Source organism: Sebastes fasciatus, chromosome 1 (assembly GCF_043250625.1).
Source record: "Sebastes fasciatus isolate fSebFas1 chromosome 1, fSebFas1.pri, whole genome shotgun sequence".
NCBI lineage: Eukaryota > Metazoa > Chordata > Actinopteri > Perciformes > Sebastidae > Sebastes > Sebastes fasciatus.
Window position 1 is genome coordinate 1871525 of NC_133795.1, and position 259346 is coordinate 2130870.

The 259346-nt window shown below is 40.5% G+C and overlaps 10 protein-coding genes and 1 long non-coding RNA gene across 29 annotated transcripts in view; 6 read left to right on the plus strand and 5 right to left on the minus strand.

The window, feature by feature from the left end:
• The window catches only part of iqsec1b (IQ motif and Sec7 domain ArfGEF 1b), a 224462-nt gene extending 180422 nt beyond the window's left edge, over positions 1-44040 (plus strand). For 12 of the 16 annotated variants that reach the window (XM_074629384.1, XM_074629560.1, XM_074629729.1 and 9 more), the window contains 13 exons: positions 20971-21253; positions 23739-25000; positions 25544-25705; positions 29206-29328; positions 31311-31477; positions 31951-32090; positions 32786-32815; positions 33043-33168; positions 33266-33365; positions 34132-34293; positions 34399-34575; positions 36314-36363; positions 40284-44040. In XM_074629384.1, the coding sequence (XP_074485485.1) occupies positions 20971-21253; positions 23739-25000; positions 25544-25705; positions 29206-29328; positions 31311-31477; positions 31951-32090; positions 32786-32815; positions 33043-33168; positions 33266-33365; positions 34132-34293; positions 34399-34575; positions 36314-36363; positions 40284-40820 (3319 nt within the window). In that variant the 3' untranslated portion in view covers positions 40821-44040. Of the gene's footprint in view, positions 1-379; positions 1049-13382; positions 13556-20970; positions 21254-23738; positions 25001-25543; positions 25706-29205; positions 29329-31310; positions 31478-31950; positions 32091-32785; positions 32816-33042; positions 33169-33265; positions 33366-34131; positions 34294-34398; positions 34576-36313; positions 36364-36691; positions 37241-40283 lie in introns of those variants that run through there. The other 4 variants (XM_074630492.1, XM_074629962.1, XM_074630224.1 and 1 more) reach the window with 4 other exon arrangements.
• A 3905-nt stretch (positions 44041-47945) lies between these two features.
• On the plus strand, positions 47946-65154 carry acad9 (acyl-CoA dehydrogenase family, member 9). Of its 3 annotated transcripts, none has more exons than XM_074631698.1 (18): positions 47946-48204; positions 50627-50720; positions 51799-51900; positions 52127-52233; positions 52379-52479; positions 52997-53075; positions 53179-53350; positions 54435-54508; positions 54595-54670; positions 54765-54835; positions 54928-55047; positions 55124-55252; positions 57150-57229; positions 58235-58361; positions 58445-58522; positions 60401-60529; positions 63650-63722; positions 64007-65154. In XM_074631698.1, the coding sequence occupies exons 1-18, from the start codon at positions 48049-48051 to the stop codon at positions 64105-64107; spliced, it is 1869 nt and encodes a 622-aa protein (XP_074487799.1). In that variant the 5' UTR covers positions 47946-48048; the 3' UTR covers positions 64108-65154. The 3 variants fall into 3 exon arrangements, with proteins under 3 accessions (XP_074487799.1, XP_074487971.1, XP_074487883.1); XM_074631870.1 differs by lacking the exon at positions 47946-48204 and adding an exon at positions 48231-48261; XM_074631782.1 differs by lacking the exon at positions 47946-48204 and adding an exon at positions 48347-48375.
• Positions 64883-81080, minus strand: cfap92 (cilia and flagella associated protein 92 (putative)). The gene is made up of 16 exons (XM_074650053.1): positions 81050-81080; positions 78225-78414; positions 77929-78140; positions 76763-76982; positions 74920-75033; positions 74394-74489; positions 73768-73952; positions 71052-71872; positions 70732-70926; positions 69428-69701; positions 69185-69349; positions 67656-67838; positions 67411-67561; positions 66707-66924; positions 65160-65317; positions 64883-65054 (listed from the first exon to the last, which is right to left on the minus strand). Exons 2-16 carry the CDS (start codon positions 78244-78246, stop codon positions 64883-64885), a joined length of 3186 nt encoding a protein of 1061 aa, XP_074506154.1. The 5' UTR covers positions 78247-78414; positions 81050-81080.
• Positions 81081-84131: 3051 nt separating this feature from the next.
• efcc1 (EF-hand and coiled-coil domain containing 1) lies at positions 84132-103907 on the plus strand. The gene is made up of 8 exons (XM_074631575.1): positions 84132-84985; positions 86225-86658; positions 96499-96656; positions 97899-98034; positions 98789-98945; positions 101453-101611; positions 103216-103285; positions 103453-103907. Exons 1-8 carry the CDS (start codon positions 84287-84289, stop codon positions 103584-103586), a joined length of 1947 nt encoding a protein of 648 aa, XP_074487676.1. The 5' UTR covers positions 84132-84286; the 3' UTR covers positions 103587-103907.
• A 401-nt stretch (positions 103908-104308) lies between these two features.
• Positions 104309-104766, minus strand: LOC141767240 (uncharacterized). Its single transcript, XR_012593820.1, has 2 exons — positions 104622-104766; positions 104309-104583 (listed from the first exon to the last, which is right to left on the minus strand). It is a non-coding gene; the product is annotated as an uncharacterized LOC141767240 (long non-coding RNA).
• A 6711-nt stretch (positions 104767-111477) lies between these two features.
• cfap57 (cilia and flagella associated protein 57) lies at positions 111478-124010 on the plus strand. The gene is made up of 21 exons (XM_074634477.1): positions 111478-111793; positions 112731-113044; positions 113127-113386; positions 113860-114034; positions 114117-114269; positions 115119-115261; positions 116267-116432; positions 116530-116643; positions 117226-117438; positions 118008-118181; positions 118293-118454; positions 118701-118856; positions 119407-119500; positions 119581-119771; positions 119884-120057; positions 120203-120361; positions 120561-120704; positions 121908-122024; positions 122587-122721; positions 123509-123652; positions 123781-124010. Exons 1-21 carry the CDS (start codon positions 111637-111639, stop codon positions 123952-123954), a joined length of 3519 nt encoding a protein of 1172 aa, XP_074490578.1. The 5' UTR covers positions 111478-111636; the 3' UTR covers positions 123955-124010.
• Positions 124011-127077: 3067 nt separating this feature from the next.
• On the minus strand, positions 127078-139762 carry nuf2 (UF2 component of NDC80 kinetochore complex). Its single transcript, XM_074634604.1, has 13 exons — positions 139317-139762; positions 134483-134557; positions 133384-133460; positions 132372-132433; positions 132161-132258; positions 131065-131138; positions 130152-130245; positions 130008-130070; positions 129041-129178; positions 128804-128944; positions 128165-128340; positions 127934-128069; positions 127078-127381 (listed from the first exon to the last, which is right to left on the minus strand). The coding sequence occupies exons 1-13, from the start codon at positions 139437-139439 to the stop codon at positions 127274-127276; spliced, it is 1365 nt and encodes a 454-aa protein (XP_074490705.1). The 5' UTR covers positions 139440-139762; the 3' UTR covers positions 127078-127273.
• Positions 139763-141710: 1948 nt separating this feature from the next.
• Positions 141711-147443, plus strand: ap5b1 (adaptor related protein complex 5 subunit beta 1). The gene is made up of 3 exons (XM_074634729.1): positions 141711-142018; positions 143632-144426; positions 145441-147443. The coding sequence occupies exons 1-3, from the start codon at positions 141875-141877 to the stop codon at positions 147349-147351; spliced, it is 2850 nt and encodes a 949-aa protein (XP_074490830.1). The 5' UTR covers positions 141711-141874; the 3' UTR covers positions 147352-147443.
• A 22-nt stretch (positions 147444-147465) lies between these two features.
• Positions 147466-154414, minus strand: c1h1orf50 (chromosome 1 C1orf50 homolog). The gene is made up of 5 exons (XM_074634857.1): positions 154235-154414; positions 152713-152828; positions 152508-152594; positions 151878-152009; positions 147466-149359 (listed from the first exon to the last, which is right to left on the minus strand). The coding sequence occupies exons 1-5, from the start codon at positions 154290-154292 to the stop codon at positions 149171-149173; spliced, it is 582 nt and encodes a 193-aa protein (XP_074490958.1). The 5' UTR covers positions 154293-154414; the 3' UTR covers positions 147466-149170.
• A 3231-nt stretch (positions 154415-157645) lies between these two features.
• p3h1 (prolyl 3-hydroxylase 1) lies at positions 157646-172152 on the plus strand. The gene is made up of 15 exons (XM_074635191.1): positions 157646-158178; positions 161028-161180; positions 162036-162225; positions 162344-162475; positions 162632-162771; positions 163707-163796; positions 163890-163942; positions 164032-164159; positions 165932-166068; positions 166170-166265; positions 166356-166506; positions 167713-167830; positions 167952-168027; positions 168153-168293; positions 171434-172152. The coding sequence occupies exons 1-15, from the start codon at positions 157741-157743 to the stop codon at positions 171902-171904; spliced, it is 2514 nt and encodes an 837-aa protein (XP_074491292.1). The 5' UTR covers positions 157646-157740; the 3' UTR covers positions 171905-172152.
• Positions 172153-174521: 2369 nt separating this feature from the next.
• Positions 174522-237773, minus strand: LOC141767536 (protein NLRC3-like). Of its 2 annotated transcripts, XM_074634985.1 has the most exons (14): positions 236817-237772; positions 236348-236464; positions 235285-235382; positions 232618-234505; positions 231641-231814; positions 224686-224859; positions 223609-223782; positions 184558-184731; positions 181926-182099; positions 181362-181535; positions 180527-180700; positions 178765-178938; positions 178230-178391; positions 174522-177471 (listed from the first exon to the last, which is right to left on the minus strand). In XM_074634985.1, exons 1-14 carry the CDS (start codon positions 237053-237055, stop codon positions 177444-177446), a joined length of 3924 nt encoding a protein of 1307 aa, XP_074491086.1. In that variant the 5' UTR covers positions 237056-237772; the 3' UTR covers positions 174522-177443. The 2 variants fall into 2 exon arrangements, with proteins under 2 accessions (XP_074491086.1, XP_074491171.1); XM_074635070.1 differs by lacking the exons at positions 174522-177471; positions 178230-178391; positions 178765-178938; ... (2 more) ...; positions 181926-182099; positions 184558-184731 and adding exons at positions 219081-222029; positions 222767-222944 and having other exon boundaries at positions 236817-237773.
• Positions 237774-259346: the final 21573 nt, after the last annotated feature.

Consider the following 259346-nt stretch of genomic DNA (forward strand, 5'->3'; position numbering starts at 1 on the left):
GAAACAAATGTATTAATTTAAATAGATCAAGCTTTAGATAGTTGTGGTTTCTGCAGCAGAGATCACACTAATAAAGTTATAAGTGGTAAAAAAATGCTCTGTGTTTGTCCGTCTCGGTACTTTTAGGTCATTCAAGTTGGAAGAAGCATGAGTTATTTTGTGGCTCTCTGTATTAGTTATAAGTATTTGTAATTTGATTTTAAAATGGAAAACCCCACTCAGCCTCTCAGCCTGTCGCACGCTGTCTCATGAACACTGAGCTATATTTGCTCCGTCAGTATTTAACTATAACTCAGTGGGCGTGTCCCGCTCTGAACTACTTCCCTCTTTCTTTAAGTTCACCCAGGAGGTGTCAACTGACAGCAAGAGAGGGGAGCTGTAGGTGCCACGTTCTGCATTTTTTTACACTCTGCAGTAAAATAAAATAGAGAAGTATTTGGTGTCAGATATTCCGCCTGACGTGACGACTGGAAGAGATAATTACAGGAGAAAACACAGCGTAGTGTTTCAGTGTCAGGAGGGTGGAAGCCAGAAATAATCAGCCAGGGTAATCAAGTGTGTCACACCAGGCTGCCACTCCCTTTCCCCGCTGACGGGCAGGCACACACACAGCCGGCACAACGCCGTCACACAACCTTTCTACCAGTTCAGCCCTGTCGGCTCTCCTTGGCAGAGGTGAGAGCTCCAGCAGGAGGGCAGGGGGAGAGAAAGGCAGCCTTTATTACAGATGCCAACATCAACAGCAACCAGAGCCAGCGAGTAGACAGAGGTGCTGCCTGTCCTTCAATAGCCTCAGTGTGTGTGTTCTACTATATACGCCACAGAAAGAGGGACGGACGGGGGCCGGAGCTGGCAACGCAGGGCTGGGTGGTGCATGCTAGTAGCCACACCAACCAGAACTACATCCATCCACGCTCCTCTGGAAACCCATCAGTGTGAAGGAGAGGAGTTCTGCCTGTTTGGACATCTCCCTGGAATCAAAACTTTAGGTTAGGTTGACACAGATCTGGAGTCAGCTGTACTTTACTTGAGCTTCTGTACGATGAAGGTATGTCTCTCATCCTCCCTGTAATCTTGTTGTGGGTTGATTTTGATTGTTAAACCTCGAGCATCTCTGGTATCCTTCATGTCAGTGCCACTGTGCTGCATAGAGAGAAACTGTTCCCTGGAACACAGGATGACATTTAATTTGTCTCATTTCCATTTCTGTCTCTGACATTTTGCGGACTATATCCTGTTAGGCCTGAACCAGATGGGGTTCGGCTCTTCCTCTCTCCCGGTAGATAATAGACAGTCCTGTGCCTCGCAGCAGATGATGTACAGCTGCTACCCGATTCCTTTCCCCCTCACTTGGATAAAATGCCCTTGAAAGCAGCACAGGGGGCAGCAGGCGGATCCGTAGCCCGTCACGCCCGCTCAGCTCGGACCTCACACTGCATCGTTTTGGCCCTGATGGGTCCTGCTCAGAGCGGACGGCCTAGGGTTCTGCCCATCAGTCACGCTGGCAGCAGCTCTCGGTGCCGTGATGAGCAACGAATGACATGAACGGGAGGATGAGGAAGACGGAGCTGTAGGGTTACGCAGCAAATTGTGCTTTTCTCCCTTCTTTCCCCGTTCACCTCTGGCCCGGTGTCGGCCCATCATACAGTTGTTGTTGTTGTTGTTGTTGTTGTTGGTGTCCGCAGGCTTTTTGTCATCACAAAAAATCTATCTTTTACTTTTCAGTACCTTAGTGAAACATTTAATTCAGTATTGACGTGTATAAACTAGGGTTATTATAGAAAACTGAAACTAAAATGAAAATAAGCCGTAAAAATATATATTTAGTAAACTGAAACTAAATAAAACGATATCCTTTAAGAAAACTGAACTGAAACAATACGACCTGGTTAACAAGCTAATAAAAATTAACGTAAATTCTTTTTAACTATAGTATATCACTGTCGAAAAAAGGAGACACCATAAATTTCCCTCATCTCTCGTGACGTTGAACCACAGAAGTTGAACGGACTTGACCGTCTGGGAGACGGCGCTGTGCCGAAATTGCTTCACACTAAAGCAGTGCCAAGATTCAACATGAAATAATTAAGGGCCCAAACACGCCAAGCCGACATCAACGAACTAGCGGTGATGAAGGCCGACTGTTGCGTCGCCTCATGTCGCCTTTGTATTGGCCAATAAGTTGCATTTGAACACACCGCTAGTACAGCCTATTTTGAAAGGACACTGCATGCATAGTGCATATGCATATTGACACGCCGTCCCCGGTCCGTCCAAAAGAAACGCAAGAGGGGAACCCCGTGGGGTCGGTCTCCGATGCCGAGGGGTGCTGACCAAGCGGCAGTATTTGAGGAGTTGAAAATTCTAAACTACTAGTTCTCCAGCCCACCTGGAATTAAATCCCATTTCATCCAAATAGTCTGACGCACCAGGTGCCAGGAACAAACGATTTCACATGCACTGCTGACGACAGACGCAAAAACAGACACTCGACCGACGTATTGAGTCAGGTTCTGGGTATTTGTGTTGCTGTTAGGCGCCGCTCCAGACGCCACACACGCCTTGGAGCCTCAAAAAGAAAGTGAAAGAAATCCATGAAAACCTCAAACCACATTTAGAAACTCCTGCAAACGCACAACGTTTTCCAATGAATTTAATTACTCACCTCAGCCTCTACGTGACTGTTCTGTTACTCAGTAGTTTTAAGTTTGTTGTTGTAAGATGAAAATTTGGCGAGCCTGCTTGTTTGGTTTGTTTCCGACTCATGTGATCAAAACATTTAACAATAAGTCCAGAGCATTGTGAAGTCCAAAAGTCAACATTGAAACATGAAAAAAAGATAAATTTTTTAAGTTCACATGTTTTTATCTCACAAATATTCTGTTTCAATCCATATTTGTTGGCATTTAGCCTTTCAAAAACAACATTTTTTGTTTGCCCCCACACAGAGGAAGGCACTGACAAGTCATATTCATTAAAGAAAGTTGATTTATTAAAAGAAGACTAATTTAATATACTCAATTACTTTACTCAAATTGTTGATTTTGTACAAGGATTTGTCATTTCTTTTGGGGTGATGACGTCAGAAAATATCGGGTGGGGGGTAGGGATGCACCGATACCACTACTTTTTTTCAGACTGAGTACAAGTACAAGTACTTACATTTGGGTACTCGCCCATACCGAGTACCGATACGAGTACTTCTCTGTGCCTAAAGACCCTCGTTAACAGCCAGCTGGAGGGTGTGAGCGACACACGGCAGGCTGGGGAGTCCCACATACGAGGCGGTGCGCCACCACCGGCTCTAGGTCGGCTTGGAAAGGCTCGGGGCGAAGCTGCTTCCCGGGGCTGCGGACAGTACTTTGCCAGGTGTTTTTATATGTCTGTGGACAGAAATTGTTACCGTCATAGCGTGCAAGATGCAGTCACGAAACTTTGAAAGTTGAGATCAGAACGAAGGCAGAGTTTGAAGATGGGTGTGGTCCAAGCACGGGGTCCGGAAGTAAGGTAGTGGGAAGTGGGGAAGGGGCCTTCATTTGGCATCAAGGCTGGTGTTATCCAGCGGGTAACCTCCGGGGCCGTGTACAAGGGTGCAAGCAAAGCCTCGTGGCGCAGTGAAAGTGAGGGCCGGCGCGCGCTGGCTGAGGTGGGATCCTGGCCCTGCGGGGTCGGGCGCACCACCGGCCCGTCTCGCCTGCACCGTCAGGGAGGTGGCGCGTGAGCTAGTGGATAGGACCCGAAAGATGCTGACAAGAGGTTAACGCCACGCTGCCGTAAGTGGTATCGGTGCCGTTGTATCCGAGCCGTTTTGTGAGTACGAGTACATGAGCACAGTATTATCCCCCTAGTGGGGGGGCGAGGGGCTCATCTTTTCTTAGATACAAGTAGGGAGGGCTTCAAGGAGGTTTGGGAACCACTGCTTTTTACTACGTTAGTTGCTCTGCCCGTCTAATAATGAGGCAGATGGGTTGACATTGGAGTTAGTTGAAAGCCCGGTGCATCTCAAACAGACGCTGAAGGGTGCCTCGGCGTGTCGGTATCAGACGCCGAGGGTCACTGACCACGCTGATGTATTTGACGAGTTAGGAGTGAGAATGGGTCGACTGTTTCGATGGTCAAGAATCAGATTTTAAGCCAACATGAAAAGTTGTAAAGGTTTGAACATCTACAAATCCATGACAAATGAGCAAAGCTGTGTGATTCAGTCAAAACCTCTTTAGTTTTAGTGGTTGAAGAGTAAAATCAGGTGGCACCAAATTACCACAGTGATCCAGATATGAGGATGTAACTGGTGTGTGTACTCTTACTTTTATTTTTAGTCTTCATGTCATGAACTGTGTGTTCATCTTCGAGTTTAACGTGCCTTATCTTTTCCATTCTCCTCCTCCTCCTCGATGTTTTGTCTTCTCCTCCTTCACACATAGCCGGCGTCCGTCCATCCTCAGACACAGTCTGGGCACGCTCAGCCGCGCTGCTCCTCCTGGAATAGCAAAATGTTTATGAATACTAATGAGGCAGCAGCTCGTCCACCAGCGCCTCGAGTCTCTGTCTCTGCGAGGCTCTCATCTGTCCTCAGTGCAAACCAAACATGTCAGGGAGTGTTGTGTAGTTCTGCACATGACGAGAGAGAGACGAGCCGTTTGTGAATGTTATCGAGCTTCACCTGCTGGAATCTGATTGTTAGGGAGTTTTTTTCTGAGCATGCCGATGATGCAGTGTCACTCTGTATCTACGGAGGACATCTGAAGTATGCTTCCTGTCCTGAATCATGAGATAGCATCAGGGTAGTTCAGATTGTGTGCGCGGCGCTCAGACCTGACAATAACCAGCACTGGAGATGGGAACTGATGATAAAAAGCTCAACCCTGCGGCTGAGCACGAATACTGAAAGTCAGGCACCATGTCAGGATTTATGCCCGGCCATGACATTGATTGGTTTTTGAGTCAGAGGCAGAGCTATACCTTATTTTCTCTCTCTCGCTGAGATTAAATCTGCCTGGATTATTTTAAAGGATAAATTTGGTTTATTACAACAGCCGTTTGTCCCCCAGGGTCATAGCATCATTTGTGTATGGACTTAAAAATTCTTGAAAAGTCTTAAATTCAGTTTCATCAAAATCGTCTTACCATGTGTTCATTTATTGAGGTCTTACGTAATGTCAAATGTATGTATAAAATGTATGTTATATTGAGCTGTTGACAGAATTTGACATTATACACATATTAACCTACAAGTGTGATTCCAGTGGATTCTGCAGGAGGCTGGTAAATCTTTCTGTGTGGCGTTTCAGTCAACACGATGTTCGTGTATCGTTAGGATGTGCGCCGCTAAAAGAAGCGTCTGTTGCTGCGTTGGCCTTCTTAATCAGTTTGGTAAACGGAGACTGTTGCCTTTTAAGTGTTTGTTTTCAGCTCCTTTACCTTCTGTCTTCGTAGACCAGCTGGAAAGTCCCGTGAGAAGTTGCTGTGGACTTTGGTGAAGTGGCGCTCAACCCATTCCTCATGAAAATAGTATATCTTTTGCCTTTTATTGACTATTCTCTACAGTCATAGTCGGATCTGGTGTGCGCTTGCTCGTCTGCTAACATCGGCTAACTTTACGGCGTCTCTGGTGGAACCAAACTTGAAAGCAGCGTAACTCGTTTAATTGACAGCTGATTGTGTCAGAAGGGGGCGGCATGTCTGTGAACGTGATTGGGTAAAAATCTAAACAAGTTTACAAAGTGACTTTGTGTTATCAAAGTTCTGTACATGTTCTTTGAACCTTTAGCGAGCCGCTCAGAAATGGCTAGCGAGCTACTGGTAGTTGGAGAGACCCCTGTTAGAGACCCCTGCTTTAAAGCTACCTCAGCCTCTACCTGAGGTTCTCAGTATTTTTACCTCTCACTACAGTGCTGGTGGCTTAATGGTGTTGGTTTGGCTCCAGAGCCTACGGACGGCTCAGGAACAGGAAGGAAGAAGAGTTACAGCTGGAGGATTAGCAGAGATAAGCTGAATAACTGCACACTGGTCAGAGGGGCTACCAGCATCAACATCGAACAGACTCAATGCCATATGGTCATCAACATAACATCCATCTGAATCAGCTCCCAACGCTGCAGCTCAATGGCTTTCACTTAATGGGTGCACAAATGTATGGATGCTCGCATGCAGTCGGTTTTTAACATGTGGTGCATCTTCTATGTGTTCTACGCTGGCCGGGAGCAAACATGCATGTGCATCATGGCAGCCAGTGGTCAGTTAAATTAATCCCCTCTCTCTCTCTCTCTCTCTCTCTCTCTCTCTCTGTCTGTGGTGGAGAGGCTTGAGGCTGAGAGGGCAGGGCCACCGCCTCCCTCTGAAGGCCACACGTGGGTGGGTTCTGAGCTCAGGGATTACAGGGCTGAACCGGAGCCAAACAGCTTTACAGCGGACAGACAGTCGGCCTGCCGGGCCACGCTCGGTCCGGGGCTGTGGGTGACGCAGCTGGAGGCCGGCCAAGAGCACGAGGGCTGCCGCCGCCTACGTCTCTGTTTTCATGTCAAAATGCACTTATTCCCCGTAGTGTCTGTAAACAGGACATGACTCTTTCACGGGAGATAATTATACATGTGCTGACATATTATTGGTGTGCCCTACGCAACTGTGAAAACACGCTAGAGTATTTGCTCCAAGTTGGTGTACGTAGGCAGGGTGATGGAAAAACAGCAATTATGAAAGCACTTAGTTGTTTAAATAGTGAATGTTTAGCTCTGGCTCGTAATTAAGGTGAAGTGGATTGTAGAAAGAATCAGGTCAAATATAATCGAATTTTTCAAGCTGCAACAAACAAACCAAAACCAACCCTGGAACCATTAATGCTGCTTCCGGTACCAACAGTAACCACGGCAGCCGGGTCGCATGAAAAGGCGTGTGAATGACACGATAATACGCAGGGGAAAAGCGTGGAATAAGAACGGCGTTCTTGCTTTAGGCATGTCATTTGTACGCCATGTAGTCTGAACTGACTGCAGTGTAAATGCATCTGCATAAATATGCTACGCTCAGAGCTGGTGACGTAGAATAAAAAGTGAGAAAGATCATAGTTTATGACGATTAATCGCAAACGATTCACACATTTTTATCTGTTCTAAATGAACCTTAAAGGGAGATTAGTCAAGTATTTAATACTCTTATCAACATGGGAGAGGGCAAATATGATGTTTTATGCAAATGTATGTATATATTTATTATTGTAAATCAATTAACAACACAAATCAATGACAGATATTGATCCAGAAACCCTCACAGGTACTGCATTTAGCATAAAACAATATGCTCCAATCATAACATGGCAAACTGCAGCCCAACAGGCAACAACAGCTGTCAGTGTGTCAGTGTGCTGACTTGACTATGACTTGCCCCAAACTGCATGTGATGATCATAAAGTGGGCATGTCTGTAAAGGGGAGACTCGTAGGTACCCATAGAACCCACTTACATTCACTGGTCTGGAGGTCGGAGGTCAAGGGACCCCTTTGGAAATGGTCATGACAGGTTTAGCATTTTTAGCATTATCTATTCTCCTTGGCGAGCAAGGAGCTAGTATGACATGGTTGGTACCAATGAATTCCTCGGGTTTTTAGTTTCATATGATACCAGTATCTTCACTCTAGCTTTAAAACTGAGACGCTACACAAGTTGCGTTAATGCGTTAAAGGAATTAGTGGCGTTATCACGTTAACTTTGACAGCCCTACTTACGTTGTTTCCGTACATATTATACTTAGTTTACGTATTTATGTATTTATTTAAAGGCCAACCGTGACGTAGTTTTGTTACCCCCTGCCGGTAGGCTTCAGTATATTCACACCTCGGCGAAGGAAAATGTGACACAGACGTGCTATCCTCTGGTGGACAGGCGTGTCAATTACACACTTTGGCGTGATACAGGGTTGACCACATGCAGGTGACATCTTATCAAGTCCTCACCAGGTGAACCTGGTGAATGTTTTGCGTTGCAGCTTGATGAACTAAAGACTGATTGTGTCCCGCCATGTGAAGGGACATGATTGGACACAATCAGACCGGTACGTGGTGCAGCCTCTGCTCTGTATGATATGGTGCCATGTAATTGCATATTTTGTCAGAGCTCCGTGTTGAAAGATGTGCCCCCCCTCCCCGGTGCCTCTTATGCGGTGAATCTCGGCGAGCTCCTCGTGTTTCTAATCAGCGCCGCTGCATCTGGAGAGGTAGCCGTGTTGCAGACACATTTGTCTCCGGTCACACAGACCGGTCAATTTACTTACCAAGCAGAGCAGAAAATGCAGTGTCTGTCAACGACTCTATTTTTGTCCCTGCCAGATGAGAGCCGGTCACGTGCGTGAATGTATCAACGCTGTGGGAGTGGCGTAGTGTAACGGGAGGTGAGCAGGGAGGGGGTGGAGACATTTGGACATCGTAGATGGAGGTAGAGGAGGAGAGTAGTGTCGTTACTGGTGGTTATAGTTGGACCGGAGCTGTGATGCCGTCTGTCCAGCCAGCTGAGGAGCTGTAACTGATGTAGGGATTAAGACAAGGACGACGGGTCCTGCTGTTTCCACTTGGAGTCTGGCTCAGAGTGTGACAGGTGTGTCTGAAACACAAGCCCAGAAAAGATCCATCCGGTGTTGAGTTGTCTCTCCACAGACTCGCTGTGAAAAGCACTCGGTCGGAGTAATTCAGCTCCTCTAGAAGGACCAGCTGCTTGATGAATTCCTCATGACTTCTTAAGTGCGACCTAGAGATAATAAACACACGAGGAAGCACATAATCAATGCAGTGACATGGACACAAGTATTCTGACTAGGGATATTACCATACCAGAAATATAGTAGTCGATACCAATTCAATACCGCGGTACAAACCAAAAGTAAAACAATAAACCCCGTGTACTTCAACATCCATTCCTTTATTACCGTCTGCTTACTGGTTTTTGTTAGGAAGTTAAACAGGTCATAATTCCCTCTCTATTATCTATTATATATTACTTTGAAAACATCTCCTTCAAACATCTGGATTTATTCAAGTTTCTCTCCAAAAACTACATTTTACAAGATTACATTAGAATTTACCTTCGCTCCAATACTACACTTTTACTGAATAGAGCCTGAATGCATCATAATGTAAATCAATGGCACCTCCCGTTAACGTTAGCTGTTAGCTCCTTGCAGGACTGTGCTGCTCACCGGCTGCTAACAGCTGACGTTAACTAGCTCTCGTCCTGCAGATTTCAACACAGATCTCTTGTTAGCAATGTGGCATCATCTGGGAAAAACTAGGGGATGAGTCCCCTGGATGTGTCCATAGTGAGTTTACTGCATCCCAAACACATTTTATATCATCAACGGGACAACGGGACGCCGTTAGTCTCGAGCCCTGACGGTACCTACTGTACCTGCGGTACTGTAGAAAAACGAGTACCGTCACGTTTTCAGAATTTTGGTATTGACTTGGTAGCAGAGTAACGGTTCTCTTGACATCCCTAAATCTGACTATAATAACACAAAGGCAGTAAACATAACTCTAGTAATGTTTTTAGTTATTCTTGTCATGTACCAGCCTCGTCTGGTTTCTTCAGGTGTTGTCGTTCTGCACACACCCTTCAAAGGTCATGAGGTCATTCTCATTTCTTGGAGAACAACAGCGCGGCGTATTGTCGTCACTGTAACCGGCAACCAGCGTAGACGCTGCACTGAAGTACTGAGAGGACGGATTCACTGTTTATTCGTCAAGAAATATGTCCAAGCACGTAAATCCCCCTAAAACAACAAATTGTTATTTTTACATTACTGTCTGATTACGTAGCGACGCTGGTGACGCCGGTGACGCGGCGCTCCAACGCGAAATAAAGAGAAATTGGAGGTCCATCGTTTCGCCTTCCAAACAACAAGACAAACCCAGCGACGGAGTAGCGCTCCATAACGCTCTGCTAGTAGAAGCAAAGAGTAATAGCAGCATGGATTCTGCTCAGCACTTCAGTCACCCTGGATTTGACGTCGTTGTTGTGTGTCACGTAGCGAGTGATGCAAAAGATGCATCTGTAGAAATCCGATTGGAATTGCATTTCAAACCACCTCCAATTATGGTTTGGATCCGATTTGCAAAAATCGCATTTCATGTGTTTTTTATGATGTCCAGACTTTCTAAAATCAATCTGGTTAACCCGTACTCGCCATTTTGGAGCCACTCAAAAGCTTCATTTCAACTTTTATTTAATCATTGTAAATGCACAATCACAGTTGAGTCCACGAATCATTTTCAATCTGTCACAGAGCCATGGTATGGTGACGTTAGCATGTGGCACAGATTCAGACTCATCTGTGAGGTAAAAATACTCCTCTCCTAACTACTGTATCGTCTGGCTATTCACTGTCAAAAGATAGAGATGAGAGGGACAGAAATAGCCCAAGGTCTGATCAAAGGCAGCTGTCTCAAACTATCCCGCTCTGCCATCAAACAGATGTGGTGGGTGTTAACGGCTGCTGCTTTACCTTCAGCTTCACGGCCACCGTTAATGCTAAAGACGGTGTTGGGCCAAGTGTTTGAATTAATGTTGACCTTAAACTAAACTCTGATTTGATTGGGTCCAGCGATCAAGTGGCAATTTCAGGTTTTATTCAGTTTTGTTCATCACTTGGACTCAGTTCAGGTTTTTACCAGCTGTGACAGCGACGCTGGTATTGTTTTAACCTTGTGATGCCAAAAACACACCAGGTAGCGGCGAAGCACAACCCGCCACAATAATCACGTTTCTGTTTCGGGAGGCGTGTTCATGTGTTTTGTAACAACAGGTCAACATGTCACAGGAGTCAAAGAACTCTGTTTACTGATTGGCTGCAGATATTCTCTTTAAGTTTGGCCGCACTTTGCCGCTAAATCTAATTGGAAGCAGCTCACTGAGCTCAGAGTGGTTGTTGCAGCTTTCCATTTACATTGCTTGGCAGCTCTGGTGTGTTTTCGGCGTGACTTATCGAGGCAAAATGTGGTTCTGGAGACACCTACTGTAGCGGGAACTACCACGGAGGATGTTTTGAGTACTTTGCCAGGTGTTTTTATATGTCGGTGGACAGAAATTGTCACCGTCATAGCGTTGCAACCGTGCAAGATGCAGTCACGAAACTTCGAAGTTGAGATCAGAACGAAGGCAGAGTTTGAAGATGGGTGTGGTCCAAGCAAGGGTGCCGGACGTAAGGTGGTAGGAAGTGGAGAAAGGGCCTTCATTTGGCATCAAGGTTGGTGTTATCCAGCGGGTAACCTCTGGGTCTGAGAAGTGAAGCCTTTAAACTGTCATTCTTTCTACCAGCCAGCAGGGGGCGACTCCTCTGGTCGATAAAAGAAGTCTATGAGAAAATGAGTCTACTTCTCTCTTGATTTATGACCTCAGTAAACATTGTAAACATGAGTTTATGGTCTCAATCTCTAGTTTCAAGTCTTCTTCAATACAGCATGATGTTCATTTAGTAAATGATGGTCCCATTTAGAGTCAGATAGACCATAAAGCAGGGGATGCTTTAGGGCGGGGCTACCTGGTGATTGACAGGTCGCTACCACGGCTGTGTTTTCGTCTTACAACTTTAACCCTTCCACAGTGTGTTTTCACTTCATGAAAGTTAATTGTAACATTTTTGGTCGCCTAAAAATGTCTTACTCAGCGTTCGGTTGTACTTATATTAGCTCCACCCTCTCGTGTCACTTCTGGTTGCAAAAAAACAAGATGGCGACGCTAGAGGCTTCAAAACAGCAGTCCACAAACCAATGGGTGACGTCACAGTGTCTACGTCCACTTCTTATATACAGTCTATGGTGTGATCCCAAGATGGTGTTTAGTTCATTGTTTTTTATACAGAGATCATATTTACTGGCTCTGGTCCAGATCTCCCTGAGCTCCATGGTTAACATTGTCCAGAGTCGCACCTCCAGACTGGAGTGTCAGGGAACTTTTTATCCACATTTGTCCTCTGAGAGATCATCTTAACTCCTTTTATAGTTAACTATAATGAGCTCTACATTCTCAGCATCGCTCTCTCTGCTGCTGCACTTCACATGAACCTTCACCATATGGGAAACATTTAGCTCCTTTTGATTAAGCTTCTTTAATGGCCCATAAGAGAGGCATTCTGCACCCGCTCCCTCTTCACTCTCGCTTATTGTGAGCTGTAATTAGGATAGTTTTCCATGTTATATAGAGTCATTACGTGTTTGTTTTGCTCGAGGCATGTATGCACTGAAGATGTATGTACTTCACCAGAGGTCACGGTGCACAATCAGACGTTTTGAGGCGGATCTCTACCCCAAACCAAATCTGAGTTATCTCAGTGCGTCACGCTGCACGGTTGCTTTGGCTGATAACATCTTTGTGTCCACTTGATACACGCCCGTTGTTTGGGTAATGATGTCATTATATGGAAATGGATCGGTCCCTCACTGCTCACTTTTTGGGCCGAGGCGTGGGAATAGGAGTGGGGGGGATGTGAGTCAAACATTCCCTATTAACTTTATTTGTTTAAAGGATAGCTCGGCGGGTCAACTGGTGAAGCAGCTGTTGCTTGTTCTGCGTTGTCTGTTAGAAGACTGGTAGTGATCATTTTAAGCCCTCTTTTTACATCAGTGATCAGCAGTTGTGATTATCAGATGCTGTATAGACACTTTTTGTGTCAACGTCATGATCAAGGTGTTAGCTGGAGGCAAAACAAAAGAAAGACTGGAGGCTAACGCTAGCAGTGGGCTAAAGTTACACATCTAACATGTCCTCTTGCTGTGTTGTTGGGTGCCAGAATTTAGATATCACAGACATCTGAGATGACAAACTGTGATTGGAGGCTCTAGTGAGCTACAATATCAGAGAAACGTTTCAGAGATGGAGAGAAAATGTTGCTAATAAATGGCTCACGGCTGCGGTTAGCAGAAGACTAATTTATTAGCCAACCCTTTCTCTCCATCTCTGAAACGCTTCTCCGATATTGTCCGACTCTCTTTCTGACTGACTTTACTGAAGGATAGTTAACTATAGACATCCAAAGATTTATACGCCCTCAGAAGTCTGAGGACGGTTCCAGCGAGGTCCACATCACTGCAGCCGTACCTCCACAGTTAAAGCAGTTAAAATGATCTATCTAGGGGTTTCCCAGCCAGGCCGCCCAGATTCTCTTGCTATTAACAAAAGCCCATCTGATGTAATCAGCACCAGCGCTTGCTCAATCTTCCAGTTTTGCGCCTTACTCGCTGCCCCTTCCTGTTTAAGACCCTCCTCATCTGCAGGGCACCAGCGCTCCCGCTGCCACACGACCCAGTTTCCCCCCGGAGGAATTCCCTCCCTCTTCCTGCAGAACGCCCCTCCTCACCAGGCTCTGGAGTCTGGAGGAACTAAGGCCAGAGCTAGAGAAGGTGTCCGAGAGAAAGGAGGCTGTGTGGTATCGAAAGGCTGCATTTAGCCTAGGGATGGAGTAACGGAGGGTTAAGGTGGTGCTGATGGGTCCGGTGTAGAGACTCAGAAGGCAACATGTGGTGTCTGCAGTGTGCCTCTGACAGGTCCTTACTGGAGCTGGACTCAGACAGCTGGTAAGCCCAACTTTGAGTGTGTTTGTGCCGGTGCTGTGTGTAGAAGTCAATACTTTTTAATGGCTGCTCAACATCTACTTACTCTCTGGATTTGTCTCGTGATGCAGGTTGTACATTTCACTGACGGTTCCTCCTTTATTCAGGGAACTGCTGCCAAACTCAGATCAATCGGGAAAGCATTTATTAATTGCTTGTTACTCCTTATTGGATGCGGTGGATTTTGTGCCATGAGCAGAGTTGCTGATGAGTTTCATTTGAAATGCAGCAAAGCATCGGGCTTCATTGATGAGTTGATTTTCCGTCTGCGTGGCCAAACAAGTGAATGCAGCCGTGTCATATTTTACTGTCCTCCATCCATCCAGCGTCCTCTAACTCATATTTAATCAACTTATTCTACGAGTTACTCACTCGTGAAAAAACACGCAAGACAGTCGGTGTGAATAGAACCAGAAGAGGCAGGTTGTGTGTGAGTGAGTGGCAGGTCGGAGCGATTAATTCATCACCGCGGAGCGACACAGTGGGAAGAAGGCTCCACTTGAGGAAGCCACTCAGCGGCACAATGAGGGGCGTCTCCAGGGGAGGTGTTGACACCAGAGCTGTCCTCACATCACCCACTGCATCCATCCCATCACCTTCCACTACAAACACCTCATTAAAATTCTATCAGCCAGCAATTTATGCAAAGTCATGGGATGCTGCGGCCCTTTGTGGGTCGGCAGAAGATGAGGTGCACAGCTTCTTATGTGGATGTAATCCCTGACATTTAGAGGGGTCACTCCGTTCATTTTACATGCCAAAGTTAATTTACCAGCCACAGGGAGAGAGATACGCAGCCTGGGAAAACAGTTGTATAAAAAGTCTTCTGTGGCTCTGGAGGAGCTTTGTTAAGTCAGGAAAATGATTGGTTTGGAATTGGGAGTAAAATGGTAATTGAAGTGGACGTTTACCAGACAGGGAGGGTCTCGTGAATGACGCTATTGAGTTGCATTTATGGCGAGTGTGTGATCCATTGTTTTTTTTTAGCTTGACCCAAAACCCTGAATAGCTCAGATTATCCACATTTTTTCTTTTTTTTTTTTTTTTCTTCGTGGGCGGCTGTGGATCAGGAGGTCGAGCAGAGCGGTCGTCTACTAATCACATGATCTGTGTCTTCAAATAGGAAAACTTAAAGGTCCCATATCGTACTCATATTCAGGTTCATACTTGGATTTTGTGTTTTCTACTAGAACATGTTTACATGCTGTAATGTTAAAAAAAACAACTTTATTTTCCTCATACTGTCTGTCTGAATATTCCTGTATTTACCATCTGTATGAAATGCTCCGTTTTAGCGCATTGAAACGGAATTGCGTTGCTTGGCAACAGCTTGGGTCCTTGTTTACTTCCTGTCACCTGATGTCATTCATATACACTGCAGACGCTGTTTACATTTAAAGGTCCCATATTGTAAAAAGTGACTTTTATATTATAAAGCAGGTTTAAGTTCTACATAAATACTGTGAAAGTATCGAAACGCTTAATCCAACGAGAAATACACACAGCCGGTATTCAGAAACTGAGCTTTTGAAACAAGCCGTCAGGATTTCTGTCCATTTGTGATGTCGCAAATATACAATATTTAGACCATTTCAAAGTTTTAAATGTAAACATTCTAAAAGTGTCCCAGTTTATTTCCTGTTGCGGTGTATGTGAATGACATCAGCTGACTGGAAGTAAACATGGACCCAAGCCTAGCAACGCATTTCCATTTCAATTCCGTTGAAATGCACTAAAACGGAGCGTTTCAGACAGAGGGTGAATACAGGTATATTCAGGCCGACAGTATGAGGAAAATAAAGTTGTTTTTTTACATTACAGCATGTAAACATGTTCTAGTAGAAAACACAAAATACAAGTAGAAACATAATATATAATCATTAACCTGAAAATGAGCATTATACGTCCCCTTTAAAACAGGGCTGTCAGTCGATTAAAATATTGAATTGCGATTAATTGCAAATTAATCACACATTTTTTATCTCTTCAAAATGTACCTTAAAGGGAGATTTGTCAAGTATTTAATCCTCTTATCAACATGGGAGTGAACAAATATGCTGCTTTATGTAAATGTATGTATATATTTATTATCGTAAATCAATTAACAACACAAAACAGTGACAGATATTGTCCAGAAACCCTCACAGGTACTGCATTTAGCATAAAACAATATGCTCCAATCATAACATGTCAAACAACAGTGTTTCACAGTATTTATACAGCACCTTAAACCGGCTTTATAATAAAAAAAGACTCACTTTTTTACAATATGGGACCTTTAAATGGAAGCCTCTGTAGTACTGTATGATTTTATGGCACTGTGTGTGACGTCGAAACAAAACAAAGTAATTTTCCTCTAATATTATGATGACCTTTCATTGCATCAATAGAGGGCAAACTGAGAGGATGACTCCCAGTTTGTTCAGAATGAGGTTCCCTCGGTCCTCTTGACATATTCTGAGAACTTTGGACTCTCATTCTTCTTCTTCCTCTGACCTTTTTATCCAGTTTGCCTTAAAACGGGATTTTCAGGGGGAAGGATATTAATTTTAATGAGGCTGGATGAATGCTCGGCACAGACTGTAGAAGTCTCTCAGTTAGTCGACAGGTCCGTCTCTCCGTTCTGAGGGAATTGGATCAGTAACGCTGTGAGTGCCGGGCTGACTCAACCTCTGTGCTGCAGGAACAAGAGTCGCTTCATACGTATTGAAATTTGAAGTCTTTTTACATTTTGCAAGGAATGGTTGCCCTCATCCACCCTTTCCTTATTTAGGTGACGTTCTTTGAGTTTTTTTAAAACACATTGCACGGTTCTTTATTGTGTAACTAAGAGCAGAACATCGGAACAACAGAAGACATAAACACAACTTAAGTGCTGTCATGCTTTCAGTCCGAGCACCTCGAGGCGTCATTTCAGGCATGCTAAGCCTCTCCTCCATCTAAAGGAATGGACTTTTCCAATTAGCCAGCCTCTGCTGGAGCAGACGTGTTAAAGCTGCACCCTTCAGTCTAATTAAAGGACCTTTTCTGTCTGACTAGATTTGTTCCTTTTGGAATTAAAAATGTGTTTGAGATGAATCATGGGCAGGAGAATGAAGATGCACAGAGGGTTTTTATAACGAGTGTCCAGCTCCGAGAGAGACAACATTTTCTCTAATAAACAACAACATAATTGGTTTCTCGTGGCGTCCCAAATCCATTACAAATGACTGTTACAAAAATGTAAATGTAACCGTCTTAACTGCCTCCGGTATGGTGAAGGTGATGTTACTTTTAGGCACAAAAGCGACATGGTTAAAGAGATACGTTGCTGATTTTCAACCAGCTTTGTATCATTACAGTGTGGGTAGTATATGCAAATGAACACTGTTGAACTTCCCTCCATTTTGCCAGCTTTGGCTGTTTGTTCGAACTACAGATTGTACTTTAGCATTTTGTATGCCCGCCCCCACATTTCCTCACCGCCCCAAAATCAAAAGGTTGAAAATGCAGTCATCATGGTAGAGAAAAAGCCAACGTTGACTGTTTCTAGGAAATTGGAGAGCCAATCTGCCGACCAAAACCTCTAAAGTTCACCAGATAGATACTAGAAAGTTAACTGGGGCACAAAACAAAATGTTAAAATAATACAAGAGGTTTGTTTTAGGGGAGTTATGTGCTTCGCTATATTTGCAGCCGGATGCAGCTTTGCTAATAGCTTCCTGGTTCTATAGCTCCATACTTAACGCACAGACAGGATCATGGTCCTGGTTTTGTTATTGAACTCTTGGAAAGAACACGGTTAAGTAATTTCCCAAAATGCTGAAGTATTCCTGAAAGAAGTTTTGCGATAACGCATCCCAGTCGGCAGGAAAAAATGTGGCCATTGTACGGTCATGCAAACCAGGGTAACGTTGAATGTCGACGTTTTTGCATTTGGTCAGAGCAAGTGATGCAGTACGGCGAGCAACCATTACTGAAAGTTTCATGGTATAATAACGAGTATAACAAGCGAGAAAGTCCACTAACGCTAAATTCACACTAGAGCAGCGGCGAAGTGCGGGCTGCCATGCAATGTCTATGGAAAGGTGCCGTGACTTCTTCCGAGCTCAGCGAGCTGCAGCTGTTAGATTCTGCGGTGGAGTGCGGCCAAAGAAAAGTTGGGAAAAGTTTAACTTTTAGCGGAGAAGTGGAAGGGGCAAACAAACATAGGACTTTCACCCAGAAGACTGGTGTTCGTTATGTAAGAAAGTCCGCTAAGGGCGGTTATTTACGGTAGTGACGTTCTTATTTGAACACAAACCATGATCTTTTTTTCTAACCTTAACCAAGTAGTTTTGTTGCCTAAACCTAACCAGTCGTTTCACAACGTTAACCACGTGGCATTGTGCGTTTCTGCAAGCGTGATGGGAGGCTGATATGAAACGACAGTGCAAGCATTTAAGTAACATTTACGCAGGATAACGTCATGCTAGATGTCCTTAGTTTTAGTTCGGTTGTTTTAAGCATTTGAACAAAGGAAAATCATAAATTTGACTCAGACAGAAGGGAAATGAATGACATTTCTGAGAGAAGAACAACATTTTTCTTCTGTTTTCTTATTTCCTGTCCCCTCAGAGAGGTCTTGACCGCAAAGGTTAGCAACCACCGGTCTAGATTACAACAACAAGGTCCTCCTCATTCACCAACTAATGAACAATGTGGCTGCTTTTGCATCTGTATTTTCTATCCTTCTCTGGAAATCAACAGTGCATGAATGTTTAATGTAGGCATGTTTAAATGCAACCCTCTGGTAATCTATTTGTACAGACCAATGACAGGCATCATTTATTACCACTCATGTCACGATGTTATTCACCGCTCTCAGCCTCCTCTGGACGTCACATCTCTTTCCTATTAAAGCTTTTATTTCAGCCTTTATTATCTAACCTTGACACCGAGACGTTTGACAAGGTTACACAGTGATAGATGATTCTAGAGGGACGTCCTTGTTCTGAGCCTTTCTGCTTCATCCATCAGCTGATGACAAACAATGAAATGATATTGATTGTTTTTTGGTTTGAGAAAAAAAAAGTTGGTTTAAGGTTTAAAAAACATTTCTATGGTAGATTGTAACGGGCAAGGTGAAGTTCAGGAAATGAGCTGTCATTTTTAAAGTCTGGGCCCATAACTACATATTAGTGTCACCTCACTCCGGACTTTGTTTTATGAATTGGAGACATTTATTCTCTCTGAGACTGATGGACTGTTCTGTTGGTACAAGGTCAGAGGCTACGATAGGCACGTACTCGGTGCACTTATTGCTTTCTGACAGCCGTGTGCAACTAATCAATGAAGAAAGTACAACAAGCATTAATCAGTCTGGTTTCCACCTCGAGAGCTAGAAGTGGATTAAACGCAGCTCTCTCCTCATGTTGGTCGACTCTGTGTCAGTGAGGTCTTTTCACAGAGGAATTGTGGGTAATGTTGCGATGCACGAATGCACATTCTGCAGTTGCTGAACAAATATATATATATATATATATTATTCTTCAACTGTGCATTACTGACTGAGTACAATGATTTTGTGCAATAATTCTATGTTGCAATATACTGGTTTACTCTGCATTTATTTATTTATACTGTACATTTAAACTAATCGTCTCATTTATTTATTCTATTTTTTGCATTTTTACACACCCATTTTTCCACATTTTTATTATTATTTAAACTGTTGTTGCATATTGTAGTGTACATATTTGACATATTTCTTATTTCTATTTTCCCATATTTATTGTTGATTAATTAATTGTAATTAATATCATTTTTACATACTCAATTCTTTTTTTTATTTCTTATAATTTCTCTATGTTTATATGTATATATTTCTGTGCTATTTTGCCATATTTGATCATATGTTGATTTCAAATCAAAACCTGAAGACTGACTCATTTTTAAGGGAATATATATTTGCTGTATTCTTTTGTTATTTATATTCTTATAAATATCTACACCTTACAGTATATATACCTTACCACAAACTAATGTTGATAATGGACTACGGGGATTCAGCCATAACTTCTCATCTTATCTGGGAATGCATTTATACTATATGTTTATTAGTCTTTAGAGGATATACAGTAAGATGATAAATTTGTCAGCCGTCAGAGTTTTTGCCACCGTAGTTGTAGTATAACTCTAATATCCATGGTTGTAATAGACCATTGTGAGCAGGACTGCTTTATTGCAATATTGGATCAATATTATTATGACATATGTTTATCTTGAAGGTATTTAAAGGGGCACTCTGCTGATTTTACACATACAGTAATTCTAATTTCACTAGTCTCGAGGCTGCCTGCCCACTCAGCCGGTGAAAACAGTCCCATAATGTCTTCTGTGGCTCTGAGGGACGATGACGTCATCGGGGTCAGTTATCTCAGTTTGTGCTTGGAGACTACACATTGTTAACAGAAAGCCTGAGTCACAAACTGTAAACATGGTGTTATCAAAGAGCCACATATCAAGATGCATTATGGGAAGTGTAGGATCCAATGTTTCTAAAGCTCATCTGTGTTTTGGGTGTGATGTGTAGTAATCTGAGCAGCTTATTATTACATGATTCACAGCTATCACTGTGATGTCATCACTTAAAATATGTATTCACTTTGGTTAAGGACACATTCAGGTGCCTTCCTTGTTCTGACATCAGCAACTCCTCTTTGCTGAGCCGGCTTCTGACGCATTTCATTAAAATGTCTCTACATAATGTGCATTATAGTGTTCTTATATTGGCATCCAGTTCTGCTTCTGTAAAAAGAAAAAGGCTTTAACTTCTCTAAAAATCAAAGAGTCTGTCTCTGGAGAGGGGACAACTTGTAATCTGACACACATTTTAAAAAGCAGACTGTCGTATCAGCTTTCTGTTTTTGTTCTGTTCTTCCAGTAAAAACTAGCTTTGATTCCTCAAAGTTATTGAACTGGGTCCAAGAACCAGAACACAGTGCTCTATAATCACACAACAGTGGAAGGTGTGGAGGAAGTGAACAGATCTGTGGTTGACATTCAGCCGCTGCAGTCGCTTTAACGCTTTAATCAGTGTGGACATTGTGTGTTTTTACTGAAAGATTGAGCTGCTGATACTGTGCTTTCACTGTTTGTTGTGCCTTATGCTGGTATTTATAATTTATTCATAGGTATTTAGTTTCTTCGTATCAGTCTTATAGCTGATTACGATGACTTATCATGAGGTATTTCCTGCGTTGTGCGACTCAGACTGCTGCTATAAATTCTCTCCGTCACATTTATACCCCGCCAGCGGGATCAAAGTTCACTTTTTCCATCTGTCACGTGCTTCTTGCTGAATCACAGAGCAGTGTTCAGGAAACTTAACCCGGTGTGCTCTCTGTGTGTTTCTGCAGTGTGGAAGGTGATGCTGCAGGCAGCGAGGTGGGCGCCTCTGTGGACCCCAGCGGCGGCTACAGTTGCATCCCAGTGACCCACAGCGGTGGGCTCGGCGGCCCCGACCACCTGGACAGCCAGCTCTACGGACACATCTTGCTGCCCGGCCACCTGCGGCCCCGCCGGCCCAAACTCCAGCACTCCCAGTCCATCCTACGTAAGCAGGCAGAGGAGGAGGCCATCAAGCGGTCCCGCTCGCTGTCAGAGAGCTATGAGCTCTCGTCAGACCTTCAGGACAAGCAGGTGAGGGGGGGGGGATACACACTAAGACAACTTCCACCTGTAATTAATATAGGGCTGGGTGATGTGTTTGAAGCTATATCTCAATATTGATGATGACAATAGATAAATATCATGATTAGGGCTGTCAAAGTTAACGCAAATTTATTTTAACGGCACTAATTTCTTGTGATTTTTACCTCGTAGCGACCTCAGTTTTAAAGCTAGAGTGAAGATACTGGCATCATATGAAGAGGAGGTTAAATAACGCTCTAAAAACCTACGCTAAGTTTTGGCGAGGAAAAACTGACATGACCATTTTCAAAGGGGTCCCTTGACCTCTGACCTCCAGATCAGTGAATGTAAATGGGTTCTATGGTTACCCACGAGTCTCCCCTTTACAGACATGCCCACTTTATGATAATCACATGCAGTTTGGGGCAAGTCATAGTCAAGTCAGCACACTGACACACTGACAGCTGTTGTTGCCTGTTGGGCTGCAGTTTGACATGTTATGATTGGAGCATATTGTTTTATGCTAAATGCAGTACCTGTGAGGGTTTCTGGATAATATCTGTCATTGTTTTGTGTTGTTAATTGATTTCCAATAATAAATATATACGTACATTTGCATAAAGCAGCATATTTGTCCACTCCCATGTGGATAAGAGGATTAAATACTTGACAAATCTCCCTTTAAGGTACATTTTGAACAGATAAAAAATGTGAGATTAATCATGATTAAATATGTTAATCTATTGACAGCCCTAATCATGATATAGGATATGTATGCAAAGTCACATGTAAAATATGAAATACTTTTTTTGTTGCTTGAAATCATTAAAGCTACACTAATCAATACTTTTACATTACTGTAACAATGAGACAAATTACTCTGTGTAATAATAATCCGCCCGGTCGTAAAATCGTGCATAAATAAAAAATATATATATATACTGTATATAACATGAATAAAAAAAGTAAATGCAAAAATAAATTAAAAAGTATAATAAATGCAAAAATAAAAATAAATAATATATAAATAAATGCAAAAATAAATAAGAAGTAAATGATAAATGGAAAATTAATTAATGAAATAAATAATAAATTAAAAATAAATAAATAAATGCAATAATAAATAATAGATGCAAAAATAAATTAAAAAAATACATAAATGCAAAAATAATACATTTAAAAATTAATAAAAATAAATACATAAATTAATAAAAGGGAAAATTAAACATAAAAGTACATAAATGAGGTAATTTATATGAAGAAAAATAAATAATGAAGCAAATTAAAAAAAGAAATATCAATTTATGTCACATTTTATCAATGAATTAATTATTTTTTTTAATTATTTTTTCTATATTTAATGACATTTATTTGTTTATCGAGTCACTTATTTATTTATTCATTTATTTATTTTTATTTTGGCAGGTTCCATCCTCCATAGTAGTCAGGCTGGAGCTCCTCATGGTGGTCAAATAGAAGTCATATAATAATAATAATAGTGTGGTTTGGCCTTGTGGCCATCAGCTGTGTCCGGTTGGGAAGGACATTCTGGCCCTCTTGTTAGGCAGTGGAAGTTGTAGCCTGTTGGAGTGAGACTCACTGTCATGGTCCGTGTCCCTGGTGGCAGGTTTGAGTCCGCATGGCCTCGTCGGCCTTCGCATGGTGCAGGGAGGGAAACATGATTAGTGTCAGTCTGCTCCGTGAGTCCATGGCTGGAAAACTGGGTCAGTGAGTAAAAGCACAGGGCTGACAGAGAGGGTGGGGCTGATGGACACCGTCCTCATTATACTCTAGGTATATCACTTAGTTCAGTGTACACTGTCCTCAACTATAATCAGATTTGTTCTTTAAATCTTGTTTTTGGTTTGTTCTTCCAAGAGCATCATTATTTGGGCCATTACCAGTTTATCAGTCAAACTGGCTTCCCATCACAATCCAACATTATCCATCTTCTCTGGGGGTCTATTGGAGTCTAATAAACCCTTAATTACAGCTATTTTTAAATGCCATCACCACTCTTGTTGAGTTTTTTAAGGCAGAGGGAAAGCAGATAAGACAGCAGAACCGTTCTTCATTCTGTCTAATTCATGTTTCCAAAGGTAATAGACAGTCTTACTTTTGTATCCAGGTGAAAACAAGCTTTTATTCCAGAGTGAATTTTTTTAGATTCTAGATTTTAAGTGATACTCCAAATGTTTTAAAATGCTTTTTCATGTGTTGTCATGTATGAAAAGACCCTTTTTGATCCATATAAGCAGTTTCCACTACTAAAAAGATTCTGCATGAAGTATCACATCCAATAAAATCCAAATTACAGCACCTTTCAGAATACTGTCTGTGTTCATCGTCACTGTTTCACCAGTTGTCCCATTACAGAGAACATTTCAAGGTTAGGCTGCCATTAGAACGCTGCTACAGTAATGGACTATGTAGACGGGTCCCAGTTGTTTCTCAGATGCATTTCTGACACTAACTGTTTTTACTCTACCTGCAGGTGGAGATGCTAGAGCGTAAATATGGTGGGCGTTTCATAACCCGGCATGCAGCTCGCACCATCCAGACAGCCTTCCGCCAGTACCAGATGAACAAGAACTTTGAGCGTCTTAGAAGTTCTATGTCTGAGAACCGTATGTCCAGACGGATCGTCCTATCCAATATGAGAATGCAGTTTTCCTTTGAAGGACCTGAAAAAGTCCACAGCTCGTACTTCGAGGGAAAGCAGGTCTCGCTAACAGATGACGGCACCAAAATCGGTGCGCTGGTGCAGTCGGAGCACGGCGGGGAGATGGGCGTGCAGGCCAAGACGCCCACGACACAGAGCGACTTCACGGACGCCATCACAGAGCTAGAAGACGCCTTCTCCAGGCAGGTCAAGTCTCTAGCCGAGTCCATAGACGATGCTCTAAACTGTCGCAGTCTGCACGGTGACGACAACCAGTCGGAGCCGGGGAGAGGCCACCAGGACATGGACAGGGAGGTCAGCTGCCAGGTGAAACCCTCCCACAGCACTTCAGATCACCGCAAACTGGACGAGATGACGGCATCTTACAGCGACGTCACCCTTTACATCGACGAGGAAGAACTGTCACCGCCGCTGCCCTTGTCTCAATCTGTGGACCGACCCTCCAGCACCGAATCGGACTTGCGTCAGCGATCCCTCAACTCTTCCCAGGACTACTGGTCGCTGGCTCATAAGGATGAAAAAGGGGACACGGACACCAGCTGCCGCAGTACGCCATCTCTGGAGTGCCAAGAGCAGCGCTTGCGGGTAGACCACCTTCCCTTACTGACCATCGAGCCTCCGAGCGACAGCTCGGTGGAGCTGAGCGATCGCTCCGACCGCAGCTCCCTGAAGAGACAGAACGCCTATGACCGGAGCCTCGGCAACCAGCAGAGCAGCCCCAAACATGTCGGCCACAGCCTGCCGCCTCGAGGGCCTTCCAGAGAAGAGGACGCCACCCGCCATCGGCCGCGGCAGCTGGAGGCCCACCTGGCCATCAACGGCACCGCGAACCGGCAGAGCAAGTCGGAGTCCGACTTCTCCGACGGCGACAACGACAGCATCAACAGCACATCCAACTCCAACGACACCATCAACTGCAGCTCCGAGTCCTCGTCCAGGGACAGCCTGAGGGAGCAGACGCTCAGCAAGCAGACGTACCACAAAGAGACACGCAACAGCTGGGACTCGCCTGCGTTCAGTAACGACATCATCCGCAAGAGGCACTACCGCATCGGCCTCAACCTCTTCAACAAGTATGTACACTCCACTACACAAGATCCGTTAACATCGCTTGTACCTTTAAGCCTCAGAATCACACGATCACACATCACACACCCAATGAGGGCCAGATGAGGTTCTGTAAATTAGATTACTTTTGTTGTAGAAGCCAACATGAAACTCTTATGCACGATAAATGAGCAGCGATGTTGATTGAAACGCGACTATCTGTCCGTTCTACTTAACAAGCCTGGGACTCATTCTGCTCCGCTTCATCTGAGCCTGTGTGATTCCATTTAATCATAGTTGATTGTGGATTTGGTTTCTTCCAGAGCCGGACATTAAGTTCCTTTTAATCATTTGTGATCAACACAGCAGAGAAAAGTAGCTCATCCCGTTCCACCTCCTCCCTGCCTGCCTACATAAATCCTGTCCCTCATCTGACACACATTTGGCCAGAGGCAGACGTGCAGCGCTATAATCAACAGATTTTGGATTTCTGTCCTCACTACTTCCCATCTTGTCTCTCTCTCTCTCTCTCTCTCTCTCTCTCTCTCTACCCTCTCCTGTGTCTCCAGGAAACCAGAAAAAGGCATCCAGTATCTGATCGAGCGGAACTTTGTTCCCGACACTCCGGTGGGTGTGGCCCACTTCCTGCTCCAGAGGAAAGGCTTGAGTAGGCAGATGATTGGCGAGTTCCTGGGTAACAGACAGAAACAGTTCAACCGAGATGTCCTCGAGTGAGTTTGCAGCATCTTTTGTACTCTTTGACGTTACTTGTATGTGCAGATGGATCATTTTGCCTCAACTCTTAACTATAAAGGTACATTTATATTATCTATATTTTATCTTCCTCCCTGGAACATAAATCATCATTTAGTTGTAAATACGGTCGCCAGCTTGCAATCTTCACTCATTCAAACAGTCTTTGGAGGTTCTGAGTACGACGTAATGACTCCAGTTACATCCAGGAAATAAACAGAAATAGAATCCACTCAGGAAATTGCTGTGATGCTCAGATAAACATACTCAGATAAACGACTCCATTTATACTCTTCAGTCCTTTTCAAGGTTAGGGTCGGTAATGTTGAGAAACCAGCAAGAGTACGCTGGATTTTACAAATTATCCAACCTATATACCCAGCCCAGTGTTGACAACTCTTTTCCAATGAAAGTAGCTAGCAGCACTAGCTCCAAAAGTCCTTAAATCCAACCTGTTCTCACTCCCAACTCAACTCGACGCACAGAGGCGCCCTTTAGCAACAGTATGTGACGAACCGGGCTTTCAACTAACTCCAATGTAAACCCACCCGCGGCGTTATTCGACCAGGAGACCGCTGTTCGCGTCCCGTGTGAAATAGGGATGCTAATTTTGAAACATTTTCTTAACCAATAACCGACCCTCGTTAACCGATTATTAACTGTTAACCGACAAGATTTGAGCCTCGCATACAGCGGTGTACCAGCTGCAGGAGCACAACAGATATTGGTTGACGGGAGTCCCCAGTTCACCGTCCGGGAGCGTTAACTTAGCAGCTACGATGCTGCGTGTAGTGTCGCGGACATGCAGCCACTTTCCCAGTAAAAGTCTCCACGGCACATTTAGTTTAGTTTAGCAGGTTGTCTGCTGTGTGTCTGCCCGGAGTAACTTTAGTGAGTGTCCAACAAACAGTGTGTGTGTTTGTGCTACGTTAGCAGCTCTAGCATTGCCGGAGGCTTTGTGCTCGCCGCCGCCGCACACGTAGTCTGAGTAACTTTAGCGAGTCTCCGACAGACCGTGTGTGTGTCTGTTGGCGGGGAGTGTGAGGTTGTCGGTGGCGTTCTAGCTGTGAACGTAAGTGAAGCAGTGTGTGTTCAGTTTATACACACCGGAGGCAACTTCCCGTATCCTGCAACTCCAGCTCCGCCTCTTAAGGTGGGCTGTTAAGGTGGACCAGCTTTTCTCCTTAAACTGACGAGTTTTTCTCAGCTTTTTAATTCATTATTAATATTTCTTTTAACCGTTTTAACCGATAGCGTTAATTGGATAAGATGCTTACGGTAAACAACGAACATGACTGTTGTCAGTACTCACAGCTGTCAAGCTAGCAGCTTGTGGAAGACTCACAATGAGTGCCCAGGTAGAGTTCACACAGGTAGGTAGTCCATCTAATAATGATTGACGGGTTATTACAGTCCTACAGCAGCCACAGATACCGAGATTTTTTTCGTTTTTTCTGTCAGAGCATTTGATTTATTGCTTGCTGTCGGGATGTAATTAGTAAAATGCATTTGAAGAACACTACCAACCCTAGCTTTTAATGGGCAAAGGGAGTCCTAAAGATCTTCAGCATTTTCCAGAAGTGATTCTCAAACAGCGCCTCTACTTTATGCTTCAGACTGGACAGACTTATCTGAAACACACTTGAAGCACACACACCAGCAGCACAATCAGAGCCCATTGAGATTCAGTGGAGGATAAGGCCAGGAGAGGTCCGTCAGTGTCAGTTTGACGGGCCTATCTAAAGGCCTCCTTGAGAAAACGTCTATAAATCCTGACGTGCGAGGCATCAAGGTATCGGGGCTCTGGAGCGCCGAGTCACACTCCTCTCTTCAGCGTCGAAAAAAAAAAGGTCTCAAGTCCTTTATTTAAGTAGAAGTGTCAATATCACGGTGGAAACTCAAGGTAAAAGTTCTGCATTCAAGCTGCACTAATCGATATCTTGAAATGTGACAAACCCACAAAGAATGATCACTGACTCTGTAGTTAACCTCGGCTCTACGGAGCTTTTTAGTATCTTTCAGGTCGTCGTTTCTGGTTCAGCCTTGCTGCTCTTATGAAAGTCCTTTCCAGCAGCAGGCTCTGATAAACTCACTGTACGCTACTTGTCCAACACCAAACCACAGACAGACAAAGTTAGGGATGGCTGATGAAATGAATGCAGCATTTAGTAACTAAAGAGCCAGATATTTTTCTCAGGAGTTGACGGACACCAAAACAAAACAGAATATTCCACTTCCATTCATCCGGTTGCCAGAAACAGGACTCCAAATCAATGCTAATGTTGCTCTCTGTCTACTGACTGGGTAAATAGGAAACTGTTTTACCGTAACAAGTAATAATATGTCAAATGTGTGTGTGATGTTGAGCTTGTTGTGGAAATTATCAGTGCTGCTTCAAGTAAAAGAGAATGCAGTAAAACATTCTGAAATATCAAAAGTTAAAGTGGGGATGAAAGTCTTGTAAATACACACAGTTTTTATTTTTCAAAGGAAGGAAAGAAAGGAGGAAAAGAGAGTCTAGTACAGAGAGAGAAACTCTTTAGATGATGTCTACAAGGAATTGTGTCATCGAGCTGAAACAAGGATGTCTTCTGGAAAAGTATAGATTTTGGAGATTTTTACCTTGACGTCAGCAGCCATATTTCTTTCATATTGAATGTGAAAATTAGCAAGAAGCTGTTGCCGTCTGTAGCTGATGAATGCAGTCATACATGCTAACCCTCTCGATTTTTCAGGGAGACTCCCGTTTTTCATCTCTCTTGGTTTCCTCCCGGTGTCACAGTTCTCCCGATTTATGACAAATGTTCACACCATTTTTCCTTTTCCTTATGTCAGCCTGTTTCTGGCGCTGTATAGCTTGTATAAGTCCTTCTGTTTCCACCCGGACGACAATAGAGCTTCACCAAATGTCGGCCCCTCGGTGGAAGAGATGCTTACGGCCAGGGACTGAAATTAGCACCCGTAAATTGTTGGCAGTGGCGGGTGAAATCATCAGGACACCCGCCACTTTGGCGTTGTCAAGTTGTGTCTGAAAGGACCTTCAGTGAGTGAGAGATTGAGAAATAAATGGAGAGTACTAAGGGAAAGAAAAAGCTTAAATAAAATGAATAAAAACAATGTTAGTTTATGCCAGAGATTGACACAAATTCACGCCAGAGGGGCAAATTATTCAGTTTTCTTTCCTGAGTATTACAAATAAAATTTAAATTAGGCCTATTTAACATAAAAATGCTGTTGCAGTGTAGTTCATATTTTGCTATATTCGTTCTTTAAAAGTCACCAGAAAGCAGGAAACAAAGTCTCTGAAACTGGAATTTTGTTGGTTTTGAAATCCTCACATTAAAGGCAGTTATACGTTCCTGAATCTCATGCAGCTTTCCTGAACAATCAAGTTCTTCCTGTTTGAAATGATTGTGTATTTTCCTATCCAACCTGATCTTCCCACTAACCGCTAATTGTGTGGTTTGTTTTTCACCAGCTGTGTGGTGGATGAGATGGACTTCTCTGCGATGGAGCTGGACGAAGCGCTCAGGAAATTCCAGGCTCACATCAGAGTTCAGGGAGAAGCTCAGAAGGTTGAGCGGCTGATAGAAGCCTACAGGTGAGAAACTCAACACATGACACAAGACACATGGTTTCATCATCAAACTAATCACCACAAGTCATTTCATTTTTTCAGCAAGGAGGAATAATGTGATGTTTTTGCAGTAGGGTCTTATATCAATTTAAACTGAGGATTATGTGACAGGATGATCAGTACCGGGTTCATACCATCAACATACCGTGTATGAATAAAGTCTCGTCCACACCGGGAACGTCTGGAGCGACGAAGACTTGTTTTTAAATCTACACTTCCTGCTTTTATTCAAAATAAAAGCCCTCAAACGTTTTTTTCTGTGGACAGAATTCCTTCATTTGTTAACACGAGGCTTTTATTCTGAAATATATGCCGGACAGTGTTGTAGAACATGCAGTGACTTGCAGAGCTCAATGAATGAATATAGTACGGGGTTTTAATTGTGGATTATTACTATTATTTACAAATTACCACACGTTTCTTAACCTTTCTGTCTAAAATAAATCTAAATGACATTTATAATGAAATGAAATGGCCGTTATGACAGGTGAACTCTATGTAGAAAGAAAGGGCTGACAGCAGCAGCAGAAACGGAGCTGGTGTGAACACCCAACGCGGGAAACACACAGCCGCCACGCAACGCAGGGGTGTGTGGGCGGGACCTCGATACCGCGGCACCAGCCTCCCCCCAGATATTTTGGCTTCACTTCTGTACAGTGGGAGGAAGAGGAGACGCGTCGTCCATCTTTATATACAGTCTGTGGTCTGAACACCATTACCCTCTAAAACAGAGGTGACAGAGGTCTTTAACACTCTCGGGCATTAAGAGCATCAGTGCAGCAGCGCAGAGCCATTTTTAAATCCAGACTTTGTTCGAGCAGATCATTGCAGAAACTAATTTAGAGGAAATTACTTGAAAAAGTTGAGGAGAGACGTCCCTCAGGGCCGCTGATGGATGTTGTTTGTAACTCATTTATTTCCTCCAAACCTCCGGTAGAAAGGTGCTCTCATGCCCACAGAGAATTAGCTTCGATCAGCACCGAGGAAGGACATTCAGGCCTCAGTAAACAGCACAGTCACTGTTACATCGGGGAGATAACGATAACGGATCATCTGGCGCTCGCCTGCAGCCCGGTCCAGATATGATCGTGGACTCACTTAATGGTGACTCAGAGAGCTGTGAAACGGCCCGTCTGATGGCTGCAGGCGGTGCCGTCGGCCGTCGGTGGTACTGAATCGTTGTTCTTTTGACTCGAGGCTGTGAAGCATTATTTAAATATTATATGTGACCACAGCTCAGACAGTGGAGAGTTCAATATCAATATCAATATCGATATTCCTGCTCACGAGTAGAACTAACAGGAAGGTTACTGATTTATTTTACCATAAAGGAAAGTCTTCATACTGATGATCTCCCTTAATGGTGATGTTAGTACTGTTAGTACTGTTAGTACTGTTAGTACTGTGTTCTGGTACAACTTAAATTCAGAACAGGATGAAATCATTTTTTGACATTTTTAATTAAAAAAACTATTTTGAACAAAAATCGTTTTTAGACGTTAATTTTGGGGCATTTAAAAAAAATTTAAAACAGAATGAAATCATTTTCAGACACATTTTTTGGACGTCTTTAATTAAAAAAAAAAAAAACAGGATGAAATTATTTTTAAACATGTTCATTTTTGGACATATTTAATTAATAAAACAGGATAAAATCATTTTTGGACATTTTTAATTAAAAAAAAAAAAAAAAAACATTTTCAGACATTCATTTTGGGGCATTTTAAATTTTTTTAAATCATTTTCGGACGTATTTATGGAAACAAAGCTGCCCACAAAATCAGTCTCCCATTCATTGTCTATGGAGCAGCTCCAGACTTTATACTTTTATACGTGATGACATCACAAGTTTGAGACGTACCTGTCTGGTTTCTGGCTTTGAGAGAGAGTCGCTCATGTTCACCAATATTAATTTAACTTTTCTATGTCTGACATCCTCTCCGCAGCCAACGCTACTGCATCTGCAACCCCGGCGTGGTGCGACAGTTCAGGAACCCCGACACCATCTTCATCCTGGCCTTCGCCATCATCCTCCTCAACACAGACATGTACAGCCCCAACGTCAAGCCCGAGAGGAAGATGAAGCTGGAGGACTTTGTTAAGAACCTTCGAGGTACTTTGTCCTCCCGTCCTGCACCACGTCCAGCTTACTGTCTGTTATCTTCAGACGCTACTGTGCCACTCCAAGGATAAATATTCATCTCAAATTGAGTTTTGTGCACGCTTTTTGCCTCGATTAATGGCCGTGTCAATAAAGTATTTATCTTTTTTTTTTGGAAGTCATGGCCAAGAAAGCTTTGCTGTTGAGGCAAATCACTTTTTTTAGTTGCCCTCAACAGATTTCGAGGGTATTAGCAGGAGCTTTGTGGCATGGCTAACTCATTTCTCTGCCTATTGGAGTGTCAGTAATTAAAGTACAGTATTGAGTGGAGGAGAAATGTTTGTCCTCAGAGAGCTAGAAGGACATTTCTGTGAGAAATATGTGCAACGCGGCAGTATGTAAGTAAATTCAGGGGTTCATCAACTCTGGTAAATCTCTGAATTAATCATTAATCCTTCTCTCTCTTCTCTCTCATCCTCTGACAGGAGTGGATGATGGGGAAGACATCCCCCGAGAGATGCTGGTGGGGATATATGAGCGGATTCGCAAGCGAGAGCTCAAGACTAACGAGGACCACGTGTCCCAGGTTCAGAAAGTGGAGAAACTCATTGTTGGAAAGAAGCCGGTGAGTTTGCCCTTGGGCTGCCGCACGTACGAGTGTGACCACTTTTATCTTACCCTCCATTCAGGAGCTGAATCTAACCGCAGCCTGCAGGAGCTAAATTACCCAATGTACCTCTGAGCCGTCACAGAGAGCGCCGGCTTATTCACGGCCAACATTTCTCTATAAACGAAAAGGAATGAAAGAGCATTCTTTACCCTGAACCTACTTTCTTCGCCGTGTGACTCATCGATTCTTCGGGGCCGGAGACCTTCATGCTGAATGACTGTAATATGTCTTTTGCCCCCTAAGAGCCCGCCGGGAAAAAGTGCCCGTCTGACAAGCAGCGTAATAATAAATGAGATAAATGGCCTCGTGCCATATAATCGTGAAGGTGTTTACTCAAAACTTTCCGTCCATTGATGCCCGTCATCAAACTAACTCCACACAAATCAGCAGGAGTCCGAGGGACCTTGACGATGTCATGATGGTAAAGGCTGACGTGCACATTGGAAACACAACATTAGAAGACGGATTGTGACGAGCACATAGATGTTTGTTCTGTGATCCATAAAACTAGTTTTCCTGATTTTAGATTTGGTCCATTTTTCTTGTCGAACGTTAACGTCTTTTCTTTGATGTATCGTGAATTTAATAGTTCCCGTATGTGTTCACTGATCCCTGTGAAATGACTCTTGTATGTGTTTCGCTCTCCGTAGATTGGCTCGTTACACCACGGTCTGGGCTGTGTGAGTATCACTCTCTCTGTCATCTTCGTCTTAGTGTTGAATGGAAATATTTGTAAAATACCCAAAGGCTGTATGGAATAGATGTGTCGTAGGGAGGCACCGATAACACTTTTAGTGGCGTTAAACAAATTTGCATTAACGCGTTGTTATCGCATTAACTTTGACAGCCCCAATAAGTTTATATATATATTTTTATAGTAGGTAATGATGCTGTGTTGTGTGTGCAGGTGCTGTCCTTACCTCACCGGAGACTGGTCTGTTACTGCAGACTCTTTGAGGTACCCGACCCCAACAAACCACAGAAGTTGGGCGTCCACCAGCGGGAGATCTTCCTCTTTAACGACCTGCTAGTGGTGAGGATGTCAGACGTTATTCTTCCAGCACATTGAGAACACACTCACTGGGCATTCACTGAAAGAGTCTAAAACCACTTGCTTTTTTTTCCCACAGGTTACTAAAATTTTCCAAAAGAAGAAGAACTCTGTGACGTACAGCTTTCGGCAGTCCTTCTCACTTTATGGCATGCAAGTGCTGCTCTTTGAGAATCAGTGTAAGTGGCACAGAGACTTTTGTGTGAGCTCTTTATAAAGATGTCAGTGTGCTTGAAACAACTAGTTTGTACGAAAACACGTCTAAAGGCAAAAATGTTTATGGCTGTTCAGAATATTCACACTCCAAGGCTTTTGAGTCACAGGTCAGATCGATGAGCCATAGTTGCATAGCATTGTTGTTTTTAAATTTAAATATTGTTTTTAAATTTAAATGTTGTTTTTAAATTTATACTTCCTGGTTCATGATTACATATGAATTGATTTGATGGGATATCCATGAATTACAAATAAAGTGCATAACTTTTCATAGGTATAGCTACGAACGGTATATGAGAACAGCCTGAGGTATTTTATGCAACAAACGTACTCATTACATTTTACATACTTATTTTAACCCCAACCACAATCTTTTCCTAAACCTGACCAAGTAGTTATGTTGCATAAGTAAACCTATGTTGGAAGTTTATTTTGAAAAGAGACTGTATGCATGTAACAAGCGGAAACTGCCACGCCGTTCCTGACGCATCCAAAACGGACGCTAGAGGGTTACCTAGAGCGTCACAGTTTGAAGCGATGAGTTGGGAGTGACAACGTGTTGGGAGGGAGGAGGTTTCAGTGTTCAACGAGCATTTTGTTTGAAGCTTACTGACACCTTAATGTCATGAGAAGTGTTGTCTGTTATTGAAACAACTCTAATTTCTGTGGACTCTTCCTGGAGATCTGTCTGTTTTGTGAGGTTAAAGTGTTGATATCGTCACTCTTTAGATTATCCCAACGGAGTCCGCCTGACCTCGGCCATTCCCGGAGCTGACATCAAAGTCCTCATCAACTTCAACGCACCCAACCCTCAGGACCGCAAAAAGTTCACCGACGATTTGCGAGAATCTATCGCTGAAGTCCAGGAGATGGAGAAGTACCGGATAGAGTGTGAGTTTCATATTCTTCTCTACGTATCTGTGCTCAACAATTATCATTACTAACATCATTATTATAAGAGAGGTTAACGCTGTGTTATGTGTTTCTCCTGCCCAGCGGAGCTGGAGAAGCAGAAGGGGGTGGTGAGGCCAAGCATGTCCCAGAGTTCAGGGCTGAAGAAGGATACGGGCAACGGCAACCTGAGCCGAGCGAGCCTCGACGACAGCTACGCCATCGGTGAAGGCTTGAAGAGGAGCGCCCTCAGCAGCTCGCTACGTGACCTCTCAGACGCAGGTAAAAAAAATCAGGGGTTGCCATGGTAACGCACTGTCTCATCCCTCTGCTAGACAAAGTAGAGCGTGTATACCCTGAGCTGGACGCTGGCAGGATACCGGTAGCCACGGCGACTGACCTGTCGATGCAGAGTGTCTTAGCGAACACACCCTCTGAGCCGCGGAGCCGGTGGAGCGAGGAGGTAGAGATGGGTGTTGTGCTAATGGGCCCAGGTGTAATTTACTAGAGGCTATCAACCAATAATCCTGCCTGGTGGGGGGGGGGAGGCAGCGCTAGAGTATGTAGGTCAGTGTGATCAATTTGAGCGTCTTAGCGGTAAGAGGAATTAATGTTGTGCGGTTGATTCAGGCGGGGAGTGTAGGGAGTGTAGGGAGTCGCCTCTAACACTCAAACACACTCAGTGACCTCAGCAGGGTTCAGACGAGTGGACGCTGTTTGAATGAGACGCATGTTAGTGTCAGTCTTTATACAGTAGAGCCCAACCAATACTGGATGTTGGAGGCTTATATTTACTTTAGGAGCTGTTTGTGCATCACTCAGTTGAAATAAAGATTGTTTTTGATCACGTAAAAGTGACTTACATTAAAAGGGTAACATCTGTATTTTTCAACCTGGACCCTATTTTCCAAAGTGACTAATGGGGACAACAATATTAGAAACTGGTCCAGTATTGAGGGAGAACGTGTGCTACTCAGCATGTGAAAATAGTTGTACAATGTTTTCTGTAGCTCTGGAGGAGCTTTGTCAAATGTACGGGGCTGATCACGCAGACGTGTCACTACAGGCATTACCGCTTCAAAAAGAAATCCGTCGTGATATCATGACGTGAGATGTGAATTCACCCTTCCCTCTCACATACTCCGCAGCTCTCTCGCAGTCCAACAGCTAGCCACATATACCGGCATCAAAACAGGAAGTACGTGGTAAAGTAGTAAAGCCCGCTTCTTGCTTGATTTGATTGGTTGCCTGGGCTAACTCTGACATCGACGAGTGGCGCAACTACGCGCACGGGGCTGAAAAGTTGACCTGATAATATTTGATCTTTTATCTAAGTGCACGGTAGGCTCTCTGTACCATAGAAGAACAACGTTTCTAGTGACGCGTCTCAGTGTAATCGGGGCCTAAGAAAATAACCCTGATGATGTCATAGTGACCATCGCTTGGGCTTAGAGACTACAAAAAAAATAGAGACTACAAACAGAAAGTCTCATTAGAAAGTGGAAGCGGGGAGTTTGAAAACTGTGGACATTTACCAGAAGGAGAGCGTCTATTAGAATCTATTATTTGGGTGCATTATGGCAAATGTAGTTGTTTTTGGTGAGTCATACTCGGGACTAACATTCAGGATATCTCGGTTTTGGCCCTTCTTTATTAAAATGTGTCTCTTGTGAGTCTTTCAACTCGATGGATGTGAAATGCTATATTACCGGAGTCTCCCTTTAATGGGTCTCCTGCCAGCTGTGTAGAAATCTTCCAGACTGAGTGATCCCAGAGGCTAGCGTTGTTGTTGTGGAGTTGTAGCAGAGCCTTGCTTCTTCCCTTTCCTGTAGTCCTTATTGGCCTCCCTCTGCCAGTCTGCTGCTAGCTTATAGCCATGTGCCACTATCGTCACCTTAGGGTGCTAGCGCCCCCCCCCCCCCCCCCCCCCCCCCCACCTCCGAACTAGACAGAAGGGATGTGTGCACCTTCCCGTGTTAACCAGGCGTGTCTAATCTGTCATGTTACATGTTCTGGGCAGGCAAGCGTGGGAGACGCAGCAGTGCAGGATCACTAGACAGCAATATGGAAGTAAGTAGGACGCATCTGATGCCGAGCTGTCCTCTGACTTTACGTTGTTCTCTCTGAACACTGTTTCTGTCTCTCTGTAGTTTGAGTTGTTTTTGATTTTTTGTTCCTGTCTTGGTGGTGTTTTTGTTGTGAGCACCTCGGTCACTGTGCATGCAACGGGAATGATCCGCTGTGGCTGTTAACCCTCGATGTACGCAGCATGACACCACTAATAATACTGCTGACTCTGTGTGGATGTTAGACGCTGAGTCATCCTCTCGTGTAGCGGGTTAGTTTTACCTGAATGTCCCTTTTGTTGTTCACTCAGAGTGAACTGTGCTTTTGTCAGTTCCAGCTACTGCATGCTCACACAGTCTGAGGTGACCGACTCGCACTGCTTCCTTTCACTGACCCCTGACCTTGACGAGAAGCTCCTCCCAGCGGCGTGCTGCAGTGAAAGAATCAGAGCATGGAGGCACAGATGTTAAACATTTCATATAAACTCTCTCCAGTCAGACGATCTGTCTCCTACGGGGACAAGCTGAAGAGCCCTGTGTGGTTGTAGTTAGAATCAGAATCAGAAATACTTTACAGCAAGCCGGTTATTATTGTGAAATCAACTTATATCGCCCTGAAGGGGTTTTATTGTTTCACAACAATGACTCACTGTCTGTACATTATCCCGCTTATTACACCGATACTAACTTAAGAAATCAATAATTTGACACCAAAAAAACGGTCCTCCAGAGACCGACATCAGAACTACGGGTCTGCTATACATAGCAACGGTCTGTTATACATTGCAACGGTCTGTTATACATAGCAACGGTCTGCATTACATAGCAACGGTCTGTTATACATAGCAACAATCTGTTATACATGGCAACGGTCCGTTATAGCAATGGACCGTTATACATAGCAAAGGACCGTTATACATAGCAACGGTTTGCTATACATAGCAACAGACCGTTATACATAGCAACAGACCGTTATACATAGCAACGGTCTGCTATACATAGCAACAGACCGTTATACATAGCAACGGCCCGCTATACGTAGCAACAGTCTGTTATACATAGCAACGGTCTGCTATACATAGCAACGGACCGTTATACATAGCAACGGTCCGCTATACATAGCAACGGTCTGTTATACATAGCAACGGTCTGCTATACATAGCAACGGACTGTTATACATAGCAACGGCCCGCTATACGTAGCAACAGTCTGTTATACATAGCAACGGTCTGCTATACATAGCAACGGACCGTTATACATAGCAACAGTCCGCTATACATAGCAACGGTCTGTTATACATAGCAACGGTCTGTTATACATAGCAACGGTCTGCTATACATAGCAACGGTCTGTTATACATAGCAACGGTCTGCTATACATAGCAACGGTCTGTTATACATAGCAACGGTCTGCTATACATAGCAACGGTTTTGTAATAATATTCTATAATAATGTAACACTGTGAAAGGAGACTTTATTTTGGATACTTCATGTACATTCTGCTGATAATATTATTGCACTTTTACTTAACTGACAATTTGAAATCAGGACTTTTACTTGTGATGGAGTATTTTTTAGACTATTGTATTCTTACTTTTACTGAAGTAAAGGATCTGAGTACGTCAGATACAGAAGTATCGGCTGTCGTACCGGCAGACTACAGAGCAGCTTCTCCCCTCAGGCTGTGAGAGTCCTCCGCTCGTCCTCCGTACGCCAGCGTAAAAAATAAAAGAACCTTAAACCTTAATAGTGTAGTTTGCATGTCGTGCATGGCTCTGAAAGATTGGCTTCATTTCTTTAACATGAACCTTTGTTTTGATTGTTCATCTTGTTATTCTGTGTTACTGTGCCTCTTATACAAAAAACATCCTATGAAGTTGTTTTTTTTGTTTGACTTGCTGAGTGGGAATTTAGAAACATCAAAACCCATCAGTTAACTCAGCGGTGCACTCTCGCTGAACCCCAACTTGACAGTTGAAAACGGTACTGCATGCAAATGTGAGTACTGTATATATACAGGCTGCAGCTTCAGATTGTTCTCTAAAGTCTCCAAAGTGTGGGGGGGAATTAAACCTTGGGAAAGCAGATATAATTGTGACAGGAACTCACAACAAACAGCATTTAGTCTGAAGACTAAGAAGCAGTGTGTCTGCTCGCGACAGTGCCGATACCGCGGGCTCCGACGAGCTCAGCACGCCGAGCCCCTGAACCGTTCAGAGAGAGTCGACCGTGAGATGTTAGCACGGATAGACAAACAGAGGCAGCCAACCAGAAAAAGGAAACAGAGAAGCTGTTTTTCCACAAGGCAACACAAGCAGTCGTGTGAGATTTGAGATGAGCTGTAGATGCTTCATGCAGCTGGTGCTGCTGTGTAGAGCAGGGGTTCTCAACGTGGGTTGTCAAATTAGATTTGCTCATGTATAACTAAAATCAAAATAACACACTTAAAGCTGGCCCACACTAAAAGATGTTTCAAATCTTAACAGATGTGTAAAATATGAGAGAGCCCACACATAACGACATGTTGTGTTACATTGAACAGTTTTGTTCCTGTAATGTTTGGAGAGCAACGATTTGGCCAAAACAGCCAAAACAGCCAAAACAGCACACACTAACAGATTCATTCATCAACAACAGTCCCCACTAAATAAAAATGGAAATATCGCAAAATCTCTCACGATCAAACGTGACTTTAGTGTAAACAAACATGGCAGACGACAGCAGGAAGAATTAGAGATGTTAGTTTTTACTTTGTACTGAAAATTCCTGAAGGATGGATGAAGTCATGGAGGCACGTTAAAACAAATCGACAAGTCTGTCCTCCATCTCTGAGCTCCATCTTATTACTTTATGCTTCACGTTTAGCATTAGCTCATGCATTAGCCACGGCCGCGATGACGGCGCTTCAGTCAGCTTGTTCTCTATCGTTCTTTCCCACGTGACCGCGTCATCGTCTGACCTCTGGGTTCCCCACACACAACAGGATATCCCATCGTAAATATTGAACATGTTTAATATCTACGATTTGAAATCGGTGCGGCCAGGATGGACTTCAGAGCTGACCGGGGATGTAAAAAACACTGTTAACATACCTCACACCACAGTAACATCTGGAAAGATCATCTTTAGAACCATCAAACTATCAGGGCTTTACTGACGATTGTCGGGAGGAATTAGGTCCAAAATCGGCTTGATTCTCGTGTCGTGTTTATCCGGCATTACTGGATCATTTACAAAAGTCTGTCTATAAAACTATTTAAAAAGGTATATTTTTTGCTACTTAATAGCTAAATCTAACAAGATATTCTGCTTTAATCCACATTTGTTAACGTTTAGCCTTTCAAAAAAACCATTTTCACTGCGGTCAAAAACCTATTTGCTCTCCCGCTTGACGCACACAACGGGAGGCCTGCACCTGTATTAACGGGAATCTAACAACACTATAAATTACATTTATTTAGCCACAATATCACTATTATAGTAAATCAAGTTGTTACAAAAAAAGAGGTTATATTATGTATCTCTGCCGAATCAATTAAGACGTCATCACTTTATTTATGTTGAAATAATTATGTTAAAGAAAGTTGATTTAATAAAGAAGAGTAACTCATTTACTTCACTGAATCTGTAATATTATATATAATACAGCTTTTCTTAGATACAAGTAGGGACTTCAAGGAAAATAGGGTGGGAACATCTGGTGTAGAGGATTCAACAAGCCTGTGCACACTCTAGAAGCTGAAACCAGAGGGGTGATGGGTTAATGGGTTTCTCTCTCCATGAATACGTCTTTTAGTCCTTAAATAAATGGTGAAATTTGAATCTGCAGCGAGTATACCTTCAGTATTTATCTGCTGCTTCCCACTGGACAGCCAGAGTAGACTGTGTGTCTCTGCTGTGATCTGACCGTCCTCTCTCTTGCAGGGGTCCATCATTAGCAGCCCTCACTTGCACCGGAGACCCCCCTCCAGCGCTCGAGACTGCCCGTCCCGCCACAGCGGCCAGTCCCTGCCCAACTCCTCTTCGCTGCTCGGCACGTTGTTCGGCACCAAGCGGGGGATGAAGTCCCCCAGCCCGACCCCGCAGGCCTTGCACCCCACCCTCATCTCCCACACCCCTCACCCCGCCAACCTGCACCACACGGCGCGGTCGGAGACGGACGCGGCGCACCACGCACAGTTCTGCCATCAGAACCCGCCGCCTTACCACCACCACCACCACTACCACCCGCCGGCCCACCTGCAGCACCCTCCGCACCAGTACCACCCGCCCCCTGCTCCTCACGGCCAGCAGCAGCCGGCCTACCCGCCCCACCCTCACCCGCAGCACGGCGGAAGCCACGGGAGCCACTCCTCCCACCCCGCCCACGGCCTCCACCACCACGGCCCGCCACCGGCGCCCTCCCAGGCCCCCGGCAGCAGCACCAAGCCCAAGCACAGCGGCATCAGCACGGTGGTCTGAAGTGCACCGGGGCTCTCTGACTGAACTTTGATTTTACTAGGAGACGGTCGCAGTGTTGCACCGTCGGTCTGGGGATGTGATGACACCCCGAGCCGCCTTCGGCATTGTTTTGTTACTCTCATCACACGGGGGGGTTATTGAATATAAACACATTTCCTTTCCGGTTGCTCCTTCCATCTCATTTCAGTCACGTCTGACAACAACGCAAGAGCATGCACAAAGACCACAACTACTGTTTCTCCTCAGTCAATTAAAGGAACAAATATCTTGCTTACTAGTATTTTACAGAAGAAGTAAATAGTAATCTTGACTTTAAAGTGATTTTATCTCGTGTGTTTGGCTAAACAGACAGACAGACAGACAGACGGACGGACAGATGGTCATCCTCAGCCGTACAGTAGCCGTACGAGTATTTAACGTAGCGGTAGCTCACAGTGCACTGTGATGTCTCTGTTAGCAGTGATTAAATGTGCCAATTATTGAAGCATTTACCAATTTAGTCACGACGATCGCTTTATGTATATTGTGCATATAGTATTTTGTAAAATAATAATATCAACTGTTATTATTATAATTCTTATTATTATCACAGAATAAACGGTAAACTCTCAGTATTAAACTGGCACATAAGGTGGCGTAGTGAAACTAAATCATTAGTTCCATGTAGGCGGTCCAGTGAGCTGGGATACTACTACTACTGTGTACGGTTGCCTTTGAGTTACAAGATTGTATTCTCATCCACTGCTCTCGTCTTTGGTTCGGAGTCGTCTCTCCAGCTCCGGAACAAAAAAAATTAAAAAAGGCAGCCACGGCGAGCTGCCGAGCAAACAGATTCATCTGAATGTCCGCCATCAGTTTATTTTTTTAAACTATTTTTTTAGAGTCCAATATGAAGCGCTCTATGGTAGGATTCTTCAAGTCCGTTCTGCAGGAGGAGGACTGGGGAGGAGGTTTTTCATGGAAACTGTGTAGCAGGGAAACAGCACCAGGACTGTTAAAGTGTCTCCCCTGATGTGGAAGCTCTCAGCTGGCTGAGTGTCCCTCTTTGAGTCGTCGTCTCAGCGCCATTTACTCCCTCCGTCTGACTTTTTCTCCCCTCGGATGTACAGAAATCAATAATTATCATTCTGTGATGATGGTGATGGCAGTTTTATATCAATCATCTTTGTGACATATGATGGGATGGCTGACGGCCGTCCTGTGCACAGTGTGCAGAGCGGAGGCAGGGGTGGCTGCTGGGTATGCTGGAGCACAACATCAGTGATAGACGCAGCACTCGTTCTACTTAGTTGATATCAACGGCAGTCTGTATCTGCTTAAAGACTATGAGATGGATTTTTTTTTTTACTTGTGTGTGCAATATGTATTTACTTTCTTGGTGGTTGTTCCATTTGGTTTAGTTCTGTTAGTGTTGTCTTCTGTCCCCCCACAACATCCTTTGTCATTTCCTCCTCAATGTTTTGGTGAAGTATCCACGTGGATTTGGAGGGACACACTGATAAATAATAATTGCATGTAACAATGTATTTCGAGGCTATTTTCTAACTATTGTGTATTCCCAAACTATTATCAGTGTTCCAGTCGACAGTTAACATTAATGGTAGAATAGTTTTGACTTCTTCAATTACAGCTAACTGAAGTCGGCTATGTGTCCGTGTGACTCCAGAGGATAACCGAACCCTGTATCGTCTCCTGATCCACATACAGTAGTTTAACTGGATCTGTAGTGTGTACGACGGTATAGTTACAGCTGTGAGAGGAAAGGTAGAGCGGGTGTGACGGAAGATGAAATCAGAGTATAATGAATGGATCTCTTATTATATCTTCATATTTATCATCTGTCTCTGTCGATGGCTCTACACATTATTACTGTTGTCAAGTGATATCCAGTAGATCTTAAATACTTCTCTCCTCATGGTTCTAGTTATCAAGGTACCACTCTCTGATAAAGTACCCTTTATAAAGGGTGGATAAGTTAAAGGTGCAGTGTGTAGGATCTGGCAGTATCTAGTGATGATAATATATTTTCTGTTTCTGCCAATAGATCCACCTAAATGCTACACACTGTTCCTTTAAAATATTTGCCATGGTCCAAAATGTATTTTGCAGGCTTTATTATGAACTCTAGACTTCTCTAAAATCTAATATTGTAATTTGACTCTGATCTGTGTGAAATATACAGCATCTAATCCAGCATAGTTTAGGTTGTACGGAATCCAAGAAGTGCCAATACTGCATGGTCATTACATTTTAAATCAGTTGTATACCAAATTGAATCGTCCCAGCACAACCAATCACAAAGTCTGATTATTAACTAGTTGTTATGGGATAATGGTGCAAACACCAGCCAAGACGAAACACGTAGCTTTTTTAAATATTAGCCAGAGTTATGTCGAATCAGAGTGTTTTCAGTCACAACCCACCGGTTCCTTCAGACGACTGATCCATATTAAAACCTGTCCAGATCCCGCGTGAGGTGCTTCGTTGCATGCCATTGATGCCTACCGTTTCTTTTTTCTTTTCTTCTTCTTCTCTCTTTTTTTAAGTGTTGTTCTGTTAAGCGGCGGGTTTTACTCGCCCCCAAACTTCCAACGTAGCTTTGATTTCTCTGACTGATGCTTGTTTACATTTAGATGATTTCTGACCTACTATAGTGTGTCCTTTTCATTTAAAGTTGTGTCACTCTCCTCCGGCATGCATCTCACTTCTATACTCCCACTGTACAGTATAAAGACACGGCAGGAAGCTGCTGAGTGTAAATAACAAATCCATCTGGGGGAATCTAATGTTGACGAAGAGGCTCTGAACGGAAGGAGGGAGGGTGGGGTAGTATGGAATGAGAAAACATATGTAAATAGTCTGTACATAATTATTATTATTATTATTACTACTACTGCTCAATGTCTGCAGTTACATTGAAGGTGCATTCCTGCTCCCTCTGATATATTTACATAATCATCGACTGCTTCTCTCTGCCTCCGACGGGACTGAATTATCATAGGATCTAGAGATGAACGGCCAACTCGGCTTCTGACTTGTTTCCTGAGACGCTCCTGTTCTCTCACACTCACAGCCCTCTTTTCGAGTCAAATGGACGGGAGGAGTGCTCTTATTTTATTATGCATTCTGTTTCTAAGTAGACAAAAACCCCTATTGATGTAAAACTAGTACTGTGACGATGTTGAGAACGCAAAATAAAACAATATATTGTAAAACCTGAGCTGAGTGTCCCTACTTTGTCAAAGAATGCAGTTTCTTGGTGTCACTTGAATGACTGAGAATGTCTACGATGTCTATCGAAACACACGTTCTAGAGGCTTTTCTACCTGTTTCTTCTTCTTGGTTAACCTTAGGGTTATAACTAGGGCTGTCAAAGTTAACGCAATAATAACGCGTTAACACAAATTTGTTTTAACGCCACTAATTTCTTTAACGCATTAAGGTAACTTGTGATTTTTACCTCGTAGCGGGCTCAGTTTTAAAGGTAGAGTGAAGATACTGGTATCATATTAAACTAGAAAACCTGATACCAACTAATAATATATTATCCTAATATATATATAGTATTTAGGGTTAGGATAATCCTCCAATGAATCAGTGTAAATCAATGGGATTACCACAAAAGCAGAGCATTAGCCAGGATTTTAGAAATACTGATTCCAAGTTTCCCTATCACAGGGGTCAGCAACCTTTACTGTCAAAAGACATAAAGAAATAAAGTCAGAATATTACGAGAATAAAGTCGTAATTTAACGAGAATAAAGTCATAACTTTACGAGAAAAAAACTCGTAACGTTACGTAATAAAAAGGCTTGATATTACGAGAATAAAGTCATAATTTAACGAGAAAAAAGTCGTAATATTACGAGAATAAAGTCATAACTTTACGAGAAAAAGTCGTAATATTATGAGAATAAAGTCAGAACTTAACGAGAATAAAGTCAGAACTTTACGAGAAAAAAAAGAAAATAACACGTAAAATTCCTACTTTATTATATTATGACTTTATTCTTGAAATCTCAGATTTATTTTTTTCCTCAATGTGGCCCTAATACTCCGTCGTACCTTCGTACCATAGACCTAAAACAATGCTAAATAAAAATGAAAATGTAAACAAAAAAAACAGGAATAATTCTGGTGGAGTTAATGAATCTCATTATTCATTTATTACCTAAGACAGTCAAAGTAAAATATATTACACCTAAAAATAACATGCCATAGTCAGCCCGCAAAACCTACGATGTGTCATTTGTGTGTAATTGTAAGAATGGAAACTCCTCCTCAGGTCAGTAAAGGTCAAGCCTAACCTTTCATGATACAATCAGTGACATCTTTAGTTAGACCCTCCCTGCATCTCTGAAACTCCACACCCAATGTTTATAACGTAGACTTTCTGTCATGTATGTGGAGCATATTCTGGTCTCAAGCTGAGGTAACCCTGAGACAACACAGAGGACATGACATCTGTGTCCTCAGTAGCTATACGGCCTTGTTTGTTTCACTCCTCTTTTAGCGATCCAACAATACTTCAGGGTTACCGAGGCGTCGGTATAAACCTAAACAAAATGCTCTGGAAGTCGTCACTGCAGCAGCAGCAGCAGTCGGGCCTCCGCTGATTCTCCTCTCGGCCTTGGCTGGCCGGGCTGCCTGACTGTGGCGGACTGTGGCAGACTGTGGTAGGTGGTCTGAGTGACAGTTTGCCCCGTTTGTGTGTCCGGCCCTCGAGGTTGGAGCTAAAAATAGATTCCCAGCTTTGAGGGGCCACATCCTCCGTGTCAGCAGGACGACGTCATCATGCGGCTGGGAGGGACCATGCTCAGGGCTTCACTCCCTCTGCCAGCAAACAATGGTTTGGCATTACATCACCATCATGTTCTGGTGATGGTGATGTTGATAATATTCAATGTTTACTATATTATATCATTTATATTTATCCTCTGTGGGGTTGTAGTGGACACGCCAGAGGAGCTCAGGACAACAGGCCTTTTTAACAGCAGACATTTTGACATGTCATAGCAGGTAAACACAGGTGTAATTATTAATTAATTATCATAATCACATTTTTTTTTTTTAAATACTTTTCTCAAAAGGACATTATGGACTCGTCATGGACAATAGCGAAGATGAATTTCTGGTTTATAAAATTCTTATTCTTTGGAAATTGTATTTACACAAATCCAAGTATATGAAAGTGAAACTACAGGTTTAGTGTATTTCATAATGAGTTTGAAAAATAAGAATGTAATGGAACTTTTTAGCATAATAGAAGAATATCATTTACAATAAAAATCCCTGGCCATTAAATTGTGTTTTTTTTATTTAATTTTGTTTATTTGTTTTTATTTAATTTTATGTTTATTTATTTTATTTGTTTTAATTTTAATTAAAAAAATGTTGCATGCATCTGATCCTATTGGTCTAATGTAAAGGTCTTTAAGCCATGTTTCTACGTAAAAAATGGTTAAATAGAATAAATAAAATAAAATGTATATAGGGAGAGTAAAAAATAGAGTAAAAAAAATAAAGTGTAATATATATAAAATGTATATATGGCCCACCTAAATGGAACATGACCATTATTAATGTTATTAATCACACCTGTATTTACCCTGTTCTCAAGTGTGTGTAGGTGTAAGTCATCCTGGACATGTGTTTATGTCAACTGCTGTATTTTTCTATCTTATATCGTATGTTTTAATTTGTGTTTTTATGCATGTTACAGCATAAATTGCCCACTTGACATAAATATTAAATTAACTTGACTTATAGAACTTTACATTCAGTGATAGAGTATAGAGTATCATTCTTATTTCTGTTTGTAGATAGCCTGATATTTTTTTTATTTTTAAAGCATTTTAATGTGTTTGACGCTGAATGTTTTTGTCGTTTTAAGTTCCAACTTCATACAGTTTTATATATTTATTTTGCCTCTACTGTTAATAGTTCCTTGGTATATGGCTCCACCAGGTGGAAGCCTCAAGCCACTGCTATGCTGGTATGCTGCGTTCAGGTGCTGTCAGAAATATCAGTGTAACAAGGCAAGCATCCTCTACTTATTGTGGAGGAGTTCTATTATTATTATTATTATTATTATTGTTATTATTGATAATAATAATAATAATAATAATAATAATACAAATAATAATAATAATAATACAAATAATAATTTAGTTAAATTTTTAGACCTAATCTATTTAAATGTGAGTAGGCTACTTCAGCATTTCCCCATCAGAATATGTTTTTCTGACAGTATGGAGAAGACTTAAAAACAAAATAAATCTAGGTGTTTTAGGCTAAATCTTCGTGTTGAGAAATAAAATGTACAGACAATATAATTTATCTGAGTAAATAGAATATTAAATATTCAAAAACAGATTTTGTGAAGAATTTTATTTAGGAGATTGAAATTCCTGTCAATAATAGTGATATTTATGTATTTGTATTGTATGAAATTTGCTGGAAATATCCTCTCTTAAAATAAAAAAAAAAGAATTAGCAAGGACACATGTATTTATTTCACTTTTTGTAACAGTTTTTTCCCCAGGCCATCAGACTTTTAAATAGATAATTCATACGACACCTTCTCACTCAAAAAGTACCTCAATCATATATCTTATACTGTTTATACTGTATATGTTCTTCATGTATATGTTGTTAATATGCCTTGTACAGAGTATTTCCTTTTATTATTGTAATATAACTTATTATTTTTAATGGAGCTTCCCAGCAAAAAGCATTTCACATGATTGTACCTGTATAACCGGCGTGACAATAAACATCTTGATTCTTGAATCTTATTGTTCAAAAACAAAAACAGATTTTGTGAAGAATTTTATTTAGGAGATAGAAAATCTTATATTATATATATATATGATATTTTTGCATTTGTATTGTATGGAATTTTGCTGGAAATATATCCTCTCTTAAAATAAAATAAAAGAATTATCAAGAACACATGTATTTATTTTACTTTGTGTTTACTGTTGCTATAAAGCGTTTAAAGTCTGTTTATATTTATTAAACTGGAGTCTGCTGTTTACGAGGGTCCTTGAAGACAACATCTAACCGTCTGTGTACGCCATCAGCGTGCGACAGAATCGGGTGAAAGGTTGTGGCTGTGATAACATACATAACATTCAGTAGAGGACTAACAGCACATAGACTTCACTCAGTAGAGGACTACAGCACATAGACTTCACTCAGTAGAGGACTAAAGAACAGAAGAAGAATGATGATGAGCGGCAGCAGGTTGGTCGGTCAGTCGGTTAGAGTCGGTCATCGGCTGCTGGTCGGTAACATTCAGCTCCTCCAGCAGAGAAACATCCAGACCAACAACAGACAGCTGGCTTATGCCAAAGACCTGTTCCTGGGTCAGGTGAACAAGGTGAGTTAACCTACCTGAGTTAATGCTAAAGACCTGTTCCTGGGACAGGTGAACAAGGTGAGTTAACCTACCTGAGTTAATACTAAAGACCTGTTCCTGGGACAGGTGAACAAGGTGAGTTAACCTACCTGAGTTAATACTAAAGACCTGTTCCTGGGACAGGTGAACAAGGTGAGACAACCTGAGACACTACTAACCTATCTGAGCTATCACCTATCTGAGCTATCACCTATCTGAGCTATCACCTATCTGAGCTCTAACCTATCTGAGCTCTAACCTATCTGAGCTCTAACCTATCTGAGCTCTAACCTATCTGAGCTCTAACCTATCTGAGCTCTAACCTATCTGAGCTATCACCTATCTGAGCTCTAACCTATCTGAGCTATCACCTATCTGAGCTATCACCTATCTGAGCTATCACCTATCTGAGCTCTAACCTATCTGAGCTCTAACCTATCTGAGCTATCACCTATCTGAGCTATCACCTATCTGAGCTATCACCTATCTGAGCTCTAACCTATCTGAGCTATCACCTATCTGAGCTATCACCTATCTGAGCTCTAACCTATCTGAGCTATCACCTATCTGAGCTCTAACCTATCTGAGCTATCACCTATCTGAGCTATCACCTATCTGAGCTCTAACCTATCTGAGCTCTAACCTATCTGAGCTATCACCTATCTGAGCTATCACCTATCTGAGCTATCACCTATCTGAGCTCTAACCTATCTGAGCTCTAACCTATCTGAGCTATCACCTATCTGAGCTATAACCTATCTGAGCTCTAACCTATCTGAGCTCTAACCTATCTGAGCTATCACCTATCTGAGCTATCACCTATCTGAGCTATCACCTATCTGAGCTATCACCTATCTGAGCTATCACCTATCTGAGCTATCACCTATCTGAGCTCTAACCTATCTGAGCTCTAACCTATCTGAGCTCTAACCTATCTGAGCTCTAACCTATCTGAGCTCTAACCTATCTGAGCTCTAACCTATCTGAGCTCTAACCTATCTGAGCTCTAACCTATCTGAGCTCTAACCTATCCGTCAACATTAATGTTGTTGTAACTGACAGTGAGCTGGTGATGGCGTCTGTGTTTCTATTTAGTTAGTTGATATGTGTTAGTTAGCTAAATCTAACCCTGGTTATCTGTGCTAACCTCTGACTCTTAGAGACTACAGGTCTGTTGGCAACAGGAAAAGTTTGGTTTTAGTGGCTTAGAAATGAATATAATTCTGGATTAATGTGTGACATAAAACATCCTCTGTTGCTGCAGTTACGTATGTATCATTATTATAGCCCAGTGATTCTCAAAGTGGGGTCCTTGTCACTGTCAGAGAGAAATAATTTAATATAAATTATGAAAATGTCTCGTTCAAAAGTGCATATCTACAGATGGGGACCATTTGCACCAACAAAACAAGCATATTGTGTCCATTACTCCCACCCATAGGTTAGCTTTGGGCCAATAGAAACTCTGATATGTTTGTGACACACAGCATAAGTCAAAGTATATTAAAGTTGAAGGACTTTCTGAAAGTCATCTTTAAGTTTAAATATCTGGATTCATTAGGACTATGTCAGTCCTGCTGATTTGTTCATTTTCTGAAAGCTTTTAAGATCAATTACTTGAAATGCATAAATGCTGTCAAGTTGAGTCCAAATACAAGTTGAGTAAAAATTATAGAAGTGGTATTAATTATTCAATAACATTGCAAATTACTTTGCTGTGTGACTAATAAATGATCATCTCATCTAATAAACGGAGATTTGTAAAGTATTTAATCCTCTTATCAACATGAGAGTGGACAAATATGCTGTTTTATTCAAATGTATGTATATATTTATTATTATAAATCAATTAACAACACTAATCAATGTCAGATATTGATCCAGAAACCCTCACAGGTACTGCATTTAGCATAAAACAATATGCTCCAATCATAACATGGCAAACTGCAGCCCAACAGGCAACAACAGCTGTCAGTGTGTCAGTGTGCTGACTTGACTATGACTTGCCCCAAACTGCATGTTGGATAAAATAGCTTTAAAACTGAGCCCGCTACAACCTAAAAATTGCAAGTTGCGTTAATGCATTAAAGAAATTAGTGGCATTAAAATAATTTGTGTTTACGCATTATAACTTTGACAGAGCTAATCAGACCCCTTCACCTTTCTGCACACTTTATTGTGTTTTAGATGTCATTTTTAATGGATAAAATTGCCATTTTGCCCATCAATCTACACCCAATAACCCATAACGACAAAGTAAAAACATGTTTTTAGAATTTTTTGCAAATTTATTAAAAATCAAAAAACTCATATTTCTCATTCTGTTTATATGACTTAAACACTTTGTTTTTTCTCTGTGAGGAGCTGGTAGTTTAGTTTCTAAAATATTATGTTTGTCGTCCAGGCCGAGGTCTTCCCTTATCCAGAAGTTGGAAATGAAGAAGTGGAGGAAATCAACCAGCTTGTTGCACCCGTGGAAAAATTCTTCAATGAGGAAGGTGAGTGAGGATGATGAATGCAAGAGTTCAATAAAACTGCTATTAGAAATAAAAAAATAAATGATTAAATGACTCGATAAATATATAAATATGTCATTAAATGTAGCAAAAATAATATTAAAAATAAATGTAGCCATTAGCTAATCAATCGATAAAATGTGACATAAATTGGTATTTCTGTTTTAATTAGCTTCTTTATTTATTTATCCTTGTATTAATTCCCATATTTATTTACTTTTCCGTTTAATGTTCCCTTTTATTTATTTATGCATTTATTTTTATTATCTTTTAAATGTATTTATTTTTTTATTTATTTTTTATTTATTTATTTTTGCACTTATTTCTTTATTTATTTTATATTTAATTTTAAATGTGTGTATCTATGTATTTATACATTTATTTATTTATTTCTGCACGATTTTCCCTTTGCATTTCACCTCTTATTTATTTCCCAAAACTCATTTATTTCTGTTAATTTTTTTATACATTTCTTTACACATTTATTTTTACATCTCTTTATGCATTTCTGCCTCATTATGCAAACGATGGGGCTGTCACTCAGTTTGGGGAAATAAATAAGGGGTGAAATGAAAGGGAAAATCATGCATAAAGAAATAAATACAAAAATAAATACACACATTTAAAAATATATATAAATATAAAATAAAAAAATGGATAAAAAAATAAAAAATAATTGCAATAAAAAATAAATACATTAAAAAAAATACACAATTAAAAGAAAAATAAACAGAAGAGTAAATAAATAAGATAATTAATACAAAAATAACTAAATTAAAAACTAAAACAGAAATATCAATTTATGTCACATTTGATCAATTGATTAATGCCTACATTTATTTTTAATATTATTTTTGCTACGTTTAATGCAATATTTATTTATTTATTTATTGAGTCATTTATTTATTTATAGATTTATTTTTTATTTTGGCAAGTTCCATCCTCCATAATAAGCAACCTGCAGTATACGTTTTTATGCATGAAAATAATGATATTGCAATCTGTTGCCTCTGAGTAATTTGATGACTTGACAATGAATGACTGTTTATTGTGATTTCAGTTGACTCGGCGAGGATTGACCGAGAAGCCAGTATCCCTCCAGAGACTATGAATGGGTTGAAGGAGCTCGGGCTGTTTGGAATCATGATTCCTGAGGAGTATGGTAAGATGATTGTGATGCAGAGCCTGCAGTAAATCAATTAAAGTAACTCCATGGGTGTATCAGTGTCCGTGTCTCGAACTATGTTGTGTTTGGTCCTTGGATTTGAGGGAATTGGGAATGGAAAGTCTTTGCAAAGTCCTTGAATTTGAAGGTGTGGGAACCCTGAGTAATTGTCCCTCTGTGTCTTACTACCACAAGTTGAAGGTTTTTATTTTTGTTATCCCAGGTGGTCTCGGATTGACCAACACCGTGTATGCACGACTGGCAGAGATCACCTCGTTAGACGGCTCTATTGCTGTAACGCTGGCTGCACATCAAGCCATCGGACTGAAGGTACAAAATAAAATAATATTATATATGAAACTCATCAGCTGCATGTCTGTGATGTGGAGAAACTGGAGGGAAAGTCTATCTATGATAACACGATCAAAAGGTTTTTCCCTCTGTGTGATTGGCTAACAGCTGTTTGGTGTTTCAGGGGATCCTGATCGCAGGAAACGAAGCCCAGAAGCAGAAGTATCTGCACAAACTGGCCTCAGGAGAACACATCGCAGCTTTCTGTCTGACGGAGCCTGGAAGGTAACGGCGCTGACATCTCATTTCTTGCCTACAGCTGCCGTTCTGTTCATACATGAGTCATCTGGACAGTCCTGTATGTTCTGTAAAATACACAACGAAGTAACGGAGGTTAATTAGTTTGTGGTCAGTTTACCCCGGAGGTGTGCTCGCCGTTAGCAGTTAGTTTAAAACTGGCCTGGGGAGTTTTCTTGTAAACAAAACAAAGCAATCAAGGTTTTCTTTACTGTTTCTTATTGTATGCTACAGACTGAACAAACAACCCACATTAGCTTTCTAAAGTCTCCTCCTTATCGAACATGAACACACGTCTTGTCCTGCAGCTTCGCTTGTTGAACGAGCCACTAAACCAACGTTCACCGGGGAAAAGCACGTCAGTTAGCTGCTCAGCTGCAGCACATTAAACGGCGTGTAAACGTACCCAAATGGCACTCGGGTCTGGTTAGATACTTGTCGATTAATCAGTCGATCTATACTTTGGTTGGATTAGCTCGATTTACACTCCGTTTGTTCATTTCAGTGGAAGTGATGCCGCCTCCATTCAGACCCGCGCAACCCTGTCAGAAGACGGAAAACATTACCTGATCAACGGCTCCAAGGTGAGAGACGAATGTTTTTAATCTGGACTTCAAACTTTCATCCTCTCACATTATTAATTTTGCCCTAAACTCTAAAGATCCTTTTCAATTTGTGTTTGATCAGTTTTGGATTTCAAACGGAGCCACGGCAGATATTATGACGGTGTTTGCCAGGACGGAGGTGGAGGTAGATGGCGTGAAGAAAGACAAGATTTCGGCGTTTATCGTGGAGAGGGCTTTCGGGGGCATCACCAGCGGCAAGCCGGAGGACAAGCTGGGCATCCGGGGCTCCAACAGTAAGGATGAACACACGGGGGTGGTCTCGGTAGTAGTGCAGTCACGATACCAAAGTTATGACTTCGAAACGATACCCTGTTTAAATATCTCGATACATACATACACATGAGACACTGAGAGGCTTCCACAACTAAAAACCCCACAAAAAAGATGGAAAAGCTGCTAAAATTAGGAAGACGGAGGAAGGAAGTTGTGTCGAAGTGGTGTTTGTGAAGCGAATGTCTCTGTCGCCGCCCGCCGGACTGTTTTTCCTCTCCGTCCATTTCACGTTACAGAGACACGGTAAAATAACACTTTAACAAGTGCTCTTGGGTGGATTATGTGTTTGCTGAATAACAGGAGATGCTTAGACAGATTCAGAAAAGATGGTGAATCTAATTTCATCGCTACATTTGATCGGTAGTTAGAGCCGCACTGTTATTTCCTTGTTCTGTTGAAGGGAGTTCTGCTGATAGAGACGCCAGCTCAGAGCGAGACTGTGCAGTCGGTGAGCGGTTCAGGCATACCTGCCAACCTTAAGACCTCAAAAATAAGGAGGATTTCAGAACCAAAGCGGTGGCTTTCAGAGACTTTGTTTCCTGCGTTCAGGGGACTTTTAACTGAGCCCAGCGGAGAGCGCAGCTCAAACCACCAGCAGCTCTCTTCCCCCAGAATACAACATTTGGTGTAGCTGTATTGTTGTCATTGAGGAAACAGTATAGGGCTTATGGCTTTTACATGCTGTACAGAGCCATCGGGAGGGTTGGCAAGTATGTGTTCATTACCTGCGTTAATCTTCATTTCAACTTCATTTGTTCACGCCATTCTTCTGGTTATCACTACATTGTATTATATGACCACTTGCTCCACCAGCTGCAAAGTAATAACTGCCTGCTCCCACGAGATCCCAATCCTGATGGCGTCCTCTAAAGCAGAGCGCTGCACACACACACGGTCATTCTTAAAGTACAGGTACTAATAAAACGGGGTATCGTACTGGTTTTAACGGCAGGGTATCGCGATACCTTTCTAGTATCCGTATACCGTGCAGCACTATTTGGTAGAGTTCATGTCATTTGTAATTAAACTGTTTGACTTTTTCAGCTTGTGAAGTGTCCTTTGACAACGTCCCAGTGCCTGTGGAGAATGTAATAGGAGAAATAGGAGGTGGATTCAAGGTAAAAACGTTATCCTTTATCCACCTACTGTATCCGTGAGGGCGTGTTGATGTGTTCACCAACCTCTTGGCTTTGTGTTGGGACAGGTCGCCATGAACATCCTGAACTCAGGGAGGTTCAGTATGGGCAGTTCTTCAGCTGGAATGATTAAAAAACTGATCGGTAAAAACCTCCAAACAGACATAACGGATAAAGAACTTCCATGTTTGTAAAAATGTCTTCGGTTTGACGTCATCTCATGTCTGGCTTTCTGTAGAAATGACATCTGAGTACGCCGTGACCAGGAAGCAGTTCAACAAAAGCCTGGCTGAATTTGGGATGATTCAGGTACAGACCACTTTTCTTTCCTCTCACTGGAGTGGATAATCAGCAGCACTCAGAGCCGCTGAATAAGGTGTGTTTCTCTCCTGTTACTGTAGGAGAAGTTTGCATTGATGGCTCTTAATGCCTTTGTGATGGAGAGCATGGCGTACCTGACGGCGGGGATGATGGACAGACCGGGGCTTCCGGACTGTTCTCTAGAGGCTGCCATGGTTAAGGTAAGACCGCGTTTATTCTTTTCATATAAAACAAAATGTCTCATGATGATGATGCGTACCTCCGTCTTCTGTTCAGGTGTTCAGCTCAGAGGGAGGCTGGATTTGTGTCAGTGAAGCTCTTCAGATCCTCGGAGGTCTGGGTTATACAAAGAACTACCCCTATGAGCGCTTCGTCAGGGACTGCCGCATCCTGCCCATCTTTGAGGTACTCATTCAAATCATAGTTCCCACTGAGGACACCAGAGAGGTCATGTTCAGGGTGAAAAGAACATTATGTCTTATTTCCACTGCATGGTTCGAGTCGATTCGACTCATTTTTGGTGGCAGGTTTCTTTTTCTTCATTTAGTATTCCATGGCAGATAGTACCCCCCCCCCCCCCAGTGTAGGCAGGATTCTCTCCTCATCGCCGAAGCGACGCCACATGAAACTGCTGTGACCTCATCTTTAATGTGACACTCGCTGAATCCTTTCAAACATCCTTTTTCTGTTTGGTCGGCACCCCAAACAGAGGAACATCTGCACTTTGTGTGCATGGTGTTGTTTAGCAGGCTACCTTTTTTTTTTTTTTTTTTTTAAATCTGGGTCGAGTGAATACAAATTTTTTTTTTTTCTAACACAAGGTTCAAAATGTTCACTTGCTGTCTAATATACCCCCCCCCCAGCCCCTACACTGCCAGGTGCCATGGTAACAAGATAATCATTGTTATTCACTTCACCTCTCAGTGGTCTGACATGTTATGGCTGATCGGTCCATATAGTTTGGTTGGTTGCGAGTCAAACATCTCTTATGTGGGTGGGATTACTACTACTGCTACTACTACTACTACTACTACCACTGCTACTACTACTACTACTACTACTACTACCACTGCTACTACTACTACTACTACTACTACTACTACTACCACTGCTACTACTACTACTACTACTGCTACTACTACTACTGCTACTACTACTACTGCTACTACTACTACTACTGCTACTACTACTACTGCTACTACTGCTACTACTACTACTACTGCTACTACTACTACTGCTACTACTACTACTACTGCTACTACTACTACTACTACTACCACTGCTACTACTACTGCTACTGCTACTGCTACTACTACTACTGCTACTACTACTGCTACTACTACCGCTACTACTACCGCTACTGCTACTGCTACTGCTACTGCTACTACTACTACTACTAATACTACTACTACTACCACTGCTACTACTACTACTACTACTACTACTACCACTGCTACTACTGCTACTGCTACTGCTACTACTACTACTACTACTACTGCTACTACTACCGCTGCTACTGCTACTACTACTACTACTGCTACTGCTACTACTACTACTACTACTACTACTACTACCGCTACTACTACTGCTACTACTACTGCTACTGCTACTACTACTACTACTACTACTACTACTACTACTACTACTACCACTGCTACTACTACTACTACTACTACTACTACCACTGCTACTACTACTACTGCTACTGCTACTACTACTACTACTACTACTACTACTACTACTACTGCTACTACTACCGCTGCTACTGCTACTACTACTGCTACTGCTACTACTACTACTACTACTACTACTACCGCTACTACTACTGCTACTACTACTACTACTGCTACTACTACTACTACTACTACTACTACTGTACTGTAGTTGGTTTGTTAAGATGATCCATTCTGTTAGTGGCCACCAGGTGGCAAATTTGACTCTGAAATCTTAGATGGATTATTTTTAGAAGAGGCTGATGGATTCTTCCTGTAGTTGGATGAATGGACGAAGCAGCAGCAGCTCATCAAACATTTAAACTGTTTTTCTGTGTGTCATAAGGTGTTAATCAATCAGTCATAATCAGGTTTTTTAAATGTGATTTTCCATGTTTTATTGATAGGAAATATTTCACAGTGTGGTGCCTTATTATCCCACAGTCCACCCCCTCCCACCCTCACACACACAGACACCACCTTTTTATTGTGTTCTTTGTCGTGGTCTGTATTAACACTTACAGATACTTTAGTACAACAGATGTGAAATTGATGGTGGGCCATATTTAGACTCTGTTGTTGTTTTTCAGGGTACCAATGAAATCCTGAGGATGTACATCGCTCTCACTGGGATGCAGCACGCTGGCAAAGTCCTCACAGGCAAAATAAAGTATGTTTAATTTATTTGCGGTTTGGTGCTGAGCTCGTAGTGTGCAGTTGTTGTTTTTTTTCTTTGCTGCAGCTGGAAATGATGCTGATGAGAATCTAAAAAGTACATTTTCAGGCCAGAAAATCACAACGAGCTGAAAGACCTTAAACTCTGTAGAGCCGAGGTGATCATGTTTCACTTTATACATAATCATTTGCTCCATTGTTATCATAAAAATACTGATTGGTGCAGCTTTAAATGTTCTCTGGTCTTAAACGCTGCATCACATCACAGGAGTCATTTTCAGAGATAATTCAATGTTTTTAGCTGAATCCTTTGAATGCTGTGAATCCTGTGAATCCGTGTGGCCGTGATCACACTATTTATTTTCTTCTGTGTAAATAATCCTCACTAAAATACCATCACAAGGTTGTGTACATGCTTGCTAACTTTGAGAGCTCAAAAATAGGGAGGATTTCTAACCCAAAGCATCTGTGGGTTCTCCCCCAGAAACATTTGAGTTTCAGAGACTTTGCTTCCTGCATTCTGGTGACTTTTAAAGAATGAAAATAACAAAATATGAACTACACTGCAACAACATTTTTATGTTAAATAGGCCTACTTCTAATTTTTCTTTTAATTCTCAGGAAAGAAAACTGAATAATCTGAATCTCTGGCATAAACTAGGCTAATATTCATCAGTTTCATCAATATTTCTCTCCATTTCTCTCTCCATCTCTCACCCACTGAAGTCCCTTTCAGGCACAATAAGACAACGGCACCACTGCGCTCTGAAACCCGTTATTTCCAACGGCTTGTACCGCGTCACGACGACTTTTCGCTGCGTCGAGCAAAGCCCAACTTTGGGCGCTGCACGCTGTGATGTGCTGAGACTTCATTTGGTGTAGCTGTATTGTCATCCGGGTAGAAACAGTAGAGCTTATAGAATTGTGACCCTGGGAGGAAACTAGTTAAACTTCCAGAGGGGTCTTTAACCTCTCAGTGTTTTCTGTGCTCTGCCTGCAGGGAGATGAAGAAAGGAAATATAGGTATGGCTTTGGGCATGGTGGGCAAGAAACTGAGGAGCTCATTCGGAAGCTCAGCGGACCTCGGCCTGACGGGGAAAGATGGAGTGGTGCATCCCAGCTTGACAGTAAGAACTTTTATTTAAAGGAGAGAATTTTCTTCAAACTTCAGGTGTCTTAGTCGAAGCTCATGAGAGTTTTCTGTTCACAGGAAAGTGCAAAGAAGTTGGAGCAGAACGTCAACCTGTTTGGATCGACTGTGGAGAGCCTGCTGTACAGATATGGAAAGGTAATTCAAATACATTTAAATGATTTTACATTTTGGAAAAGCGGTGAAATGTTCCCAATTCCTCTTTGAACAATATTCCCATTTGTCTTTACATGGCTAAAATAAGTTGTTTAATAATGACGGTAGATATCCGTTCATATCTTCCAATCAGTGTTTCTGAGCTGGTGTTCACACAGCTGCTCCAGACTGTTCTCTCTTTCCTCCTTCGCTGTGCTTTTGTAATCACGGCGTCCCCACAGAACCTATAAACCTCTTGGAAACAGGTCGGCTTTCCAAATCCCCACTTCCTGTATCGTTTGCCTCCATTTTGAACCAATACACGAGAAGAGTCCTCAAGAGGGCTTTTTTTTTCATCACGCTACAGTCTTCAGAATAAAACCTGGAACAAGTTCAAACTGTTTAAATCAAAGTAAATAAGCTTAATGATCAACACTGAGAGGTCAGAAAGATTTAAACCCTCTGAGAGATAAGAGCATCCCGTTCCCTCTAACCTAGACACCAGAGGTATCACATATTAGCCCAGCTGTGATCCTGGTCTCTGTATGGACTCTGTCAAACAACCTCCAAACACAGGAAGTCATTAATCACAACTCAAGAGCTCAATCCAAACTGTGTCCCGAGGAGCAGCGAGTGAGTGAGAGCTCAGCCGAGCTCAGAACACATTTTATTTCAGAGTCCTCTCCTGTCGTCTTCCTCCATAACTTTTGTGGGTTGAAGTTTGCAAGAAAATTATTTGATAACCTGATAAATTACAAAATTATGCACAATTACTGTTTTTTCCTCGCTGTATTACAGAAACAATTTTTGTTTTTGCACTATTATATATAACAAAAAATAACATACACAGTGCTGGAAGAGGCAGAAACCCCACTGGGCTTATTCAAAGCCTCATTTTCATTTCAAAATGTATTTCGATCATGTAAAATAAAAAAATGTTCTACTAAAACATGTTCACATGCTCTAATTTAAAAAAAAACACTTTATTTTCCTCATCCTGTCTGCCTGAATATACCTGTAGTCTCTGTCTGAAACGTTCCGTTTTAGTGCATTTCAACGGAATTGCGTTGCTAGGCAACAGCTTGGGTCCATGTTTACTTCCTGTCAGCTGATGTTATTCACATACACTGCAACAGGAAATAAACTGGGACACATTTAGAATATATATGTTTAAAACCGTGCGTCATAGCGAGAGGTTCTGGGTTTAAATCCCGGACGAGCCCCCTATTTGTCAAAGCCCGGCTCCTAGGCCATGACAAATACGGGAAAGGACGCAGTGAATGATTGAAAATTAAAGATATTTATTGTAAATAAATTAAAGAAATACAGAAATAGCTACAAATGTGGAGTGTGTCAGTCAGTAACATCAACTTGATTGGGGCTTTTATGCTCAGGGCGCGCCAGCATCAGGTGCTCTGCATCAGGCGTCTTCTCCCGTGATACCTTCAAGGACACATGGCAAATCCACACTGGCATCTCAGTAGTGAGGCAGGGGCCGTCACACCGTGTAATGATCTATATATTGACATCACAAATGGACAGAAATCCTAACGGCTTGTTTCAAACCCGCAATTTCTATAAAATACAGGCTGTGTGTATTTCTCTCTATATTGAGCGTTTTGATAGTTTAACAGTATTTATAAAACACTTTATAATATAAAAGACATAAAAATCTCACTTTTTACAATATGGGACATTTAAAGCTTGATTAATAAAGAGTCCTGGAAAACGTTCTGACAAGTCTGAAGATTGTATTCCTTCGCTCAAAGAATTGGTTATTATGATGATGTTATCAATCAAAGCAGAAGCAACTGAATTCACCTCAGAGGTTGGAAACGATCGATGATTGAAGTGTTCTTGTTTTTTTTCCGTTGACGTCAGACCATCGTGGATGAGCAGCTCATCCTGAAGAGAGTAGCAGATGTGCTGATCAACCTCTACGCTATGACGGCTGTCCTTTCCAGAACCAGCCGCTCCATCAGTATCGGGCTCAGGAATCACGACCACGAGGTGTGTACAGTACACACACACACACACACACTCACACACACACACACACCACAGCTTAAATTAAGACCTGTTAAGGAACTGAAAATCTTCTATTAACCGTTATGGACCCAGCTACAAAACATGTACGGTGAACATTAGTCCAAAGAGTCCACGGTCAGAACTTCAAAGGCTATCGGCCTCCTATACACCTGGAGTTAATATTCATCTTGAGTCAATTTCTCTATCTTTCATATTGAAAGCATTTTTCCATTTACCTCACACACATCAGTTTCTCTATTACCATTTATAACTGACAGTAAGCAGCTGCCTCACTCATTCCATACACTACCATAGTGGATATTTATCCTCACACCATGTCTAAACAGCTTCAGTCCTCCATCTGTGTCTACACAGAATGCGTTCAGGCACCGAACTGAGTGTAGATCACCTAGGTTTTGGCGGACGCTCAGAGCCGAACACACAATCACTACTAGTTATGCACGTAAAAAATCGAAGTAAATAGACTTGAAGTGTGTTCGGGCGAGTAAAACGTGAGTAGTTACGCTGGATTGGTCAAAGTTACCATGAGGAACTTTTATCTGGTTATAAAACAGCTTCATTTTAAAGCCTTGTCCACACTGGGAACCTCAGCAGCGCATGACGGCTGCGTTACCTGTTGTTTTTTTATTTGGGCGTCCGTGTTAACAGGTCAGAGCAGCCACACTGCCCGCCTGAGATGCGCGTCTCACTCGTCTATGTTGTAAAAGTGAAAGTGAAACTTAAACGCAGCACATTCTAACACGTAAAACTGAATGAAACGTTAAATTTTCAGTTACAGTTTCGATGTCTTCATCTGTAGAAAATGTTACGAAGATGGGAAAAGGTAAAGATTTATTTTTAAATCAACACTTTCATTTCAAAATAAAAGCCCTCAAGCGTTTTTTTCTGTGTACAGAATTCCTTCATTTGTTAAAACAAGGCTTTTATTCTGAAATATGTGCCGGACAGTGTTGTAGAACATGCAGTGACTTGGAGAGCTCCATGAATGAATATAGTACGGGGTTTTTAATTGTGGATTATTACTATTATTTACAAATTACCACACGTTTCTTAACCTTTCTGTCTAAAATAAATATAAATGACATTTATAATGAAATGAAATGGCCAATATGAAAGGCAAACTCTATGTAGAAAGAAAGAGCTGACAGCAGCAGAAACGCTCCACAATACAATTTTTTTTAAATAATGTTCTTTTCTTTAAACTGGGCTGTCTATGCAGTAGAAAGAGGCAATTATTTTTGAAATTGGTGCTACATGACCAGAGAAAACAGAAAAAAGGGGCTGTGGTATTCCCTTTTTGCTCAAAGGGTAGAAAACCTACGACAACCAGAATGCACTGGGCTCGTTGCTGGCGGTGCCTGATTTTTGGCTGTGGCGACCTCTTCCTCGTCCATACGCCGTAATTCCTCCACACTGTATTCTGGCTCATATAAGGAGCCCCACATGTCCGATTCCAGCATTACAACACGCCTCTCTCCCTGTGTAGGAAGTACAATCTGTCGTGTTGGCAACATGAAGGGAAGTTAAACATTGATCATTTGCATATTCTACCCATATTATAATCATACAAAGCTGGTTGAAAACCATCAAAGTTTCCTTTTTAATAAAACACACATTGTTATGTAATTAGATCAGGCTGCTTTCACTGCATCGAGCTGTTGGAGCTGAAAACAATTAAAGCAGCAGCAGCGCGTCACAACGTGAGGTCACCTCTGATTCTGTGTTCTTTTATTCTTCTTTTTTTCCTTGCAAACATGTTTAATTTAATTGTTATCGGCATGTGACTTGTTAACTCAAATCAGTAGTTACTTAGATTTAATATAGCTATTATTTTCACTATTTCATAGAATATGAAAATAGAATAGAAATAATTTAGTTTTTACTTTTGTACGCCACTTTGTAGGCGGACGTTTAACTGGCGTCCGGGAGTCGCTTTCAGTCCAAAATGGTGGAAGCGTAGCTCTGCTGCTTGGTGCTGATGTTGCAATTGACTTTCACTTCTTGGTAATATCCGTTCTTTGCTGACACTGACTCTCAAAGAGCACACTTGCATGCCATAAAGTGAGAAGGACTGCTGAAAACTGTCTTCTTTTGGAAATTTTGAGTAACTTAAGAAGAAAAGCTTGGCATATGTTGTGGTTTAGACTCTTTCAGTGAAAGCCAAAGTGTGTTCAGCGTTCGGTTGGACTTAGCTCCACCCTCTAGTGTCACTTCTGGTTGCAAAATAAACCAAGATGGCGACGGCTAAAATGCCGAACTCGAGGCTTCAAAACGTCCACAAACCAATGAGTGACGTCACGGTGACTACGTCCACTTCTTATATGGTAGTAACCTGTGCTGCTCCACCTTCATGGGGAAAACAGTTTGAATCAGAGCAGACGTAGGTGGAGAACGGGATGTCAGAGTGTCGACACTAACTGTAGGTCGCTGTGCGATGTGGAGCCAAACAGAGCACACAACCACTCAACAGAGAGACGCTAAAGAAGGCAGCGAATGCTTCGTATTATCCTCTTTTGCAACAGCATGTCTGTGTTTCAGATGGGCAGCGGTGTTCCTCTCCTCTGTGCTGCGGCCCACCTTTTGTATTTTATGTAAAACACGCACACACAGAGAGAGACTGTAGAGATCCTGTCTGACTGAATTCCTTTCCAAAAATAGTCATTTGTGTCTTTTTGTTTAAGGCTGAAATGTTTCGCCTGAGGATCACGGAGTAATCCAAACCAAAGTTCTGAATAATTTTAAAAGCGAATATGGCTTCAATCATTAAGCTTTCATCCAGCGTAGATCCACTGTGATTATAAAAGCTTCATTCTTCATGTTTGGTTTTGGACTTCTTTCCATGATGTGTAGAAAAGTGCTACTGTGATATATATTTTTGTTGTGTTATTGATGAAATGTGTGCCTAATGTTTCCACGTGTTGTCTCGTGTCTGCGGATGAATATTGAAGCTATAAATGTGTGCAATCATCTCACTTCACATTTGATGACTTTCTGACATGTGAACGGCCTCCTGCATCATACTGTATCTAGAGTGTTTTCCAGTTGCAGGTTTTGATGAGTGAGCGTTGTTAATTTTTCTAGGTGCTGCTCGCAAACACATTCTGCAGCGAGGCTTTCTTCAAGAACAATTATATGATGACTCAGTTGCAAAAACGTAAGTACAACATGAAAATGGTAATTGAGAACAGCCCCTCACCCCCTTTTTTTTTTTTTTTTTTACTGCATCTCAGTACAAAAGACTTGCATGTGTTGCGGAATTTCCCCAACAAACCCCCACATACCAACACTCCAACCCCTCGCTGCTTTTCATTTTCACACTGTGTGTGTTTTTTTGTTTTTTTTAATGACCTGCATGTAATCCAGAGTTATCCGGTGACACGATCCAGACAGATGAGATTAATGTTGTGTTTTGTAAATCTCATGTCGATCCCGTTCCAGACTCTCCTGAGAACAACGATGCCGACATCAAGAAGATTGCCAAGGAGGTCTTGGAGAACCGAGCTTACGTCTGCTCTCACCCTCTTGAAAGAACATACTGAGCTCTCCCGGGTGACCGTGATGGAGAGGCCAAGCCCCTCTCTGGTGGATCGCCATGGGACCTTATTTCGGAGTTTGAATTGTGCCACACGTACGATGTTTGTCAATTTAAAAGATCATTTTGCGAGTCAATAAAGTCTCAATTTGTCTCAGTATCATTTAGCTTGTTCTTTCTCCTCCCAGCTGATAAAAACACCTTGAGTCGCTGGATGAAACACATCAGGTAAGACAACGTTTCATCTGTGCGTGGAACATAGCTACGTTAGCTAGCTAGTGTTGGTGACGTATAGACGAGAGATTTAGTTCAACGGTTTCACACAAAACTAAATGACACTACGACAAACGGAGACTTTCTGGACTCGCAAACTTATCTTTTAAATTGTCAAACATCATCTGTGTGATTCATGGAGCAATTCAAACGGGATCTAAACATTTTTTTATCTCTTTCCGTTGACTACCATTTATATTTATTCCGAAATGAGGTCCCATGTGGTGGGAAGGGACTTCGCCTCTATAGAAGCGTCTCCTCTATTCAGACAATTCACGGTTCCAATGATCTTTTCTCTTCTATTAGTGCTCACTTTGATTGATCATATCTGTACATCTGATTAATAAATTAAGAGATTTATGTTATTAGTTACTGTATTTTAATAACCGTGGCTTCAAAGATAACACTTTTTGGAAAATGGGCGTTCTCTTCTGATGGCGTTTTTTGAGCTTTATTCAAAGTGCTCTTAGTGCTATAATTAATAATTGCACAAGATCTTAGTTTAATGCTTATTGGTCTTCAGTGTACAGTTTTTGTGGGTTCTGGCTTCTAATATTCCTGAAAGGCTGGACAGCGGATGTCTTCATGTCAGGTTCATGAAAAGTGAAGACGCTCTTCTCCTCGTCGGTCAGAGGCAGCGCCGTCCGCTTGTACAGGAACGAATGCTGCTTATTGAATTCACTGTAAGAAGCAACAGAACATAGAACATAGCACGCATGAGCATAAAACCCTCTGTGATTTTCTCAAGTATCTTTTTGTTGAATAAAGATTGTAACTTAAACTGACGTGTAGTGGTACTTGTTGAACTGAGAGGCGCGTCTGGAGATGGCGTTGTTTTTGCTGCTGAGGCGGTGGTCCTCACAGGGGCCCGGGGCCAGAGCCACGCTCGTCTTTTCCTCGGCTTCGTTGTCGCCCAAGTTCATCACAGACAGTTGAGGAAAAGGCTGCAACACACAAAACGTCCGTTAGCTTACAAACTGAAGGTTATTACAGTCAGCTGCAACCAGACCAACTTTTAACATCACTGTTGAGATGCAGGTGAATTTATTTCTAGTTACTGTGCTGTTGGCTTTGAGTGTTCCTGTGCTGTGAAGCTTAATATCCTGTTGGTGTTAATTGTGTGTATAAAATGTAGTTATTGTGCTGTTGGCTGCAAGTCATGGCCTGCCGGGGGGGGGGGGCCTTTTACGCGTCCGGTCTCAGGGGCCTGCTGTCCCATAATCCGCCTCGGTTTGCGCGTGCTTCGAGAATTTACACAATTTCTTTTTGTCTTACTTCTGCAGGTTTAGCAGCCGCAAAAGCAGCCCCTCAGAGTTCAGAAGACAAAACAGAATTCCACCATGTGGCCTTTAGGGTCAACAAAGCTTCTTAGTTTGGCTTTAAAGGGATAGTTTGGGTGTTTCTCAGTGCGGGTTGTATGAGGTATTTATCCATAGTCAGTGTATTATCTACAGTAGATGACGGTCGACACGCCTCCAGCTTGGAGAAATAGACAGGAGTTACCAAAGTAATGTACTGCTGTGGACGAGGGCAGCGGCAGAACAGATTTTAAACATCTAAAAAAATCGCTATCAGTGTGTATCAGTGTACGCTATATTAAAAATATTTTCACCACTTTACCTTGCCATCAGACAGCCCTTTCCAACGGGGAACTGAAGCCGTTGTATCCATCTATCCTTTCACTAAAGCCACCAGACTCCATTGGAAAAAAACAGTAATTTAACCTCTCAGAACACGAGAGTTGCTGGTCTACTGCTGCTGCCATCGGTTAGTTAGTTTGTGTTATTGTGTAACATTGGTGAAATCGAACTAACCAAAGTCAAACAGTAACATAAACTAACTAACCGATGGATACAACGGCTTCAGTTCCCCGTCAGAAAGGGCCGCCTGATGGCGAGTTAAAGTAGTGAAAATATTCTAAATACGGCGCACACTTAAACTGATATTGATGTTTTTTTAGGTGGGCCTTTTTTAGGTGCGCTAACTCTGTCTGTTTCTCCAAACTGCCGACCGTCATCTACTGTAGGTAATACACTGACTATGGAGAAGTACCTCATACAACCACACTGAGAAACACCAGAACTATTCCTTTAAATGAATGACAAGGTGAAAGCAGATCCTCTGACTTCATTATGTGATGTTAAAACGAGAGCTCACTGATGACATCTATGGCTATATCCCTCTGACCGAATGAAGACATGAGGTGATTCTTATGTTGTTTTTTTTAACCACTGGGGTTTCACTCATTTCTTGAATTTGTCTTTAGCAATGTTGGATTACCCACAAATTTCACAGAGTCATCTGAGTGTCCTGAGTCACCTAAAATACCGTACCTTCAGCATTGAGCCTGGTTTCCTCAGTGAATACTTCTTTGGCTCATCTTTCAGTATATCCTGAACTCTCTCCGAGTTTCTTCTCATGTGACTCTTGAACTCTGGGAAGGGGGCGTTGCCTGGTGGGTCGGTGCTGCTGCTGCCAGGAAGCAGCTTCTTCAGCCAGCGGCGGTACTGAGCTCTGGCTGCCTCCAGCTGCTCCTCCTGCAGACGGGCTCCTGAAGGACGACCAACAGCACACCCACTTAAAAACTATAGATTCTATGCGTTTCTGTTCATATAACTTAACTTGTAACTTGTACTTCACTGGATGGTTGGACAAACAGGACAGACGTCAACAGATCGTTTTTGTTCACTGCTGATATCACGGAGGTTCCTCCCTGACCAAATCTATTCTCCAGTGTGGCGTGGGAGTGTGTTACTCAGCAGCAGAAGCTGATACTGGCTCAAACAGACGCCATCTGGAGCTTCAATCAAAACATATCAATATTGGCCCTCAATACTGAGGAAAAAAGCTTACAGCCCAGACGGTTATAGGAAAAAATCCACTCTTGGATACTCTGACTGCTGGATTTAGTGCATTGCTAGATGCTAGTTATACAGCCTAGTCTTTCACAGGTAAAATACACCATCATACAACAAACTGAACAGTGTTCAGCAGGTCAACGTGTCTTATGGTGATTGGTTGGTGCCGCGCAGCCTACCAGCCGGGTGAATGGTGGCAGGAGGTGTGCTGAAGAAAGGGGGAGGTTTGCTGTGGAGCTGGAAGTCCTCATAGCGCTGGCTCCAGGTCCATGGGTCTCTTGATAGTGTGGGCTGCAATATGTTGGCATGTAGGATGTTCTCTCTCCACGGCTGGAAGCACAGTGAACAGTAGTAGTATTATCAACCCTCTACACACCCGATCACTGGATACCTCAGGAGAGAACAGCATGGGTAATATTATCACCTTCCTCAGCTCTTCCACACGAGCCTCATCTGGGTGTCGAGGGTGAACTCTGGACTTTCCTCTGCTCGTAGTCCTGAACCAATCTGCATAGGCAGCAGCGAAGTCGTTTTTCCAAGTCCCGTCTTCGTGCTCCACGGTAGCACTGTGGTACTGCTGACTGTAGGTGAACCTCCGCCCCGGCACCTGGAGGTAGCACCAGAGAAGCACACAACACATTTAAGTTCTTCTTCGCTCGACACTTCCTGTCTGTGTCCCAAAAGTAAAGATATATAGAGGAGTAATGTCTACCTGAGCAGAGAATGAAGTCTATCTCTCTGTGTGTGTTGAAATCAGAGCTTCTCTGTGCTTTGTTGACATTGCTGAGCCGGCCGCACATGCATGTTTGTGCATGTTGCTAGCTTCTGGCCGCCGCTCTGTATTGCTCTCATACCGCGGTTAAAGTATAGAAGCAAAGAGATGAAACTCCGTTTTTTTGGTTGTTTTTACAACAGCCACTGCCGCTATTTTGGACTGAAAACGCTTATTATATTTATAATATTTGTATTGTTCAAAACAGGACATTTTGGTAGAATATGATAAATAGAATAGAAATAATTTAGTTTTTTACTTTTGTACGGCACTTTGTAGGCGGACGTTTTTCTGGCATCCGGTAGTTGCTTTCAGTCCAAATGGCGTAAGCATATAGCTCTGCTTCTGGGCGCTGATGTTGCAATGGAACGAACAATTGACTTTCACTTCATCACTGTCCCGACCCACGGCGCCGTTGCGGAAGCGTAGCACCCATCCTCCAGAGGATAACACTGTTAGCTCTGTCAGCAGTTTTGCCTTTGTTTTCACTGTTAGCAACCTTAGCTGCTGGTAAATTTAAGCATTTAGTAACTAAATGCGATTAACTATAATGTAAAACCATCGGCGGCAACAGTAAACACTCTGCTAAAATGCGCAAAAGAGACACACAGGGCGGACGGGAGGGGAAGTGGATGGGTCCAACAAACACAGGGCTTTCATCCAGGAGACCGCTGTTCATTCCTAAACCTAAGTATAGTGGTTTTAATGCCAAAAATAGCATGACGCCAACCAAGGGGCGTGACGCTAACCAAGGGGCGGGGCGTGACTCCAACCAAGGGGCGTGGCGCTAACCAAGGGGCGGGGCGTGACTCCAACCAAGGGGCGTGGCGCTAACCAAGGGGCGGGGCGTGACTCCAACCAAGGGGCGTGGCTCTATGTGACGAGTTAGGATGAGAACGTGTTGTTATAACATAGCAGTGTTATTTTGACCGGCTCTCAGAGTTTCAGCAGTTTGGTCGAATTTTGAGTATTCTTGCCCTGCTGTTAGTTAATAGTTGGCTTTTTAAAATTTGTATAACTCGGAATTTAGATCGTATGGACCCAGTAGTAGAGATGAAATGATGACCTCTGTGTAATCCCTACACTCTGAGACACCCAGCTGTACTCTGATATGTTAAGATGCACCGTGTACAGTATCTATAAAACACTACAGTACATTATATCGTGTACATTGATCTAACCTGAGCCATCTCTTTGCGGAGCAGCTGCTTGGCGAGCTCAGTCGAGTTGAAGGTCTGGATGCTGTAGTTGTGAGCTGGCCCGGCTGCAGACTGTTCAATCCTCAATACAGCAGCCTCCGGCTTCTGCGACCGCTCACTTTCCTCGTGCGCCTTTTTAATATTCTCCTGGAAAATGATGTAACACATGAGTGTCTCTGTTGAATACGTCAGATTCAACTCTAGAATGATTTTAGACCTTCAGACCTGAATGAAGTCCTTGGACTGTTTGAGCAGCAGCTGCTGGCTGTTATGTTTCCATTTCATGTACTCTGTATTGTGTGATTTGAGCGGTACTTTTCTTTTCATGCGGACAGCCAGAGTGGTCGTGTCCACCTCGGCGTTTACTCCGGCTTCTTGCTCCCACTGCTCGGCGTCTGTGCCGTATAACTCGCTCATGCTGAGAATCATGTCTGCTGAGGGGAAGAGGTTGCACTGCACCGCGTCTCTGAGTTGTCTTACTTGACACAGCTGGCTTAACCTATAGGCAAAATAAAAACACCTCTCAGACTTTACCATGGGGAAGTCTATTATGCTATGCTATCCAAAAACATACATGGCCTTTCATGTAGTCAACTTGTAATAGATTACTTCATGCAAGAGTTGAGGAATCATACCAGTATTTTGAAGTTAAAGCTGCCTAACTAGAAATCCTGTATACTTTAGTTACATAACCCTTTTACAGCCAACGTCACCAAAAATATGCACGCACATGTTGGAAACGGATGTGGCGTTTTGCCCCAACCATCCAAACTTCGCAAAGCTCGCAAGCTTTAAAGGTCCCATATTGTAAAAAGTGAGATTTTCATGTATTTGATATCATAAAGCAGGTTTAAGTGCTTAATGAACACTGTGAAAGTATCGAAACACTTAATCCACAGAGAAATACACACAGCCCGTATTCAGAAACCGTGCCTTTTTCAAACAAGCCGTTAGGATTTCTGTAACTTTGCGATGTCACAACTGTACAACATTACACAGTTTGAAACGTAAACATTGTAAATGTGTCCCAGTTTATTCCCTGTTGCAGTCTATGTGAATGACATCAGCTGACAGGAAGTAAATTTGGACCCAAGCTGTTGCCTAGCAACTCAATTCCTTTGAAATGCACTAGAACGGAGCTGTTGTGACATTACACGCTAGGTTTCTCCACCAAATACATGTATATATCTGGCCACTGAATATTGGACCACTTGCTAATGTCTTCTACTCACTCACTAATAGCACACGGATCTGGAAGGTCAATTTGTTTAGGTTGCATTTGCGATCTTTGGTGGTTAATGTCCTTGCATAGCTTGACTGCGTGCACACTTACGTACGTCATCATTGTTTGCAAACTGTAAAAGGGTCTATTGTAGTTATATTACACCAAATATACTTACTATCTGCATTATCATAACTGAGTAAACTCCATCTGTGTTAGTTAGTACAGTATTCATGATTTGTAGTAGATGGAGTAAAACAGGTGAATCACAGGTATGGTCCTCTGAGGCCAGTGTAATCTCACTGACCTTAACAGAGCTTGGAAACAGGGCTGGGGGACCATGCCTCTAATGTAGACCAGCGGCTGACTCATGATGGTCTCCAGTGACTCGTATAAGTGGACAGGACTCAGGCCCGCGTCTAACGAGTCATAGATGCGCTTGAAGAAAGCCAGGTTTGAATTGTAGAGGACGGTCACCTGCTCTGCCTCACTGCCACTTATCCTGCAAAACATCACACAAGCTTCAGGATTCTCACTGGAATTTAAACACCGTATTCAAAAAGACGGCACAGCTGAAAACTGTTAGCGCTTAGGTCTGTCGGGGCAACGTGGTGTTCGTGGGCTTACTTCATAGGAACAGCCTCCCAAAGTCTCCTCACTGCTTTATGTTTCAGCCCCTCCAGAACAAAGATGTTTGTCCTCTTATCTAGCACGTGGAATCCCGTAACAAAGTCCAGATCCTTGCTCTCGTCGTGCTTAAAATTCGTTCTGTAATTTGATAGGGCTTTCTCTGCGTGTTCCAGTGAGCCCAGATGGAAAGCTGAGACGTTGATTTTGAGGATCTCTGACCTCAGCTTGGTCATCAAAGAGACGTTGTTGTAGTCAAAGAGGTAGACGATGCGCCCAAACGGACCGTCGCAGGACTCACTGCTGTCCTTCTTAATGCTGAGTGGACAAGCTATCTCAACCTGGACTTTGAGTTGAGAATTGGCATCGTAATAACGGCCTTGTGGCATCGGCTCTCTGCTCGCTGCCGTATCCGTCATCTTCCGGTCCAGCAGCGCAGGTCGAGGGCAGCATTTGATTTGTAAGTGCACCTTCAGGCTTTTCTTCCCAAGCAGCAGCTCAGAGAAGCTCAGGCTCGCAACACCGTGAGAGTTCAACGGTGCTGCTGCCGCTGCCGCAGCCGCACCACGCAGGATGTCAATGTTTGAGCCAAACACTGATGGAGTTTTTGAAGTTTTTTCCAGCTTTCTGTCTCGATCGTGAACCTCTATCTCAAGAGGAGGACCGGAGAGGAACTCTTTGAGCTCTTCAGGACTCATCAAGCCGGTCAGGATCACGTTGATATCTCCGAAGTAGATGTCGGTGCCGTGCTCGTGGTAGTTTGTTCTGTGCATGTTCAAGTTATGGAACTTGTACTGGCAATATACAGGCTCACATTTTTCCTGGGAAAACAAAAAAAATGAACCATGTCAAAGCTTGCAAATCAAATTTTATCACTTATAAAAACTAAATAATGAATGAGGAGGGAATGTGTTCAACACATGTAGAGTACAAGCCATGTATTAATTGTGACAGTGACTACGTTAACATGCACACTCCCAACTCGTCATATACCGACGCTTTGTCAGACCCCTCGGCGTCACTCTTCAGTTGCAGTAAACATGTTTTTTTTAATGTTGTGAATTAAACAAAAATACTTGCTTAGGTTTCGGCAACAAAACCACTATAGTTAGGTTTAGGAAAGAACCACATGGTTGGGCTTAAAACTACTATGTTTCGTTTGGACAGCGAAAATGTGACTTGACGTTGTGAACACTGGACATGAACGAACAGCTGATTGTAACGTGACCTACGGGACACGAACAGCGGTCTCCTGAATGAAAGCCAAATGTTTGTTGGACCCATCAACCTCCTCTACCGCCGGACCAGTGTGACTCTTTTTGCTCTTAAAGCTACATCACCACACTCTCGGCGCATTTTCCCTGAGCGTTTTACATTGATGCAGATTGGCTTACATTGTAGTTTATGGAAAACTCTCTGCGTCTCATACCAATGCTAAAGGGTGCCTTAAAGCTTCAGTAGGCAGTATATTTTTGGCATCATTGGACAAAAGTTCCATAATAACCTTTCAGCATATTGTAATTCAAGTGTTGTGAGAGAAAACTAGACTTCTGCTCCTCCTCATGGCTCTGTTTTCAGGCTTTACAACATCTAGCCCGTGACGGAAGACTTTGACCAATCACAGGTCATTTCATTGAGAGAGCGTTCTTATTGGCTGTGCTCCGGTCATGTGACCAGAACTTGGCGTTCCTTCAACAGACTCTCATTTTACAGCTAAACTGTGCACTACAAGATGATTCTGAGAACATGTGAGGAGAGAAATAGACATTAACGTAACAGAATATTGATTCATATTTGATCAGCGCTGCCTAGTTTGACCGTTTGGTCGGAGTTCAGAGTGATTGACAGCCGGCTCTCATAGACGGCAGCTGGACAGCAGACCTCAGATCAGCTCTTACTGTTTGTTTTCCTCCGGTCTGTGAAATCTTGCAGATGCCACTAGGAGCACCGGAGGACACAGAGGAACATGATTTTTGTCAGGTTACCTGTTTCATGTACTACTGTCACGATATAGCGACCGTTTTATCAAAATAACTTTTTTTAATCATATTTGTTCCAATCTCTCCTACTTCAGCTTTAAGTAATAAAGTATAAATATTCCACTATTATTCCAAATTTGATACTGGTCATGTAAACAGCATATTATGTTTGGATATTCAGAATTAGGTCTTATTCCGAATGGAGCATTTTCAGATAGATTAAGACATGTGGGATATGCTGACATTATTCAGGTTTTAGGAGCATTCTTTAGACATGTATATATACAGCACACTATACTACTACTACAATATGAGTCTCAATTGAGGATTTTACGGCAGTTTGTGACACACGGCCTCTCGCCTGTTTACGGCCATCTCTGTGCGTTGAACACAAACCAACTAGCTGACAGTCTGCAGAGATGCATGGCCAAAAGAAAAGGAGGAGGAACACACCTACTTTTAAACAATATGAAAGACTTAGATATCAACAAGTTTTTGCGCAAATATCACAACGCCAACCGTTTCAAGAAGGTGGTTGAAGAAATGAAAGAGGGAGGCTGTGTTTGTTAATCGGAGTATGATCGGCTGCATTTATACGGGAATATTCATGTTCATTAGCCCTGTAAACATCTCAGGAGGAATACTGTCTTTTTCGGAATAAGGGAAAAAACATTGAATATTTTGTGCATGTAAACGTAGTCAGTGTCAGTAAAAATGAAGTGAGATGTAAGTCGCACCTGTAGGACGTGGAAAGGGACCGGAGTCGAAGGCATCGAGGTGGCTGATAAAACTGTGATGACCAGTGGGTTGAGTTCAGCCTTTAGCTGGTCAGACATTAACGGTCCGTCCAGAGAGATGTTGCACATGACCTCAAATACTCCAGATGAACAGACTGGGAAGCGTTCAGTCAGCGACGTCTCACCTGGCAGCCACAAAAAAAAAATGTTTTTGAAGAACATTACCAACCCTCGCTTTAATGTAGTTTATTATGACCTAAAAAAAGAGTTGTATAACTTTGCTTGTGCAGTAATGACATTGGTCCACATTTTTTTGGCCATCATATGACTGTAATTACATCACATTTTCTACCGCAAGATAAATCTGAGGGGTTGCCAGGCAACTAACGGAGCAAAAACCACAAAAAACATATTTCTGCTGCACATATGAAGATTTTTTTTCAGTGTTTTTCAACTCAATTACTGGATATTTGTTGAACTCTTCAGGCCTCTAATAATAGAATTAAGACAAAAGTGACACTGGTTGAACTGGTCATAAACACGAGACATAAACAACTGATGACGAGGGTCGCAGCTCTGTTTTAAACGTTCAGCTGTTTTAGAGCCTGAATAAAAGGTCGACTCACCCGCCAACAAACGCATGAGACTGATTTCAGCTGAGGCAGTGCCATTCTTTTTGATTTCCTCGAGGTTGAAAGCATCAATTGTGGGTTTTTGAAATTCTGTTTTGGAGAGAGGAGCCAAGTTATTGTCTAAATACAGGGTTATGAAAAATATATCTATCATAGCTTACACAAAAGTATATGAGCATGACATCTAGCAAAGATATAGAAACCAGTGTGCAAATCATAAACCAGTGTAGCATCAATGGGCCTCATGCAATAAGCGATATAGTGCTCTCCACCACTCTTAAAACCTTTTTGGGTAGCATTTCTCTAATTCTTAGGCATGTGCCAGAGTATTTGCACACATCAGCACCTACATAGTGTTTAGAGGGCGTTACCTACAGTATGCTAATAAACAACAACCAGCCACACGCCTCAACCTAACTTTGACAGCCCTAGAAATTTAGGAGAATGTTGCTGCATGAGGCCCATTGTTTACCATTGATTATTAATCCATAATTAATAAGGAAAAAGATTGTAGATGTACCTGTTTCTGAGCCCACCTCTGAACCGGAATTAAAGTCACTTCTGTGCTTTTTCGATGTGTTTGACTTCCTCTCACATGAGGATCTCAGTTTGTTTACCATGGTCTCGATGCAACCTTAGAATAAAAGATATCAATTTCATAATATGATTATGTATATATAAAAGCACAGAAATATAGTCTGAAAAAATTCTGAAAAAACGTCTGAAAAATGTCAAAAAAAATGTCGGAAGAAATAAAGTCTGAAAAAAAAGTCCATAGAAAAAAAATGTCCACAGAAAAAAAGTCTGTAAAATGTCAATAAAAAATGTTGGAAGAAATAAAGTCTGACAAAAATGTCTGAAAAATGTCCGACAAGAAAGTCTGAAAGATGTCCAAAAAAAAGATTATAGAAAAAAAGTCTGAAAAATGTCTGGAAAAAAAAGTCTGAAAAATGTCAAAAAAAAATGTCGGAAGAAATAAAGTATGAAAAAAGTCTGAAAAAAAATGTTGAAAGAAAAAATGTCTGAAAAAAAAGTCTGAAAAATGTAAAAAAAAAAAAAAAGTTGGTAAAAATAAAGTCTGAAAAAATTCTGAAAAAAAATGTCTGAAAGAAAAAATGTCTGACAAAAAAGTCTGAAAGATGTAAAAAAAAATGTTCATAGAAAAAAAAGTCTGAAAGATGTCAAAAAAAAATGTCGGAAAAAAAAAGTCTGAAAGATATAAAAAAAAATCCATAGAAAAAAAGTCTGAAAAATGTCGGAAGAAATAAAGTCTGAAAAAAGTCTGAAAAGAAAAGTCCATAGAAAAAAATGTCTGACAAAAAAGTCTGAATGATGTCAAAAAAAAATGTCAGAAGAACTAAAGTCTGAAAAAGTTCTGAAAAAAAAGTCTGAGAAATGTCTGGAAAAAAAGTCTGAAAAATTTCTGAAGAAATAAAGTCGACAAAAATTTTCTGAAAAAAAAAATCGAAAGAAAAAATGTCTGAAAAAAAAGTCTGAAAAATGTCAAAAAAAAATGTCAGAAGAAAAGTCTGAAAGATGTCAAAAAAAATTTCGGTAGAAATAAAGTCTGAAAAAATTCTGAAAAAAATGTCAAAGAAAAAATGTCTGACAAAAAAGTCTGAAAGATGTCAAAAAAAATGTTCATAGAAAAAATGTCTGGAAAAAAAAGTCTGAAAAATGTCAAAAAAAAATGTCGGAAGAAATAAAGTCTGAAAAAAGTCTGAAAAGAAAAGTCCATAGAAAAAAAGTCGGAAAAATGTCTGACAAAAAAGTCTGAATGATGTCAAAAAAAAATGTCAGAAGAACTAAAGTCTGAAAAAGTTCTGAAAAAAAGTCTGAAAAATGCTTAAAAAAATTTCTGAAGAAATAAAGTCGACAAAAATTATGAAAAAAAATGTCGAAAGAAAAAATGTCTGAAAAAAAAGTCTGAAAAATGTCTGACAAAAAAGTTTGAAAAATGTCAAAAATAAATGTCAGAAGAAAAAAAGTCTTAAAGATGTCAAAAAAAAGTCCATAGAAAAAAAAGTCTGAAAAATGTCTGACAAAAAAAGTCTGAAAAATGTCAAAAAAAAATAAAGTCGGAAAGAATTCTGAAAAAAAATGTCGAAAGAAAAAATGTCTGAAAAATGTCAAAAAAAAGTCCATAGGAAAAAAGTCTGAAAAAAGTCTGAAAAAAAGACCATAGAAAAAAAGTCTGAAAGATGTCAAAAAAAAATGTCGGAAGAAATAAAGTCGGAAAAAAAGTCCATAGAAAAAATGTCTGAAAAAAAAGTTTGAAAGATGTCAAAAAAAAATGTCCATAGAAAAAATGTCTGACAAAAAAGTCTGAAAAACACAGTATATATTGGCACATTGATGCTCACCACACGTGTCTGTTGCATCTTCAGGCTGATCCTGCGTCAGTCTCAAGACTTTCAGTCTTTCGTTACGGGCCTGTCTGGACAGTTTGTCCTTACTGTTCCAGAATTGGAGCTCCATCTTATAGGGAAGTAGACTGATCAGCAACTCCCTATCGACTCTGACGTCAAAACTCTGGGTCCAGCCGACCCACGTCTGATCTCCTTCATGCCATGTCCTCACAATCTGTTTTCAAAATACACACATGTATTTCTGCATCACTATTCCAACGTTACTACACTCTAAGAAAAGTCCGTAAAAATACGGGCCAATGTAACACGTGTTAATATGAAGGAATTTTCTGTATTGATTTTTCACAGGAGTTTTACCCGTATTTTTAAATACGCATTGCATTGTGGGAACAAAGAACCTCCGCTAGTGCGAAAGTTAGAAGTGGCAGAGACCATCACACACGTCAAAGTTTAGTTCAGAGAAACCTTTCTCTCACTTCTGTGGTAAAAAAATCAACAATTAATGTCTAACCAAAATGATTTATGTTTAGGACTTAACGTTAGCTCAGTATCGTTTTAGTTGGAAAGATGTTTTGTTGTTTAGTTCAGCTGTTGTTGTCGACAGTGAACGTTACCAGATACGCCAGGAATATTTTGCTGACTCATTTTGAGACCAATGCAAGTTTGTAATTTACGTTTTTCCAGAGCTTATATTTTAGACTCCAGTGGACGTCAGGTAGATTTAGCCCCAGTTTAGCCTCAGGTGGTCCGCAGAGACCGATAGGTAACGTACAAACGCAGCGTTAGCGTCTGTTTCCCCTCCAGAATGTAAAGGTTGGGCCTGCTATTTGGCTCGGTACGGACAATATACTGCAAATCTACAGAAATTTTCCGTTTTAGGATTAACAGAAGCGTACGTGAACGGTACAGAGGACATCCTGTAAATCGACAGAAATTGCCGTAAACTTAACGGAAAACGTCCTGGTAAGTTTCTGCCAGGAACATTATCTGTTTTTCTACGGATTTTTTTCTTAGAGTGTAGAAATCATCAACCCTAATATCCTCATGTGATGGGTCATCAACTGTAACTCTAGACAACCTAGCTGCTTTATTGTTGTTCATTCAGGACGCTCGTGAATTGTTCATGAAGGGGACACACACATGCAGCAGGTCACGGTTACCTTGAACTGGCCTTCTTTGTACATCTTTGCTACCGGCCCAAACACAACTAGGTCCACTTTGACTGTCTCCGTATCGTCTGGTAACAACTTGTATTCAACATGATAGCAGCTCTGAGCTTTGTGGGCTTTCACCAAAACAGCAGATGAACCTTTTTTTGTTTTCTCCGCCTTTTTCGGAGCTTTGAATAAGTTGAAGCCACCAACTTCTTCCCCTAAAAAAGGGATAAAATGTTTATGAATGAGATCAAGGATGAAATGAATCGTACATTATAGTCGTGATTTCAGCACAAACTTACCTCTTGGGACAGCCATGGCCATGTAAACCGTCCATGTGACGTAATAGGAGCCGTCATCTGTGCACGTTGTGATATCCGTGGTAGAATCTGACCTGTTTTCCAAACCATGCTCCGTGGACGACAGGTCAGTCTCAGGGACGAGGACGTCTTCCTGTCCTCCATCAGTATCTTCTCCTTCACCACAGTCTGACTGTGAATTACAAAGATCCGTCTCCGATGTGTTGTCCATGAGGGTCTGACTCCACAGGGACATTTCACATAAAAAACATAGTAAAAAGTGAATGAAAAAGGACAGCAGGGGGATTTTTCTGCTCACATTTCATATCTAGTCTATAAAGGTTAGAACTAATAATTAACATAATTCTCACCTTCCAAACAAATGTTTGTACTTCATATATGTAGACACTATGAAACAACAATCTCTTAAAGGTCCCATATTTGTAAAAAGTGAGATTTTCATGTCTTTAATATTATAAAGCAGGTTTAAGTGCTTTATAAATACTGTTAAAGTATCAAAATGCTCAATATACGGAGAAATACACACAGCCCATATTCAGAAATTGTGGGTTTGAAACAAGCCGTTAGGATTTCTGTCCATTTGTGATGTCACAAATATACAATATATATAGATCATTACATGGTTTTAAACATATACATTCTAAATGTGTCCCAGTTTATTTCCTGTTGCAGTGTATGTGAATAACATCAGCTGACAGGAAGTAAACATGGTACCAAGCTGTTGCCTAGCAACGCAATTCCGTTGAAATGCACTAAAACGGCAGACAGATATAGTTATAATACAGGTATATTCAGGCAGACAGGATGAGGAAAATAAAGTTGTTTTTTTAACATTACAGCATGTAAACATGTTCTAGTAGAAACACAAAATACAAGTATGAACCTGACAATGAGCACGATATGGGACCTTTAAAATACTTTTAATTAATCCTTAATTTACCCCTGAAAACACCTGAGAGCTAGAGATACATTCATTTGTCAATTTATTTAAAAAAAAAAAGATGAAAATTAAATATCTTAACAACATTATTTTCCAAAAGCCATTAATTAACAAATTAAGTTGATTTTTAATCCACACCTCTATTTCCTTATCCATTTACACATTAGTGTAAACGCAGTTTGACATATGTGTCAATAATGATCAGTTTTATTTGAGATGTTGGGATAGGTTTACTAGGAGGTCTGGAACATTTTCTGGTGGGAATTAATGATATTTTAATGGGTTTACCTTGACTGATGTAAATTAATCAATAAATGAATGGATTATAATATAGTATGCTATGGATTATGAGGGTTTTAATGGGTTTAAAAGCCCTTAAATTTTTTACAAAATAACACTAGACCTACAGATACTCCTTCATTGTATAACTGCCCTAATATATGACATTGGAATAATCCATCTATCAATTAGCTTAGCACCTCAAATTTAAATAAATAAATAAATAAATATCCTCTTCCAGCGTTATCAATAACTAAAATAATGGAAGTTTAATTGGAAAAAAAGGGGATTCACTTCTATAGTGAGCTGAATGAAAATGAGACTTTAACAGCAGTTTTTATATTTAATTTAGCTGATGATAGCTGTACCTAAAGTTGTACGTTAGCTGTACGTTGTTTTTGTATTTTTTGAGTATTTTTTATTTATTTTTTAAATCAGCCACCAATTAATAAATTAAGTAGATTTGAATGACTCTTTTCCTTATACATTTATACATTAGTCTGAGGTACAGTATGTGTCAATAATGATCAGTTTTAGTTATTAATGTTGGGATTGGTTTACTAGGAGGTCTGGTGGGAATTAATCATAATTATAAAGGGATTCTGATACTGAGGGAGGAATGGGTTTATCCTAGACTGGTGTAAAATAATCAATAAATGAATGGATTATAATGTAGGCCATATTTCTCTGCATGGATTAAGGGGGTTGAAAACCCTTATTTATTTTACAAAATAACATTAGACCTACAGGTATAAGGGCCCTAATATATGACATTGGAATAATGTATCTATCAATTAGCTTAGCGCCTCAATTAAATTAAAATACCGTCATTACAGCATTATCAATAGGAAAATTGATGGGCAAAAAAATAAGAGATTCAGTTTCATAGTGAGGTCAAAATGAGACTTTAACTCAGGATCTGTTGCTTTGAACAGAAGAGGTCATGTTGCTCATGTTGGGCTTGTTGGCATTCTAATGCAATTAATTTTTTTGTCTAAAGTTATTTAATTTTATAGTAGACTTAGTATCATTTATCATCACCCCCCCCCCCCTTTTTAAATGTAAAACCAACTATTTTTTTACTTTTACTTTAGTACATTTTTACACTTTCACTTTTATCTCAGTCAAATGTATTTAAAGTAATTGTTCTTTTACTTGAATCCAATATTCTAGTACTCTGCCCACCTCTGTATTATTTATTTTATTTATTTTATTTATTTTATTTATTTTATTTATTTTATTTATTTTATTTATTTTATTTATTTTATTTATTTATTTTATTTTGCACAATTTAAGACTACAAAACATTTAAAAAGAAATTAAATAACTTAAAAATATACAGTGCAGGAAGAGGCAAAAAAAACCACTGGGTTTATCTGAAGCCTCCACCTAGAGACAAGATTAATATATAACTATAATATAAAACTAACATTAGTTAGCTAGCTCATTGTGGAAATGCAGACCATAGGTTTAATAAAAAACAATAAATATATATAGGCTAATACCTGCAATTTCTCTGACAGTTAGGCTTTCAGTATTAATATTAATGATTTAATATTAAAACAACACATTACAGTTGTGTGCTCACCTCAGCTCCTGTCGGTCCGGATATGAAGAGTCTGGACTATAAAGTCTTCTTGAAGAGGTCAGTATATATAAAATATACAGCATATAATATATAATCCAGAAGTTACATCATGTGTCAGTTAATCAGACTAACTTGTTGTTACTTTACCTGAACTATAGTTACCATAGCAGCAGCTAACTCCTTTAACTAACTAAAAAAAAGTATGTAATGTGCAGGATATATATATATAGTATAATATATAGTATAATATAAAGTAAAGAGCTGAAACTGTCACACAAACTTCAACCTTTATGATCTCTGAGTGCAACACGTCGCCATGACAACCGCTGTAGTGAAGGAGGCGTGACGCTGCACTCAGGTGCTGATGAAGACTGTAGGAATTCAGAAAGAGGAACGACTTGTTTTGTTTTCTTTATGGTTCAATTCAAGAAGATTTATTTGCGTTGAACATCATGAAAGGAATATTGCCAAAGAAGCCAAAATAAGAATGTTACAACTACGGACTGAAAAAAACAAACAAACAATTAAAGCAGACAGACTACAGCTTTGTAATTCATTTATTTTGATTGGCTGTGTGATTTCCCCCATAAGGTTAGGCTATTTAATTTATTCAGGTAGATGTATTGCTTCGACAAAACATGAAGGTAAAAAACATCATGCCAGTACCAGATAGACACTTTACTAATACATCCTGAATTTAGACTACATTCATGGCAATAGGGCTTTTTTTACAGGATTCATTCATTTGGATATGGAATTTCAAGGGGGACATGAAGGCAGCAATAAATAGGCTAAAATAGGGAGATGAGAAACTTTACCGATTTGAGTATCTGAGATTTTGCACTGATAGACTGATGATCTGCAACGACAAGCTTGCACGCGTATAGATATGGGTGTATGGGGTACAAACTCTTTAAATAAAATCCAAACTCTGAGGAAAAAAATCAACTAGCATGATAAAGGCTAGTTATAAACAAAAATCCCCAAAAACTAAATACAACTGAGTTTCATTGTATAAAGCAGGGTAGGATATCTACAGCCTAAACATGGAGAGCAACCTCTGTGGGCCCTGTGTGTAGCTCAGTAAAACTTGGTAAAGCTCCACCTTTACCAGCTGCAACATTAAAGTGATGAACACATTAATGCATCAATAATTATAATCCAGAATCAGAAATATTGTATATATAAACACAATATATAAAGAAATATAGTACTAAAATTGAAAAATAATAAAATGAGAGTATATGAAATATGTACAAATAATTGCATTAAGACGCAATGCAATATATAACAAATAAGTAAATACAAAATGCTGAGAAGTGGGATCTATTATGTGTGTTAAATATAAATGCCAGAATGGTATAATAATAAATGAATAAGAATATTTCTTTAATGTACAGCATAAATGCAGTATTAATGACAATATTACAGAAATTATTTTACGGTTGACCAAATCCATAATATATATTATTCTGAAATGGGCCATTCTGCATAATGAGTCCTACTCTTACTTTATTTTTCATTTTGATGCTAATACTTTTATACTTTTATAAGTAAGATTATGAATGCAGGACTTTTACTTGTAACTGAGTAGACTATTTCTACACTATTAGAGCTTTTACTAAAAAGTCTGACTTCTTCCACCTCTGGTGAAGCTTCAGATGAGCATCAAGATTCAGAGGCTTCAGTGAAAATCTGCATAGAAAGGAGCTCATGCATTATAGGCTTAAGGAGTAAAGCAAGGCGCAAATTGTGCTAAAAGCCCCACATGAGCTTGTGTTTTACCTCCTGTGTGTGTGTGTGTGTGTGTGTGTGTGTGTGTGTGTGTATATGCAGTACAAATTCCTCAGTTGAAAAAAGACAGTGTACCTCAGCTCCACTACATATTAGTCTCTTGGGCATCTTACATCTTAACAGGGTCTAACCCGAGTGAATGACAAAAGTTTACACACCTGGTGGCAATTAGGCCAGCCAGGCAGGCAGGCTGCACTGTGAGCCCGTTATAGAGGCTCTGTGTGTGACTGACTGCTGGTTTGGTTGGGACTGTTAGGAAGTCAGACCAAACATTGTCCAGTTTCAAAAATGGTGTATTTATTTACAGTGCCACCTGTACACGTGTATCCAAATATATATATATATATATATATATATATATATATATATAAAAGGAAAAAATGAAGTAATTCGGCTTAACTAAATACAACTCAATTCAGAACAAATAACTTAGAGTAACCTAACGTGTACAAATCTACACGCAGAGATCCTACCCCTGTACCAGCCCAAAAGCCACTGCTTATATAGTCTCCTCAATGACCCAGCAGGCGGAACCATGTTGCCAGGTAAATCCAGAGCCTTCTCTGAGTGTTAACTCATTTTAGTGGGTACTTCTCACTAAAATTAGTAGAACAACACTCTTCACACATTCATAGGAAGCAGGAAGTGGCTGGGTGCCTCCCCCTTTTATCTATGCAACACATGGTGAGTATGTGTATGTATATATGTATGTACATGTATATATATACATGTATATATATGTATATATGTATATACATATGTATGTATATATATATACATATACATATATATACATACATATATATACATATATACATATGTATGTATATATGTATATATATATATGTATATGAATATGAATATATATGTTCTTTCTTCCTTTTTCTATTATTTTTTTACTTTCTCCTTTTTTTTTTTTTTTTACTTATTTAATTTAAATTTTCTTCACATAGTATTATGAGAGAAAGAAATGAACTGAATAACCTAACTAAACTTAACAGTGCTGGTCCGTGTTTTAATTTAGTTGTACTTACTGTCAAACACAAACAAACCCGGGATAGAATGGGTCTGCAAGTTACATTTCATGGAATTGTGGATAAATAATGACTAAACAAGCATGGTTAAATTAATATGAAATGTTACAAATGATACAAATGGTGTTTTCTCACCCGCTTTGTCACAGGGACCCCTTCTTCTTCCTCTGGTTCTGTTTTTTTTGGGGGGGGCAGTGCTTGAAATTCAAATGTGCTCTTTTTTTTAACACACGCCTCGTTTCAGTTTCAGCTCCTCCAGTCTGCTGGAGAGGATGAACAGGATCACACGCACAGAGGAGGATGCAGGAGAGGAAACAAAGTAACAGTTTGAGGAACTAAGATGTTTGTCAGTGGAGATGATGCAGAAACAAAGTAACAGTTTGAAGGGATATGATGTTTCTGAGTGGAGATGATGATGATGATGCAGGACTCGTTGGACTCCAGTGATCCGTACAGCAGACCAGCTCGGAGGACACAATGGGTCGTCAGCTCTCTGGCCTACCACTACGGACTGGACCGGGGGGTGGAGAACGAGATCATAGTCCTGGCTACCGGACTGGACCAGTACCTGCAGGAGATCTTCCATCACATGGACTACCAGGGAGGAGGCAAGATCTCCGTGGAGGACTTTAACATCCTGTGTGAGGTCCTGGGACTAAACAAAGACTCTGATGAGGACGCAGAGAGCTCCGGGGTTCTGGAGAACTTACCCAGCGAGCTCACCTTCAGATGCTTCCACGCCAAACTGTGCGGGTTCTTCAGCACCAAGGCGGGCTGTCAGTACGAGACCGGCCGGCTGCTGGTGGAGAGGGACAGCGAGCACATCGAGACTCAGATCCGCCTGAGGAGCCCTCTGAGGCGGCGCAGAGAGACGCTGCTGTCGGTCGGTTCCTCCGGGTCCGGCTGCAGGTCCGGGTCCGGCTGCAGGCTCGGATCCGGCTGCAGGCTCGGGTCCTGCACCAAGGAGTGCTATGAGGAGATAGTGGCTCTGGAAGAAGCAGAGGACCGAGTCCTGAAGCTGGAGGACGAGAACGCCAGTCTGAGGGAGCTGATCGAGGACATGAGAGCAGCTCTGCAGAGCAGCGATGCTCGATGTCTGGCTCTGCAGGTGAGAGAGAGAGATGAGCTTATTCAATGAATGCATGAATGAAAGACTTTATTTAGAACATAACAATAAATATAAACAGATACAAAATAATAACAAACAAAACACGAGTAATAGTGTCCGAAAAGGAGTAGGTAGAACTCTTAACTCAACCCCTAACACAACCCTTAACAGAACTCTTAACTCAACCCCTAACACAACCCCTAACACAACCCTTAACAGAACTCTTAACACAACTCTTAACACAACTCTTAACACAAACCTTTAACACAACTCTTAACAGAACTCTTAACACAACTCTTAACACAAACCTTTAACACAACTCTTAACACAAACCTTTAACACAACTCTTAACACAACTCTTAACACAAACCTTTAACACAACTCTTAACACAAACCTTAACACAATCCTTAACACAACTCTTAACACAACCCTTAACACAATCCTTAACACAACTCTTAACACAACCCTTAACACAACCCCTAACACAACTTTTAACACAACTCTTAACACAAACCTTTAACACAACTCTTAACACAACTCTTACCACAACCTTTAACACAACCCCTAACACAACTCTTAACACAACTCTTAACACAAACCTTAACACAATCCTTAACACAACTCTTAACACAACCCTTAACACAATCCTTAACACAACTCTTAACACAACCCCTAACACAACTTTTAACACAACTCTTAACACAAAGGCACTTTAAAGGTAGACACCAGCTACAGGGATTGTCCACAACCTGGCAACCCAGTGGCATATAACTGATCAGCATTAGTCAATACATTACGTATTAATAAACCATTATCATTTATTATTAACATGGCTTTGTTGAATACTCGATTCTGATTGGTCAATCACGGGTCTGTTTTTGCTTTATAACAGACCGTTGCTATGGACACGGCTCTGATGTCGGACTCTGGAGGACCATTTTTGTGTCAAATTATTGATTTCTTAAGCAAGTAGCCGTGTAATAAGCGTGTTAATGTACAGCGAGCCGGTCGTTGTTGTAAAATAAAGCCTTTCAGGGCGATGCGAGACCGCTCCGCTTCGTGTCGGGGTGCCGCAACAATGACCGGCTCACTGTACATTATCCCTTACTTAATGACTCACTAACATTTATAACCGCAGACTCGATGGCTTATTAGAAAGTGAGAAGTGACTCAGCAGCTGCAGTTTGGTTTTAGGGAATATCTTGAGATCTATCGTCACCTGTTGCTCCTCTGTTCAGGTAGGACTATGGAAGAGCCACTCCAAACATAAACCAGAGGACGGCTGTCTGGCTGTCCACCAGAAACAAGCGGCCCAGAAGAGTTTGAGCAACCTGCAGAGCAGCACCTACAGCAACCTGAAGAGCCTGCAGACCATCATCCACGAGATCGAGCTGCTGCGGAGCTCCAGAGACCTGCAGGTAGAGGAGGCCATGCTGTGTAACGAGAGACTGGAGCAGGAGCTGTGGAGCTCTAAAGAGACTGTGGCTGCTCTGGAGGACTGTAACCGAGCCCTGAAGAGGGAGCAGGTGGGCATGAGGAGGAAGGTGGAGGAGGCCAGGCAGGCGCTGCTCAGCGGCCTGGGTAAGGTGAAGGAACTGGAGGCCAAGGCCAACCATGTGCCGGCGCTGCAGAGGCACATCCTCCAGCTGGAGTCGGAGCTCCTCTACTACAGGTAAGAACCCACATATAGCGTTTTCCACTCAACAACTTCCATCACTTTTAGTGAGGACAAGTTCAACTTAAACCCCTTTTCGACTGCAGGAACTTTCCGCAGGAACTAGGAACCTTTTGAGGAACTCACTGCGTTCCGACCGCAGGGACCAGGGTCTAAATTAAGTTCTGGGGATATTTTCCGGGGACTTCTTACCCCTCAAACAGGGCCTGGTCGGGGGGTAATATTTTCTCTCTGAAAGTACAGGAACTTTTGGGGTGGAGTTTGCAGGGAAGGGGGCTTTCACGGTGAAGGAATTTCCCCTTTTTTTTCAGAAGTAAAAATGTCCGCACAAGGTAGAGTACTAGCTCTGGATATATACAAAATATGCGGCGCACCCATTGCAAAGAATTTTGTTGTGTCAGTTGCTTGTCATTCCATGCGGTTGGCTTGTCAATAGTATTGCAATATTGCGGTTATTGCGACAGCCCCAGCAGGGATTAACGTAGCTGATTGGTAAAACACACACAGCTGTTTCAACTGCTTCAACTTGTGAACCACTTCATTAATAAACAAGGAAATACTCTAGTATCCATTTAGGACCATTTTTAGGACGAGGGAAGAGCATTTTTCTTTGTTTGGTAAAGTTAGGCCCTGCTGTCGGCTTCCCAACAGACAACAATGGACTAAGAATCTTTTAGTTCTTTGAGGACCTGGAACTAAAATTACCAGGAACTTCTTAGTGGAAACGCCATGAATTTCTGTAAGGAGAGACTGTCCAAAAGTCTGCTCTGCTGTTTTCCATTTGTACGATTACTTACGTCAAGTTAAAGAACCTGGGACAGGTAAAAATGCTTTAGCCTTAAGAGATGGTCGAGGACTATTTCTCGATTAATTGATTAGTTGTTGGGTCTATAAAATGTCAGAATATGTTGATCAGTATTCCAAAAGTCCAAGACGACGTCCTCAAATATCTTGTTTTGTCCACATCTCAAAGATATTCAGTTTACTGTCATAGAGGAGGAAAGAAACCTGAAAATATTCACATTTAAGAAGCTGGCTAGCTTTAAAACTGAGCGTGCTACAACCTAAAAATCTAAAGTTCCGTTAGTGCGTTAAAGAAATTAGTGGCGTTAAAACAAATTTGCGTTGACGCGTTATTATCACGCTAACTTTGACAGCTCTAGTATTTATATAGAAATGAAGGCCCCAAGGTCACAGAGAGAGGGCATACACTAGACCAGTGGTTCTCAAATTATGGTACAAGTATCACTGGTGGTAGGCGTGCTATCTTTAGTGGTACGCGGAGGAATCTCCGACTATCGATTCCTCTTATTGATACTTTCCCACAGTTACTCTGCACAATGACGCATACACACGCTGTATCATGTTTCAGTTTGTTTTGGACTGGAGCCACGGGGGAGAGAAAAAAAAACGCTCAACAGCGCGGCGCTACTAAACCTGAGGGGACGCACCCTGTTTTTCTCTGATAAAGAGACACTGTGAACAACAAACCTGTGTTTACATCAGCAGGAGGAGAGTTAGTAACGTTAGCTGTTAGCAGCCGTTAGCAGCACAGTCCTGACTGGCTAAATAACGGAGATACGAACGTTAACGGAGGTGCCATTGAGTTATTGTTATGAGGCGTTTGTTTTGTTAAGTTTTGTTAATGGAAACATTACTACCCAAAACAGTCAGTCCTGTACGGTTCAAAAAATCCTGCATATAATGTCATTTTCTTAATAATATGTTTGGAGTGATTTTCAGTATAATAAATGCTGAAAAATAAGTGTGCAGTATGTTTTCTATAAATGAATCTAGTGATAAAATAGAGGTTACGTCTGACAGAATTTGTTTGGCCCCCGGCAACAATCTGGGTTTCTCATATGGCCCCCCAGGAAAAATAATTGCCCACCCCTGGTCATAATGGTGGTATTTGGAGAGTCAAATATTTTGTGAGGGTGTCTAAAAAGTTTGAGAACCACTGCTCTAGACAGAGATCTCTTCATTAGGTCCAATCAGCTGTCAAAACCTGAGCAAAACAAGCGTCTGGCTGTTCATCATGTCATGAGAAAGACAGGCTGGTTTTGGCAGGTTATTGCGTTAGAGCGGCCAGAATGAACCATAATGAATTATTATCCTTCCTAGAGTAAAATGACTCTGTTTACTTACTGGCTTCATGCCTGGAGGACTCGGCCGTGCTACTTATGAAGGCTTGATGTGGTTTAACTTCTTCAGTTTTCATCCTTGTCGTGTTTTAGTTTATTTAACAGGCGTCGTGTGAGGCGGCTCGGTCCTGCCTGAGCTCCTCTCTGCTGTTGAGAACTACTCATTTTGGTGGAAGTAAGGTTGTAATTGGACTTTTAAAGTACAAAGCCATCGGTTTAATGTTTATCTCTGCGTCTGTTGTCCCTGCTCCAACCGTATAATCAGTGTCTGCAGGTTCTGGCTTTCTTAGGTAGCAGATGTCTCTAAATAGTTGTAACATCTACCTAATGCTGTTATTATGGACTGTAAGACACAGCCACATACAGCCAGACACATATGATTAAAGTCCTCACTGCTACCTGCCTTTAGGTGATTCTAAATAACACATTTCTACCCTTCTTTTAACCCTAAACTCCACTAATCTATGCAGACTGCGTTGCAGAGTCTTTTCACTGCCCCTCCTATTGATACTCTAATGGCAAATAATTCAACACCACAAAGGCCCCGACTTGTCAGGAGAGAGCTCCATTGAGTGAGAAGCTCAACAGACTGACCGTTCTCATCAATCTCCGCTCACTTCTTTCACTCTGCTGCAGAAGGAACAATACCACACTGGCACCCCCGTCCTATGGATCTTAGCAACCGAGCTCCATGAATATTCCCAGTGAAAGCCTCCAATGCTTGCTCAGTCACGTCTCAAGTCTCAGGGACGGGGTTAGAGAGAGAGAAAGAGGTGCCAGTTGAGGTGTTGTGCATTAAGATCTGAGTGAGACGCAATGCTATTTTTGCCCTCCTTTAGCCTACATCGCATGCTTAAAAACTGTGTGACTCTGAGCAACCTTAAAATGACATTAAATGATCTCAGTGTCAGATGTCTCAGATCATACGTGGTGTGTTTAGACATGGTTCCCGTGGCTTCTTAAAAAGTCTTAAAAGGTCATAAAATCAAATCAATAAATTGTCTTTAATTTACTGTACATTTTAAGGCCGCCCCCTCTTAGTCGATTAATCGACTAATTGGCGTACTTGCCAACCTTGAGACCTTAAAAACAGGGAGGATTTCAAGTTGTGGTTATACATGTTTAAGTGTCAGTAGTCAGTATATATTTTTGGCATCATTGGGCAAAAATCCCATAATGACCTTTCAGCATATTGTAATTCAAGTGTTCTGAGAGAAAACTAGACTTTTGCTCCTCCTCATGGCTCTGTTTACAGACTTTAGAACATCTAGCCCGTGACGGGAGACTTTGTCGGAGTTGGCGAGTGATTGACAGCCGGCTCTCATAGACGGCAGCTGGACAGCAGACCTCAGATCAGCTCTGACTGCTTGTTTTCCTCCGGTCTGTGAAATCTTGCAGATGCCGTTAGGAGCACCGGAGGACACCGAGGATTTTTTTCAGGTTACCTGTTTCATGGACTACTGTCACGATATAGCGACCGTTTTATAAAAATAACTTTTTTTAATCACATTTGCTCCGATCTCTCCTCTCTACTTCAGCTTTAATTTGGAGGTGTGGGAAAGCAGATTTGTTCCCTTTGCACAGCGGTTACCGTCAGTTTTCAGTCTTTGTGCTAAGCTAAGCTGACCACCATTTACTGTACAGACTTGAGATTGTTCCTGTAAGATGTGATTTGATTTCCGTTTTAGTGTTTATTAGCATTCGGTGATGTACAATTCTCTTATGAAATCCCCTTTCAACTTTCCATCAACATCCCAGCAGAAATCGGTTGAATTTCAGGAGAAAATGTGGTCATCGGTATGAAACTTAAGATACAGTACGTGGGTGTTGTTGCATAACACGTCTGTGATTTCTTTGGACCAGAACAGAGCAGAGGCTGAGACCCAGATGGGAGCAGCTCCTCTTAACAGGGAGTTGATTAGCACAGGAAAGTCCTCGTATACTGGGATCGTCTAGAAGTGTCACTTTTATTTCTGTATTTTCCTCCAGAAGGTAAAAAGAAAGGGAGTCTAAATCAGTCACTGTAGCCTACAGAGCTCTGTGGGCCAGAGGGATGAGACAATAGGGAGCACGGCGAGAGGAACAAAAAAGAAACGAGGGGGAGGAAAGAAGACCATCTGGAGGAAGAAGCAAACACTCAACTGTTTGTTCATGAAATGACCGACATGTTTTGCACGAGAGGAATGGCTTCATTCTGTCTTCTTTTTGTGCTCCAAAGACACAAAATCACTAAATGAACTTTGGTCGTCTGAACGTACAGAACTTCTTCAGTTTTATTGTCCTCCTGACTCCAGGTGTCTCTATTTATAGTCCACCAGGGTTTTTTTCTACCCAAGCACATGTGCCCCTAAGTGTGCAAGTTTAAAACTCACTTTCCATTTTATCGGCACGCCTGCAGACTTCTTCTCAGCGTGCCTCTCTAACCCCTGGCCCTCTGAAGGGGGGAGGCATAATCTCCCAGCCTTTTCATGCTCTCTGCATGGCGCCTGAGAGCGGAGAAGAAGAGAGGAGGGTCTATAGCAGACCATTTATCTGCCTTCCGCACAAGAGAGCTGCAGCATTGTGTGGAGCAGGTGCTGCCACGGCATTCCTACCCTTTAAATAATGTGGAAAGGACACACTCGAGGGATGTCTGGGTCCCGTGGCATTCTGCTGCCTCGCTGTTGTTCTTGAACAGCTTTCAAAAAAGAAAAAAAACACACTGCCAAGAAGTTGGGCTCATTTTCACATTAAACCGCTGCCCTGCTCTCCCTCTCTCTGGTTTGGAAGGTATGCTGACATCAGCAGAAATACATCACACACCAAATATCTTATAAACTTATGCCACCCACCCTTGTTGGACTGCTCTCCCTGTATACTTCCCCTCTACTTTAAATTACCCTGGTTTGTTTGACTTTGGGGGTTTTCTTTGCTCTCTAAGGAAAGCTCTGTAAATGTTACAGCCATTGGTTTTTGGATTAAGTCTACAGCTAGTTGCTAAATAATAATCACATCCCAGAAGCTGCTTTTATTTGTATCCCAGTAACCACCTCATTGTGCGGGTGTGACCCAGTACGACTTGATTAATAACCGTCAGCTCTGTAAACATGACCCCTGACCCCGTCTCTGTCAAGCCGCAGAGCGCCAACGAGCACCAACGAGCTTCAAGTTCAAGCTCAGGTACACGGCGTGCCCTCGTTTTTTAACCCCTGCAGAGACTGTCGTTGACCGACGACCCCTGAAAGCTGCTTTATCTTTATTATAAGGATTATGTGATTATCATAAAGTGGGCATATCTGTAAACTTGTACCCATAGAACCCATTTCCATTCACATATCTTGAGGTCAGAGGTCAAGGGACCCCTTTGAAAATGGCCATACCAAAATTTAGCACAAGTTTGGAGCGTTATTTTCACGACAAGCTAGTACAACATGGTTCTATCTCTGTATACTTAACTTTTCATACCCTGGTTTGTTTGACTTTGGGTGTTTTCTTTGCTCTCTAAGGAAAGCTCTGTAAATGTTACAGCCATTGGTTTTTGGATGAAGTCTTCAGCTAGTTGCTAAATAATAATAACATCCCAGAAGCTGCTTTTATTTGTATCCCAGTAACCACCTCATTGTGCGGGTGTGAAACCAGGATGACTTGATTAATAACCATCAGCTATATAAACACAACCCCTGACCCCGTCTCTGTCACGCCGCAGAGCGCCAACGAGCACCAACGAGCACCGAGCTTCAAGTTCAAGCTCAGGTACACGGCGTGCCCTCGTTATTAACCTCTGCAGAGACCGTCGTTGACCGATGACACCTGAAAGAGGAAACTGCTCTGCAGGGAGTGGAGGAGGAGGGGGTACGGTGATGGTGGTGGTGCTGGAGGTGGGGGTGTGTTGATGGAAAGTTCACTTCAGCGCCACACTGTGATAAACACAGGGAGGACTCTGGGTGTCCTGGCTCTAACAGCAAACAGCTGGACTACCTCCCCCCCCACAGGACAAGAGAACAGCTTTAGTCTTCTGCTAATAGGGCAGAATACAGGATCCTATTAATTAGAAACGCCCTGACGTCGCACAATAGAGCTCTTCATGTAGACTTTTACTCCTGTGTGTGTGTGTGTGCCTCGAGGGATGTAGTAATGCCGATACAGACTACCACGGATATTTAACTGTACCGCGAGTGCATTTTCTCTGTCAAGAGCTTAAATGTCAAGCTAGTTCAGGGGTCAGCAACCTTTACTGTCAAAAGAGCCATTTTAGGCAAAGAACAACAAAAAAATCTGTCTGTAGCCACAAAACATTTGATCATTGTGATGAAGGTAACACAGTTTATAGTCTAAGTATATAGTATATAAGTCTAATACAGTGAGGGCCAAAGAGCAAATGTCGCGTCGATTTGCATAAAGTAACCTGGACCTCAACTTTATGCTAAATGAGGAACGGCCGTCGTGACGCTTCGTCTCTCGAATCGCGCCGCCACGCTACCAGAATGCATTGCTGCACGGCTGCTTTCATAGACAATGAATGGGAAGCGTGGAAAGGATGGATCCGTGGACACGTAGCATGAGTTTTTCTAGTTTCATATGATGCCAGTATCTTCACTCTTACTTTAAAACTGAGGCCGCTACAACCTAAATATCGCAAGTTGTGTTAATGCGTTAAAGAAATGATTGCGTTCAAACTAATTTGCGCTAACACCACGTTAACTTTGTCAGCCCTAATAAAAAGACTACAGGTTTACACTCATTTTACACTTTGAAGTCTGCAGTGTATTTCTCTCTCTCTGTGTCTCTGTAAAAATAAGTAAATAAGTAGATATTTTCATTTTGGCAGGTCAAACCCGCCCATGCTGCTTTTGCATTTGGTACGTTGGCGAGAGCTGCGATGTCTGTCTAATGAAACACTGATCAAATGTTGTCTGTGTCTGCCGACCTCCATCCAGGACGTCTGTCTGGACGACTCTCAGGTGTCGGTGTTCATCCAGTTGGAATTCCCACGTCAGCACAAACAACCGCCAAAATACCTCATCATCATCATCATCATCATCATCACTGTCAAACCGTGTAGTGGGGAAACAGTCGAGGTCTCAAGCACAGTCGAAAACAAATTAGAGCTAGTTTCCACGTGACAGCTGGGAGCTTCAAAACTGACGGTGTTTTCAGTCTCTCAAGACTCAAAGACATTTCTGGCTGGACCGCAGAGCGCCAGCCCTACGAACGCAAAAGTCTGTCTCTGACTGAGTGATGAAGGTACACGATTGGTCGGCCGAGTGTTTGAGTTTCCTCATTGGCCGTTTCTCTTTCAAAATGAAAAGTCGGAGCAGTCGTTATCCAAATGAGGCCACGTCCAGCGCGACGCAGTGGATTTTGGTGGATTATTTAGACCAGTTCGGCCAGTAGTGTCAGAAGGTATAGAAGCAAATAGCCACTTATTATATTTATAATATATTATCGTTCATCACAAGCCATTTTGGTAGAATACGACAATAGAATAGAAATAATTTAGTTTTACTTTTTTACGGCACTTTTTAAAGCATCAGTAGGCGAGATTGGAGCAAATATGATTTTAAAAAAAAAGTTATTTTTATAAAACGGTCGCTATATCGTGACAATAGGACATGAAACAGGTAACCTGAAAAAAATCATGTCCCTCTGTGTCCTCTGTGTCCTCCCATGTCCTCCGGTGCTCCTAATGGCACCTGCAAGATTTCACAGACCGGAGGAAAACAAGCAGTCAGAGCTGATCTGAGGTCTGCTGTCCATCTGCTGTCTATGAGAGCCGGATGTCAATCACTCGCGACCTCCGACCAAACGGTCAAACTAGGCAGCGCTGATCAAATATGAATCAATATTCTGTTACGTTAATGTCTATTTCTCTCCTCACATGTTCTCAGAATCATCTTGTAGTGCACGGTTTAGCTGTAAAATGAGAAAGTTCATGACATGTAGATATCTGTTGAAGGAACGCCGAGTTCTAGTCACATGACCGGAACACAGCCAATAGGAACGCTCTCTCGATGAAATGACCTGTGATTGGTCAAAGTCTCCCGTCACAGGCTAGATGTTCTAAAGCCTGAAAACAGAGCCATGAGGAGGATCAGAAGTCTAGTTTTCTCTCAGAACACTTGAATTACAATATGCTGAAAGGTTATTATGGAAGTTTTGCCCAATGATGCCAAAAATATACTGACTACTGAAGCTTTAAGTGGACGATTTACTGGCGTCCGGTTGTAGCTTTCAGTCCAAAATGGCGGAAGCGTAGCTCTGCTGCTGGGCGCTGACGTTGCAATGGAACGAACAATTGACTTTCACTTCTTGGCGATATACGTTCTTTGGTCGGTTCGAGCAGCACATCCCCTAGTGTCCTCGCCGGACCTGATGGACACGTATACCGCTGGAATTAACCACCACATTTAGCCACAAATTCACAGACTGACCGTACACGGTCCAGACATATACTCGGTTTTGACTGTTTTAACCTCTTTGCATGTCGAAGGCCCGAGCCAGAAGCATGTGGCCTTGCTACAGTATTCACAGGCTGCAGCCTCCCTCCGACCGCTGTCAATTAAACTGCAATTAGTCACACCAAAGCCGGCATTTGAAAGAAGCCCTCCACCACTTCATTCCAGAGTCTGAGCGTCTCCATAGCAACTATAGAAGTTTTGTGTGCGTTCACGTCGGTGCACCAGCTCCATGTTGGTCTGACAGCAGCTGCCGGTGAACTAACTCCTTCTTTTCCTCCACCCAGCGGCCCCCGCTAACTTAAACATGACTCTCACTGATTGATTGCCTGAAATCATGCTGCAATTATTGACCTTCAGTGAAGTCACTCCCCACTTCTGCACAAAGAAACCCAAAAGTAGTACACATATGCAGAGTGTAATGTTGTTGTTACAGCATATAGTCTTCCTCGTGCCAACAGGATATAAGCATGAGTGCTCTGTGACTTTTTTTTCTTTTTTTTTCAGGCTGTTGAAAACCTTTTTGAGATTTTTTCTCTTTTTTTTTTTTTTCTCGGCAAGACATCATCATCTGGAAACACTTATTCTGTGATTTACGAAGGCTCCCTATCGGATTTCCCCCCAACACAAAGAGCAGACGGCAGGAGAAACCTAGAAAATTCAAACCATTACAGAAGATTGATCCGAGCAAACTGCAGTCGTTTTTTTCAGTGACAAATGTTTGAATTTGTCTTCGACACGAGGGGAAAACACGACGTATAGAATAAAAGTGTTACATGACTTTTTATCTGCCCGTGAAAAGGCATGTAACAGAGCTTAGAAAACTGTTCAAAACTCTCTCTGTGCACTCATTCTGTGTCAGCTTGTGTGCTTTTTACCTCACATCTTGAAGCGAACTCCTGCACAGTAACAGCGCCGTTCTACCATTGACCCACTTTACTGTAAAAATGCCTTAAAGATACAACGTCTGGCTTCAATTACCCCGCCCAGATTTGGCGTACAACATCACAGGCCTCTATAAAATTATCGTGGCGGTTGTAGATGTGGCTTAATACACGCTGCCTTGTGTTACTTGATATGTTCACTTTGATGCCGGCAATTGGTTTTGGACCGAACTTTTCTCATCTGTGCAAATTTGAAGAGCAGTTTTAGCCCCCTCGGTCGGGGCCAGAGAGACGTACGCGGCGGCACAGATGGGGTGTCATGTATGAGAACATGCAGTCAGACAGCTATATTAAACGTACAGTGCTCTCTTTCAGGTCGGAGGTGTCTAAACTACAACTCCCAGGCAGCACCAGGGCAGAGCAGCAGCAGCAGCTGAGCGTCGGCAGCAGCAGGCCGAGCCAGAGATGTTGCTCGGACTCCCAACATGACCGATGTTCTCCGACAGGGCGAGCTGTGACGACGCCGGATAAGAGTAAGACGTGTTTCTCAACGTCTCACTACTGAGCAGTCGACAGTTTCTGTTGATAAAGAGTATTTAGTTTAAGAAGCAATGTCACTGTTCACAATGCATCATATATTTACATATAATCTAGTAGGGCTGAAAAGTGAAGCTGAAAGTGCCTTAAACCTGCATTCTTTCTAACGGCCAGCAGGGGGCGAAAAGAAGTCTGGTTGTATAGAAGTCTATGAGAATATGAGCCTACTTCTCTCTTGATTTATTATCTCAGTAACATTGTAAACATGAGTTTATGGTCTCAATCACTAGTTTCAAGTCTTCTTCAATACAACATGATGTTCATTTAGTAAATTATGGTCCCATTTCGAGTCAGATAGACCATAAAGCAGTAAAGCTGTACTTGCAGTGCCTTCAAATGAAACTCGTGTTTACAACATGGGAGGTCGTGTACACGATATGCTTGGCGTTGAAGTGGTTAAGTCGTGAAGAACACCGCTGCCAAGCAACAGCAATATTAATTAACATAACTGTCGGCGTCTAGAAGCCACAGAGGCTAACAATTTAGCACGCGGGTAACATAATGCAGGAAATGCAAAGACATAATGACAGAGGAAAGACGTTGGGAATATCAACATTTTCCTCAGACATATTATAAAATTATGACGAAAAACAATATACGACTAAAATGTACAATATATTAACTCATTATGCACCGAAAAATGTACTTCAGTGGCCTCCGCCATTTGTGACAACGTCAACAAACACGTCACAACTCGGAGCTTTCAGAAACTTTACACTTCAGAGGTCGTGAATACCACGAGAGGAGGGCGTTCATATGGACTCTCCTCGTGAACACGGTAAACACGACCCCTTTTTGAAGGCACCATTAGCTCCACCATCTCGTGTCACTTCTGGTTGCAAAAAAACCCAAGATGGCGACGGCCAAAATGCCAAAATCAAGGCTTCAAAACGGCAGTTCATAAACATATGGGTGACGTCATGGTGACTACGTCCACTTCTTACATACAGTCTGTGGCTGCAACTAATAATTATTTTCATAATCATCATAATCATTCATAATAAACAAGAACGATTAATCAGTCCTCAAAATAGTTGCAGATTAATTTTCTGTTGATTGTCTAATTGATTAATTGACTAAATGTTTCATCTCTAGTCTCAAGCCTTTTCTTCCCTACACCTCTGTCTACCTCCCTCTATGGTATAATGATGATAATGATGGTGTGTTGTGGCGTCTAGTGGAGGAGCAGCTGTTTCGTTCGGTGGAAGGCCAGGCAGCATCCGACGAGGAAGACGATAAGTGGACCGAAGATCAGCAGAGGCAGGTGGACGAGGTGAAGAGGATCTTAGCGAGGCTGTCCTGCTGTGGGGAAAGGTACCGTACATCCATATCATCACTAGGGCTGCCCCCTCGTAGTCAATTACTCGTCTAATCAGTCGTTTTTGTCTTAATTGGTAGTTTTTTTTAATGCTTTTTTTCATACTGAATGGCTTATTTCCAAGAAGAATCTCTTTGGTCAAGGACAGCCCTAATACTGACTATATCTTAAAGCAGGGCACCAGTTTACAGCAAGCTGCTGGCATAGCTTACTATTTCACGGTGGACGGTGTGTGCTGTCTGTGATAGGATAGCTGGCAAATGGAGTACCTTCTCTCTAGCTTTAAAACCTAAAATATATAATATGATATAATATAATATGATATAATATAATATAATATGATATGATGTAATATAATATAATATGATATGATATAATATAATATAATATGATATAATATAATATAATACGATATGATGTAATATAATATGATATAATATAATTTAATATGATATAATATAATACAATATATCATATAATATCAAATAATATAATATGATATGCTATAATATTATATTATATGATATGTTATAATATCATATCATATCATATAATATGATATGATATGGTATAATATATATCATACCATATCATATAATACAATATAATGTAATATATAATACAGTATAATATGATATAATATAATATTATATTATATAATATATTATAATATAATATAATATGATATGATACAATATACATTGAGCCTCTGAGCCTGACAGACTTGTCTGTCTTCTGGTTGTCGATCAGGTGCGATGACAAGGCGTTCAAGAAGCTGATGTCTAACTACGGGAGCTCGAGGAGCGAGGAGAGCTGCGGCGCTGTGCTGGAGCTCCTGGAGAGGGTGACCAGGCTGCACAAGCAGCTGGAGCTGAAGGAGAGCCGGGCAGAGATCGACATGGACCAGGTACAAACCACCACTGACCTCCATCACACCAGGGTGGGCTACTACTACAGGATGCTCTCTGGACAATGTTCTGCCTCGCTTTTACATCCTCAGTCATTTTGTGGCTGTGTGTACGGTGTTAAACTAGATTAGAGAGGACTGGTGACGCTTGTTATGAAAGTCTTCAAAGGCGAAACCACAGCTAGTGGCCTGATCCTGCAGCTTCCACCTAACCAAACCACCAGCAGCAACACCAGAGCCTCCCTCAGTGTGTATGTCTGGGTGTGGGTGTGTGTTTGCAGCTGTTTCTCACTGGAGTTGACCACAGAAACACTCCCCCCTTTCTCGTCCCGTCCCGCATGACACATAGAAATATCATAAATTAAAGCTCTCTTGTTACAGTCGAGTAGTATTTTCACAACACAGGAAGACGTTGCAGAGGGGGAACCGTGACGTAACGTGTTCCCAGAACGTCTCGGTGCTCAGAGAGGAAAAGTTCAAACTAAACAAAGTCCTGACTGTGAGGCTTTGTTTATGTGCAGGATGTGTGGGGTGAGACCTCTGTCCTTCAGTACGCTCTGACGTAAAGGTGCACTGCAGGGACTCTAACCCTCAACGTTTGACACACACTTACGTTGGGTATATTTATATTGTATTAAGATGTTTAGCAGGCGGCAATAATGTTACATTTACTAGGCTGACATATCCAGCTGCTCTAGAAGGTGGTCAATTATGTACAGCCTAAGAGCCTCAGAATAAATCTGGTGTTTCTTCTTACAGGATAAGACTGACAATATTCAATATGTTTCTTATTGTCAACAAATCCCATGAAAAAAAAAAATCAACGATGAACTGATCTCACTAAAAACCGACTGCCACAGATGTGGAGGGAAGTATTGAGAAACAGATGTGTTCATGGGATTTCATCAGATTTGGTGATGAGAAAAAGATTGAATAACGTCAGCGTAATCCTTTAAAATGTATTTTTATTAGGGCTGTCATCAATTAAAATATTTAATCATGATTGATTGCATGAATGTTTATAGTTAATTTCAAATTAATTACACATTTTCTTTTATCTGTTCAAAATGTACCTTAAAGGGAGATTAGTCAAGTATTTAATCCTCTTATCAACATGGGAGTGGACAAATATGCTGCTTTATGCAAATGTATGTATATATTTATTATTGTAAATCAATTAACAACACAAAACAATGTCAGATATTGATCCAGAAATCCTCACAGGTACTGCATTTAGCATAAAACAATATGCTCCAATCATAACATGCCCAACAGGCAACAGCAGCTGTCAGTGTGTCAGTGTGCTGACTTGATTATGACTTGCCCCCAAACTGCATGTGATTATCATAAAGTGGGCATGTCTGTGAAGGGGAGACTCGTGGGTACCCATAGAACCCATTTACATTCACACATCTGGAGGTCAGAGGTCAAGGGACCCCTTTGAACATGGACATGACAGCTTTTCCTCGCCTAAATTTAGAGTAAGTTTGGAGCGTTATTTAACCTCCTTCATGACCAGTTAGTCTGACATGGTTGGTACCGATGGATTCATCAGGTTTTTTTGTTTCATATGATGCCAGTATGTTCACTCTATCTTTAAAACTGAGCCGATACAACCTCGGAGTTTTTTTAAGAGGTTAATTAAATATTGCAAGTTGCGTTGATGCATTAAAGAAATTGGTGGCGTTAAAACAAATTTGCGTTAACGTGTTATTATCGTATTACTTTGACAGCTCTAATTTTTCTGTTTACGAATGTGATTTAAATATTTTTATACGAATGATAAAACACAGTAGTGATTCAGCCTCTAGCTAGTTCATGGAAGTTTTTGCATTAGCTGTTCAGCTTCGAGTTGAAACGATTAGTCAATTAAAGGTGCAGTGTGTAAGATTTGGCGGCATCTAGCGGTGATGGTTGAAGATTGCAACCATCAGAAACTTCTCCAGTGAGTTCAACTGTTCCTTTAATCCTATATTTCATCCAATGAAAATTTATGTGCAACTATTTTAAGTCATTTTCTTTCTGGAGCTGCCGCACGTTCATCTCCTGCGAAGTAGTCTCCTGGTGGCAATAAACAAACTATCAAAATGTCCACGGACTACTCTATACCTTCAACGTGATTGATGAGCCCTCAGGGGCCGCTCTGCTTCTTGGTCCTCTCATGTTGGACTGAGGGCAGACTGGACGCTACAGAGACTCACTGTTGCCTCTCGAGGTACAACCGGTATTACAAGACAGGACGGGCCGGGGCTAGCTGGTTAGCATGCTCATTTCAGTAGATATCTCTTGCATCTTTTAAGTGAAAAGCTGTTTCAATCAAACATTATTGTACTTTGTCTTAATTCATTTTGTTCAGTACATTAGATTAATTCATTTCAAGATAGTCGTGTTCTTTCTGATAATTGAGATTTTTATAAACTAACGTAAGATGAACCACAATAGGAGACCTGACCTTAGGCCTGGCAGGAGGTAACAGGTGTGTGTGTGTGATGTGTTGTGTCTTCCAGATGAAGGACTCTCTGGTGCAGGAGCTGCAGCAGAAGGCCGAGGAGACGGAGCTGCTTCAGATGGAGCTGCAGATGCTGGAGACCGAGAGGGTTCGTCTGTCGCTGGTGGAGGAGAAACTAGTGGACATCCTGCAGCTCCTCCAGCAGCTCAGAGACCTGGTTAGTCACAGTTATAGTATACATACGGGGTAACTGCACTGTTCAGTCTAAAGAGGTCAATGCTGATATCAATGCTTGAAGTTGAAAAACACAAGTGCCAGTTCACTCTTATTCACATGTTGCTGTGTGTATCGGCCGGTATCTTATTCCTATTTATTCATTATTTCTTTAAGCATGTTATACTGTGTCATAATCAGCTGTGGTTTTATTGCTATTTTATTACAATACTTGGGCTATGCATCTTCTGTAGTAGTCCTATAATACTCCAATAATATTCACACTGGAACACCAAAGGGATAAGGTGGACTGTTTAGTTTTAATAGCTTTCCTGGGTTATTCATAGTTTACAGTCGGGTATCATTCAGGATTTAGGAGCAGTGTCCCAGTCAGGATGCTCCGACATATTATACAGAAACACATTGTGAATTTCTACAGTGAATAAAAGATACCAGGAGATAATGAGGTTGGAGGTCCTCCCCCAAGAAAGTGTGAAGGTTTTTGACTTAGAAAAATGCAATTTTAAATAATTTTAGGACCATTATTATTACTAGTTAAATGATTATTTTATTATTTACACATATCACAGCCTTCGTCTGAACATTTAATCCTTCTGGAAATGTTTCTCCTAAAAGAGCAAATTCAGAAAACTTTTAAATAATGTTTAATTAATTATATTTGTTAACAAATAAAAAAACATGTTATGATGAACAGTTCAATTTTAGTTAATTTTTTTTCAGTTCAAAATTATTTCACAAAAAGGACGTGAACATTGTATTGATAAATTACAGCACCCTGGTTCTCACCCTCCTCCCCCGTGGCGTGCCGTCGGCTCGTCCAGATGATCTCCATATAGTTTGTATGTTCGTACGTCTTATGTGGTGTGGTGGAAATACGCTGGTGCTGCTCTGTTATGAATCTCCCAGAGAACCTGATGTGGACAGGGCAGAGAGGAGAACCAGCAGTTTGTGAGAAGTGCCGGTACGCAAGAAAAAGTCACAGTACGCCAAAGAGTAAAATGTAGTAAGAGTACCGGCCCACTTCAAGCATTGATTCTGATAGTAGTACTTTGGGGACTAAGCTACTAATAACCAAGGCTTTGTGTTCATGTTTAACATGTTTTTACCATTTTAAATCCCAGACATGTTGTTTTGATTTTTAGCACAGTGAAAAAAGTCCTGTAAACAGCCGTTAGGTCATCATGTGAACTAAAACTCTTTACTGAAACTCAAAGTAATGAAAATCATTTTGTTGGGTTGCACGCTGCACTGGAATTAATTTTCCAGTCAGACATCAGAAAGAAACGCAAATTGAAAGTATTCACGAGCATTGTTCAAGGACAAACCTCCATATGGACATTAAAAGTCCTCTTTGACCTGTTGAATCAGCCAACAGATGTCTTAACTGTCTTAGGAATAACATGAATTTTTGTACATTCTTCTGTGACTTGACCCCGACTCTGGGATTGATTATAGATCTGAGAGCAAATTAATTTCAGTTGCTGAACATGTGTGAGAGCCTCTGAGGTTACAAGACTCCGACTGCCTGTTAAAGTGCCTGTTAATTGCCTGGGAGTCATCTGAGAATAGCTCTCTCTCTTGTTTCAGAACGTCTCGCGGAGGTCTCTCGGGAAAATCTTGCTCAGCACTTTGGGGTCCTGCAGCGACCCTCAACACGGTTAGTGGAGCTCACACACGCCCAATAAAATCAATACGAGTCCTGTGAAATGTGATAATGAAAATTTACAGTTACTCGGGGGCGGGGAATTAAATTAAATTCTCGCCGGGGTCGTGTGTAACGTGATTCCCCTCGGCGGTCACATCTGTTGTGTTTTTTTTGCACAGGGAAAGCCCACATTCTGGAGGTGCTCAACGCGCTCTATCATGAACTGGCTGCCTGTGAGATTCTGTCGACCGGTGGACCTCTGGAGCGAACACAGAGTCAGCAGTCTCTGAACGCCCTCATCATCTCCTGCTAATCCAGACTGCCTCCTGCTGGGCCAGCGATGCTCCTACAGCCTGAAAGCTCAACAGTGGTCAAAAAAATGTGTATAGTGTATTATATTGTAGCTTACATACTCCTCAGACCCTATTATCTATACAGGGATATTAGTCTAGACCAGGGGTCAGCAACCTTTACTATCAAAAGAGACATTTTAGGCAAAGAAAAACAAAAATGTCTGTCTGGAGCTGCAAAACATGTGATCATTGTGATGAAGGTAACACAGTTTATAGTCTAAGTATATAGTATATAAGTCTAATGCAGTGAGGGCCAAAGAGCTAATGTACTACGGAGTATTAGGGCCACATTGAGGGAAAAAACATCTGAGATATCCAGAATAAAGTCAGAATATTGCGAGAAAAAAGTTGTAATATTATGAAAATAAAGTCATAACTTTACGAGAAAAAAGTCGTAATATTACAAGAATAAAGTCATAACTTTATGAGAAAAAAGTCGTAACATTACGAGAATAAAGTCATAACTTTATGAGAAAAAAAGTCGTAACATTACGAGAATAAATTCATAATATTATAAAGTAATAATTATACGTTTTATTTTCTTTTTTTCTCGTAAAGTTATGACTTTATTCTTGTAATATTATGAATTTATTCTCAGATTTATTTTTTTTCCTCAATGTGGCCCTAATACTCCGCCGTACTGTCGTACCATAGACCTACAACAATGATAAATAAAAAAAAATTTAAAATGTAAATAAAAACGGTTATTCATTTCCATTTTTTAAAACTCCACAGGGAGCCACTGGAGAGGAGCTGAAGAGCTGCAGGTTGCTGACCCCTGGTCTAGAGTGTTAATTAGTATAGCAAAGGGCTAACATATTAAGGTGATTCATGCATGTACATGTTTTTTTTCAAGATCTTTTAATTGCAAATAACTCTTTCAGACGGAAGCCCTGAGCAAGTGAGGAAGCTAAATTCTGGTGATCCACTTTCTAAATCTGATCTAAATTGTTTTCTCTCCTGACTTAAAGGGATAGTTTGGGTGTTTTCAAAACACCCAAACTATCCCTTTAAGAACAGGTGAAAAAGAGGTTTTGCTAAAAAAAACTATGGCTTTTCCTGGAAAAAGAAATATAATTATGATTGTGAATTAATCATTTGAAACATTTTGGCGGGTCCAAAATTAATGTTTTGTTTATCTCTGCGGAAGATATCTGACGTTTGGTTCCCACTTCTAACGAGGCTTGTGAGCCAACAGTATGACGACGTTGGTATCTCTGGGTCATCAGAAGTGGAAAAAAACAGATAAATGGCTGAGATTGACGGTAAGTGCCTGGCAACGACTTGTTGTGAAGTGACTGCAATGGAACAGTGGAGGGAGAATGAGACATCTAATGCCTGATAGTTATCATTGTACCTTTAAACACAGGAGAAAAAAAGAATTTAGATCAGACTTAGAAAATGGATCACGAGTTTCTTTTCTCTCTTGCCTCTCAGGGTTTCCATACATTCATGATCCAATATGGATTTTTTTCCCCCCACAACACAGTTCTGAATGTGAAAATGTTGAAATAAGCTAAACCTTAAAAGGGCATAAAGTAGTCTGTGAAATGTATAGACTAGGGCTGTCAAACACCATAACGCGTTAACGCAAAATCATTTTAACGCCACTAATTTCTTTAACGCATTAACGCAGGAAGTTGTAGCGGCTCAGTTTTAAAGCTAGAATGAAGAAACTGGTATCATATGAAATTAAAAAACCTGATGAATCCATCGGTACCAACCATGTCATACTAGCTTGTCGCGAAAAAACGCTAAGTAACGCTCCAACTTTACGCCAAATTTTGGCAAGGAAAAACTTTCATGTCCATTTTCAAAGGGGTCCCCTTGACCTCTGACCTCCAGATGTGTGAATGAAAATGGGTTCTATGGTTACCCACAAGTCATGTTATGATTTGAGCATGTTGTTTTATGCTAAATGCAGTACCTGTGAGGGTTTCTGGACAATATCTGTCATTGTTTTGTGTTGTTGATTGATTTCCAATAATAAATATATACATACGTTTACATAAAGCAAGCATATTTTCCCACTCCAATGTTGATCAGAGGATTAAATACTTGACTAATCTCCCTTTAAGGTACATTTTGAACAGATAAAAAAAATGTGCGATTAATTTGCGATTTTTTTTTTAGACATTTTTCAGATCTTTTTTTTCAGACTTTTTTTGTCCGACATTTTTCAGATCTTTTTTTTCAGACTTTTTTGTCCGACATTTTTCAGATCTTTTGTTGCGGACATTTTTCATATTTGTTTTTTTCAGACTTTTTTGTCCGACATTTATCAGATTTTTTTTTCAGACTTTTCTTTCGGACATCTTTAAGATCTTTTGTTTCTGACATTTTTTCAGACTTTTTTTTCGGACATTTTTTCAGGTCTTTTTTCAGACTTTTTTGTCCGACGTTTTTCAGATTTTTTTTTCAGATGTTTTTTTTCAGACTTTTTTGTCCGACATTTTTCAGATCTTTTGTTTCGGAAATTTTTCATAATTTTTTTTTTTAGACTTTTTTGTCCGACGTTTTTCAGATCTTTTTTTTCAGACATTTTTTCACATCTTTTTTTCAGACTTTTTGTCCAACATTTTTCCGATTTTTGTTTTTCAGACTTTCTTTGTCCGACGTTTTTCATATTTTTTTTTTTTAGACTTTTTTGTCCGACGTTTTTCAGATCTTTTTTTTCAGACATTTTTTTCAGACATTTTTTCACATCTTTTTTTCAGACTTTTTTTGTCCAACATTTTTCCGATTTTTGTTTTTCAAACTTTCTTTGTCCGACGTTTTTCAGATCCTTTTTTCAGACTTTTTTTTCTGACATTTTTCAGATCTTTTTTTTCAGACCTTTTTTGTCCGACATTTTTCAGATCTTTTTTTTCAGACTTTTTTCTCCGACATTTTTCAGATCTTTTTTTTCGGAAATTTTTCATATTTTCTTTTTTGAGACTTTTTTGTCCGACGTTTTTCACATCTTTTTTTCAGACTTTTTTTGTCCAACATTTTTCCGATTTTTGTTTTTCAGACTTTCTTTGTCCGACGTTTTTCAGATCTTTTTTTTCTGACTTTTTTTTCTGACATTTTTCAGATCTTTTTTTTCAGACCTTTTTTGACGGCATTTTTCAGATCTTTTTTTCAGACTTTTTTTGTCCGACATTTTTCAGATCTTTTGTTTCAGACTTTTTTGTACGACATTTTCCAGATTTTTTTTTTTCGTAAATTTTTTCACATTTGCTTTTTCCAGACTTTTTTGTCCGACATTTTTCAGATCTTATTTTCATACTTTTTTTGTCCGACATTTTTCAGATCTTTTTTTTTTCAGACTTTTTTTCAGACATTTTTCAGATCTTTTTTTCGGAATTTTTTGTCGAACGTTTTTCAGATTTTTTTTTCTGATATTTTTTCACATTTGTTTTTTCAGACTTTTTTTTTCAGACTTTTTTTGTCCGACATTTTTCAGATCTTTTTTTTTTCAGAATTTTTTGGGTCGAAATTTATCTGATCTTTTTTCAGACTTTTTTGCGGAATTTTTTTCAGATCTTTTTCTTCAGACTTTTTTGTCGAACATTTTTCCGATTTTTTTGCGGAATTTTTTTCAGATCTTTTTTTTCAGACTTTTTTTTCAGACATTTTTTCAGATATTTTTTTTCAGACTTTTTTGTCCGACATTTTTCAGATCTTTTGTTTCGGAAATTTTTCATATTTTCTTTTTTGAGACTTTTTTGTCCGACGTTTTTCACATCTTTTTTTCAGACTTTTTTTGTCCAACATTTTTCCGATTTTTGTTTTTCAGACTTTCTTTGTCCGACGTTTTTCAGATCTTTTTTTTCTGACTTTTTTTTCTGACATTTTTCAGATCTTTTTTTTCAGACCTTTTTTGACGGCATTTTTCAGATCTTTTTTTCAGACTTTTTTTGTCCGACATTTTTCAGATCTTTTGTTTCAGACTTTTTTGTACGACATTTTCCAGATTTTTTTTTTTCGTAAATTTTTTCACATTTGCTTTTTCCAGACTTTTTTGTCCGACATTTTTCAGATCTTATTTTCATACTTTTTTTGTCCGACATTTTTCAGATCTTTTTTTTTTCAGACTTTTTTTCAGACATTTTTCAGATCTTTTTTTCGGAATTTTTTGTCGAACGTTTTCAGATTTTTTTTTCTGATATTTTTTCACATTTGTTTTTTCAGACTTTTTTTTTCTGACTTTTTTTGTCCGACATTTTTCAGATCTTTTTTTTTTCAGAATTTTTTGGGTCGAAATTTATCTGATCTTTTTTCAGACTTTTTTGCGGAATTTTTTTCAGATCTTTTTCTTCAGACTTTTTTGTCGAACGTTTTTCCGATTTTTTTGCGGAATTTTTTTCAGATCTTTTTTTTCAGACTTTTTTTTCAGACATTTTTTCAGATATTTTTTTTCAGACTTTTTTGTCCGACATTTTTCAGATCTTTTGTTGTGGACATTTTTCATATTTGTTTTTTTCAGACTTTTTTGTCCGACATTTATCAGATATTTTTTTCAGACTTTTCTTTCGGACATCTTTAAGATCTTTTGTTTCTGACATTTTTTTCGGACATTTTTTCAGGTCTTTTTTCATACTTTTTTTGTCCGACATTTTTCAGATCTTTTTTTTTTCAGACTTTTTTTCAGACATTTTTCAGATCTTTTTTTCAGAATTTTTTGTCGAACGTTTTTCAGATTTTTTTTTCTGATATTTTTTCACATTTGTTTTTTCAGACTTTTTTGTCCGACATTTTTCAGATCTTTTTTTTTCAGACTTTTTTTTCGGACATTTTTCAGATCTTTTTTTTCGGACATTTTTCAGATCTTTTTTTTTCTGACTTTTTTTGTCCGACATTTTTCAGATCTTTTTTTTTTCAGAATTTTTTGGGTCGAAATTTATCTGATCTTTTTTCAGACTTTTTTGCGGAATTTTTTTCAGATCTTTTTCTTCAGACTTTTTTGTCGAACGTTTTTCCGATTTTTTTGCGGAAATTTTTTCAGATCTTTTTTTTCAGACTTTTTTTTCAGACATTTTTTCAGATATTTTTTTTCAGACTTTTTTGTCCGACATTTTTCAGATCTTTTGTTGCGGACATTTTTCATATTTGTTTTTTTCAGACTTTTTTGTCCGACATTTATCAGATATTTTTTTCAGACTTTTCTTTCGGACATCTTTAAGATCTTTTGTTTCTGACATTTTTTTCGGACATTTTTTCAGGTCTTTTTTCAGACTTTTTTGTCCGACGTTTTTCAGATTTTTTTTTCAGATCTTTTTTTTCAGACTTTTGTTTCTGACATTTTTTTCGGACATTTTTTCAGGTCTTTTTTCAGACTTTTTTGTCCGACGTTTTTCAGATTTTTTTTTCAGATCTTTTTTTTCAGACTTTTTTTTCAGACTTTTTTTTCAGACATTTATTCAGATATTTTTTTTCAGACTTTTTTGTCCGACATTTTTCAGATCTTTTGTTGCGGACATTTTTCATATTTGTTTTTTTCAGACTTTTTTGTCCGACATTTATCAGATATTTTTTTCAGACTTTTCTTTCGGACATCTTTAAGATCTTTTGTTTCTGACATTTTTTTCGGACATTTTTTCAGGTCTTTTTTCAGACTTTTTTGTCCGACGTATTTCAGATTTTTTTTTCAGACTTTTTTTTCAGACTTATTTTTCAGATTTTTTTTTCAGAATGTTTTTGGTCGACATTTATCTGATCTTTTTTTCAGACTTTTTTTCGGAAATTTTTTCAGATCTTTTTTTTCAGACTTTTTTGTCCAATGTTTTTCAGATCTTTTTTTTCGCACATTTGTTTTTTCTGACTTTTTTGTCCGACATTTTTCAGATCTTTTTTTTTCAGAATTTTTGGGGTCGAAATTTATCTGATCTTTTTTCAGACTTTTTTTCGGAATTTTTTTCAGATCTTTTTCTTCAGACTTTTTTGTCGAACGTTTTTCAGATTTTTTATTCTGAAATTTTTTCACATTTGTTTTTTCAGACTTTTTTGTCCGACATTATTCAGATCTTTTTTTTCGGACATTTTTTCACACCTTTTTCAGACTTTTTTTCAGATCTTTCTTTTCAGACTTTTTTTGTCCGACATCGTTCAGATCTCTTTTTTCAGACCTTTTTCAGAACTTTTTTTTCAGACTTTCTTTGTCCGACATTTTTCAGATCTTTTTTTTTCAGACTTTTTTTCGGACATTTTTCAGATCTTTTTTTTCAGACTTTTTTGTCCAACATTTTTCAGATTTTTTTTTTTGGAAATTTTTTCACATTTGCTTTTTTTCAGATCTTTTTTTTCAGACTTTTTTTGTCCGACATTGTTCAGATCTCTTTTTTCAGAATTTTTTTCAAACTTTTTTCAGATCTTTTTTTTCAGACTTTCTTTGTCCGACATTTTTCAGATCTTTTTTTTTAGACTTTTTCTCGGACATTTTTCAGATCTTTTTTTCAGACTTTTTTTGTCCGACATTTTTCAGATTTTTTTTTTCAGACTTTTCTTTCGGACATTTTTCAGATCTTTTATTTACGACTTTTTTCCGACTTTTTTTTCGGACATTTTTCAGATTTTTTTTGTCCGACTTTTTTGTCCGACATTTTTCAGATCTTTTTTTTCAGACTTTTTTGTCCGACGTTTTTCCGATCTTTCTTTTCAGAACTTTTTCTTTCAGACTTTTTTCAGAACTTTTTTTTCAGACTTTCTTTGTCCGACATTTTTCAGATTATTTTTTTCAGACTTTTTTTCCAGACTTTTTTGTCCAACATTTTTCAGATTTTTTTTTTCAGACTTTTTTTGTCCGACATTTTTCAGATTTTTTTTTTCAGACTTTTTTTCGGACATTTTTCAGATCTTTTTTTTTAGACTTTTTCTCGGACATTTTTTCACATCTTTTTTTTCAGACTTTTTGTCCGACGTTTTTCAGATTTTTTTTTCAGACATTTTTTCACACCTTTTTCAGACTTTTTTCAGAACTTTTTTTTCAGAACTTTTTTTTCAGACTTTCTTTGTCCGACATTTTTCAGATCTTTTTTTTCAGACTTTTTTTCGGACATTTTTCAGATCTTTTTTTTCAGACTTTTTTGTCCAACATTTTTCAGATCTTTTTTAGCCCACACAGTATGTAATAGTTATTAATATTTAAAACCACGTCTATTCCTGAAAAATCTGAACTTTTCTAATTTAGAATCATAGACCTTATTTATTATTTACTTATTATTTTTTTAGAACTACTTTTAATGTGTAATTAATATTGTGTGTTTATATTTTTATGATAATTTTATCTGTGTAAAGTGTCTTTGAGTATCCAGAAAAGCGCTATATAAATAAAATGTATTATTATTATTATTTACTTATTGACACCTTCACTGTGGTTTATCAAGACATGCCACAAATTCAATGGAAATAAACATGGTTACTTTAAGGCTCCCAGGTCTTATCTAGCCTGTGTATTGATTTTAAATTAAACTATTGATAAAATAAACCTATGGCAAAAATAACTCTGAAATAACAAATCATGTGAATCACTTGACTCAAATCATGTGAATCTAGTAAATCAACCCAACTTCTTTACAGTCCATCACTAGACAGAGCTCAGTTAGTTAAGATGCGTCGCTAGGCAACCTTGCGAAATATCGCGAGATTTCGTTAAGAAAGAAGCGGATTTCCTGAATTAGAAGGGAAACAAGGTTAACCAGGTAGTTTGTCAGGTAATTTATGGCACATTGACAGGGAAAAGACAAAAAGACGGCGGAAACAAATACAAAAGCTGTCATGATATGGTGGATGGAGGAAGAAAAATAGTGTAAATAGAGTTCTCAAGTTCTCGCGAGATCTCCCAGGTTGCCTAGCGACGAGACTCTCATCACACTACTACTAGCACGCCTGCTGTGTTTTACTCACTGTTCACCTTTCTGGCTTTACAACTAGTTTAATGCATGTGCGGAGAGTTTTTTTGTAGATTTTATCAACTTTATAGTTTGTTCGCAGCTTAAAAAACAACTTTAAACTGTGAAAAGTTGAATAATGTCGTCTGTTGTGGCTCAGTCTCATTTCTTATTCGGCCTGCGGACAGGTGTGAACAACAACCTGTGTTTCTGTGATGAACACACGGTGGTTTTCCCCGCTGGGAACAGCTGTGTGTGTTATAACACCACCCAGAGATTTCAGAGGTTCATTCCAGGTGAGTTGAAGCTTTTGAACCGTTTGTTTTGAGGAATTGAAGCAGGCTAACCTGGTTAATGATGTACCTTCAGTGAGCTTCTGGTTAGGTTAGATCATGTGATCATAGGCCTGCTATACAGACTCCAATTACAAACACATGTATTTAGACTTGACTTGACAAAATCAAAAGAGACTCAACTTGGACTTTAAAGGTCCCATATTGTAAAATGTGAGATTTTCAGGTCTTTTACATTGTAAAGCAGGTTTAAGTGCTTTATAAATACTGTTAAACTATCAAAACGTTCAATACACGGAGAAATACACACAGCCCGTATTTGAAATTGCGCGTTTGAAACAACTCGTTTGGATTTCTGTCCATTTGTGATGTCACAAATATACAATATATAGACCATTACGCGGTTTTAAACGTAAACTTTCTAAATGTGTCCCAGTTTATTTCCTGTTGCAGTGGATATGAATAACATCAGCTGACAGGAAGTAAAAACATGGACCCAAGCTGTTGAAATGCACTAAAACGGAGCGTTTCAGACAGAGGGTAAATACAGGTATATTCAGACAGACAGTACGAGGAAAATAAAGTTTTTTTTTAACATTACAGCATGTAAACATGTTCTAGTAGAAACACAAATTACAAGTATGAAACTGAAAGTGAGCATGACATGGGACCTTTAACACAAATGATTTGAGCCTTTTGACTTGAAAATACTTGATACCTTCCCTCCAGACCAAAGATTAAACATGGTTATGTGGGCCCCACATGGGTTATGCTGACCCTGGGTACCAAGTGGGTATGGGCCCAAAATGGGCATCTTATCTGGGGACCACTTGGATCAACTAAGTTGGTCCCACATGGGCTCCCCATTACTAGTGACTTGCAAAACAATGACTTGGTCCAGCCTCTGGTCCTATGGCATTCCTTTGATTTTTCTCAACAGGCTCAGAGAAAAGCCAGGGCATGCATGCTCTGGCCATCAGTGCCAACCGGCGTTACCTGGCGGTGTCAGAGCGCGGTGAGAAGGCCACGGTCACAGTGTTCGACCTGCAACATGAGCAGGGCAGAAAGAGGAAAGTTCTGACTGCAGGAGACGTGCCTGTTCAAGAGTTTGTATGCATGGCTTTCTCTCCCGATTCCAAGTACCTGATCGGCCAAACGGGTGGCCCGGAGTGGACGCTCATCTTCTGGCTTTGGGAAAAACAGAAAGTCCTGGCAACAGTGAAGACCAGTAACTCAAATAACGCCGTCACCCAGGTGAGTCATTCATGCTGTATCGACGCAGCCACAGCTCTTGTATGTGCAGCCGTACTGAACTATTTCATTGATGTCCCATCAGGTCAGCTTCAACCCTCACAACAACATGCAGCTCTGTGTGAGTGGAACCGGTGTGTTCAAGCTGTTCCGCTACGCAGAGGGAGCCCTGAAACAGAGCAGCTCCGCAAAGGTGGAGTCCATCAACTTCCTGTGTCATACCTGGATGACGGAGGAGCGGGTGATCGCTGGGACGGACACGGGCAGGCTGCTGGTGTTTGAGTCTGGAGACCTTCGTAGAGAGATTAACACGGCTTCTAAGTCTTTTCAGGAGCAGTCCGACAGGTCAGAAGTTGGACCACATTAATACTGTGTTAACGTTGTTTATCCACAGATTGTTTTATAAACTTATAGGTCACATACAGTAAATGTGCAGGATAGGCCGGATGAGAGTTAATCTAAATTAGTTTTTGTAATTTATAGATTATATACACTGTTTATTCCCAACAAATCCTACTGAAACACTAACAATGAAGTGAAGCTTCACTGCTCTCACGTGAAGACAACTGATGAAGATCATGAGATGTAGCTGAAAGATGAAAATCTTTGTTTTGTAAGAGTGTTTTGTTAATCTCACTAGAAATAAAACCATGAACAACATTGTTACTGTGGTTATGGGTATAGTGGTGATGCAGTAGACTCCCTGCTTGGTCATAGATTCCTTCAATCAAGCCAATTCATTAATATGGTTTTGGTTTATCCGTGACTGATCTGTTTGTTTTTGCTGAATCTCCCTGTTTTTTTTTTTTTTTCCACAGGCAAGTGGAGATGAAGAAGATCAAAGACACTGACGTGAATGAAGGTCCCAACGTGCCTCGCATCACAGCCATTCTGTCCTACTCCAAGGGCTTTGCATGCTCTTTGGGGTCCGGCACCGTCTGTCTTTTTGAAAAGAACGAGGAGGACGGTTACAGAAAAAGCAGGGAGATACGGGTAAATGTTCATGCAGCTGACAGTGCTACTGCAGGCTCTGTGTGTGTTTCAGAGTGATCATATGTGTATTCTTTGCTGTCAGATCCCACCAGACCCATGCAGCAACGAGCTGACCTCGGCTGAATGCCAGGAGATTGACACTGTGTGCATCAGTCCAGCAGAGGAGACTCTTGCCATCAGCACGGACAGAGGACAGCTGTACAGCTTCAGCCTGTCCTCTGTGGAGATCAACAAGGTACAGTCACCTCGACCAGCACCACCACTAGCAGACTGTGTAAAAAAAACACAGCCTCCTCATTCATTTCAATGAGACCACTGCGGGGTACCAATGCAGAGGGCTCTAGTAAAACACGGACGGTTGACCTGCACTGTTTTGGCCATCCTGACAGCAATCAATAAATCAAATGCTTTGACAAAAAAAAGAAAAAAATCTGATATCTTTGGCTGTCGCAGGACTGTAATAAACCTACCTGTCTGCACGCACTCTGTTTACGTTCATAATGATCATTTTGGGGTTTTAGGTTAGAGGCCTGAACAATCTGCTAGGCTGAAAACAAGCCTTACCTAGTCTGTTGCAGGCCACATTTTGAACTTTGTTGTGGCTCAAAAAACTGACATCCACAGAAACGTTTGGTCTCATTTTGAACCAGAGCATAGGTACGATACAAGATGAATAAATCCCCCCTCATTGAGTTAGATTCTCTTCTTTGTTTGGGAGGGGAGAGAGACACACGAGATCTGCACTCTGCTGCAGTTTTCTTCTCTAGTTTCTCTTTAGCCATGCTTGCTGCGTGGCTCTGTGGATGGCAATGTGGTAAACATTGCACCTGCTTTACATCAGCATGTTAGTACTGTCATTACAATCATGTTGTTGATTTTTAATACAGCCTCACATAACTGCTTGGATGGTTTTAAGTCTTTCTCTCATGCCTGTTTGTCTCTTCTCCACCTTCCATTGCTTCCTTGGTACATTCTCCCCCTTGTCTTCCTCCACTCTCCTTCTTTCCCTCATGTTTTTTTACTTCCCCTGGACTTTATATCCTTAGTCCATATCAACCTTTTTGTGTAACTCTATATCCATCAGGAGGATCACATGCATCATTTTGAGTTCCTGTCGCAGTCCTTCCACTCTAAGTCCATCACTGGTTTGTCTGTCTGCATTCGAAAGCCGCTGGTAGCCACCAGCTCTCTGGACCACTCCGTCCGCATCTGGAACTATGAAACAAAGTAAGAGATAAAATCACACCCAAGCCCATTGCTGTTTTGTTTATGTCGAGTGATGTATTTTCTAGGGCTGTCAATCGATTAAAATATTTAATCGCGATTAATCACAAATTAATTGCACATTTTTTATCTTTTCAAAATGAACCTTAAAGGGAGATTAGTCAAGTGTTTAATACTCTTATCAACATGGGAGTGGACAAATATGCTGCTTTATGCAAATGTATGTATATATTTATTATTGTAAATCAATTAACAACACAAAACAATGACAGATATTGATCCAGAAACCCTCACAGGTACTGCATTTAGCATAAAACAATATGCTCCAATCATAACATGGCAAACTGCAGCCCAACAGGCAACAACAGCTGTCAGTGTGTCAGTGTGCTGACTTGACTATGACTTGCCCCAAACTGCATGTGATTATCATAAAGTGTGCATTTCTGAAAATGGGAGACTCGTGGGTACCCATAGAACCCATTTACATTCACTGATCTGGAGGTCAGAGGTCAAGGGACCCCTTTGAAAATGGACATAACAGTTTTTCCTCATCAAAATTGAGTGTAAGTTTTGAGCGTTATTTAACTTCCTTCGCGTCAAGCTAGTATGACATGGTTGGTACCGATGGATTCCTTAGGTTTCCTAGTTTCATATGATGATTCAGCATCTTAACTTTAGCTTTAAGGCCGCTACAACCTCTCAAAGATCGTGACCACAAGTTGCATTAATGCGTTAAAGAAATTAGTGCCGTTAAAACAAATTTGTTATAATCACGTTTAATTTGACAGCCTGACAGCCCTAGTGTTTTCTTAATTTCTCCACACAGTCTTAGGCATTGTTCTTTTGAGTCATACACATATAAATAAGTTGGGTCACTGTGTATTATACTGCATGCTTTAGTTTAATTAAGCACCCTGAGGGAGGAAAAGAGGGGATCCTTTTGCAGTCCTAAGTCCGGACATGCTACTGTGTCTCTTCATTGCCTCTCTCTCTGTGAATCGTCACCAGAGTGTTGGAGCTGTACAAGGAGTTCCAGGAGGAGGCGTACAGCGTGGCTCTGCACCCCACCGGCCTCTTCATCCTGGTGGGCTTCTCAGACAAACTCAGGCTGATGAACCTGCTTATCGATGACATCCGCACCTTCAAGGAGTTCACCGTGCGCGGCTGCAGAGAGGTGGGTTATATGTTGATTGTGTGTTCACACAGTGCGTCTAAAATTGCTATCACAGCCGCATGATGCACTTTTTTCACTTTCTCTCTCCACACTTTAGTGTGCTTTTAGCAACGGTGGCCACATGTTTGCAGCCGTCAATGGAAACGTCATCCACATCTACTCTGTCACCTCTTTTGAGAACATCCTCAATCTGAAGGGCCACAATGGGAAGGTGAGTCAGGCAGGAGAGAGTATCATACAGCATGTGGAATGAGGGCATGTGTCCAAAGTCAGAGAGAGTGGTCATATTTGTCATACAATGAGGCAGCTTTAAAGGGATAGTTTGGGTGTTTCTCAGTGGGGTTGTATGAGGTACTTCTCCATAGTCAGTGTGTTATCGACAGTAGATGACGGTCGGCACGGCTCTCAGTTTGGAGAAAACAGACAGGAGTTACCGCACGGGACTAAAGCCCGAGACACACAGGGAACGTTAACAGGTTAGAGCAGCGTCTCACGCGCGCCTCAGCTGCGTCTCTTCTAGAAATTCGAGGTCTCGCCTATTTTTACCGCGAGCCGCGCGGTTCACAGCAACAACAGACAGTGAAGGTGATCTATTGACAGTATATTGACATCATATCAGTACATTACTACAGTTTCAGTGTGTAGATATCTGTAGAATATGTTACGGACATGAAAAAGTAAAGACTTCTCGTACCTCATACAACCCCACTTCAAAATACCCACAGACTATCCCTTTAACCATGGCTCTCCAAAAGGAGATAGTACAGTACAATTTTTTTTTTTTTTTTTGCAGGTGCGAGGCGTTGAATGGAGCCTGGACGACAGCCGGCTGGTGTCGTGCGGGATGGACGGCGCGGTGTACGAGTGGAACACGCAGACCGGCAAGCGTGAGTCTGAGAGCGTCCTCCAGTCCTGCAGCTACACCGACGTCGCCTTCTCTTCAGATTGCAAGACCATCCTGGCTGTGGGAACAGACCTCATGCTGAAGGAGATCCAAGATTGTCAGGTCAGTAAGAACAACACACTACTTGACCTCTTTTGAGTTTCCATCAAGTATAATGAGCTTAATATGTTGTTCATGAAGGAAGGAAGTTTTAGGAACAATATGAGACTATTTGTTTTACAGGCATTTTCCAAAAGCAGTTGCGGGTGCAATTAAAAAGGGTTTTATTAGTCGTCGTATGCCTTCAGGCGAGCTGAGAACAAGACGCTAAAATGCTCTGTAAAGCTGAGGGCAACTGCATAGTTGGGTGATAATTCTGTGGATTCATCCCTACGAGTGATACCTTTCACAGTACACATAGTCAATTACTACTGTAGAAGCATGGCGGCCGGCTCCGTGAAGAGGACCCGCTCCGTATGTACACTTAGTTTAGGTGTTTATACACTAAAGAAAACATACTTATTAATATTGTATTCCATTTCTGCCAATAGATCCCCCGAAATGCGTGACACTGTTCATTTAAAGGCCATAACCTTCTTCTCGCACATTCCTCTGCACTATAGATGTATTCTATTTTAGTGAATTCAGTATTGTTGTTGTCCTCCCAGTTGAGTATTTCATTGGTTCCACAGGTCCTGAGGGAGCTTCCTGCTGATTCAGTAGCTCACACCGCCGTGGCAGTGTCTCACTCTGGTAGGGTCGTCTTCACCGGGACTTCCACTGGAACCATCAGAGCCGTTAAATACCCGTTACCTATCCAGAAGGAATGGATCATGTACCAGGCTCACTGCGGCCCCATCACCAAGGTTTGGTCTTCATCTCTGAATACTGGACTATTGGGAGAAATAATCTCTCATGTCAACCTAATTATATCTAGAAAAAAGGTCTGACTAACTAATAACTTTGTGTGTCCTCAGATGGCGATCACGTTAGACGATCAGTTCCTGCTGACGGCGTCTGAAGACGGCTGCCTGTTGATGTGGAAGGTCATCGATAAGGAGGGCCGAGGACTGAAGAGCAACAGGAAGATCATCCACACTGAAGAGATCCTCGTCACCAAGTCAGACCTGGAGGAGAAGGTCTGTGTGTGTGTGCGACTGCATTAGGCCATTTTATTTGCATATGTCTCAGTTATTAATGGTAGGATGAAACATGCTGAGATGACGAGTGGACACTATATTAACATGAGTTGGAAATACACAGTATTTTTAATAAATGGATGACATTTTTCTACTGCAGCACATAATAATCACATTGCAAGTGGTTAGTTACATTATAGGGACATCTAACATCAATATCCAAGTTCCCGTCTGTCTGTGTTGCAGAACCAGAACACGCTGGAGCTGAAGATGCGTCTGGAGGAGCTGCAGATGGAGAACGAGTACCAGCTCCGCCTGAAGGACATGAGCTACAACGAGAAGATGAAGGAGCTTTCTGACAAGTTTACGCAGCAGATAGAGTCTCTGAAAACAACACAACAGGTCTGCTGGTCACCTACCAGACAGCTCCACTACACATATACTAGATACCGTTAAAGTTATCGGAAACCAACAATGCCTGTATTTAATTACTAAGACTAATAACATCACTTCATTACTTTCTAGTGGTATGTTTTTAAAGAATTAACAGTATTGATAACATATTTGCGGGATTTGAATTAGGGATGCACCGATACCACTTTTTTCAGACCGAGTACAAGTACTTACATTTGGGTACTAATGTAGGCAGTTGTTGCCAATGCTGGAATAGCAACTTTTCCAAATGGATTTTCCGCTGTTGAATCAGGCTTTTACCATCTGAAGGGACGTGCACGTGCATCGACAAAGTATCCCGTCACAGGCTAGATTTTCTAAAGCCTAAAAAACAGAGCCATGAGGAGGTGCAGAAATCTAGTTTTCTCTCACACCACTTCAGTTACAGTATGCTGAAAGGTTATTATGGGATGTTTGCCCAATGATGCCAAAAACTCAACTGCCTACCCCAGCTTTAAGGCTTTTATTTTTCTATTCATTACATGTACTGTGCCTGCAGGCCATGAAGACAGAGATGGAAAAGCAGGAACGTGAGCACCAGGAGAGTTCTGCAGAGGTCACCGAGAAACACTCAAAAGAGCTGAATGATTTAGGTAAGAAGAGGACGGGATCAGTATCCGCACAATCCCGGGACAGCGTAACCTCAATCTGTTTGTCAATCAATCACACACAGAGTCATCCTACAGCCACAAGCTGATTGTGGAGCATGAGAGGTTCCAGGATCTTCAGCACAAATCTCAAAGAATGCAGGAAGACTATGAGAAGCAGCTGAAGGTTGCAGAGGAGAGTAAGATCCAATCCCTGGAGGAGCTGACGGAGCTCTCCGAGGCCAAGCTGCAGGAGAAGACTCAGCTCCTGGTTCAGGTCAGTCAGGAGGAGCAGCAGGAGGAGGAGGAGGAGGCAGCTTTAGGGACTAGATAGTGTTATATGAAGTAGATTGAACACCACATGAAACCGTCACTTTTATTTTGTGCAGTGTCAGGAGGATGCAAAGCAGCAGAGCCGTGAGTTCAAAGAGATCATAAAGCAAGTAGAGGAGGATGAGGAGAGGAAGATCCATGACATCCAGATCAAGTATGAGAGGAAACTGCACACTGAGAAAGAGACCAACACGAATCTGAAAGGAGAAACTGGTCTCATGACACAAAAGGTGACCGCAGCTCCTGTTATCTGCTTCTTAATTGCATCTGCAGAAAAACTTTCCCGTCATTCTTCCCATCTGTTTCTCATGTAATCTCCCAACTCTTTGTGTTTCTTCTTCTTCCTTTTTTTGGTGGACGATTGTGGGATCGCAGTTCTACAGTCTGCAGAGACAGATCGACGACAGGAGCGCAGACATAAACAAGCTGAAGCAGGAGCGACAGAGACTGCTGGGGTTGATCCGCTCCCTGGAGAGCGACATCGAGGACCTGAAGCGGCAGATCTCTGGACACGAAAAGACCAACCAGGACAAGGTGGCTTCAACATTTTAGATAAAAAATATAGATATATTCATTACACTTAAATAAAAGTAAGATCCTGATAGAATTATGAGAGTCATAAACCTGCAGTTGATGAAACATGGTAGGTTTTGGTCTGCTGCAGAGTCAAGACAATATTTGATGTTCATCATAAAAATTGCTTTCTTCCGCTATCTTCCCTTCACACATACAGGATAAGACCATCTCCAGCTTGAAGAAGAAGAACCAGGAACTGGAGAAGCTGAAGTTTGTTCTTGATTTCCAATTAAATGAGTTAAAGAAACAGATTGAGCCTCAACAGGATGACATCAATGAGAAGAAGGAGCGGATCCATCAGGTCTGTATGTGTGTGTTTGTGTGTTGTGTGTGTGAGGGGATGATAGGAAACGTTTTCTAAAAGCTGCAGCATTCTACTGTAGAACAGGTTTCATTAAAACATTTTACTAAAAACAATGAACATCAATTAGTTATGTGTCCATTTTAAGAAGTTGCTTTGTCCTCTTAACCAGCCGCGACAGCGACGCTGGTATTGTTTTCTCATCGTGAGTCTGCGGCCCGGCGTCGTAGATGATCCGATCACAAGTGGACAGCTCTTAGTACGTCAGTTCACACCTGACATCAGAATGCGTCGCCACACGTGTTCCTCGCTCTATATGCAGATAAACACGTGACGTACGTCAGGAGTTGAGTTTTCATTAAAACAAAATTATGACTGGTGTGTTAATCACAGCACACAAGGCTGAATATCACCGGTTGCTGACAAGCATTGTAGCATTTAAAAGGCTATTTTTATACCCCCGCGACAACGTAGTCTGTCCGTCCGTCCGTCTGTCCGTACGTTACACTTTCGTTTCCGGAGCAGAACTCGGAAACTATTAAACATAGGAACTTCAAATTTGGTATGATGGTTGACAATGTGGTCTAGTTGTGCCTTTTGGAAGTTAGAAGTCCAAGGTGCCCAACATTTTTTAAATGTTTAAATCCCGAGCTGTTTATGTTTCTGTCTGTCTGTGAAGAGATTTTGTAACCAAGATATCGTTGCAGCCGTGCAAGATGCAGTCACAAAACTTTACAGGTGTTTAGTCGAGATGTAAATGAGGGCAAAGTTTGAAGATGGGTGTGGTCCGAGCAAGGGGGGCAATTTGGCATCGCAAGATGGTCTCCAGTTTTATTTTGTTTTACTTAGTCAAGTCAAAGATACAAATGAAAACTTAATGTGCTGTTTAAAAAGCAGTTTATCCTGTTTTGATCATTTTATTTATAAACATAATGATGAAACATATCATACTATAGTATGTCGAAAAATTTCATGAAAAAAAGTCATAGTATAGTATCATTTTATTGTAGCATGATGATGAAACATGTTGAAATAAAGTGGACCCCTGTGGGTATCAACATGTAAGTTGTTGTATGTGTACAGTTTATTTCCCTTGGACTCAACTGATATCCCTGCATCCCTGTTAGGGGACATTTTGTGTAACTTGTCAACTTAAACAGTCTGCAGTACTGATAGTGGTGCACTGTTCTTCCTGTTTGACAGCTGGAGGAGGAGCTGGCGCAAATCGACAAGAGCAACACTCAGCTGAAGCTCACCGTCTCTGACCTGAGGCTCAAACTGAAGACTAGTGATAAGGAGATGTACAAGGAGATGCAGAAAGTGAGTACACAACTAACACTTGGTTTCAATGCTGCAACAAACTATTATGATTATATGATGATGCACACATGCTGTAATTACTACATTTTCAGCTTTAATATGTTTTGATTAGCTACTAACAGCTATTTGATATACTGTAATATGTCAAATGTTGACAGGATGTTCACATGAATCTAACCTCTGATAGAAGAAAAGCCATAGTATAGTATGTCGAAAGATTTCATTGAAAAAAGTCATAGTATAATATATCGAAAAATGTCATGAAAAAAAGTTATAGTATTGTATGTCGAAAAATTTCATGAAAAGTCATAGAAGAGTATGACAAAAAATCTCTTGGAAAAAAACTTGTGGTAACATATGTCAAAAAATTTCATGAAAAAAAGTCATAGTCATAGTTTTTTTTTTCATGATATTTTTCGATATACGTTACCGAGTTTTTTTCATGAATTATTTCATGGACTTAATGCATCTCCAGATTTATTTTCTCCCTTGCCTTTCAAGGCTTCCGTATAAATAGATGTGAAAAAAAATGTGAACCTTTTGATATCTTTCCTGTGGCCAGGTGAAAGATCTGGAGATGCATCTTCAGCGGTTCAAGTCAGACCTCCATAACTGTGCTAGCTTCATCCAGGAGCCACGGAAACTGAAGGACAGTGTGCAGATGATCTACGCCCGCTATGTACCGCAGACCGATGGGGTGAGTGCAGCAGCATAACATAGGTAATTGTGATCGGCCCTGGTGCAGATTTTTTTCTTGTGCCATCACCCCAAACACAAGTGCACACAGACACTAACCAATCCAGACGATTTCAAAGCAGACAATTGCTCTGCCACCGTGGAGAGGCTCACCATGCAACTCCCATCCTGCAAAGCAGCCTTAAGCCTCGTCCACACTGGGAACGTCAGGAGAGCGTGGTAGCTGCGTTACCTGTTGTTTTTTATTTCGGCGTCTGTGTTAACAGGTTAGAGCAGCCACACTGTCCGCATGAGACGCACGTCTCACACCCGACGCGTTAATAACGCAGCCACCACGCGACACGACGCAGCCGCCACGCGCTCCTGATGTTCCCGGTGTGGATGAGGCATTAGATCAGCACCACGGACAGCAGCTGAAGCGCCAAATTTATCAACGCTAATTTAACAGTTTACCCTGAACTCAGCCGCCAAATGTTATCACAGACACAGATTTCAGTAGGTGCACATTTTCCTACATATGAGACGTAACAATTTCAGTGCTATAGATTGAAATCCCTGACCCCCCTCCATAAGAACAAAAAGAAATCAGTACTCATCCGTTAGAAGTTCATCCTACAGGTCTTGTGCTCCGCAAAGTGATCGACTACAACTGCTTAAGAACCATCGAACGTGTTTTTTCATTGTAAGGGTGCGGGGTTTGATTCCAGTCTTGTTGAAACTTGAAGTTTTACACACTGTAAGAAATGCGGGGAATATGCAAACTTTTTGTGCTTGTGCTGTTTCCAAAGGTGGAGAAAAGCAGCGTCGACGACGATATTCAGAGGGCATTTTGTCGCCAGCGTGATCACCTGGAGAAGACCGTTAATAGTCTCAAGACGAGGCTCGCCAAATCTGCTGAGGAGCATGAGAAAGTCTATGTCAAGATCATGAAGGTGAATTATAAAACCCTGCATGGACAATTCCTCTGACTAGTCATTAGGGATTCAATATCTAATATAAGCCTGAGCACAGCTTTACTGAAGACGTGATGTTCTAACAGTTATTGTCGTTTCCTCCGCAGGACAACGTGGCTCTGATTACTGAAATCAATGACCTGCGTCAGGAGCTGCGTTCGGTGAGGACTCAGGTCAAAGAATACAAAGCTCAGCTGGCCACTTTCAAGAAGTCGAACAAGTCGCGACCTCACTCAGAGGAAGGGCCTAAAACGGAGCCCAAACGTGAAGACGTCAACTAAGAAATTATTATAATTATAATCATTATTGATGGTATTAAATATATTTGAATTTAAAACCATTGTTCTTGTTTATTAACGATTAACACCGACACCAACTAGCTTTAAAACTGCGTAGGCGGAATTGGTACTACAAACAAGTTCAAGTTGAGAACCACAGCGCAAGAAGAGGCATCCTGTCAGAGGTCAGTTCCATACTTTTCCAGACTCAAATTTCCACATTTCTGACTGCTGTTCTGTCTGGAATACTATTGCCTGAATTTCATTCATTTTTAATGCATTGTATGACTACTGCAGAAATTAAATTTCATTTGAAATTTTTAATTTAATTTAATTTAATTTGAAATTTAATGTTCTGGACAAAATGTACATCTGCATTTACCAATCAAAACAGTCTGTGCTTATCTGTTGACCAAACAGGGACTTCAGGTTTTATTCTCATGAGAAATGTTGAGTTTTTATCCCCGTGGTGCTTCACTAAAGCTGTCTGTTCTGTTCTTTAGGCTGGATGTGCTTTATGGAGGACCACAAGAGTCACGTAAGTTAAGGAACATGTACAGCATTGTTGTGAAATAATGGTAATAATTGATCTTGCATCACCCTGAAGGGGTTTATTTCACAACAATGACCGGCTAGCTGTGCATTATCCCGTTTATTACACAGCTACTTACTCAAAAACGGTTCGCCAGAGTCCGACATCAGAACTGCGCCCATAACAACACATCTGTTATAAAGAAATAACAGACCGCCGTGATTGACCAATCGGAATCGAGTATTCAACAAAGCCGTGTAATAAATAGTAATAAAGCATTTAATTAATTAATAACTTTTTGCACAACAAAAATAGGCTTTAATTAATTTGTTTATAAATTGATTTATTAATCTATGAATAAATGGACTAAATTACAAAGTGATTCATAATTTAATATTTTAACGTGCAATTAAAAAGAATTATAAAAAGAATTTACAAATTAAATATTAATCCATCAAATAGTTAAAATTAAAAAGGGATTTACAAAAACATAGAAAAAGTTCATAATTTAAAAATACATTAATGAATTAATGAATAAATTATTTTATTTAAAGTTCTATTTGAAAATGCAGTTTCAAAAGAGAAATATATAACTGGATTCACAAATTGAATTAATACAGGTTTTAATCAGGCGTTTAAAAGGGCCACTTCTTTTCCTGTTTGCACTTCCCTGCTGCTTTTACTAAACGTGTTAGCTATTATTGCTAAGTCATTTAGCCTCTGCATCAGCTTTTTCAGTGACACTTTGGTCCTTCAGCAAGTAAAACATGGCAAAAAGAATGCAAATTAGCAACACGGGATGTAACCAAGCCCCCAGGAAGAGCACCGGTCGTTGATGGCCAAACGGCGGTACTACAACTTCCGTGTCCGTCACGTGATGCCATTGGGCCCAGAAAGACTTTTCCCATAGACTTCCATTGGAAAAGAGACATCTGTAACTCAGCAGATAACTTTTTTTGAGGTAAATCAACTCCCCCGTACGAACACTCTAATAGTCCTTATTGTTGTAAATATTTTTAAAAACTATGACGCTCTGTTTTGCAATTCTTAAATGCTATTTGATCAGGGTTAGCAGAGCTGGCGACGCCGTGATACTGCGATGGAGTTTTCAAAGACACTCCGGTGTCCTGTGTGGGACCCCGAGGGAGATCTGAATGCTTTTTTTTTTTTTCTCCGCATGTTCAGATGCTTTATTACAGTTCTGCAAAAATACCTTAGGATATAAAAATTGATTATAAATTATATAAAATATAAACTGTAAGGAAAGGAAAAGATGAATAAAAACAAAACAAACAAAGTATTCGGGATCTGCTGAACATTTGGAATAAATTTCAAATGTCTAAACAATTTATTAGTTTTGGTCAATTTAGAATTTTTGAGTTTTAAGTTTTCAATCAGTCAAATGTTTTAAAATCAGTATCTTTAAAAATAAAAAAGGAGGGTATTCTTTTAAGCCATATCATTTTATGTATATAATATTTTGCTAGGATAATAATCAAATTCATGCATTCGTCTTATTTATTTGTCTTTTTCAAATAGAATTTTAATTTCCATCATTAATGTATTTTTAAATGATGTACTTATTGACTGTTTTATAGAGTGTGTTTTTTTAAATCCCTTTTAATTTGAACTATTTATTGCTGGATTAATATTTCATTTGTAAATTCTTTTTATAATTCTTTTTATTGCCTGTTAAAATGTCAAGTAATGAATAACTTTGTAATTTAGTCTTTTTATTCATAGATTAATAAATCTATTTGTAAACAAATGTATTAAAGCTTATTTTTTTATTATGCAATTAGTTATCAATTAAATGCTTTATTACTATTTACATGACTCTTGTGGTCCTCCATAGTGCTTTAACCCTATATTTAACCCTCATCCTACCAACCTACAGTAGATGACGGTTGACCTGTTTGGAGAAACAGACAGGAGTTAACGCACGGGAGCAAAGCAAAGTACTGCTGTGGATGGAGGCAGCAGCAAAACGGATTTAAGACACCTAAAAGAAAGGCCCACCTAAAAAATAAATATAAATATCAGTTTAAGTGTACACTATATTTAAAATATTTTAACCATTTACCTCGCCGTCAGACAGCTCTTTCCAGCGGGGCACTGAAGCTGTTATGTCCATCTATGCTCTCTTCAAAACCACCGGACTCCATTAACTAAAACAGTAATTTTACAGGAGTTGCTGGTCTACCGCTTCCTCAGTCGGTTAGTGTGTGTTTAGTTCGAATTCACCAAACCGTAGCACAAACAAACTAACCGATCAAGGCAGCGGAAGACCAGCAACTCCGATGTTCTGCAAGATAAAAGTAGTTTTTTTCAATGGAGTCTGGTGGCTTTGGAAAAAGCATAGAAGGACAGTTTCCCGTCAGAAAGGGCTGTCTGACGGCGAGGTAAATTGGTGAAAATATTCTTAATATAGCATTCTTTTAGGTGTCTAAAATACATTTTGCTGCTGCCCCCGTTCACAGCAGTAATACTTCGAAACACCTGAACTATCCCTTTAAACATATGGCTACGGTCTTGCTATTCCTGAATCTAAAGACAGCATATGTGCTCATTCTGAAGGATGGAAGCCTTTCAGCTACAGTCTTGAATGATCTTTATTATTTTTTAACTGATAATATACAACTCTAAATGATTAGAAATAGTAAAGGTCAAAAAGGCAACAAAAGGTTAGAAGAGTAACAGATAACACATAACAGAGAAGTAATACCACATAGTAAAAAGAGAAGTAATACCACACATTAATATGAACGATGAAAATGTAAAATGATCCATTTAAAAGTTTGCAGACATCTTGGTGACGTCTTGTTTCAGGTCAGCGGCGTGCATCTCGATCCTCCTGTGCAGCTTGTCCATTGACGTTGACAGGGTGTCGTACAGAGCCTGGACACAGTGAAGTGAGACAGGTTAGTCTCAAACATAAACGTTTGGACCAAAATAATCATGTAACTAGAAGTGCACTTGGAGAGCGCAGACCTCCGCCAAGGCAGGTTTCATGGACGAAAGAAGAGAGAGAGACGGACAGAGATAGAAAGAAAGAGAGAGACAGACAGACAGAGAGAGGGAGAGAAAGACAGACAGAGAGAGATGGAGACAGACAGAGAGAGAGAAAGAGACAGAGAGAGGGAGAGAGACAGACAGAGAGAGAGAGAAAGAGACAGAGAGAGGGAGAGAGACAGACAGAGAGAGAAAGAGAGACAGACAGACTCAGAGTGATGTTTTCACATCAATCTAAATAGATAACAGAGAGAGAGTTATGACCTGTTTATCTGTATGCAGACGGTAATAAAGGAGTGGATGTTGAAGTAGATGGGATTAATGGTTTTACTTTTGTTTTGGTATCGACTACTATATTTCTGGTATCGTGACGTCTCTACTCAAACTATGAATGAAACGATAATAAACCCGGGCAGACATGTGGGGAGATGCTTTCACCTGAGCTTTGGCTGACTCTTGGCTGCAGACGTCTCTCAGGCTCTGGATCTTGGCCTTCAGCTGCTGCGTCTCTCTGGAGATCTCTTGGATTTTGTCGACCATCTTCTCGCGCTTCTGATGGACCTGGTTGTACTGCCTGCAGAACCGTTCAACGTGGGTTATTAAACTTTCAGTTTACAGAAAACAGGACTGATCAGTATGTTGTATATATTATGGCATTAAATGAAATACCCCTGCATGTCTTGAAGATCCTGCTCCTTCATCTCTCTCTTCTTCTGCCTGCGGATGTTCTGTTTGGACTCTTTGTCCAGCTTCATGCCCAGAGCTCGCTTCAGCTGGCCTTCCTCGATGTACAGGTTCTTCAGCTCCTTCTGCTGCTTCTCATACAGAGCCGCCAGCTCCTGGTACTACACAGAGAAAAATAAATAATATGATAATGCAGAACTGCACAATGACATGAATGAATATGAATGAATAAATGACTCTGGTAAAAATAAATGTAGCCTTTAATTAATTAATAAAATGTGACAAATTTATATTTCTGTTTTCTCTTACTTCTTTAATTATCTTTGTATTAATTCCCTTATTTATTTACTCTTGTTTAATTTTCCCTTTTATTCATGTATTTATTTGTATTCATTTTTAAATGTAGTTAATCTTTTTTATATGCATTTATTTATGCATTTCACCCCTTATTTATTTTCCCAAACTAATTTATATCGATATTATTTTCTTTATACAATACCATTAATTAATGGCTACATTTATTTTTAATATTATTTTTGCAACATTTAATGATGTATTTATTTATTGAGTCATTTATTTATTTATTTTTTGATTTTATCCGGTTCCGTCCTCCACAGTTCCTACCTCCTCCTGTTGCTGCTTGGTGTTGTTCATGCTGCTCCCCAGGTCCTGCAGCAGGTTGTACACCTGCTGGATCTCGGCCTCAGTGTGAGTCACACTCTGCACCACGTTCTGCAGCTCCACCATACACTCATCTGTTCCCGTCTGAAATCAATGCCATCAAAAAACAAAACAAACGTATCATACAGGCGAATAACAACAAAAAAAAAGCCTCATTTCAGGTTTTTCTTTTCTACTCACGATGGAGGTCTTGATGTTCTTGACGTTCTCCCTCATCTTCTCCATCTGACTCTTCAGCTCCTCCGGAGACTCCACAATCTGAGACTTGCGTTTGCTGATGTTTTCCTTCAGGTTGCAGACATCCACCTTCATCTGGGCCTGACACACACATCCAAACAGCACACACCTCTTTTCAGGGAAAGGCCTCGACTCTTACTGGATTTATCTTTCTGAGGGGGTTTGGGACGTCAGACCAAAGTAGCACATATTAGAGTCCTTGGGGCCAGTCTGTCTGTTGTCTGATTGTATAGAAGTCTCTGAGAAAATGAGTCTACTTCTCTCTTGATTTATTACCTCAGTAAACATTGTAAACATGAGTTTATGGTCTCAATCGCTAGTTTCAAGTCTTCTTCAATACAGCATGATGTTCATTTAGTAAATTATGGTCCCATTTAGAGTCAGATAGACCATAAAGCAGGGGATGCTTTAGGGCGATATCTTTACTGAACAGAAATAATACAGAACAACTAGTACTTGCCTCGTCTGCCAGTAAATGATCATGAGCAAACAAACGAGCTGCTAGAAACAGAGGGACAACAGACGGCACCAAGCTATTCCAGACTTAACTAATTCACTGGGAAAAAAAAAGGTTTCCAGCCCTAATTATTTTACTTCTGTTGGTGTAAATGACTCTATTGAAGTTTCCTTAATTTTCCTGTATTTTTGTTGTGAATTTAAACAAATGTAAGAAGACCAGATTGTGACCCAACTGGCTTTGGTCTGTAGTCTCTCAATAATAATGCCTATTTCATCATTCTAGACGCCTGTCATAAGGTAGGCATGTTAACTACAACTAAGCTGCCACTCCGCAAAGGTTATCACATCAAGAATATGTGTCCACACACATGGAGGATTACACTCTGGACTAATGTTGTTCACAAAGACCTATAAAAGTTGGCATCAAATATTCATCATCACAGTCACATACCAGTTTCTGAGTCTTCTCTGCAATCTTGGCTTTCCACTCTGCGATGCTTTCATTTTTGGCATCCTGAAAGGAGATTTGATGTCACCTGAGGGCTCACACACAACAACAGGTTTTATCATTTGGCTGTGTGTCATCACCACTTACCACTTCCTGGTACTCGTGGATGTTGGTGGCGTGCAGCTCAGAGAGAGCAGCTGCCAGCTCGTCGGCCTCGGCCTGCTGCTCCGGTGGGATGGTCCTGAACAACAACAGCAAGTGTGCAAAGTGAAGCTTTAGTCTTTTACGTTACTGGAGAGGACACACATCTAAATATATTCTGATTTCTTGTGATCATGAAAACATGATTATTAAGGAGAGACACTACAGGTGAATAGGGTACAATTCTTAACTAATACATGAAACGTCCCCGGTTGATTACTGACATTAAGGCAGAGATTTTTTGCATTACAAATTTGATAAAATGTTATATTTAAATATGCAAATGAGGCATTATCTAATGCTAATTTTTGGTGAATTTAGTAAAAATCTACAGACACAAATAGACAAAATAGTAAAATAAACACCTTAAATGTGTATTTTGGATGTTTTCTTTCCACTGAAAGAAGACATGTTATGGAAGCAAAATGGCCTCAAGATGTCAAAATTGACCAGTGATCTTGACATAACATTTGTTTGTTACAAATGATCACAAAATAGACCATCATTCCATTATTGTGTGCTTATAAAAAAAAATATCGTTGTCAATTAATCTGTCCATTATTTCCATTAAATCAATGAGTAGGCGGGTGTAGCTCAATAGAAAGATGATAGTGGTGAATTGGGGTGAACTGTCCCTTTAGGTAATTGATCTTTAGTCTATAAACTGTCTATTAAACGTTCCCAGAGCCGAGGTTGGCGTCTTCAAATTTGCTCGTTTTGCCCAACTAACAGAAATATTACATTTAAAAGGATATAAATAAAACAGCAAAGCAGCTAAACATTACATTAAAGAAGCTTGAAGCAGCAAAACACCAAACAACTACATCAACAAATCACACATATCGAATCCAAAACTTACGTCAGCATCTCAATCTTCTTCTCTGCTTCTTTATTGGTTTTGTTGTAGAACTGCAGCCGGTCCATGTCTGCCCTCTGACAACAGAGAGAGGAACGGTTAGAATAACTCCAGACACACACTCTGGAAACAGGTTAATGGTTTCTACCGTGTCTGCACTGACAATAACTACGACAGCGCATTAGGGCCACTGTAGCTAAAAAAGCGCCGGGAGAAGGGGAAATATTCAGAGAAAAAAACTTGGATATTCTCTGAGATTAAAATGGTACATTTATGTGAAAAGAAAAATCACAAAATTATGAGAAATAAACTTGAATATTTTCTGAGATTATCAAGTCATAAATTTACGAGAAAAAAACTCTAGAAAAGAACACAGAAATAACATGAAAGAAATCGTGTATATGTATCTTTCAAGAACTTCGCCTTGCTCAGAGGCCCTCCGTTAGAGAGAAAATTGGAAAAAGCTTTTTAGGATTTAACTGATAACCCATTGGCAATAACAACACTGCTTTAGGCGTAACAAAATTCAGACAACGGCTAAATTTGTGACATTAATCTCAGAGAATATCCAAGATTTTTTCCTCACAATATTACCCCGCTCCGTGATTTATTCCGTATTGTATTCTATTTTATCTTTTATAATGTGTTTCTCGATGCTTTATTCTGCTCTGATTTATGTAAAGTACTTTAAATTGCCATGTTGAAATGTGTTATATAAATATAAACTTGCCATCTCTGTACAGGTTTCCCCGTTTTCCTCACAGCCTATATTAAAGCCTACTGTATATATGGGTACCTGTGTTTCATTTATTTACTTTTTTCTGTGTAATCTCATCACTAGTTATTTCATGTTTCCGGTCATGTTATCATCTGGGTCATGTGATTGCCTCCCATTGGTTGTTGCTACTATAAAGGTGAGAACACACCTGTGTTGTCTGTTCTTTAGAAACCCTGACAAAGACTTACAGTAGTTGAAACATGCTGTCTTTTTTTTTATGATTTAGCAATAGATAAAGGCTTTTTAATACATCCTTCCTTATTGTTACTTGTTCTTAATATTTTGGAGTGCATTATGTTACGGACCAGTCAGGTAACTTACAAATTTGGCCAGCTTCTCCATGATCATGCCCATCCTCTGCTTCCTGAAGTGAAGATAGTTCATGATGGCACTTAGAACACTCAGAGTCTTCTGCTTATCTGGAGAGGAACCATAAACTCGGGTTATCGGACATCTAGTTTATCAGATGTCCAAACGTCATATAGTTTCAGAAAAACTCTGGACAGATGCAACTGAAAAATCATATACTTACTTGGAGCTAGAAGGTCCATCAGGGAAAAATCGTACACCATGCACATGGGAAGAAACTGCTGCCTATAAAAAGATCACACACAGTGGTGTTAAAAATATATGCAACAATACAACAATGTTGTAATGTAATGCAACAATGTGCATACAATCTCCAGAGCTGAAGCCTTTTCAAGGAAACTTCAGACTTTATTGTCTCAAAGGAGAAATTCCTTTATAAGCTGTCCGGAGCTCCCTCTAGAGGCCGGTCTCATAGACAAGAGGCTTTTAGTTCATTGTTGATTGATGGTTTTTGTTGGATGTTGTTTTGCAGTTTGTGTATATATTACTAGGCATTACGGTAAGAGCGCGTAAGAATTGGCTTCAAAATAAAAGTGATCTTCCTGTGAATGTGATAGGCAATTTCACATAAATTCAATAAGTCAGTCAGTCAATAATAAATAAAATGAATGATAATTTCAAAAAAAACAAAACACCATGCAAACTTAATAAGAATACATTTATTATAATATCTGACTTGAATATGACAGTACAACACCTCAGAGTGTTCAGATTAGTTTACGAGACTGATCACGCTGGTATGATTATCACATGGTGTACGGTCTAAGACCTGCTCTATATATAAAGCGTCTCGAGATAACTTCTGTTATGATTTGACGCTATATAAAAATAAATTGAATTGAATTGAAAGGGTTAAATCAAAATTGTTTTAGAGAAAATATGAAAATATCAAGATATATATTGTATATCATGGTATAGCCTAAAAGTATCAAGCCCTACATATAACAGCACAACAGTAACAACATGACCCGACAACAGGACACACTAACTGAACAGAACTAAGAATAACAAAAACAGCCGTGTGCTCCATTCATGTGAGTCTACTCGGTTTGGTTACATATATCTAAATACAGTATATCCATAAACTTGATGTTATCAGCGATCATCCTATCCGCCATTCTGCGTCTGTTGGTACAAATTGTGTTATATCCAGAAGAGAAAGCCAGAAAACTCACATGCATCTGCAGACGCTTGTGATGGCAGTTGTTGTCTCGTGATAAACTGGATTCTGAATATTCTCCAGAAGTGGAACCTGTGGGGAAACGAAAAAGAAAAAGCAAGTTCTTTAATATAAGAAAGATAACAACTAGGTGTACTGGGATGACTCTATCTATAACATATAGCCTACCACCACATCATTCCTTACATAAACATGCAGGTGTAGCAAGTGACATTATAATGCCAAACAAAAAGGAATACATGAGACTGCTCGGTGTAACTGGGAATCTATAATGAAATCAAGAGTTCCTTCATGAACTGGTGAGCAGGTTTAAAGGGATAGTTTGGGTGTTGTATGAGGTACATATCCATAGTCAGTGTATTACCTACAGTAGATGATGGTCGGCACGCCCCCAGTTTAGAGAAACAGACAGGTGGTACCGCACAAAAGCAAAGCAATGTACTGCTGTGGACGGGGGCAGCAGCAAAACACATTTTAGACACCCAAAAGAATCAATATCTGTTTAAGTGTACGCTATATTTAGAATATTTTCACCGCCACCTTGTTGTGAGACAGCTATACAGTTTATGTTTCCAAACAAGGAACTGAAACTGATATCTCGCTCTCGCCAAAGCAACCAGACTCCTTAGTTTGTGCTATTGTGTGACTTTGGTGAATCTGAACTAACCAAAGCCACATAATAACACAAAACAAACTAACCGATCGAGGCAGCGGTAGACCAGCAACCCTGTGTTCTGCAAGGAAACATTTTATTTTTTTTTAAAATGGAGTCTGGTGGCTTTGGTGAGCTTAGATGGGAAAGCGGCTTCAGTTCCCTGTTGGAAAGGGCTGTCTGTACACTAAATATAGTGTACACTTAAACTGATGTTTTAGGTGAGCCTTTCTTTTAGGTGTCTTAAATATGTTTTGCTGCTGCCCCCGTCCACAGCAGCACATTGCTTTGCTTCCATGTGGTAACTCTTGTCTGTTTCTCCAAACTGCCGACCGTCATCTACTGTAGGCAACACACTGACTATGGATAAGTACCTCATACAACCCCACTTCAAAACACCCACACTATCGCTTTAACATTACCTGTCAAATGCAGTACTTACCATGGAGTGACACTCGGGTCTGAAACGATACAGGAGATGCAGCACTCTCATGTACAACGTTTGAACCGCCTCTGGCTGTAAGAGAGAATACGTGAGCGATACGTTAATGATTAGTAGTTTATCTGAACATAGAGGACCGATGGCTGAAACTAAAACAGCATCTCCAATACAGGCAGGTATCTCGTCTGGTCCACTGGAACATCATGAAATTATCGATTTTTCCTCACATGCCCATATGTACATTGAAAGAGTTATTGGTTGTTGTAATCATTGCACCTGTTCATACAGGCTTGGTAACAACATTACGTGCAAAAGCAGCAATCTGAGTTTAGATCTGCAACTAATTATTTTCAGTATTGATTAATCTGCAGATTATTTTCTTGATTCCTTGTTTTAGTCGTTGACTACACTTGATGATTAAAGCTTCTCAACTGTGATGACTTACTGCTTTTCTGTGTCATATCTGATCGCAAACTGAATATTTTGGGGATTAGGACTGTGGGTCGAATAAAACAAGCAATCAATACATCATCTTGTGATTTGGGAAAAGCCCCGAAAGCTACTTTCAGACATTTTATTAGACAAAACTATGGATCGATTAATCAAGAAAATAATCATCAAATTAATCAATAATGAAAATAATCTTTAATTACTGCCGTAACCAAAACCATAACATGTTAATTTATTTACTTTCATATATGACAAGCATTAGAGAAGGTGGATGTTCACCGATTTTGCCTAAAAAAGTAACTAAAACAATGAATCGATTACCAAAATAGTTGCCATTAACAATTATTTTCATTGTTGATTATTTTCTCGATTAATCGCTTAGTTGTTTGGTCTATAAAAAATCAGAAAATGTCAATCAGTGTTTCCCAAAAGCCCAAGATGATGTCCTCAAATGTCTTGTTTTGTCCACAACTCAAAGATATTCAGTTTACTGTCACAGAGGAGTAAAGAAACCAGAAAATATTAATATTTAAGAAGCTGGAATCAGAGAATTTTGACTGTTTTTCCCTTAATAAATTACTCAAATCCTGCGATGGACTGGCGACCTGACCAGGGTGTACCCCGCCTTCGCCCAATGTCGGCTGGGATCGGCTCCAGCCCCCCCGCGACCCTAACGGGATAAGCGGTTGCAGATGGATGGATGGAAATTACTCAAATCAATTATCAAAGTAGTTGGTGATTAATTTAACAGTTGACAACTAATCAGTAAATCGTTGCAGCTCTAGCTGCCAATTAATTTTCTGCCGATCCAGTATGTTCATCAGTGAAGCTACATCGCATTTAAACTGTTTGATGCTGTACAACAATAACAATTCTCTTGAAAACAGGTCCTTGTTCTCAATCACTGCAGTAACAGGGGCCCTCTGAGACCCACAACAGACCTGTTATTTAGGGGGTCTTTAGGGGGAGATAGCAGGTCAACAGTAGATGTCACATAGAAGTGGTGTACATCATCTGAAAGCTGGAGATTAATTTGAGATGCAGCTCAGCACTCTGTGTCAATTAAATAATTAAAATGAATTGTAAAAGCGTTTTGAACATTATGATAGAAGTATCTGATGGTCATCCCCATGCTCCATCATGTCTCATAAGTTGTTGCAGCAATTTTTGGAATTGATTCCATTTGTTACACAGATTTGGTGCTAAATTTTAAAAAAATGTACCACTTGAGAGTTGATACAAATGATCAATAATCCTCCTAAACACCACATTAAGACACCAAGACATTGAGGAACACCATAGAAAAAGCCATGCTGTGATTTGGGATCAAAAACTTTTCATAAACATGTGTAGATTTCTGCAGGATGTTTGGAGGGCGAGCGCTTCTGTTCTGGAAACTGCTCAGAAACTATTATTGTTAATCTACCTAGAAAAACCATACATCTTCTTCTGAATGCCCAAAGTCCTTTATGTATTTATGCTACCATTCAAACGTCCTCATTATCTCATTATCATGTATTTATTCTTAGTAAACGTAGGGTCGTTATCTTTACCCTAGCAGAAGTCAGGTAGTTAATGTTAGTTAATGATAGTTATCTTTACCCTGGCTGAAGGAGTCAGGTAGTTAATGTTAGTTAATGTTACCCTGGCTGAAGGAGTCAGATAGTTAATGATAGTTAATGATAGTTAATGTTAGTTAATGATAGTTAATGTTACCCTAGCTGAAGGAGTCAGATAGTTAATGTTAGTTAATGTTAGTTAATGATAGTTAATGTTAGTTAATGATAGTTAATGTTAGTTAATGATAGTTAATGTTACCCTAGCTGAAGGAGTCAGATAGTTAATGATAGTTAATGATAGTTAATGATAGTTAATGTTACCCTAGCTGAAGGAGTCAGATAGTTAATGAGTTAATGTTAGTTAATGATAGTTAATGTTACCCTAGCTGAAGGAGTCAGATAGTTAATGGTAGTTAATGATAGTTAATGATAGTTAATGTTACCCTAGCTGAAGGAGTCAGATAGTTAATGGTAGTTAATGATAGTTATCTTTACCCTAGCTGAAGGAGTCAGATAGTTAATGATAGTTATCTTTACCCTGGCTGAAGGAGTCAGATAGTTAATGATAGTTAATGGTAGTTATCTTTACCCTGGCTGAAGGAGTCAGATAGTTAATGATAGTTATCTTTACCCTAGCTGAAGGAGTCAGATAGTTAATGATAGTTATCTTTACCCTGGCTGTAGGAGTCAGATAGTTAATGATAGTTAATGATAGTTATCTTTACCCTAGCTGAAGGAGTCAGATAGTTAATGATAGTTATCTTTACCCTAGCTGAAGGAGTCAGATAGTTAATGATAGTTATCTTTACCCTGGCTGAAGGAGTCAGATAGTTAATGATAGTTATCTTTACCCTGGCTGTAGGAGTCAGATAGTTAATGATAGTTAATGTTACCCTGGCTGAAGGAGTCAGATAGTTAATGATAGTTATCTTTACCCTGGCTGAAGGAGTCAGATAGTTAATGGTAGTTAATGATAGTTATCTTTACCCTGGCTGAAGGAGTCAGATAGTTAATGATAGTTATCTTTACCCTGGCTGAAGGAGTCAGATAGTTAATGATAGTTAATGTTACCCTGGCTGAAGGAGTCAGATAGTTAATGATAGTTAATGATAGTTAATGATAGTTATCTTTACCCTAGCTGAAGGAGTCAGATAGTTAATGATAGTTAATGATAGTTAATGATAGTTATCTTTACCCTAGCTGAAGGAGTCAGATAGTTAATGATAGTTAATGATAGTTAATGATAGTTATCTTTACCCTAGCTGAAGGAGTCAGATAGTTAATGATAGTTAATGGTAGTTAATGGTAGTTAATGATAGTTATCTTTACCCTGGCTGAAGGAGTCAGATAGTTAATGATAGTTAATGGTAGTTAATGATAGTTATCTTTACCCTGGCTGAAGGAGTCAGATAGTTAATGATAGTTAATGATAGTTATCTTTACCCTGGCTGAAGGAGTCAGATAGTTAATGATAGTTAATGGTAGTTAATGATAGTTAATGATAGTTAATGGTAGTTAATGGTAGTTAATGATAGTTAATGATAGTTATCTTTACCCTGGCTGAAGGAGTCAGATAGTTAATGATAGTTAATGGTAGTTAATGATAGTTAATGATAGTTAATGGTAGTTAATGGTAGTTAATGATAGTTAATGATAGTTATCTTTACCCTGGCAGAAGGAGTCAGATAGTTAATGGTAGTTAATGATAGTTATCTTTACCCTGGCTGTAGGAGTCAGATAGTTAATGATAGTTAATGATAGTTATCTTTACCCTAGCTGAAGGAGTCAGATAGTTAATGATAGTTAATGATAGTTAATGATAGTTAATGATAGTTATCTTTACCCTAGCTGAAGGAGTCAGATAGTTAATGATAGTTAATGATAGTTAATGATAGTTAATGATAGTTATCTTTACCCTGGCTGTAGGAGTCAGATAGTTAATGATAGTTAATGGTAGTTAATGATAGTTATCTTTACCCTGGCTGTAGGAGTCAGATAGTTAATGATAGTTAATGGTAGTTAATGATAGTTATCTTTACCCTAGCTGTAGGAGTCAGATAGTTAATGATAGTTAATGGTAGTTAATGATAGTTATCTTTACCCTGGCTGTAGGAGTCAGATAGTTAATGATAGTTAATGGTAGTTAATGATAGTTATCTTTACCCTAGCTGTAGGAGTCAGATAGTTAATGATAGTTAATGGTAGTTATCTTTACCCTGGCTGTAGGAGTCAGATAGTTAATGGTAGTTAATGGTAGTTAATGATAGTTATCTTTACCCTAGCTGAAGGAGTCAGATAGTTAATGATAGTTAATGGTAGTTAATGATAGTTATCTTTACCCTGGCTGTAGGAGTCAGATAGTTAATGGTAGTTAATGATAGTTATCTTTACCCTGGCTGTAGGAGTCAGATAGTTAATGGTAGTTAATGGTAGTTAATGATAGTTATCTTTACCCTAGCTGAAGGAGTCAGATAGTTAATGATAGTTAATGATAGTTAATGATAGTTAATGATAGTTAATGATAGTTATCTTTACCCTGGCTGTAGGAGTCAGATAGTTAATGATAGTTAATGGTAGTTAATGATAGTTATCTTTACCCTGGCTGTAGGAGTCAGATAGTTAATGATAGTTAATGGTAGTTAATGATAGTTATCTTTACCCTGGCTGTAGGAGTCAGATAGTTAATGATAGTTAATGGTAGTTAATGATAGTTAATGATAGTTAATGATAGTTATCTTTACCCTGGCTGTAGGAGTCAGATAGTTAATGATAGTTATCTTTACCCTGGCTGTAGGAGTCAGATAGTTAATGATAGTTATCTTTACCCTGGCTGTAGGAGTCAGGTCGCTCTTCGTGAAGTTCTTCGCTTCTTGTCCGGTCAGAACTTCTGTTCGGAAGAAATTCACTATCGCATCAGCGGTGTAGACGGGAAACGTGTTCTCAGACATCGTCTCAGCTTTAGTTTATATTAAAAACAGAAAACAAAACAACAAACAGAGAGAAACAGAAACAGAGAGAGACTCAGAGAAACAGAGAGAAACTCAGAGAGACTCAGAGAGAAACAGATAAACAGAGAGAGACTCAGATAAACAGAGAGAGACTCAGAGAGACTCAGAGAGACTCAGAGAAACAGAGAGACTCAGAGAGACAGAGAGAGACTCAGAGAGACTCAGAGAGACTCAGAGAAACAGAGACTCAGAGAGACTCAGAGAGACTCAGAGAGACTCTTCAGCGACGGAAAACAAACTTGGCGCCTTAAAACGACTTCCGTGTTGATCTCCAGACAGCGAATCTGATTGGTCCTCTTCTTCTTCTTCGTTTGGAATTTGCAGCAGATTAGACTAATCTGATTGGTCAGTTCATACTTCTTCTTCTGTTATGAGAGGGAGATGATACATGACTCACCAGCGCCCTCTACCTCACTGACTGTGTTACACTCCTGAACTGCACCCCCTAGTTTTAACCTCATGCTGTTGTTTAGGTTTAATTTAATAAATAACAAAAAATAAACGAATAAATAGATAGCAAAAATAATATAAAAAATAAATGTAGCCATTAATTAATTGATGCAATAATTGTGACTGTGTAATAATTATATAATTATCTGACGGACACTTTGTGCAATAATCTTGCAAAACAGTAATCTGACAAAACTGTCATCTCATCAATATACAAATTGTATTTTTATATTTTATATTGTATTATCTTTTATATTTTTTAAATTTATATTGCACTATCTCTTTTTTTATTGTGTTATCTTTTCATTAGCACCTATGGGATTGTCACAATCTAATTTCGTTGTACTACACAATGACAATAAAGGGCTTGAATCTTGAATCTTGAACAAAATGTGACATAAATTTATATTTTTGTTTTAATTTGCTTCTTTATTTATCTTTTATTTGTATTAATTCCCTTATTCTACCGTTTAATGTTCCCATTTATTTATTTGTGTATTTATTTTATATTTATTTTAAAATGTATGTATGTATTTATTTATGCACGATTTTTCCATTGAATTTCACCCCTGATTTATTTCCCCAAACTCAAATTAATTTATTCATGTATTATTTTCTTTTTATATTTCTTTACACATTTCATTACATATTTCATTATGCATTTCTGCCTCATTATGGAAACGAGGGGGCTGTCACTCAACGTGTGTCATCATTGGGTCGGATCAGGTTACGGGTTTTTGCTTCATTTAATGACATATTTATATATTTATTGTGCATATCATTTATTTATTGACTCTTCTGTTTTCCCTTTTATTTATTTAAGTATTTATTTTCATTTGTTTTGTATATATTTTGTATCTATTTATTTTTGCACTTATTTTTTATTTAATATTTATTTAAAATGTGTGTATTTATTTATGTATTTTGCGTTTATTTATTTATGCACGATTTTCCCTTTGCATTTCACCCCTTATTAATTTCCCCAAACTTATTTATTTATGTATTATTTTCTTTATACATCTCATTAAACATTTCTTTATTCATTCCTGCCTCATTATGGAAATGAGGGGCCTGTCACTCAACGTGTGTCATCATTGGGTCAGATCCGGTTAGGGTTTTTTGCTACATTTAATGACATATTTATATATTTATTGTGTATATAATTTATTTATTTACTCTTCTGTTTTCCCTTTTATTTATTCAAGTATTTATTATTATTTTTATTTTTATATATTTTTTATTTATTTATTTTTGCACTTATTTTCTTTATTTAAAATGTGTGTATTTATTGATGTATTTTGCACTTATTTATTTATTGTGTATATAATTTATTCATTTACTCTTCTGTTTTCCCTTTTATTTATTTATGTATTTCTTTTTATTTTTTGTATATATTTTTGCATTTATTTTTTTATTTAAAATTAATTTATGCATTTCTGCCTCATTATGCAAAATTATCATTCAGTTTGGGGAAATAAATAAGGGGTGAACTGTAAAGGGGAAATCGTGCAGAAATAAATAAATAAATTAGTTTTCCCTTAAAAAAATAATAATAACTAAATTCTTTGACATGTAGTTCTTAAAAAAAACATGTTTATTCCAGAGAGACTCTTGGGATAGCCTATTATTATTATTATAATTATTATTATTATTATTATAATAAACATCTTTTATCTGCAGCTCTACCAGTCATCACTCCGCAGCAGCAGGGGGCGCTGCTGTGACGCTATTGTGACGCTATTGTGACGCTGCTGCTGTTATAGGAACACGTGACACAACACGGAAGGTCCCTGGATGCTGTTAGAGAGTCAGAGAGGAGAACTTTGTTTTCATATTAAAGCTCAGTGTCTGCGATGACTCTGTAAAGAGTTGTTACCGGATAACCTGCAGGTCGCCCCGGTGTTAGAGGTGTTAGATTAGAGGAGATGATGTCGGAGGTGAACTGGACTGAGAGGATCTCTGCGTTCCTCCGCGGACCGACCCGGTTCCTCTCCAGAACAACAGCTGAAGCTCTGCTCGATGAGCTGCTGCGAGAGCTGCGAGACGACAGAGCCAGCTACACCGTCAAGGTAAAACAAGAACACTTACACTGTCAAGGTAAAACAAGAACACTTACACCGTCAAGGTAAAACAAGAACACTTACACCGTCAAGGTAAAACAAGAACACTTACACCGTCAAGTTAAAACAAGAACACTTACACCGTCAAGGTAAAACAAGAACACTTACACCGTCAAGGTAAAACAAGAACACTTACACCGTCAAGGTAAAACAAGAACACTTACACCGTCAAGGTAAAACAAGAACACTTACACCGTCAAGGTAAAACAAGAACACTTACACCGTCAAGGTAAAACAAGAACACTTACACCGTCAAGGTAAAACAAGAACACTTACACCGTCAAGGTAAAACAAGAACACTTACACCGTCAAGGTAAAACAAGAACACTTACACCGTCAAGGTAAAACAAGAACACTTACACTGTCAAGGTAAAACAAGAACACTTACACCGTCAAGGTAAAACAAGAACACTTACACTGTCAAGGTAAAACAAAGAAGAAGTGAAATGTACAATAAGTTAACCACCCATACTGATATAAACACCATCAGGAACCATCAGGAACCAGGAACCATGTCGCTCTGGTTCCATCTCCTCTAATACAAACACTGGATGGCTTTCTTTGACCTAAATGAGGTTTTAGACAGTCGGTCGCACAAAATAAACAATTTGAATTCAACTTAGGCGTCGGGACATCTTTCACTGTTTTCTAAAATGATGGTATATAAATTAAAGGGACTGTTTGTAACTTTCAGAAATGTCTTGTTAACAGCGACACCTGTGTCCGTTAAGTCAACTAAAGTCAGCGTCCTGTTGCTGGCGCTTGTGCTCGCTCTACATAGACATGAAGGAGCATCACTCAACACAGTGAGGAGACACACGTCAGCTAAAAGCACAATATCACTCTATATTTCAGCTGCTTGGCAGTAATGTTAGCTGACCAGACCAAGGTCTCTCCATGAATCAATGCTGATCCTAGTGTTGGCTTTTCCCGCCTCAGCCTCCCGACCGCGGCCGGAGGGAACGGGGGAGACACCGGAGTTTTGGTCGGAGACGATAACGTTTCTCTCTGCGGAGCCCCGTCACTTCACAAGACACGGGAAACCTCTGTTGGTCTGGAGGAGCTGCAGCAGTTATTTCTGCACAAACGTCCACTGAACATTCACTAGATATCCTCAGAGCTAAACTGACTCTTCTGCAGTGTGGAGTGAGCAGCATGCACGTGAGAGGTGGAGCGAGAACGCTGTGTGAGTGAAGGCAAGCAGGCAGAGGAGCGGTCTGAACAGCGTAGCCACACGCGAGCGCGCATGGGAAACCGACCCGGTAGATTTATACGAGCCAGTGTTCGGTTTGTCCGTTCTGGGCTACTGTAGAAACATGGCGGACTCCGTGAAGTGGACCCGCTCCATGTGTAGATATAAACCGCTCATTCTTAAGTAAAGAAAAACCACGATTCTTAGTTTCAGGTGATTAAACTCTAATGAAAACATAGATATGAATATTATATTTCTGCTTATAGATCCCCTGAAATGTAACACACTGTTCCTTTACTGTGATCCTAACTAGTGTTTCTGGTCTCTAGTATTGTGATGGCTCCTTAATTCTTACATTTCCCCCCCTCAGGTCCTCCTGTTGTCCCCACTGTGTGAGTACCCGACTCTGCTGTGTCCCTCAGACTCGGTGGGCGAGGAGACGGCCCTGGAGCTCATGTCAGTGTTCGACCAGTGCCCTCCCAAGTCTGTCCAGTTTCGCTGTCACCTCCTCCTGGCCCTGACCTCCGTGCTGGTCTGCACCTCCTGCGTGAGCAGCCGCTCCCGTGCATCTCAAGACTTCCTGGACCTGCTCCTTCAGATAGCCCAGGACACCGGCGACCTCCAGGGCGACGGCGCTCTCCGCTCGTTACGGGCCACGGCTTGTGACTGCCTTCGGGAGGTGGAGGCCTGCTCTCCGGGCCTTCTCTCCCAGCGCCTCGAGCTCTTGGGCGGGCTCCGGCAACAAGAGACCTCCCGGCTCCACCAGGCCTACGCAGGACTCCACACTCTGGTGCTGAGGAACGCCGTGTATCAGCTCACACAGGAAACGGGAGCTGGTGCTGAGCATCTGAAGGCTCTTCTGGGAGGAAACACGTCAGTTGCATGGGAGGCAGAGCTGGACTCATGCCTGATGAATAACAAAGACTCAGCCGTACTGTCTTCTCTCATCCTGGGACCCATGGGTACAGTGCCCACCCTCCAGACTGGACCGGACTGTAAGGAGCTGCGATCGGTCCTGTCGTCCCTCCTGGAGGAGTCCTACCTCCTCACTCCTCTGTGTCAGGCTGCGCTGCTACATAGACTGGTTGAGGTGGTTGCCATGGTGCCCGGTGTCCCTCCAGCCGTATTCAGAGCTCAGCTGCTGCGACTGCTCGGCACGAGCGAGGTTTGTGTGGAATGGAAGTCGTCTCTGACGCGTTTTACTCACTTGTTGATGCTTACCAGCATTTTTTTTGTGTTTATGTCATAAAAGCGGTCGGTTCACCCCAATTAAAGATCTCTTAACTTCTCCAGTAGTACTGGGTTTCCACCGAAAGTCCCGGGACTTTTAGTTCCTGGAACTACTTTTCCACCGCGGTCTTAAGACCTGCAAAGATTAGGCAAGTTGACGTATGAAAGAGCTGCTGGTATTCAAAATGTACCTTAAAGAGAGAATTGTCAAGTATTTAATCCTCTTATCAACATGGGAGTGGGCAAATATGTTTTCTTTATGCAAATGTATGTATATATTTATTATTGGAAATCAATGAACACAAAACAATGACAGATATTGTCCAGAAACCCTCACAGGTACTGCATTTAGCATAAAACAATATGCTCCAATCATAACATGGCAAACTGCAGCCCAACAGGCAACAACAGCTGTCAGTGTGTCAGTGTGCTGTCTTGACTATGACTTGCCCCAAACTGCATGTGATTATCATAAAGTGGGCATGTCTGTAAAGGGGAGACTCGTGGGTACCCATAGAACCCATTTACATTCACTGATCTGGAGGTCAGAGGTCAAGGGACCCCTTTGAAAATGGCCATATCAGTTTTTCTTCGCCAAAATTTAGCATAAGTTTGGAGCGTTATTTAACCTCCTTCACGACAAGCTAGCATGACATGGTTGGTACCGATGGATTCATCAGGTTCTCTAGTGAGTATCTTCACTCTAGCTTTAAAAGTGAGCCCGCTACAACCTCCAAAAGATGTTTGGTGCCATCAATGTCAGACTAGTTTGTCATGAAGGTAGTCCTTTAAGGTTCATTTAGAACAGATAAAAATGTGTGATTTATTTGCGATTAAGTATTTGAATCAATTGTCAGCCCTAAACATACACACACACATAAGCAGCTTTAAGTTAACCTATACAGTTTTGACATAATGACACAGTTCCTCTTTGTTCACCTCCTTCCAGGTTTGCCTCCTTCACGCCACCCTGCTGATGAAGAGCGCGTTCACGGACAGCCTGTTCAGCGCCGAAGACGAAGCGTTCATCCTCCAGCGGCTGGTCGTGCTCTCCCAGCACCCGCTGCTGAGTACGCCCGAGAAGCTCTTCTACATGGACTGTATCCTGCACTTTCCCGAGAACCGGCCGATCGGCTGCGGCGACGGCGACGAGACCCTCCCCGTGCTGCTGACTCCACGGCTCGCCTCGGCTCTGGCGCCCACCGTGTTCAACGACAGCGCCACCATGCTGGCCCGGCTCAACCTGCTGTCTCTGGTCTACCTGGAGGAGGGGGAGGAAGGAGAGGAGGAGGAGGGCAGGGGGCTGGCCTTCCTCTACGAACACCTCACCTCGCTGCTACGCATTGTGGGAAACGGAGGCAGCCGAGAGATGGCGGTTACGTTCTTCAGAGCCGCCTTCCTCTTCCTCTCCTACTTCTGCCACGTGGAGCGCTTCTTCTACGGCCTGATGGAGAAGCTGTGTGAGCTCTACCTCCGCCACACCCACCTGGCTCCACACCTCATCAACCTGGCCGACCAGACCCAGGAGAAGCTCACCGAGTCCAGCTGGGCCGTGGAGTTCCTGAAGGCCCTCCAGGGAGTCATCACCGAGGCGCCGCTCGCCCAGCTCACCTTGCGGGACCTGAGCCGGCACCTCAAGGTGCTGGCTCGCGTGGCGGAGGAAGGCGAAATCCCCCAGCAGAGCACCCTCAGCTTCCTGTCCAGCATTACCACTCCGTCCTCCTCCTCTCTGTGCGTGAGTGGCGACTGGCGCCTGGGGAACAACCTGCTGGGGGTTTGCCGCCGCCTCCTCGTCCACCCCAGCCTGGACTCGCTGCTCGTCCCTCTGGCCGACATCCTGCAGCATCTCGCCTGCCGCTACGGAGACACCGACATCCAGGACCACGCCCGCCTCTACTACTCCCTCCTGACCACGCTGTCCGGGGAGAAGCTGGCCGGGGTTTTAGCGCAAGGTTCGACCGAGGGAGGGCGGCAGGTCAAGAAGCGATCGCTGTCCGGCATCATGGCCGACAGCGAGGGGCTGGTGAGCGTGCTGACCATTCACCAGACGGAGAGGACGATATTCAGGCTGATTGAGGCCCACTCCGAGCCACAAGGAGAAACAGGAAGTGACCTAAACCAGAATGAGACCTGCCCAGGAGGGGCGACCGCGGTATACAGAGCTCAGTTTGACGACCCGAGCTTCGCCTCAGAAATCACCTTAAACTACCAGCTGACTCGTACCGAAGCAGATGACTCCCGCTTCGATCAGCTCTTCAGCATCCGCCTCCACTTCACCCTCACAGACGACCACTACGAAGAGCTGGGCGACATCAGCGTCCCGTGTCTGTTCAGAGAGAGGCCGCCACCCGAGGTCGTGCTGAGACTGAAGCCCAGGCGGCCCTACCCGACCACCCTCCACGCCAGCGCCATCTTCACCACCGAGGACGGCCTCTCCTGGCTCACCGCGCTGCTGCACATCCATGTGTCTTTCCAGCAGGCCTTCCTGCCTCTGCCCGCGCCCCCGGCCTGGGGACGAGGCGGCAGACTGAGCTTGTTCGAGGGTTTATGGGATGAGATCAGCTCTGAAGGCGGCGGAGAGGACGCGGCCGACTGTGCGACCAGCCTGTTCTGCTGCCAGCTGAAGGAGGCAGCTCTGACGGCATTGGTGGAGAAACACTTCCTCCCCTTCCTCATATCGGATCCGTCCGATAAAGACGAGCTCAAAGTGCTCTTCTTCCTCCCACCGCAGTCTCACGTGCTGCTGAAGATCCGGTCGGAGGAGCCGGTCCACTTCAACATCGCCACGGATAACTGGCAGCTTCTGCGTCACATAAACTCGTATCTACTGACGATCACGTCCTCACAGGAAGACAGCTGACTGTGATGCAGCTTGTTTTTAAATGTTTTAAAATCATTTTTAACAAAATCACAACATTTTTTGTCAGCGCTTTAATAAATAATAAATAATAAATAATAAATCGCTGAAGACTGATTTGAAATAAAGTTAATGCACTTTAATTGTCTTGAACCTGAAATTAAACAAATGTGTGAAATGTTTTGTAATTTATTCACCAAATCCAGTCAGAACAACCTTATTGGTTCTAAATAAAAGACAAAATACATCATTTACTTGATGAATTCCTCAGGATCTCACTGATAGATGGCTCAACATAAGTTGTATTAACCCACCTAAATAAAAATAAGGCTTTACAAAATTAAAGTTAAACATTAAAAGGTACCTTGTGAAGTTTTTCTCAACACGTGATTCACATCCTGCTGTTGGTTTCACACCGCTCTGCTGGTCTACGGTTGTTGGTGATAACGTGCCAACAAAGGCAGTGAAGAAGAAGACTGCCAGACGGCAAACAGGGACGTAAACTATAAACTTTTCTTTCTTTAATAGCTTTGCAGAAAATATTTTTATCATGTTTGTTGAGCCTCCAAAATACACAGAATGCATTTTAGTGAGAATATAAACACCTTCTGTTGTGTTGTCCCCGGGGCGGCTTTAAATCTCATCTTGTGATGAATGTTGGTGAAAAATAACCAACTAAACTGATTTGATAAAGGAAAATAAATATTTGATAAAAGTGATGCCCAATTTGATATTTTCAATTTTAGAAAACCATCCTTAAGGTTCCAACTGTTTATATTCAACAACAGCAGTTGATTTAGGAACAAAAACAACTTTTTGTGCACTGAAGGCGAGGCACTATAGGCAAAAACATTTTTTCATACACTGGTCAATTTTGAGATTTTGGACTATTTTGCTTCCATAAAACGTCGTCTTTCAGTGGAAAAAACATCCAGATACACATTTAGGTGTTTATTTTACTACTTTGACTATTTGTGTCTGGAGATTTCTCCTAAATTCACCAAAAGTTAGCATTAGATAATGCCTCATTTGCATATTTAAACATAACATTTCAGAAAACTTAAATACTTGTCTTAACGTCAGTAATCAACTGGGTAAGTTTCATGCGGATATATATTAGTTAAATATTTTACCCCATTCACCTGTAGTGTCTTCAAAATGTAGGAAATTCTACAATCCATATCTTTAAAATGAGTTTTCTCTCAGACTGAGCCAGAAATCTCCACTTCAGCAGCTCTTACATCCACCAAACCTTCCAGTTTCATTCCTCTCTGTATTCTGAAGGTTTTTACAAAGGGGTTTATTCATATATCATTCATAGCCTGATTTATACAACATGTTATTCCTAAAAACATGGAGGAAATTGATTCTTTATGGCGGTATTTTCTGATTTATGGAGCAATAAAAAGAGATATCCAAAATCCCCTCAGTAAAAACCTTTGACTCTTAATATGTCAACAAAATGAAACAAAGATTTTGAACCTGACTTTATCCAATGTTCAGATTACTGTTCTGGAAATGTATGCAAATTAGCACAAAATCTAAAAAGATAATATTGCATATTTAAATTTACAATTTCAGAAAACTTGTAAATCAATAATAATTGCATTAATGTCAGTAATCAACTGGGGACATTTCGTGGTGACATCTTTTAGTTAAAATGTTTTAACCTTTTCACCTGTAGCATCTGCGACGGATGTTTGATATCAGCGATTCCAATCCATGTATGGATTTGTGCCTGTTCACATTTATGTCCATTATTAAGACTGTAGTTACTCAGCATCCACCATGAGTCCTTTATTCAGTCCAGTCCAGCGGTCCTTCAGTCAGAGAGGCCCTTGAAGTTGGGTTCTGCTGTGTAAGGAGGTAAGGAGGTCTTCTGGCTGAGAAGTTTGTCCATGATGGCGATCTCTGCGTCCCTCTTCTCCACCTGGTCTACGGGCGTCCAGGACATGTCGTGTTGAAGTTTGAACGCACCGATGAACGTGTGAGGACAACTCGGACCCCATTCCTTCAGAGGAGGAGACAAAGAAAGGTCGCTATGGTGAGATGTAGAGCTGCAACGATGAATCGATTAGTTGTTAAATTAATAGCCAATGAGTTTGATAATTGATTAATCTGTTTGAGTCATTTTTTAAGAACAAAAAAGAAATTTTCTGATTCCAGCTACTTATAACGTGATTATTTTCTGGTTTCTTTACTCCTCTGTGACAGTAAACTGAATATCTTTGAGTTGTGGACAAAACAAGACATTTGAGGATGTAATCTTGGGCTTTGGGAAACACTGATAGACATTTTTCATAATTTTCTAACATTTTATAGACCAAACAACCAATCGATTAATCGAGAAAATAATCTGCAGATTAATCATAAATGAAAATAATCGTTAGTTGCAGCCCTAGTGTGAAGTGCACTACTTACTCAAAGTCAAAAGACCCTTTTTTCCTTCTAGAAATCAGTTAACAAATCCACACTCCCTACCTAAAACATTTTTTGTTCAAGAGCAGAAATGATTTGTTGATAAAGAGTATTGTCAGATATTAATCAAACTATTTTGATAGTCAATTAATCATGGAATCATTTTTCAAGCAAAAATGCCTGAAATGAACAATTCCAGCTTCTGAATTTTAAGGATTTTCTTTGTCTTAAGTCAAAGTAAGATGACAAACTTTGGGTTCTGAATTGTTGGTCAGAGAAAACAAGTCATTTGACTTAACTTCTGCCTTTTGTAGTTGGCAATTTTTCACTAGTTTTTGACATTTTTTAAGACTAATCAAGACAATAAATCAGCAGAATAATAGATGAAAACAATGATGATTAAATAATCAGCAGCCAAATTATTTTTTTTATGTTTCCAACTTATAAAAAGGTTTAAAAGAATCTTGGTTCTGGGTTTATCTCTTCAGCTCCCTGTCTTGATTACAACTGATTAAATTCACTGGTGACCACTAGAAACCCTCTCCGGACCTGAAAAACATGCAACCAGTCAGATCCAACCTAACCTGCCTGCGTTTTGACCACATGCTCACTATCAGCTCCCTTCTGGGTTACATGACCTTTGAACACCAAACACATCCAACTGTCCCCATTAACATAGAAGCTTGCAGGCGTTTGGTTAGACATTCACGTGTTGTTTGAGGAACTCTCCCTCGAGGGGAAGTTAAGCAACAGGTTCTGTACTGGTGTGTTGCAACACTTCGTGTCCATGCAGGGTGACGTAACATTAAAGGGTAACTTCAGTATATTTCAACTTGGACCCTATCTTCCCTTGTTTTTGTGTCGAAATGTATGGATGACGGAACCTGCCAAAATCATAAATAAATGAATAAATGTCATTATATGTAGCAAAAACCTTAACCTGATCTGACAGCCCCTCATTTACATAATGAGGCATAAAGAAATGTGTAAAGAAAATACAGAAAAAATAATTTTGGGGTAATAAATCATGGGTGAAATGCAAAGGGAAAATCATAAATAAAAAAGTAAATGCATAAATACATACATTTAAAAATAAATATAAAATAAGTTAAAAAATAAATGCAAAAATAAATAATATAAAATTAATAAAAATAAATACTTAAATAAATAAAAGGGATCATTAAACAGTAGAGTAAATAAAGAAATACATAAGGGAATTAATAAAAAGATAAATAAACAAAGAAGCAAATTAAAACAGAAATGTCAATTTATGTCACATTTTATCAATTAATTAATGGCTACATTTATTTATTATATTATGTTTGCTACATTTAATTACATATTTATTTATTTATTTTGGCAGGCTTTGTCCTCCATATAGGTGTCTAACGGGTACAACCATTTTTTTAATTGATCCAGTATTGAGGGAGAACACTACTCCTCAAGTGTTTGTTTTTGCCACTGAAGGCTCAGATTGTTATTATAAATATCTGACAACATTATGGAAAGAACCCTACAGAGAAATAAAACCTTTTCTTTACCTTTCGCTTTCTGTTTTTTATTGTGTCATGTGACTTGTTGCCGGTGGAAACGTGAGTGGGAGTTAGAGAGAGGAGTGCCGGTGTTGTCAGAGTTTGTTGTGTTGGAGTACAGACAGCGTAGCTTAGTGTTATCTAAAAGATCTTCAATGTCATGGCTGAATATTCAGATGATTTTCACAATGTGGATGCAACGCAAGATTTTAAAACAAGACTTCTCCGAGACTGACACACAATGAAAACAGACGGGATCAAGTGAAAAGTGAAGAAAAAACTTTTAGGTCTTTTCCATAACGTTATAAAAACAACCTGAGCCTGTCAATTGCCAAAACAAGCACTTTGAGTGAACGTACTGTACATTGACGATGAGAAGTTGCCCCAAATGATGACATTAAAGTCTGTTTAGCGGCTGGCGGCTGCAGCGTTCTCCCTCAATACCGGACCAACTTCAAACATTGTTGTCCGAATTAGTCATTTAGACACAAAAACATGGGAAAACCGGTTGAAAGATACTGAAGCTACCCTTGAAAGGCAGCTGATCAATCTATCAGTATGCATCAGTATAATGCAGACCTTAGGAGAGATGATGGAGAAGTAGTTCTGTCCAGACGGCCGCTCGTAGAGGTAATACATGTTGCCTGGCTTCTTCACGATGTTACAGGCAGCGTGGTGGAGGTCAGCGTCTCTTTTAGCATCTTCTAAAACCTAGAAAAAGACAAGAAACATATGTGTACTGGACTGAAAGCATGTCTTCTGTTCTTATTTTCTTATCTGGTTCAAGAATTCATTTTTTGTCTTACGTCTTTTTTTCTATTTATTTATTTTATTTGACTGTTTATTTAGGAGGAACATCGACAAAACATATATTGTACCAGATATAGCTAAAAGTTCATTTTCATCTGTAGCCTCTGGGCAGAGGCCACGGCCCTTTTGCAAATAGGCTGTTGTTATACAGTACAGTAATATCAGGAGGAAAACATGTTTTTGCTTGCACTATGATCACATGAGCATGACCACTTTGGTATCTGGTCTCGATCACAATCCCCAAAAATCCATTTTGGATGGTTAAAACTTGCCTAGTAAATGTATACTGGTATGATCAGCTACAGTTAAGTAGTATTTTAAAAAGAAGCATTTGTGTATACCTACCATATTTACAACAGCAGCCCGTTCATTGTGTTTACTGGTGTTTTTGCTGCTTACCTTTCTCGCCTGTTCCTGTAAGTATCTGATCTGATCAGCAATGACTGTCAGTTTGTTACAAGCGTTGGCTTTAGTGAAATCATCTCCCTAAGAGACAGAGGTAAAAATAATTTAAGGCACGTTATATCCACAACAAGTGGTGTTGCTGTGTATAACTCGACAGTTTGAAATACATTTTTCTTTAAATAAATCTCAGTCCATATACCTTTTGTACTTGTGATGCCAGGGCCACCAGGTCCATGGGGTCTCCCACTCTGTTGGTCTGGTAGGAACTGACCAGTTCCAGCCCGCTGGGGGCGCTGCTGTGCTCAACCAGAGTCACTGCAAAAACCACACAAGCAGAGTTACATCACAGTTACTGTATATAACACATGTAACCGAATCATCAGGAGGAATGTTATCTCTAATGCAACTACAACTACTGTATTACTGCCGGTGCTGAAACTACTGCAACTGCTGTTACTATTAATAATGTCACAGTAGCTACTGTACTATCACTACAGCTGTTACTACTATGATTACATATAAACAAATCATTATTCATATATGTAACATTAGAGCTGCAACGATTAATTGATTAGTTGTCAACTATTAAATTAATCGCCAGTTACTGTTAATCGATTAACCGGTCATTCTTTAAGAAAAAGATTATCTGGTTCCAGCTCCTTAAATATGAATATCTTCTGGTTTCTTTACTCCTTTATGACAATAAACTCAATATTTCTGAGTTGTGGACAAATCAAGACATTTGAGGACGTCATCTTGGGCGTTTGGGAAACACTGATCGATACTTTGCACCATTTTCTGACATTTTTATAGACCAAACAACTGATCGATTAATTGAGAAAATAAACAGATTAATCGACAATGAAAATATACAGACTTTTTTTCTGCTTTTTTGGACATGTGTCAGACTTTTCTGCTGCCCTTTTTTCTGACATTTTTCGGTTTTCTGCGGCCTTTTTTCAGGCAATATTGTTTAATGCTAAATGCAGTACCTGTGAGGGTTTCTGGACAATATCTTTATTACTTTATAACTTTATACTTTATTGTCAGACAGGTCTGAAATTTGTTTTGCATAACAGCAGCTCCGTTTGCAACATCACAGAAAGTCATTGTTTTGTGTTGTTAATTGATTTACAATAATAAATATTTACATACATTTGCATAAAGCAGCATATTTGTCCACTCCCATGTTGATAAGAGTATTAAGTACTTGACAAATCTCCCTTTAAGGTTCATTTTGAACAGATAAAAATGTGCGATTAACTATGGACAATCATGTGATAAATCCCAATTAAATATTTTTAATCGATTGACAGCCCTAAACAACATATAAAATAAAATAAAATAAATAAATACATATATTTAAATAGTAATAAAAAAAATGTGCGATTAAATATTTTAATCTATTAACAGCCCTAGAACAAATACTTATTCATATATGGCATAGTGATGTAATGTACTGACTGTAATAATTTATGTATTAACACTAGAGTAATGTTAACTTAGTTTAACCAGCTCTTCCACCTCCATAAGCTTGGACAGTATTTCAGCAACAATGTAGCAACAACAAACCCGTTCATACTGCAGCAGCTACTCTGATACATTGTATTCAGTTACCATTAAGAGCAGATGACATAGTAACATAGTAACACACTGGTTTCCTGTGAGGAGGAGAGGTTTGATACAAAGTATCCATCAGGGCTCATTAGAGTTCTGTTTACCTGTGGTGGTTCTGTCGGGCTGGTTGGGGAGGCTGACCGTCCTGTCCATCTTGTCCATGTTGTCCTTGTTGTCTTCTATCAGTTTTAACTATAAACTCGTCTCTCAGGTGATTTTATCGAACCTTTCTGTCCACCTGCTGGTTTTGTAATCAGCTCATATTCAACCAATAATACCGAAGCCGGAGCGGGGTCCTAAATCTCCACCCCCGTTTTGCCTACTAGTGTGTCCTAATTTGTGCCTGTTTAAAAAAAACTTCGTAATAAAAAGCTTTATCAGAGCAATTAATTCATATTTTAAACATGCAAACCTTTCATAACACTTATCACTGAAATAAAATCTAATTATATCGTTTATTTTATATTCTATTCCCATAATTACTTGGATTTCTTTTCAGGCACATCAAAAGACGCCCACGATCATCAAAGAACATCTAAAGAAGAGGAGATGATTCACTGCTCAGAAACCAAACAAGCAGAAGTCGAGATATCGCCTCATAAAAACAGTTACTGGGCTACATTTGTCACATCAACACCTTCACACCTTCTATAACCTCACATAAACCCACAGAGATATAAAGTATACTAGATATAAGTCTTACAAAAGTCTTGTTTTGGAGTTTTCTGCCATTTCTTTACATGGTTTCCCCCATGATGCATTGCGCGCACACTTACACAAGCTTTGACCAACGTGGTGGGAGTAAAAATTATTTTCCCATTATATAAGTATATATATTTTATTCATTTGTAGATGACAACAGTAAAAGTGTTTAATACAGCCCTATACCGTGGTGGAAGAAGTATTCAGATCCTTTGTTTTTGGGTAGAAATGGAGCATAAATAAATAAAAAAAATCATAAATACATAAATTTAAAAACATATATAAAAGAAATAAAAAATAAATAAAAAAATAAATAATAAAAGATGAAAAAAATTAATCAAAATAAATACATAAATAAATAAAAGGTGTCATTAAACAGTAGAATAAATAAATAAGGGAATTAATACAAATATAAATAAATAAAGAAGCAAATCAAAACAGAAATGTCAATTTATGTCATAATTCATCATTTCATTAATGGCTACATTTATTTTTAATATTATTTTTGCTACATTTAATGACATATTTATTTATTTATTGAGTCATTCATTTATTTATTTATTTTATCTTGGCAGGCAACTTTTGAAATTGGTCCAGTATTGAGGGAGAACGCTACTCCTCAAGTGTTGTTTTTGCCACTGATTGTTATAATAAATGTCTGACAACATTATGAAAAGAACCCTACAGAGAAATAAAACCTTTTTATAGATGTAAATTGTTCCTTCTGCGAATCACATCCTGAAACTTGCTCTCATTTATTCTTGTCCTGTAAATTTACATGTGAATTGTGGAAAGATGTCAATAATTTTATACTTGTTAACATTTTCTCAGATTTTGCACTGTATACAAATATTATATTTGGTTGCTATGGTTACAGTGACAAAGACAGTAATGCATTTTTTTCTTATTCATTTAATTTGAATTCTCGCGAAATTGCATATTCACAAGTGTAAATTTACCCAAAAAAAGCCTAATTTCTTTGTATTTATGAAAGAAATGGATCTATATCTGTCAACAATTTCTGCCTCACAAAACAAAAAAGCAATGAAAACAATGAATATATAAAATATCTTTAAAGTTTTTGAGTGAAATTATTGTCATACTCTCGCGTGGTCTTTTTTTTATTATTATTTATTTATTTTTATTTTCTGATTGTGTTTTTATTTTATTTTATGTTGGTTTTGTTTCATTTCTGTTGTCCTTTTATGTTTGACACAGCTCTTTGTTTATGTTTTAGCAATGCTTCTTTTGTATGTAAATGTTTTTAATGTTTCCTGCTGTTACTATGGATACTGTCATTTTGAAATAATAATAAAAAATAAAAATAAAAAAAAAGTTGTTTTCCCGTTATACAAGTATATATTTTTAAAGTTTTTTGTTCATTTGTAGATGACAACAGTGAAAGTGTTTAATATAGCCCTATACAGTGGTGGAAGAAGTGTTCAGATCCTTTGTTTTTGGGTAGAAATGGAGTAAATATGAGTAAAAGAAAGTTGTTTTTTACCAAGCACCGCCCACCAGCCGGAGCTCAGCCAATAGGAACGCTCTCTCTCTCTGAAATGACCTGTGATTGGCCAAAGTCTTCTGTCACAGGCAACAGAGCCATGAGGAGGAGCAGAAGTCTAGTTTTCTCTCAGAACACTTGAATTACAATATGCTGAAAGGTTATTATGGGATTGTTGAATCGGAACATGAATATTATATTACATTTCTGCTAATAAATCCCCCAAAATGTTACACACTTTTCCTTTAAGTTGATGTTTTTATAACGTTTCAACTTTTTTTGCCCAGTTTAAAACTTTAGTTGGGAAATTAATAAAAAAGTAATTGTATGTAATGTAATGTAATAGGTTACAACTCAAATAATTATATTACTTAGTAATAACCTATTACATTTCTAAAGTAACCTTCCCAACACTGCTTATATTGCATTTTTCCTTGCACATTGCAGGCCCACAGTAGTTCTATATAACATTATTATAATGATATCTACATGTGTATGCAGTAGTTCTATATGACATTATTATTATTATAATTATGTCAGTTTATAACATTTGTCAGAAAGTAATATAAAAGCTAATCAAATGTAATGAGTTACATTACTTTGATGAAGTAATTAAAGTACACAATATATGGCATTATTATAATGATATCTACTTGCAGTAGTTTTATATGGTAATATTACAATGATATCTACGTGTGTATAGTTCTATATTGCATTATTATAATGATATCTACATGCAGTAGTTTTATATGGTAATATTACAATGATATCTACGTGTGTATAGTTCTATATTGCATTATTATAATGATATCTACATGCAGTAGTTTTATATGGTATTATTATAATGATATCTACATGTGTATAGTTCTATATTGCATTATTATAATGATATCTACATGCAGTAGTTTTATATGGTAATATTACAATGATATCTACGTGTGTATAGTTCTATATTGCATTATTATTATAATGATATCTACATGTGTATAGCTCTATATTGCATTATTATAATGATATCTACATGCATTATTATTATAATGATATCTACATGCATTATTATTATAATGATATCTACATGCGTATAGTTCTATATGCCATTATTATAATGATATCTACATGCAGTAGTTCTATATATTATTATAATGATATCTACATGTGTATAGTTCTATATGGCATTATTATAATGATATCTGCATGCAGCAGTTCTATATATTATTATGTATTTTATATGCATGTGTATGTGGGCTGTGGGGGTTGGGGGTGTTTCCAGGGGCTCAACTCTGCAAACTCCACCTCCAGACCAAGTTGGAGAGAAAAGTTCCACCTCCTCTCCTCTCCTCTCTCTGCCTGCCTCTAGTCTCTCTGCTCCGGCCTCCTGTCTCTCTGCAGAGCCTCCTGAGCACCATGGAGCTCCGTTACTCACCACTGCTCCTCTTCTCCTTCTTCAGCTGTATTGTTCCTCCTCTGATCGCCTCCTCGGAGCCTCTGGAGCCGTATGACTTCCTCTTCGACACGGCGGTGGAAGCCTACTACAAGTCGGACTGGCTCACCGTGATCCTGAACATGGAGAAGGCGCTCCGGAACAAAGCGACGGTCCGCAGCGTGAAGGCTCAGTGCCGGCTCGGCTGCTCCAACCAGACCGGCCTGGGAGCTCCCATCCCGGGGGCCGGATCCGTGGACGACCTGGGCTTCTTCCAGAAGATCCTCAAACGAGCAGACTGCGTGAACTCCTGCGAGACGGAGAAGCTCGGATCTCCCACTCTGCACCAGGTCACTGAAGATGTGAAGCTGGAGTTCAACAAGAGGACCCCCTATAATTACCTGCAAGTCGCTTATTTTAAGGTATTATAACTGTTATGTTAATGCATCACACATAACATAACAGTACGTTCATGCTAAAGGTCCAGTTTAAAACATTAGTTGGGAAAGTATTTAAAAAAGTAATTGTATGTAATGTAATGTAATAATTTACATTCCTTTAATGAAGTAACTAAAATAGTTACTTTACTACATTTCTAAAGTAACCTTCCCAACACTGCTTATGTTGCATTTTTCCTTGCATATTGCAGTCCCTCAGTAGTTCTATATGACATTATTATTATAATGATATCTACATGTAGTAGTTCTATATATTATTATAATGATATCTACATGTAGTAGTTCTATATATTATTATAATGATATCTACATGCAGTAGTTCTATATATTATTATAATGATATCTACATGCAGTAGTTCTATATGGCATTATTATTTTAATGATATCTACATGTGTATGCAGTAGTTCTATATATTATTATAATGATATCTACATGCAGTAGTTCTATATATTATTATAATGATATCTACATGCAGTAGTTCTATATATTATTATAATGATATCTACATGTAGTAGTTCTATATGGTATTATTATAATGATATCTACATGTAGTAGTTCTATATATTATTATAATGATATCTACATGTAGTAGTTCTATATATTGTTATAATGATATCTACATGCAGTAGTTCTATATATTATTATAATGATATCTACATGCAGTAGTTCTATATATTATTATAATGATATCTACATGTAGTAGTTCTATATATTATTATAATGATATCTACATGCAGTAGTTCTATATATTATTATAATGATATCTACATGTAGTAGTTCTATATGGTATTATTATAATGATATCTACATGTAGTAGTTCTATATATTATTATAATGATATCTACATGTAGTAGTTCTATATGGTATTATTATAATGATATCTACATGTAGTAGTTCTATATATTATTATAATGATATCTACATGTAGTAGTTCTATATGGTATTATTATAATGATATCTACATGTAGTAGTTCTATATATTATTATAATGATATCTACATGCAGTAGTTCTATATATTGTTATAATGATATCTACATGTAGTAGTTCTATATATTATTATAATGATATCTACATGTAGTAGTTCTATATGTTATTATAATGATATCTACATGTAGTAGTTCTATATATTATTATAATGATATCTACATGTAGTAGTTCTATATGGTATTATTATAATGATATCTACATGTAGTAGTTCTATATATTATTATAATGATATCTACATGCAGTAGTTCTATATGGCATTATTATAACAACTGAGAAACTGTTAGTGGAGATCTCAGTGGAGCTTTGACTGATGTGTAGTTGGAGACTGTAAATGTCCCAACCCCCCAAAACAACCAGAGACAGCCTGCCACGTCTTAAGGTGGAGTCAGCTCCTGCAGAGTCTGACGGTCAGACGTCGGTTTCTGGGATCCAGCTGTTTAAAGCAGTGCTGCTTTCAAATGCTTCGGATAAAAATCATAAAAACAAAGACTAAATGTGTTGGCACATCGGAGTAGTTTTAGCTGTGAAGTGAGATGGGCAATGATAGACAATATTATTCTCTATGTCTGAAGAACATTTTTATATTCACTGTTTTCTTGGATTGTTTTGTGTGAATAGTCGAAATTACTACTCTCAGACAGAACTTGAAAGCAGCAACATAATAAAAAAAACAGCTGGTGCAGAATTTGAATCTGTGGAAGAAATAATCTCAAATATAACCACTATGTTTTTATATAATAATTCTTCTTATTATAAGTATTATTGCCACATTGAGGGGGAAAAAAATCAGAGATTTAGAGAAAAAAAGTCGTAATATTACGAGAATAAAGTCATAACTTTACGAGAAATAAAGTCGTAATATTACGAGAATAAAGTCATAACTTTACGAGAAATAAAGTCGTAATATTACTAGAATAAAGTCACAACTTTCCGAGAATAAAGTTGTTATATTACAAGAATAAAGTCATAACTTTACGAGAAATAAAAGTCGTAATATGAAAATAAAGTCATAACTTTACGAGAAAAAAGTGTTAGTAAATATCTTACAACTACAATAATTTCTGTTTATGTCATGCTAGTAGCACTGCCAGCTGATACACATATTATGCCGAGGAAAATAACTTTGGATTCAGCTATTAGTTAATTTTACAACTTTTAGGACATAATGATTTAAATGAGGGCCATTAAAGTTTTCATACTGGGAAGTTCATTTACCTAAAAAAAAAAAAATGATCCTCTGATTTACAGACGTCTCGGTATACATCCATGGCCACAGACTCATTGGCGTTTTCAGTCCTAAATGGCGGCAGTGGCTGTTGTCACAAAAGCAATGGAGTTTCGTCTCTTTGCTTCTAGACTCTTTGCCGATACTTTGGTACCAAGTTGACCGCAAATATATGGAGGCTACTCTGAGTTAAATTATGATGCGTTCATGATCTATTTAGTAAAAATGAGTCTTTGGTGAAGGTAGGTTTTCATGATGAGTCCAAATGTAATTAGTTAGTTTTTGATGAGAAACTTGAAGCGGATCATCAGGGATTAATAATACATTTGCAAAGATTTCTGGTATTGTGACATCGCCTAGTGATAATATATCACTATGTTGTGTTCATGGTTTGTTCCGCTGCCTCAAGTGGGCAAAGAAAAAGATTTATTGCTGCTTTAACGTAGAGGGTTGGACAGACTAAACGCTGTCTGGGAGGCACATAGAAGCAGTCAAATAGGGTCTGCAGGTTCTGTTGTTCACTGATCAACACACCTTCAATCAGAGAGCTGAACCCCTGTATGTGTGTGTGTGTGTGTGTGTGTGTGTGTTTATTTCAGATCAATATGCTGAACAAGGCGGTGGCCGCTGCCAACACGTTCTTCCTGGCCAACCCGGATCACGTGGAGATGAGGCAGAACCTGGAGTACTACAGGATGATGGCCGGAGTTCAACTGGAGGATTTCAAAGATCTGGAGGCCAAGCCACATATGGTGAGAGCAAACGCCTTCTTTGATGAGTTCATGGCCTTTCTGTCCTCTTTAGAGGGCGACTGATTGTCTGTAATGTTTATTTATTTTGCTCACATCTCAGTACTTTTTGGTTCAGTATATAATTTAGATCAGATTTCAGATGGTCCATTCTCTGCAGTAAAACTGTCACAAGCCTGAAGTTGCTGCAGCTGGTCAACTTTAAAGTTTTTAAATAGCTATACAGATGTTTTGGCCGGTGGGATGACGGCTGTAAAAAAAGTGTGTCCTTTTTGGACTATTATCTCTGTATGTTACATATTCTTTTTATTCTTAATACTGTGAACCTTTGTACATACTACTCACATTGTACATGTTTTTAAATTCAAAACTTTTAAATATTTTTAAAGAGAATATAATAAATAATAATAAAATATAATAATATTTTAATATTTAATTTTTTTTCAATTCCATATTTATGTTTCTTGTCTATTCACCATTTTTATTTTTATTTTTATTTTAACTGACTATTTTATTTTATTTGTATATTTATTTATTTATTCATTTTGTACACTTGTTTTCTATTATTTGAGTCATTGTCATGGGTTGGGGTGGGGAGGATATCTATCAGTCCAAACATATTTGTGCAGTGGATTGTCAGAGTTGTATTAACAAAATTCAGAAATAAACTTTGTTAAAAAAGAAGAAAGTCCTTTAAGGCAAAATTAAGCCCAGACGAGTCGTTTTAATAACCTTGTGTGCACTTTGTTATTACCTTGCTATCACCTAGAAAAGGACACTTTTATAGCACTAGTAATATTACTCAACCAGCTGTGATGGTGACCGTGATCCTCTCTCTCTCTCTCTCTCTCTCCTCAGGCCGACTTCCTGCTGGGGAAGAGCTACTACAGCGACGACTCGTTCGGCCTGGCGGCCGATCACTTCGAAGCGGCCGTAGACGAGTACTTCACCGCCGATAAGGAGTGCAGAGCGCTGTGTGAGGGAGCCTACAACTACGACGGGTACAACTACATGGAGTACAGCGCTGACCTGTTCCAGACCATGACAGGTGAGACGGTGAATGTGCAGAAACAATTAATATTATGAAAGTTGAGAATTTGCTGACCAATGTGTGTAAATGTGTATGTGTGTGTGTGTGTGTGTGTGTGTGTGTGTGTGTGTTTCAGACCACTACATGCAGGTACTGAACTGTAAGCAGCACTGCTCAGTAGAGTTGGCCTCAACCGCTGGCAAAGACAAGCCCTTTGAGGACTTCCTCCCCGCGCACTTCAACTACCTGCAGTTCTCCTACTACAACAGTGAGTCCAACTGCCCTTTCCTTTTCCTTTATCCAACGTCCTCGACTGTAATGGACGTGGAATTAAACCCCAAATCTACAGAGATTAACAGCATCTACAACACTTTTAGACCTTAAACCTGCTCTCCACCCTCCTCTTCCTGTTCCCTCTCTCCAGGTGAGAAGTACGAGAAGGCCATAGAGTGCGCTAAGACCTTCCTGTTGTTCCACCCCAACGACGAGGTGATGAACCAGAACCTGGCGTATTATTCTGCCGTCTTGGGCGAAGACAAGGCAGGAACTATATCAGCCAGACAGGTACGGCCGCTCTAACTGACACCACAGTTATTATAGTAGTGCAGTTATTTTTATAATCTTAATATCTGTAACGATCAGCAGTAAATCAGCCCACTCAACATGCGGTGAGAGAAAGATCTCCTCTGTTAGAACTCGAATGGACTCAAGGGCACAAAAGAGACATTAAAAAAGCACTGATGGTAATCTAAAGCACATAAACGCTTTGCTGCCTTTTAAAGAAGCAGTAAGTATGATTTATTTATCTTTTTTACTGCCCCCAGGCTCTAAATGTCCATATTCTGCAGTATTTATAGTGGTTTAAAAGGGTTGTGGATCAATACTAATGATGCTGAATGATGCTGAGATTTCTGGCTTTCCCAGCTGAATAAAAACACTCCCAGTGTGTCGGCGTCTGGCTGATTATTCACCCCCCAAAAAACTAAAACCAAATAAATTTCCTGCATGTTTACACATTTATAGTTATTGTGCTATCCATGATAATGAAAGTTAACAAACTAATTGGAAATGCAAAAGAAATTGCTTTCATATTAATTCACCAACCTTACTTAAAACTAGGGCAGTCAATCGGTTTTTATCTGTTGAAAATGTACCTTTAAGGGAGATTTGTCAAGTATTTAATACTCTTATCAACATGGGACTGGACAAATATGCTGCTTTATGTAAATGCATGTATATATTTATTATTAGAAATAATTTAACGACACAAATCAATGACAGATATTGATCCAGAAACCCTCACAGGTACTGCATTTAGCATAAAACAATATGCTCCAATCATTACATGGCAAACTGCAGCCCAACAGGCAACAACAGCTGTCAGTGTGTCAGTGTGCTGACTTGACTATGACTTGCCCCAAACTGCATGTGATTATCATAAAGTGTGCATGTCTGTAAAGGGGAGACTCGTGGGTTCAGTTCATTTGTTTTACCTCCAGGTGGTGAAACTGTACATTCAGCAGTCCATACTGGAAAAAGAGCTGCTCTACTTTGGATACGAAGCCTTCGGAATCACCTTCGTAGACCCGGTGAGTCATTAAATCGTTTGTTATCGACCACATGTTGCGTATTTGATGCAGCGGTTTCATGCAGGATGATATTTACTGTCATATTGTATTCAGGACACGTGGACTCCTGAAGACGTCATGCCCAAGAAACTGAGAGACAAGCAGAAGTAAGATTGAAGACACTGACACCACAAACACACATGTTTGTGCAGGTCAAAGTGATGTTAAGGTCATTCTACGTATCTGTGTGTCTCAGAGCCGACAAAGAGACCGCGGCGAGGATCACAGAGGAAATAGGAAACCTAATGAAGGAGATTGAGACTCTGGTCGAGGAGAAGAAGAAGGATTCTTCAGATGTGACCATGATGATAGCGCCGCAGGAAGGTGAGGATTTCACCCAGATTACTAGTGAGATGATGACCATGTAGTCTTTATTATTTCATATAATAGATATAGAGATATAGAGACGCCAGCATGCCCGCTGTGCCTGGCAAGAGGTTCCCTGGAGCACATCCTAAGCTGCTGCCCGACAGCCCTGGGAGAGGGGAGGTACACATGGCGCCATGACCAGGTCACTACATCAGTTCCCAGCAAGGCACATCATGGCCTTCGTCAGGGCAGGGGAGAAACCTCAGGCAGAGCGGAAGACCTCAACTGGGCCGCTAGCCTCTGCTCGTGACTGGCAGCTGAAAGTGGACCTTGGGAGACAGCTGAAGGTTCCGGAGCACATTGCGAGAACGACACTCAGACTTGGTCTTAACATCTGACGGTTCAAAGCAAGTGGTGCTCTTGGAACTTACAGTCCAAATACCTTGAGCTGCTAGAGGCCTGCAGAGGAAGTGGGTGGAAAGCCCGCTGTGAGACTATCGAGGCGGGCTGCAGGGGGTTTCCAGAGCAGTTTCTACACCGGACACTCAGGCTCCTCGGCATCAGAGGGTTGGAAGAGAGAAAAGCCACCAGGAACATCACTGAAGCTGCAGAAACAGCTTCAAGGTGGTTGTGGATCAAGAGGGGTGATCCATGGCGTAGCGGGCCGCTTGGACACAAGCCGGGACCGATCATCCCCGGTTGGGTCGCCCAGGTGAGGGAGTCTGATGATCAAAGACCAGAAACACCAGATGACCCTGGCTTCATCAATGATGATGTGTCCAAGCCACACCATCTACATGCAGATGGTGTTTCTTCAAACTTTAATATTTAATATAATATTTAAACAAACTACAGTAAAAATTAACATAAAGTTACTGTGAGGAACTTTTAACTGGTTATGAAACCGTCTCTAATTAATACTGGTGCCTCTTAATGACCTACATCGTTAAGTAAACAAGACCATCAGCGAGAAGATTGTGTATTTCTATATACTTATTCTTAATGCTTGTCGTCGGGTCGATTCCCCGTGAAATCAGATGGAACGATTTACGGCATGCACGTTCACCAGAAACTCCTTCAGCTCAGACTCCAGCGGGGCCTCGAGTAGCAACCAGCCCACCGCGGACAGACCCAGATCCGGCTTCGCTGCCGCCTTCGACCTGCAGTCGGAGCTCCGACGGGAGGTGGAGAGCTCTGCACCTGGCAGCAGCATTGGCTCCTCCTCCGGCCAGGAGCAGAGCTTCGCCTCTCTGCTCCGCCGGTCCCCGCTGGGAGCCAACACTGACTCCACGCTGCTGGAAGCCCAGGCCACATTGTTAGGCCCGCTGGATGGAGAACCAGAATCAGGACTGCACGGGGCAGACTGTCAGACCCTGCTGCAGTAAACTGAAAGTTCCTCGTAGTAGCTTTAACTACAGTACCTGAGAAAGTCTCCCCTCGTCCTAAAATGGTCCTAAATCAATACTAGAGTACTTCCTTGTTTATGAATGAAGCGGTACATGAGTTGTATGTGTTTGACCAATCAGCGACGATCATGCCTGCAAACTCCACCCCAAAAGTTCCTGTACTTTCAGAAAGTACTACCCCCCAACCAGGGCCTTTTTTGGTGATAAAAAGGTCCAAGAAAATGTCCCCAGAACTTAATTTAGACCCTGGTCCCTGCGGTGGAAATGCACAGAGTTCCTCAAAAGGTTCTTAGTTCCTGGGGGGAAAGTTGCTGCGGTGGAAACGGGGCTAAAGGTTCAGTCTTTGACAATCACTCTCCTTGATCCTGCGACCTTTTCTAGGCGCTCTTGGTGGTGCTGTGTTGTATGACGACATCAAGGTGACCATGACGTCTACGCAGCTGAACGGCTCTCAGCGGGTGCTGCTGGACGGGGTGATCACTGACGACGAGTGCAGGGAGCTGCACCGCCTCTCCAACGTGAGTTACCGAGAGAATGAAGCTGCTCACAGCGTATTCACTGAACTTAATGTGTCAGTCTATCCTATCAGAGTGTTGATGATGATGTGGATATTTCCCAGGCAGCTGCTCTGAAAGGTGACGGCTACAGGGGGCGCCCTTCCCCCCACTCGCCCAGTGAGATGTTCCAGGGAGTCACTGTCCTGAAGGCCGTGAAGGTCTGAAACATCGTTTAAAGTACTTAGTCAAAGAGACTTTTGACCTACGTTGGTTTTCATCCCATTAAATGACGTTTCCTCCTCCCGCAGCTCGGACAGGAAGGAACGGTTCCCCTGAAGAGCGCTCGTCTGTTCTTCGACCTCAGCGAGAAGGTGAGGAAGGTGTTGGGGTCGTACTTCGGTCTGGACGCTCCGCTCTACTTCTCCTACTCCCATCTCGTCTGTCGCACCGCCATCGATGGTGAGTCCGGCAGGGACAGTTTGAAGAGACTAATCCACTACTGTCTCTCCGAAATATCTCTCGTTTTGTCCCCAGTGATGATGTTGTGGATTTTTTTTTTCTGTTGGATCATTCATAAAACGATCTGTTTGATCTATCAACTAAAGTTCAGTCTTAAAAAGTAGGAAAATGGGTAGAGAAAGGATTTTCCCTCAAGTCTTTTTGAAGTTTTCAAAATCGTTTTTAAGTCAACAACAACGTGAACACAAGAAACTCCCAAATTCCCTTCATCCACTCGTCCCCAACCAAATTACATTAAATTAAAAACAGGTTAAGATGTACGTTTGTGTGTCGCCACTAGGGTTGTCAATCGGTTCAAATATTTAATTGTGAGCACGATAGTGTCCATAGTTAATCACAATTAATCGCAAATTAATCACACATTTCTTATCTGTTCAAAATGTACTTTAAAGGGAGATTTGTCAAGTTTTTAATACTCTTGTCAACATGTATGTACATGTTTATCATTGGAAATCAATTATCAACACAAAACAATGACAGATATTGTCCAGAAACCCTCACAGGTACTGCATTTAGCATAAAACAATATGCTCCAATCATAACATGGCAAACTGCAGCCCAACAGGCAACAACAGCTGTCAGTGTGTCAGTGTGCTGACTTGACTATGACTTGCCCCAAACTGCATGTGATGATCATAAAGTGGGCATGTCTGTGAAGGGGAGACTCGTGGGTACCCATAGAACCCATTTACATTCACTGATCTGGAGGTCAGAGGTCAAGGGACCCCTTTGAAAATGGACATGACAGTTTTTCCTCGCAAAAAATTTAGCGTAAGTTTGGAGCGTTATTTATCCTCCTTCACGACAAGCTAGTATGACCTGGTTGGTACCGATGGATTCATCAGGTTTGATACCAGTATCTTCAATCTAGCTTTTAAACTGAGCCCACTAAAACATAAAAATCGCAAGTTGTGTTAAAGAAAATAGTGTCTTTAAAACGAATTTACCTTAACGTGTTATTATCACGTTGACCTTGACAGCCCTGGTAGATACACAACCAGTTCACGACAACAGTTTCCTCTAAATAATAACGTCAGTATTCCTTGCCACAGTAACATGCAAGTCTCCTGGATAATAAACTTCAGTCTTTTTGTTATTACGGTTCTAAAATGTTCTAACTTGTCTCTGATTCTGTTGTTCGTTCAGAGAAGCAGGAGGACCGCGAGGACCTGAGTCACCCGGTCCACGTGGACAACTGTCTGCTGGTCTCTGAGCTGAACGAGTGTATAAAGGAACCTCCTGCATACACACACAGAGACTTCAGGTGAGCACACACACACACACACACACACACACACACACACACACACACACACAAGTACACTACCGAGTCTATCCTTCAACCAGACGACCACACATAACCTCCTAACGTCTGTCCCCTGCAGCGCCATCCTTTATCTGAACGATGACTTCGAGGGAGGAGATTTCATTTTCACTGAGTTGGATGCTAAAACAGTCACGGTAAGGATTCAGCTTTTATTTGCATATTTTTTTGTGCTGCACCGCGTATAAATGAAAACAAAAATAAACGACAAGCTAGCACTGCTATTAAATGTTGCATGTTCTGTATGTTCGGACTTCTCCAGGCCGAGGTGCGTCCACAGTGCGGCCGCGTGGTCGGGTTCGAAGCGGGGAAGGAAAACCCCCACGGCGTCCGAGCCGTCACCAAGGGTCAGAGGTGTGCTGTGGCGCTGTGGTTCACCCTGGATCCCGCTCACGAGGAAAAGGTACGTACGATCTCTGCGGAGTAACGTCAACGTAACTAGGAATCGCTCTGCAGTTGTAGTTTTTACCAGTTACTGTATACAATTAATTACGTTTACTGATTGTTTTGCAGTAAACTTCTAGGTAAACTAGGTTTCTGCATGATGATGTATACATATATATCCTTATTATCCTTATTATCCTGTATTAATACAAGAACTTAGATGGCGGTCGGCACTCTGCCAGTTTGAAGAATCAGACAGGAGTAGAGGAACGGAAGATGAGTGATGTACTGCTGTGGACGCCACGTTAGTTCGGATCCGAAAGTCACACTAACACAAAAAACCTAACTAACCGATGGAGGCAGCGGTGAAAATATTCTAAATACAGTGTAAAAACTGAAGCCGTCATATCGCTCTCTTCAAAGCCACCAGACTCCATTGACAAAAGCACTAATTTTACCTCGTAGAACACGGGAGTATACAGACGTAGGCAAAGTTGTTGGTAACGTTCCGTTAAAGAGAGAAAAACCCACAATGGTCACTGAAATAACTTGAAACTGACAAAAGTAATAATAAATAAAAATTCACTGAAAATTAACTAATGAAAATCAGATATTGTTTTTGAATTATGGTTCAACAGAATCATTTAAAAAAACAAACTAATGAAACTGGCCTAGACAAAAATGATGGTACTCTTAACTTAATATTTTGTTGCACAACCTTTTGAGGCAATCACTTCAATCAAATGATTTCTGTAACTCTCAATGAGACTTCTGCACCTGTCGACAGGTATGTTGGCCCACTCCTCGTGAGCAAACTGCTCCAGCTGTCTCAGGTTTGAAGGGTGCCTTCTCCGAATGCATGTTTCAGCTCCTTCCACAGATGTTCAATAGGATTTAGATCAGGGCTCATAGAAGGCCACTTCAGAATAGTCCAATGTTTAGTTCTTAGCCATTCTTGGGTGTTTTTAGCTGTGTTTTGGGTCATTATCCTGTTTGAGGACCCATGACCTGCAACTGAGACCAAGCTTTCTGACACTGGGCAGCACATTTCGCTCCAGAATGCCTTGATAGTCTTGAGATTTCATTGCACCCTGCACAGATTCAAGACACCCTGTGCCAGATGCAACAAAGCAGCCCCATAACATAACCGAGCCTCGTCCATGTTTCACATTAGGTACAGTGTTCTTTTCTTTGGATGCTTCATCTCTTCGTCTGTGAACATAGAGCTGATGTGACTTGCCAAAAAGCTCCAGTTTTGTCTCATCTGTCCAAAGGACATTCTCCCAGAAGCTTTGTGGCTTGTCAATATGCATTTTGGAAAATTCCAGTCTCGCTTTTTTATGATTTGGTGTCCTCCTCGGTTGTCTTCCATTAAGTCCACTTTGGCTCAAACAGTGACGGATGGTGCGATCTGACACTGATGTACCTTGACCTTGGAGTTCACCTCTAATCTCTTTGGAAGTTGTTCTGGGCTCTTTGGTTACCATTCGTATTATCCGTCTCTTCAATATGTCATCAATTTTCCCCTTGCGGCCACGTCCAGGGAGGTTGGCTACAGTCCCATGGACCTTAAACTTCTGAATAATATGTGCAGCTGTAGTCACAGGAACATCAAGCTGCTTGGAGATGGTCTTATAGCCTTTACCTTTAACATGAAGGTCTATAATGTTCTTTCTAATCTCCTGAGACAACTCTCTCCTTAGCTTTCTGTGGTCCATGTTCAGTGTGGTACACACCATGACACCAAACAGCACAGTGACTACTTTTCACCCTTTAAATAGGCAGACTGACTGATTACAAGTTTGAAGATACCTGTGATGCTAATTACAGGACACACCTTAGTTTAATATGTCCCTATGGTCACATTATTTTACATCTTTTCTAGGGCTACCATCATTTTTGTCCTGGCCAGTTTCATTAGTTTGTTTTTTTAAATGATTCTGCTGAACCACAATTCAAAAACAATATCTGATTTTCATTAGTTCATTTTCAGTAAATTTTTATTTATTATTACTTTTGTCAGTTTCAAGTTATTTCAGTGACCATTGTGGGTTTTTCTTTCTTTAACGGAACGTTACCAACAACTTTGCCTACGTCTGTACGTACAACTCCACTTCCACAAAATCCAAACTAACCCTATAAGTTACTAACTTTGACTCAGCTAGTGCTAGCGTTCACGTTATTTATAACTAGAGCTGTCGCAGCTAACACGATAATGACGCGTTACTGCAAATTCACTGTAACGACACTAATTTCTTGAACACATTAACACAACATTTGATTTTTAGGTTGTAGCGGCTCAGTTTTAAAGCTAGAGTGAAGATACTGGATTCATGTGAAACTATAAAACCTAAAGAATCCAACGGTACCAACCATGTCATATTAACATTTCGCGAAGGACGATAAATAAAGCCCTAAACTTACGCTAAATTTTGGTGAGAAAAAACTGTCATGTTCATTTTCAAAGGGGTCCCTTGACCTCTGACCTCCAGATCAGTGAATGTAAATGGGTTCTATGGGTACCCACGAGTCTCCCCTTTACAGACATGCCCACTTTATGATCATCACATGCAGTTTGGGGGCAAGTCATAGTCAAGTCAGCACACTGACACACTGACAGCTGTTGTTGCCTGTTGGGCTGCAGTTTGCCATGTTATGATTGGAGCATATTGTTTTATGCTAAATGCAGTACCTGTGAGGGTTTCTGGATCAATATCTGTCATTGATTTGTGTTGTTAATTGATTTACAATAATAAATATATACATACATTTGCATAAAGCAGCAAATTTGTCCACTCCCATGTTGATAAGAGGGTTAAATACTTGACAAATCTCCGTTTTACATTTTGAACAGTAAAAAAATGTGCAATCAATTTGCGGTTAAATATTTTAATTGATTGAAAGCCTTAGTCATAACCGATTGATTAGCTTACTGTGGTAACCTACGTTGGCGTTTCCATCCGAAAAACTTGGAAAAGAACGCAGATGGACCCGCCCTATTCATTTAGCCTGTGGCTAATGATCTACAAACATCCTCATCATGACTCTAATCCAGTATGAATAGAGTTTTTTTCTGCGTCTGGTGTCGACATTTTGATTCTTAATTGGCTAATCATGCGTTCTGTTTTCCCCTCAAACGTTTATTTTTCCGTCCTGTAGGAGAGAATCCAAGCTGAGGACATGCTGAAGATGTTTTCTACCCCTGTGGACTCGGAGTTCATCAAAAAGGAGGCGAGCGACACCTCCGAGCCCCGGCCGACAACAACACCAGAACCTCCCGCGCAGGCTGACCAGGTCAACGCGGACGATAAGCAAGATGACAAACTGGCGGAGCAGAAGCCGGACGCACCAGCAGAAACGCAGGCGGAGGACAAAGTGGAGGCGAAACCAGTCAGCAAAACAAAAACGGCAAAACCTAAAGCGAAGGCCAAGGAAGCAAAGACGGCAGACAAACCCGCTGCTAAAAAAGACGGTAAAAAGACGGTTAAAACACAAGCCAAGCAGGGAGGGAAAAAGGACGCAAAACCAGCTGCGAAAAAGACAGTAAAAGTTGCCGCCAAGGACTCCACAAAAGCTAAAGCTGACGCCACGTCGGCCTCAGACTCTCAGAGCGGGAAGGTGGAGCTGTGATCAGACGGCTCCTGTGACTGTGTCTATGTGGAGTCTGTTATTTTCTACAAGGTCTTCTCTGTGGGTGGGTGAATGAGTGAAAGGTTGAGTTAGTAAGTTCACTGCAGATGTCACTGAAATCATAACTTGAGTACAATCAAACTGACAATCACAGCTAGAGCGCCCAAGTTAAGAGTTAAATATGAGCGGAACTTTTCTGTTGAGAAATCAACCGTGTGAATCGTTGAAATAAAAGTGATTTTTCTAAATTATGGTGAGTTTCATTTAGAGGAAAAAAATAAATGTTTTTCATGAACTGATCAATTTTGAGATTTTGCTTCCTTAACATGTCTTCTTTCAGACTAGTGGAAAGAAAACATCCAAAATACACATTTAGGTGTTTATTTTACTGCTTTGTCTATTTGCGTCTGTAGATTTCTCCTAAATTCACCAAAAGTTATCAATAAATTACATTTAAACATTACATTTTAGAAAACTTGCAATATAAAAAATAATTGTCTTAATGTCAGTAATCAACTGGGGACGTTTCATCGTGATGTCTATTGGTTAATTTTTTTTACCCTATTCAGAAGTAGCGTCAAAATGTATGAAATTTTACAATCCATATCTTTTCATGCTGTTTTCTCAACATGAGTTGTTTCTCAGACTCTGAGACAGAAATCTCCACTTCAGCAGCTCTTACATCCTCCAAACTTTCCAGTTTCATTCCTCTCTATATTGTGAAGGTTTCTACAGAGGGGTTTGTTCCTATATCATTCATAACCTGATTTATACAAAATGTAATTCCTAAAAACATGAAGAAAGTGGATTTTTGTATGGCTTTATTAAAAAAAAAAAAAAAAACAGATATTCAAAATTCCCTCAGTAAAAACCTTTGACTCTAATATATTAACAAAATGAAACAATCATTTTGAACCTGGCTTTATCCAATGTTCAGATTACTGTTCTGGAAATGTATGAAAATTAGCACATATAGCACATATGACATAAAAAAAACAAGACTCGGTCAAAACCCAGTATATGTCTGGACCGTATCTTGTCAGTATGTGAATTTGTGGCTAAATTGTTACACAAATAGTCAGTGGTCATGTCTATGTTTTGTGAACAGTTTTTTCAACCTATATCTTAATGTTTGATTGAAACTTATAATGAAGCAAATTACATTCAGTAATAGTAACATTTAATAGTTAGTATATTATAGGCTACATTTTATACAAGGTGTAAAGGTATTAGCATACATACAGTCAGCAAGGTTAAAAGTATTTCAGTTTCTTATTAAAGCATGTGTATCAAAAGCATTCATCATATAAGTGGTGTGTAACAATATATATATACTTTTATTTTAAGTATAAGTTTATCAGCTTTGAGATATTCCTGATGTCATCACTGATGTTGTTGCTGCAGTATTTATTCCTAGATGGAGTGTTAATGGAACAGCTTCATAACCTGGCACTGATCCATCAGAACTCCATTCAGAAAACAAGCATTTTAAAAGTTGTTTGCTTGTCGTCATGGTAACAGACCTGACAAAGCATGATTTCAGACTTTTTACTAATCAGCATCATTATGTTGTTATTTTTGCTTCACTTTTGATCCGTTTACAAAAACGTCGCTGCCGTATTTATACCTAGATGAGTTTTGGGGAGTGATGATGGAGTAGCTACAATGTTAGCATAGCCTGGCACTGATCGATCAGAACTCCGTTCAGAAAACAAGCATTTTAAAAGTTGTTTGCTTGTTGTGTTGCGGACGGACCAGACAAAGCATGAATTCAGTCTTTTTACAAATCGACATCATAATGTCGTTATTTCAGCATAATTTTGATCCGTTCATTGCAATTGAATCACAGCACAGTCTGTTTATTTTGGGTTCATACGGCAGTAGCAACGTGTGGCCTGCTAGATACAGATACAGTATGTAAATACAGCTCGCCGCCGGGTGACGCTATGAACCCAGACACGACGGCGTTTGGTTTTCTGACATATCTGGGACTTCACCAACATGTACAAAGCGGCAACAGCGGTTATTTCTGGAGGACAGCGAGGCAAAAATGTGCTTCGCGTTTGGTGTGAATGCACGGTAACAATACGAAGCACAACATAACGTAACTTAAACGAACATAAACAATAGCACATGCACAACAACAGCACTATGTAATGATACATTGAACCGCTGACACGCTCCCCAGAAAACGTAAAAACAGAACTGTTCTCCGCCTTTTCATTTCGAAAGAGCAACGACCAATGAGGAAACTCCAACAGTCGGATGACCAATCCTGTAACTTCATCACTCAGTCAGTCAGTCAGTCAGTCAGTCAGTCAGACAGTCAGTCAGTCAGACAGTCAGTCAGTCAGTCAGTCAGTCAGTCAGTCAGTCAGTCAGACAGTCAGTCAGTCAGACAGTCAGTCACTCAGTCAGTCAGTCAGTCAGACAGTCAGTCAGTCAGACAGTCAGTCAGTCAGTCAGTCAGTCAGTCAGACAGTCACTCAGTCAGTCAGTCAGTCAGTCAGTCAGTCATTGACAGACTTTTGCGTTTGTAGGGCCGGCCCTCTGCGGTCCAGCCAAAAAGTCTTCCTTGGATGTAAAAGTCTCTTCAGAAGAAAAATTCAACAACTACTGGCGGTCGAGTGATTATTTTATTTAAAACTTCAGCACAGCAGTCGGTTATTACAACTACAAGAAATAAAAACTCAAATTAAAAAGGCAGAGTACTGATACCTCCTAAATTTCGATTGTTTTAGGTCTTTCTTTTGTCAAAGGAAACGTGTGCTTAGTAGGGAAAAAAGTCCTCTACTTTTCCACGTTTCCCTTATCGGTTCACACTCAATTGCTGTTGAATGAGAGAAAAGACGTTCTCAGTCAGAGTAAGCAATTTCTCACCTTCCAAAGACAACCGACTTTTCACCGATAAGATGTCTAAGTAAGTGATAGATAAGTGTGAAACGCCAATTTATTTTTACAAATTTTGACAAAGCCTCCCGGTGCAGCTGGATCGCGAGCCCCCGGAGCCGTTCCAACTGTTCAAAACACGTGCTGGCTACCTACGCAGTTATTTTATACTCAATGAATACACACAACGTTTGATTAAATGCTTGGTATTTGGATATAAAATCACATCTCGTAAAAACACAAAGATAAAACTTAAGGTAAAACTTTCGTCATTCATATCAAATCTCTTCTAAGAACCTTTTTGTTCTTGAACCTTTGCTCGGAGGCAAGACTCCTCTTTACCTTCACTCTCACATCATAGAAGTCACACAGTAAGAGATAATGTATCACATTTAAAGTAACTCAAGACAAGTATTTTACATGATGAATGAACATAATTAAATGAGATACAGTTGTAAATGATCAAAAGATTACATGATTATAAAATGATCAAATGATAAACAATAAATGCTGTTTCGGTTCTTGGTGTCCTGAAGCAGCCTGCGCTGTGCACAGCTGATACTAATCACCATGACGTCATCAACTGGTGCCAACTTATTAACAATTGAATGCCATGGTTGGCCACATGGGGCACAAATACCAACCACTGCTCTATCTACATTATGTTCATCTTAAAATAATGAATTTAACTTATCCTTTTCTAATATTTGGCTCCTACGACTGACGCCTGGCCGCGTCAGTCGGCGTCCCGCCAGTACCCCCGACGTGCGGGGAGGTGCGAGGGCCCGTTCATCGCTGCTCGCAGTTTTAATTTTGTCTGTATTTCATTATATCTGTGCAAGCACTTGGTAACTATGTTTAGAAAGGTGCAACACAAATAAAGATTATTATTATATACGGCAGCTGGACAGCAGACCTCAGATCAGCTCTTACTGCTTGTTTTCCTCGGGTCTGTGAAATCTTACAGATGACGTTAGGAGCACCGGAGGACACAGAGGAACATGATGTTTTTCAGGTTACCTGTTTCCTGTACTACTGTCACGATATAGCGACCGTTTTATAAAAATAACTTTTTTAATCATATTTGCTCCGATCTCGCCTACTTCAGCTTTAACTTCCACTGTTATTTAAATATACTCAAAAACATTTCATCCGGCTTTGAAGATGTGAGCAATGACATACTTAAGATCTAAGTAACTTTCCCTGAAAACCTGCTTGCATTAGGGGGAGCTATCTAGCCTGCTGGTGACACCCAAGCCCAATCACTACAGAACTTTGAATTTTGCGCCAGTTCTGATACGTATTAAACTTTTCGTGAGTTTTCGTGCATCCTAAAGGCCTCAAAAATGCGATCTCCAGGCAGAAAAATAAACTAGGGGTGGGCGATATATCGAATATAGTCGATGTATCGCGGCTTGTCCCACGCGCAGTATATAAAATGACTATATCGCGAACATCGACTACAAATTGTCATGTAATGTTTTTAAGCCATCCCGCCGGCATGAGACTCGCTTTGGTATTTCCTTCTCTTCCTACGGCGCCCTCTCACACACAGATACATACGTCACAGACTCCGCCCCCATCCCGCCGCTCTCCTGGGCGAGTGTGTGACGTAATCGGACGGCGTGTTTTTGTTTATGGAGGGAAGCAGAGAAAACCCGGAGCCCGAAGAAAGCGAAAGAACTGCAGCGAGTACGGTAGCGAGAACAAGACCAAAGAACCAGAACCAGCCCAAAACCAGAATGACTCTGGCTTCCTCGCTTTCCAAGGCAATCCCATATGACAAAAAAGTGCAAAATGCAAAGAAATCACGGCCGCTCTAACCTACATCACAACGTTAGCGTAGTTGAAAAGCCCAGATTCAAAAGACTCATTAAGACACTTGATCCATATGAACATCCAGCTAACAGAACCAAAGCTGTGAGCCTGAATAAGTGGACCAGACTGCTTTGACCACAGGCTGCACCTCGAGATTGGTGAGTCTTTCTACACTGCTGGGAAAATAATATTTTTTATTATCAGCAATGTTATAACAGCTTACTGGTAAACATAACAATAAGATACTTTACACTTATTACACGCCATTAAAAACTGTGTGTGTGTGTGTGTGTGTGTGTGTGTGTTATGTATTTATCAAAATATATAAAGCATGTATTGCCAGATAACTATTTGGTTAAAGTGAATACTGTTGGATACTGTTTTGTTAAATTTAACTTGTGATTTCCCCCTTTTTGCATGCAAGATTAAAATAGTTCAACAGAAACCACTAATGAATATAAACAAGAAGGTTTTAATGCAGACATACAGTGTGCTGCAGGGACTACAAGAATCATCATATTGGTGTGATTGTATGCATCAAAGGGTTAAATCGAGCATTTGTGAAGTGCTTAGAGGATATTTGAAAATATCGCAATATATATTGTATATCGCGATATGGCCTAAAAATATCGCAATATTATTTTTAGGCCATATCGCCCAGCCCTATAATAAGCCTTAGAAAAACAATAGGTTTCCTCGCACTTCGTGCCAGGACATCGTTGGGGTCCTGGAACTTTCGTGCTCTGGCCCTAAATAAGATGCAGGTCCAGGTGGTGAACCTCTGTGGATCATCAGGACACAGCTGATCCTCTCAACACATCCACTTTTCTGATCACTCACTCTGACAGAGATCACCACGGCTTCCATCTGATGAGAGAAGAAGAGAACAGAAGTCATGAATCAGTGTTTACAGAGACTCCCTTCATCAGCTGTCAGTCACTGATGCAGCACACAGTTCATTTATAAAACTATCATTGGCAAAACCAACCTCCATATCTCTGCTCACTACTCAATATCTCCAACAGTAACCGCAACTTATGTTCTAGCAAATTCATCAGTGTGGTCGTTCCTAAAGACTGCACCTCCTCTGGTCGTCACTCATTCCAGTTTGCTGCTCCTAGTGACTGGAACAAGTTAATAAAGACACTAAAACTCCACACCCTCATTCCGTTACCCTCCTTTAATAGCTCATTAGGCAGACCACATCATGGTTACTAATTGTAACCATGGTTCTATGAAATAAGAGCCAGTGATTTGAGGCTTCAGTCAGAATGATCTCAGAGCTGTGACAGAGATGAACTGATCAATGAGAGAACAAAGACTTTCTGATCAGATTTGATGGTACGACAGTTTGATGGATGAGGACCACTGTCTCTATACATGATGTGATGCTGTCAGCTGTAATCCAGCTTTATTTCCTGGAGACATGAACACAACAACAACATCTTCTTCACATCAACTCTAACACATGATCACAACAAGCTTCTGGCTGATCTGATTGGCTGACTGTTCTCTCTCTCTCTCTGTGTCACTGTTCTCCTCTCACAGCTTACCTGAGGAAACACATCACAACAATACTACTGAAACCAGCATGGACCGACTCCGACCCTCTACTTACTCCAGAGTCTTCAGTCTACAGTGTGGATCAGACAGTAGCTTCATTCCTGATTCCTTCAGGCTGTTGAGCCTCAGATCCAGCTCTCTCAGATGGGAGGGGTTGGACGTCAGAGCTGAGGCCAGAGAAGCACAGCTGATCTCTGACAAACTGCAGCGCCTCAATCTGAATAAAAAATAAATGATGAAGATAAAAATCACTTTATAATCCAATAAGAAAATATTTCTACTTCATGAAGTAAACTTGATCAATGTAAAACAGATATTAGTTCAGAGGATCTTCTGTATCCAGATGTGACCATTTACCAACAATGATAAACATTAATTTACTTTAACAACTAACAGTGGACATTTTCTACACTTTCTTTAAGAAACACGTCTTTTATGACTGCAGACTAAATTTAGTTAAATAAACATGAAATTATGAACAAAAGGACATTAACAACTTTATGGATGTAAGTTATGTTTGTACATAAATCAGGTTCAATTGTTAATTAAAGATATAAGATCTATAATAGTAACAGAGTCAGTGAACTGACCTCAGAGTCTCCAGTGTACAGTGTGGACTCTCCAGAAAACCACACAGCAGCTTCACTCCTGAATCCTTCAGCTCGTTTTCACTCAGATCCAGCTCTCTCAGATGGGAGGGGTTGGACTTCAGAGCTGAGGCCAGAGAAGCACAGCTGATCTCTGACAAACTGCAGCTCCTCAATCTGAATAAAGAATAAATGATGAAGATAAAAATCACTTTATAATCCAATCAGATGTGTTCAGGTTTGAAAGGTGTAGCTTAACATCACTATGTATTAATCAATGAGCACAACGTTTGAGCCTCGTCTCTGTACTTTTTGGCAAATTCCAATCTGGCCTTCCTATTCTTATTGCTAATGAGTGGTTTGCATCTTCTCGTTTAGCCTCTGTACTTTTGTTCCCGAAGTCTTCTGCGAACGGTGGATTGTGATACCTTCACTCTTGCCCTCTGGAGGTTGTTGGTGATGTCACTGACAGTTGTTTTAGGGTTTTTCTTTACAGCTCTCATAATGTTTCTGTCATCAACTGCTGTTTTCCTTGGTCTACTGGTTCGACGTCTGTTGCTCAGTACACCAGTGGTTTCTTTCTTCTTCAGGACATTCCAAATGGTTGTACTGGCTATGACCAATGATTGTGTAATGGCTCTGATTGATTTTCCATCTTCTCTCAGCTTCAAAATTGCTTGTTTTTCTCCCATAAACAGCTCTCTGGTCTTCATGTTGGTTATACCTTTTTAACTATAAATGCAGCCTGCACAGGCAAAACCCAAAGCTGAAACTGAGAGTACACATTCAGCGCTATTTATTGTTTGAATAATCAATGTAATAGGACACACCTGGGCAACAAAAAACACCCATCAGTCACATGTTCCAATCATTTAGCTCACTTAAAAAATGGGTGGGTTCAAACAAAAGGTGTTATCTTCTAAGTTTTTTAACAGATCTAGATGTAAATACCTGAAAATAGAAGCTGAAATCCTGATCTCTTGTCTCATATTCATCTTTTGATGTCAAACCCAAATGTTTTCAGTTTACAGCAGAAATAAAGGAATTGACCTCGCTGTTCTGTTAGTTTTCGAGGGGACTGTAAGTGTTGTGTTTTCCTGGTTTTAAAGGCTTCATTACAGTAAAGTGATGTAATTTTCTGAACTTACCAGACTGTTCTAGCTGTTCTATTATTTGTCATTTACACTTAGTCATTATATCCACATTACTGATGATTATTTATCAAAAATGTCATTGTGTAAATATTTTGGTCAACCCTACAATATCGTTGCAATATCGATATTGAAGTATTTGGTCAAAAATATTGTGATATTTGATTTTGTCCGTTACCCTCCTTTAATAGCTCTTTGGGCAGACCACATCATGGTTACTAAATGTAACCATGATTCTATGAAATAAGAGCCAGTGATTTGAGGCTTCAGTCAGACTGATCTCAGAGCTGTGACAGAGATGAACTGATCAATGAGAGAACAAAGACTTTCTGATCAGGTTTGATGGTATGACAGTTTGATGGATGAGGACCACTGTCTCTATGCATGATGTGATGCTGTCAGCTGTAATCCAGCTTTATTTCCTGGAGACATGAACAACATCTTCTTCACATCAACTCTAACACATGATCAAAACAAGCTTCTGGCTGATCTGATTGGCTGACTGTTCTCTCTCTCTCTCTGTGTCACCGTTCTCCTCTCACAGCTTACCTGAGGAAACACATCACAACAATACTGCTGAAACCAGCATGGACCGACTTGTACACTATACTTACTCCAGAGTCTCCAGTCTACAGTTTGGACTCTCCACAAGATCAGACAGTAGCTTCACTCCTGAATCCTTCAGGTTGTTTCCACTCAGATCCAGCTCTCTCAGATGGGAGGGGTTGGACATCAGAGCTGAGGCCAGAGAAGCACAGCTGATCTCTGACAGCCTGCATTGACTCAATCTGAATAAAGAATAAATGATGAAGATAAAAATCACTTTATAATCCAATCAGATGTGTTCAGGTTTTAAATGTGTAGATCAACATCACTATGTCCTAATCAATGATCTTTTCCCTAAAATGAGTAGAGTGACTTTGTCTTGTGTTATTGTGGATCATCATAATGTCAGCCTTCTACAGACATCATCCAAATGTCACCATAACATTCATACACCTGTTCATGTCAACACACATCAATAACATGCTGCTGATCTCTGTCTTCATCTATGTGTGTGTGCCGAAGGATCAATATCAATGATCAGACATTATTTGTGGAATACATTGAAACAATCAGAAACCAGAGAAATATTTCTACTTCATGAAGTAAACTTGATCAATGTAAAACAAATATTAGTTCAGAGGATCTTCTGTATCCAGATGTGACCATTTACCAACAATGATAAACATTAATTTACTTTAACAACTAACAGTGGACATTTTCTAGAGTTTCTTTAAGAAACAAGTCTTTTGTGACTGCAGACTGAATTTAGTTCAAGAAACATGAAAATATGAAGAAAATTACATTAACAACTCTATGGATGTAAGTTATGTTTGTACATAAATCAGGTTTAATTGTTAATTAAAGATATAAGATCTATAATAGTAACAGAGTCAGTGAACTGACCTCAGAGTCTCCAGTCTACAGTGTGGACTCTCCAGAAAACCACAAAGCAACTTCACTCCTGAATCCTGCAGCTCGTTCTTACTCAGCTCCAGCTCTCTCAGATGGGATGGGTTGGACTTCAGAGAAGAGGCCAGAGAAGCACAGCTGATCTCTGACAACCTGCAGCTCCACAATCTGAATAAAGAATAAGTCAGTATAAGCATCATATAGATTCATATTTTTTTTCTTAGAAAAAACAAATACTGAATATATTTGTTATTGTCTGATAGCTGAAATAGAGATTATTTGTTTATTTTTCATACTTATGCATTTTTTATTATCATTTCTTGTAAAAAAAGAAACATAATGAAAGTCAAGAGTTGTGATATATTAAGGTTTTAAATGTGTAGCTCAACATAGCTCTGCCACAGTCAATTGACTAAACCACTGAAGAAGAAAATGTACTTTAGCATTAAGGTACTCAGTGTGGATCAGTATAATATCAGCCTTATGTCTGCAGTTTAGGGTCACCACGACTTTCACATCATATTAATCTCAGTACAGAAGTAAAAAATGGTGTCTGACCTCAGAGTCTCCAGTGTACAGTGTGGACTCTCCAGAAAACCACACAGCAACTTCACTCCTGAATCCTGCAGCTTGTTGAGGCTCAGATTCAGCTCTCTCAGATGGGAGGGGTTGGACTTCAGAGCTGAGATCAGAGAAGCACAGCTGCTCTCTGACAAACTGCAGCTCTTCAATCTGAATAAAGAATAAATGATGAAGATAAAAATCACTTTTTAATCCAATCAGATGTGTTCAGGTTTTAAAGGTGTAGCTCAACATCACTATGTATTAATCAATGAGCACAACTTTTGAGCCTTGTCTCTGTACTTTTTGGCAAATTCCAATCTGGCCTTCCTTTTCTTATTGCTAATGAGTGGTTTGCATCTTCTGGTGAAGCCTCTGTTCTTTTGTTCCCGAAGTCTTCTGCAAACGGTGGATTGTGATACCTTCACTCCTGCCCTCTGGAGGTTGTTGGTGATGTCACTGACAGTTGTTTTTTTTACAGCTCTCACAATGTTTCTATCATCAACTGCTGATGTTTTCCTTGGTCTACCGGTTTGACGTCTGTTGCTCAGTACACCAGTGGTTTCTTTCTTCTTCAGGACATTCCAAATGGTTGTACTGGCTATGACCAATGATTGTGTAATGGCTCTGATTGATTTTCCATCTTCTCTGTAATGGAAATTGTCATATCTGCAGTAAACACTCAAAGACCCCCGAGGAGTAGGCCAAAGTTAACCACGTATCTTTAGAGAATCTCAGGGCCTCACATCTAGCAGACCTTGTCACCATAAGCATTAAAACAGTGATCCGACAGTTTTGTCTTCTGACAGATGACCTCTGTAAACAACAGATGGCTGAAGTACTCGTTATGTCTTGAGATGCTCTGTTCTGATGCTGTTCTGTGCTGACTTAAGGAAAATTATTCACTCTACTATTTTTCCATGACTCTGCACTTATCTGTGTGTCATGTATTAGTATGTAAAAAAGCCTGACTATTCTTGTGCTCGGGGCTCACTTGCCGTAGCTCACTCAGGTGGCTGTGCTCGTGAGTCCATCTGCAGATGCTATTTATTAAATTTACTTGAAAGACAAGTTGTGATCTTGGCTTGTGTCTTGTTTTAATAGAAACTTCCACCACATCTCTCAGCTTCAAAATTGCTTCCTTTTCTCCCATAAACAGCTCTCTGGTCTTCATGTAGGTTACACCTTTTTAACTATAAATGCAGGCTGCACAGGCAAAACCCAAAGCTGAAACAGAGTAGACATTCAGCGCTATTTATTGTTTGAATAATCAATGTAATAGGACACACCTGGGCAACAAAAAACACCCGTCAGTCACATGTTCCAATAATTTAGCTCACTTGAAAAACGGGTGGGTCCAACAACAGGTGCTATCTTCTAAGTTTTTTAACAGATCTAGATGTAAATACCTGGAAATAGAAGCTGAAATCCTGATCTCTTGTCTCATATTCATCTTTTGATGTCAAACCCAAATGTTTTCAGTGTCCAGCAAAAATAAAGGAATTGGCCTCGCTGTTCCAATAGTTTTCGAGGGGACTGTAAGTGTTGTGTTTTCCTGGTTTTAAAAGGCTTCATTACAGTAAAGTGATGTAATTTTCTGAACTTACCAGACTGTCCTAGCTGTTCTATTATTTGTTATTTACATTTAGTCATTATATCCACATTACTGATGATTATTTATCAAAAACCTCATTGTGTAAATATTTTGTGAAAGCATCAATGGCCACTCTACAATATCGTCGCAATATCAATATTGAAGTATTTGGTCAAAAATATTGTGTTATTTGATTTTGTCCAAGTCACCCAGCCCTAATAGATATAACTCAGACTGCTGAAGCCTCCGATTAGTTTAAGATCAACGTTACAGGTCATTTTACACAGAACAAGACTGTGGATTTAGTCCTCATCTCGTAACACTCAGGTTATACGAGGATTGCTTCACAGACAGAAGGAATGATGACAGACATCAATAACTCTTTGAATGTACATGAACATGTGAGTATTGTATTGAGATAGAATTGAAAAAAATATGAACCTGCAAAGATGTTTCTGATGCAGAATATGTATATGTTTTTTACTGTAATCTAAATGTGTGGCTTCAAATAATAAGCCAATGCTGACATGAAAACAGAGCACAGTTAGATCTGCTGTCAAAAAGAACGTGAGAATAACTTAGAACCATAGAAAACTCTAATTGGATGGTGTCGTTCATAATCATCACTTATGTGCCTTTAAGTTGGTGCAATACGTGTTTGTTGAAGAGTGCTGCACCTTTAGACATGTTCAAATAGAGCGCTACAGGAATGAGTCCTAAAACAAAGAAATGAGTTAGCATTTTATCACTTCCTGTTCCCTCGTCTGGAGGTCAATGGGTTTTTTGAGTGGGTTTTTAGTTAGATGCCTGAAATAAGGTCTGTGGTTAAAGGTCCAGTGTGTAGGATCTGGCGGTATATAGCGGTGAGGTGAGGAGATTACAACCAACTGAAGCCTCTCCTGTGTGCCAAGCTTGTTGGAGAGCTACGGTGGCCGATGCAAAAACGTGAATGTCCCTCTCTAGAGCCATCTGGAGCAGAGCCAGTGTGTAGAGAGTGTGTGTACAAACTACATAAGATACAGTCAGTGAACTGACCTCAGAGTCTCCAGTCTACAGTTTGGACTCTCAAGTCCAGCAGAAAGCAGCTTCACTCCTGAATCCTTCATATTGTTGTCACTCAGGTCCAGCTCTCTCAGATGGGAGGGGTTGGACTTCAGAGCTGAGGCCACAACTTCACAGAGAGTATCTGAGAGTTCACAGCCAGAAAGTCTGTCATGACACAAAAATTACAAAATATATTATTATGAAAGAGGACAGTTTCTATTTACTTGATGCATTTGATGACTAAACAGTTTGATATACACTCACTGGCCACTTTATTAGGCACACCTGTTCAATTGCTTGTTAACACAAATAGCTAATCAGCCAATCACATGGCAGCAACTCAATGCATTACGTTATCAAGACGTGGTGAAGACGACTTGCTGAAGTTCAAACCGAGCATCAGAATGGGGAAGACAGGGGATTTAAGTGACTTTGAACGTGGCATGGTTGTTGGTGCCAGACGGGCTGGTCTGAGTATTTCAAAAACTGCTGATCTACTGGGATTTTCACACACAACCATCTCTAGGGTTTACAGAGAATGGTCCGAACAAGAGAAGATATCCAGTGAGCGGCAGTTGTGTGGACGGAAATGCCTTGTTGATGTCAGAGGTCAGAGGAGAATGGGCAGAGTGGTTGGAGATGATAGAAAGGCAACAGTAACTCAAATAACCACTCGTTACAACCAAGGTATGCAGAATACCATCTCTGAACGCACAACACGTCCAACCTTGAAGCAGAAGGGCTACAGCAGCAGAAGACCAACCGGTACTAGCAAGGTGTACCTAATAAAGTGGCCGGTGAGTGTATACTTCTTTGATTAACATTTGCTCCTCACATCAGTGGTTCAGATAATCTCATCTCACTGGTTGACATGAAACAATAATTCTCATCACTCTCTCTCAAACCTGCAGACTTTTAATCTTTGTTTTTCTTTAATCTTGCAGATGAAGAGAGAGAACATGTAGTTACATTGAGGCTTCCCTAATGTCCAGTCTGTCAGTGTGATCTGATCCCAGGTCTGTCTCCACAAAGTTAGCATGAGGCCTTCTTGATTAGAAAAGCATTTTTAAAACTCAGCGAATAAGTAATAATAACACAGTTGATAAAGTTGACCTCTAGCTACCTGCTGCTGTCAGGTTCACGTCCATAAATGGGAACATTTAGTGACTGATGCCAAACGGTAGAGAAATTAAACAAATTGCGTAATAATATTAGACCTGTACATAATTAAACATTCATATAATTAGATATTTTGATGACTGCATGGCGTTTTGTTATTAACACTCTTTTCTGAGCATCAAATGTATTCAGCTCACAAACACAATTAATGAACCAATGAGGTTGCATTATTACCTCCTCCCAAGGCCAAAGGAGGTATTGTTTTCACCGGCAAATACAACTGACATATTTATGTAATAAACACGTCTCAAAGAAAACTAAAACTGCGGCAACATGGAAACAGTTTGGATTTGAAGAAAACGAAAGAGATGAGCCCAATAACACACAAGGTAAGGTTTAATGTGGTGCAAGGCCTATTGAAAGCAAACCCCAGCACCAGGGCTTTGATCCCAGGACCGCCCCGACTCCCCGCCGGATCATCAAACGTTCTGTTGCTGCCGTTACACCGGTTAGACCCAGCGCTCCACCACCCAGCTGATCTTTTGTTTTTTTCATTTGTTTTACCAGGTTCACATGTCGTCTCCATCACCCCAAAGATAAATAAGAAAAAACTGTCAAATGTAACAATTATTAGAAATAAATAGAACAAGTGTTCATTAACTTGACAGCTAGAAACAAAACCTACTGAAACATTTTTTAACTCAACATTTGAAACAGCTCAAGAACATCTGTGACAAAATACAACTGACTTATTTATGTAATAAACACGTGGAACACATAAGAATAATGTTATAGTGTGTATATTTGAAGAACTAAACTAGTAATCTACACTGATCTATAAAGTTAATCACATCTGGACTTACAGAGCTTTTCTGCAGTTCCTCACAGCTGGAATCAGTCTCAGTCGTCCCTGTTCTGATGTGTTGTACTTCATCAGGTCCAACTCATCCAGAACCTCCTCTGACATCTGCAGCATGTAGGCCAGAGCTGAGCAGTGGAACTCTGAGAGGTTCTTCTCTGATCTGTTCTCTGACTTCAGGAACTCTTGGATCTCCTGATGTACCGAGTGGTCGTTCATCTCCGTCAGACAGTGGAAGATGTTGATGCTTCTGTCAGGAGAGGTATTATCTCTGTTCATCTCCTTCAGGTTGTTGATGGCTCTCTGGATGATTTCTGGACTGTTGTCCGTCTGACCCAGCAGACCTCCTAAGAGTCTCTGGTTGGACTCCAGAGAGAGGCCATGAAGGAAGCGAACAAACAGGTCCAGGTGGCCATTTTTACTCCTCAGGGATTTCTCCATGGCTCTCTTCAGGAAGTCATCCAGGGTTGAATGAACATATTCTTCTCCCAGGAAGGCCTCCAGTACCTCTGTGTTCCTGTCTGTGTAACAGTGGATCATGTAGACTGCAGCCAGAAACTCCTGAATGCTCAGGTGAAGAAAGCAGTAGACTGTTTTCTGGAAGATCACACACTCTCTTTTGAAGATCTCTGTACAAACTCCTGAGTACACCGAGGCCTCTGTGACATCAAGACCACACCGCTCCAGGTCTTCTTGGTAGAACATGATGTTTCCTTTCTCCAGCTGTTCAAACGCCAGCCTCCCCAGCTTCAGAAGAACTTCCCTGTCAGCCTCCGTCAGCTCCTTTGGACTCGTCTCATGTCCCTTACCGTACTTCTGCTTCTTCCTCTTTGTCTGAACCAACAGGAAGTGTGAGTACAGGTCAGTCAGGGTCTTGGGCAGCTCTCCTCTCTGGTCTGTAGTCAACATGTGGTCCAGAACTGTAGCAGTGATCCAGCAGAAGACTGGGATTAGACACATGATGTGGAGGCTCCTGGATGTCTTGATGTGTGAGATGATTCTGCTGGACAGCTCTTCATCACTGACTCTCCTCCTGAAGTACTCCTCCTTCTGGGCGTCAGTGAAGCCTCGTACTTCTGTTACCCTGTCAACACATGCAGGAGGGATCTGATTGGCTGCTGCAGGTCGGGAAGTTATCCAGACGAGAGCTGAGGGAAGCAGATTCCCCTTGATGAGGTTTGTTAACAGCACGTTGACTGATGACTTCTGGGTGACATCAGACACAACCTCGTTGTTGTGGAAATCCAGTGAAAGTCTGCTTTCATCCAGGCCGTCAAAGATGAACAGAACTTTACAGACAGCGAGCTTCTCTGCTGTGACCTTCTGTAATGTTGGATGGAAAACATGGAGTAGCATGAGAAGACTGTACTGCTCATCTCTGATCAAGTTCAGCTCCCTGAACGAAAGCAGAACCACCAGACTGACATTTTGGTTTTCCAAGCCCTCTGCCCAGTCCAGAGTGAACTTCTGCACTGAGAAGGTTTTTCCAATGCCAGCGACGCCGTTCGTCAGAACGACTCTGATGTGTCCCTGTTGGTCAGGTAAGGCTTTAAAGATGTCCTGGCACTTGATTGGAGCGTCATGGAGGGTCTTCTTCTTGGAAGCTGTCTCAAGCTGCCTCACCTCATGTTGGGTATTAACCTCTTCACTCTGTCCCTCTGTGATGTAGAGCTCAGTGTAGATCCTGTTGAGGAGGGTTCCACTTCCTGTTTCATCACTTCCTTCAGTCACACGTTCACATCTCCTCCTCAGACTGATCTTATGTTCATCTACAACCTCCTGCAGACCTCTATTCAGACTGATCTTATGTTCATCTACAACCTCCTGCAGACCTCTATTCAGACTGATCTTATGTTCATCTACAACCTCCTGCAGACCTCTATCTGCTGAAAGAGAGAGACAAAGTTTAAGACAGAACAAAGAAACTTATTATTTCCAATGCCAATATGAAAATAATCAATATAACAGCATATAAAGAAGTAAAGGTTATAAAGTCATCATCCCTTCTTGAAGTCAAAACTAACATCAAAGTGATTTTTATATTTATTTTTAATAGTTTTTCAACAAGTTGCTCTGCAGGACAAGATGTTTGTAAGTTAGAGAAGGAGACTGTAGCAGGAACGCTAATGTTGTTCAAAGTCTGTGGCTCCTGTTCAGTTCAGTTCAGTTCAGTTCAATTTATGTTTATATAGCGTCAAATCATAACAGAAGTTTTCTTAAGATGCCTTTCATATATAGCAGGTTTAGACCGTACTCTATAATTTAGAGACCCAACAAGAGATCCCCCATGAGCATGTATTGTTATGCAACAAAGGCAAGAAAATAACTCCCCTTTCATCAGTGTGAATGGATAGAACAGTGATGTCATAGCTCTCCATATGGTCATCGGCTCCTCCACAGAAGCAGGACTCCTCTTCTTCTCTCTGTGGAGACATGATTTTATTACTAAAATCATTTGTTGATTGTTGTTGAAGAATATCAATATTTGGCCGATACTGAAGCTCAGATGGTCACAGAGAAGAGTTAAAGTGTTGTTACTGAATTCAGCATTCAGTCTGTGATGAAAATGTTCCTTTATTTTAAATCTCCTGCTTTAATAAACAAGAATTAGCTGCTTTTCCTATCTGACTGTCTTATTAAACATTTAGTGATCTGCCTCAAGTTTGTTTATTAAAGTGGAACAATGGCCATTATTAAAACACTGATATTATTCTATTCTAACAAGGAACACCAGAGCACCCGTGTTACATGATGTGTGTCTTAGACTGCTGGTCTACCTCAATATTTAGATCACTTCTAACCTCAGTTTAAACCTAACTAACTCAAACTAAAGTGCCCAAAGTGACTGTGAATCAGTAAAGGACATAATCATCTCTCTTTAATGGAGGACATTTACAGTGAAGTAGCTGCAGAAACTGATGAGTTTGTATTAAAGGGGAACAACGGACAGTAATTTTACTTCCCAGAACACGGGAGTATACGTACAACCCCACTTCAAAGAAGCTGTCATAACAGCTGATTTTAGGAGAAGTCAAACCAACACAGTATTCTGAGGACAAATATGAGGAAATGAATTACACATTTGAAGCACATTCTTTCAGATTTTGAATAGTTGTAAATCTTTACAGCGACTTCAACGTTCGGGCAGAAATATGAATATTTTCATGAAGTGTAAATTGTGAAATGGAGGTTCTCAGGTGTTTTGTTACAGAAATACAAGCAGTACTTTGTGGCTATACAATCCAGACTAAGATCCATCTTAGTTTGAAACAGTATCTGCACTAATAGTTCTGCATCAGGAATAGAAATCTTTTAGCAGAACATTTAGTCTTCATCCTCAATGCATCATCGTCCACCAGGTCAGTGCACAGTAAAAACAGTCTCTTACTTTGTGTCTGAGGGTCCAGGTTCATTACTGAAGTTCAGAGGAAAAACTCTGGAACAGTCACTCTTCATAGACAGACAGCTGGGTACTGGAGACTCTGCTCTCGGTCTGGACTGAACTCTGCAAACACCAAGATGATTTTATTCACATCACATGAATCCTTGAAAAACACACAAACTACTGCTACTGTCAATAATGTGGTTTAAAGTTTGTATTAGTCCTCTTAGATTACAGCTTTTCTGGGTGACTGACAGCTGTCACAGATACGAAGAGGAAGAATGCACAAATTAATTCTCTTTGTGTCACGAAAAGTGTGTTCAACTTCAGTTAGAAAATACATTTTAGTAGTAATGTAATATACAAACACAAAATCAACAACATCATGGCAAAACTTTGTTTTTATATCATTCTGTATCTTCCCAGTGGTGTTCCTTATGTATTCAAATCTGAACTCTACGTACGAATGTTTTAGCATCAAAATGCTGTTTTCCCTTCAAGACCTTCTAAAAACGTTCTCCCACGTGACCTGACGTAGGTTTCTACATGATGACACTGCTACATGTACATTATATATACATCCTTATAGTCGGTGTATTAATACAGTATATATACATCCTTATAGTCAGTGTATTAATACAGTATATATATATCCTTATAGTCAGTGTATTAATACAGTATATATACATCCTTATAGTCAGTGTATTAATACAGTATATATACATCCTTATAGTCAGTGTATTAATACAGTATATATACATCCTTATAGTCGGTGTATTAATACAGTATATATACATCCTTATAGTCAGTGTATTAATACAGTATATATATATCCTTATAGTCAGTGTATTAATACAGTATATATACATCCTTATAGTCAGTGTATTAATACAGTATATATACATCCTTATAGTCAGTGTATTAATACAGTATATATACATCCTTATAGTCGGTGTATTAATACAGTATATATACATCCTTATAGTCAGTGTATTAATACAGTATATATACATCCTTATAGTCGGTGTATTAATACAGTAACTTAGATGGCGGTCGGCGTGCTCCCAGTCAGGAGAAGCAGACAGGAGTACCGGCAGGAAGCTAAGCGATGTACTGCTGAGGACGCCACGTTAGTTCAGATCAGAAAGTCACACAATAACACAAACTAACTAACCGATGGATGCAGCGGTAGACCAGCAACTCTCGTGTTCTGAGAGGTTAAATTACTGTTTTTGTGAATGGAGTCTGGTGACTTTGAAGACAGTGATATAACGGCTTCAGTTCCCCGTCAGAAAGGGCTGTCTGATGGCGAGGTAAAGGGCTGTCTGATGGCGAGGTAAAGGGCTGTCTGACGGCGAGGTAAAGGGCTGTCTGATGGCGAGGTAAAGGGCTGTCTGATGGCGAGGTAAAGTGGAGAAAATATTCTAAACATAGTTTATACTTAAATGTTTTTTTATTTTTATTAGGTGGCTAAAATAAGTTTTTCTGTTGCTCCCGTCCACAGCTGCTTTACCTCACCGTCAGACAGCCCTTTACCTCGTCGTCAGACAGCCCTTTACCTCGCCGTCAGACAGCCCTTTCTGACGGGGAACTGAAGCCGTTATATCGCTCTCTTCAAAGCCACCAGACTCCATTCACAAAAGCAGTAATTTTACTCCCCAGAACACGGGAGTATACGTACAACCCCACTTCAAAGAAGCTGTCTTAACAGCTGATTTTAGGAGAAGTCAAACCAACACAGTATTTTGAGGACAAATATGAGGAAATGAATTACACATTTGAAGCACATTCTTTCAGATTTTGAATAGTTGTAAATCTTTACAGCGACTTCAACGTTCGGGCAGAAACATGAATATTTTCATGAAGGGTAAATTGTGAAATGGAGGTTCTCAGGTGTTTTGTTACAGAAATACAAGCAGTACTTTGTGGCTATAAAACCCAGACTAAGATCCATCTTAGTTTGAAACAGTATCTGCACTAATAGTTCTGCATCAGGAATAGAAATCTGTTAGAAGAACATTTAGTCTTCATCCTCAATGCATCATCATCCACCAGGTCAGTGCACAGTAAAAACAGTCTCTTACTTTGTGTCTGAGGGTCCAGGTTCATTACTGAAGTTCAGAGGAAAAACTCTGGAACAGTCACTCTTCATAGACAGACAGCTGGGTACTGGAGACTCTGCTCTCAGTCTGGACTGAACTCTGCAAACACCAAGATGATTTTATTCAGATCACATGAATCCTTGATAAATACACAAACTACTGCTACTGTCAATAATGTGGTTTAAAGTTTGTATTAGTCCTCTTAGATTACAGCTTTTCTGGGTGACTGACAGCTGTCACAGATACGAAGAGGAAGAATGCACAAATTAATTCTCTTTGTGTCACGAAAAGTGTGTTCAACTTCAGTTAGAAAATACATTTTAGTAGAAATGTAATATACAAACACACAATCAACAAAATCATGGCATAACTTTGTTTTTATATCATTCTGTATCTTCCCAGTGGTGTTCCTTATGTATTCAAATCTGAACTCTACGTACGAATGTTTTAGCATCAAAATGCTGTTTTCCCTTCAAGACCTTCTAAAAACGTTCTCCCACGTGACCTGACGTAGGTTTCTACATGATGACACTGCTACATGTACATTATATATACATCCTTATAGTCGGTGTATTAATACAGTATATATACATCCTTATAGTCAGTGTATTAATACAGTATATATACATCCTTATAGTCAGTGTATTAATACAGTATATATACATCCTTATAGTCAGTGTATTAATACAGTATATATATATCCTTATAGTCAGTGTATTAATACAGTATATATACATCCTTATAGTCGGTGTATTAATACAGTATATATACATCCTTATAGTCGGTGTATTAATACAGTATATATACATCCTTATAGTCAGTGTATTAATACAGTATATATACATCCTTATAGTCAGTGTATTAATACAGTATATATACATCCTTATAGTCGGTGTATTAATACAGTATATATACATCCTTATAGTCGGTGTATTAATACAGTAACTTAGATGGCGGTCGGCGTGCTCCCAGTCAGGAGAAGCAGACAGGAGTACCGGCAGGAAGCTAAGCGATGTACTGCTGTGGACGCCACGTTAGTTCAGATCAGAAAGTCACACAATAACACAAACTAACTAACCGATGGATGCAGCGGTAGACCAGCAACTCTCCTGTTCTGAGAGGTTAAATTACTGTTTCTGTGAATGGAGTCTGGTGGCTTTGAAGACAGTGATATAACGGCTTCAGTTCCCCGTCAAAAAGGGCTGTCTGATGGAGAGGTAAAGGGCTGTCTGATGGCGAGGTAAAGGGCTGTCTGATGGAGAGGTAAAGGGCTGTCTGATGGCGAGGTAAAGGGCTGTCTGACGGCGGGGTAAAGGGCTGTCTGACGGCGAGGTAAAGGGCTGTCTGATGGAGAGGTAAAGGGCTGTCTGATGGCGAGGTAAAGGGCTGTCTGATGGCGAGGTAAAGGGCTGTCTGATGGCGAGGTAAAGGGCTGTCTGACGGCGGGGTAAAGGGCTGTCTGATGGCGAGGTAAAGGGCTGTCTGATGGCGAGGTAAAGGGCTGTCTGATGGCGAGGTAAAGGGCTGTCTGACGGCGAGGTAAAGGGCTGTCTGACGGCGGGGTAAAGGGCTGTCTGATGGCGGGGTAAAGGGCTGTCTGATGGCGAGGTAAAGGGCTGTCTGATGGCGAGGTAAAGTGGAGAAAATATTCTAAACATAGTTTATACTTAAATGTTTTTTTATTTTTATTAGGTGGCTAAAATAATTTTTTCTGCTGCTCCCGTCCACAGCTGCTTTACCTCACCGTCAGACAGCCCTTTACCTCGCCGTCAGACAGCCCTTTACCTCGCCGTCAGACAGCCCTTTACCTCGCCGTCAGACAGCCCTTTACCTCGCCGTCAGACAGCCCTTTACCTCGCCGTCAGACAGCCCTTTACCTCGCCGTCAGACAGCCCTTTACCTCGCCGTCAGACAGCCCTTTACCTCGCCGTCAGACAGCCCTTTACCTCGCCGTCAGACAGCCCTTTACCTCGCCATCAGACAGCCCTTTACCTCGCCATCAGACAGCCCTTTACCTCGCCGTCAGACAGCCCTTTACCTCACCGTCAGACAGCCCTTTACCTCGCCGTCAGACAGCCCTTTACCTCGCCGTCAGACAGCCCTTTCTGACGGGGAACTGAAGCCGTTATATTGCTCTCTTCAAAGCCACCAGACTCCATTCACAAAAGCAGTAATTTGACTTCCCAGAACACGGGAGTATACGTACAACCCCACTTCAAAGAAGCTGTCATAACAGCTGATTTTAGGAGAAGTCAAACCAACACAGTATGTTGAGGACAAATATGAGGAAATGAATTACACATCTGAAGCACATTCTTTCAGATTTTGAATAGTTGTAAATCTTTACAGCGACTTCAACGTTCAGGCAGAAATATGAATATTTTCATGGAGTGTAAATTGTGAAATGGAGGTTCTCAGGTGTTTTGTTACAGAAATACAAGCAGTACTTTGTGGCTATAAAACCCAGACTAAGATCCATCTTAGTTTGAAACAGTATCTGCACTAATAGTTCTGCATCAGGAATAGAAATCTTTTAGCAGAACATTTAGTCTTCATCCTCAATGCATCATCGTCCACCAGGTCAGTGCACAGTAAAAACAGTCTCTTACTTTGTGTCTGAGGGTCCAGGTTCATTACTGAAGTTCAGAGGAAAAACTCTGGAACAGTCACTCTTCATAGACAGACAGCTGGGTACTGGAGACTCTGCTCTCGGTCTGAACTGAACTCTGCAAACACCAAGATGATTTTATTCAGATCACATGAATCCTTGAAAAACACACAAACTACTGCTACTGTCAATAATGTGGTTTAAAGTTTGTATTAGTCCTCTTAGATTACAGCTTTTCTGGGTGACTGACAGCTGTCACAGATACGAAGAGGAAGAATGCACAAATTAATTCTCTTTGTGTCACGAAAAGTGTGTTCAACTTCAGTTAGAAAATACATTTTAGTAGAAATTTTAAAACAGAAACACAAAATCAACAGAAAACAGTATTGGTAGAGGAAAGTGAAAATGAGTCCTATAAATGAGTTAGTAGCAGCTCTCTTACTTTGACTCTGAGGGTCCAGGTTCATTACTGAAGATTGGAGGATCACCTTTAGACCGATCACTCTTCATAGACTGACGGCCAGAGACTAGAGACTTTAGTCTGTCTTCCTCTTCCTCCACACAATCACTCATCTTCTGATCTGAAGTCAGTCTGAGAGGTAAAAACAGGAACACTGACTGTGAGCATGAAGAGGAAACAAGTTAGTACCAGGAAGTAACACACCCTCTCTCTCTATCACACACACACATACACACACACACACACACACACACAGTATACAGTACGATAAAATCCCCCAGCACTCCACCAGAGGGCTGCACTACGAAAAACCACACAGTTTAAACTGACAGATGCAGGAAGGACAGCTGGATTTATGCTGTGTGTGTTTACCGCTTAGAATTATGTTTTTATATTTATTTTTTAACTTCCTCTTGAGTCCGTTTCACACCGCCGGAGACGTGACGCAGCTGAAAGAAGGCTGAAATACTCATAGACGCCACTTTACTTGATAAAGGACATAATGAAGTATAATACTCTCAACCTTTACACTGCTACAAATTATTTATATCTAGACAACTTCATCTGACTTTTGAGTGTTCCGTTAAATTAATAAATCTGTTAATTTAATCATTCACACATCGGAGTTTTTTCTTTCACCAGCTGTTCTTCCTGCATTTGGCAGCTTCAACTGAGTTACTGTTAGTCTGGATTATGTGTTTAACTTCTTCATTATTGTCTAATATAGTTTACTCTTCCTTTGTAAAATGTGTCTCTGCCTGTCTGTCTGCAGTCAGTAGACGTGTCCATGTCTGTGATTGGTCATAAACTGCAAACACCTCCCCGTTCATGTGAACGCGCTCACAGCCAGACTGAGAAACCCTGAGTTGATTTACCTTTTGTTTTTTATTTGGGCGTCCGTGTTAACAGGTTACAGACGCCATACTGCGTCTCACACGCGTCTCACATGCGTCTCTTCTAGAGAATAGAGGTCTCGCCTATTTTTGACCCGTGCCGCGCGTCTCACAGCAACAACAGACAGTGAAGGTGATCTATTGACTGTATATTAACATCATATCAGCTACATTACTACAGTTTACATGTCTCTATCTGTAGAAAAAATGTTATGGGGATGAAAAGCCCTCAAGCGTTTGTTTCTGTGGACAGAATTCCTTCATTTGTTAACACAAGGCTTTTATTCTGAAATATGTGCCGGACAGTGTTCTAGAACATGAATGAATATAGTACGGAGTTTTAATGGTGGATTATTACTATTATTTACAAATTACCACATGTTTCTTTACCTTTCTCTGTCTAAAATAAATATAAATGATATTTATCATGAAGTTAAATGGTCATTAAAAGTCAAACTCTATGTAGAAAGAAAGAGCTGACAGCAGCAGCAGCAGACAGGCAGCAGGTCTGAATCACACAGCCACGCAGACGCCACGCGCTCCTGACTAGTGATGGCCAGCTGAAGCTTCATGAAGCTTTCCAGCAAATTGGTTCAGAAAAGGGTTCATTTCATTCGTGATGCGCTGTGAGCCTCTGTGTTATTATTTTATTACTCGGCTACACCAGCTGAAACTAAAGCTGCAGTAGGCTGTGTAGTCTCACTGTTTAGGTCAGTTTGTCACATATCTTACTAGTAAACTCATCAGCTGAAACCAAACAGCCCCTCTTCACTCTATCAGCCCTAACGTTACTGCAGCAGAGGGAGGAGAACAGAGGACAGGAGGACAGGAGGACAGACAGGAGGACAGAGGACAGGAGGAAGGACTGATACTGACTGATGTCTGTGTTCTTCAGTCTTTATAAACTTCACTTAGTATTTTCATGTTCATGGAGTTTAGAGTGACTTTGCTGTTGTAAACATTACTGTTGCTGCTCTAGAAACAACATTTAGCCTAGTTATATTTTAAATACAGTATATGTATATGTTTAGCTAATATGCACACTTCAATATTTGTTTATTTATCACAAGTCATATCGTTATCACAGTACTGAACAGTGTTATTGCACATGGCAGATGTTCCTCATATCGTGCAGGTCTAGTGTGAGAGGCTGCCAGGGAGTGGTTCAGGAAGTGGTTCAGGAAGTGGTTCAGATCTTCACTGCTTAAACCAATAACACAGAACACTAATATTACCCCTCCTAACATTATTATATTATATTACACTACACTACACTACAATTATTGAACAAAGGATTGGTTACACATATAAGATGCATTACTCATAAAACAATTACAGTTTATTATACATGTATGTTATATACTCATAATATACTTACTAGAAAATAGACATTATATTATATATTATATAGATATAAATGGATTACATGGTAATATATATTTTTTTTCATTGTTTATAGTCATTCCCAACAGCCTTTACTGGCTCTAAATACACTATATCACAGATCACATGGTTCAGATCATATCTGCCTGTTTTACACTCTTTGGCCACCGGGTGGTTTCGTGCACATGAAGCCTCGAGGAATGAAATGAACCCTTTTCTGCATCAATTTGCTGGAAAGCTTCATGAAGCTTCAGCTCTCCATCACTAGTCAGGAGCGCGTGGCGTCTGCGTGGCTGTGTGATTCAGACCTGCTGCTTGTCTGCAGCTGCTGCTGTCAGCTCTTTCTTTCTACATAGAGTTTGCCTTTTAATGGCCATTTAACTTCATGATAAATATCATTTATATTTATTTTAGACAGAGAAAGGTAAAGAAACGTGTGGTAATTTGTAAATAATAGTAATAATCCACCATTAATTATTGTTCTAGAACACTCTGCGGCACATATTTCAGAATAAAAGCCTTGTGTTAACAAATGAAGGAATTCTGTCCACAGAAAAAAACGCTTGAGGGCTTTTCATCTCCGTAACATTTTCTACAGATAGAGACATGTAAACTGTAGTAATGTAGCCGATATGATGTTAATATACTGTTAATAGATATATTTATAATTCACCTTCACTGTCTCTATCTGTAGAAAATGGTATGGAGATGAAAACAAAGTAAAGACTTATTTTTAAATCAACACTTCCTGCTTTCATTTAAAAATAAAAGACCTCAAGCGTTTTTTTTTCTGTGGACAGAATTCCTTCATTTGTTAACACGAGGCTTTTATTCTGAAATATGTGCCGGAGAGTGTTCTAGAACATGAATGAATATAGTACGGAGTTTTAATTGTGGATTATTACTATTATTTACAAATTACCACACATTTCTTTACCTTTCTCTGTCTAAAATAAATATAAATGATATTTATAATGAAATGAAATGGCCATTAAAAGGCAAACTCTATGTAGAAAGAAAGAGCTGAGAGCAGCAGCAGCAGAAGACAGGCAGCAGATGTGAATCACACAGCCATGCAGATGCCACGTGCTCCTGACGCTCCTTCTGTGTCATAAGGCTTCTGTGTCAGAAGCCTTTGTGAAGCCAGATAAGGAGAAGATACTCTGGGTGTGTTGAACTGAATTCATAGTACAGACCTCTGGTCACTTCTCTTTTAATCTCTGCTTGTTCTCTTGGTTTACATCTTTAATGAGGATTATTCAGCCAGTCATGACTTTGTGTTCACAGAAGAATCAAACTGTTGAGATCATTCTAACATTTCTCTCCTCTACAGTTCACAGGGAGGAAACTGACTCAGACACTTTGACAGTAAAGTAATGAAATGTTGGATTAACACTCACCCTGCTTCAGTCTACAGTTTTCACCTCTGCTTAGTTTTCTCAAAATGGATTCTGGGTTTAATAAACTGCGCACTTAACTTTACTTTCACTTTCATAGTTTCCTCCCTCTGTTCTCATGGTCTTACATAACACAGTCAGTGCTGCTCCTCCTCTCTCCATTTACTGGAAATCAACTGACTTCTGCCTAATTCCAATCCGCCCCTCCACCCTCCCACTCTGTGGTGGAGTGAACTCACAGCTCAATGAAGCTCCTTCTGTAAGGTGGAGGGGAGAAATACAGCAGCCACTTTGGGACCAACTTCCCTCTCTCCTGCAAGGAAATAAATATCAGAATCAGAAATACCTTATTGATTATAAATATATAAAAATAGAGAAAATATAAATAAGAAACATATATAACAACAGTGCAAATAATAATGCTGAAAAATAGGATCTATGCAAATAATATAAATGCATTTATAAGAATGCAAGAATAGTGTAAAATAATACTATTATTTTAAATGTTCTGTATAAATGAATGCAGTGTTAATGCCGGAGTAAACCAGATTATTGAATTATTGCACTAAATTATTGCACTGTTAAATCAGTATTGCACAGTTGAAGATATAATAAATTATGGGGCTATAGCTCCAATGTGTGTTTTCACATTTAACATGATGTGTTATAAGAATCTCTCTTGGCTTGAACAGGCTGAATTAACCCTCTGAGACCCACAATAGACCTGTTGTTTTTTGTGATCAATTTGTTATTGGTATTTAAGCATAATTGTATAGGGTGGGGTTACACATTAATAGATCACCAATAGAGTAAAAGAATATAATCAGAAATGTCCATGTATTAATCAATACAACATTGGCAAGCAGCTACAGAAAAATAAAAAGAAACAAACAGAGAGAAGAAAAAACAAACAACAACAAAAATCCATTTAAACAAAAACTTCTAATTACACAAATTAATTAATTTAAATAAATAGTGAAAGTGTTTAAGGGTTTAGAATATTATGATAGAAGTATATGATGGTCATCCCCATCAGCGTCGGCGTTAGAGGCGGGCCATGGGGGTCCAGGCCCGTCCAAAAAGGTCACTGTGCCTCCTCAGCTGAATTCTCTCCTGACAAAAAACTAAACTGAAATAACAGCTAAGCTATAAGTAAAATTAAGTCATTCAGTTTGGTAATGGAAGGACTTAACACTGCAATGCAAAATAAAGCACAAAACAGTGATAGTTTTGCATTTAGGAAACAACTAGGACATGTACTTGGGCTTGATTACATTGTTTTCTATTGGAGTGTCCTAACTGGCCAAGAGCAACACGGCGCAGCACAGCGACACGGCGCTGCACAGCGACACGGCGCTGCACAGCGACACGGCGCTGCACAGCGACACGGAGCTGCACAGCAACACGGAGCTGCACAGCGCGGCGTGACATTTTGTCTGAACTTCTATCGGATACACGGTTCCTATTTTTCCGGTCACTTATATTGAGAGGAACGGCTGATTAGTTTAGATAAAATGAGTCGAGAAAACCGGGTCAGATGTCCAGGATGTAAATGAAAATATTAACTTGATTACTGACACTTTCAGCACAGGCATTGACGCTCGCAGTTATATGTAATAAAGTTCACTAGTGAAACTTTATTACGATCTACCTGTCAAAAAATATAACAGCCACCTCACTAATGGTTCAAATAAAACACGAACACACAGCACAAAGAGACAACTATGGAAACTCTGGGAAATATGAGCCGTCACTACAATATTTCAGTAAGAAGCCTCGTTTTGATCCGCTCCGTTTGCGAGTTTTTTTAATTTTTTTTTATTAATCTAGCTCAATAGAAAAAAATGAGAGAAAGTAGACCTACAGACCTGGTGCATTAAAGCACAATTAGGACCAAGAGAGTAAAAAGCATCCTGTGCTCCTCTCACATCTTACTTTTTCTACCTGTTTGGATTATTCTGTTCAGTATTGTGGAATAAAACAATGGACTAATGTTACACTACAGCAGGCTGAGCAGGGACAACAACTGGTGAGTGAAACATCCACATTTAGTCTTTATTAATTTAAATTATAGTTATGAAGACATCAGTCAGACTGTTAGATTAATGTGTTGTTTAACTGTCTGTTTATCTCGGCAGCTGTCTGTGTGCACATTTTGACCCTGGCATGAGCAAGACGCAGGGCGTGACTCAGGAGTTATCTGGTGCCTGCAGTACCTCCTCATTTCAAAACAGAAACCATAATAAGGTGGCAGCTGGCTGGAGAAGATCACTAGATAACAACCTACTTGCTCTTGGCTATATCGTATGTTATTTCCAGTAAATATCAAAAATAAAACGTGTGTTTTCTGATAAAAAAAAAAATACGAACGTAGGAAGATAACAAGTAGGCCTACTACTAACCCATCTTTGAGGTGGTTACGTCTTCAGCTGCAGTCTGATCTGGAGCTCACAGCTGATATGTTCCTGGTTTGTTAACATGATGTAACAGAAGTGCAGATTTAACGGATTCAATGGACAGAGAGCGTCCGATGCGCGATGCAGTGCAATAGTCGGAAGCTCGCATCCAGTTAGGACACGGTGTTAGTTTATAACCTGTTTTTGTGGACATAACAGCATGTGTATGCGTGCGTGCGCGCCTGTGCGCATAAGTGGCAGTATGTATACACCTCTCTGTCAGTTTATTTCTTTCATGAAACATGATAATGTTAAAGATACACTTAATAATGGCTATATGAGATGAAAAAAATGCCCCCCCTGTCAAAGCCGATTGCCCGTCCGCCCCTAACACTCTGGTGCCGACCCTGATCCCCATGCTCTATTATGTCTCATAAGTTGTTGCAGCAATTTAATTTAAATTAAGTCATAAAAAAGTCATAGTATAATATATGTATATATATAAACTGGAAAAACAAAGTTCGGAAACTTGTGTTTGGTGGATTATTTCTCTGTTGTTACAATGCTAATGGTCATTGTATTTTACATCGTTGGAAAGCCTGTTTATTTACCTTCACAATGATGTCCAACTTGTAAGGATCATGCATTTGTGGGATGAGCAGCACAGCTGATGATGTGGGTAGCGACCAAGAAAAATTTGCCAAAATGCTCCGTCAATGGTAAACAGTGTTGGTATTGACTCTTGTTTTGAGTTGTTTGGTGGATTGGATGATTGAACTCTCTATCAGTAACAAGGAACAAACAAGACATATTGATTGATTGAATCCACCGTCAGGAGCCTCAGTAGAGGAGGAAGATCCATACGCAGCCACAACAGCCTGGCACCTCCTCCTCATGCTGGTCACCAACCTGGTCACACGTTGCTGTGGGATGGCGTTCCATTCCTCAACACGGATTGGTTGCAGTTTCAGCCAGCGTGGTTGTGTTGGTCACTCTAACACGTACAGCACTCCCAAGCTGATCCCACAAGTGTTGAATTGGGTTGAGGTGTGGGCTCTTGGCAGGCCGTTCCATTCTCTCTACTCCCACATTGTGGAGGTAGTCTGTGATAACCCTGGCTCTGTGGGGGGGGCGTTGTTTCTTGGAGGATGAAGTTAGATGCCAGATTGTGGAGATATGGGATCACCACTGGCTGAAGAATCTCATCCCGATATCTCCCTGCATTGAGATGGCCTTCAATGATGACAAGCCTTGTTTTGCCAGTGAGGGAGATGCCGCCCCCCCCCCACACCATGACACTGCCCCCACCAAAAGCTGTTACTCCATCGGTGCTACAATCAGCATAGCGTTCTCCACGTCGTCTCCATACTTTGACCCTGCCATCCAACTTTGGCAGACAGAACCTGGACTCATCACTGAACATGACATTCCCCCACATGTTCAGGTTCCATTGTCTGTGTTGTCGACACCAGCGCAAATGGGCCTGACGGTGAAGGGCAGTCATTGTAGGCTTCCTGTCAGCCTTATGACAATACACTGTTTACCATTGGCAGAGCATTTTGGCAAATTTTTCTTGGGCACTACCCACATAATCAGCTGTGCTGTTCATCCCACAAATGCATGATCCTTACAAGTTGGACATCATTGTGAAGGTAAATAAACAGGCTTTCCAAAGATGTAAAATGCAATGCCAATTAGCATTGTAACAACAGAGAAATAATCCACCAAACACAAGTTTCCAAACTTTGTTTTTTCAGTATATATAGTAACGCAAAAAGTAGGAAAAAAAGGAAAGAGCCTCTCTCAAGGAGAAGTCTTGTTGTGAAATCGGGCGAGTATACAGTACAATAAAACCACCCAGCACTCCACCTGAGGCTTGTACTACGAAGCAGGATTTGGCGTTAGAGAGGTCACTTCAGGGGTTTTCTGTCCTACAAAGGTGGTTCACTTCTTACCGGGGTAGATCACCATGGTAACTGATGCTGAACAGCTAACCTGCTCCGGAGCAGGTTATGTTCCAGATAAGAGATCAACTCGTATAAAAGCACCTCCTACTGACCAATCAGAGAGCAGTGAAACAACACAGTTTAAACTGACAGATGCAGGAAGGACAGCTGGATTTATGCTGTGGGTGCTTACCGCTTAGAATTATGTTTTTATATTTATTTTTTAACTTCCTCTTGAGTCCGTTTCACACCGCCTGACAGACGGGAAGCAGCTGAAAGAAGGCTGAAATACTCATAGACGCCACTTTACTTGATAAAGGACATAATGAAGTATAATACTCTCAACCTTTACACTGCTACAAATTATTTATATCTAGACAACTATAACTAGGCTAAATGTTGTTTCTAGAGCAGCAACAGTAATGTTTACAACAGCAAAGTCACTCTAAACTCCATGAACATGAAAATACTAAGTTAAGTTTATAAAGACTGAAGAACACAGACATCAGTCAGTATCAGTCCTTCCTCCTGTCCTCTGTCCTCTGTCCTCTGTCCTCTGTCCTGTCCTCCTCCCTCTGCTGCAGTAACATTAGGGCTGATAGAGGGAAGAGGAGCTGTTTGGTTTCAGCTGATGAGTTTACAGGTTAGATATGTGACAAACTGACCTAAACAGTGAGACTACACAGCCTACTGCAGCTTTAGTTTCAGCTGGTGTAGCCGAGTAATAAAATAATAACACAGAGGCTCACAGCGCATCACCGCTTCACGTCTTCTGTTCCTTCACAATAACCTCCCCGGACACTGAACACTGGATCACTGCACGTCATTACAGTTCGCTGTTGGCCACCGAGCTAACGCGGTGTGCAGATTGAAACGTTGCTTTCCTTTAACCGTTTCATCATGTTTATGCTTGTTGAACAGGAGTAATAATAATACTGTCTTGGCTTTACACTTGCAAAGTTTTATTGAACTTACAGTAACGAGTAGTTGTAGCCGTCTCCACCGCGGCCTCTCCCACTCTGTGGTGGAGTGAACTCACAGCTCAATGAAGCTCCTTCTGTAAGGTGGAGGGGAGAAATACAGCAGCCACTTTGGGACCAACTTCCCTCTCTCCTGCAAGGAAATAAATATCAGAATCAGAAATACTTTATTGATTATAAATATATAAAAATAGAGAAATCATAAGAAAATATAAATAATAAAGATATATAACAACAGTGCAAATAATAATGCTGAAATATAGGATCTATGCAAATAATATAAATGCATTTATAAGAATGCAAGAATAGTGTAAAATAAGAATATTAGTTTAAATGTTCTGTATAAATGAATGCAGTGTTAATGCCGGAGTAAACCAGATTATTGAATTACTGCACTAAATTATTGCACTGTTAAATCAGTATTGTACAGTTGAAGATATAATAAATTATGGGGCTATAGCTCCAATGTGTGTTTTCACATTTAACATGATGTGTCTATAAGAATCTCTCTTGGCTTGAACAGGCTGAATTAACCCTCTGAGACCCACAATAGACCTGTTGTTTTGTTTTTTGTGATCAATTTGTTATTGGTATTTAAGCATAATTGTATAGGGTGGGGTTACAAATTGATAGATCACCAATAGAGCAAAAGAATATAATCACAAATGTCCATGTATTAATCAATACAACATTGGCAAGCAGCTACAGAAAAAGAAAAAGAAAAGAAACAAACAGGAAGAAGAAAAAACAAACAACAACAAAAATCCATTTAAATAAAAACTTCTAATTACACAAATTAATTAATTTAAATAAATAGTGAAAGTGTATAAGGGTTTAGAACATTATGATAGAAGTATATGATGGTCATCCCCATGCTCTATTATGTCTCATAAGTTGTTGCAGCAATTTAATTTAAATAAAGTAAAAAAAAAATCATTGTATAGCATATATATATATATATATATATATATATATATATATATATATATATAGTAACTCAAAAAGTAGGAAAAAAAGGAAAGAGCCTCGCCCAAGGAGAAGTCTTGTTGTGAAATCTGGCGAGTATACAGTACAATAAAACCACCCAGCACTCCACCTGAGGTCTGTACTACGAAGCAGGATTTGGCATTAGAGAGGTCACTTCAGGGTTTAACCCTTCAGGGGTTTTCCGTCCTACGAAGGTGGTTCACTTCTTACCGGGGTAGATCACCATGGTAACTGATGCTGAACAGCTACCCTGCTCCGGAGCAGGTTATGTTCCAGATAAGAGATCAACTGGTATAAAAGCACCTCCTACTGACCAATCAGAGAGCAGTGAAACAATACAGTTTAAACTGACAGATGCAGGAAGGACAGCTGGATTTATGCTGTGTGTGTTTACCGCTTAGAGTTATGTTTTTATATGTATTTTTGAACTTCCTCTTGAGTCCGTTCCACACCGCCTGACAGACGGGACGCAGCTGAAATACTCATACACGCCATAAAGTTATTACTGGGCATGATGAGGTGTAATCCAGTCATCCCTTATACATTTAAAAGATATTTATATCTAGATGACTAAATCTGACTTTTGAGTGATCCATTAAATTAATAAGTCTGTTAATTTACTCATTCACTCATCAGCTGTTTTTTCTTTCACCAGCTGTTCTTCCTGCATCTGGAAGCTTCATCTGAGTTATTGCTAGTCTGGATTAAGTGTTTAACTTCTTCATTATTGTCGAACATAGTTTACTCTTCCTTTGTATAATGTGTCTCTCTGCCTGTCTGTCTGCAGTCAGTAGACGTATCCATGTCTGTGATTGGTCTGTAGACGTGTCCATGTCTGTGATTGGTCAGTAGGCGTGTCCATGTCTGTGATTGGTCTGTAGGCGTGTCCATGTCTGTGATTGGTCTGTAGGCGTGTCCATGTCTGTGATTGGTCTGTAGACGCTGATAACACCTCCCTGTTCATGTGAACGCCCTCACAGCCAGACTGAGAAACTCTGAGTTTCTTTTACAGAGTTGATAACCAGCTTCGTAGGACCGTTTAGTGTGATCTCTGTTGTTAGAGTTAGTGAAGCCAGATAAGGAGAAGATACTCTGAACTGGCTTCATAGTACAGACCTCTGGTCACTTCTCTTTTAATCTCTGCTTGTTTTCTTGTTTTCTTAGTTTATAGCTTTAATGAGGATTATTCATCCAGTCATAACTTTGTGTTCACAGAAGAATCAAACTGTTGAGATCATTCTATCATTTCTCTCCTCTACAGTCCACAGGGAGGAAACGGACTCAGACACTTTGACAGTAAAGTAATAAAAACACTCACCTTGCTTCAGTCTTCAGTCTTCACCCTCTGCTCTGCTCCGTCGCCTCAAAATGGAGTCTGGGTTTATTAAACTGCGCACTTACTTTACTTTACTTTCACTTTCATGGTTCCCTCCCTCTGTTCTCATGTTTATACACAACACGGTGCAGCTCCTCCTCTCTCCATTTACAGGAAGTCAGCTGAGTTCATCTGTGTGTGTGTGTTCACAGCAGATAGCAGGTCAGCAGTAGCTGTCACATAGAAGTGGTGGACATTAGTGATGTCCAGCTGAAGCTTCAAGAAGCTTTCCAGCAAATTGGTTCAGAAAAGGGTTCATTTCAATCCTCGAGGCTTCATGTGCACGAAACCACCTGGTGGCCAAAGAGTGTAAAACAGGCAGATATGATCTGAACCATGTGATAAGGTATTATATTATATTATCTTTATTAGTCCTGCAGTTGGGAAATGTGCAGCAGCAAAGGGGATATAGTGCAAAAAACAGGATGCATGATGATGTATTATTATAAATTCAACAGTATATAAAGTCATTAAAATGAGCTCCACCTTTACCAGCTGCAATATTAAAGTGATGAACACATGAATGCATAATAATACTAATGCAATATTATAATATAGATTAATCTGCATAATAAGTTTTACTTTTGGGTACTTTCAGTATATTTAGATGTGAATACTTTTGTACATTTTGAATGTCTGACTTGCAACAGAGAATTTCTACACTGTAGTATTAGTACTTTTAAGATAACATAAGATATCTTGCAAAAAAAACAAGATGCATCAGCTAACACAGTAAAAAAACAAGATGCATCAGCTAACACAGTAAAAAAACAAGATGCATCAGCTAACACAGTAAAAAAACAAGATGCATCAGCTAACACAGTAAAAAAACAAGATGCATCAGCTAACACAGTAAAAAAACAAGATGCATCAGCTAACACAGTAAAAAAAACAAGATGCATCAGCTAACACAGTAAAAAAGAGCTAAACAAAGTGTAACAGAATATGAACCATTTAAATAGAAGGAAGTATAAAAATAGGAGCAGTATATACAGTATTGACAATAAACAGACTATTGACAAAATAAATATTGAAGTGTATAAGGTTTTAGAACATTATGATAGAAGTCTATGATGGCCATCCCCATGCTCTATTATGTCTCATAAGTTGTTTCCAGAGTGTTTGTTGTGTTGGAGGAGAGAAAGCGTAGCTTAGTGTTCATCATCTAGAAGATGTTCAATGTCATGGCTGAATATTTAGATGATAGATGATGAGTGTGGAGGAGCTCTTTGAGGTTGATGGTCGCCTGTATTTATTAGAGCCAGAGTATACGGAGGTTCAGACATTTCTTAGCCTCATGTGGCCACTATAAAACAACATTTAAAACCTCTAAATAATGGGAGTCTCCCATGAAAATCAAGAGGATTGGCAAGAATGAATAATATATGATTATATGTTGCTTTTCCCAAAAGTGTCTCATCTGGGAAACTTCTCTCTAAAGGACATTGTTTATTGTGTTTGTGTTCTCGTCATGGACAATAACTAAGAGGACTTTCCGGTGAATAACATTCTCATTCTTGGAAAATTTTATTTGCACAAATCCAAGTAAATGAAAGTGAAACCTGGTTTAATGTGTTTCATTCTGAGTTTCTTTCTTACATAAAAGCCCCTAAAGTCATGAAAAACAAAAATGCATTGAAACTCTTAGCATAACAGAAGAATATGAATTACAGGTACAGCCCTTAATTTAATTTATTATTATTTTCATGTATAACTTTACATATTTCATTTGTTCTTGTTCTGTATGCACCTCGTCCTTTTACTCTAATGCAATGATCTATGAGCCATGTTGGTTGGAAATCTGAATTTGTTTAATAAAAAAAAAAAGTAGGATTATATGTCACGTTACTTCTCACTCCTGTACAATCAGCTGACTTTCTCTACTGCCTTAAGAACCCAAAATAATAACAATAATAATAACAATAAACGGATAAAAATGATGCCGAAATATCGTCATTATGATGTCGATTTGTAAAAAGTCTGAATTCATGCTTTGTCAGGTCTGACTGCAACACAACAAGCAAACAACTTTTAAAATGCTTGTTTTCTGAACGGAGTTCTGATCGATCAATGCCAGGCTATGCTAACATTCGAGCGCCTCCATTAACACTCAACATAACGTCATCTAGGCATAAATACGGCAGCGACGTTTTTGTAAACGGATCAAAAGTGTGCCGATATAACAACATAATGATGCTGATTAGTAAAAAGTCTGAATTCATACTTTGTCAGGTCTGTTACCATGACGGCAAGCAAACAACCTTTAAAATGCTTGTTTTCTGAATGGAGTTCTGATCGATCAGTGCCAGACTATCCAGCTGCTCCATTAACACTCCATCTAGGAATGTATTGTATGTAATGCTAACACCTTTTCACCTTGTATAAAATGTATAATATACTGACTAGTAAATGTTACTATTACTGAATGTCATTTCCTTCATTATAAGTTTCAATCAAATATTGAGATATAAGTGGAAAAAACTGTTCACAAAACATGATAGACATGACTGCTGACTATTTGTGAAACAATTTAGCCACACATTCACATACTGACCAGATACGGTCCAGACATATACTGGGTTTTATTTTATTCCAACAGGAAGAGTAAATAATGCTTTGAAAAACACAACAGTATAAAATGTACTCAATGGTGGAATGTAACTAAATACTTAAATACAATTTTGAGGTACTTCTACTTTACTTGAGTATTTTCATGTTCTGTTACTTTCTACTTTCTACTCCACTACATCTCAGAGGGAAATATTAGACTTTTTACTCCACTACATTTATCTGACAACTTTAGTTACTTTACAGATTCAGATTATTAATACAAAATATAATCACATTACAATCAAATTACACATTACAATCAAATTACACATATTACTGGGTGCATTCCATATTTATAACACACAAATATTGACAATTTGTATAATTTATATTTGTATTATTATTATTGGTAGTAGTAGTAATGTTTTTTGTGTGTGAGTCAGGGAGGGCGGCGCCCTCTATAGGCCGGCCGCCACTAGTTTTGACAGTTGTGTTATAATATCAGCAATATGTAATGTTATATATGATGGCAAGTTAAGGGCTTTATAAATAAACAGAAACCAGTACCGCTCACATCTTGCTGTTAGAGAGGCCCAGTGTAATGGAATGTAATGGACCTGCATATAAAGCCTGTGTTAATCCATACAGACACTGCATAGAGTTGAATAGTCACTTCTACTGTTATTGGACATATTCAGTTCTAGTAATCATTGTTCATGAAGTATTCTAGTTTATGGGAGGAGCAGAAGGAGAGAACAGGCTGAGCAGCTTTCTGCACCACAGTCTGCTGCTGCTGCTGAATTGAGACTCAAACTTCAGCACAAATTTATGTTTTGCTAGTTTTATTTATTTTTACACTTTATAAAACTTCAGAGAGATATTGTTTATTTATTTATCATAATTTTCAGTTGACTTTATAAGAAGCTGGGACCTTCCTGCACTTTTTGTTTTTAGATAATGTTGAAAAGTTCTCTTTTAATTAAACATGTGCTTTAATGCATTTCAATGAAGTTTTGTGTTATTCCCATTTTTGACACCAAGATTTAAATTTTTACTGCAAATGTATATCGGTTCAAAATATTGGTTATCGGTCTCCTTGATTACTAATAATCGGTATCGGTCCTGAAAAAAACATATCGGTCGATCCCTAGTAAAAATATGTATTAAGTACAGTATGTCATCCATTTGCACTTGAGTTATACAATTTTGATTTAATAAAAATAAAAGTGAGTTGTTTTTTAAAAGAGTGTTTTTATTTGATAGTTTCTGCATATTATCTGTATACTTACATAAAACAGTAGATAAGGGTTACATGTCTAATCTGATCTTCCTAGTTATACAAATGTTCTCTCTCTCTCTCTGTATATATATAAATATATATATATATATATATATATATATACAGCGGGTAAAATAAGTATTGAACACGTCACCATTTTTCTCAGTAAATATATTTCCAAAGGTGCTATTGACATGAAATCTTCACCAGATGTTGGTAACAACCCAAGTAATCCATCCATACAAAGAAACCAAAACAAATAAGTTTAGAAATTAAGTTATGCGTAATGTAGGGACCCACCAAAATGACTGGTGGGAGGTGACCACATGAACTCAGTAACATGATCCTTGACCCATGGACTCAGCTCAGCAGCCATTGGCTACTGTAGCATTCACACAGAGGTGTGAAATTCACCCAGGACAAAACCAGAGGAATCTTTTTGTTCCTTCTCTTTCTGCTCTTCATCTCCCTTCTCACCTCTCCTAACCTGTGGAGGTGAGCTGCTGCTCTCCAGACCAGAAGCTGTAGAAGCAGCTCTGCTCTGATATACGTATGGCCTGTTAGGAAACAGCCATAAGAACACAAGGAACATCTAAGGCAGAGGACGCGAGAGCCTGCCTTTTTACCAACTAACTTCAAGCAACAACCGCAAGGAAGTTAGCACCAAGCTATCAAGCTGCTGGGAAGAAGTAAAGAAGTATTGGAGCGATCAGCTTCCTCCAATCTGCACAGCAAAGACAACATCTTTGACTTGGAACCACAACTTCAACACATGGAATTACAAACCCTTTTCTTCCATGGATCGGTAACGTACTGGGCTTACTTTAGCAGTAGCAATTACACAGGGCTGAGCAAGACTGTTCAACTTTGATTTCTAGAATGTACTTGTATTGATTTGGTTTAATGTTATTCATTGAGCTTCGCTGTTGTGATATTAGTTGTAGTTATTTGTATTTGGGTAACTGGCTTCGCCACATCTGATGTGTTTAGTTTATGCTTCACATAGACAAGGTCTTGCATGCAAACTAACCATCTTTTCTAACCCACTGCATATCTAACACACATAAAGATCACATACAGAAACTGTGAATTAGTTAAACATAAACATACAGCTTCAGATAATCTTAACCCCCACATCACCCCCCTCTTTGTCCTTCCTGAGCACATGTGCTCCGAAGAACAAAGAGGCCATGTGGTGACATGTTGGCGGCCATCTTTGATCCCGCCATCTTTGTAGTTTTACAGTGCTCGCCCATTTTGTCTGTAGGCAGACATCTTGAGACAAGAAGCCATCTTGTCTCTCTCTCTCTCTCTCTCTCTCTCACACATACACACACACACACACACACACACACACACACACACACACACACACACACACACATGCTTACACACTTTGTTTGGTTTGTTTAGTTTAGTTATTTAGTTAGATTAATATTGTGTTTTAAACCTTTATTATCTTGTAAATAAATGATTGTGGAATATACATGCTGGTCTGTTTAATGTTGTACAAGAATGTGCTATGTCAAGAACTCCGATATCCTTCAACCTTACTATCTATTTTGGTTATAGTTATTCATTTAATTATTAATCAACGTTCCAAATTGATAGTTTAGCATATATAATGAGACTATATTAACGTTTTGGTTATTGGTCCCTGATTCCAGGGTGGTGCCCCGTTTATTATTAATGTTTATTGATAATCTTTATTAATATTAATACTTTTATTATTATTTATTAATTAATTTGCTAATAACCAAACCTGTTACGGCAAAATCCCTACATGTTGGTGCTCCGTGTGAGGCATAGTATTGTTGTTCCATTTGCAGTATGTCATCCATTTGCACTTGAGTTATACTATTTTGATTTAATCAAAATAAAAGTGAGTTGTTTTTTAAAAGAGTGTTTTTATTTGATAGTTTCTGCATATTATCTGTATACTGACATAAAACAGTAGATAAGGGTTACATGTCTAATCTGATCTTCCTAGTTATACAAATGTTCTCTCTCTGTATATATATATATATATATACTTACATAAATATATACATATATATGTATATATACATACATATACTGTATATACTTGCTTGTGTTTTACAAAAACAGAGCAAGGACATGCCATGCTCAACAACCTGGATTTAGAAATACAATCACAACTTGGTAAAGTGATTAAAATGTGTTTTTATTTTGCAACAGATGTTCAGTAGTCTTTAAAACAGCTGCAAGTGTTGCTGATGAAGGACTTTATCAGAAAATAGTCTGCTTAGCTCTGTGACTTGATACTTAATCACAGATGAAATAAATAAACAAACAAGAATTACCACCTCACGGTTGTCTGCCTCCTCCAACCAGTAGAGTTGCAGTTTACATCCATGTCTGTCCAAAATGTCATCATTTCATCATTTTATCATAATAAACATCTGTGTGAAATTGTCATAATTAGCATATGAATTGATGATTTATGGCCAAAAATATGTTTTGTGAGGTCACACTGACCTTTGACCACCAAACTCTACACAGCTCATACTTCCGTCTAAGTGGACGTTTGTGCAACTTGTGTGCTGAGTTTAATTTCAAATCCAGTTTCCATCATTTTAAATCAAGTTTAACTACATCATGATGACACTTAACCTTTACAAAACCAAGTCAGTCAGAAAGAAAGTATTCACACCATCAGTTCAGTGTTCACTGCATCCATTCAGATAAACCTCCTTTGGGGTAAAACAGAGGAAACGGTGACATCTGCTGGCAGAAAGCAGCTCCAGCAGGAACAACAGAACATGAATGGTGGTGATAACGACCGCTGTGTCTGTCATGTAACGTGAAAACTATCAGAGTCCCACATAAAACTGGAATTGTCCTGTTTGTACATGATTAGTGAATATAAAGTCTAGATTATGCACGGTAATCAGTTCTGTTTGTTTATTTTACATCAAACATTATATAAAATATGAAGTTGCTGACTTTACACCAAAATCCAGACGTAATCTGTTTGTAGTCAGTTGAGAAACTCAAATGAAGCCTCGACTGAATTCAGGTTTTATCTAATTCTGATACAAGCAAATATGTATCTTTGATTATTACGGCTTCCTTCTTTCTTTCCTTTAAGCCATATTTCTATCACCAAGAAACGTGTCAACAACGAGACTCGTATTAAATAAAGTTACGCTCATTCATCTGGTTACTCATGGTTAGATGTCCAGTTAGTAGCTCTGTCGATGGATGCACGGATGTCAACGTGCAGACTATGTGTGTGTGCGTGTGTGTGATAAACTACACGAAACAACCAAAACAGGATATGCAGCTGCAACCCAAAGTAAAGAAAAAGATCAACTTAAACTTTGTCTTTGTGAAATGAACAAGTTACTATATTATAGCCTGTTGAAAAACTATTTTGGCTCTTGGCGTCCTGAAGCAGCCTGCGCTGTGCACAGCTGATACTAAATCACTATGACGTCATCAACTGGTGCCAATTTATTAACAATTGAAGGCCATGGTTGACCACATGGGGCACAAATACCAACCACTACTCTATCAACATAATGTACATCTTATAATAATGAATTTAACTTATCCTTTTCTAATATTTGGCTCCTACATTGATAATATGAGAAATGGCTGGTATTGGTTTAATCATGGCTGTATTAAAGCGTCAGTAGTCAGTATATTTTTGGCATCATTGGGCAACAATCCCATAATAACCTTTCAGCATATTGTAATTCAAGTGTTCTGAGAGATAACTAGACTTCTGCTCCTCCTCATGACTCTGTTTTCAGGCTTTAGAACATCTAGCCAGTGATGGGAGACTTTGACCAATCACAGGTCATTTCAGAGAGAGAGAGCGTTCCTATTGGCTGTGCTCTGGTCATGTGACCGGTACTTCACCAGATTTCACAATGGCGGCAGCGTCACAAACGTTCTCGTTTTACAGCTAAACCGTGCACTACAAGATGATTCTGAGAACATCTGAGGAGAGAAATAGGCATTAATGTAACAGAATATTGATTCATATTTGATCAGCGCTGCCTAGTTTGACCGTTTGGCCGGAGTTTGTGAGTGATTGACAGCCGGTTCTCATATACCGTTGCCAGCTGTTTAAGGTTCCTCAAGGCCTGCCTAGCCGATATACATTGTTGGATGTCCCAGAACTTCCTTCAGTTGAACTCTCACAAATCAGAGATTCTCCTATTTGGCCCCCTCAGTCACAACTCAAATTTACAAGACAGTCTCGATTCCCTCTCAGTAAATATCAAACCAGTTGCAAGAAACCTGGGTGTTTTATTTGATACAACACTTTGTTTTGAGGCACAAATAAAAAGGGTGGTCCAATCTTGCTTCATGCATCTCAGAAACATTTCTAAAATAAAATCATTTTATCAACTCAATAGAGTAGTCAACGCTCTCATCTGCTCCCGTTTAGATTACTAGATAACGCCCTTTACTCCGGTCTCAGCCAAAACTCACTACATCGCCTGCAACTAGTCCAAAACGTGGCTGCTAGACTGATCACGGGTACGAGGAGATTTGAGCATATCACTACGGTGTTAGCTGCACTTCACTGGCTGCCTGTCAAATTTAGAATTGATTTTAAGATTTTATTATTAACTTTTACAGCTCTGCATGGTTTGGCACCAAGCTACCTCACTGAGCTCCTTACTCCCTACGTGCCACCGTGTAACCTGAGGTCCTCTGACATGGCTCTACCCAGGTCTAGGCTGGTGACTGAGGGTGACAGGGCCTTTGCCATCAATGCCCCTAGACTCTGGAACAGCCGACCTCAGGACAGCTAGCTCTATTACCAATTTTAAATCTCTTTTAAAAACCCATTTTTATAAAAAGGCTTTTTTAACTCCGTAAGGCAGTGGTTCTCAAACTGTGGTACGCGGTCTCTGTAGTGGTTGTAATGGAAATTCTGTCAATTTCCCTAGATGAGTCTTAATGAACGTTGAAATAAAGATCTCAAACAGATGAAATGTCTTTGTTGTATTTTATTCTTATAAGAAGAGGCACTGGTTATACAGAGTCACACAGAGTCTGCAGAAGAGTGCCTGCAGGAGAATATTACAATGTGATTATATAGAAATCTACAACGGAGAGTGTGGGAGAAGGAGTTGTTTTACACAGATAAGGAGTTGTTTTACACAGATAAGGAGTTGTTTTTACACAGATAAGGAGTTGTTTTTACACAGATAAGGAGTTGTTTTACACAGATAAGGAGTTGTTTTACACAGATAAGGAGTTGTTTTTACACAGATAAGGAGTTGTTTTACACAGATAAGGAGTTGTTTTACACAGATAAGGAGTTGTTTTACACAGATAAGGAGTTGATTCTACACAGTGTCCCAGTAAAAGTCAACAAAAATAAATCTCAAGGTCTGGATTACCACAGTTAATCCTAAAGTGATATCCTGGTTCGAGGGTAAAGACAATGTATTTACACTGAATATCTAATTGATCTTTGGCTGTAGATAATGATTGACTTCACTCAGAGAAATAATACACAGACACACAATAATTCTTTTTCTGTACCAATATTATTGAAAATTTCAACAATCAACCCCCACATTAACTCAGAATGAAAAATAATAACAAATGAATAAATAAAATAAAAAAAAAAAAAAATCTGGCCAGAAAATGTTTAAGTTTTGCTGCAGCTTTAGTCTCTTAATTTAGTTGTGCACAACTACAGTCCTTATTTTAACTCAGTCCAAAAGTCATTTTAGAGGTGGTCTTCCCAATTCCAAATGATGGAAAGATCTTACTGGTGCAATAGTAGGAATGAAAGCAGCGTCGGCGTTAGGGGCGGGCCATGGGGGTCCAGGCCCGTCCAAAAAGGTCACTGTGCCCCCTCAGCTGAATTCTCTGCTGACAAAAAACTAAACTGAAATAACAGCTAAGCTATAAGTAAAATTAAGTCATTCAGTTTGGTAATAGAAGGACTTAACACTGCAATGCAAAATAAAGCACAAAACAGTGATAGTTTTGCATTTAGGAAACAACTAGGATCGATTACATTGTTTTCTATTGGAGGGTCCTAACTGGCCACGAGCAACATGGCGCTGCACAGCGACACGGCGCTGCAAAGAAACACGGCGCTGCACAGCACCACGGCGCTGCACAGCACCACGGCGCTGCACAGCAGCGCGGCGTGACGTTTTGTCTGAACTTCTATCGGATACATGGTTCCTATTTTTTCCTGTCACTCATATTGAGAGGAACGGCTGATTAGTTTAGATAAAATGAGCCGAGAAAACCGAGTCAGTTGTCCTGGATGTAAATGAAAATATTAACTTGATTACTGACACTTTCAGCACAGGCATTGACGCTCACAGTTATCTGTAATAAAGTTCACTAGTGAAACTTTATTACGAGCTACCTGTCAAAAAATATAACAGCCACCTCACTAATGGTTCAAATAAAACACGAACACACAGCACAAAGAGACAACTATGGAAACTCTGGGAAATATGAGTCGTCACTACAATATTTCAGTAAGAAGCCTCGTTTTGATCCGCTCCGTTTGCGTGTTTGTTTTTTTAAATTGTTTTTTTAATCTAGCTCAATAGAAAAAAATGAGAGAAAGTAGACCTACAGACCTGGTGCATTAAAGCACAATTAGGACCAAGAGAGTAAAAAGCATCCTGTTCTCCTCTCACATCTTACTTTTTCTACCTGTTTGGATTATTCTGTTCAGTATCGTGGAATAAAACAATGGACTAATGTTACACTACAGCAGGCTGAGCAGGGACAACAACTGCTGAGTGAAACATCCACATTTAGTCTTTATTAACATAAATTATAGTTATGAAGAAATCAGTCAGACTGTTAGATTAATGTGTTGTTTAACTGTCTGTTTATCTCGGCACCCGTGTGTGCACATTTTCACCCTGGCACTAGCAAGACGCAGGGCGTGCCTGAGGAGTTATCTGTAGCCTCCAGTACCTCATTTCACTACTGAAACCATAATAAGGTGGCAGTTGGCTGGAGAAGATCACTAGATAACAACCTACTTGCTCTTGGCTATATCGTATGTTATTTCCAGTAAATATCAAAAATAAAACGTGTGTTTTCTGATTAAAAAAAAAGTACGGACGTAGGAAGATAAGAAGTAGCCTACTACTAACCCATCTTTGAGGTGGTTATGTCTTCAGCTCCAGTCTGATCTGGAGCTCACAGCTGATATGTTCCTGGTTTGTTTACATGATGTAACAGAAGTGCAGATTTAACGGATTCAGTGGACAGAGAGTGTCAGATGCGCGATGCAGTGCAATAGTTGGACGCTCGCATCCAGTTAGGACACGGTGTTAGTTTACAACCTGTTTTTGTGGACATAACAGCATGTGTATGCGTGCGTGCGCATAAGTGGCAGTATGTATACACCTCTCTGTCAGTTTATTTCTTTCATGAAACATGATAATGTTAAAGATACACTTAATAAAGGCTATATGAGGTGAAACAAATGCCCCCCCTGTCAAAGCTGATTGCCTGTCCGCCCCTAACACTCTGGTGCCGACCCTGACGTCGCTGCTGTATTTATGCCTAGATGAGTTTTGGGGAGTGATGATGGAGTAGCTACAATGTTAGCATAGCCTGGCACTGATCGATCAGAATTGCGTTCAGAAAACAAGCATTTTAAAAGTTGTTTGCTTGTTGTGTTGCGGAGAGACCAAACAAAGCATGAATTCAGACTTTTCACAAATCAACATCATAATGTCGTTATTTCGGCATCATTTTGATCCGTTTATTGCACTCGAATCACAGCACAGTCTGTTTATTTTGGGTTCATACGGCAGTAGCAACGTGTGGCCTGCTAGATACAGATACAGTTTGTAAATACAGCTCGCCGCCGGGTGACGTTATGAACCCAGACACAACGGCGTTTGGTTTTCTGACATATCTGGGACTTCACCAACATGTACAAAGCGGCAACAACGGTTATTTCTGGAGGACAGCGAGGCAAAAATTTGCTTTGCGCTTGGTGTGAATGCACGGTAACAATACGGAGCACAACATAACGTAACTTAAATGAACATAATCAACAGCACATGCACATGCACAACAACAGCACTATGTAATGATACATTGAACCGCTGACACGCTCCCCAGAAGACGTAAACACAGAACTGTTCTCCGCTTTTCATTTTGAAAGAGCAACGACCAATGAGGAAACTCCAACAGACGGCCGACCAATCCTGTAACTTCATCACTCAGTCAGTCAGTCAGACAGTCAGTCAGTCAGTCAGTCAGACAGTCAGTCAGTCAGACAATCAGACAGTCAGTCAGTCAGTCAGTCAGACAGTCAGTCAGTCAGTCAGTCAGTCAGTCAGTCAGTCAGACAGTCAGTCAGTCAGTCAGTCAGTCACTCAGTCAGTCAGTCAGTCAGACAATCAGACAGTCAGTCAGTCAGTCAGTCAGTCAGACAGTCAGTCAGTCAGTCAGACAGTCAGTCAGTCAGTCAGTCAGTCACTCAGTCAGTCAGTCAGTCAGACAGTCAGTCAGTCAGACAATCAGACAGTCAGTCAGTCAGTCAGACAGTCAGTCAGTCAGTCAGTCAGTCAGTCAGTCAGTCAGTCAGTCAGTCAGTCAGTCAGTCAGTCAGACAGTCAGACAGTCAGTCAGTCAGTCAGACAGTCAGTCAGTCAGTCAGTCAGTCGCACAGTCAGTCAGTCAGTCAGTCAGTCAGACAGTCAGTCAGTGACAGACTTTTGCGTTTGTAGGGCCGGCCCTCTGCGGTCCAGCCAAAAAGTCTTCCTTGGATGTAAAAGTCTCTTCAAAAGAAAAAATTCAACAACTACTGGCGGTCGAGTGATTATTTTATTTAAAACTTCAGCACAGCAGTCGGTTATTACAACTACAAGAAATAAAAACTCAAATTAAAAAGGCAGAGTACTGATACCTCCTAAATTTCGATTGTTTTAGGTCTTTCTTTTGTCAAAGCAAACGTGTGCTTAGTAGGGAAAAAAGTCCTCTACTTTTCCACGTTTCCCTTATCGGTTGACACTCAATTGCTGTTAAATGAGAGAAAAGACGTTCTCAGTCAGAGTACGCAATTTCTCACCTTCCAAAAACAACTGACTTTTCACCGATAAGATGTCTAAGTAAGTGATAGAGAAGTGTGAAACGCCAATTTATTTTTAGTCAAATTTGACAAAGCCTCCCAAAGCGAGCAGTTCCAACTGTTCAAAACACGTGCTGGCTACCGACAGTTATTTTATACTCAATGAATACACACAACGTTTGATTAAACGCTTGGTTTTTGGATATAAAATCACATCTCGTAAAAACACGGAGATAAAACTTAAGGTAAAACTTTCGTCATTCATATCAAATCTCTTCCAAGAACCTTTTTGTTCTTTAACCTTTGCTCGGAGGCAAGACTCCTCTTTACCTTCACTCTCACATCATAGAAGTCACACAGTAAGATATAATGTATCACCTTTAAAGTAACTCAAGACAAGTATTTTACATGATGAATGAACATAATTAAATGAGATACAGTTGTAAATGATCAAAAGATTACATGATTATAAAATGATCAAATGATAAACAATAAATGCTGTTTCGGCTCTTGGCGTCCTGAAGCAGCCTGCACTGTGCACAGCTGATACTAATCACCATGACGTCATCAACTGGTGCCAACTTATTAACAATTGAATGCCATGGTTGGCCACATGGGGCACAAATACCAACCACTACTCTATCTACATAATGTACATCTTATAATAATGAATTTAACTTATCCTTTTATAATATTTGGCTCCTACGACTGACGCCTAGCCGCGTCAGTCGGCGTCCCGCCAGTACCCCCGACGTGCGGGGAGGTGCGAGGGCCCGTTCATCGCTGCTCGCAGTTTTAATTTTGTCTGTATTTCATTATATCTGTGCAAGCACTTTGTAACTATGTTTAGAAAGGTGCAACACAAATAAAGATTATTATTATTATATATGGCAGCTGGACAGCAGACTTCAGATCAGCTCTTTCTGCTTGTTTTCCTCAGGTCTGTGAAATCTTGCAGATGACGTTAAGAGCACCGGAGGACACAGAGGAACATGATTTTTTTCAGGTTACCCGTTTCCTGTACTACTGTCACGATATATCGACCGTTTTATAAAAATAACTTTTTTAATCATATTTGCTCCGATCTCTCCTACTTCAGCTTTAACTTCAGCTGTTATTTAAATATACTTAAAAATATTTAATCCGGCTTTGAAGATGTGAGCAATGACATACTTAAGATCTAAGTAACTTTCCCTGAAAACCTGCCTGCATTAGGGGGAGCTATCTAGCCTGCTGGTGACACCCAAGCCCAATCACTACAGAACTTTGAATTTCGCGCCAGTTCTGATGCGTATTCAACTTTTCGTGAGTTTTCGTGCATCCTAAAGGCCTCAAAAATGCGATCTCCCGGCAGAAAAATAAGCTAGGGGTGGGCGATATATCGAATATAGTCGATGTATCGCGGCTTGTCCCACGCGCGGTATATAAAATGACTATATCGCGAACATCGACTACAAATTGTCATGTAATGTTTTTAAGCCATCCCGCCGGCATGAGACTCGCTTTGGTATTTCCTTCTCTTCCTACGGCGCCCTCTCACACACAGATACATACGTCACAGACTCCGCCCCCATCCCGCCGCTCTCCTGGGCGAGTGTGTGACGTAATCGGCCGGCGTGTTTTTGTTTATGGAGGGAAGCAGCGGAGAGAGAAAGCCTGGAGAAAGCGAAAGAACTGCAGCGAGTACGGTAGCGAGAACACGACCAAAGCAACCAGAACCAACCCAGAACCAGAATGACTCTGGCTTCCTCGCTTTCCAAGGCAATCCCATATGACAAAAAAGTGCAAAATGCAAAGAAATCACGGCCGCTCTAACCTACATCACAACGGTAGCGTAGTTGAAAAGCCCAGATTCAAAAGACTCATTAAGACACTTGATCCATATGAACATCCAGCTAACAGAACCAAAGCTGTGAGCCTGAATAAGTGGACCAGACTGCTCTGGCCACAGGCTGCACCTCGAGATTGGTGAGTCTTTCTACACTAGTGGGAAAATAATAATTTTTATTATCAGCAATGTTATAACAGCTTACTGGTAAACATAACAATAAGATACTTTACACTTATTACACGCCATTAAAAACTGTGTGTATGTGTATGTGTGTGTGTGTGTGTGTGTGTGTGTGTGTGTGTCATGTATTTATCAAAATATATAAAGCATGTATTGCCAGATAACTATTTGGTTAAAGTGAATACTGTTGGAAACTGTTTTGTTAAATTTAACTTGTGATTTCCCCCTTTTTGCATGCAAGATTAAAATAGTTCCAACAGAAACCACTAATGAATATAAACAAGAAGGTTTTAATGCAGACATACAGTGTGCTGCAGGGACTACAAGAATCATCATATTGGTGTGATTGTATGCATCAAAGGGTTAAATCAAGCATTTATGAAGTGCTTAGAGGATATTTGAAAATATCGCAATATATATTGTGTATCGTGATATTGCCTAAAAATATCGCGATACTATTTTTAGGCCATATCGCCCAGCCCTATAATAAGCCTTAGAAAAACAATAGGTTTCCTCGCACTTTGTGCCAGGACACCGTTGGGGTCCTGGCATTTTCGTGCTCTGGCCCTAAATAAGATGCAGGTCCAGGTGTGAACCTCTGTGGATCATCAGGACACGGCTGATCCTCTCAACACATCCACTTTTCAGATCACTCACTCTGACGGAGACCACCATCTGATGAGAGAAGAAGAGAACAGAAGTCATGAATCAGTGTTTACAGAGACTCCCTTCATCAGCTGTCAGTCACTGATGCAGCTCACAGTTCATTTATAAAACTATCATTGGCAAAACCAACCTCCATATCTCCGCTCACTACTCAATACCACAACTTACAGTACGTTCTAGCAAATTCATCAGTATGGCCGTTCCTAAAGTCTGCACCTCCTCTGGTCGTCACTCATTCCAGTTTGCTGCTCCTAGTGACTGGAACGAGTTAATAAAGAAACTAAAACTCCACACCCTCATCCTGTTACCCTCCTTTAAGAACTCATTAGGCAGACCACATCATGGTTACTAAATGTAACCATGGTTCTATGAAATAAGAGCCAGTGATTTGAGGCTTCAGTCAGACTGATCTCAGAGCTGTGACAGAGATGAACTGATCAATGAGAGAACAAAGACTTTCTGATCAGATTTGATGGTACGACAGTTTGATGGATGAGGACCACTGTCTCTATACATGATGTGATGCTGTCAGCTGTAATCCAGCTTTATTTCCTGGAGACATGAACACAACAACAACATCTTCTTCACATCAACTCTAACACATGATCACAACAAGCTTCTGGCTGATCTGATTGGCTGACTGTTCTCTCTCTCTCTCTGTCACTGTTCTCCTCTCACAGCTTACCTGAGGAAACACATCACAACAATACTGCTGAAACCAGAATGGACCGACTCCGACCCTCTACTGACCTCAGAGTCTCCAGTTTACAGTGTGGACTCTCCACAAGATCAGACAGCAGCTTCACGTTTGAATCCTTCAGGTTGTTTCCATACAGATCCAGCTCTCTCAGATGGGAGGGGTTGGACTTCAGAGCTGAGGCCAGAGAAGCACAGCTGATCTCTGACAAACTGCAGTCCTCCAATCTGAATAAAGAATAAATGATGAAGATAAAAATCACTTTATAATCCAATCAGATGTGTTCAGGTTTTAAATGTGTAGCTCAACATCACTATGTCCTAATCAATGATCTTTTCCCTAAAATGAGTAGAGTGACTTTGTCATTGTGTTATTGTGGATCATCATAATGTCAGCCTTCTACAGACATCATCCAAATGTCACCACAACATTCATACACCTGTTCATGTCAACACATATCAATAACATGCTGCTGATCTCTGTCTTCATCTATGTGTGTGTGCTGAAGGATCAATATCAATGATCAGACATTATTTGTGGAATACGTTGAAACAATCAGAAACCAGAGAAATATTTCTACTTCATGAAGTAAACTTGATCAATGTAAAACAAATATTAGTTCAGAGGATCTTCTGTATCCAGATGTGACCATTTACTAACAATGATAAACATTAATTCACTTTAACAACTAACAGTGGACATTTTCTAGAGTTTCTTTAAGAAACACAAGTCTTCTGTGACTGCAGACTGAATTTAGTTCAAGAAACATGAAAATATGAAGAAAAGGACATTAACAACTTTATGGATGTAAGTTATGTTTGTACATAAATCAGGTTTAATTGTTAATTAAAGATATAAGATCTATAATAGTAACAGAGTCAGTGAACTGACCTCAGAGTCTCCAGTCTACAGTGTGGACTCTCCAGAAAACCAAACAGCAGCTTCACTCCTGAATCCTTCAGCTTGTTTCCACTCAGATCCAGCTCTCTCAGATGGGAGGGGTTGGACTTCAGAGCTGAGGCCAGAGAAGCACAGCTGATCTCTGACAAACTGCAGCTCCTCAATCTGAATAAAGAATAAATGATGTAAGTTTAGAAGACAACGTTCCTGCTTGGAATGATTCAATGTTTAATAATGTGTTCAGAGCTGAAGAAGGTTTAGAACGTAGAAGTTTAGAAAATGTAAACTCCAAACACCTGAAGCCAACAGGATGCAGGTTGTACTAAATTCCCCAGTCAGGCATAGTTAGGGTAGCCTTTAATGTGTTGGGTCTTCTCTGGGTCATTAGCTGTGCTACAGGCACTGTAGCAGTTTCATTTTCAGTCCAGTCATGGTATGCGACGCATGCATGAGAGAAGTAAGTGTTGCTAATTGTTGTTACCTGACCAAACACAAATAAAAACCACAGAAGTTGATTCAAGATTCAACTCAAGATCTCAAAGTTTCTAAAGATTTCAAATATGTCAGGATGGATTTTGTGGAAATGTGAACAAAAGGTATATAAGATAAGACATCTACAATATACTGTATATATTTTAGGAATAGTGGAGTCATAAAATCAAAGCATCTTCAGTTTAAATTATTCAGTCAGTATAAGCATCAAATAGATTCATATTTTGTTTCTTAGAAAAACCAAACACTGAATATATTTGTTATTGTCTGATAGCTGAAATAGAGATTATTTATTTATTCTTCATACTTGTGTATTTTTTATTATCATTTCTTGGAAAAAAAGAAAAACAAAACATGATGAAAGTCAAGAGTTGTGATATATTAAGGTTTTAAATGTGTAGCTCAACATTGCTCTGCCACAGTCCATGGACTAAACCACTGAAGAAGAAAATGGACTCTAGCATTAAGATACTCAGTGTGGATCAGTATAATATCAGCCTTATGTCTGCAGTTTAGTGTCACCACAATTTTCACATCATATTAATCTCAGTACAGAAGTAAAAAATGGTGTCTGACCTCAGAGTCTCCAGTCTACAGCGTGGACTCTCCAGAAAACCATACAGGAGCTTCACTCCTGAATCCTTCAGCTTGTTGAGGCTCAGATCCAGCTCTCTCAGATGGGAGGGGTTGGACTTCAGAGCTGAGATCAGAGAAGCACAGCTGCTCTCTGACAAACTGCAGCTCTTCAATCTGAATAAAGAATAAATGATGAAGATAAAAATCACTTTATAATCCAATCAGATGTGTTCAGGTTTTAAATGTGTAGCTCAACATCAATATGTATTAATCAATGAGCACAACTTTTGAGCCTCGTCTCTGTACTTTTTGGCAAATTCCAATCTGGCCTTCCTATTCTTATTGCTAATGAGTGGTTTGCATCTTCTGGTGAAGCCTCTGTTCTTTTGTTCCTGAAGTCTTCTGCGAACGGTGGATAGTGATACCTTCACTACTGCCCTCTGGAGGTTGTTGGTGATGTCACTGACAGTTGTTTTCTTTACAGCTCTCACAATGTTTCTGTCATCAAATCAAATCAAATCAATTTATTTTTGTATAGCGTCAAATCACAACAGAAGTTATCTCAAGACGCTTTATATGTAGAGCAGGTCTATGACCGTACACCATAGTTTTGAGACCCAACAGGATCCACCAAGCGCACTGTGGCCAGGAAAAACTCCCCGATTACTGGGAAGAAACCTGGAGCAGAACCGGGCGCAGGGCGGGCGGCCATCTGCCGAGACCGGCTGGGGGGACAGATAGATAGAGTGAGAGAGAGAGAGAGAGATAGAGAGAGAGAGATATAGAAGCAGCCACAATAGCAGTCTAGCAGCTGTAATAACTAATACAAGTAGGGCTGATAACACAAAACCAATAGTGGTGGATGGAAAGAGTGATAATACAACTATCGGAAAGCCAGCACTGTCCAGCATCTCTCCTCAGTACGTCCATGTGTATTGGTGTGGGACGTCCCTGCGATCGATGCCCGTGCATTGGTTCCTGCAGCATCAGCATGCTTGCTGGGAGCTCTTGATGTCTTTGGCAGTGATTGAGAAGTGTTATTCTCCAGGCTGCCACATTGTCATTAGGTGTTGGAAATCCCTCGTTAGCATTGGTAGTCCCTCGTACAGACGTAGTTAATTAGGGATGGTAGCAGTTGGTGTCAAGCAGGCACCGACGCGGCAGCAGATGCAGCCACAATACCGGAGACCACCAAGATCCAGGTGAAACCCTGCTCCAAGTGTACCCATGCTCCAGGTATAACCTCGCTCCCTGGTGTGATCCCGCTCCAGGTATGACCTCACTCCAGGTGTGACCCCGCTCCACGGTTAGCTGCGAGACAAGGAGGCACAAGGACTCCCGGGAAGGAATGAAGTTAGTAACAACATGGACATGGGACATGAGTATATACAGAAGGAGAGGGGAGCTCAGTGTGTCATAGGAAGTTCCTTATGACAGTGTGTCATAGGAAGTCCCCCGGCAGTCTATGCCTATAGCAGCTTAAGTATAAGCGTTATCAAAGAGGAAAGTCTTTAGCCTACTCTTAAATGTAGAGACGGTGTCTGCCTCCCGGACTGAAACTGGGAGCTGGTTCCAGAGAAGAGGAGCTTGATAGCTGAAGGCTCTGGCTCCCATTCTACGTTTGGAGACTCTAGGAACCTCAAGTAACCCTGCATTCTGTGAGCGCAGTGCTCTAGTGGGGTAGTAGGGTACTATGAGCTCTTTAAGATATTATGGGGCCTGACCGTTTAGCGCTTTGTAGGTGAGGAGGACGATTTTAAAATCTATTCTGGATTTTACAGGCAGCCAGTGCAGAGAAGCTAATACAGGCGTAATATGATCTCTTTTTCTAGTTCTAGTCAGAACACGTGCTGCAGAATTCTGGATCAACTGGAGAGTCTTAAGAGACTTATTGGAGCAGCCTGATAATAGGGAATTGCAGTAATCGAGTCTAGAGGTAACAAATGCATGGACTAATTTTTCTGCATCATTTTGACACAGGATGTGCCTGATCTTCGCAATGTTACGTAGATGAAAGAAGGCAGTCCGTGAGGTTTGTTTTATGTGAGAGTTAAAGGACATATCCTGGTCGAAGACAACTCCCAGATTCCTTACGGTGGTGCTGGAGGCCAGGGCAATGCCATCTAAAGTAACTATATCATTAGATAATTTGTTTCGGAGGTGCTCAGGGCCTAGTACAATAACTTCAGTTTTGTCTGAGTTTAACATCAGGAAATTGCAGGTCATCCAGGTTTTTATGTCCTTAAGGCATGCTTGAAGTTTAGTTAACTGGTTTGTTTCGTCTGGCTTGATTGATAGATATAATTGAGTATCATCTGCATAACAATGAAAGTTTATGGAGTGTTTTCTAATAACATTGCCTAAGGGAAGCATATATAAGGTAAATAGAATTGGTCCAAGTACAGAACCCTGTGGAACTCCGTGACTAACTTTGGCGTACATGGAGGACTCATCGTTGACATGTACAAACTGAGATCGATCTGATAAATAGGACTTAAACCAACTTAGTGCAGTTCCTTTAATGCCAATTAAATGTTCCAGTCTTTGTAATAGGATGTCATGGTCAATGGTGTCGAAAGCAGCACTGAGATCTAGCAAGACAAGTACAGAGACAAGTCCTTTGTCCGATGTCAACTGCTGATGTTTTCCTTGGTCTACTGGTTCGACGTCTGTTGCTCAGTACACCAGTGGTTTCTTTCTTCTTCAGGACATTCCAAATGGTTGTACTGGCTATGACCAATGATTGTGTTATAGCTCTGATTGATTTTCCATCTTCTCTGTAATTGAAATTGTCATATCTGCAGTAGACACTCAAAGACCCCCGAGGAGTAGGCCAAAGTTACCCACGTATCTTTAGAGAATCTCAGGGCCTCACATCTAGCAGACCTTGTCACCATAAGCATTAAAACAGTGACCCGACAGTTTTGTCTTCTGACAGATGACCTCTGTAAACAACAGATGGCTGAAGTACTCGTTATGTCTTGAGATGCTCTGTTGTCTGTGAAGATGCTGTTCTGTGCTGACTTAAAGGGACTGTTTGTAACTTTTTAAGCGTATAAATGTACCGGGTCGGAACACATGCGCGCGCTCGCATGTGCACGCTCGCATGTGCGCGCTCGCATACGCACACTCGCGTGTGGCTGTACTCTCGTCTCCTCTAACTGCTTGCCTTCACTCAGAGCGGGCGCGCGTTCTCGCGTACTCGCTCCACCTCTAGACGTGAACGCGCGCTCACTCCACACTGCAGAAGAGTTAGTTTAGCTTTGAGAATATCTAGTGGACGTTTGTGCAGAAATAAATGCTGCAGCTCCTCCAGACCAGGAAGACACCCTGCAGAGCCCCGCTGCCTGCGCTGAGGCAGGAAAAGCCAACACTAGGATCAGCATTGATTCATGGAGAGACCTTTGTCTGGTCAGCTAACATTACTGCCAAGCAGCTGAAATATAGAGTGATATTGTGGTTGTAGCTGATGTGTGTCGCCTCACTGTGTTGAGCGATGCTCGTTCATGCCTATATAGAGCGAGCAGGTGCGAGCTCGACACTGACTTTCATTGATTTCACGGCCACATGTGTCGCTGTTAACAAGCATTTCTGAAAGTTACAAATAGTCCCTTTAAGGATAATGATTCACTTTACTATTTTTCCATGACTCTGTACTTATCTGTGTGTCATGTATTAGTATGTAAAAAAGCCTGACTATTCTTGTGCTCGGGGCTCACTTGCCATAGCTCACTCAGGTGGCTGTGCTCGTGAGTCCATCTGCAGATGTTTTTTATTAAATTTACTTGAAAGACAAGTTGTGACCTTGGCTTGTGTCTTGTTTTAACAGAAACTGCCACCACATCTCTCAGCTTCAAAATTGCTTGTTTTTCTCCCATAAACAGCTCTCTGGTCTTCATGTTGGTTACACCTTTTTAACTATAAATGCAGTCTGCACAGGCAAAACCCAAAGCTGAAACTGAGAGTAGACATTCAACGCTATTTATTGTTTGAATAATCAATGTAATAGGACACACCTGGGCAACAAAAAACACCCGTCAGTCACATGTTCCAATCATTTTGCTCACTTGAAAAATGGGTGGGTCCAACAACAGGTGCTATCTTCTAAGTTTTTTAACAGATCTAGATGTAAATACCTGGAAGTAGAAGCTGAAATCCTGATCTCTTGTCTCATATTCATCTTTTGATGTCAAACCCAAATGTTTTCAGTGTCCAGCAAAAATAAAGGAATTGGCCTCGCTGTTCCAATAGTTTTCGAGGGGACTGTAAGTGTTGTCTTTTCCTGGTTTTAAAGGCTACATTACAGTAAAGTGATGTCATTTTCTGAACTTACCAGACTGTTCTAGCTGTTCTATTATTAGTCATTATATCCACATTACTGATGAATATTTATCAAAAATGTCATTGTGTAAACATGTTGTGAAAGCACCAATGGTCAACCCTACAATATCGTCGCAATATCGATATCGAAGTATTTGGTCAAAAATATTGTGATATTTGATTTTGTCCAAGTCACCCAGCCCTAATAGATATAACTCAGACTGCTGACGCCTCCGATTAGTTTAAGATCAACATTATTGGTAATTTTACACAGAACCAGACTGTGGATTTAGTCCTCATCTCGTAACACTCAGGTTATACAGGGATTGCTTCACAGACAGAAGGAATGATGACTGACATCAATAACTGTTTGAATGTACATATGAACATGTGAGTATTGTATTGAGGTAGACATGAAAAAATATGAACCTGCAAAGATGTTTCTGATGCAGAATATTTATTTGTCTTTTGTTGCAATCTAAATGTGTGGCTTCAAATAATAAGCAATAAAACAGAGCACAGTTACACACGTAGGCAAAATTGTTGGTACCCTTCCGTTAAAGAAAGAAAAAAACACAATGGTCACTGAAATAACTTGAAACTGACAAAAGTAATAATAAATAAAAATTCACTGAAAATGAACTAATGAAAATCAGATATTGTTTTTGAATTATGGTTCAGCAGAATCATTTTAAAAAACAAACTAATGAAACTGGCCTGGACAAAAATTATGGTACCCTTAACGTAATATTTAGTTGTACAACCTTTTGAGGCAATCACTTCAATCAAGTGATTTCTGTAACTCTCAATGAGACTTCTGCACCTGTCGACAGGTATGTTGGCCCACTCCTCGTGAGCAAACTGCTCCAGCTGTCTCAGGTTTGAAGGGTGCCTTCTCCAGACAGCATGTTTCAGCTCCTTCCACAGATGTTCAATAGGATTTAGATCAGGGCTCATAGAAGGCCACTTCAGAATAGTCCAATGTTTTGTTCTTAGCCATTCTTGGGTGTTTTTAGCTGTGTTTTGGGTCATTATCCTGTTTGAGGACCCATGACCTGCAACTGAGACCAAGCTTTCTGACACTGGGCAGCACATTTCGCTCCAGAATGCCTTGATAGTCTTGAGATTTCATTGCACCCTGCACAGATTCAAGACACCCTGTGCCAGATGCAGCAAAGCAGCCCCATAACATAACCGAGCCTCCTCCATGTTTCACATTAGGTACCGTGTTCTTTTCTTTGGATGCTTCATTTTTGCGTCTGTGAACATAGAGCTGATGTGACTTGCCAAAAAGCTCCAGTTTTGTCTCATCTGTCCAAAAGACATTCTCCCAGAAGCTTTGTGGCTTGTCAATATGCATTTTGGCAAATTCCAGTCTCGCTTTTTTATGATTTGCGTCCTCCTCGGTTGTCTTCCATTAAGTCCACTTTGGCTCAAACAGTGACGGATGGTGCGATCTGACACTGATGTACCTTGACCTTGTAGTTCACCTCTAATCTCTTTGGAAGTTGTTCTGGGCTCTTTGGTTACCATTCGTATTATCCGTCTCTTCAATATGTCATCAATTTTCCTCTTGCGGCCACGTCCAGGGAGGTAGGCTACAGTCCCATGGACCTTAAACTTCTGAATAATATGTGCAACTGTAGTCACAGGAACATCAAGCTGCTTGGAGATGGTCTTATAGCCTTTATCTTTAACATGAAGGTCTATAATGTTCTTTCTTATCTCCTGAGACAACTCTCTCCTTAGCTTTCTGTGGTCCATGTTCAGTGTGGTACACACCATGATACCAAACAGCACAGTGACTTCTTTTGACCCTTTAAATAGGCAGACTGACTGATTACAAGTTTGAAGATACCTGTGATGCTAATTACAGGACACACCTTAGTTTAATATGTCCCTATGGTCACATTATTTTACATCTTTTCTAGGGGTACCATCATTTTTGTCCAGGTCAGTTTCTTTATTAGTTTGTTTTTTAAAATGATTCTGTTGAACCACAATTCAAAAACAATATCTGATTTTCATTAGTTCATTTTCAGGGAATTTTTATTTATTATTACTTTTGTCAGTTTCAAGTTATTTCAGTGACCATTGTGGGTTTTTCTCTCTTTAACGGAAGGGTACCAACAACTTTGCCTATGTGTGTATGTGTGCTGTCAAAAAGAACGTGAGAATAACTTTGAACCATAGAAAACTCTAATTAGATGGTGTTGTTCATAATCATCACTTATGTGCCTTTAAATTGGTGCAATACGTGTTTGTTGAAAAGTGCTGCACCTTTAGACATGTTCAAATAGAGCGCTACAGGAATGAGTCCTAAAACCCAGAAATGAGTCAGCATTTTAGCACTTCCTGTTCCCTCGTCTGGAGGTCAATGGGTTTTTTGAATGGGTTTTTAGTTAGATGCCTGAAATAAGGTCTGTGGTTAAAGGTCCAGTGTGTAGGATCTGGTGGTATATAGCGGTGAGGTGAGGAGATTGCCAACTGAAGCCTCTCCTGTGTGAAAAGCGTGTTGGAGAGCTACGGTGGCCGACGCAAAAACGTGAAAGTCCCTCTCTAGAGCCATCTGGAGCAGAGCCATTATGTAGAGAGAGTGTGTACAAACTACATAAGCTACAGTCAGTGAACTGACCTCAGAGTCTCCAGTCTACAGTTTGGACTCTCAAGTCCAGCAGACAGCACCTTCACTCCTGGATCCTGCAGGTTGTTGAAACTCAGGTCCAGCTCTCTCAGATGGGAGGGGTTGCACTTCAGAGCTGAGGCCACAACTTCACAGTGAGTAGCTGAGAGTCCACAGCCAGAAAGTCTGTCATGACACAAACATGACAAAATATGTTATTATGAAAGAGGACAGTTTATATTTACTTCATGCATTTGATGACTAAACAATTTGATATATACTTCTTTGATTAACATTTGCTCCTCACATCAGTGGTTCAGCTAATCTCATCTCACTGGTTGACATGAAACAATAATTCTCATCACTCTCTCTCAAACCTGCAGACTTTTAATCTTTGTTTTTCTTTAATCTTGCAGATGAAGAGAGAGAAATGTAGTTACATTGAGGCTTCCCTAATGTCCAGTCTGTCAGTGTGATCTGATCCCAGGTCTGTCTCCACAAAGTTAGCATGAGGCCTTTTTGATTAGAAAAGCATTTTTAAAACTCAGTGAATAAGTAATAATAACACAGTTGATAAAGTTGACCTCTAGCTACCTGCTGCTGTCAGGTTCACGTCCATAAATGGGAAAATTAAGTGACTGCTGCCAAACGGTAGAGAAATTAAACAAATCACGTAATAATATTAGACCTGTACATAATTAAACATTCATATAATTATATATTTTGATGACTGCATGGCGTTTTGTCATTAACACTCTTTTCTGAGCATCAAACGTATTCAGCTCACAAACACAATTAATGAACCAATGAGGTTGCATTATTACCTCCTTCCAAGGCCAAAGGAGGTATTGTTTTCACCGGCAAATACAACTGACTTATTTATGAAATAAACACGTGGAACACATAAGAATAATTTTATAGTGTGTATATTTGAAGAACTAAACTAGTAATCTACACTGATCTATAAAGTTAATCACATCTGGACTTACAGAGCTTTTCTGCAGTTCCTCACAGCTGGAATCAGTCTCCGTCGTCCCTCTCGTGTTGTGTTGTACTTCTTCAGGTCCAACTCATCCAGAACCTCCTCTGACATCTGCAGCATGTAGGCCAGAGCTGAGCAGTGGATCTCTGAGAGGTTCTTCTTTGATCTGTTCTCTGACTTCAGGAACTCTTGGATCTCCTGATGTACCGAGTGGTCGTTCATCTCCGTCAGACAGGGGAAGATGTTGATGCTTCTGTCAGGAGAGGTATCATCTCTGTTCATCTTCTTCAGGTTGTTGATGATTCTCTGGATGATTTCTGGACTGTTGTCCGTCTGACCCAGCAGGTTGATGATTCTCTGGATGCTTCCTGAACTGCTCTTTGTCCGACCCAGCAGACCTCCTAAGAGTCTCCGGTTGGACTCCAGAGAGAGGCCATGAAGGAAGCGAACAAACAGGTCCAGGTGGCCATTTTTACTTTCAAGTGATTTCATCATGGCTCTCTTCAGGAAGTCATCCAGGGTTGAATGAACATAGTCTTCTCCCAGGAAGTCCTTCAGTACCTTTGTGTTCCTGTTTGTGTAACAGTGGAACATGTAGACTGCAGCCAGAAACTCCTGAATGCTCAGGTGAACAAAGCAGTAGACGGTTTTCTGGAAGATCACACTCTCTCTTTTGAAGATCTCTGTACAAACTCCTGAGTACACCGAGGCCTCTGTGACATCAAGACCACACCGCTCCAGGTCTTCTTGGTAGAACATGATGTTTCCTTTCTCCAGATGTTCAAACGCCAGCCTCCCCAGCTTCAGAAGAACTTCCCTGTCAGCCTCCGTCAGCTCCTGTGGACTCGTCTCATGTCCCTCACCATACTTCTGCTTCTTCCTCTTTGTCTGAACCACCAGGAAGTGTGAGAACAGGTCAGTCAGGGTCTTGGGCAGCTCTCCTCTCTGGTCTGTAGTAAACATGTGGTCCAGAACTGTAGCAGTGATCCAGCAGAAGACTGGGATTAGACACATGATGTCGAGGCTCCTGGATGTCTTGATGTGTGAGATGATTCTGCTGGACAGCTCTTCATCACTGACTCTCCTCCTGAAGTACTCCTCCTTCTGGGCGTCAGTGAAGCCTCGTACTTCTGTTACCCTGTCAACCCATGCAGGAGGGATCTGATTGGCTGCTGCAGGTCGGGAAGTTATCCAGACGAGAGCTGAGGGAAGCAGAATCCCCTGGATGAGGTTTGTTAACAGCACGTTGACTGATGACTTCTGGGTGACATCAGATACAACCTTCTTGTTCTTGAAATCCAGTGAAAATCTGCTTTCATCCAGGCCGTCAAAGATGAACAGAACTTTACAGTCAGCGAGCTTCTCTGCTGTGACCTTCTGTAATGTTGGATGGAAAACATGGAGCAGCATGAGAAGACTGTACTGCTCATCTCTGATCAAGTTCAGCTCCCTGAACGAAAGCAGAACCACCAGACTGACATCTTGGTTTTCCAAGCCCTCTGCCCAGTCCAGAGTGAACTTCTGCACTGAGAAGGTTTTTCCAATGCCAGCGACGCCGTTCGTCAGAACGACTCTGATGTGTCCCCGTTGGTCAGGTAAGGCTTTAAAGATGTCGTGGCACTTGATTGGAGCGTCATGGAGGGTCCTCTTCTTGGACGCTGTCTCAAGCTGCCTCACCTCATGTTGGGTATTAACCTCTTCACTCTGTCCCTCTGTGATGTAGAGCTCAGTGTAGATCCTGTTGAGGAGGGTTCCACTTCCTGTTTCATCAGTTCCTTCAGTCACACATTCACATCTCCTCCTCAGACTGATCTTATGTTCATCTACAACCTCCTGCAGACCTCTATTCAGACTGATCTTATGTTCATCTACAACCTCCTGCAGACCTCTATCTGCTGAAAGAGAGAGACAAAGTTTAAGACAAAACACAGAAACTAATTATTTCCAATGCCAATATGAAAATAATCAATATAACAACATATAAAGAAGTAAAGGTTATAAAGTCATCATCCCTTCTTGAAGTAAAAATTAACGTCAAGGTAGTTTTTATATTTATTTTTAATAGTTTTTCAACAAGTTGCTCTGCAGGACAAGATGTTTGTAAGTTAGAGAAGGAGACTATAGCAGGAACGCTAATGTTGTTCAAAGTCTGTGGCTCCTGTTCAGTTCAGTTCAGTTCAGTTCATTTTTATATAGCGTCAAATCATAACAGAAGTTATCTAAAGACGCTTTTCATATAGAGCAGGTCTAGACCGTACTCTATAATTTAGAGACCCAACAAAATCATGAGCATGTATTGTTATGCGACAATGGCAAGGAAAATCTCCCCTTTCGTCAGTGTGACTGTCTGTCTGTGATAGAACAGTGATGTTGTTGCTTTACACAGAGTTTAATAGTTCTCCATCTTCATCTATGCAGATGGAAAACAAACAGCATTCTGATTGGTTAATGCAAAGACGGAGTGCTATCATAAAAACAAAACATAAAAATATAAATTTAGTCCTTTCAGTTCAGATTTTCTCTCAAAGGAGAACAAAGTACAAGTGATGCAGAGCATATATGTATCTATGGTGGAGAAGATCTTAAATGGTTGTCACAACAATAGTCAGTGTATTAAAACAACAAGTCCTGTTTCCAGACATGAAGACATCAGCAGACCGATCTGCAGTCTTACTTTGTACAGTGCTGGTCTGACTGGCTGTCTGCAGTCGAGGTCTTTTTCTGTATCTGGTCATCGGCTCCTCCACAGAAGCATGACTCCTCTTCTTCTTTCTGTGGAGAAATTACTTTATTAATAAAATCATTTGTTGATTGTTGTTGAAGAATATCAAGATTTGGCCGATACTGAAGCTCAGATGGTCACAGAGAAGAGTTAAAGTGTTGTTACTGAATTCAGCATTCAGTTTGTAATGAAAATGTTCCTTTATTTTAAATCTCCTGCTTTAATAAACAAGAATTAGCTGTTTTTCCTATCTGACTGTCTTATTAAACATTTAGTGATCTGCCTCAAGTTTGTTTATTAAAGGGGAACAATGGCCATTATTAAAACACTGATATTATTCTATTCTAACAAGGAACACCAGAGCACCCGTGTTACATGATGTGTGTCTTAGACTGCTGGTCTACCTCAATATTTAGATCACTTCTAACCTCAGTTTAAACCTAACTAACTCAAACTAAACTGCCCAAAGTGACTGTGAATCAGTAAAGGACATAATCATCTCTCTTTAATGGAGGACATTTACAGTGAAGTAGCTGAGGGAAATGATCAGTTTGTATTAAAGGGGAACAACAGACAGTAATTTGACTTCCCAGAACACGGGAGTATACGTACAACCCCACTTCAAAGAAGCTGTCATAACAGCTGATTTTAGGAGAAGTCAAACCAACACAGTATTTTGAGGACAAATATGAGGAAATTAATTACACATTTGAAGCACATTCTTTCAGATTTTGAATAGTTGTAAATCTTTACAGCGACTTCAACGTTCGGGCAGAAACATGAATATTTTTATGAAGTGTAAATTGTGAAATGGAGGTTCTCAGGTGTTTTGTTACAGAAATACAAGCAGTACTTTGTGGTTATAGAACCCAGACTAAGATCCATCTTAGTTTGAAACAGTATCTGCACTAATAGTTCTGCATCAGGAATATAAATCTTTTAGCAGAACATTTAGTCTTCATCCTCAATGCATCATCATCCACCAGGTCAGCGCACAGTAAAAACAGTCTCTTACTTTGTGTCTGAGGGTCCAGGTTCATTACTGAAGAATGGAGGAAAATCTTTGGACCAGTCACTCTTCATAGACAGACAGCTGGGTACTGGAGACTCTGCTCTCGGTCTGGACTGAACTCTGAAAACACCGAGATGATTTTATTCACATCACATGAATCCTTGATAAATTCTCTGATGACAAAAACATTTCAGTATCTCTAAACACACAAACTACTGCTACTGTCAATAACGTGGTTTAAAGTTTGTATTAGTCCTCTTAGATTACAGCTTTTCTGGGTGACTGACAGCTGTCACAGATACGAAGAGGAAGAATGCACAAATTAATTCTCTTTAACACACTTTTCGTGACACAAACTTCAGTTAATAAATACATTTTAGTAAAAAAACAGAAACACAAAATCAACAGAAAACAATATTGGTAGAGGAAAGTGAAAATGAGTCAATAAATGAGTTAGTAGCAGCTCTCTTACTTTGACTCTGAGGGTCCAGGTTCATTACTGAAGGTCAGAAGATCATCTTCAGACTGACAGCCAGAGACTGGAGACTCTGCTCTGTCCTCCTCTTCCTCCACACAATCACTCATCTTCTGATCTGAAGTCAGTCTGAGAAGTAAAACAGGAACACTGACTGTGAGCATGAAGAGGAAACAAGTTAGTACAAGAGTCACAGGCTGAGAGAACATGGCCAGTGCGGCTCCTCCTCTCTCCATTTCCAGGAAATCAGCTGAGTTCTGTGACTGTGTGTGTTCACGGCAGATAGCAGGTCAGCAGTAGATGTCATATAGAAGTGGTGTACATCATCTGAAAGCTGGAAACCTGAAGATTAATTTGAGATGCAGCTCAGCACTGTGTGTCAACTTGTTGTAGTCATACATCAGAAATAAACACAAATTGATTAATTACAATAAATAAATATTGAAGTGTATAAGGGTTTAGAACATTATGATAGAAGTCTATGATGGTCATCCCCATGCTCTATTATGTCTCATAAGTTGCTCTATTATGTCTCAGAAGTTGTTTCCAGAGTGTTTGTTGTGTTGGAGGACAGAAAGCGTAGCTTAGCGTTCATCATCTAGAAGATGTTCAATGTCATGGCTGAATATTTAGATGATAGATGATGAGTGTGGAGGAGCTCTTTGAGGTCGATGGCCGCCTGTATTTATTAGAGCCAGAGTATACGGAGGTTCAGACAGCCTGCAATAATAGAATACAAGTAGATGTAGAAATGGAAATACTCAAGGAAAGTGCAAGTGTTTTTTTTTTTTTAACTCTGGTAAGTTCAGCAATAAGATAAGATCAGATATTCCTTTATTAGTCCCACAGTGGGGACATCTGCAGTGTTCAGCAGTAAAGGGGATGGTGCAAAAAACAAGAAGCATCAGCTAACACAGTAAAAAAAACAAGAAGCATCAGCCAGCAAAGTAAAAAAAAACAAGAAGCATCAGCTAACAAAGTAAAAAACAAAACAAAAAAAAAACATTATCTAACTGGGTAAACAGCTAATGTTATGGGCGTTTCTCAACATGCTAAGGTTATCTTAAATGTCCTGCAAGTAGTTTACTGTCAACCGAGAGTCAGGTGTTGTAACTCAGGTGTTGTTTGTTCTCTAGTGATATGCAAGTTATGTTCATCTAATTTAAGAGCTTGGTTGATGACATGTATGTCGGTTTTACCTTTAAAAAATAAAATATCTCGTGTGGCTACACTGTTCAGACTCCCTGTGGACCCGTACCATCAGACTCCAACACAACCTACACTGCACCAAAACCTCAGAGTTATATCTAGTGAAGCTCGTCTTGCAAAACAGTGTTGGCGGCGGTCGTATACGCGGGGGAGACCGTAGCTTTGGTCTCCAGGACCGGATTCTCTGCTCCTCTGCCTGCCTTCACTCACACACCGTGCTCGTTCTCTCTCTCTCTCTCCACCTCTCCCGTGCATGCTGCTCACTCCACACTGCAGAAGAGATAGTTTAGCTCTGAGAATATCTAGTGAATGTTCAGTGGACGTTTGTGCAGAAATAACTGCTGCAGCTCCTCCAGACCAACAGAGGTTTCCCGTGTCTTGTGAAGTGACGGGGCTCCGCAGAGAGAAACTTTATCGTCTCCGACCAAAACTCCGGCGTCTCCCCTGTTCTCTCCGGCCGCGGTCGGGAGGCTGAGGCGGGAAAAGCCAACACTAGGATCAGCATTGATTCATGTAGAGACCTTGGTCTGGTCAGCTAACATTACTGCCAAGCAGCTGAACTATAGAGTGATATTGTGCTTTCAGCTGACGTGTGTCTCCTCACTGTGTTGAGCGATGCTCCTTCATGTCTATGTAGAGCGAGCACAAGCGCCAGCAACAGGACGCTGACTTTAGTCGACTTAACGGACACAGGTGAAGCTGTTAACAAGACATTTCTGAATCTTACAAATAGTCCCTTTAAATTATTCAATATAATTATACTAAACCTTATAATCCTTATCCTGGGAGTACACATGAACAGTAGACTGGACTGGACTGACAACACCGAGGCCCTCTACAGGAAGGGACAGAGCAAACTGTTCTTCCTGAGGAGGCTCAGGTCTTTTAATGTATGCAATAGGCTGCTGCAGATGTTTTACCAGTCTGTAGTAGCCAGTGTTCTCTTTTTTGCTGTGGTATGTTGGGGGGGGGGTAACACGAACACAAGGGATGCCAACAGACTGAACAGGCTGGTGAGGAGGGCTGGCTCTGTGGTTGGATCTGAGCTGGACGGTCTGGAGGTGGTGGCAGAGGGCAGGATGAGGAGGAAGCTGGACGCTATCCTGGAAAACCCCTCCCACCCCCTCCATGATGAGCTAGTCAAGATGAGGAGCACCTTCAGCCACAGACTCATCCCTCCTCGGCACAACACAAAGCGCCTGGGTCAGTCCTTCATGCTGGTAGCCATCAGGCTCCACAACCAAGGCTGACCCCCATATGACAACTATTAGGACTTTTAAGAAATTTAAACATGCACTATCTGGCGCACTTTACACTATACATCCTATATACCACTTTATTGCTGACTGCACATATGTACATATTACATTTATTTATTTATTTATTGCACATTCTACATTTATTTATTGACGGACTGTACACACTATGTTCACCCATTCACTCTGTATCTTTTATATCTCTATTATTGTCTTTATAATTTTTGTATACCTTTACCTCTCCTGTGATTCACTCTGTTTGCTGATGTTGCTGCTTTGACACCTGAATTTCCCTCCGGGGATTAATAAAGGTTCATCTTATCTTATCTTATCTTACCTTATAATTTACATAATTTACATGCTGCTTCGTTTCCGACTGTCACTCATCTTGTCTGCTATTCGCACTCCTCTCTTTCTTTCTCTCCTCCTCTCTCTCCTGCTCTGTACCTGTAGACCGTCATGATCCTTGTCTGTCATCACCTGATTGGTCGTACCAAAGTCATTAACACGACATTCAGTCACAGTCAGTGCATGGAGTGCACGTGGCATGGAGAAGATCGTCCTATCATTCTGCCTTGAATTAATTAAAAAAATAAATAAAAAATGTCTCTCGGACAGGAGCCGACTCGTTCCTAACCTAAATATCACTAAACAGTTCTGTGTTTACGTTTTCTGGGGAGCAAGACACACGTCTCTACTGCGTTAAGAACCCAAAATAATAATAATAATAATAACAATAAACGGATAAAAATTATGCCGAAATATCGACATTATGATGCTGATTTGTAAAAAGTCTGAATTCATGCTATGCAGGGTCGGCGCCAGGGTGTTTAGGGGCGGACAGGCAATCAGCTTTGACAGGGGGGGCATTTTTTTCACCTCATATAGTCTTTATTAAGTGACATTACATTTTTCTTTAGCTAGACAGCAACATTTTGATTTTAAAGACTTTAGTTTGAAAACTCAGAATGCTAAAAAAGTTTTAAATTTAACTGTCCAACAATAAACTTTATTTTGAAAAGCCTCTATAAATACAGTATTGATTATTGTTTGGGTCCTTGTCCAGCTTTCATCATGTCTGTAAAGTAAAGTTCATGTGAGCAGCAGCAGCAGCAGGCCTCTACCTGGACACTGATGACATCACGTCTCTCTGCTCTCTGATTGGCTGATAAGTATCACAACAATTTAACAAATTTGAAAATTTGGGCTTTCAAACACCATAAAGCAGCCACGAAAAAAAAAAACTTCCATCAAACAGAAGTCACACAATAATAAATCCCAGTTCATCACTTGATATCTTTGTAGTCATGCCATTTAACTGTCTATATTGAAGTTGAGCATATAGATAATATCCCACCTTCCATTACTGCCAGGCATAGTCATAATTAAATTATGTGGGATGTGGCTAATTTTCAAATGCCTGCATCGTGTGTGCAAAATCTCGTGTCTGTGGGTCCTGATGTAATGATTCAAACTGGTCATATATATATCTATATATATATATAGATATATATACATATATACGTATATATATACATATATACACATATATATACACATATATATACATATATACATATATATACATATATATACACATATATAGATACATAGATATATATATTTTAATTTTTTTATTTATACACACACACAACATATATTTATAATTTTTTACCCCCATGAGGAGCTATAGCCCCATAATTTATTATATCTTCAACTGTGGAATACTGACTTAACAGTGCAATAATTTAGTGCAGTAATTCAGCTGTGCAATAATCTGGTTTACTCCGGCATTAACACTGCATTTATGGTTTCATTCCTAGCACTATTCTGGAGGTTTTTACAGAGTTTTTTTTCATATATCATTCATAACCTGGTTTATACAAGATTTTATTCTTAAAAACACGGCAATATCTTTTATGGCTGCGTTAAAAAAAATAGATATTCAAAATCCCCTCTGTTAAAAACCTTTGACTCTAATATGTCAACAAAATAAAACAATCATTTTGAACCTGGCTTTATCCAATGTTCAAATTTCTGTTCTGGAAATGTATGAAAATCAGAACATATGACCTGTTCACCTGTAGTGTCTCCCCTTAAAAGAAGTAAAAACATGATGCCGTACTCGAAGCCACCACTGGGTGTCAGGATGGAAGCGTTGCTCAGTAATCCGTCACACTCTCACTGCTCATTTAACAAACCATAACAAATTCACTTTCAAGAGAAATCCTCAGGTGGTGAGCTTCAAGATTTTGGGAAGTCCTGCTGTGATTTGATTTCAGCCTGAATAATTCAAAGCCCCGGCGCTGCTCATTGTTCTCCTGACTTCCTTGAAGCTCAGCACATTTCAACACTGTCACATTATAAATCTCAGAGCCTGCTTGGGAAAATGAACATGTCTAAAGTTTGAAGTTTAGGCCTACGCTGATGTATCCGTTTCCTCTGTGGACGCCGCTGTTGGGAATTAATTACATTTAGATTTTTACTCTTCACAAAAGATATATTAGCATTAAGTGTCCCCGCAGAGCCTCGACTGATAGAAAGCACACCATTAATGAGGAAGAAAGTACATTTACTTATGTACACTTTTAGGTACTTTCCATTGTATGCCACTTTATACTTCTCTACATTTCAGAGGGAAATATTTAAAACTTTACACACTACATTTAATTGACAGCTATAGTTACTATGCAGAATAAGATTACACACAAACATATAATCAGTTTAATAAATATGATGCATTTTTCTCAATTAAACCACCAAATATACATATACATATAAAGTATGAGATGCTGCTTACATTTGAATGCATCAATAACAATATAGTGTTCAAATAATATGATATATAGAATAGTATCACTTACTTTTGATACTTCAAAGACTTCGATGATTTAAAGGGGACATATGATGCTCAGTTTCAGGTTCATACTTTCGTATTTTGGTGTTTCTACTAGAACATGTTTACATGCTTTAATGTTCAAAAAACACATTATTTCTCTCATACTGTCTGTCTGAATATACCTGTGTTCACCCTCTGTCTGAAACGCTCCGTTTTAGCGCCTGTCTCTTTAAGCCCCGCCTCCAGAAAAAGCCGAGGCTGCTCTGATTGGCTAAAGAGAAAAAATATGGTGCACCTTTGCACAAGGCCCCGTCCCGAAACGCTGTATCCAGTTCTCTTTATACATCCATGGTTGCTCCACGCTATGCGAAGATGCGAATTAGCTTTGCCACAGCAAGCAAATGTTTTATTCACTCCTTCGTTCTCATAGAATGGAAGTGAACGGGAGGCGGGAGGCTATAATTCGGAGGCAGTGGAAACAAGCTGTGAACACAACACTGACATTTTACAGTAAGTTGATTTTGCAAACAATTTGGAGTCGTGTCCAAGTCCAATATTCACTCTCTTTTAGCTCTATTTTTGGTCTCCACCAACTCCTGAGACAAATATCTGTCTCTTTAGCTGCTAAATGCTCCACTATGTTCACCAGCTAGTCTCTACATGTGTCTGTCTGCTGTTTGGTGCTGAGTAGTGTAGCCTAGAGTGGGTTTTTAAAGCTTTTTCACTGAAAAATGGCGCTTTGGGAGCGGTGAGAGTGAACCAAAACAATAAAGTTGTGGGTCAGACAACTAAACAATGAGCTGAAAGTATAAAGCTGAGAGGAGCTGCAGATTGAGGAGATAACTCTCTGTAGGTTTAACATAAAAAGAGCATGAATAATCATCTCCATCTCAGCTGTTCATGTCTGCACTAACATTATGGTCCCTTTATGAATGTCTGTTGTAACGTCTGGAGTCGGTGCGTAGGCAGCTATGACGCTGGGCTATGTGAAGTGATGTCTGTGTAGGTTTAGCATGTGGATGAGGTCATACCAGCACAGAGAGAACACACACACACACACACACACACACACACACACACACACACACACACACACACACACACACACACACACACACACACACAAGTATGATAGTATGATAATATAAAGTGTTATTTGTTTAAAACTAAATAATTTGGAGGTAAATAATGTTTTGTAACAGTCTGAAATCTGCCACGTGTGTTGAGAAGTTTGTCTTAAATGCTTTGCCTTTTTTGGGAAGCAGAACGCACAGATATCATTTTAAATGTTTTGGTTTGTTTATGCTTTATGTCAGTTGACGGTTTAAAATGGGTTTAGGTGTAACCCAAACCAATCAGCAACTGTTTATGAATTCTTTAAGGGCTGGAAGAGTCAGTAACAATTACATTGAGGGCTGTTTTTTCCCATCCATCCATCCAAATAATGCACTTTATGGTTTCCTCTATAGATCGGACTAAATATCTTAGGAACAAGCTTAGTAATAGAGTGCTGCAGGAATGAGTCCTAAAACCAGGAACTGAGTTAGCATTGTAGCACTTCCTGTTCCCTTCGTCTGGAAGTCAATGGGTTTTATAGTTAGATGCCTGAATTAAGGTCTGTGGTTAACACAAGCTGAAGAGATTTTTTTGTTCTATGGCATAAAATACGTCAATAAATACCCCACTCGAGAATTTTGAAGCCTTTATGTGTCTTAAAAAAGGCGGTTGCTAACAATGAATGAGACTACTAAACGTCATCACGCCAACTTGTGTATACGCGTGTATATTCGTCTATAGCCTAACGTTAGCTTTTTACTTCTGCTGATTGCATTCACACTTCAAAAATCATAAAAGTGATGTTCATTTGTGGAGATTATCTTGCTGAACAAAATGTGTAAGTATCATAAACGTTTGTTTACTACATAGCTTATTTTCTGCAATAATCTAAATCCCAATGGAACAATCCCGTTGGCTTTTTGTGAAGAGAACCAGGGCGATGCTAACTTCCTGGTTGGCCTACAAAAATACGTCATCCCTGGAGCACTCTGATGTGTTTGATTTAAATTCAAACACATTTTTCTTTTTCAAAGAAAAAAAAAACAAGGTTAATGAAATCTTAAAGGGACTGTATGTAAGTTTTTACACGTTGTTTAATAATTCTTTATTGCCAATGTGAGAACAGGTTGTAAAATAACCTAAAAAATGAGACCTTTTGCTACTTTCTGGGTTTCCTCTCTCAGCCTGTAGACTGCTTTTAATGTGAAGAATGCAGGACTTTTTTTCCGGGAAAATCCAACGGATGTGACGTCATGCACACTCGCGAGTGCCTTTACTCTCTTCAGCTCCGCTACAGTGTGCAACCATAGCTTACGTTCGGTTAAAAATGGAGTCAGCTAATGCCAACAAACGACCAGCCTCCACCACAACTCAGACTCCAACACAAACTCCTCAGAAGCAGTATAAAAGTATAAAAACGGACCACGAGCTGGCAAAACTCCTATTGGACAGGTCAGCTAACATTACTGTCAAGTATGTGAAATATGCAGTGATATTGTGGTTTTAGCTGGCTAATGTTGCTCACGTTAATCAACATGATGCCTGTCGAATCACTATTTTGACGCATGCTCATCGGCGTCTACGTAGTGCAAGCACAAGCGCGATCGCGAGCAACAGGACGCTGACTGTCGTTGACTTAACGGCCACAGGTGTCGCTGTTAACAAGCAATTTCTGATTATTACAGAGCCCCTTTAAGTAAAGAGATAAAAATGAAACATCAAAGTCTGGTTTACATTTTTGTGCTACTTTGTCATTTGTATGTGCATTCATAATTTCAAGTGTTTATTGTAAAAAGAAATGTTATTTCTGTCCCTTTGTCTTTATTTCATAATAATTACAAAACAGTAGCCGAGTCCCTCAAAGAGGAGCGTAGAGGAGTCCCACCGCTGCTCTACATATGAAGCTCATGTACAGACCGTGTCAGTGTGTGTTTAGTGAAAGATTCTTTCAACTCTGTTCAAACACTGCAGTCAGAGCTGACGCAGAACTCTGAAACACATGCGTGCAATGCACATCTATACACCCACTCACCCACCAACACAAACCACCCACATACATGCACTGACCATGCAACACGTTCTCATCCCAACTCATCACATACTGAGGCTTTGTCAGACCGCGTGGCGTCACTTTATGGTGGCAATATGCTTAACGTTGTAAATAAAAAAAAAAACTTCAGGCAACGAACCCACTTAGTTAGAGTTAGGGAAAAAACATCATGGTTGGGTTTAAAATTGCTATGTTTGTAAAGTGAAATTGAAAGTTAACGTTGTGAACACGGGACACGAGGAACAGCTGATTGTAACGTGAAAGTGAGACTTATTGCAGGAGAGCGGACAGCGGTCTCCTGGATGAAAGTCTTGTGTTTGTTGGACCCCTCCCACCCGCTCTATGTTGTATCTTCGCTCTTTTAACTACGTCACCACTGTCCCCGACCACTTCTCTCAGCGTTTGCTGTTGCCGCGGATGAGTTTCCATTTTAGTTGCTTGAAAGCCCGGTGCGTCTCATACAGGTGCTAAAGGGTACTTTGTGCATCAGCATCACACGCCGACAGCCGTGATGAAGCGTTAGGGGTGAAAGTGGGCCGGTACCGTCCGGTACTCCGTACCACTAAAAGATTCAGAAGGGACAGCAGCTGCCTGCTGAAACCCACGTACAACCCGTCATAATCGCATTTCAAACAAGAAACACATTTGCTAATGTTAGGTCAACAAACAGTTAGTTAACTCAGCCAAGGAGGTTATGTTTTCGGCTGTTTATCCAAAAGTCTGCACATCTTTTGGTCGTAACTCATTCCAGTTTGTTGCTCCTAGTGACTGAAATGAGTTACAAAAGATGTTAAAACTCCACACCCTCATCCCGTTACCCTCATTTAATAACTCAGCGATAGTTTCTCATCACTGCACCTGCTTCTGAATTTGCCTCTCTGGAACACAGCACATACATATATTTATTTATTACACTGCTGTGTTGAATACTCGATTCTGATTGGTCAATCACGGCAGACCGTTGCTATGTATAACAGACTGTTGCTATGTATAGCAGACCGTTGCTATATATAGCACACCGTTGCTATGTATAACAGACCGTTGCTATGTATAGCAGACCGTTGCTATAGGCGCAGCTGGGATGTTGGACTCTGGCGGACCGTTTTTGTGTCAAAATATTGATTTCTTCAGTAAGTAGCTGTGTAATAAGCGGGATAATGTACAGCTAGCAGGTCATTGTTGTGATAGAATCCTCGACAGGGCGACGTGCAGCATCGCCCTGTTGAGGATTCTTTCACAACAATGACCCGCTAGCTGTACATTATACCTTACATATATATTGTTGTATATACTGTATATATTGGGATGTTTTATTTTTGTCTAATGTTTTATTGCACTAGTCGTAGTTATGTTCTAATGTCTTGTATGGCCTTGCCTTCTGTCGCTGCCTCTTGGCCAGGTCGTCATTGTAAATGAGAATTAGTTCTCGATTGACTTATCTGGTTAAATAAAGATAAAATAAATAAAACCTGCCAAGCGCCCGGTAAATGAGAACGTGCTGGTCCATGTGAATACAGACACCTTTGGGATCCTGTCCAATTCTTTTTTGCAAGAAGTCCCATGTTGATTTACCTTCAGAAAATTTGGCCAATTTGAGTTTGATTGAGCCGGTAGTGTGATTAATGTGAAGGGCAGATGGACTCGGCTGTCATGCATAAACCAACTCCCAACCTCCTACAGCACAGAATACATGAACAGCTCTGCTGCAGTGTGTGTGTGTGTGTGTGTGTGTGTGTGTGTGTGTGCGTGTGTGTGTGGTGTACTGTCAGTGCTTTCTTTGTATCGTCTTACTCTTGTTTGATTGAAAGAGGGAGAGAAACACACAGGCCACTTTGTTTTTCTGTGTATTTGTGGCCTATGGATTTGACCATTGTTTCTCAAAGAGAGAGTGGGAGAAAAAAGAGGGAGGGGGGGGTTGAGAGTACAGTAGACAACGGAGGTCTAGTCCGTGATTGGTACAGCTGTCTCTGACTGTTCTGCCTACAGCCGCAACCACATTTCAATACATTTTCATACGAATCAAAAGTTCTTTTATTTTTTCCTCTTTAAAACACCACAAACTGTGCGAGTTGATTGCTATCATAGGCCCGTGTGTATGTGTGTGTGTGTGTGTGCCACATGGTCGGCCCTTGTTGCCATGGCGACGTGGTGGGCATGGAGACGGAGGTGGCAGGTTGGGGTCAGGCGCAGCGGGGCGCCGAGCTTAGATTAACTGTGACTGTGACTCTGTGAGAGAGGAGAATAAAAACCAGCAGGCTATCGAGGACCGACATGACCTCCGTCTCTGGCGCTCCTCCGGCTACCGGCGGCGGCTACGTCCAAAAGGAAACTTTTCATTGTCCAACGCCAGTGTCTTGGCTGCAACTTTTCAAGATCAGCCTTTCACTTATATCTCTGTAAACCCCTTGCTCAGCGCTCTGGGAGGCGTGTGTGTGTGTGTGTGGTATTGTCCTGCTACTGAGATTCCTCCTGGATGTTTTAGGCCCAGAATAAAACAGTTCCAATGGGAATATTTAACAGATTGACTTGAGGAGATACCCCTAATATGAATCAAACTCTCCCTCTGGAGGACTGTGAGGTGTTACAGTACGAGACAAGGTCAAACTGTAGCTGTCAGTTCCATAGCTGCTGCCGGTCCATCTCAGCGCCGTCCGGCCTCTCGTCTAAAAACCAACCTTGTGTTAGCGTGTACAGAGGGGTCCATTGTTTTGGTGGCTGTTCTGACGGATGCCTGCCCGATGACTTCAGCTCCGCCATGAACTGTCTCCTTATTCTCCTATATAGGACCGGGATCACAGCCGTGCCGGTCTGGGCATGGGACCACAGCTGAGAGGGAACCAGAGGTCCAGTAAGATGCTGAGCTTGTAGCCTATAGCTGGAGAGGAAGCCAGATCTATAGACGGGGACTCACAGGAAAAAACTATTGTTTCTTTAGATTGTTTAAACTACGGCTGTCAAAGTTGACACAAATTTTCTTTAACGCTATTTGCGATTTTTAGGTTGTAGCGGGCTCAGTTTTAAAGCCATATGGTGAAGAAAACCTGATGAATCCATCGGTACCAACTATGTCATACTAGCTTGTCACAAAGGAGGTTAAATAATGCTCCAAACTTATGCTAAATTTTGGCAAGGAAAAACTGTCATGTCCGTTTTCAAAGGGGTCCCTTGACCTCTGACCTCCAGATCAGTGAATGTAAATGGGTTCTATGGGTACCCACGAGTCTCCCCTTTACAGACATGCCCACTTTATGATAATCACATGCAGTTTGGGGCAAGTCATAGTCAAGTCAGCACACTGACACACTGACAGCTGTTGTTGCCTGTTGGGCTGCAATTTGACATGTTATGATTGGAGCATATTGTTTTATGCTAAATGCAGCACCTGTGAGGGTTTCTGATCAATATCTGTCATTGTTTTGTGTTGTTAATTGATTTACAATAATAAATATATACATACATTTGCATAAAGCAGCATATTTGTCCACTCCCATGTTGATAAGAGGATTAAATACTTGACAAATCTCCACTTAAAGTACATTTTTATAAAGCATTTTATGCTTCAACCTTTCAACCACAAATATTTATATTTTATACTTTGCATTACTTATGTCTAAGGGTATAGAGTACTGTACTGATTTCAACTGATCATTCAAAATATAAACCTTTTTTACTGGTGCTTTCGAACATTACTGATATAGATTTATTATCTCCGCCAGGAGATTATGTATTTCTGTGTCTGTCTGTCTGTCCACAGCTAACCTCACATACTACTGGACCCATCAACCTCATATTTTTTTGTGCTCATTTATGACTGTATGCTGAAGGACCTCTTGACATATTTCATTGACTGTTTATACCGTCTTTGACTGCCGACTCCCTCACTACTCTTACTCCTTCAGTTTGGACTCTTGTTTCCGCTACAGACTACTAATTGTTCCTCTCTTGATTTGTACGCCTAGGTGAGACAATAGCATGTATGTACAGTATGTATGTATAACTATCACTTAGCAAATGAGAAACTGAACCGAGCCCTGAGCTGAGCAGAGCAGAGCAGAGCCGGTGGGCAGCAGAGTCCTGCGGTGTGTGTTTGGTTAACAGTCAACATGAAGCGTTACACAGTGAACTGCTGTTGAGCTGCACGGAGCCGGTGCAGACAGCTGCATCAGTTAAAACGAGAGACGTACAAGTGAAAAACATCTGATACTCTTGCGGTCTAAAACTCTTGTAAAACTTGCTGCCCGACTACCTTTCCTCACTTTAAGCATTCAAGGTCAATGCCTAACCTTTAAGCGAGGGTTTCGCAATTTCCTTGTTACCATTATAGACACTTTTTGTGGTTTACATTCATTCAAACAAACATTACATCAGTGGTCATTTGCAGATATATCTGGCGGAGATCTGCACTCTCCTGAGTGCACTTTTCCAGTTGATAGTATGTTCCAGTCCTGTTTTTAGAATGTGACGATGATGGAGCTATAGCCCACCGTTTGGTTTACGTTTGGATAACGGATCGCGCCATTATGAGAACGAGTTACTCAACGTGAGGATCTGGTTAAAGTTATGTTTCTGTTTGTTTAGCGCTGTGTGGAGGAGCTAATGGGCCCGAACTACAGCACTCTATGGCTGAACGACGTTTTTATTGGCCCTCATAAAACAGGATGTAGAAATAATGATTCTAATTTACAATTTCAATGAAAGCATGAGGTCCTGCTTTCAGTCAAAGTGTGGAGGGTTAAGCACCGCAGTGTGTGAAAATGCTTGTAAGAAGGCATTAGCATGCTCTTTGGGGGAAGTTCACAGAGCTAGGGGGTATTTCAGGGAGGTTAAACTCCATGTTGATGAGTTGTGCTGCTCCTTCCAGGCACCTCCTCTCCCCATTCCTTCCTACCTGTACCTTCCTCTCCAAATCTCCAGCTCTCAGCCCCTAGGCAGCTGGCTAGCACCCATAAACCCCCCGGGGGAACAGCTGTGATTCTTGGAGGCCCTTTTGTCCCATCAAATGAAGACGTCTCCTCTGGTTGTTACGGTGAAGGCAGACCGGGCGATGCTTGGCTCACTGCCACCCACTTACAGAGAGACAGATGGGAGAATAAAGTTGGTGGGGGTGTGGGGGATGAAAGTCGGGTAGGGGAAGATGTTAGCATGAGGACAGACAACAGAACAGAGCATGAGGACAGACAACAGAACAGAGCATGAGGACAGACAACAGAACAGAGCATAAGAGGAAAAAGTGTTTTTACATGTGACAATAAGGTGCATACGTTGGTGGGAAAGACAGCAGAGAAAGGGGAAGTGAACGAGACAGAGACGGGGAGACTCTCCTCATGAGACAGCAGGTAGTAGGTACGTGACACATTTTTGGAATAGCAGCCAATAAAAAGGTGTCAAAGAGTGTGAGAAAGGTTTTGTAGACACTAGTATCTAAACAGTGGGCTAAATGTTAACACCGTGTCACTTTCAGGATGGAGATGCCTTATACATGAGTTAAATATAACTTTGCTTGGCTTGTAAGTGGTGCTTTAAAAAGGTTTCATAGTGTGTATCTTCTATCTCACCTAATGGCAGATGAATGACAGCAATTTTTAAGACATTCCGCATGCAATAACAACGCCGTCCTTGCTTTTGGCGTGTCATTTCATGGCACGTAGTCTGTAGCTACTGACTGCAATGTACACTCATTTGTGTGAATATGCTACGCTCAGAGCTAGTGTATGTAGAATGAAAAGTGAGAAAGACTGTGGGCAGGTCAAACAAACACAGGACTTCAACACACAACTTTCAACCAGGCAATACATCCCACTTCAAATGCAGCTTTGTATATATTTCATTACATACATTACAAACTTTTTTGTGTCACAGACCCCTAAATTGATAAACATTAGGTCACAGATCCCCATTTGATTCCCTGATATCACTTCAGAGACCCCCATCTGAAAGGATTTTGGGTGTTAGATATTATTAAGATCAGAATTCTCAACTACAGTTGAGGAAGTAAAACCTATGATCAGAATAGTCACTCTTATGACTCTTATCCCTGCTGACATTGGGCGAAGGCTAAATGTATATTCGGTTAATAAAAACTTTGTGTAGCTATTGATACAAATTCAATTGTACACAAATATAATATTACATATATATGCCACAATAAAAAACAATTTATGATGTTTGTTGGACTACAGATTAAACTGGATGAGAAGGAATAACAAAGTCACCATTTTCATAGCATTAAGCGAGCTATGTGTTGACACAGAGGAGCACCGAGACTCACTAGGAGGTGGCGGTACGCAAGAGGAAGTAAGGGTATTCATGTGGATAAAGTACCGGTACTCAGTACTGGTGAGTACCGGCCCATTTCAGGCACTGGTTTATGTACTTATTTTAAGCCCAACCATGATGTTTTTCCTAAACCAAGTAAGTAGTTTTGTTGCCTAAACATAACCGGTAACGACCTAGAGTGATTGTATTTTTTCACCTCACAGCTTTTCTTGCTTGCTTCTTTTTATCTCCTTAAAGTTCCTCAAATCCAAACATATCCTCTTCTCTTTTGCAGCTTTTGCAAGCTCAACAAGCTAGACTAAGAGGTCTCAGAAAGTTCCTCTTTGCTACTCCTCTATGTTTGTATTGGATCCAGACCCTGGCCATCCCAGTCGAGTGTTAACCCTTTAGTGTTTACATCCTGAGTCCCCGACCGAGGATCGGCGGATGTGAGAAAACGTGCTGGTTTCAGGCAGGTGAGGAATTCAACCTACTGCTCTCCTGCACTGTGAAGAGAGGGAAAGTGGAGGTCAACAGAGAGGGGAAGTAGTACATTTACTCTAGTGCTATACAAGCAAAATGATGAAGTACTTGTACTTTACTTCAGTACTTCCATTATATGCTACACTATAATTCTCCTCCACCACATTTCAGAGGGAAATTATTGATAATTAATAATAATAAAGTTTATTTATGGATGTGTCTGCAACTACGGGCATTTTTAGGTCCCAGCAATGAAATTTGGGATTTATGTTAATTAAATAGATACCAGTATCAGGCATCGGGTCCGATACTGTGCCCATGTACTCAGTCGGCGCACGCCGGCCCTCACTTTCATTGCACCACGGGGTTTTGTTTGCACCCTCTGACTGACGCGTTAGACTCCTTGGTCCGCGTTTCAAGATGGGTCAGGTGGGTTGCCGACATCGCCGCAGACCCCTGGCACCTTTTACGTGGGCTGAGCCCCGCCCTGGCGCACTCAGGATAGTCCGCCACGGTCCCCGGCGGGGAGAGAGGGCGCAGCGAGCACTTTGGCCACGGCCACGGGAAGCAGCTTCACCCCGAGCCTTTCCAAGCCGACCTAGAGCCGGTGGCGGCGCACCGCCTCGTATATGGGACTCCCCAGCCTGCTGTGTGTCGCTCACACCCTCCAGCTGGCTGTTAACGAGGGTCTTTTGGCACAGAGAAGTACTCGTATCGGTACTCGGTATCGGCGAGTACCCAAATGTAAGTACTTGTACTCGGTCTGAAAAAAAAAAAGTGGTATCGGTGCATCCCTACTTATAAGCATTAAAATTAAATAGCCGTTCAATTCTGTCATCCTATGAGCACCAAAACATTTCATTTAAAATAGAAGTTCTTAACTCATCGTTTGGACAATACAAAAGAATTGTGATTTATTTTCAACTTCTAACTTGCATACTTCGCACAACCTGTTGTCCTCCTGGATGTTTTTAAATGTACAGACTTCAAGGGCAAACACGTTAAAACCCAAATTCATAGAGATTGATTTGAGATTTTTTTTATTTGGGAGAGTCCAAAGTGAGCGTAGTCGCAGAAACACCTTAATATAGCACCTGGAAAAAAAAGAAAAGCACGTTACTGATAATAATGATACTGTGCTTGTGACATAACGGTGAAGTGGGAGCTGAGCAGGAGGTTCCAGGCTGCGGAGGGTCGAGGGTGAAGATGGAGAGCGTGCGGCGGTGGTGGAGGAGGTTTCGTGGGGCGGAGGGCCGGAGCGGATCAGGGTCGAGGGGCTGTTCAGTGTTTGGTTAAGGCCAGATGGCAGGAGAATGGCGTCTGTAGCCCCTGTTCTGTGTGCTGCGTAGCGAGGGGCTGGGGAGGAATGCTCGTCTTTTCTTTGCTCTCTCTCAGTGAGTGGAGACTCGGAGGGACTGCTGCACAACGGTGGATTAAGTCCCACATTCCCTTTTTAATCTCTCTATAGTCACCCTCAGCTGTTCGCCCTCAGGCCTGTGATCCTCCACCTCCCTGTTGATGTTGGGCTCGCGTACAGTATATAAACACACACGCACACACACACACACTACAGTATGACCACAGACACGCACCATCTCCATCACTCAAGTGAGTTTTTCACAGATTGGGACTGAAGGTCATCTCAAGCAAACATTCATGCTCACTGTGTTGATTGTGTGCTGATAAGACTAAAGGCCAAGATAAGCGTGTATTTTGCTTTATACACGTGAACGAGTACGCTAGGGTTCGCGTGACATAAATTTTGTCATCAGAGGGTGTACGCATAGGCTCTGTGCGGTCTTCCGCATATTTGTTGTGACCGCACGGATCTGTCCGGACCTCTCCGGACCTCTCCGCGCAGCCACTATGTACAAGTGTGTGTGGAGCAAACACTTTCTCATCGCAACTCGTCACATACTGCCGTTTTGTTGCGCCACCTTGGCGTCACTTAAGGTTTAGGCAACAAAACAATGTAGTTAGGTTTGGGGAAAAAACAACATTATTGGGCTTAACATGACAACATTTGTACAGAGAAAATGAAACAGAACGTTATCAACACTGTAGTTAATGGAAAAGCCTGGTGCATTTCATACCGCCGGTACAGTCGTGACAAAGCGTGGGTAATTGACGCGCTGGAAATGAGAATGGGCTGGCGGTGCGCATCAGTATAAACAGAACTACTACCCGTCCGTTGTGTCCACAGCCGGCCGTGTACGCGTCCGTTTGGGAGTATAACCGAGGCTTTACGACATATATTGGGATCTACAGATGAAATGTGAGCTTCAAAGATCATGTATTACCAAAAACATTCGCCACAAGCTCCACTGATTTCCCACATCTCTGTCAAACATAAAGAATTCAGCTAAATGTGCGGCAAAGTCATGATACATGACATGGTAATTAGATGTTTCATCAAGTGGGCTGAAGTGCATAAATTGGCTTTTCGATAATTAGAAAAATGTGGCTCAAGAACTGTAGTATCAGATAAATAATTAACACACATTTGAAGATGTCTTACTAACAAGACTATAGAGTATATAGTGCTAGTGGCTCTGTGAGGCTGCTCTGCAACGGTGCGTTACGTTAAATGCTTACGTCAGCCTGCTAACATGCTAACAATGACAATGCTAACATGGGAATGTTGAGTAGGTTTAATGTTTACCATGTTTGCCATCTTAGTTTAGCATGCCAGCATGACATTGACATTAGCTAATTAAACACAAAGTGCGACAGACTGTATGTGGGATCAACATTGTGAGGAAGGTCGACACTCAGACAACACTTTTGACTCTTCGACCTCTTTAGCCAATCCATTTCGTAATTTTTTCAAAAGAAATAAGAAAGAATCTTAACAAAATTAACAGTTTCCATTCGGTTTAGTTTGAGGCAATTCAAAAAGGCATTATAAAATCCTTGGATTGAAACCCAGCACATGCTCCCAGGTGGGCCTCCTCCGGGGTGAGAGGAAGCAGCGCTGCCACAGAGGAACTCAGAGGCCCCACTCCAGACCAGAAAGGACCCCGTTAAAAGCAGTCATCTTCCAGAGCCCTGGGTTAACCTTAGATTACAACAAAGCTCTTTCCGGCTCCAGATAAATGTGCACCCATAAGAGAAGGCGCCCTCCCCCTCTACCACCACCAGCACTACAAGGGTTCCTGCACTCCTCTCCTCTCCGCTCTGCTCCCCCTCTCTTTTCTCCTCTCCCCTTCACCTCTTCATGTCCCTGACTTTCTCGGGAGGATCAGATCAGCACAGTGCTTTCAGGAATTCAAGGAACCGGATGGAGCCTGGACATGCAGGTGCAAGAGATTTGGTTCCAGCAAGTGTATGGTACAAGAGGAGGCGGGTGATGAGGTGCCAAGAGGAGGAGGGCCGGAAGGGAATGACGGAAGACAAAGCAGGCTGGGTTATTTATGTTTGTTTTGTGGATAAAGAGAGAGAATGGGCAGAGTAACAAGTATTTATGATTAAGAGTCAAATTCAGGTCAGTCCCTAACTTTGTTACCACGTCTGTTACTTTAATTGAGCGATTTACACTTCCAGTCTTGAATCTCACCCAATCTTCCTGACAACTTAGAACTATAATTAAATTAAAAATTAAAATTAAAAGAGAAAACAACACGCAACTAATCAATAAATATGTACAATAGATCTCAAGAGCTCACACTTGACTCTGCACCTCCTTGGATCCTCAGCAATACACCCACCAAATGTGAAGATGGTCGGATGAACGGTTGTCAGGAAAATCTAAAGGACAGACATAAAGACAGAGACTCCTTTAATTCTAGTTAGATACTTGTGAATCAAAAAAAAATAGTAATACTCACTATCTTTTTCTGGGGTTGTCATCCATATGTCATGGTCTTCCTCAGTGAATGAAAGTAGCTCTATCCCGTCAGCTTCTCATAAGCTCTGTGTGAGCAAACTCCATCCCCGACTGTGAGCTAATAAGCTGATGACTGGACCTTAATGCTGCATTTACACGGAATCAGACGGCAAACCGAGCAGGACGGTAAAATGAGGTGAAGTTGACAGAGAATACCGGTAACGGTATACGGCATTGCTGTCCAAAGTTAAATATTTTAACTTTTTGCCGTCCTCCACGATGGATTTTACAACCGGGTGTTATGTAGCTCCCTCACGTGGGAGAGAGTTGTTTAAGTTTGAGATAGAATATTAAGAGAAAGCTGCATTTTATAGTTACATGCATTACTAAAATAATTACATAAAATAGTAGACACTAAGTTATTTTATTAAATACATTTAATTCCATCACCATAGTAACATTTCGTCATTCGTGTTTTGTTTTGCTCTCCTTGCAATGCCATTGGACTGTTTGTATTTCCTGTGCCGTACAGAAGGTGTTGTTTGTCCGTCTGATTCTATGTGAATGCAGCATAAGTACATATTTTTAATCCTGTTTTAAATCTTTTATTTCGATGTAATGAATAATGAATATGTTCCTCTCCCTGCACATTCTGGTCCGTGTTATTTGTTATGTCCTTTATTTGCTTAAATGCTTCCTCAGTATTTCTCAGATGGATTGATGTAATGATTATCTGTTAGCACGGCTCGCTAGTTTCCCCCATTTTTGCGTTAGCAAAGAGAACGACGGTAGCCTGGTTTACGCCCGCTGACGCAGTGTCATTAGGTAAAAATTCAGACAAATCTGTACAGATCAATTATTTAACTTTTCCCACTGTCAAATGATCTGAATTTCAAACACAACGTGACACGTTACAAGCATACAGAAAGACATCATTCCAGAGGATTGTGGTTTCATGGGGTCAACCAGCGGCCTAGAGCAGCGCTATATAAAGTGTAGAAGCAGTATGGAGGAAAAACAGAGGGATAAAGGTCGTGAAGGACAAAAGAAGAGATGGGGAACAAAGGGAGGAGGAAGAGGAGGGAAAGCCTGCTAGGGCTAATTAGAGTAATAATAGGGGGGCCAGAACATGCAGAGGAATCTGGAAGAGGTCGACGTGACGAGGAGGGTGGGAGATGGAGAAGGAGGGGGTGAGAGGGAGGAGAGTGGGAGATGGAGAAGGAGGGGTTGGTGGGGTGAGAGGGAGGAGAGTGGGAGATGGAGAAGGAGGGGGTGGTGGGGTGAGAGGGAGGAGAGCGGTGGGAACAAGACCTGGGCCTTCCCCACGCCAGGACAACGACAGGTAACGGAGGGTGGCTCTCTCTGCAGACTTACAATCACTAGAGCAAGCCGGCAAAATGTCCCATGGACCCGAGCTCAGCCTCCACAAGAATAAATACATATTCCCAGGAAAACAGACGGACATCTGAGTAACCACACGGCTACTCACGCAGTCACGCAAGCAGAGAGTAGAATCAGCCGGTCCCTCCCTGTAGATTCTAGTTACAGTCGCTCTATGGCGGTGGGAACCCTTGGGAGGTCCCGTGTCGTTGGGAACTCTCGCCTCTTGTTAGCCACTACATGGCTACGGTCTTTGATCAGCTCAGCTGACTCTTAAGCTCAGCTTAGTGCGGCAGGGGTCTGGAAAATGTGGGGAGAGGGAGAGAGAGGTAAGAGGTGGGGAGAGACGATGGAGAGAGGGAGTAACGGATGGCACCCGCTCAACCATGTGTCCTCTGGTGAGGAGCTGGAAGGAAGGACGAGTAGGAAAAGATGGAGGTGATGGTGGGTAAACGGGTGGAGGAGATGGAGAGGAGGGGTCTCCTCCCACTCCTCCCCTGACAGTCACACGCTTCACTACTGCCATCACCAGAAGGCGCTGACCCAACAACTGAGCTGAAGCCAGGCATGAAAGCAAGGTCGACCACAGTGAGTTTAGGAAACAGAGGGATGAAAAGCATTCGTAGAAGGCGCTGCCTCTGAATGTCATTAGATGTACGAGGCTTTCATGGAAAGTGCCCTCACCAACCTCTCAGATTTTAAGTATCCAAAATGACTCAATCAGAGCAATTAGGACATCAGTTCAACAACAATAACCTCGCCAAACATTCAACTCTCAAGCTGTTTTTCTCCTCCACATTCTCAACGATGTTTTTTTTGTGTGTCGCGGCACTCGATGCTGCCGGGCGTTCAACTCCATAATGAGCGGAGCCAACAGGCTCTTCAGGGCCACTCCAGCCCCGACCAGAGGAGCTCTCCTCGGGGCATACATTATACATTTCTGTGCTGAGTTAGCATTCATTCAGACGCCACCTTCTCATGTGGCCTCTCCGGGTGAAAGGCATTAACAGGAAAGGCTTGACGTACTGTAATTAAAGTTTACTGGAGAGCACCACAAGATCTGTGGGAATACTCATGTACGAGTTTAGTATCTTCCAGATGTATGCCTGCATACTAATTTCCCTCATGTGACTTCAAAGTGAAGCCGCTTCACTGAATAATCATCTGGTTTCTTTTTCCAAATAGACTAATCCACAACCTGCCTGTTGTGTTACATAATTCTCCTCCAATACTGTTTACATGTCCACATGTGTCTCGCTGTAACCATGACAACGCCAGCTAATCTGATAGGCCCCTGATGGTCTTAATTGTGCGTGCATGGGTATGAGACTTCGCTAACCACATTTGGTGGTTTCCTGTTTGGGGCGAGTCGTATCAAAGAGATAAGAGCTGAGAGGATCCACGTTGGTAACGTTGGTGGTGGAGCCCAGACTGACGCTGCAGGGATCATCTCGGGTTATAACTCTCATGAAGTGACGGACTTCGTCTGAATCAATTTTATGATATTTAACATGTTTATTGGTGCCTTCAAATGGGGCCAGAAGAGTCCATATGACTCCATATGACTCCTCTTGTTGTATTCACGACCTCAGAAGTGGAAGGTTTCTGAAAGCTCAGAGTTGTGACGTGTGTGTTGACGTTGTCAGAAATGGCGGAGACCATTAAAGTAAAGTTTTCAGCGCATAATAAGTTAATATATTTGTAATTGTAGTTGTATATTGTTTTTCTTCTTCTTAGTAATTTTATATGTCTGATGAAAATTTGGATATTCCCAACGGCTTCATCTTGTTCCTCTGTCATTATGCCTTTGCATTTTCTGCGTTATGTTACCCGCTTGCTAGCTTTCTAAATTGTTAGCCTCTGTGGCTCCTAGATGCCGACAGTAATGTTAATATTGCCGATGCTTAGCAGCGGTGCTGTCACAACTTGAACGCCAAGAATATCATGTACAAGACTTCCCATGTTTCTAAACACCGGTTTCATTTGAAGGCACCATAAGATATCTAGCCATGCCGATACTTTTTAAAGAAATTTGAAAACTGTTGGCAGTGTCGTCGGGATGATCCAGAGTAATAGAGACACTCCAGGAAAGAGTTACTGTTGAATTTTATAAATGTAATTTTTCAACAATGTGAAACAGTCGCATTCTCAGGATGTCAAATAATGATGTTTT

What these genes read in the sequence shown, in the direction of transcription:
- acad9 (XM_074631698.1), top strand. Translation starts at nt 48,049, where the DNA reads ATGATGATGAGCGGCAGCAGGTTGGTCGGTCAGTCGGTTAGAGTCGGT. An exon ending in AAAATTCTTCAATGAGGAAG is followed by an intron (nt 50,721 to 51,798) that starts GTGAGTGAGGAT and finishes TTGTGATTTCAG; the next exon opens with TTGACTCGGCGAGGATTGAC. An exon ending in TAGAGGCTGCCATGGTTAAG is followed by an intron (nt 55,048 to 55,123) that starts GTAAGACCGCGT and finishes TCTTCTGTTCAG; the next exon opens with GTGTTCAGCTCAGAGGGAGG.
- ap5b1 (XM_074634729.1), top strand. Translation starts at nt 141,875, where the DNA reads ATGATGTCGGAGGTGAACTGGACTGAGAGGATCTCTGCGTTCCTCCGC. An exon ending in GAGCCAGCTACACCGTCAAG is followed by an intron (nt 142,019 to 143,631) that starts GTAAAACAAGAA and finishes TCCCCCCCTCAG; the next exon opens with GTCCTCCTGTTGTCCCCACT. An exon ending in GACTGCTCGGCACGAGCGAG is followed by an intron (nt 144,427 to 145,440) that starts GTTTGTGTGGAA and finishes ACCTCCTTCCAG; the next exon opens with GTTTGCCTCCTTCACGCCAC.
- p3h1 (XM_074635191.1), top strand. Translation starts at nt 157,741, where the DNA reads ATGGAGCTCCGTTACTCACCACTGCTCCTCTTCTCCTTCTTCAGCTGT. An exon ending in GCAGTTCTCCTACTACAACA is followed by an intron (nt 162,476 to 162,631) that starts GTGAGTCCAACT and finishes CCCTCTCTCCAG; the next exon opens with GTGAGAAGTACGAGAAGGCC. An exon ending in CTGTCGCACCGCCATCGATG is followed by an intron (nt 166,507 to 167,712) that starts GTGAGTCCGGCA and finishes TTGTTCGTTCAG; the next exon opens with AGAAGCAGGAGGACCGCGAG.
- c1h1orf50 (XM_074634857.1), bottom strand. Translation starts at nt 154,292, where the DNA reads ATGGACAAGATGGACAGGACGGTCAGCCTCCCCAACCAGCCCGACAGA. An exon ending in GCCCGACAGAACCACCACAG is followed by an intron (nt 152,829 to 154,234) that starts GTAAACAGAACT and finishes TGGTTTTTGCAG; the next exon opens with TGACTCTGGTTGAGCACAGC. An exon ending in TCTCCATCATCTCTCCTAAG is followed by an intron (nt 149,360 to 151,877) that starts GTCTGCATTATA and finishes CCTCCTCTGAAG; the next exon opens with GAATGGGGTCCGAGTTGTCC.
- efcc1 (XM_074631575.1), top strand. Translation starts at nt 84,287, where the DNA reads ATGATGATGATGATGCAGGACTCGTTGGACTCCAGTGATCCGTACAGC. An exon ending in CTCGATGTCTGGCTCTGCAG is followed by an intron (nt 84,986 to 86,224) that starts GTGAGAGAGAGA and finishes TCCTCTGTTCAG; the next exon opens with GTAGGACTATGGAAGAGCCA. An exon ending in CTGTCCTGCTGTGGGGAAAG is followed by an intron (nt 98,035 to 98,788) that starts GTACCGTACATC and finishes GTTGTCGATCAG; the next exon opens with GTGCGATGACAAGGCGTTCA.
- cfap92 (XM_074650053.1), bottom strand. Translation starts at nt 78,246, where the DNA reads ATGGCCATGGCTGTCCCAAGAG. An exon ending in AGAGGTGGGCTCAGAAACAG is followed by an intron (nt 74,490 to 74,919) that starts GTACATCTACAA and finishes TCTCCAAAACAG; the next exon opens with AATTTCAAAAACCCACAATT. An exon ending in AACCAGGCTCAATGCTGAAG is followed by an intron (nt 65,318 to 66,706) that starts GTACGGTATTTT and finishes TGTGTGTTGCAG; the next exon opens with CCTTTTCCTCAACTGTCTGT.
- cfap57 (XM_074634477.1), top strand. Translation starts at nt 111,637, where the DNA reads ATGTCGTCTGTTGTGGCTCAGTCTCATTTCTTATTCGGCCTGCGGACA. An exon ending in ATTTCAGAGGTTCATTCCAG is followed by an intron (nt 111,794 to 112,730) that starts GTGAGTTGAAGC and finishes TTTTCTCAACAG; the next exon opens with GCTCAGAGAAAAGCCAGGGC. An exon ending in AAAAGACCAACCAGGACAAG is followed by an intron (nt 120,362 to 120,560) that starts GTGGCTTCAACA and finishes TCACACATACAG; the next exon opens with GATAAGACCATCTCCAGCTT.
- nuf2 (XM_074634604.1), bottom strand. Translation starts at nt 139,439, where the DNA reads ATGTCTGAGAACACGTTTCCCGTCTACACCGCTGATGCGATAGTGAAT. An exon ending in ACCTGACTCCTACAGCCAGG is followed by an intron (nt 134,558 to 139,316) that starts GTAAAGATAACT and finishes TCTCTCTTACAG; the next exon opens with CCAGAGGCGGTTCAAACGTT. An exon ending in ACAAGCGTCTGCAGATGCAT is followed by an intron (nt 132,434 to 133,383) that starts GTGAGTTTTCTG and finishes ATCTTTTTATAG; the next exon opens with GCAGCAGTTTCTTCCCATGT.
- LOC141767536 (XM_074634985.1), bottom strand. Translation starts at nt 237,055, where the DNA reads ATGGAGAGAGGAGGAGCCGCACTGGCCATGTTCTCTCAGCCTGTGACT. An exon ending in AGGAACTGCAGAAAAGCTCT is followed by an intron (nt 231,815 to 232,617) that starts GTAAGTCCAGAT and finishes GTGTCATGACAG; the next exon opens with ACTTTCTGGCTGTGGACTCT. An exon ending in TGTAGACTGGAGACTCTGAG is followed by an intron (nt 182,100 to 184,557) that starts GTCAGTTCACTG and finishes TTCTTTATTCAG; the next exon opens with ATTGAAGAGCTGCAGTTTGT.